We start from the raw sequence: 288,358 nt of genomic DNA on the forward strand, positions 1-288,358 counted from the left end.
ACAACTAGCTGGAGGAAAAAAAAAAAACCAACCCACAAATTCTTTCTCATCTGCTGTCTCCTCCCTCCTGCTGGCCATTGAGCCCATGCTCATTCTGTATCACAGAGTAAGCAGGTTACTGCTAAACCATTCCCTGTGCCCACAACGTCACAGTGTGAGCTGGCTGTAACAGGAGCTTGGCTGAACGTGGCAGGGTCCAAAATTGCTGCAAAGACGCCAAAATCACACTGTAGCAAAGGACACTGAGCAGCCTGAGTTTACTAGACAGTTTTGAATTTGTGTCAGAAATTTTTCCATTTGCACAGCAGCAGGTGTGTGTTTTTCCTTTAATAGCTATTTAATCACAAAGTCAATTAAAATGAAAACTCCATCAGAATTATACCTTTTCCTACCCCACACAGCTGTGTCAGTGGACATGTGGGATGGCAATGGAAACCACCTCTCCCAGTATTCAGGACATGAGTAAAGCAATAAATGAGCCTGGAAGACACTGTGGCTCAGAATACTCCTGCAGAGCTTTTAATTCTGAATTGACACATCACAATTTTGGCTTTGCCTCATCATACACCTTCCGTGTAAGTCCAAAACAATGTTTTGGACTCATGCTTCATGTTAATGTTGTTTCCAGCATCTGCTAAAGTAAAACCCTCCAGTCATCACAGCTGTAAAGCTGTCTGAAGCCTCGGGTTTGGTAATAGATATTTGGAATTATGGGCTTCATGTCCAAGGCTCTGCTGACACTATTGATGCTCTTTATTGATCTGCTGCTCTTCTAGATGTCTGCAAAAGCAGCTCTGTGCTGTGAGTGACCATTATCTGAAACCAGGGCAGGTTTTTCTCCTTGTCTCATGCTGTGTGTGCTGCCATGGAAGCAAAAAATAGGTAAAATCAGGTACTTAGAAGTGGTAAGAAGTATGTGTTGGAAGTGTGGCCTCTCCAAGCACATCCTGTGCAGTGAGCCCTGGATCTTCAGAAGTGTTTTCTTCAAACATCACCAAAAGATGAAGAACAGGCCAGGAAGACTTACTTGTGCTTTATTTCAGTTTAATGTTTTGGGGTTTTTTTTCCCTACACCAGGATGAATTTCTCCTATCAAATAATCAACATCTTATCCCTAAAATGCTCCTGCCCTCCCTCCTTTAACCACAGTCACACCACCTGCCTCTCACTTCTAATTTTTAAGGGCTTGTATCAAAATTGTAATTTCATTGAGGCAGGCAAAATCCGTTATTTCAGCCATTTCTTGTGAGAGAATAATGTTAGTGCTCTTGGCATGGATGGGAGCAGAGTGGGTTGAGCTTTGCTGCTGCTGTGACAGGCACCAGTGGGGATTGGGAATCTTCTAGGAAGGCTCCCTGTTTTCACTCATCTCCTCTTTTAATCTGCAAATATTACCAAGGAGTAGAAGCACAGACTCATATCCTGATTTTCATTTTGGTCTGAAAACTTAGGAAGTAGTTAGAGGCCAAAGCTGCAACCTAAGCAACTCAGAAATTAAAAAAAAAAGAGCCAAGTCAAAGGCACTTATTAGCAAAAAGTTGAAAAAGCTGCAGTAGAAATTTTAGAGTCTGTGAAATATTTAAACACAGAGCCAATACAGATTCCCTCTTGTTTGCACTTCTCATATATAATGTTAGTGCTTTTATGTAGAGGTGGGAGATGGATCTCAAAATCATTCCCTCAAACACTTTTGATGTATCAGAACCTTAAACAGGGATGGTTTAGACACCAGACTCAATATAGTACAAAAACTGGTGTCCTATGAAGGGGTAATTTGGCCAGAAAATTGAGTTCCCATTCATAATCATGTATCCTTTATGCTTCAAATGCAGGAAAATCAGTGATCATACCTGCTTGAACAAGGTCTGGTACTACAGCTATAGCTTGCTTCTGTCTGTGACCTTAAAACTCAAAATGCATTCACTCCCACATTAAAATAAAAATTCTATTACTTACATGCTTCATAATTAGAAAGAATTTACAGTCTTACAGATATTAATGGATTCTTTGCTTTGTTCCCTTAAATTATCACAATTCTGAAGTTCACAAACACTCATGAACACACTGAGAGCTCTGCACATTTTAGACTGTCATCATAATTTTGCATATGATATCTCTACTGCTTCATAAACCATTTATTTCTGCACACACCAGTCATGGATATATGCACTTATTTCCCAACCCCACTGAAAACAAAAACTTAACAAACAATAAACACCAATTTTTATACAGTTCAGTGCTTTGGAGCAATGGAAAATTGTATACAATTCCACAGATCACAGTTTGTCTGAGCAAAGCCCTGTTTAACATTTGAATTTCTCGATGGTAAGTAAAGTGCTCCACCCATAAATATTGGCTAGAAGTGTTCTTTCTGCATTTATTCTGTGGCTTCACAGTGGTTTGCTCTCCCCATGGTGTCCCAAGGGAACAAGCAGCCTACAGAAGTGGGAAGAAGTGCCTTGCTGATGTTGAAATGTTTGTGCTTTGAAAGCGCAGAACTGCTGAGTGAACACAGGCTGCTAAAACTCCCTCCCTCCACCCAGTTAAAGAGGCAGATTGATGGCAGAAAAATAGTAAATTACTCCCACTTTTCAAATGTCTAATAAGGCACTGATTTTGGCATTTAAAAAACTGCTTTCTTTCCTTCTCAAAGACATATCACATCCTTCTGAAATATTAGTATTGAAAAAATACTGCTCAAATCCTAGAGAAAACATTTTGAATGGAACACTGCATTTTACTACTGGTTTCGTTTTAACCATGGAATATTTTGAAGAAAACATTTCATTTTCATTTGAGGAACCCCAAATGAGATCTCCTTCCGATTTCTTATGACTGCCAACAAAATGAAAATTCAAAAACTGCACAGCAGCATAAGGGTGAAGCTCCCTGCAGTGCTTTAAAGCACCAAGGATATTCCAGTAAACAGGGGAATATTTCCCTCAACACCATTCAGATTTCCCAGACTGTAACACAGAAATCAGTGGTTAGTTCAGCAAAGTTTAAGGGGTAAATGCAACTCAAGGAGTACCTGGTTGCTAATTCATTAGTAGTTAAAAAACTGTGAGAAAAAGACACAAACCGATCAACCCACCAACCCCGAGATGATTCTGGTTGTTCAGTGTGTGGAAGGGATTTCCTCTTTTTCCCCAAGAATCTCCCAAGATGCTTCTGAGCACATTGACCACATTCAGACTTGTCTGGCACTTTTTAAACATCAGCTCCACAGAAACCCAGCTCCAAAATAAAACCCCAAACTGTTGTGAAGCCACCTCTTTTCTCTCATAGGTGAAATATGAGCTCTCCCTCCAACACCTCACAGTGGCAAACTTCAGAAATTCTAGGATGTCCCAGAGCTGGTGCCTCTTTCTGGGCAAAAGCAAACCATGTTCTAAATGCTGAAATAAAAACCAGCAGAGAGCATAAGTATTGGCTTCATGTTTTGGTAATTATCAGGGGAGTGGAGGTGCAGATTACCACCAGAGTGCTTTCTATAGAATCAGAAATCCTTCCCATGAGAAAAGGCAGGGAATTTAAGTTTTAAATAAGTTTCAAACACCTTTTTAAAAGGTTCTTCCTGCTGCACTTATATGTAATGGGATTTATCATTTCTTGACCCATTTCTGAATAAGGCCATGTTTATGCAGACAGCAATAAAGAATATGTATAAAATGTAAAAACATACATGAACACACAACCAACCACACAGAAGTAGTATTTGCAAGGACATTTACAATAAATGGCACTAACACCTTTATTAAGATTTTAATTTTTCATTTGTGAAAAAAATGAATAGATTTTTTTTTCCCTTGTATGCAGAGGAAAAGCAAACTAATGGCAAAAATCAAGATTACTTTCTTATTTCAATACTGTCTTTGTAGCCACAAAGATACAATAATTTAACAGACAAGAAATACTGTTTATTGCAGACTTTAAGCTGATTCATGTGAAAAAGGCACTATGAAACTTAATCAAACTAGATGATTAAATTTGTCTAAATTAAGTGATATTATATATTATATATAATACATATATTATATATAAAATCACATGACCATATGAAACAGAACATTTTGTGACAAAAAATCATTGCATCTCCAAAAATAACTTTTTCTGTAAGGGATGTTTCTCTTTTCTTTTTTCCCCCGTTTTACCTTCAAGAATCCACTTTTCCAAAAGATTACATTTATAAAGGCAATTACAAAGGCTTTTTGCATGAGGAAAAACTGATATCTGGAATCAACACACAGAGAAGTCTAGATTATACACTGTTCTTTTTGATGGGTTAAGTTACAGACAAAAAAATGCAATTATGTTTTAAAGAAAAATATGCTGTGAGTTGCTGCATGGCTACAACAGATCTCATCACCTCTTTGAGCTGGGTTGTGTTACTATTTTCTAGTTACTCTTTCTTGTGCAATATTATAGTTCATCACAGGTGAAATATGGATAAAATCGATGTACAGAATATTATTTTGCTATAAACAGCATCATTAGTAATAAAACATCTTGGGAGTGATGCAGGAAAGATTCAGTCTGTGTTGGGCTGCTGTTCATTCCCTAAACATTTCCTCCACATTTGCTGGAGTCGACAACTTAAGTAAACATCCTGCAGCCAAATGCCTGACAAGAAAGACTGAGCCAAAAAGGACATAATTGCACACTACAGCAAGAGATGGGATTCAGAATCTTATTATTACTGAAGGGTTCAAGAGCTTTTTTATTGCTGGCTCAGCTTCCCTCAGATGAATCACCAACAAAGACGTGCTCCAATTTATCTGTCATGTTAATGCCGTAAAGCCAAGACTCATCTCTGGGTGTAAATGAATCATGTACCAATATTTTCACCTGTCAGGAATCTCCAGTGCTTTTCTCATCTGTTCATTTCTCATGATGAGGAGCCAGCAGCAGGTACTTCTGTGGAGACTACTGTAAATTTTCTTTATGTTGGCTACGTTTACAATACAATAAGACATTCCCCTTCACTGTTTCCTAAAGCAAAGCTGGATGGTTTTAATGCTATGGACAATGGAATTAAAGAAAAGAGGAAACACATTTAGTGGCTGCTTCCTTCATCAAAGGACTCCACACCTGAATCTGTGGCAGCTGCACTGATTTTTTCTTGTCGTCTTCTCATAATTTCTTGCAGTTCTGAGCTACCACTGCTAGCCTATAAACAAAAGAGAAGAGTTTACTTGTAATAAAGAGTTTGAGAGGTGCTGAAATTCCTCTGCCAGCATTTTGTTAAGTTTTGTTTGAGCAAACAGCAAGCAGTTGGTTTGAGCAAACTCACCTTGCAGCTCCAATACACAAATATTTACACTATCCTTAAATATAGACCAGAAAAAAATAATCTGCAGACTATTAAAAGCATATTTCATCATTGCTGAGCATCTTTAATTCCCACATGAGGTCCTGGCAGTGTTGGATATTTAGGGGGTTTATAAAATATGGCTTCAGTAAAAGCAGAGTTAAAGCACAATGAGTTTGTTAGGATTGCACACTTAAAAATTGGGGCAATAATATTTAGAAATTAAAACCCCAAAAATAAATCCTTGATGGGTTTAAAAGCTCACACATGCACATGGGATTACATGGGCAAGACCGAAGTAAGGATTCAGTCTCAGGCTCTCACAGAATTCACCATGAGGCATTTGCAGCCCAGAAATACAGATTTCAAATTTAGAGCACACTCATAGAAATTGGACCATATTATAATATTAGCAACAGTGAAGTATTGTGAGGACAAGGTTTTATTTCACCTTTTAAGAGTGAAAACCAGGTCTCCTGAACCAGCTGCTTTTTCAACATAAATGAAATTATTTGCAATGCCAGGACATCTATTCACTAGAACAGAACTTCCTAAAGTGTGCATGAATAAAACTAGGGGATTATAAACCAAGAGCTACTGTACTATCTGGCCATGACATGACCTCCAAAACTTCAGGAACTAAAGCCATCAGGAACTGCATAAATTCTGAAACTCAACCTCAAATAACCAAGGCAGAAATAAATATTTCAATTACTTTTCTCCCAACAAAAAAAGAATTACCTTGTTAGACTCTAAGCAGCTGCTAATTAACTCTTGTAGGGCATTTATTAGACAAGTTTGGACTTCTGAGTTTCCTGCAGAGTGAGGCCTAACCGGGGCAAGCAGAATAACAGCATGGAGAGGAAAAAACCCCTCTAATCCAGGCCATCTCTGCTTTTCAGACCAAATTCCACTACAAAACTACTTCAATTTCAGTACACTGAAATAAGATGGCTGACATGCAAAAAAATTTAAGAATACAAATATATCTTTACTAGGAAATGATGGATTGCCCTAGACTGTAGCGACTTCTATTCCTAAGAGTAAAGGTGAAATATTTCTCCCTTCCTTTAACTGGAAAATAGGGCTTGAAGAAGGGAAAAAAGCAATTTTGACAATGTTAGAAAATGATGCTCTCTGATCCACACTGGTCATGTGAAGTGTAAAATATTCATTATCATAAGCCTGTCTTTAAAAATATACCTGGTAGTTGATGCTTAAAATCATTTAAGTGAGACAGTCTCAGCCTAAGGAAAGGTAATATTTTAAACTTTTTTAAGATTTTCTTCTAAACAGGTTGTGGAGAATATAACTTCTCTGTTAGGTTGATCTCACATCAGATAATTTCTCCACTTGCCACAGCAAGTTTAAAATAAAAAAGTAGGTGCATCTCTAATTTTACAGGTTTAAAATCAGCACGAATTGTTCTTAGCAGTGGTTTGGACAAAAGCTTAAGGTGTTTAAGAGAAAAAACGTTAATTAAAGAAAAGTGGTGCTATTTCTAATGTTTTTGGACCCCTTTAGAAGTGGGGAAGATCTCACCTCGTGTTTTGATGAATACTGTCCCAATGAATTAATATCAAATAACTCAGGTGAAAAGAATGTTTATCAATATGATGGGAACTGAGGAAAAACCACCTGCCTCAGAGAAGGAGATATTTAATTCCAGAGGTTCAAAATTGGTTACCCAAACTAGGTGAGTGAGAAGAGTTGTCCATACCTCCAAGGCAGATTTCTGTACCGTAATTTGGTTGTAGACTCTTGACCCTTCTGGGCAAACAGTCCTCAGTTCCTCTTTATTGAGGGAGAAAAGCTGAGCTCCTGTCAGCACACCGAGGCTGTTCACAGTCCTGGGACACAGCAAGGGAGCAAACAGGAAATCAGCAAAACCACACTGGCCAAGGTTGTCTCCATCCCACATTACCTTGGCTAGGACTGCTAAATTCAGAGCAAACTTGGTGCAGCAGGACTGCTGAAGTCAACTGGGTGTATAAGTAGATTTTTTATAGAGGCTAAAATATATATACTATACTACTACTACTACTACTACTACTACTACTACTACTACTACTATTATTATTATTATTATTATCATCACCATCATTATCATTATTATTTAATATTAATAATAATAATTTTAATAATAATCTATACATATAAAATACATAGACGTTCTCTAGCTCTATAACCACATTGTCATATATTTTGATATATGTATTAGGTGCACTTATACACACATATATATATGTATATCCGTAGATGCATATATGTGTTTATAGATGAATATATAAAACTTATATATGTATAGATGTATATATGTGTGTATATATGTATATATATATGTATATATGTGTACATAAATATATACACACATATATATGTATATATACATATATGTATGTAAATACATGTGAATGTAAAATATATGTTTATAGATGAATATATATGTTTATATAAGTATATATGTGTTTATAGATGTATATATGTGTATATATAGATGCATATATACGTGTATAAATAGATGTGTATATATATGTGTACATAAATATGTATATATATATATGTCTATATATACATATATGTATGTGTATATATATAGACATGCAAAACATATGTGTTTATAGATGAATATATATGTTTATATATGGATATATAGATGCATATATATGTGTATATATACGTGCATATATATATGTGTATAAATAGATGTGTATGCATGTGTATATATACATATATGTATATGTGTACATAAATGTGTATATATACATATACATGTATAAATACCTATATATGTCTATATATACATATATGTATGTGTATATGTACATATATGCATGTAAAATATGTGTTTCTAGATGAATATATATGCTTATATATGGATATATAGATGCATACATATGTGTGTATATATATGTATATATATGTGTCTATATATACGTGTATATATACGTGCATATATGTGTACATATGTATAGATGCATATATATTTATATATATACATATAGGTATATGTATATATATGGAAAAACAAATTATTTTTTCCAAGAGTGCAGCTGATATCTCTTGATCAAAAAATCATCTTGATTTTCAGGAGGCTGCCTGATGTTAACAAGTGGTCTCGGACCACATCCTGACAGGAAAACAGGTCCTTTTCTATTTAAAGGAGTTTTGCTGCCTCTGCCCTGGGACTTACACAGGGTTGAATCCCTTGGACTGCAGCCAGGCTTTGACATCCTCGGGGGAGGAGTCGTAGGTGATGTTCACCACGGGGATGTTTGGCCGTGGCACGTGGAATTTCCTCTGGGCAGCGCTCCGGCCGATGGTCAGCCTGTGCACGAGTTCATCCTGCACCTCCTCCATCTGGGATTTCCTGCCTAGAGAGAGAGACATCTCACAGAAATTATTCTCTTCTATCAAAGCCAAGTAATTTCTTCTATGTCACTTTATGTCACTTTAAATCGCCAACTTTTTTTTTTTTTTTAATTCATTCATTAGATCTGATTGAATTATTCCCCCATTGAATATTTCAATATTCCCAATCCTCCCTTTGCAAAACAAAGGAAAAATAAACAAACAAAAATCCCCAGACAGAATTCAACTAAGACCCCAGAAGGGAGAGATGCCTGGATGCCACAGAGAGGTGCAGAGCAGTGTGACAGCACCCAAGCTGTAGAATAAAATGGGAATGGAGGGTTATTCAATTGTCATAGCCTGCCTTTTTTTTCAAACAGAATTGAGGGTTTAAAAATGTAAGCAAGAAAATAATGAGGAAGGTTGTAAGATTGCTCACACTGTTGGAAGGTAGCACTTTCCACACACAGTTCTTTAGTTGATAGTTCGTTCAACTTTTTAGTGCAAATCAACATAGGCAAAAACATTTCACAGCTGCTGACATATATCAACTTATGTCTAATGAGCTATTGTAGCAATTGCATTTTTGACAGGGTTTTGAGAAATTTGAATTCACTCCAAGCCTGGAGTGGCTGCTTAGCTAAAACATTGTCACACTTCACATTAAAAAAGGAATAATAAAAAAAAAAAAAAAGGGGTAGCTGCTCTCACCAGAGACTCAAAAATTGGGCAAGATTAGTTTATTTATCTTCTCATTTTAAACAAAACTGTAAGAATTCATTATCCCCCAGAACCCATTTGCTGTTTGCTGTTCATTAGCAGGCAACAAACTTAAATGCTTTTCAGTCATTTCAACAAAATCAATTATAATGACAGTGAGAATTGTTTAAAATTACTATAAAAATTTCTGTGGATAACTTCACAAAAATAGGTAGAATTCAATAAAGTATAAATAACCTTTTGGGTTCATAGAAGATACTGATTTCACACAGTTAAACTCTCTGTGCCATAACATTGGAACAACTATAAAAATCCTCTGACAAACAACTCCAATTATCTCAAAAATTCTCAGGATTTCCTTGCCAAGATATTTTTAGTGATCTTTATTCAACCTTCTCACTTTGATACACAAAGAGTAACTACACCATCCTCTCAGTGCACCCAGATGGCCAAACCTATTCCTCTTCTCCCATTACACTGATAGGAACAGCTGAAAACAACTCAACTTCAACATGAAAAAAGCCCCTGTAAGATAGAAACATTTTTGCCTTCTCTACTTTCCTTTTAAATTCTCTCAAAACCTCTCCAGGGATCAATATCTCCAGCCAGTTAAACAAATAAAAACAAGCTTTACATAGGCCTCTAGGATTATTTCTTTATTCACCAGAGCAAAAAGAAGAAAAAATGTTGGTTTAACCATCTCCTTTTTTCTTTTGCAATAATAGTCTCAGGTTGAAAGTGGAAAAAGCATCTCTACTATGATATTTGAGGCATTCAGGCCCTGTTGTGTAGGGTTTTCTCATCTCCCCCCACCCTGAGTGTGAGTCAGAAGCCCAATGATACGAGCTCAGTGATTTGTGCAAATCTGACAGGGGTTATACAAGGAAAGCCTTTAAGCAGTGTCATCAAATCCTGCACCCGCTGTTTCCCCAAGCAGGAAGAGACACAGAACATTGCTATCTTCCTTCTATTTACTCAGATTTTGAAAGACTTATGCTTAATCTAGACCAAGACTGTATCAAGAGACAAATATTTAGCTGTTAGGTAAGAGATCCTTCCCGTTGTTAGATGGGTTATCAGAAATAAGCAGGGTGTGGGGGTTCTGCTGTGTTCTCTGCAGGGCTCAGGTGGGTACTTGGCCAGCAGGTTTCCCACCACCTTTGCAGAAGAACCTATTCTGTGAGGGTTTTGAGGTGCCTGAAGCTCATTAACTGGGCTTGGGTGAGCAGGATCTCCTGTGTGTGACCCACAGCCTCTACAGTAACTCCTACACCTCACACATGCCCTGTACCTGAAGCCAGGATCATGGTCTTCTCATTTTCCATCTAGAATGGATGGAGAAGGCCACCATGGATTCAAGGATACAGCCATGCTATGGCAAAGTCCTTCCACAGAAATAAAAATTTCATTTTTGTGCATGTGTGTGGGGGAAATCACCCTCACTTTCCACATCTTTTGTAAGTGTTTATTTATCTGCTTTTATTTAAATAACTCTTTTCTTTGGGAAGCAGCAGTGAAGCCTGTTCCTCCAGCCAGGCTGTTCTCCAGTTATGATTTCCAGATAGACAGCCCATTAGGTGAATATAAGGAAAAGTTCCCAGAGCCTTCCTGAGCTCAGAGTTTAGGCAGGAGCTTGTCCTCCACCAGGCAATGTCACCACAGACTCCACCACAGGATTATTCCCATCCACTGGGGACAGGGGGCAAAGAAGCCCTTCCCCAGAAAGGATTATGCTCAGTGCCAGGTTCTAACCTTAGGTGGAAGCAGGATTTGCTGGTAAGGCAGTGAGTATGAAAAGCTGTCAACTCTTGCACTACAAAAAGCTCATTATTTTTACAGCTATTACTTTAAAAGCTGTAGCAAATGCTTGCCTACATGTTTCAGTTATTTCTAAGCCAAGCAATCACACTGCCTAAAGTGCATTTAGGACAGAAATTACTGACTAAAGAAGCTTTTCTAACCCTACCTGCTTTTCAGTCAATACCAGTTAGCAGCCTCAGCATGCCTCAATTTGGCATATTTATAAGGTGGCCTTAATCAGAAATTCTCAAGGCAGCCACACACTGTTGGATGCACATTCCCAAGTTTTTCCAGCTGTGGAGGTATGGGATATGTTCCTGTGTCCTCCTGGGACAAGGACACCAAAGTCTGCTCCATGGCCTGCCAGTTGCTGCTGCTTTGACCAAGCTAAGGGGCCCCAGCTGTAAAGTAACTCTACAAAACTATTTCAGTGTGGTTCCTGTGCATCAGCCAGACCTGCAAGTGTTATTGAAGCCCTGAATACATGCATCAGAATGGTGCAAACAACCTAGAAATATGGATGATCATGAAGTGTGAAAACCACGTAACTGGTTTTACAAGCAATGTAGGTTGTAATGTGGCAGCGAGTTCAGGTGGAAAATCTCCATTAGCCAGCATATCAGCATGGGCATTCCAGTGTTAAAAACACTGACTAGAGATCCCAGGCATGGGAAATTTGGGTTAGATGTTAGAAAAAAGTTTTTCATGGAAAGAGTGATAAAGTTCCAGAATGGTTCTGCCCAGGGAGGTGGTGGAGTCATCATCCTTGGACGTGTTTAACAAAGCCTGGATGTGGCACTGGGTGCCACGGTTTAGGTGAGCTTGTGTTAGGGCATGGGTTGTACTCAATGATCTTAAAGGTCTCTTCCAACCTGGTCGTTCTGTAAATTCTGTGATTTAGGATGGGACAAGTGTAAAGAGTTTTTCCCTAATTACCATTATGGTAATTGTAACAAGGCTGGCACTTGGTGCCATGGTTTAGTTGATGTGGTGTTCGGGCATGGGTAGTGCTCAATGATCCTAAAGGTCTTAAAGGTCTCTTTCAACCTAGTCATTCTGGGAATTCTGTGATTTAGGATGGGACAGGTATAAAGTGTTTCTGCATAACTACCATTGCAGTAATTATAACAAGGGTCAGAAATCCATAAGTATTTCACACACACACATCCACCTGTATTTTAAACATAAAAGTTAAACCCAAATTTTTCCACCAAGATTCATCTGAAACACAACTTTAAGGAACTTCAGAATTAAGCCAAGCACACAGAACCAGGATGAAAGATTTTATCATGCATCCTAGGGCACACTTACGATCCACGGGGATCTGCTTCTGCCGTTGCGTGTCGCGGGCCACGCTGCCGCCGCTGTCACTGGAGGTGCTGCTCTGGCGGCTGACGGCGGCCGGTGCCTTGGGCACGGGCACTGGGATGGGAGCTGGGGCACTGGGGGGCAGGGGGACGGGCACGGGCACGGGCACGGGGACAGGAGCGGGCGTGGGCGGCGGTGAGGGCGTGGCGGGGGCCGGCTCCGGCTGCTTCGCAACATAGTCCGTCCTCTGCTTCTGCAGGAGGCACAAGGGATCAGTCAGGAAACAACATTTGGGCAACACGTCAGGCAAACCCAGATTTTCCACCAAATGGTGCCTTTTATTCCACTAAGGCATCTCACTTGTCACGTATCATTCCAAACTTTGCCAAAAGTTGATCTGACATCAAAGTTTGGCATCGGTTTCTGTTGTGTTGTGAAGGTCCCCGGGACGAGGTGAGAGATGAGAATTTGATTCTGTGTTCTCAGAAGGCTGATTTATTATATTATGATATTATATTAAAAGAAAATTATATACTAAATTATATACTAAATTATATACTATATACTAAAACTATACTACTAAAAGATACATCAGAAGGCTAGAAAAGAATAATAATGAAAACCTGTGACTGACTCAGAAAGTCTGACACAGCTGGACCGTGATTGGCCATTAATCAAAAACAATTCACATGTTTGGATACACAATCTCCAGACCACATTCCAGAGGAGCAAAACATGGAGAAGCTGAGGCTTCTCATCTTCTCAGGAGAAGAAATTCTGGTGAAGGGATTTTTCATAAAATATTACAGTAACAAGTTTCTCTGCTGGACAGAAGACTCACAGCAAGGAAATCCTCTGAAACATGTTTCCTTCTTTCAAGGAGATGAATTCTATCAATGAGATTGTTTTTAAACCTCAAACTTCTGTTAACTGGTACTTTTTAAAAGCTTTTAAAACTTTGGACTTATTGAACTTTATCAGTGTAAAAATTCATATTTTAGAGATGTTATTTAAAAAAAAAACCTAACCAATGAACACGTCCAGCGACACCTAAACTCAACTGATATTTTAATTTTTATAAATGTCACTGAGGGTAGCATAATGCATTGTTTTTTGAACTACAGACAGCATTTAAGAGGTTCCTCCTCCTCCTATCCATTAATTTCTGCCTTTTCAGCTATTGACATGATCACTACAAGCCATCTCAAGGCAATAATCTGATTTAAAAATAAGCCCCACACTGCACAATTCTTGGAACAGGGCTGTCATTTCTTTCTCCCCCACTTCATGCACGTTCTATCAACATGTTAGCTATCATACTGCTAATAACTAACTAGCAGGTGTCTCAAGAATAACTTGGGAAGTTATTTCTTCTTTGTCTTTAGAAGGGGACCTGTTACATAAGAACACCTGTATTTTTCCCAGAGCAATCATAAAGACAGACAAATCCATAAGCCATCTATGCTACCCCTTTCTCTCAGGCAGTTCAAACTCCGTATCTCACTGCTTAACGATGTTCCCTCTCACAATTTTGGACTAACACAGCTTGAATGTTCAATATTAAAGTTTGTTTGCTCAATAGAGATGCCTCATTTCATAGTCATGAGAATCTGCTTACTTTGGTATGAAGAGAGATGAATGCATTCCCCAAATTCATTGCTCCTTCCTGAAATATCTTTTCCTATTCCCTTGGAGGCAGAGGGTTTTACAGCAGATCAAGCAGGGAAATATTTGTAGAAGCCATAAGTTAGAATTTGAGCAGCAGAGATCAGTGCCCTGACAACAATCAAACTTTCCTTAAATGTCAGCAAGTGCCCTTGTACAGGAATCCCCAGCTCAGTGAAGTCCAGCTGATGGACAAGGATTTATCAGTGAGTGTAAAATTTATCCCATTGGCTTATCTGGCCAATCAATTAAGCCTGAGAAAGGAGTCTTACTTCCCTTGGATGATTTTTCACCTAAACCATAATAGTCAGCTAATAAATCAAACATGTATCCCTGCAAAACATCTCTGGTTAAAGTCTTTTGTTTGTTCATTTGTTTCTTTCTCAGCATTTAGTTGTTCAAAAGCCTCCATCTTAACTACTTTGTGCAATGTGGGGAGATTTAAAAAAAATCGTGATTGACTTTTCTGTATTTTACTGCTTCAATGTTATGAAAATGAATGCTTCTTTAATTGTCAATTGACAAGGAAAGTGAAATGCATAATATAAAATTGAACAATTTATGAAACTTGCCCTTTGGTGGAGAGAGAGTGCCCCACTAGGAGTATAGCAAATACGCCATCATTTATTATATATAGATGTACTGTGATAGATTCAAAAACCATATCAAAGAATTTATAAATTTCACAGCTACTAAAAGATTCCAACGATAATTCATATCCTTTTATCTTGTTGACAGATTCCAGTTATTAGACTGTTATCTCCAAAATGTACATTTTCATGTGTGTTTTGACCTTCTTAAAAAAACACAAAGAAAAAGTAAACCTTTTTCATGATAGAGAGGATTTGTTACAAGCCAAGATATCCACTGCACACTGCCACAATCATAACCCAGAAAAAGAGAGACTAAAAACTCCATGTAACTTTCAATGAGTGCTACTGGAGGAGCTGCAAAAACATGTTGTACTGCAATCATCAGCCTCATCAAAACAACTTGCTGCAGTGAAAACAAAAATTAATCTGGAAGCGTCACTCAAACTCTAAATTTACAAATGCAACCGCATTAAAATACACTTTGCATTTTGCTAAACAGTGCCCAAAAACCAATTATGCATTTGAATCCCATTTAATGCTTCTTTTTTTAACTCCAGATCTTTTGAGGACATCCACACATTCATCCCATCACTTCTATTCAGTGCTATAAAAAGAAGCATGCACTATGGAATTTGGTGACTAAATAGTCCAAGAGGGGAAATTTTGAGATTCAATATCAGAAGAGTAATTCAGTTACCTCTGAAAGCTCTCCCAGTAATTGCTGTGAGGAAAATGGAGTAAATCACATCAAATAGTATTGTTAGAAAGGTAAAAAGTAACTGTCTCACACATCACTCCTGAAATTTCATACACATTAGCAATTTAAACCAAAGGAACATTAGTCTTAGTAATTACCTCTTCTTAATCACTAGGAAAAATGCTAATGGTTCCAACCCTAATTCTTGATCAGTGTAAAAGAGTGAGAACAATATATTTTCAAATATATTTTGGCATTAAAAAAAGGGAATATACTTATCAAATTATGGGAAAAACAGACAAAGAGGCATTGGAAACAACAAAACCAGTGGGAAATGTTCTCACTAAGTTAACACAGACACAGAGCTCTCAGTTTACTCTCTTTCTGAAGGTTTCAGTGCCACATTCCTGTTTGCACAGTGACACCAGCCCACCAAGAGGGCTGCAGAGCATTCAGCCTCAGCTTTGTCAAAGGCTCTGAGGTTTGGATCCTGTCCTGGGGCTGCACTGAAGGGACAAGAGGGAACCAAACACCCATCTGCAGCCAAAAGGGCCAGTGAGCCACACAAGACTGGGAGAGGAAATTTCAAGCAGGGTCTTTTGCCAGAGTTTACTGTGGTGGATTCAGCTATTGTGCAAACAGCTGCCCACTAAAATGCCATTAAAATCCCTAAGCTGTTCTTTGCAGGGTATACCACATTTGTGATTTTAGTGAATTGACAGGAAATATAGACAGAATTTACTTATTCAAATTGTTATTAGCTAGCATTTGTCCCCATTTCAAAAGAAAAAAAAAAGGGAAAAAAAAAGAAAAAAAAGAAGGAAAAAGAAAAAAGAAAATCTGCACCTTATTAAACATTTACTCTCTGCCTAAAGGATTTTGTACACATCACTGATAATATAACTGTCTCACCTCCAAAAGGGTGTCAGGAGATTAATTAACATGCCCACCAAGATACACAATTCTATCCTAATTATGTTCTACAAACTTCATTTTCAAGAGCGTTAAAACAAAGTTAATAAAATGCACAGAAAACAGGAAATACTGGGATGAATTATTTCATAGGTTCACCAGCAATGCTTTTACAAAATAAGAAATCTGAATGCTTGGGAAAGTCTTTATGTTCATATATAATAGGATAGTGAAATACCAGTGCTGGCTCGCAATAAAATTAACAGATTAAATGAGCAACACTGCAGAAAACAATAATTAACAATAACATAAAATAGAAGAATTCAGCAAAATGCTGTCCTAAAAGTACAAGAGTACCAAACAAGCAAAAATACTTTTTCCTGGAACTAATTCAACTGACCACAAGACAAACACTGTTACAGCCTCTGACTCACAAAGATAATTCAATAACTGGGGTATTGCTGGCAATGTCCTGCAAGTATCACCTCAGTGCTCTCAAGTGACTTTTTGGGACCTGGATCCTGAAAGCAACTGACTGAAAAATCAGGATTTAAAGTAATGTGTGGCCTTAGATATCACCAGGCAGGGGGACAGAGTGAGAGCTAAAAAAACCTTTGCAGCTCTGAGAATAATTGTGATAATGAGGTATCCATCTCTCAGAGAAGGGGTGTCTGTAGCACAATCAAGTGAAAAAATCCTCTTTTTAAATGGAATCCTTAATTCCTCCTACCAATCTATGAACACCCTTTGGAGAGCAGTGCACTGAAGGTTATTAGTCTGTAAAGGAAGACACTGCCTTTGTTTGTAACACTTATCTGCAGCTGGCCACAGCAGCCAGGCCACTGTGCAAGTGACTTTTGAAAAGCTGAATATGACCCGGGAGAGCAGCAAAAGCTGCACAGCACCAGGTACTGCTGCTGTGCAGGGTCTGGCAAAAGTGCTGATAGGAACCACCTTGATTTCCTGCTCTTTCTACAAGTTCTCCTGTCTGACTTTGGGCAAGGCATTGATTTATTTAATTATTAAATCAGTTCTCTCTGAAAACAGCAGCAATGCCTCATAGTGCTGTTGTGAAAATAAATGCAAACACTTCCCAAGCGAACCATGTGTCCAGCACAGGAAAACAGACAAATGAGAGTGCTCAGGAGTGTTAAAATTATAATAATCACCACCAAGTTTAAACAGCATTACTGACATGTCTTGGTAAAGACTTCATTTATCCTGTGCAATTCATGACATTCATAAATAATTTCACAGTAGTTCAAGCTCACATTTGAATATGATCAAGCTGTAGGATAACCTGCCAGAGGGCAAAGTAAAAAACTTATCTTAAACGGTGTTCCCTGACCCTAATTTTCATAGGCCCATGGAGAATGCTTTATGGAAATGGTTATTTTATTTTATGCCATGTCTTGTCATTATTTCAAACAGAGAACTTCAAACCCTGCAGTGCATTACAGAAGAATAATGTGAGAATCTCTACTCAAAACTTTACTCAGCCTGCTCAGGACTTGGTGGCAAATTCCAAACACACAAAATAACATGCACAGGAAGAAAAAAACCAAGCCAGATCTTTAAATCAGGATTTGAAAAGCACTCTGATGCATGCTTCACTTCACAGACAGGCAAATCCACAACCAATGCAGAATGAGCCAAGATGTTACAGGCAAACAATTTGGGATGGGAAGCTCAGAAATGGTCTGAGCCCACCAAGGTCAAGGTAGGTCTACTACATTATTTTGCAAAACATTTTGGTATTTCTTCGTTTTCAGTCATCAGCTGGATGGTGCAGACACAACAATTAAGATTAGATTAAATTATTAAACTTCAAGCTTCAACAGAAGTTTGGTTTAAAATTCTGGTTTAGAGGCAGGCCTGGAATTCCCGCTTAATTTAAACTTGTTTGCCTAAACTTTCAAGATCATTAGAAAAGAAAAAGAGGAAAGAAAGAGGTCTTGGAAAATAGAACAACTTCTTTTAGCAGCCTCTAACCCCCTTAAAATTTTGTCTAAAAATACATATTACAACTTTATCCTATATATCCTTACTTGGGTGGATAATTGTGCTGATGTAAGAATTTTTTTAAGTAATTCTCTCTAATTCTGTTCAACATATAAAAGAAATAACAACAACAACAGTATTAGTTCCACACCACTACATGAAAGAAAGAAAATTAAAATGAGGTCAGGATAATAGAGTGCTATTGATGCACAGACATAGTAATTGAAAAATACCTGTTTTGTGAATTCAAAAGCAAATATACCTCCTTTTTATGACTCCAAAATCACAATAATTAAATAAATTCAAAACTGGGATAGAGACACACAAAGACAGAAAATAAAAAGAAAAGCTGGAGCTCACTCTTCTAGGAAAAACAAAGATGACCCTACCTTAAATAATTCAAACTCCTTCTTTGGCATCAACAGCTATCAATTCACAAAGGGTATTTGCAATTAAAATAATTGCATACATATCCACTAGGACTGAAGTTACCACCTCTAAGCAAATAAGCAGGTAAAAAAAAACCCCTGAGATAAAACATTTTTGCAGTATCTCTATCAACTGTATTCTCTGTGAAATACACACATCACTGTTGGAACCCTGGATGCTGAGAATTTTAAACTTTCTGTGCTGACAGACAGTGTCCCCCAGGAGAGCACTGCATTTAACCTGAGGCTGTGGAGAAAGAGTCCAAAATTGATAACACTGGAATTATGGGTGTGGAATTTGAATAGAAGTGTGTGGTATCACAGGGTGGAAACCTCAGAGTTTAAGGGTTTAGAACGCAGCAATATATATAAAGCAAGATGGAGGTTCTAGGGTGGAGGCTGCTCCTTCTTCTTCACCTTCCTATTTTCCTTCTTCTCCATGGATTTGGGTGGTTTTGTGTAATTGGATAAAAAAGTCCACATTGCAGTAAGGCATGGTTGGTTATTGGGTTAAAAGTGAAATTAATTTAGGTGGCATTTCTTAATTGGACAGTTTATTCCTAAAAGGCCTTGTAGAGAGAGAGAGGTGGGGTTCTATTTTTAGTTTGTTAAAATGCTGTAGATAGATAGGAACTAGATCTAGACAAGAACTAATAAACATCTGAATCCAAACAAGAAATTCCATCTCACACATTTAATCCCAGCCCTGGCAAAAAAGAAGCAAAGACTCCCCACACCACCTTCAGCCCCTCCAATAAATGTAGATGTTTTGTGCACACAGTGACACTTCCATGGGAGGTTTTGCCCCAGCATGGACAGTACCTGGATGGTGCGGGTGTAGGCAGGCTCCGGCCACCCCTGGCTGCCTTCTGTGTTCCTCAGAGGGTCCAAAATGTTGTTTGGCACAAAGCCTGTGCTGCCACTTTTGTTCTGAACCTTCCACCACTGCTTTCTGTCATCCAGGATCTGAAATAATTTGGTGAATTAATGACATGTCTTTTCTGACTTTCCTCCTGCCTGTGCTTAGGCTGTGAATCATTTCAAAACAAAACCACGGCTTTGCCAGGTTCTGTGTCTGCCAACAGATCTTGCATAGATGTGTCCCTGAGAAACCCCTGTACCTTCCCTGATTCCCACCATCATTAACTCTACATGATTCTACCGCACTTTTCAAAATGGGGCTCTCAAGAAAGAATATATAAGTGTTGAATGGAGTTCTGTAAAACTCAGGGATGTGCTGGATCAGACAGTGGAACAAAACACAAATAGTTGCACAGAGATACTGCCATCTCCACAACCCACATGCTGTCGACAAAAGGAATAAATAATTACTAATAATCCAAGTAAAGGCAGCTCTGGGGGAGCACAAATTTGGAGACACAGCACTTCTTAGTAAACAGGGAATGGGAGCAGGACGGCCTGGAGCAGTCAGAAGTCTGCCTGCCTGCCCCAAGCTCTCACACTCAGCATTTTCTCTCTTTATTGCTCCTTCCCTGCCAAATGTATCTCACTTTTCTGGTGCCACATCCTCTTGGAAAGTACAGTCCTTCACTATGCTCTGTGTGTACACAGATAGTTATTTAAACACCACTTAATATTTAAAAGCAACACTGGAGAAGGTGGAAGGAACACACAAATGTATTTCCAGCACGGATCTCTACAGCACCCCTTCCTAAGTCAGCAAAATCGATGCAAAACAAATTAACAACTTTCCATACTGAGGCAGACAGGTCAAACACATTGAAGCAAACATTAAGGAAAGCCACACTGTCCATAGAAAAGATACCCTCAGCTTTGAGTAGCACCAGAAATTTGTGTGCTGTCTTTGCAAACAAAATTACCTCCACAATCTCTTCTTTCATGACAGAAAGCTCACTGTTGTTTCTTGCCACGAATTCGTACTTGCATTTGGCATATTTCTTGCTCTGTGCTTTATTGTGTGCTTCATAGTTTCTGCAAAGCAAAGATCAGGCTATTGTTCAGTGAGACAGTCAAGCAACTAAAAACACAAAATGCCCTCTTTGAATAACCTGCAAAACATTTTTTAAAACAAAAAACTCTCAGCCATAATGTGATGCTGCTGCTATCTATTCATAATACACTGGTTTAAGTGCCAAAAAAAAAGTACAAATAAACAAAATGAAGAGGTGGCTGAAATACACAGACCTCAAGAACTGCTAATCTTTATTACCTCACTGCTTGCAAGATGTATGATAACAACCTAGATTAGCAGGTGCTATTGTTTCAAAATAAACATGTACTCTATATTTAGTTTGTTTTCCTACAGAAGGTTAAACAGCCATTTTCTATATAAACAAATGACTATACCTAGGTCATAATTGATAGCTTGGGCTTTGTATGAAATTGCCTTTCTAGTGTTCATCACAGATTGTTTCAAATGCATAATAGATGAATAAATTGTTGCCATCAATACTAATGGAGTTAAATCTAAAAAATGTTCACCTATTGTAGATCACTTTTCTTAAATGACCATAAGATGTCAACAACTCTAACAACTACAATTTACTTTATCAATTAAGAATGAGAAATAACTTCTTACACACAGGACTCATTGTAGAACAAGGCACATCACAGTAAGTTCTGTATCTCTCTTTCCATAAGGAAAACCTACCCAGAGTGCCTATGGTTATGGAGCTACTGCTTTCTTTGACATAACACTTTTCAAATGAGAAGTCCCCAGCCCACTCCAAACAGGTCCAGAAACGCCCCCCTCCCCAGTAACTTTTTACATTTGCACACTTTGTACACTTGCACAGTCCAGTAACTTTATACACTTGATGCAAATTACACCAACAACATAAACCCATACTGCACAGTAAAGAAATAAAACAAACAAAAAAGCCCCACATGAATAGACAAATAAATAAATAAATAAATAAATCCAAGCAGCCAATTAAAACATGAAGCAATGCATGGCTTGAAATGCTGGGTACAAGGTCACAGCCCAGGGATGTGAGCATGGGTGTTGTTTGCTGCTGCTGCTGCTGTGTAACTCTGGGTTCCAGGTGTGCCTGAGCAATCCAGCAGCTACCTGGCTACTGCATGGCTGTGGAGAACTGTCTCACTTGACTTGAAGAGCAGAACCAAGGAAAATCATACTTAGATTGAAAGATTATTTTCAAAAGAAAGAGAAAACACTCAGAGTATTTAAGGAGAGAGTGAAAAGCAGGGGATGACCCCCAGCCTGCAGAATAGCTTTTATGAGGCTGAACAATGTGTAATATCAATTTTTCCTGCTACCCCCCTAAAATTAATATAATTTTGATTTTCTTTTTCAGAGATGTGACTAATGCAGCTCTGGCAGTGCTTTTACTTACAGGCAGCCTTTACAAAATCATTACAACATTCTACAATATTCTATTCTATTAGTGTCTTCATATTTTGTCCACACCTAACTATCCTGATTACTTCAAAAATGTAACTCAGGAAGAATTTTTAAAAATGTCCACATTTTAGTTGTACTGGACTCAGCAACATGCCCAGGACATGGGCCAGATAATGGGTGAATGCTTCTGAAGAGAGCCTAATTCTTCAAGCCCAGCCTAATGAGCCAGTTTACTCTGGGCACAAATATTCTGATCACTTCCCTCCATCATCCTCCTCTTTGTTTCTCACTGCCTAGCAGATATACCATAATTTCAGGCCTCAGCTCTTCACACCCATTTCTCTTTACTGCCACAAAGGAGGCTTGGATAACTCTTTCTGTTCCAGACACCCTGATATCATCAACAGCTCAATGCAGTAAGACTTTCTCTAAAACTGGAGTGGAGGCAAGAACCTTTGCATGGAATATTATTACTCTGGAAGGGCAAATCAGGTCTTACCCCATTACAGATAAGAGAAAAGAATTTAGAGTGCAGAATCATCTAGATTTCAAAATAAATGGTCCCGAGACAAGATTGCAAAAGGCAATCAAGTTTGAGAAAACAATTAAGAGATGACTACTCTGCTGCTGTTGCCATGAAGAATAAATCCAAAGTTCAGAGAAATTCAGAGAAATTGATTGTGTCTTCAACCTGCACAACACTGCATATCATATGGGAATTGGCTTGCATGCAGATTAAAAAATGGATCTTTTAGCACATAGCTCAAAACTAGGTATTCTGAAAGGGTTTAATCAAAAGAGTTATATATATTTTGAGGTGATACATATATATATATATATATATATATATATATATATAAAGGATGATTTAACCAGCAAGTTGATCCCCAAAATTTAGCTTAAACATCTTCCATGGCTCATAAAACAAAATATTTTTCATATAGTATATATGGAATATGGTTTGGTACAGGAGAGCAATTCCAATGCTTCTTTACTGATGTGCCTTCACCATTTGTGCTGGTATAAATTCTCCCCAGAGGCAAGGCCAAGGATCACTGCATATCATCTTGTCAAGTTATTCTGTTTTAGGATAAAATGAAGGGGGTGAAAGAGGATGTGCAAAAAGACACTGTTAGCTATGCAAACATTTCAGAGTATTTTCTGTAAGATTTGAAAGAGGATGGAAGAGACAAGGTGTCATTGTTCTGAAAGTGGGTATTTATACACCAGCCCAGAAAACAAAAAGCAGGAGATGATGGAACACTAAGTGAGCAGAGCTAAGAAAATCAAACAATCAGTCAAACCAAGGACAGGTGAATCTCAGAGCAGACTTGTCATTCTTTGTAATTTTGAAAAGAGCAAAGAATGTATTTAAACGTGAAACAAATCAGAACTAAAATTTGAACCGAAGTGGGTGGATTCTGTGCTTACAATTTGGTTGGAACACCACTGTATCATTTTTGACAAAAGTAGTGGTTTAACATCACAGAAAACCAGGATATCTCATAGAAATCATACAAAAAGAGTACAAAGGACACACTTTAGGTAAGGAAAAGCACTGCTAAACAGAATCCCTTCCCCAGCAGACCCAACGCCACGACCAGAGGCAGTCACAGACCCCGCCACCCCAAGAGCCAAGAAGTGGGGACAGTTTTCCACAGCACCACGGGGCAGGGTTACCTATCTACATGTCGGCTAACAGTTTGCTTAAAGGCAGCCACAGCTGCCCCCGGGTCCAGCAGAGGCCCTCTCTTGTACATCGTGTTACTGAATGCATACCCATCCGCCGGGGGGTAGTCGGGAACGCCGGGAGGCTGCAAGACACAAAGGGAACAAAAAGAGGATGGATTAGTGCCATCCTCCCCTGAGCTCCATCCAGCCCCACCAGGGGCCCTGCCAGCATTCCCCCATGTCACCATCAGATTTTCTGAAAAATCCTCTTTGCCCGGGATTTTCTCCTGGGAAGCTGGGAAGCCTCAGAGAAAAATGAAAACAATATTGTCTCATTTGCTTCTCCTATGTTTGGCTGCTTTGGGATGTGGTTTGGACATTCTTTACCAACTGGTCATTGTTTGATTGGTTTCATGTAAATTGTTTTAACTTAATTGCCAGTCATGGTCAGGCTGTGTCGGGACTCTGGAAGGAGTCACAAGTTTTTCATTATCATTCTTGTTAAGCTTCTGTCTGTATCCTTTCTCTATTCTTTAGTATAGTTTAGTATAGCATAATGTAATGTAATGTAATGTAATATAATAATATCATATATATCATATCATATATTAGCCTTCTAAGAACATGGAGTCAGATTCATTCATTTCCTCCTTCGTCCTGGGGACCCAGCAAATACCACACCCCCATCCTCAGGTGCTCACGGTTCTGCCATGAAAAGTTAATAACTTCTGCGTTTCAAGTTGGTAAATGTGGAGATCAAAAGGATGAGAATAAAAGAATTTCTACCCCGAGTCTGCATTAATATTGTAGTGGATGCTCTGGAGAAAAACAGATCTCTGGAGCAAGGGCTGTGTCATCTCTCAGCTGTCACCACAGCACCACAACTTAAAAACAATGGCTGAGCTGCTTTAAAATACCCTGCACAGAAAAACTGCTCTGAACTTCTGTTCTGGACGTACAACTCAAGCCACAAAGATCTAGGCCAGCCAACAGTAAGTGTGTGGAATGAATGAAGGAAAATCATCACTCTATTGCAAGAGCTCATTCATGTCACACCCTCACTGAATATGGCTATAGTCCATGAAAAAATGCAAAAAATGAGTAATAGTTAATATCATTATGGATTTTAATTAGGGAAAATAATCATACTTTATCACAAGCACATATGTGATGTGATACACATTTCTGCAGTAACTTACCTCACTGGATAGTCTTTTCATCTCTTGCTTCCTCTGTTGCTCTGCCACGTTTGCCACAGACTCAGCCAAATGGTTGAGATCCTGCTCCTTTGGAGCTCCCATGAAGTTCAGCAAAGGAGGCTCCCAACCATTCCTGAAACGGGGCACGTACGGGGGGATGAAATGGTCTTTTGGCCATTCAGTTCTGTGGGAAAATCAAATCAGAAATCTGTGTCAATGGCCACACAAATGCTGGTTTAATAAGGTCCAATTTATAGAAATTGAAGTGCTTCAGAATTTTTATTAGCATAGAAGAGAGGCTGGGATTGCAGTAGAGGCAGAATCATGCTAGAACAGGGAGGATCAGCAGAACACATTTATTTACCTCAGCTATCCTCCCTGCAGTGCCCTGCAGAGTTTGCTGCTTCTGTAAGGACACATCAGTGCTAAAACACAGCAAACTTCTGCCTTACAGCAAAGATGGGTAGTAGAAGAATCAATCAAAACAAATCTAGGACTTTTTTTAATGGTGAGACATGGGGAGAAATATTGCAATGCTCTATTTGTGTGGAAGCACCAACAGAAGACTGCAGAGCAACAGCAGGCTTTGCAAGAACATGTGAAAGCTGGTATGAAGCATGGAAGCCTAGGGGGTCTAGCTACACCAAAACCAAAAAAAACAAACAATAGATTTACAGACATAAACCCTACATGCTCCAGAACACAAGAACTATCATCACATCGGCTGTTTTATGGTCCAGATTGATCTTTATAAAATACTGTACTACTTTTCAGAGTTCCACTAGCATTCTCTGTTGTAATACGAAGCACCTAAATTAAAGCTTTTCTGCTCTGCCTTTGCATTACACATAACACTCTGTCCCACAACATAAAGTTAACACTCTGTCCCACAATATAAACTGCTGTGTCTTCAGAGTACAGCAGAAACAGGAATGTACATTGCAATCTTTTAACAGGCTCGTTGCTGACACTGCCCAAAATCAAGGGATAAATGTGCCAGTCACATGAGCAGTCAGCATTTCCCAGCCTGTTAGGGCTGGTCAGTAATCCCTGATTTTATCATTCCCCTCTCCTGCTACATCCCACCCCCGGGTACCTCTGGATACTGAAATCAGACCATCAATTTTAATCTACACAAATCAGCCAACTACATTTTAATTGCTTCATTCTTCACTAGCAAAGACCAGCCATTTCTCTTTCCATTTCCCTTTTTTCAGGATGGACTAAACAAATGGAGTAGTTCCCAAGACAAGGAGCCCATTGTTTTCCCAGTGATCCATTTTCCCTGCACGGGGCTCCAATGCTATGAGGCCATTTCCACTCCTCCCATGCAGCCTTCCTTGCACTCTACAGCTTTGAATCAACCAAATAATTAATAAAATAATTAATAAAAACAAAATCCATCTGGTAGACGTTTGTGTTCCAATTTGAAATTCAAGAGCAAGGATGAAAAGACACAAAAAACATTTCCAGTCCAAGTAATTGCCTACTTCATCATCATCAAATGTACTTATGCATCACAGATTACAGAGTCAAAATGAACTTTGTTAATTTAAGTTTCTTCTTTTGCATGTTCAATTCACTGAATTTCAAACTACAGGATTACTTTGAACCCAACAAATAAGAAGTTAACTTCTATTTCTTCAAATAAAGAAGTTAACTTTCAACTGAGATAAACCATACCAGTGAATTCATTAAATGCAATGCATAAGGTATGCATATGTGGCACAGTTCAGTCAATAAATATTTTTTTATAATTACAAACATTTTTATAGCATTATGATGCATTTCAAGAACTAAAGACATTTCAAATTTTTACCTTTTAATAATTATTGGAAATTGAAAACAGACATTTGTAGTTATTATTTAATATTTTGTCACTCTTTATTGAATGTTCAAATTGTTTTTTAATGAAGTCCAGATAGATGGGCTGGAAAAATAATGGTGAAAATAACTGGAAAGGGACAGTTTAGAAAAAGATACTCAAGAAGGTTATGTCAAGAGGTTCTGGATACCACTGACCAAAAAAAAAAAAAAAAATTCTCTCTGCATTTTGTCTCTCCTTGAGATCCAAAATCCCAGTGAAGCTAAAGAGTTCCTTTCCAAAACCCTCAAAGAACAGCTCTCAAGAGTCCAAATCCTAACAAAGTTATATTGAATTTATTAAGGGCTGGATAACCTGGTTAAGTCCATGTCGATAAACTTTCAGAGAAAATTTAGAGAAAATTAAAAAAAAATTAGAAAAAAATTCTAAAAAAAATCTAAAAAAAATTCTAAAAAATTTAGAGAAAATTCTAAAAAATCTGAAGATTCTCTAAAACCTGAGTGTTTTTTCTCACCTGGCTTTGGTCCATGAGTCCCCCAGGGACATCCACAGCTGTCCCTCCTCGCTGGTGACGGTGTACCTCAGGAAGTCTATGGTGTCTTTTGTCAGCAGGGGGCTGACCACTGTGCTGGCAAGCTCTGGCCCTCCTGTTGTCTGCACCACCTAAATCCAAGGATTAAAATAATGCCAGGAACACACACGTTGTCAATAAGGAGGTGACTGTGAATTTGTGTTACCTACAGTGCTGCTAGGAAACTGTCATTACTCATAAAAACAACCCCCAGAAGTAAAAGCCCCTCTGAGAATCTAACAGTGTGTCTTGATGTGACATAAATTAAATAAATTATTTATTGCTGGAGAGCTGTTGTTCTGGTCACCAACCATTTTTTGTTCAGACCCACTCTGGATAATGTTATCTTTGCTTTACTTATCAAAGCCTCACATATTTCCATTAAATATGCTTCTAACTCTCCTCCTGCATTATGTAGAAAGCCTAAATTTTTTATTGCTAGTTAAAAATTGTAATGACAAAGTGTAACACAAGGCTAAAGATTAATTAAATAAATACATCTAATAGAAAGAAAAAGATGCAGAAAAGGATATAAATTATTTCCTAAAGAAAACCTCATCCTGAGATAGAAATATTTCTCCTTCTTGTCCAAGGACACAACATTTCAATCTTTTTATCATTGAAAAGTTTACAGTGCGTATAAATACGTATAAGAGTTCTGAAGGGAAACGCTTAGAAAATTGTAAAACCTTACCATATGTAGTGGGGTAAAGAGAAAATGGACCAGATCAGCTGCACTAGGATTCTGGATATGGAACTTCAACTTGGCCTGTAAGAATCAAACAAATAGTACATTTTAAGAAGCATTTACCTGTTAAGACGATAAATACTTCACATAAGAATGGCCATGGTACTCCTAAGCCCAGTGCTTGGCCTCCAACAAGTGTAAGTGCTCATCCATCCCATTGCTCTTGAGTCCATGCCTATTTTAGCACCTATTGTGCAAAAAGTACAACTAAATTGTCCTTCTCTGTTCACTTTTTCTAGCAATGTTCATAACCATTTACAGACTCATTACATTATTCCTGAATCTGGTCTTTTCCAAGCTGAAGTAATTCTTTAAGCATTCTTGTCCACCCTGGACCTTCTTCAATTATGCTACACTGCCAAATATATCAGGCCAGGTAACATAATGGCATATTGTTAATGTTCTGTTGTCTATTTTTCCCTGATGCCTTGTATCATTTTCTTGGCTGAACACACTGAACACAGACGTCTGTCTCTCAGGAATCTCTGTTAAATCAACACTTTGCTCTGATTTGTTTTATATATGAGATTTTTTTCCTTGCCAGTCCATGACTATTACATCTATCAATAGTGAATTTCATCTACCACTTTATTGTTATAATAAAATCTTTCTATGAAAAACCTCTGAGATCATCAAATCCAACCTTTGACCAAACACCATCATTAAAAAAATATTCTAAAACCCCCATACCATAAAAATTCACTGATAAAACTTCTCGTAGAATTTCTTTTATCTACTAATCACCCATTGGCTTTGTGGACTCCAGAAATAAGAAGGCCAAATGTGCTTTAAAGAGCTGTAGTAGTTTCTATTGCATCTTGCCATCTGTTCTCAAACTGCTTTTGGCTGCCCTTATTCTGCTTTTACATCCAACTGTCCCTCCAAATGAAGAAAGGAGGAGGATGTGTTTTTCCTTCTAATAACTTCCTAAACATTGTTCCTCAGCCATAACAACCCAGTCCCTGTCTATCTAAAGATCTTTGACAGATGGCAGGCATTTCCAGAAGCTTCCAGCATGAGGTTTTAAAATAATTTTCATTCTACTTGAAGATTTTATTCTTCTAGCTACTCCTTTTCTTTTTAAACCAGATTCTTCATTTTATACAGTTCTCCTTGCCGGACATAAAGCACAAATTTCAGGCTTTTGTTGCTCCTGCAAAGATGCTGAAGTAAAGAATTGTTAAAGCATTGTTAAAGCATTGTCACAGCACAACTGCTCAAAAGCAACACCAGAACCAAGTCCCAGGTTGCTGAGCACCAAAACAAGAGCTGTGACTTCTTCTGCATAGAAGAGAAAGATTCAAAGATGCACAGATTTTTCTTGAGTAAAAAAATAAATTTAAATGCAGAATGTAGCAAAAAGAATGGAAAAAACCCTGGACATTATATCTTTTACTGAGAAGGATGAGCATGTTCCAGGATACTCATCCTCCCTCAAACCAGCAATTCCTTAAGGTCAGAACCACAACACTTGATGTAGCTTTTATTTTTTTAAAGATATTTTTAACATGTCCAAATATTTCCTACAGCCCTGCAATCAGAATTCATTCCCCAGGAGGAAGAAAGGAGCTGATTTGAGTCAGTGAATTCAAGAGCAGCTTTCCCCCCTGGCACAGCAATGGGAAGGGACAGGCAGTGTCTGACAGCAAATGCTGAGAGAGTGTCCCATGTGCTGAGGAAACTCCCACATGCAGAAGGGGAGATGCCAGCAGAAGGCTCTTGAATTATCATCTCTGCTTATTGAGAACCTCTAAAGAGACAAATTTGTTGGATGGAACATTCTGAGGCCACAAGGTCCGGGGTAATGATGGCAACCAGCACAGCCAGTCTGATGGGCGTGGCTGAGTAAAATCAAATTAAGGCCACAGCTGGTGATGCTGGCAGACACACAACAGAGCTGTGAGGCCCCACAGACCTTCCCAGGAATCCCTTCGTGACTCAAAATCAAATTTCCCAAGTCAAAGGCTTTAAAGAACCAGGAAAGGGAGAAACACCATGATGCCAAACACCAAAAATGCTCATCAATTCAATGTGTAGATAACCTGAGCAGCAGCATCCCAAAGCTCAGAGGCCAAGCTAGCCCACAGGTGGCCAGCCCTGGTCTAACCTCACATCCCAGACTAGCTGAAATCACTTACCAGGAGATTGAAGCCATGCTTGAACTTTTGGAAGCAGTCAACAAATTCATCTGGAGGTGGTGGCTTTGCACGGAGAGTAAGAACACCCTCTGGTGAAAAAAAGATTTTTATACACCCATTCATATGTCTATAGCTTCCATAAACATTCCAGATATAGCAAACAACAAAATACACAATAAATTTGCCATCTTACAGAATTTTGTAAATATAGAACCAAGGCAGGAGCATTTCTGTGGTCACATCTCTAATTAGCCATTCTCCAATGATTTCAAGCAATTAATTTTCATAGATTTCCCTCTAAGCATCTCCTGCACAGGAACTTTTGTGCTCAAATTGAGAGAAAATTGCTACACTGATTAAGAAAAACCACAGAAAAAGACATTTCCTAGCTCCTTCCATGGTCCTGAGAGAAAGAACTGTGTGCAGTACAAACTCTTACCTCCAGGTCCTTTCTTTTTACTTTTTTTAGTTTTCTTCCTCTTTGAAAGTTCAGCAAATGCTTCAGCAGCTTTTTGCAGTTTGGTAACAAAATACTCTATGTCATCCAAAATATGGTTCAGAATTTGCTGTGGGAGAAAAGAAAAGTAAAATTTACATAATCTATAGCAGAAATACTCCAGGAATTGAAATGTCCAGACTCCCAGACACCAACAGCTTCCTTAGAACAAAATCCATGCTGGAACATTCCATATTTAGATTCTTTGTGCTTTTAAATTTTTAAATACAGTTCTTAAATACCTGTAAAGTACTTTAAATTTTAATTTTTTTTAAATGTAGGCCCGCTGGAAGTTTTTTAATTATGTGTAACAAGATAGTTCAGCTCAGACTGCAATTACACAATTTACTTCCACATTACATTTTTGCTGAGACCACATGAAAAAAAATTGAAATTATTTGAATGGGCAGCATTTTCATAAAGAGTATAACTTCATAATCTCTATAACTTCATAATCTCCTTTTGTACTGAGTATTAAACTATTTGGGGAAGCTCTCTATAAATTAAGCTCTTTGCGGAGAAGTGCTCTTTGAAGAATTGATTTCAAAGAGTAACTGGAGAAGAATGAATGAAGCCCAGGGGAAAACACAAAGACACCAATCCATCAGGTCCCAACAAGCTTTTCTCAGGACCCTCTGGTGTTGCTGAGGACAACAGCAGAGTGGAGAAGTAGAAAGTTACAAACGACAGATGGGGCAATATTTGATCCAGCATATACCATAGAACATGCCCATATTGTTGCTTATATGCATGAATGCTTTAAGTTGTAAATAAAAAGTGTCCACCTGTCTTCAGAAATGACCCATGTTCATTTTCCAGGTGTTACACATATCCAAGTCCTGCTAAATTGATGGAATTTTTTATCCTTACATAGTTTGCTGAAGTCAGTCTACTTAAAAAATTATCATTTATACTTCCATCTCTTCACAGCAGAAAAATTGTAATCAACATTCAGTTTATTTTTCTTTCCTTTTAAAAAAGAATCTTAAGGAAAGAAACTGCCACCTGTTCATTTTAGATCTACCCCAACAAGCAGAAGCTGCTTGGAAAGCTTTTCTCCATAACTGAATTTCCCATGTGGAGAAAAGTTTTCCCACAAAGCAGAGCTGCAAAATCTCACAGGCATGAAGCAGCACCATTTGTAGCTCCTCACTTACAACATCTCTGTCAATCCTGGCTGCTATCATCTCTGCTGTTTCTTCCTGCTCGTGGTATTGCCTGTGCTTTTCATCTGCAAAGAGGGGAGAACAGAATAAGACATGCATAAATGTGGGGTTAGTTATATTAATATATAACAATTTCTATATAGTTTAGGCTTTGAATTATACTACTTTAAAAAAAGTGCTTTCAGTTCACTTAACTGCATAAATGAAGTTAACTGCAGGAATATTTTAAATTTAAAAAAAATTAATTAAATTTAAAAAAAATTAATTCAAAGTGGCAGATTATAAATACAATACCATTAGGAATCATCCCGTTTTGCAAAATATGCTGAATGCTACTCCAGTAGAAGCAAGCAAGAAAGAGTGCAGTGACTTTGAAAACAATTCTAATGTAAAAAGTTATTAGCAAAAAGGGATGCCAGGAAAAAAAAAGAGTGGTGTGATAGAAGTGGTATTTCCAAATAACAGTGCCCAGAGTCAGTGACTCTTTTTGAAAATAACAGGGGTGAATTATTTAAGGAATTATAAGTTTTGCATTTTTAACTCACACCAAGTACTGCACTGCATTTGTGAGCAGGCGGGATTTCAGTAAACACATTTTAAAAAAGATCCACCTGAACGGAACAAAAGGAACTGCAGGGACTCAGATCCACAACTGCTCCAACAAGACACCAAACTAATAAAACTTTTCTGATGTGAGACCTCAAGCAGAAGAACAAGACAACCTTTACTCAAAACAGATGTATGTAGGTACATAGATTAAATAATTCTTAACATTTCAGATTTCCCTGCACATTTGTAGTTGTTTTCTTTGCATAGTTGTGTACTTTGTTAAGTGATATAATTTAATAAAAAAAAATTATAAGGAATCCAAGGTCTTTTAATAGTACAGTCTTAATACCTATTGTTAAAAGAACCCAAGCAAACAAACTAAAAAAGGCTTCATCTTAAGCTTTTTAATCTGTTTTATAGAAGGAACTTTATTCTTTCTAAAGAACTTTTATTTTAAAGAAATTTGATAGAAATGTTTTTACATCCCTTAGGGACATAAAATAAAATACTCTATTTCTTTTAGAGTATTTTACATCCCTTAGGGATATAAAAAAAACCACAAACAACCATCAAACAGAAATATCCCAACCCATTAAGGAATGTTTAAATTACAGCATTTCCTAGTTAAGGCTTTAAAAAAAAAACCAAAAACCAAAAAACGGAACAAACTAATTAGCCAAAGCAGCCATTATAAAGATAAATGCAATATAAATAATTATGATCTCAAGTCCTTTTCTCCATTATTATAATTTTTAATTGTCCAAAATACCTGGCCCTACTACTGAGGATAGCATCATTAGACTACTGCCTTACTGTTACCACATTCACTAAGAAGCCCAGGTCAAAATCTGGAACCCTCACTCAGCACAAGCAAAAACAGCTCCGAACAGGGATCCAGAAAATGGGTAAATGCAAGGAAATGACAGATCAGATCATGACAGATCTTTGTCCCCAGATCAGGCAGCAGTGGCTTGGGGCATCTCAAACTCTGCTGGGAAAATCTGCTCGCAGCGAGGGCAGAGGGCTGACCTTGCCCAACCACTTCTGCCATCGTGAGCGTGGCCTTTCCAAACTCCTTCTGTTGCTAGCAAGCACCACAAACACCCACTGCAGGCCCCTTTGTGTGTGGCACAGCCCCAGGAATACTCACAGTCCCCCTGCTCCGAGGCCCACGCCGACCACGCTGCCACGCGGCTCCGCACGTCCACCTGCGTGATGGTCCCGGGGGGCACAGGGGCAGGGGCCCGGGGCGGTGGGGGGATGGCACTGTCAGCTTTGGAGATCATCCTAGGGGACAGGAGAGAGCCCAGGAGTGACACTGGAAGGGTAAAAGTTCTGTGCTCCAGTGCTAGGTCAGAGGAAATGAGGAGGCCCCACAAGGACTGCGCACCACGCGATGGGCTCGCCGAGTAAGCAGCCAGAGGTGTAAATGTGTTAAACTCCAGACCATGATGTGCAAATATGTTAAACACAGCACAAACCCACCTCACCAGGGAGTGAGCAAATCTTTGTCACCTGGGAAGTCCCCAAGCAGTGCCAAAGAACACGAGGAGACCAGCCAGCTCACACAGATAAATTCAGGGCCTTGGCATTATTGGGTGGCATTTTTACCAGTGCAGTTGTAAGGGTGGGACTTGTCTTTTGTATGAGAGGAAATTGGAAGGTTTGGAGCTGCCTTTCAGCCATCACAAATCAAGTATCTGGTCCCCTAAGTCTGGCCAATTGTCAACCACCAACAAAACCAAGTTCACTGGTTGATTTGTTTTCTAACAGGGGCCTGTTCATCCTCTCTCAATACAAACATATCAATATCATGGATTGCACTACCTGCAATTTTCCAGTTCTTAGTGTAGCTTTAAATGCTGTAAGGAAAGAGGACTTCGTATTCATTCTGCAGTCCTCTTTCCTTACAGCATTTAAAGCTACACTAAGAATAAGCTACACTGCTGTTGATACCAGCAGACAAAAAAACTCACAGTAGCTCCTGTCATATATATCCCCCATTCCTTTCCCAGAGCTCTATTTAAAAACTAGTTCTTCACCTTAAATTCACCTTTTATAAACCCAGCTCGTTCACAGCATTCAACAACAAGACCACAAAACATCAAATGCTGTTTGGTCTTTGAACAGCTAATAGTAGTAGTAGTAGCAGTACTAGTACTAGTAGTAATAATAAGAGTAATATAATAACAATAACAATGATGATAATAAATGATCATAATAAATAATAATAAATAATAATTTTTAAAGTTTAAATTTGAATAAATAAATACATAAATTTCTTTTGCCTTTCCTTCCTCCAGTCCCCTTTCATTCATCAACAACCTTGCAGCACCTCAGTGATGCCTCAGAGGCTCAGTGAGGCAGGAGGGTCCCTCCCTCCCTGTGACCCAAACCCTGCAGGCACATGAGCCAACAAGGAGGAGCCAGCACTCAGCTGCCACCCACATTTGACCTCTGGGCCTCACAGCCCTCAGAGATTGATATCTCAGATTATTTGTCCCAACAGATGTACTGACCTACATTCTTTTCCCAATTAAATCTCATTAGTTTCCCAGCACGTCCAATGTGTTTGAGTCCCTCTGGATTGCCTCTCAGTGCTTCTACCTGGTTTGCAACAGTGCCACAAATGGTAAAGTCTATTTATTTAATTTTAAACCTGCAAACAGAGTTAGACACAGTTCAGGGTCTCTTTTGTTTTCCTAGGAGTGCCCCTTGCTATAGGAAATATTTGTAAGTTGCACATCAGAATTTAACAGGTATCCAGAACTATTATACATTCATTCTAATTTTTGTCCAGCAGAGACTTCTCTATCTGAGCACAATTATTACTGAGAGATACTATCAGCATCGGTTACACACTGAATTTCTAACAAGCTACTACCATCACCATTCAGTTTCTGATATATTTGTGCCTTTGCTTTTATGCCTCTGTTTGCTACCTCTCATTCCTGAATTAATCCTCTCTGAACCCAACAGATTCTTTCCCTCACATTTTCCAACTGGCAGAGAAGATTTTGCTACCAGGGAAACAAGAAGTCTTCAGCATCATTAAACAGGCAGGCAGGAAGATTATTCAATCTTCGGTTGCTGTTTTATTTAACATCTTCAGATCCCAAAACCTTTTAGCATAATATTATTTACTTGGAGATATGGGGAATTTCTGGTTTTTAATTTAAATTCTGAACTAGCTGACCCACATGCAGAGCTGAGACATGCAAAGCCATTCTCTGGCAAGTGGAATTGCTCTCAGCTGTTCCCATCACTAAGGTGGAATTGGGAAAGGTAAGACTGACATTATAAATTGAACAGAACATGAGAAAATTATTAAAGCAAGATATGGCTTTAATACACATGGCTTTAAAAGTATATTATTAGCTAGAAGGAAAAAAGCTGAAGCCCCCCACAAAACCCCAAAAGACAGCAGGCAGACCTGAAGAGCTTCTGACAGCTGTCACAATGATAATCCTATATACTGCCAAGGAGTTGGATTTTTACCTCAGTGTCTCAAGCCTCTTCTTTTGCTTCCCACTTTTGCTGTCACTGATTGCACTTTCAATATCTTCATGAATAAGGGTAGCCTAAGGAGACATCAGGAGCAGGAAACATCAGGAATCAGCTACTCTTTGAAATAAATATCTCACCTTTAGACAGAGAATACCTGATCAAATCCCATTTACTTAAAAGCACTGGGACAAATTATTTTACGCATAAACCATGAAAAAGAAGAGAATAAAATCTGAGAGTTGGTATTTTTGTCACTACTCCAGCCTCAAGCATTATCATCACACATGAACCTAATCTAGACACCAAATTTGTCTAACAGCTGTAATTATCTCAAGTCAACCACTATTGCATAAGCTTTTTCCCTCAAAAATATGTAATTTTTGGTTGTCTCAAGTATTTTGTTTGTCTCAGACTATAAAAAGAAAATCTACTAAATATAGAAGCAGCAAAACTACTATAGATGGCAGCATTAAGAAAGTAACTTGTCATGGTTCAATTTCCTTTCAGAAATAATGACAGCCTCCAATTTCTCTTTGATGTGACAGAAGATGAATTTTTCAGAAGATTCCCTGATCTGTACCTTCCTGCCACTCCACAAGTGCAGCCTGCCTCCACCAGTGGCCCCACAAGTGAAATTTTGATGCACGTCTAAAGTATTATTTTAATAGATCTTGCATTAAATAGGTCATGGCTTCTCACAGGATTTAGAATGCTCTGTTACATGTCTTCAGCTGACAAATTAATTTCCTGCAAAGGCTGTCAAAGCCCAAATCTGTCAGTGTCTGGCTCACTCTGCAAGGACCATGTCTTTCCCAGCACCCTCACCATGCAGAAGTGTGTACCTTTTTGGGAGGAATAATGTGACTTCTGCTAGGACCAGAAGACATTGTTGAATTTAGGATTCCAGGGGATTACAGGACTTTTCAGGCTATAATGGACTGCACTACAGAATAGTTAGGATATTTCAAGCTTAAAAGAATTAATAGAAAACAAAAACTTTAGGGGACCAGAGTAACTTAAACCCAAAAGAAGTCCATTAATCCAACACTCTTGGTATTTATTATTTAATTTTGTTTCTTGTTTATAAAATGTCAGAATGCCCCAAATAGTATTGATTTTAACTAATTTTTTATTGCAGAGGCTCCTGAGGCTGTTTGTAACTTCAAACAAAAGCAGGGAAAAGCCAACAGAGAAAGACCTAAACTTTCAAAACCAGAAAAGTTTCATGGATAAGAAAAAAACCCCAGGGTATGGCCACAGAATCAAACAATACTGGACTTCCAAATCATGTCTGTATTCTGTATTTTTATAGAGTTTATTTTATAGAGTCTGTCCTCTATATTTTATATCTACACAGAGGAACAAGTTCAAAAATGAAGAGAGACCAACTGTACACATTGAGAAGCTGGGTCCAAAAGGGATCCCTGCACTATTTAACACAACAATCCCTGAATTTCTAACAGGATCCCACTTTCCTTTAAACCAGCAAATTCTGTGCAACAGATCACACAATGACTAATCATCCTCACACCACTCTCACCATGCTAATTCCAAAACTGTTCCACAGTGTGATTAAAAATCTGTTGTTTCAAGACAATAATACAAACTACTACAAAGGAATTAAGAAATCCCCATGAAATGATCAACTGGAATTACAGAGAGTAACTAACAGAATTAAAATTTATAACCTCAGAAACAAAGAAGTATTTCAGAATACATTAAAATAAATAATTTACACTTGAAGGCAATATTTTCATCAGAGACAAGCAATATCTTTCCTTGTTTTGCCCCTCCTGCAAGGAATATTTTCCCTTTCAAGATCTCTCCAGCAGAGCAGAGATGCAGAGAGGTGAGAATGTAGAGAATGTTTAATTGCTCAGTGACAAAAAGAACAGAAAGAGCAGGTAAGACTCAGGGCTCAGATGAGCTTTTTGCAGATTGTAAAATAAATTTGAGATAACTCAAATTATTTTACACCACTTTTGTCAGAAGTGTGAAGGCAAACCATAGACATTTTCCAGAGCTTTATACGTTTGCAAAGCCAAATTAGCAGCTACAGAGTCTAAGAACCAATATTTACAGTAAAGATATATTTGAACATGCACTGAGGAGTCAGCTTAAATATTAGATTACTCCTTTGCAATACATACTACACTACATTTACTAACATACTGTAAGTAGTGCTGATATCATAAGTGGATTAAACGTACAGCATATTTACAAGAATAAAAGTAAAGAATTATTTTCTATGAATTAACTCATCTTTATCCACTGTGCTGGTCAATTCATACAATCTCCCCTATTCAAATAAGTCATAGCAGATCTTCACTATTATCTTACCTTAATTTCATCACACTGGAAAAGATGCAAATCAGGCTTGTTTTGGGTTGGTTCTTTACATATTAATGCAAGAATTGAGTTGTAGTTGCACGCATTCATCACAGCTTGGCAATGCTGAATTGTGCTTAAAGGAAAATTCTCCAGTTCATTCTATCAGAAGAGGGGAAAAAAAGAAGAAAACACAAAATACCACTTTACTATACAGTGTCCTGATCTCAGAAAAGCTGCATGAGCAAAGAAGGGAAAGTGATAATAAGCTAATTAAAATCCTCAGTCTCACATACATCGTTTTCCTGCTCGCTCCCTTCTCCTCTCTCTCTGAAAATGAGACTGTCACTCACAGATCCTACCTTTGATTCCAAGTCCACCAAGCTGACAGCTTTGTCATCCACTTGAAGAATCATGTCTTGAGTCCACACTTTGCCTTTGGCATCCAACAATTTCAGCTTCCTTATTCCATCATCCACTGTGATCATCGCCTCTTTGCGGTCCAGAACAAAGGTGGTCAAGTGCTGGTGAGTAAAATGTGCATTTAAAAGAAATTGTGATTGCAATTTTCCCTATTGTTCAGGAGTGCCAGTGTTTAAATTGTCAGGGTGTAGCAGTGCAAATTATTCATGAGTAAAAGTGCCTTTGTATATGGCAGGACACATGAAGAAGGATGTTTAGTCCAAAATGTCATTTTAAGTCAACTTATTTTTGTGGCTTGCTTTTTGACACCCACTGTCATTTCCTCACTACTGAAAGCAGTCAGATTTGAAGGCTCATTCTGACATCCTCCAGGTATCAAAGCTAGAATTAAACCACGAGTTTTAATTAGCTTTTTCAGGAGTGAAAATCTGTCTCTCTCTTGGCAAGCTGAATTCAGGGAGTGCCAGCAGAGGCTTCCCAGAGTCTCCCTGCCAATATAGCTCCATCATCACCCTGACCTGGAGTGTCCTCATCTCCTCCAGAGCTGCCAGCAGCCTGCTGGTGGCAACCAGGATGGGCTTGCATCTGACTGGGATACCTTATGGATGGGCTGGTCACTTTTATGTGCAGCACAGAAGAAAATCGTAACAATTTTTGCTCACCATCAGCTTGGAGTATTCTCCAGACTCAATTAATGGCCTGGAAACTAAATAGTGCCTCACAAACTTCACCTCAGCTAGCTTCCCTGTCGTTATGGCTGTGGCAATTTCTCCTTCAGCATGCCAATTGTGCAAGAAAACCCACAAAATTATTTTGTTTTGTTCAGGCATAAATCCACCTTCACATTCCAATTGAAGATCTGGTAACACTCATTCAAGCTGAACCACATTTAATGTATGCCTGCATATCTGTCTTCTAAATAACTTTAAAAAACAAAAATAATACAAAAGGATTAACTGTGCTTTCTTCTATTACAGGATAACAGCACATGGTAATTACAGAGAAGAAAGTAGGTGTAAGCTGCATTTAATCAAAGTATTTAAAAGAAGTAAAATGAAATAAACACTGCACTGGCTGCTTACCCAGGAATGCTTAGATTCTAAATGCAAGTAGTAATTGTTATGCCAGTACAGGACCAAAACAGTTATGAAGAAAGCACACAAAATAGACAGGCAATTAGAACCAAATCAGGTATTCATTTGCAAACAGATTGTAGGACTGAAGCATTTGAAATAAGGAGTCTTCTGCATATGATCTCACAACTGATTATTTAAAACCCAGCAAAAAGGAGCTGAGGATCTGTGGTGTTTGCAAGACTTGACTTAAGCCATGACAGTGGTCTAATGGCAGCAGGAGAAAGATGGCATTTTAAGCCAAAGTAAGGCTCCAAAAGGAGGCACTGCATCCACAAGTGCTTAACAGGCTACACACAGGCACACAGGCTTAGCCTGCTGAATATTTTAAATATGAGAGCAGCACGCAGTAATTCTGCAAAGCAGCTTAAGGCAGCAAGGCACACACTTTGCTCTTCACACTGGGGAAGACTCAGTGCAGGCACAGTATTTAATTCTGTATTTAACCACCACACACTCCACCCACTGGGACACTGAGGGGTTAATGCTCAGCACTTTATGAATATTCTAATACCTCTGCTGATTAGATGTGATCAGAGTATTAGCTTTAAATACCAAAGTGTGCCTTGCCAGCAGCACAGCCTTGTTCAGCCCTGCCCCATCTTTGCAAGGAGCCAGGTTCAGAGGCAGGGCAAAAGGTGTGGAATTGCTGCTCTGTTAAGGAGTCCTGTCTGCTTGCCAAACCACACACAACTTTGCACACATCCTTCCACATCCAGATTTCAGCTCACTGGGGCAAAGCTAGAGAATTTGAGACATTTCAATATAATCTGCTCTGAATTTGAGACATTTCAGTGTAATCTGCTCTGAAGTGACCCCAGGCTGGAGGGATATTTTGGAAGATGCATGTGCCTTGAAGCTTATATATCCTCAAAAAAAAAAACATGTAGGCAAAAATAACCACATGTAACTGAGAGCTGTAATTGGTGTATCCCTCTCATCTCACCTCCACGTGGTACTGTGATGTTTCAGATATGCTGCTGACACTGTCTCGTGCATAATTCTTCCTTTGTTCTGCAGATGGGAGGAAAAGAAAGAATAATTATTCACTCAGTGCCTTATCCTGGTGTCTTGACTACTTCTCAGAGACACTTTGGACAAGTTGTACACATGAGAAGAGGAGATAAGCTGTGGTTAATTTCTGAATTTCAGCAGAAAATTCCTCCACCCCCACATGGCCCAGCACAAGGACCATTTTTACGTCAGCAATGTTAACAGGGAGCTGGTGGGTGCCCAAAAAAGCCATTTATCTCATCCAGTGGGGCAGGACACTGGAGGGGAGCAGTGCTCTGACTGCAAACCCTGCCTTGGGAAGGCTGATTATCGAAATCTTTGCCTTGCCACTGTAGCAGCAGTATGATAACTAGCACTGGGCTCACTGTATCTGTATGAGCATCCTTGAAAGCAAAAGCACTTTCTGATATATACAAATAATTCTCATGCTAAATCTGCAAGAGGACAAAGGCACACACACAAAAAAAGACCTGACTCATCCTTTATTTCTTCATGAGGTATTCAATTCATTGAATTGCTAATGTAGAAATAGGCATGGAAATATACATAAACACACCAAAATATCTCAAAACAGAAATATTTTTCAGCTAACAAAACACAATGCTGCAAAACCAGAAACATTATGTGCCTTTTACTCTGTACAGTAGATTTACATTAAACCAGGAGAGGAAGGAAGGGGAAAAGTAAGATGAAGACAAAACACACACCCACACCACAAAATAATGAATTTAGATGAATACTAAAGAACACTTTTCAACTCTAGTGGAAAAAAATCGAATGCAACATTTGGAAGTTTTGGGTTTTTTTCACTACAACCACTTAAGTGCCTGATCTGGAAGACCAGGAGCTTTGTTGTGAAAAAGTCAGTAGGTGACATGGCCAAGAGAGGTTTGGGAAACTCTGGAAATTGGTAATTTTTTTTCTGTATTTCTTTAAAAATCTCAATTTCTGATCATCAAGTAAAATAGGTGGTTTGATTTCTTTTCATATGATGAATATACAAAACATACATACGAAATACACCGATTTCAGCACATTTTGAGTAGTTGGAAACAAAATAAAAGTGATTTTGTTGACAGAAAGGTTAAGTTACTTTTTTGCAAAAAAAATAAAAATCTAAATACTATGAACCATATGATCTGTGACATACAGAGATCTGCAGGAGGAGTCCACAGAAGTCCCCCTACAAATGTCCCTTCTGTGGCCAGGGCTCCTCCATGCAGGAATTCCAGGTGCAAAGACAGCAGTGCCCTCACCTTCAGACGTCACTCATGGAAGGAAGCATTTGTCACATTTTATAAACACACCATTCTCTCTTCCCTTCGCACTGATTTTCACCAAAAAAAACCAAATTTCTGAGATGCAGCACTGGCCTGAAGCCCCCCTCCCACGGTGACAAATGCCACTGAGGCAGCAGAGCCATCCTAATCCTGCACAGCAGCTGCTCACTTTGCTTCAGCAGGGGGAGTGTGCAGAGCAAGCAGCCAAATGCAAGGACAACACAAATTATCAGAATTTTTAGCCAGGCGTGTGAATATTTCAAAACAGGTATCTTGCTTTCATTATGCATTATTCTGAAATCCCAAGGCATGTAGGATACAGCCTTGGGATTTCAGCCTTGATCATTCCATCTGTATCTACTATTTCTGCTTTTGCAGCATGTTGCTGAAATGAGTTTTTCACTGATTGTCTCTTTAACCACAGCACACACACATGCACACCTCAACAGCACAGCCAGTAAAGCAGGGCTGTCTGATTTGCTACCTTTCTTTTTTTGTTTGGATGATGATCTGAAGAAGTAAAGTCCATCTGTTCCTAATAAAACAAGGGGATTAAAAAGCAGTATCTAGTTTAATCCCATAGAATTATTTGCATCTCTAAGGGGATCAGTTAGCAGCCTTCTGCTGTGGACTGTAAGTGATACTTAAATACTGTCCAGTAAGAAAGAATATATGCTTTAAACAAAACAAAACAAACAAAAAAAATCACTAGTTTCAATAACAATGCACCAATACTCAGTTTTGAGTGTTGTCATACAAAAATGTAAGTTTTGTGCTATTGAATAAAACAAGCATCAGAAAGTTTACATCCACTGTAAAATTGGTAAATGCTGCAAACAGTAATAGTTGGAGCTGCTTTAAATAAAAAAGAAAGTCTGATACATATATATACATATACATATATATATATATATAAGGCTCCAAAGGAATCAAAAAGCAGAGAGTAAATTAGGAAGAGGCTCCTTACTCTGCTTCTGTATTAAAACAGGAATTTCAAAACCATTTGCAGCATGGATTAACAGATCCTCTTCCACAGAGCAGCTCAACACTCCCAGTAGGACAGGATGGAAAAATGTTCAACACACACTGTCATGGAGAGATTAAATGTGAATTTCATTAAAGTTCTTGTAACTATTACATTGTAATTAACAAGAACTTTGATAAAATTTACATTTAACAAAAGTCAATCCGTGTTTGTGGTAATAAATAAAAGGTAGGGACACAAGAACTGAGAGTCCACACTGAGAACAATTCATATTTACAAACTTATTTCTTTAAAGCAGGTGGAATGAGAATTAGAACCTGCTGGAGACCCAAGTTATCACTTAGAGCAGAGCACAACATTTCAGCTGGGACTGAAACACTGCTATAGAGGATCTGGAGGTGGATTCTACAGCTGCACCCTGAAATTATTCACCCATCAAAATACATCTTCTAACACAAATCCTGGCATCAGGCAAAATTCTTCCATTGTGGAAGGATTTGTCTTCAGCCTTTGTTTTTCAAAGCTTTTACAGTCCAATGGTTCATAAGTGGGTCTCCTTTCCCTTACAGCTCCCTGAGACTTGTTTTTTTGTCTGTCTGGCATGAATCACACTGAAGGAAGAACAGTCCCCCCATGATAATATGAACATTACACAAAGAAAGAGAGAGAGAAAAAAGATAAAAAGGAAAGGCAATAGAAAGACTGGCAGCTAAAATGTCCTTGTCCCATGGCTTTTGCCAGCACCTCAAAACGAATCTTCAAGCTCTGCTTTCTCCTAGTGCCTGGCTCCTGTCCCAGATTCCACCTACAACCCTCCAAAAGTTCTCCCCTTGCCATTAGAAAGGACACAAACCCTTTTGCAGCCCCTCGTGCTGAAGTGCTCCACTGCCCTGAGCTCCTGGAAAAGCTGATGAAAGCCTGCACATCTGTTCTCTGTCCTCTCCAGAGGACACAAGGGACTGCTGCTCCTTCCTGCAGCACCTCTGTGTTTCCATTTCCCAATCAGAGAGATCTCAGCTGGTGACTCTCACAGCTTCTTGCATCTGTATAAAACACTTTCTTTTCCTACAGAGGTGTCCATTGCCATTCTTCAGGAAATGCAGCTTCCATCTCTCAACTCTTTCACGTATCAAAGTGACAGATTATTACCCATCAATATTAATCTGACTGCTTTTACAGAAATCTTAACTTATCACACTAACTGCAACTGCAGGTAACACAAGCTCTGCTATTGAAAAGGAGCAACAGAATTTGCTGATGTGCTGAATGCAGAGGGTCTGGCTAGGATGGAGATGATTTTGGATCTGATAACATGGGGATATTTTAGCTGTGGCTGAATGGTGCCAAAGTCTTCTCTAAATTTCTTATTCTGCTGCCCCAGTGAGAGGGCTGGGAGTGCACAAGAGGCTGAAACAGCTGGGACAGCTAATATCCTTACTCAGCAATAAAACAGGCAGATAGTCTTTCCAAAGACTCCTTGCTCAGATAGTTTGGCCATTGCTGTCCTTGTGGAAGGCTGTGAGTAAATCCCTTTGTGCTATTTAGTCCCTTTTCCTCCCTGTTCTTTCCTCCACCCCTTAAGCCATCTTTATCTTGACCCATCAGGATTTTTTCTTGCTTTTTCTCTTTCAATTCTCCCCCCTGTTCTGCTGCAGAGAGGAGACAGGCGGAATGAGCAAGCAAATGGGGATGTCCTCAGATGCTGGCTGGGGTCAGCCCCTGACACTGAAAACAAAATAATGGTTTTTGTGCTTTGTTTCACTCTCCTCATCCTCCCAATCAATCTCAGCCTCTCACAGGTCCCTTCATGCATGAAGAGGCTATTGAAGCTGAAGTGAAATACTACAATAGAGACTTACAGATATGAGGCATAAAACTATCAAATGAAGAATAAAACTATCAAAACATAAAAAACCTTATCAAAATTATTGAGTTTTTCCCTGTATACTCTACTCATTGCAGCTCTTACACCCACCACTAAAAGTACAGTGCAGCCCTAATAACAGGTTAGCTAAAACTCTGCTGATATGCTGCACACCATTTAGATAAAGGATTTTTCCTTTGGTAAAATAAAAAAAAAAAAAAGAAAAAGACAGGATCATGGCAGAATACACTTAAGTTCAATTCTTAACCATCAATTCTTAACCAATCTATAGCAAATGTAACCCAGAAGAATGTGATTAAAATAAAATCTCTCACAACACAAAGGCAATAAAATGAAAAGCAACACATTTCACTTATAGGTCCTGAATGTAAGATCTACTTGCTACTGAAGCTTCCAGAGGAATAGGAACATTGCTCCAAGAAACTAGTACTATTCCTGATGTCTGATGTGGACAGATATTACAGCAATTCACGTTGTGTGAAATTATTGAATGTGCCAGTCATCAGGAACAGACCATGTTTCTGTTTTCAAACAGAAGTTGAAAACTACTGATTTTATTTTTTTTATTTTCATTTTTGAAAGCATCCAAACCACCAGAAAACAAAAAGAAACCTCTTAACCAAAGACTTTCAGCCATGTCAAACACTCTGCCAGCCAGTCCATGACACAGATCAACAGGATTGCAGATTGCTCTGAAATTTGATGCCAATCATGTGGCCATGGATTGAGAATCTCCTCCAAAATCTGTCCCAAGAATCCTGGACTGACAGCATAAAATATTTCTACACACCATCAAGCACAAAGCCCAATACTTAATTTACTACCCTCTATCTGCATTGGACTGATGGTTGATACCCTTTAAGAATAAATTGCAAAAAAAAAATTCAGCTGGAGGCAGAGCAAAGTGCAGGAGAAGGAACCTAAACATCCGGGGACAAAGGCCAGAACTCAAATTTCCTCTTCAGAGGAGCAAGCACTATCACTTTCAGAGATTAATGCCAGGAGCTTCTCTCTGATGGCTATGTGGAAGTGGCTGTCAAAGGAAGTGTGTTGTTTAGAAGTCAATTGTCAAATTAAACTGAGAACCAAAATACTGCAAGGATGTTAACGTGGATGGCTTCTTTCAGTGCACTCATTTACCTGCCTGTGAGCTTGTGAAAAATGAGTATTTTATTATTAAAATGAATATTAGATGTGTTATGTTAGAAAGTTATGCTGTATTTATTTTCTTAAGTAGTGTGTTAAATATAGGTTTAGGTTGTAACATAATAGAAACTTAAAATAGAAACTATGCTATGTAAGATGCTTTAATTAAAGAAAGGACTCGCAGTGAGATAGCATCCACAAGACACCTAAATCTTTCAGAGAAAGAGAATTTATTACCCTCTTATCAAAAGAAACAAACTTCCTGCCTCACTCAGCCCTGAAGACACCATTAGGATTAAGAGGAAGATGATGGCACTGACCAGACAGAATCCTTTGTTTGGATGGAACTTATGCATCATGTATGCGGTGTATGAATATGCAACAGGTTATTGTTTTTAAGGGTTAATCCCCTATTAATGTGGATCCTTTTTTGGGCTTATTTTGCCCAGAAAGAGGTACCCTGACTGTCCATAACTCTTTGTTTTTATTGTCTCATATTGTCCTAAATCCTAATTGCCCAAATTTTTATTACTCTATTTATATTTCCATTTTTATAACCATTTTATTACTATTAAACTTTTAAAATTTTAAAAACAAGTGATTGGCATTTTTCACAAGCTGCTTGAGGTTTCCTTGAATTTGTTACACCGCATTTCTTGCTCTGAATGAGGCAGGTGAGCAATGCAAAAATACACAGGTGTAGCATTCACATTCTCTAAAATAATCCCTTTGCCCAGGATTTTCTCCTGGGAAGCTGAGAAGCCTCAGAGAAAAGGAAAACAATTCTTATCTCATGTGCTTCTCCTGTGTTGTGCTCACATGTGGAATGTGTTTGGAGATTGTTTACCCACAGGTGGTTATTTCATTGGTTTCATGTGAGTTGTTTTGACTCTTTGGCCAGTCAGGGCCAAGCTGTGTCAGGACTCTGGAAAGAGTCACAAATTTTCATTATTATCTTGTTAGCATTCTGTAAGTATCCTTTCTGTATTTTTTAGTATAGTTTAATATAGTATCCTTTAATATAATATAGTAATAAATTATAAAGTAATAAATTAGCCTTCTGAGAACATGGAGTCAGATTCATCATTCCTCCCTGCCATGACACTCTCTGCAAATACAACACACAGGCAATCTCACTTCCAGCTCCAAATCACAGCCACCAGAGGATAAACTCAGCGCACAAAACACTCAGTCTTTTCTAATGTGCTGTGAGAAGACAATTTTAGCAACATCTTTCAGTTCTGTACAATAATCTGACAGTTTGTAGTGACCCAAATTCAAGGACCAAAATCCAGGTCCATCCCTCCTGAGGAATGAGGCTGCTCCTCGCTGTGTCAGGGGCTGGCAAAGCCCCAGCACTGCTGCTCCTCTCCCCCAGTCAGAACTGCTCAGGACAGATGGAGGAGCCAATGCTAGAACAACAGATGACAGCAGGAGCCAGAACCCAGCTCAGATGGAGAGAGCAGGAAGCAAACGATGAAATAAACCCCATAAAAATGTGCAGAGAGCACCTTTGTTCGCCTCAGAGAGAGATTTGTCATGCAAATAGAAAACAGCTCATTTCAGGAAGGAAATGAGTGAAAACAAAGGGATTATTTGACACAGGAAAAAAGGCAATTGCAAGGAAGTTTTCGCTATCAGACAGGAACATTAGAGATAGTGATGGCTCCGGTCTGGCTTTGAGCTGAACACCAATAATGATGATAATTAATAGCTGAATACCAAGAATTGGTAACACCAATAATATTCCAGCCTCCTTTCCCACAGCACCGTGGCCAACCTTCTGTGTGATGCCTGAAGGGTTGAATATTCATTAATCACCTCAGCAATGGCATCAAAGACATAAAATTCATGCCAGGACATAACATGCCTGCATATATGCCAGGACAGAAATATACACATATATAACAACAAGCAATAATAAATAATAATAATAGTAATAGGAGGAGTAGTCGTAATAATAATAATAATCTTATTATTATTACTATTATTATCATAATTGATTTTATTATTATTTAGTCTTTACAGTGCTTGGAAGAAACTAAGTTCAATATCAAGTGGTCACTTAGAAGCCCAGGCACCATTTTACTTGTTGGTAGTCAGGAATAGGTGGCTCAGTTTAATTAATTCTCAAGTTTTCCAAGAAAAGGAACATTTTGATGGGGAAAATTTGCTGCTGACCTCATGCTGTGACATTTTCGTAAAATAAAGCAATAAAAACCCCACAGTCCATTTTACAGTAAAATTACATATATTTTTTCCAGTAAAAGTGAATCTATTAAACACATGAGCTTTCTGTATTAACCTAAATAGTATACATACATTTAAAATATATGTGCAAAACAAAATATAAAAAGACAGCTAAGACAGCTTCCTCCTGCTCTATAGGATTTCAGTCTCAATAGTCTCAAATAAAATAATTTAGTTAGTTATTAATTATAAATAAAATACTTTGCAATGAGCATTTTCAACACTCTTTAAACTTCCAATTTCACTCAGTTGTTTTTCACCCTGTTTGGGCAGTATGCACAAAAAATTCAACATCACAAGAGAAGAAGATGAACATGGGATGCAGCAGAATAGTAAATTTGTTGCTAAAAATTCAAAAAATTGCCCTGAATTTGAGAAAGATTTTAGGCGCTTTCGTTATTTTCTCCTGCTCATATATGTGGTGATAGCAACACCCTACTTCTTTATGTATAAAAAACAGAGCAGAAGTAGTAAAATGTGCAAACTCTTAAAGCTGTGCCAATACATATCCACTTGGAGCTCTAAATAACTGATTCCTCTACTTCATTCAGCTCCTGGCAACTGCAACTATCATTTTGTACATATCTACCAGAACAGAAGTGAACCAAGGACAACATTTCCCTTTCCAGGAGCCACCACACAGCAGTTCCATGGCAAGAATTTTCCTTAGTACCTGAATTTAGTTAAGTACTTTGGAGGTAAAAAAAATACCATTATACACTTCAAATTTACTCACTCGTCCCCATCTTCTCCTGACACATGACCATCCCACAATGTTTGATATGAAAAAGCTCAGAGAGAAATTTTAAAAGCTCACAAAGATTAAAGGACATAGTTAAGACACAGATGCTGCCATGTTGTTCAAACCATATACTCCTGAAAAATTATGATGATGACATAAAATGGAAAAGGAATCACAACACTCTCATAAAGAAATAATAATCTGCTAAGAGTTTTTTGCAATGTCCCTTCCTGGTTTCTGTTGCCACCTATTATTTCTGTCAACACTTGCAATCAGTTTGCTGAGTGAAGCCACACAGGATGCAGAAATCACTCTTTAGAATGATCAGCTCAGAATTTTCCTCAGTTTCGGTTCCTGCCTTCAGCACTATGTCAAGAAACTGACTTTTGCAGCATAGCACTAAAACAAAGTAAGTTTGAACTTAGATTGATTCAACATTTGGGTTGAATATTAGGAATCCTTGTGTCAAAGAAGAAGAATATTGTGCCTTGTCTGCTAGCAGGGGATGAAGCTGGGGAGGGAGGGAGGTACAGGAGGAATAAAACCCCACAAGGGTTTAAGCACAGCTAAACCCTTGAATGCCTTCTCCCTGGTGCTTAACTTAGCTACAGGATCACTCTGAGTTTTGTGATGAATGCTGCCTGGAAAATGAGCAGGTGGGAGTTCTCTGCTTATTTAACTAGAAAACTGAGCATTTTCTAGTTTGCTTTAGCAGGAATAAAACCACTTTGTTTTTCAGTTCAGTTGACAGACACACCCATGTGTATGTACGTACACTTTCAGATTAATATGTGTAAAATATTTCCACCACCACAATCACTATTTAAACAGCAACTTAGCACAGAAGTTTAGAGACTTTTTGCCACCTTACCATAGAGAGCTTTTGCACTTGTTCTTGAATTCTGCTCCCTCTCTGCCTGAGCAAATGTTGGGGAGCCATAGCCACTGGAAGAAAACATTTCTGGTTATCTTCTGTATAGATATATTTGGCAGGCACTAAAAAAAACCCCCTCCCCTTACTACACATAACTACAGCATTAATAACAGAGGGAATGATACCAGATATTTGTTCCACACCATGAATATGAAGGAGAATGTTTCACTTGGGCTGCAGGCCTTTCTAAGCTCTCTTTTGTTGCATTAATACAACTTTGTGCACAACTGGAGTGTGGTATAAATAAATATCGCCTTAACTCAAGGAACAGACTTCACAGCATAATAATAATAATAGTAATAATAATAATAGTAGTAGTGGTAATAATAATAATAATAATAATAATAATAATAATAATAATAATAATAATAATAATAATAATAATAATAATAATAATAATTTTATATAATATATCGATATGTAATATATTGATATATGTGTAATATATAATATTATATGTTATATAGTATATATTATGTTATATATTATATATTAATATGCATAATAAATAATATATATTTATATATTTACATATTCTTTCTATAAGAAATATAATAATTTCATAATAATAAAAAATAACAATAATAATCATTACTATGCTAAAGAATTGGGTAGGATTTGAGGGTTTTTTCCCTGCATACACAAATTTTGATTTCTTTTAACAATTTTTACAGCTTTTAATGAAAAACTTTAAATGACTCTCATTGTCTTACACAAACAAAAAGGCAATATGACTAGAAGAGTTTAAAAAATGAGTGATATATGAGTTCACCTTAATGAGAAGCAAAAGACACCACAGATATCCTGTTCCACACAGGAATATGAGTTCCTTGGCATCAGATGGGTAAATTCTCATTAGTGCTGTGAGTGAGTCTCTGCCATGCCCCTGATACAGGGATCCCCCTCTTATCTGGGGCAAGGTAACACTCACAGGTAGCAGCTGCTCAGTTCTCCTTCCTGGGAAACAGTCTGTTCTCACAGATGGGAGAGGCAGCCTCATCTTTTATGCATAAAAATGCATTCACTCACAGCTAACCTTAAACATCTCAGGCACACAAAGGCCTCTCTGAGTAACATAATAAGGATGTTATGGCTACAGCAATTTATTTTGCTGTTCCAGATGAGTCCATGCAGTAACAAAGCTTTCCCTTACATGAACATAAAAATATCTGTCACAGTTATTTCTTCTACAGAAAAAGCCATTTTATAATTCCAATGGGACCTACTAATTACAGCTCTACCTGAAACAAAAACCTAAAGAAGGAGGTACAACGCTATTTTGTCCATAATAGGCAAGTCAAAGGCAAAACCTTACTTCATTTGAGGGAAGTAACTTCCATATCCACCAGGAGGGGTGTTTGATATGTGTCCATTCATTCTCACTGCCACTCACTGGGAGAAACCACCTGGGAAAAGGAAAAACAGCACATGAACTGAAGTCTCCTAAAAGATGGAGGCTGAACACAGGTGTAAAACAAACCTAATGAGGAAATTAGGGTTGAAATGGGAACGAAATTGCATCAACAAATTCAATTGTTGTTAACTGCATCCTGGTGATGCTGCTGTGGAACTTCTCCCAGTAGCAATTTGATAGTTATAGCTTCAAATAATTTATAATTTCATGAACAAAGCTATTATTTTTGATACAATGGTCTTTAGGAATAGCTGTAGAAATAAAAGGCTCACTAAACAAAGAACAAGATCTACTGCAAATGTGAACAATATGTTCCAAATGGTAACTTTATTGCTCAAGCATGCTCGATTTTAGCCCTCAATTCATTTCTTTCAAATGCAACTCTTGAAATGACCTTTTGATGCATGTTCTGTGAAACATATCAGCTGAATTGTTAGAAAAGATGCATTATCAAATTAAAACACAATTGTTAGCACAAAAGGAAACTTGGTCAGCTATTTTGGTACTTAAGAAAACTTTTTTTATTGTTGTTAAGAAGTGCTTAACATCCTGAAAGTTTGGCGTGCCAAATGAAACCTTTCCTATAAAAGCAGTACTGAACAGGCCATGATAAAACAGTTTTAAAAATTCTCCCTTTAATAACATGTCCATTGAAGTTAAAACTAGCTCTGGAAAGTGACTTTCATAACCCTTTCATATTCAAATTTACCATGGGCAAACACTCTTTCATTTACATATATACATGAATAATATAAATTCGAATATTTCTCTACATTTCAGTCACACTGCAGAGCAGTCAGAAGTGTACCAGATCGAATTTGTACCTACAAAAATCTCTGTTTCCAAAGCAAGCACAGCCTGCTCTGTTTGCACTAGAGCTGCCTTGCAGCCAGCTTTTCCTCTGAGGCTCTAATTCATCTCACTGTCCCACATTCACTGTTCTCTTCTTGTTTTACAAAGAAAAGCAGCAGCTCTTTGACCTGCCAGTGCCCACTGAGTGCCCACATGTATTCTGCTGCTTCCTTCTTCCATGCAAAAAGACAACAAAAATCTGTGCTGAGCTCTAAATCCATCAGTCAGTTCAAGCTTTGGTGATCTTTGGTGCTGAGGGCACAGTTTTTATACATTTTCCAGGAACAAACCCCTGATGCAGTTAGCAAAACTAACTAGAACAGTGTATTTGTTGGTGTATTAGACATGCCAAGCGAAATTATGTATTTGTATTTGAGGTGTATTTGACACACCAAGTGAAATCATGTGCAAGGGTGGTGTTGCTTTTAGTGGGTACACACTTGCTAGTTTGACTTAGTGTATACATATATATTTTTTTTAATTTTATTTAATTTTCTTTAAAATCTTAGCTCCTTGCAGAACCTCTTTAGTGACACAAGCACATTTTTGCCCCACAAATATACCACATATCCAAGCTGGTAGCCAGCTTGGCTGCTCTAAAACTCTTTTTATGGAGTGCAGTCCTTAACAGCTGTCTCCAATAAATTACCACCCATGTTGAGTGCTGCTCAATTCATTAGCAATTACAACCTTTGGGAAGCATCCTGAAATCATCCCATGACTTGAAAGGATACAAGGGTTCATTTTCTCAGCAGAATTTGCCAGCTCACTGTGCACTCCCTGTTTCAGCTCAGTGCCCCTCTCCAGCCCATGCTGCCTCTGAGCTCTCCATCACTTCCTATCAGCTGTTAATTCTTATCATCATCTGCAACCAAGCTCAATTTGCTGCCCTGCTTAGCAGTTTCCCCTGTGATTAACTTCTATAGAGTCACCACATCCAAAATACACAAATTATCACTGCTGCTGTTTGGTGTCCCCACTTAACTTTCCATCCACACATTGTTTAAGATAGCACTCGTTGAATAATTCTGTTTGCCATAATCTTTTTTGATTTGTAGTCTTTTTCATAGGCCTATTTGTAAGAAATTCTGCAACTATCTGTCTTAAAGTGAGATCTGGGGGTAGAAAACCCCTTGGTTTAAGACTTTCTCAGAATAATTCCACTGCTCTGACATCTTAATCTGACAAATGCTTGGTTTGTATTTGTATTCACTCAATTTTATGGAGGTGGTGAAGCAGATATTTTAAGTAGAAGGAATGTAATATATTAAAATGCAATGTCTTAGAATTTCAAGCTTCAGCCTTTGAAGTCAGCATGATACACTGAGTTTGAAAGCAGCCAGACAGCTGAGCAGCAGACATTCACATTGGGGAAAGAAACCATCTCTCATGACTAAATACCTGCCCACCGTAAGGCACAACACCACTTAAATACAAAAAGCTTCAGAATTATGTTTTGAATTAAGAGATGCTGAAAATCTGAAGTCAAAAATTTTGACTTTTAAAATTAAAAAAAAGCAAGCAGCTTGTTCTGCCAAGCAAACACAAAAATTTTAGTCAGCTTTAGCAGATATGCAAACAAAACACCACTTACTATTAGATAGTTGAGTAAAACCAACAATATTTCCTGTCCCTCATGCAATTTTCCAGTGCTTCTGAAATTCCAGCACATCTACCTTGACATGACACTTTAAATGTGATTACAATTTCAGGCAGTGCTTCTGTCACTTGGTTCAAGAAACCTCCAGAATGTGAATACAAACAAACCCTTTACTATAATCATTTATAATTAGTTCAAATATTTATAACAGCATCAAAAAGCTACTTGTGATTCCCCAGAATTATCAGACAATTGGATCTCATTCAACCTTAATGTTTCATTAAAAAAAAAAAAATTAGGAAAATGCTTTAATTTTTTTTAATTAAGTGCATGATGAAGAAAAGTGAAAAACCACAAAAGGGTAACAGTATGTGCAGGGCTTTGTTATTGCCTTGTACAGCTTTCTCTGCTGTGTTTCTCATCTCAAATGCTCTTTCATCTCTTACAACCAGTCAGTCCTGCAGCAAAAGTCACCCCCTGCACACTGCAAAGCCATTGTCAACCAGGAGCCTATTAATAAACTCCACTTCCTCTTTAATCTTCCCTTTCACCCCAGCCCAGCAGTGCACAGCAACCTCCACTGGTGTCCCAGACTTCAAAATAAACATCCTTCACAATTAACTGTAAGATCCCTCTTCAATTAGGCCTGAAGTATCAACAGTTTAATTGTAAATATGACCAAAAATGGTCATGTCTCAGGATCCTGAAAAAAAGAAATACATACTCATGCCTGCTCGGAAGAAGAAATATTGTAAACCAGGAAAGCTAAGTAAGATTTCAAGAAGAAAACAGTAATAAGAAAATAGATAAAATAATAAGACAAATATAATGGTACTTTAGTTTACTAAAATAATATATAATTAAAATAAGTTTAAAATATTTAGAAATATTATTTTTATAAAATATTTACAAATATTTTATTTTGAAAAACAAATAAAAAAATCCACAATATTTTCTCAACAACAACAAAAAAATTCACCTAGGACTTCCCTGCTACCATCAGCTTTATTTTTGAAGGGATATTGATAGTCAGCTGCTCTGTAGATAACAAGGCTCCAGACTTTATAACAGAGAAACCATTCCTGAGACAGATGTACTTTTGTCCTTCAGCAGTTACAGGTGGTAATCCCAAGCATGGGGAGAATCATGCCAGTGTACAAAATGATTCTATTAGTCATGAACAGTTTTGGGTTTTTTTTAATTACTCTTTGTCTTCCCCATCTTGTAGCATGGCAGCCTCATGAAAACAATGCAATTTATGTGGCACATCAACAGCTCACATGTCCTGCCATGGCATTTCCTAATAAGAGTTTGAAAATAACAAAATCTCCCATGTTATTTTAAAAAAATAACCCAAAATACCTTTCTCAGAAAGGCAGAGCTGCATCATTAGAGCAAATTAGGCATTTTAGAGCCTGGTGCTCTTTTCCACTCATCCTGAAGTGATCAGTCCCACCCAGAGGCAGATCACAATATCATATGGAAACCAAAAGAGAAACAACTTAATGATGTGGATATTTTAGAAGTCATGGAGGGGGAAGGGCTAAGGAGAAAAGGATGCACAGGAAAGCCAATAATGGCTGGAATGATCATTGTCTACTGATTAGGAAAATGTTATTGTTATCATGTATGCCCCAAACCCCCCAAAATTCTCCCCAGGCAGAGCACAGGCTGTGACTGCAGCCTTAACAAAAGCAGTGGATATTAGAAGGTAACACCATTCCCTGGTGAGTGCAGCAATGTCAGATAAGGACACTCTCTCTCCACCCTTCCCCTTTCAAAGGTATTACGGAAGAACAAAACAACAGGGAAAAAAAATTTTAAAAATCCATGTACTCATGGCTCACTGTGCATTCAGTAAAAATGCCTCTCACTGCTGACCTGCAGAATGTACAAAACCTGTTTAGCTTGCTGTGATTTGCCATTTTTCATCTGTTTCTTCTCAAACCTCATTCTGTTCACACACAACATTCCCTCCTGGTGCTAAAGTTTCAAACAGCATCTCCTGGTGTCTGCCTTGCTGTTCTGACCCATCACTCTCCTATCTGCATCTTCACTCCAGCCCCAGATTTTACAAATGGGAAGCTCCTGGCAGAAATACATCCTGTGGAGCCAGCTGAAATGTGGCTGCTGCCCTCTGCTTTGGGACTTGCTTCAGAGCACAGCCAAGAGCAAACACGAGTTCTGCTGCTTGTTGGACACTTTGCCTGGAGATAAACACCAAAATGCACATGGATGCATGAGTAAGTGATAATTCTGAAATGATCCCTGGGGATCTTCCAGCCTCAGTGAACTGATACCAGAATTTCTCTGAGAAAAAACTGCCTTTGGTTGAGCTGGCAGCAGCTTTGCTCTGTAATGTTTTCAGTTTCATGTTAAGCACGCTGGAGCATCCAAAAGCTGGTAGAAAAGATGACAGCAAAAAAAAAAAAAAAAAGTAGAAAATTGAAAGCCAGGCCCTACAAGTTCTGCAGTTTGAACACAAAATAAATTAACTTGATTCCCCACCACTGTGATTGTTGTCCCCTTTGGCTCTCTCAAGACACTCTGTATTTATTGATATTTATTTTTGAAGCTCTCTGAGTCATATACACTCTAGTATTCACTCCAGTGTCCAAGCACCAGGAAATAAGTTAGTAAAACAATTTTGAAAATGCTGTTTCCTTCAGGACCTCTCTGCATTCGGAGCAGTTGTCCAGCACAACCCTTAGCACTAATCACACTGCATTTAGTTTATGCAAATCTGGACTTAGTTGCATCCTGGTTTTAGGTTTTAGTGCTGGATGCAGTGTTAACTAGCTGGGGTTCCTGCTAAAGAAACCTGGAGGTGGGAATGAAAGGACTGGATGTGTCTCGCTCTCCTGCCTGAATTTTACTCCTTATAGAAAGCTGAACTTCGGCTCTCTATAAGGAGTAAATAATACATATTTTTAAATAAATAAAATAAATTTAAATAATTTTAATAAATAAATAAATAAATGATAAATATTCAGCAATAATAAATATTATTTACCTGTTTGTGTAGGGGATCACAGGGGTAGAAACATTTCAAGCAACTAAAGACAGTGACAGACAAAAAACACCACTCTGTCCAAGCAGGGGACAGGGCCAAGGCACACAGAGTGCCCAGGGGGGATTTGTAAATGAATTCTCATCCTTCTCCACAGGGCAGTGCAGCAGACAAGCTGGTTTTGCCAGCTTCAGGAAGCGTTTTGATTTTCACTGACACTTTCTGAAATCCAATACTCTTCCCTGAGTCCCTCACTGAGGAGGAGTATGCTAAATTCATTAGCAGCACTCCTTTCAGCAGGAGGGAGAGGATAAATTTATTAGAGAAAATTTGTGGTCATAATTATCAACCAAAGTAGATAAAGGCCTTGTCTTCAGAACAGAAATTGCTGCCTAAAAGAGAAGGTTTCCATTGGAAAAACTAAGATTAAAAAAAATGCCCTAGAAGTCTTCTTTTTCCTACTATGATATTTCCCAGTGATTAAAGAAATATTCTAACAATACAATTAAGATGGCTATCTTTTATTTTGAAGGAGGGGAGAAATATGGAGAGCAACAGGAAGAACTGAATGAATAACCCTCAGACCATGCTCATAGACTTTGCCCTTATTATTGCCTCACTAATAAAGACCCTGCTTGAAAACAGGTTCTTATTCTGGCATGGCAACTTATTTCCATCCCTTTCAGGTCTGGGCCATGATTTATAATTAACCATATTGAAAGAAAATAAAACAGCTCTACGGATACAAAAGCTTCAAAGACTTAAAACCCCCATTGCAACAAAGGAACGTTAATAAATATGCCAAGCACTGAAGCCACCACTCATTGCTATTTTTAATTAGAGAATTAACCACCTCATCTAAAGCAATGTTAGTATTAATTACCAAGATCAAGATCATTATGAAGTCCTTGCAGAATTTATCACCACAGCTGGAATGTCTTGAATAAAAGAAAGGATAAAAAAAACCAACCCAAAAATCCAAACAAAAAACCTTCCACACATACAGCGCAGTCCAAAGAGGAAGGGGTTTATGAAGGAATTTGTAGAGGAAAGTAGAAAAAAGGGATTATAATCCACCATCAAAAACAATATTTTTGGTGAGTCTATGTCAAGTAGAGTACTGAGCTGGCAAGAGACACCATTTTTACTCATAAATCCCAATTACAATGTTCCTACAACACACTCAGTATCTTCACTTGAAAGGATGTACAAAAACTTGTCCTGGTTTGGGGTTTTGGTGGGTTTGTTGTTTGCAGGGCTTTTTTTTTTTTTTTTGGTTGTTTTTCTTTTTTTTGTGTGTGTGTGTTTTGTTTTATTAAAATTTTAATTTTTTTAATAAAACAAAAGCTTCCTTGAAACTGCTGACTGGTGAATTCTGCTGATCCAGCACAGAAACCACAGCTGTATCTCCCTTCTTCATACTCCCTGATTTTTTTCTCTCCTTATTTACTTTTATTCTTTGATACATCCTACTTCAAATGAGATCATTAGATTTCAAAAGATGGCACTCCAGACATTACTTTGAAACTCAGTTTGCAGTATACATCCAACTTTAAAGCCACCACTTTAGAAATGGAAACTGCTAAAACTTTTAAACTACATAAAGGTTAATAAGATAATGTCTTCAGGTGTTTTTTAAAGTTTTCCTCCCATTCTGGCCAAAAAATGAAAGAACTTAGAACAGTTAAAAAGTTAAAAAAGTTAAAAAGCTGCTGCAAGTTGCCCAAATGAAACTGGTTTAACCACCTACCCACATTTATTAGCCATTTAATAACTGTGCCATGACAATATTAAAACTGGCGTGGTACAGTTCATAACAAAAGCTGAACTGAAACCAAATAATGACATACTCCAACCAGACTGTAAAAACTAACATGAAGGAGGAGGAGGGGAAAAAAAGGCAGGAACACTTCAATATCTCTCTAATTTGGTTTAATAGAAATGTGGCAAGATTTAATTTTTGTTTTCACAAACTTGTTTTCTTCAGTTTTGGTGAAGATATTGAAGTCCATTGGTTACTCACACTAAAAAACAATTTATGTGTCTGTAGTAGGTTACAATTTTGAATTAAACAAGACCAAGTTGAGTAGGAGAAACATCCACTCAGGCTCCAAACCATTGTGGACCACCCACTGATGGCATTCCTTGATGATTTAGCTTTGTTTATTGAATATTCAGCACTTTCACCAGTAAAGTGCTCTGAATGCAAACTAACGTATCTGGAAGGCCTCAAACTTTGCTATGGCAAGGGATCATGCTGCATGTCTTACTGGAAGATTTAGATTTTCTATATGGTACCCAAAAAAAAATTAAAAATGCAGTTTGCATGCAGTTCAACGAAAAGACAAAAGGCTCTGTTTAATAAAGGTGAACAAACAGGTATAATTGAAAACTTTAAAAGTTATTGATCAGACCACAACAAATCAGCTATGCTGAGCATAAGCTCACAGTGGAACTCAACAGCAAATCTAAAAGTTTAATTTTAAAACTTAATAAATAAGCACATACTGTTCTAATGGTGCTGATTAACTCTTCAAACTTCCCTGACTCAAATAATGTGCAAACAAGGTTTCACAAGACTGATATGCAAATCCTCATGACTTTGGGTAACACAATCTAAACCAAACATCACCAATAAAAGTTTTGGGGATTAAACATTTTTTAATGCCAGAAAAGTCATCAGAGTACTCATATTCTCATAATTAAATTAAAATATTCCTCTAATATTGTCAAAGTACTTGTAACATCATGTGTATATTCAAGTATTAAATTCACACGTGATTCCTGGAAAGTATTTTAATTAATTGCAAGCCTAGTCAGCAAGCCTCCTAAAAGGGATCAGGTTTTCACATGTCATACACACATAAAGCACATAAGGAGAAGACATTTGTTCCCAAAGATGTGGTTGTGAAGCTGCAGTGAATAGCAGCAACAATGGCAATAGCTGGGAGTCAAACCTGAGCCCAGGAATCTTTTTTTTTTTCAAATTCTGGAGCCTACAAAAACTGCTTCTCTTGAACCTACAGGAGAAACTGCTCCTCCTGAGCTGCCATCCAGGTCACTACCTGTTGTATTTTTCATTACTGGGAGGAGACACCATGAGAAGGGGCCTGGATGCACAGTGTCCACATGGTAACAAGTTCATAGAGACCCTGAAAATCAGGCAGAAGAGAGAAAAGGCAGGGAAAGCCAATAAATTTTTCAATAAAGTTGGAGGATAAGTTGCACTATAAGCTATTTTTAGCCCTAGAAGCAGCAGTCACTGACTTTTACAAACAAAAAATTCATTCAATTTTCCCATCTATGTAAAAAAAGAACCCATAACACCATCATCAGACCAACTGAGATATTCAATTTGACGCAGTGAAAAAACCCAATTATTTTGCTTTGACTGAAAAATTTGCACTGGAAAAAATATTTTTCAAGGGAATATTGCTTTATTTTTTTTTCCATCTGCTTGACATACCTTCTTGCCACCAACCAGGAAACCCAAAGTCATTTCCTACTCCACAGCAGAATAAAGTAGAGATATGAGAAGAGCTGTGTGACTTGTTTGCTCACCCAGAAGAGTGAAGTCAAACAGCCTCTACCATGCAGCATTTCCTTGATGGTTTTTCCTTCTGAAGCATGAATCTGAAACAATAAACTTCAAGGACAGCTCCCCCTCACCTGAGGTTAAAAACAGGCATATGACTGCAGTGGGGTGTGTGACCTTCACTGTGGTCTGAGCAGCTCCCAGCACTTTCAGACATGCAATAACTCACCTGCACCCCAGTGATGCCTCAGGTTTGAGCTTTTATATTTTTAGATTCTGTGCTGTTTTAGTGTGTGGGTCTGGGCTTCACATGAGGGGATGCTGAGCTCTGTGCACGGAGAGGGAGACAAAACAATTCCTGCTCCAGCTGGGCACCAAGGACAAATGACCCAAATCTCAGCCCCAGAGCACAAACCCCGTGGGCTGGAGAGAGAAAAACAAGCAGGGTGGGACTGCCTGGGCTAAAGCTGGAATGGGACAATGAACTGCAAGGTGCAAATGGAGCAGAGCTGATCCCAGGGACAGAGCCCGTGCCCGGCCGTGCATTTTGGGGCGGTTTTGGTCCATCTTGGGTGCAGCCCTGGCTGGGCTCTGGTGCTGCCCAAGGTGCATCCATGGAGGAAATCCTTTGGATAAATCCCTGCTTTATTTAACTCCATCCAGCCTCTGTTCTAAATCAGCCTTCTCAAGGCATCACCAGCATCAGCTGGAGAGGTTTGTTGGGGTCACCAGAAAACTTGAGCATCGACTTTTTTTGTTTGTGTTAACGCACACATAACCCAAACAAAACCGCCCAAAACCCCAATATATTGCAATTCACCAAGTAAACTAAAGGCACTATCTTGTGCCTTTGTCCACATCAGGGCTGCAATTATTCAGCACAAAGTGAGTCAAGTGTATAAGAACTCACTGCGCTGAGGTCACAGCTGACTGAAGTCACGCCCTGCCACAGAATTTACAGCGCACTTATGTAATCAGCAATTGTTTCCTGGATGAAAATAGGCTGAACAATAGCAGATCCCACAATCTGTGGGAAGGAAATAGGATTTAAACTTTTGGTGTTCCATGCCTCTGGTTTTCTGGTTGCAATCATTTATGGATTTTGCTGTACAGATTCAATTTTCTCATCCATTAATCTGGGCCAAGCCCTTCCTCTAGGTGCATTTCAATTCCAGGTACATACATTCAGCAAATGCCATATTTTTGATGTTTTGTTTTGTTTTAAATTACCTGAATCAAGTGCATAAATTTGATTATTTTCCAACTCAGTTCACAGATTCACGTTTTCAAAAGCAGGCTCTGCTGAGAATGCCCAGGCTTGGCAAGTTTACAGGATTAAGGATGACAAAGTTAGAAACCTTTATAAAAGATAAATTATAATCACCGCAAAATGCTTTTTGCCGCAATTACCTCAAATGAGTGAATTTCACAAGGAAATTTTCCCCAGGAATTTGCCATTGATGGTTACCAAGCCAAATTTAACAAACTCTCACTAGAAATGGATTCTGAAATGCTACAACAGGTATTTTATTGCAATTTGCTCATTCATTGAACTGAGGCATTTTTAATGTCAAATTTGCCAAAATGCTGAGGTATTTTTAATGTCAAATTTTCTTCAAACTAATGTCAGATAGTGTGGGACAGAAGCCCAAGATACCTTGCCCCCAGGAAACCTCAGTGGAGCTGTTGGACTTTTTGGAAAGCTCCCAGAGGTTTTGAAAGAAAATAATTTTCAAAAATCTTTCTGAACATGGATTTATTGCTCTGCAATTGCTTCTATTAGAAATAAATGTGTGTGAAGTAAGTGTGGGTGGGAAGGAGAAAGGGAAGGAGCTAAAAACCATATGAGGTAATGCTTTTTGATTCTTTTCTGGTTGGAGGAATGACAGGAGAGACTGGCGATACTTGACTGCTCCATTCACTTCCAACCTCTAAAAAATTGTTCTAGATGTGATTTTTGTGATTTTACCCATTATTTAAGAAGCAGTCATCTAAAATCTTCCTTCAGGTTACCCTCCTATGGACCTCGAAAAGGTTCAATAATTAACCTTTATTATTAATATAATAATAAACCTTATTAAAAATATAAATATTAAATTATTAGTAATAAACCATATAATTAACCTGAGACCCTGCTGCTCCAGGGTGCTGCCAGGTTTTGAAGAGCAATGACACAAGAGCACAGTGAGCTGCAGCTCCAACTGGAATTAGAAGAATTACCCATGGAGACAGTCCTTACAGCAATGAATGTTATCTTAAAAACTATTTTCCATAACACCCTTATCCTCCTGGCTACACCCATGTGGCCAGAAAACATCAGAGATGTTAGAGGGAAGGGAGCCATAGAAAAATTTTGAGGGACACAGCTACAAACAATAAAAACAGAGCTTCATCCCACATTCTAGGCAACTAAGAAATGATGCTGCTCATTACAAAACTATACCAGCTCTTCACAATGAGTAAATTTTGTTCATGGAGCTCTGAGTTGCCCAAACTAGAATACATTTTCTATTCTGTGAGATTAAGAAGTGTATTTTCCCCTTTTCCAGAAGGCACACTAGATAAACTTTAAACTCGTAGCCAGTTTCAAAGGAAAAATATTTGTCCTGCACAAAGCCTCTATTCAGTGTCCCTGTTTTTACTACAGTAAGAAAAATAGCTGTGCCCTGGGTAATTTGTTCATGTATGCCAATAAAAGCACATTGGAGCAGAGCCAGCATGTCTAGCAAGCTCCCAAAGACTTCTGAAGTCCTATGAAAAGCAGAACTTTTTTTTCTCTACTTATCCTTTTTCTATTTGCCATTCCCAGAACTTAGTACTTGTTTCCATTACATTTGCCTTTATGTTACTGTGAGAAGCAACTGAAAGGAAAAAAAATAAGAATAAAGAATAAACCCAAGGCTTTTAAAGAAGCCCTTGTACCAAAAAGAGCTTTCAGATATCTTCATAGAATGTTTCAAACATTAAGCATGCACTGTTCTGAACTCCACGCTGCTCAAAAATTACTAAAAAAGGCTAAAGTATAGTCACATTTTAGACATATAAAGAATTAAGAAACATACTGACATAAATACTCAGATTTCTATGATTTCATGAAGAAATCTGATCAAGAAACTTGCTGCTGAACTAAGGCAGATCTGTGACAGACTCAGAGTGAAAAAAGAGCTTGGACCAAATTATAGGGAAGTTATTCAGGACAAAGCAATTGCCTGTTCATGGGTGCTTCCCCAAAACTCAGTGTTTTTTGAAACAGCTTCCAAAACAATCACAGAAATGTGGCTGAAAAGGAAGGAAGTCATCTCACAACCTTAAGGCAGGAGCAATTGTGCCAAGGTAATTCCCAAAAAGTAGTACTTCCCAAGCTCTTCCTTGGGCCTCTAATAAGGGAGGATATCAACCAAGCCTGGGGAAACCCAGGGGCTCATTAGCCTTATTCTGAAAAAGGCCCTGGCTTTCTTCTCAATAAATAATCTAAATCCATGTTGCAGTTTCAACTCACCTGACACTGCTTCTCTCCACAACACACCCAAAAACTACACTAGATTCTTAATTTTAGGGGGAAGAAAAAGGTAACAACATGCATGAAATCGGTGTTAAACCAGGCTTATAAAAATATCCTATTCCTCTGTCTTGTTTGATCAGGAATATTTGGCTTGCTGCTACCTCCCCTCTCTTGTAGAGCTTATCACTCACATCAGCAATGGGCCCACAAGGACTTTGTCTCATGTGGATCATCTCATGTGTTTTTCCAGCTAGGCAATCCAAAGTAAGCAGATGTCAACTTCTATTTTCCCTCAGGAGCCCATGAGGCAAGTTTCAGGGGGAACAATATTGCAGTTACTTCATCTATATATTATCTTTCATTATCTCAGTGTTTTTCTAAGCCATATCCCTTTGCTTCTTGAACTTTGCATAACCTCTACTCTTTCCTCATATTGTTTAATGCAGCCTTATGCTCTTCTCCTCCTTTTCCTTTTTTTCATGCACATTTACAGCAGACTGTCTGGAAAAGAAATAAAGTTATTCAAGAAAAAATAATTCAAGTGTAGACTCAAAAATAGTTCCTGACATTGTACAAAATCTTTAAGATGGGGACTCAGCTTGCCATCCACCCTATGATTGTCCTACATCTCCTAACAATTGGGTTGGATGATCAGTTAGAAAATTAACACTGACAATTATAAAAATTGCCTTTCCCAACAGAGACACCAAAAGAATTAGAGGCAGGATTTTTATTTCCTTTTTGGTGGCGGTAATTTATATTTCCCAGCTATTGCATTAAGCTTTCTGAAAACTCATTCACAGACAGTTCAGGTGAAAAGGCAGAAGCAATTACTGCTCTAATTGGCTGTGACCTCTTTCTGCCTTTCCATGGATGCAAAACCACTGACATAGAAATTTCAATTGCTTTGTAGGTGCCAGTGTGAAATCCAGGGAAGAGGAGCAAGCTGCAACTTGCAGCAGCTGAGGTTATGGCCCAAATAAGATCCAGCACAAAGATAAGGCACTTTAGTAGGATAGCTGGAAGGTAGTAAGATGTCCCACCTTTCTCCATCCACAAAGAGCTTAAATAGCCCCCAGATCTTGGGTTTTCTGTGGTTGAGATGACTCCCGAGGTGTTAGAAAGTCTCTTTTTTCCAGCCCAGCAAGTGAAGAAGTTGGCATTTGCCAGTTCCGGTTTTCAAGGTTGTTTATTTTCTCTTATCTATCACACTCTTTTTCTGACTTGCTGAGATCTGTCCAGCAGGTTGGTTTGTGGTACAGTCTCTGCCCTTGGGGTGGTGTTAGCTTTTTCTACTAAGAACTGCACGTATTTTATTTGCAAGAATTTTCCAATACCTATCACCTATGTTAGACAGTCTGTCTCTGCTCTAAACCAATCCAGAAGTGTCACCATCACAGCAGAAGATGGAGGACAAGAAGAAGGAGGACAGGGCATGCCCAGATTCCTCCATCTTGCCTCCTGAAACCTCATTCTAAACCCCCAAAATTCTACTTTTCCACCCTGTGACAAATTCACTATCATTCTGCTCAAACCCTTGTGGCTTGTAACTCCTCACACAAAGTTGGTAATTGTTTCCATGGGTTAAAATCAAAGGCACAGGTGTTTGTGACTCTGTGCCAAGGTCTCTGAGCTCCCTGACAGGGTCTGGAGTCCTCCAGGGCAGCAGAGCAATGTCCTGGGTTCCAACACCCCCGTGTGTGGGTCTGGCTCTGGGTCACACTGAGCCACCTTCCCCAGGAACAACCCCGTGGACCATCCCAGGATTCACCTGCTCCAGGGATGCTGTGGCTGTTTCCTCCTCAGCCACACACAGGGATGTGGGACTGCATGTTGGGAGCAGAGCAGTCAGCAAATCATTCCCTGTACTTCTCCCCCAAAGGCATCTGCACAATTAATATCTACTCAGGCTGGCCAAGCCACCTTCATGCTCTTTGTTGAAGGGAAAACAGCACAGCTGCAGCCCACAGCACTGAAGGTGACATTTGGGCAAACTACACATCCAAAAAAAAAATTTGCTTCCTTTGACATTATTCAGCTTTGTGAGTCAGTTCTTTAAAGCACTGCCAGTGCCAGCCTCTCAGGTGATGATAATGGGAGATATTCCCATCTGTTTTCTCTGAACTAAATATGAAATAAGATCACAGCTCTAATCACATTGGTGGGTCAAGATTTGCAGAAATTAGAGTGTGAGGAAGCCCTTGGATTCAGCCCTTGTTCTGCTACAAAATCATTCTCCTAAACACAAGCTTTCCAGTTTTACCTCTGCACCAGCGCCTCTTGAAAATCTAAACAACCAACCTAACCAAACCAAATCAAACCAACAACTAAAATAAAAAAAATAAAAAACAAGAAAAAAAGAAAAAAAAAAGAAAAAAGTGAGACAGGATTTCTTCTGCCAGTAGAAATGCAGTGCTGAAGGCACAACAACACTGCATTTCCCCTCCTGTCACGCTTGCACAACAATCCTGTCACCAGGAATTCCTCCAGAACTTTGTGAAGAGCCCTCACACTTGAATTCTCACAGCCAGCTAAACCAAAGACAGCTTTCAGCTGGCAGCTTTGAGGCTTGCCAAAACCCATGCTTATCTGGAATATACTGAAAGCTTGTTATCTCAGGATGGGGAGAAAACTCACACAGCTTCAGGTTCCAAAAAGGGCACTTGTGGTCAATGGTCCCAAACACACCCTCATTGTTTTTGTAAGGTCAAGCCCTGTTGCCCACGTCTTCCTCATTGACTCTTTCCCCAGTGAAGGGCATGTACAGCTCTTTTTCTAAAAGTTCCCACATGATTTGAATGCTTCTTCTTGAAACAGAAAACCACAGATTTTTAGGGGATCCATTTCTCTACAAGCAGGGAAATCCCAGCAGATGTCCCAACATTTTTCCTGCTGCCCAGATCGATTGGTGAGCACCGGGGGCTCCTGTGTAGATCACTCCTGCCAAATTTTACCATTATTTAGCAGATGGCTTCTTCTCAGTGTGCTCAGGGCTTTCCCCTACCTGGATGGTTTCACATCAGAAGCAAAGGTGCTGCTTTCCAAGGTTTCACCACCAACAACAGCATGAACATCCCCTTTCCTTTCAATTGTGAGCAGAAGAGGCATTGCAGCCCTATCCCCATGATCAGACAGCTCTGGCAGGTGACAACAAGGACAAAGTGCTCAGGTGACGTGAAACCAGTGGCAGCAATGGTTCTCCTGCAAAATTTGGGGCATATATTGTATGGCACCCAGCAATGAAATCTTAACACAAAGAGCTGCAGCAGGTAGCACTCACTTCCAATGGTTACCAAACAAGACTTTAACCACTAAAAATTGTCCTGAGTACATAAAATTAGTAGAACTTCTCTAATGATGGAGATGATTCCCTCTTGGATTGCTCCTGAAACGGAAATGTGTAAACTGTGATGTCACGTTATTTGCATTTCCCTAACAGCAGGTTGCTCTTATCTAGTGTTCCTCTCACTCTCATGTTTTAGTGCACTCCAGGGGGATATTATCCAAAAGGATAATACACAAGATGCAGAAGACTTGCAGTATAAATAGCCACATGCAGTATAAAACGAATGCCAAACTGAGCACAAATGCTTTTCCAGAGATTTCCAAACTTGTCTGAGCAGAGGCAAGGAGTGGAAGAACTCTCTCACTCCTGACTCACGCTGTTGGCCTGAACACAAGAGGGTTTGTTACTCAGAAATGGCATTTGGACATCCCCTCCTCCCCAGGAGTAAAGTACAGCAGAGGAGGGAGGAAGCATCCACAGCTCCAGATTTATGGAAGAAGAAAAAAAGATTGCACAAAACCTGAGGAATCTGGGATGTGTTTCAAGCCACAAGGGTAACAAAGGAAATTGTGTGCAGCATAATGATTATTTTGTGTATTTTTGAATTATCCAGAGGGAACTGTATCTCCACAATATATTTTGCCTACTGTCCACATCCCACAGAATTCAGCTGTGCTGTTCTCTTACAAACACAGGAATAAGGATAGGAAGAAATTTTGCTTCCATTTTGTTTTTCCTTTCTGCTTTTTTTTAGATCCCTGATGAATTTTAATCCCCATCTTGTTGCACATAGAAAACAGACACTTGAATAGTGATTGCTAATACATTAAGTATTTGGATCAACAGGACCACATTTACAATCGAATTACAAGAGCAGAAAAAGAAATCTATGGGATTTGCAGGAGACAGAACCCTGTCAGATGATGGAAATTACTTTTAAGAATTATTTGGAAGAAGGGTGAAAGGGATAAAGCCACAACAGTGTATTCAGTATGGGACTTCCTGGACACTGAAAAAGCTACTGAGCACAGATAATTAGTACGAGTCAACCATGAGATAAACTCACAGCATGGATCAGAAGGGAAAAAAACCTCTAAAACAGCATCATGATATGCAGACCAGTCTCTCTCCAAACAAAAACTACAGTTTTCATTTTTATTTCCTTTGTTGCAGAGATTTTCAGGGGGAGGGGTTGAAGGAACCACAGAGCAGCCAATTGCTCAGCTTCCATTATTCTCTTTTAAATCCTGATTTTGGAAAATCATACACCCCAAAAACCAAGGTTCTCCCATGCACCTAGATGAATCTCAGAAAAAAAAGTAATATTTGGGTGTGCAGTAGCTGGATATTTTTGTAATCTTTAACACTCACTTCCAAATGCCTCATTCAACAATTTATTTCACCACAATATGCTCGCAGGTCTAAATCTCGCATTTTTATTTGAGCATTGCTGTTCACAGAACAGTCTACTCAGAACGCCCAGAATATAAATTAGCCTTTCCTGGCTAAAAAGCCTAAACCATGACAGACAGCTGGCACTTTTTGAATTGCCCAAACTAAAAAAAAATAATTAAAAAATTAGAAAGGATATTTTATATTTTCAGAAATTAACAATCATCCACTTCATCAGCTAAAATTGAGAAGTTACATCTTCCCCTGTTTCCTTCATACTCCCTTTTATTCGGATATGAAGTAAAAAAAAAAAATCTCAAATCACCAATATCAGGTTGGTCAAAGACAAAAGTCAGATGCCCAAAGCTCATAGCTTGATAAACTTGGTGGAAAAATAAAAAAAACTACAACAACAAACCAACAAAAACAGAAAATCAATGAGCTTGAGAGTCTGCTCCTGTTTGGAATTGCTAGGCCAAGTTGGAATTAACACATGGCTGCTCTGCAGTTACATCAGCTGGTCAAAAACCCAAAGATTTTTGACTGCACAGCATTTATTTCATGCACATAAAAACAAGGTGTGCATAGCTTTTCATTTTTGGCCTTTTTTTGACCATGCTACATGACCCCAGTGCCTGGGAAAGAAATTAAAAGGTAACTGCTATAAAAGTACAGCTAAAACCAGCCTGGGTTGAGTGAGGGTTCCACAGAGGTAAAGTTTAATTATTTACAGTTTAGGTCCTGAGAGACCTGGTCCCAAGGTCATTTATTACCAGGAATGAACATAAATCACTGTTTTCTATTTTTGTAGTGCAATCACCAGCACTCAAAAAGAGCTATAAGGTGAGAGAAGACATCCACCCTTAAATAACCCTACAGGACAGACTTTATGAGTGAAAAACATGACAGAGGGTAAATATATCTGCTCAAGAAGCAGGGAAGAGCAGGAAGAGCACACACCCTGTGAGCCAAGCAAATACAAGGGGGGCAGAAGCAATGTACCTGGGAACAGGCACAGCAAGGTGGGCTGGCAGCAGCTTTTGGACAAACAAAATCCCCAGAAAAAAAAAAGACAAAATGAAATCCCCAGTTTTGGACCAAAACAATCCCCAGAACTGGGAGGGGTCTTGGCCACAGGAACCAAAAAATGAAGGTTATACTCCACAGCGTGGACTAGATTGCTACCATGATATTTTCTAAAAAATCCCTTCACCAGGATTTTTCCCCTGAGAAGCCTCAGAAACGAAATGTAAACAATAATTATCTGATTGCTTGGAATGTGGTCTGGAGATGATTTACCAACAGGTGCATCTTTGATTGGTTCCATGTAAATTGTTTTTAATTAATGACCAATCACAGTCCAGCTGTGTCAGACTCTGATCAGTCATGGGGTTTTTATTATTCATTCCTTTCTAGCTTTGTGATGTATTCTTTTCTCTATAGTTTAGTATAGTTTTAATATGTAATTTCATATAATATAATATAATATAATATAATATAATATAATATAATATAATATAATATAATATAATATAATATAATATAATATAATATAATATAATATAATATAATATAATATAATATAATATAATTAAATAATAAATCAGCCTTCTGAGGACATGGAGTCAATTCTCATCTCCCATCCCAGGAACCTCCACACTTGCATCTTTATTGCAGCCACCATCATGGCCCTAAAGGTGACTCTCACTGCACACAGGAGGCATGGCTTGGAGCCAGCACTCTCACAAACTCCCAAGGCTGATGGTGGCTGGAATAACTTGCAAAGAGGATCCTGAATTAAAAAAAATCCAGGTGATTTGGGAGGCTGTGACTTTGCAGTACAGTCATTAATCATACAAGGCAAAAGAGCAAAATTTTCAGTCCCTGCCTTCTGAAAATGTTGACAGCTTCAGGTAACTAAGATTGAAATGACAAGATATAAAGCAAGCACTAATTCCTGTGCTGATCTGACTTTCAAGCAGGTATTGGCACCATTTAAAACCATTTATTGTTCCAAAGGCATATGATTCTTCTTCTACTTCAAGGAAAAATAAAACAACACTATGCACTAGGAGTTAAAGGACATTGGAGCACAAATCAGCAGCTGTAGAATAAACACTTCACTTTGGGAGGGCACATATCATTATAGCTGAGCAATGGTGTTTATACTTGTATGAATGCTTGCAGTAGCAACACAAATGCTGAGTTATATGAGGAATGAAAGATCAATGATTCAGTAATGTAACAAGTCATCTGCAAAATTAATATATACAAATGCATCACTAATAAAAACTATTGTTGCAGGAACTTTTATCTTGGTGAACAGCTGGGATCACCCTGCTGTTACTGAGCTGCTCTCAAAAGTGTATAAATGAGTAAAAGTGTGTTAATAACCTATCAGAGGTGGAAAAACCTACAAGTTAATCCTTCTTTTGTAAGCTGATTCCCTTGCCACTTGTGTAGCCTTAGCAATAAACATTTCATGTCTAGCTCTCTTTTAAGGAGAATTAAATCTAAGAATTTTAAACAACAATTATTAAAAAATACATGCCAGACCTTTACTTCTGTGATCTATCAATTAGATAGTGGATTGTCAAGACCAGCCAATATTTCAATACCAGCCTATGCAAATATGTGGAGTAGCAAAATAGAGATACACACTGGACTCCTCTCTATTTTTTTTAGCCCTTTTGTTTCCGAATTCTGAGTTATGCTCACCAGCTCTTTACTGCTCCTTATCTGTACTATGGTTAAATTGCAGTATAAATTGCAGAACAATTTAGGTTGGGAGTGAACTCTGGAGGTCATCTGATCAAAACAACTTGGAAGCCAGACTGAGATAGAATCTGTAATCACGTACAATAATCACACTGACTTCTCAAGCCACCAGAAATGCAGCACGAACAGCTCCTGACCACAAGTACAATAAATTCTCCCATTCTGGTCCCATGCTCGTGTCCTGTTACATCTGAAGGGGATCAAGAGCACAAGGAAAGGTCTTGGCAGGAGCACAGCTGCCAACCTGTGACTGAAATGCACCTCAGCAGCATTTTAGGAAATGTGGTGTTGAGACAACCAGGCTAAGGAGGGGCAGCATGTCAGGGACACAAAGCTGCCAGAACCCAGAGGAGCAAGGAGGACAGTAGGGTGGGTGGAAGGAAGCAGAGCGTCTCTCTGGAGTAAAAAAGAACAGCTCAACTGGCTAACCCATGGAGAGGTTCCTCAAACCCATTTAGTATGGCTTGCACGGTCCCTGGTGTGGAGGTTTGGTTCCAGATCACAACCAGGTACCACAGAGCTGCTCCCTCCCTCCCTCCCTGCTCCAGGTGGGATGAGGAGGACAACCAGAAAAAAAGGTAAAACACATGGATGGAGATAAGAATAGCTTAATAACTGAAACAAAGAATAGCAGTAATAAATAAATAAATAATATTGGTACTACTACTACTACTAATAACAATTATAATGATAGAAATGACGATATTTTTGTATTGAAAAGTTAAGAGACAAAGAAATGAAGGTGAAGAAAGACAAGTGCAATTGCTCACCCACTGCTGGCAGATGCTCAGCCCGTCCCCAAGCAGCCCTGGGCACCTCCCAGCCAGCTCCCCCCAGTTTATATACTGGCCATGACGTGCTGTGCTATGGAATATCCCTTTGGCCAGCTCGGGTCAGCTGCCCTGGCCACGCTCCCTCCCAGCTCCTGGTGCCTCTCCTGGCTGGCAGAGCATGAGACACTGCAAAGTCCTTGACTCAGGGCTGGCACCACTTAGCAACAGCCAAAACACCAGCGTGTTATCAACGTTGTTCTCAACCCAGCTCCAACACACAGCTCTGTGCTGGCTACTGGGAGGAGGAAAATGAGCTCTCTATCCCAGCTGAAACCAGGACACCTGGTGACCCAGAGATCTCACTGCAGGAAGACACATCTGCACTGGGAGCAGCCTTGCTGCAGCTGTTTATCCATTCCCCTTCACTGAGGCCTCACTGCGGGGCCACGGGGAGAAGATGAGATTGAGTTACAACGAGCTCCATCCTCTAGAGCAGTAAAATGTAGCTTAAAATTAATTTGAGATTCTTTCCCTGAGTGGTAAAGCAGTCAATGTAAAGGTAAGGATGCTTGTCTGTCAAAAAAGAAAAGAATGTTTTAGGCCTGACTGCAAAAGTTTGTAAATCACCTCTCCAAGGTATGGAGAAAATGTCCAAACTCACTCCCATACTATTGACAATTTTTCTTCTTGGAGGACAGGAGACAAAAAGAGACTGGGAAAGAACACAAATGCAAATAAAGCAAATCCTAAGAGTGATCTGCAAAAGCTTGAAGTGGTTTATGTCAGTGTTTAATACACAGGACAAAGTGAGGATGTTTGTGAATTTAGAAGCAAAATCCTCATCCCATTCCTTCCCCCTTTCCTTTTATGGGTTGGTTTGTCTTTTGTTTCATTATTTGATGTTTTTGAGGTCAACATTTCCTACCCAGCATGGACAATCTGTCAGGCTGTGAATTAACATAATTGCTTGTCATTAGCATAATTCATATATACATACATACAGATCTAAATAGGAGCTGTGGCACCTCAGTGTAACCCAACGAGTCTGATTTTGTCTCTTTGGATTTGACACACACATCCAGGCTACAACAAGGAGCTGTGCCAAATGCAGCAGGCTGTGGATTATTTAATGGTTTGACCATCCTACAGCACAGTTTGTCATGGTTCCCATGTGCAGAAACAAGCCCTCTTAAGTTAACAGGCTTGAAAATGGTCGCTCTGGATAGTGCTGAAAGCGGTCTGTATTACAAGTGCGTCCAAAAGAGAGGAACAAATTTTGCTGTTCACACTTTGACCACACTGGAAAATTGAATAACTGCTTCTCCACCAGCAACAGCATCAACAAGAATGTTCTGTACAAATTCCAGGTACTTTAACAAATCACAGTTCTTAAAATGACCCTCTGCTCAAAGTCCCTTGAGGTCGTAGTGGTTCCTGGCAAACTGAAAACATTTTTCCTTCCACGCTTCCTCTCCGCAGTACAGCTGAGTGACCTTGGTGGTGGGAGGAGGTCAGCGTAGATGAGAAAAGAATCTTTAAAAACACTGCTTGATTTTAAGTACTAAATTCACATTTTGAAGACAAAGCCAACTTAATTAAAAACATTTAAGTCTTGCAACTTAAAAGAAGTTGCAATAGTTCCAAGAACAACTATTTGAGACTCCCTGGCCCCCCAACAATCCCTTCCTGCAAAGTCAAGGAAGCAACAGCATGAACTACCTCAAAAACATCAAATTAATGAAACAAAAGCAAACAAACCAACCAAACAGCCTATAAAAGGAAAGGGGGAAGGAATAGGATGAGGATTTTTCTTCTAAATTCACAAACCTCCTCACTTTGTCCTGTATATTAAATACTGACATAAACCACTTCAAGCTTTTGCAGATTACTCCTAGGATTTGCTTTATTTCATTTCTGCTCTTTTTGTTTCCTGTTCTCCAAGAAGCAAAAATTGTCATTAGTATGGAAGTGAGTTCAGACAGTTTCTCCATACCTTGGAGAGGTGACTTACAAATTTCTGTGCAGTCAGGCCTCAGCATTCTTTTCTGACAGACAAGCGTCCTTACCTTTACATTGACTTTACCACTCAGAGAAACAATCTCAAACTAATTTTAAGCTAAATTTTATTGTATCCCACATGTGCCATCTAGACTTGGAGTGTCTCAAAATGAGAAGCTGGGCCAGAAGCCACAGAATATGTATTAAATAGAAGGAATATCTGCCCCAGACACTGCAATCCCAGTACTCAGAGGGGCTGCAGCAGCCTCCCAGGAAAACCTCTGCATCAACCCATGCCCACCTCAGCTCTCCTCATTATTCTTGAACTGTTTTTCCCTCTCTCTGCCCCCACAGATATCCTCATGTTAATTAGAAACTAGTAGCAATTATTCTTTCCAACAATCAACCTCAAATCCCAGGCCTCTTAGAACATCCAGAGAAAATATCACTCTAGTGTAATTAACTCCCTCTATTTCCTCTTTCCATCATATCTCACTGCCTGTTTACAGGTGAGTTACATCTTGTCACGTGCTTGCCAACAGTACCATAACAGCCTTCTTGTACCTCTGGCCACTGGCTAAATGATGAAAATAAAGCCAAGAAAATTAACATGCACAAAAAATAGCAAAGCTAAGAATAAATGAAGTGTCTGAAAACTCTCTGCAGGTCTTGTGCTATGCTCCTGCTTGCTTCACTTCTAAGCAGGCTGATGGGTATTTTAGCACAGGTACTTTATCAGCAGCTCTAGGGTGGCATAAAGGTGACTTAAACAGAAAGTTTCTTTGAAGCTCTCTGATAAATATTAAAATAATGGAGGAAATAAAGGAAGTAACTTCTAAAAGCAGGTTTAAAGCACTTTTCCCGGATGCTGATTCTCCTCAAATAGGTTTCTACTTTTCTCCTGGAAGAGCACCAATCTCCAAAATAAATAAAGTAAATGCATTGAGAGTAAAGTCAGTAGTTCTGCTCTGATAAATAGCAACATAAAAATGGTACCTTTGCACTCAGCAGATCTGCTGCTGGTGTGCAGTCAGGAGTGATTGCTGCTGACTAGTGAGATAAACAAGGCTCCACTGCTTTCATGCTTGTTTGAGGCAGGATATCAGAGCTATTGTTGTGCAGCAAACTGAATGCTAGTGTCTTCCATAAAAAGTCAAGTTCCTCATTAATTTTCAATTAGGTATCTGGACACTTCTTGCTGCCTCACTCAGGAACAGGTAATGGGATACAGAGAGAACATCAGAGCACGCTGCGCTCTGCACCGACTTTATGGTGCGAAAACGCTCAGGAAGGGAGATGGGCCTGAGAGATTGGGAAATGCTTCATGAAGAGCCAAGCAGAAATTCCTGCCTCATAAAGCTGCTTTTAAACAAGCACTTTCCAGATTCCGGAGCTGCAGTTTCTCTTTGCAGAGTGAAATCAAACAAAAGAAAAATCGGCGAGTTGGTGTAAAAGATAAATCGAGCAATTTTCACTGCCAACGTTCAAGGTCACGTGTGTAGGCTGTGGGTATAGCACATAAAATAAATAAAATCTGTACATGAGCACCAGCTCTTTGTTTCAAGGAAGAACACAGGCCAGAAAAACCTATTTGCATTTATCATGCTACCATAATATGACTAAATTTTAATTTACAGGAGTGGTTGACAAGTGATAGTAAAAAAGCAAATTCTCAGTATGCAAACTTTTAGAAACTATTAGGAAAGATATGCTTGAAAGTGAAGGTCTAAAATATTTTGGAGTGTATTTTCACAATACTTAAAATAAACAGCAATAGAGTCTGCTCTTTAGAACTTCAAAGTCATAGAGATAAGGATGCTTCTGAAAGAAGAAACAGATAGCAGAAGACCTGCTCTCAGAGCTGCCCAGGGCTCCTAGAAAAATACATCAACACATTTTTTTTACCATTATTGGACTTTAAGCTCCTGAAAACTAACTACTTCTCTTAAATCAAGTACAGCATACATCATATTTCCATCTGGAAGTGCTTGCATCTTTCTTAGCATCTCAGTAAGCATCATGTAAGATGTTATTTCATGTCACACTGGATGTTTTTTTTTTTCCACAAAGCCCGCACAAAAATCATTATAGCAAGCCTGAAAATTCTCATTAAAAGCCAAGCAGTATTTTTCTCTTCTAGCTAAGAAGTTCTGCCTCAATGAAGTAGTAAAGGCTTTAATAAGCTGCTTGTCTTAATGAACAGAGACTGAATTAGTAGGCAATGCCTATTCTAAAAAAGCTTTACAAAACCCACTCCATTTGTGCCAGTAACTCTGTACGTGCTGTTGATTTGTCAGAGACATTTCATTTCATGACACGAAAGAACAAGTCAAGAACTTAGGTCAGGGAACAGAAACAAATCCACTAAAAGTTTCATGCTGTTACTGATAATCAGAGCTTTTCGTTCCTTGCATATTTCAGATTTAAGGGGATGGTAGACATCAACAAAATATTTTCTTTACATTGAAAGGCTCTGAAAATGGTGCCAAAGAAGATCAGAGGAACTTTCTTTTTTTGTGGCATCTTGAGGTCAGACACTTTAAATAGAGTTTTTGGCACTCCATAAAATAAACTGAATCAACTTCTCTCAAATTCCTGGTGGTTTATAACCCAAGCTGCCAAGCCTTTTAGCTATGCCAAGGCTCTGCAAGGATTAAATACTGCTCAAGTTAACCCAGCATAAAAGGCTGAGTCGTTATCAGGTGAACATCAGCAGAGCTGCCAGAGGCTCACAGGAGCTGTCTCTGTGCCAGTGCTCACCTGCAAGCCAAGGCAGCTCTGGGGAGCACGTTGGCTCACCTTCCTGCACTTATTTCTCACTAGTGCTACGTTCTTCCTTACCCCAGTATCACCCTGAGCTGTTTGGGCTGCTCAGAGATGTGCAGGGTGAGGCTGTGCCCCAGGGAAGGCACTGAGAGGCTTGCAAAGCATCTCGATCCCATCACAGGCTTGGGATGCACAGAGAAATTCTGGCTTTTTGTGGGATATTTGCTTGCGTGTGTTGCAAACATTTGCACACCAGAAACAGTTATAGCAGCTTATTTCCATGTATTTCATATGGCGATGTTTGGTTTAAAAATAAATGCGCTTTTTGGTGAGAAACTGCCATGCAAGCAAAATGTATCTTTATTCTACAATTTCCAAGGTGAGAAAACCATTTCTAGCTATCCCTCCCAAGGCAGGCTTGGGGTTATTCCTGCTCTTCTCAGACCTCACACCAACTGCAGCTTTGTCAGTGTGGGTGCCACATCCTTCCCCTCTGAAACATTTCACATCTGGCTTCTTTTACACCTCCTCAGTCAGGAAGGGCAGCGCATCTTTCACCACAGGAGACAGACTGTTTCTCTCCATGCTTTGCTTCCTCTCACACAAGGCTTTGCAAGCACGTGCTCTCAGTCAGCAGGTGTCCTGGTTTAGGGCAAATTTGGGAGAAAACCTCCAAAAGGGGGCTCTTCCACAAATAAAACCCACATGGCTCCTCCTTCAAATTGGTTTGGGAAGGATTCCTTGGAGAGAAGTGGAAAGAACCTGTTTATTTGACAGGCACAGCACACAAAATGAACAATAGCAGGTGACACCACTCTTTCATCACTCTGAAAAAGATGACAAATTCAGTAAGTCTCTCTTGGTGATAGTCTCTCTGTTATCAGTGCCTCTGATGCTGCAGACACAGGGTGCAAAGTCTTGGTGTTTCCCAGGTCCCAGTCCAGAGCAGGTTTGAGTGGTTCCAAAAAAGGGAAAGGAAAAATAGTCCAGGGGAAAAATTTGGACTGCTTATCTAAACTAACTAACAAGCAGAAGCAAAAAGCAAGAGCAAAGCAGGAGCAAAGCAGAAGCAAGAGCAAAGTGAAAAGCCAAGCAAAAATCAAAAGCAGCACCGTGTACTGTCCCGTCTGTATGTCCAGCCAGATGTGGGGGAGAAGGCTGAGAACAAAACAAAACAAAACTTTCACTCTTCAGAGCCATTCTTGAAGGCACAGAACATAATATCCCACATAAACAGGGGACACAGGCATCATAATGTCACCCTAGGACAGCAGGTAAGCATCAGGCAGGTCTCAGGAAAATGTCCCTTTGTGTCCCTGATAGCCCGAGAGCAGCACACTGTGCTCCTGTCTCACAAGGAATCACCAAGATTTTACTTTTGTGCCAGTTCTTATGACCCAGGGGGAAGATGGGTAAACTTTCGGTGTTTATCAGCAAATGTTCCCTCAAATTTATGAACTGTTTCCTTGTTTGGGTTTGAGGAGAGGAACCTGATACGTGCTGGCATTTCTTTCACCTGCTCAACCAACCTGCTGTACAATTAACTCCTGTGCTTGTGCATGGCCTTCTTTGGGATCACACACACATGATCCAATGGAGAAATACATCAGAAACCTCTCACATCAGCCTGTCCCTCCACAGTGAGGGTTTTTTGGTCCAGTTATAAAAGCAGCGATGCCTGGGCACTGCTGCATTGCTGCTCGTGCTGGTGACGCCCTTAGCCTGTGGCTGCACACAAATGAAACAGAGAATCCCCTTGGAAAGGGACCTGCCTCCAACTCTGCGAACAAACACCAGCAGCAGATGGATTCTCACTGGACAGGTGCTGACCAGAGGGCATTGGTGTCACAGCTTTTGTTACAAAGAGCTTACACAGAAAACACGGATCAGGAAATCAAATAGTTGGATAAACCCAGCACACAGCTGATCCTGCTTGTTAAAAACACCAAGGACATCAGCACTTCTGCTTCCACACTCCCTTCTAGCTCCTGGCCAGCATCTTCTGTGCCACTCTCCCAAGCAGCTCCCTCTGCCATCACCTTTTCCCCTCTTGCCATGGGCAACCAGGTGATGAAGCAAGGCATTGCACATCCAATAATTATCCCTTCAGTGCCACCTCTCTGGACTTTAAAAGTCATTCTGCCACCTTCATTGCCAATCCTCAGCTGATTTTTGCTTTCTGAAATCAGAAATCTAAGTGTTGTAACAAACACTTCAGAAGCTTTGCCCTTTGCTACTCTACACAATCCTTTAGTAAATCTGAACAGTAAAGTGCTGTTTTGGAGACATTACTGCTGAATATATACAGGCCCTCTCATCCCACACCACTGCAAACAAATTCTCAAGTAGCTTTGGCTCTGGATAAGCAGCTTCTCCATTTATACACCCACTGATATGCTGCAATGTTCTCATTTTGTATTGCTGTTTAAAAAGTTTTTAAAACTGTGTGTTCATAAGCAGTGTGATAGTTTGCATTTGTGAAGCATTTTTTACTACAAACAGAATTAAACCACATTTAAGCTCAGCTGTAAACAGAGATTTTAGTAGACTCTAACAACTCAGGTAGCAAAATAAATAGCAATATTTTTTCTAAGCTAACCTTGATGTTTGGACAGTTGTCTAGGATTTATGTGACATGATGGTTACTAAAGTATTCACATCTGTGCATGCGAACTGTCACCAACTTACAATTCTGTTCCCTCCCTCCTGATTCAGATAAAAAGAGGAACAAAATAGTGCCTTGCAGCCCTCAGAGTTATCTTCTTGGCTGATCACAGAAGCGAATAACCAGGCTGATTTTCCATTTCCAGCTGAAAATGTGTAAGTGATTAACAGCCCCCTGCACTTTGAGACAGTGCTGAAAGATCCCTCCTTCTGAAGCAAGGACAGGCCTCCTGTTTCTTTTTACAAGCAAAGGGGGAGAAAAAACCCAAGGAAAAACGGATGGGAGGAGAAAAGGTGCTTTCAGTTTTGTTTCTGCATGCCTCTTTCTTTGCAACTTAAATTTGCATACCTGACTTTTCCTGAGAAGAGAAGGGGTGACTGGAAAACCACTACACTATTATTTATATATATATAAGAGGTTAAAAATTCACTCATAGACTTCCTACCCAATTCTAATTCTACAGAGACTGCTACAAGTTCCTCAGCGCTTTATTCGTGGCTGTATTGCTCCACTTTCATTCACATGGTTTCCATTCCCATCACTCTCCTTAAATTATCAGTAAAAGTCCAAAACTGAAGGACTACAGAGGAGGGTTTATGAAATGAAGGAAAGAGCCCAGCCTGGCCCCAGCTGGGAGTGCTGGCTCCTGGGGAAGAGGCAGAGACTCATTTCATGGCTCTGCATCCCATGGGACTGAAAAAGAAAAATAAAACTGAAAGAGATGAAGTTTTTAAACCTAGCCTTTCCTGTTTTGCTCTCTTTAATTATGAATTGAAGGGAACTCAGACTGGATGAGTTTGATGTGCCAAATATCAGCGTAAAGCTCAGCATACAAAGTGTGGTAACAAGAAGGGGAAAAAATTAACCTTCAGAAAGAAGGGAAGAAAAAAAAAAGAAAAATAAAGAGAAAAGAGTCAGTTTTCCCACATGTTGAGGTCCTCAATTATTATTCAGCTACTTGAAAGCATCCACTTAGCCCATGGTCAGAACTTGCCTTTGGAAGCTCAGCAAGAGCTTTAGCAGCTCACAATAAATAAACACACAAACAAAAACGAATGAAAGTTCTCTTTCTAAAGCAAAATAATTACAAACACTGCTGTAAAAAGCCTGATGAACTCTAAGTATTATTATTCCTTTGCACTAAAGAAATATTTATTCTTTTTTTTTTTAATATAGAGGAGTTGACAGAGCCTTTTTCAGGAGAGGAGGAGAGGGAGGCTGGGTGCTGTGGAGAAGGCAATTGAGGGGTAGAATAAATCCAAAAGTAGGACAGCCATCAGTGCTGCATCTGAAGCAGTCACCACTGCTCACCAGGCTGCTGGAGCCTGTGCACCACTGAAACTGAAATCACATTAAAAGGCACTCAGACCCTGGGAAGCTGCACCAGGGAATCCTTTAATGTGGCTCAGTATGCACAGCCCAAATCCAGGGTGTTTTAAAAATACATAGAAAGAAATCTAAAAATCCTCTCGCACTCATCAAGTAGGGCTGTTTGCAATTTCACTGTAGAAAGTATTAACACTTTATTTAGCAAAAATTATGTAAAATATAGTATTAAGGTATCAATATTAAGCATACTTAACTGTGCAAAATAAATCAAAAGTAGCTATATCAGGGTAAGGGGACTAAGAATAGTTTTCTCTAAACTGGGGAGGACATTCAGGCCAACTTACAAACTTTAAGAAAAACTTCAGGTTAAATCCTACTACAACTTTTTGTAACCTTAAATGGAAAGCAAAATTTATAACTTTAAAACATTTCCTACTGCTATCAACTTCACCTCTTCTATCAAACCCCCAAACTTCTGTATCACTTTTAATTCAGAATTCAAACTTCAATAATATTGTCCAAATGCCAGTGCAGGGTCCCCTGAATAAATCACTCTACAGCAATATTTTTTGAAATATCACCTCAGTATTAAAAAACAACACAGATCATGAAAAGCAGACAGTGAAATAAATGGGAGGAGGCATTTCAAGTGTAGTTTGAAGCAGGTTTTGGGGTATAAGGAGCTTGAGTAAAAAGCCACTTATGCAGAATCACACTGTTCATTCCTGGGGCTGCCTGCACAAGGGAAGGGAGGCACTGGGATGTCAGGTGCTCCATGTTTAGCATCGTCAGTATTCTCAGTTACTTCTTGGCAATTTGGTCAAACACAGGCTAAGTGGGCCAGCCCACCCCACTATTAGATGACTGATTCTGAAGGTCCAACACAAAGAACACGACACTGACACCCAAAGGATGCTTCTGGCAAAAGAACTTAGAAGTCAAACTGGTCAGAGGGCAGGACCTTGTGCATGGGGGAAAAACATATTTTAAAAAAAGTATTTAAAAAAAAAGTATTTTAAAAAAGTATCCAAAAAACTCAAATAAAACAAAGCAGTGGAGTAATACTGCAGTTAAGTTCAATGTGTCTCTGCTAATTTCCAGAGGGCTGATTCCAGATGGTGGGAACCACATAACTCTAAGACAGGTCTTGTTCTCCTTAACACAATAACTCTTCTTCCCAAGCCTTAAAGCTACGAACAAGCTTGTCTGCCCTCATCATACCTTCTCTCAATGGTTAGGGCAATTCAGAGCGAAATAAGCATGGAAACATAATTTTATTTTAGAACAGCACTCAAAACAAGTGATTCTTCATCAATTGAAAACAATTTCAGTTTGATTACAACTTAAATATCCAGAAGCAAAAAAAAAAAAAAAAAAAAACAAAACAACCACCCCAAAAAAAATCTATGCTGCATTTAAGCCAAGCTCTTTTACTTAAATACAAAGTTCAGGTGTTCTAATGCAGCATCTGCTTGCAAACCTACATTGCCCCTAATCCTTAACCAAATGCTGATGGTAGTCAGAATCAGAACACTTCATAACTTCCAGGACAAAATCCTAACATTTAGGAAGGAAATCCTTGAGATTAAGATTGTGTTCTCACATATGAAATCAACCCAGACTCTACTTTATTAACAAATTGAAACAGAAGTGTGTAAACTTTGTTGTTCAGTATCAGTAAAATAACTTCAAATGAAGCCCAGGACAGCTGTGATAATCACAGTTTTATCATCCCAGAGCTATCAGAATCACAAGGTCCACCCTGCACTAACTCCAGTATCTACTCTGACAAATGACAATTAAAATAATTAAAATCCTCAAACAGCAAACAGCACATTCTTTCATAGTACGTCACACATTCTTTCAAACCTCCACCTCAAAAATAAAAATGCTTTAAGACACAACCAGTCACTACTGCCGCTGGAGGTTCTGCTTTACCTCTTCCCTAAATGACAAATGACTTTGCATATCAGCAGAGAGATGTCATCCCCTTTGTGAGTCAAGTATTGTCCGAGTTCCTTGTGGAGTTTTCCAAGGGCGTTAAAGGAGATTTCTTCCCTTTATGAAGCCAATGGTGACCTGTTCCTGTGGACCACCCATCCATTTCATTAGCATTTTACAGGGGTGGGTGCCATCATAAAAGGGGAGAGGAGAATCAGAGCCGGGCTGCTCAGAGGGGTTTAACTGAAGTCACTATCGACAAAGCACTAAAACACCAAATATTTCAAAGGCGAGAAGGTGGTTTTGCAAGGTAAACATCTGCACTTTTACTGCAGTCTTTGCAAAGCCCCCAGGACCAAGGTCAATTTTATTGTGCTACAGGAGACAAGGACTTTTCAAAGGTATACTTGTCTACTTATTGTAATTTTTAAAGCATGTAACTTGAAAGAAAAAAAAAAATTTAAATTTACAAAGCAATGCAGAAACAGTGAGAATTTCCAGCAACACAAATGCTACTTGCAGTGTTATGCTTGCCAATCCAAACCTCACTGAATATATCCTGAAACACTGTTTACAGTGAAAGCCAAGCACATAAAATGACTATCATGTCCTATTTGCAAGAACCCCATAACATTTCAACCACACCCATTCAATCCCTACCAAACTTGTCCAAAGGTATGGAATCTGCAGAGATCTACAGAAGATATAATGTCATAAATAAAAATGTCATATAATAATGTCATATAAAAAATTAAAAAAAAAATACAGGAGACAATTTAAAGGACACATAATGTCATGTTCTATTATTTCAACAGCAAATGCAGCACCTGACACCTGAGCATGGGGCAATTCAGAACAGCAGGTGACAGGTTGGGTATATTCTGGATATAACACACCATCAGACAGGACACAACCTCCCCAAAGCTTTGCTTTGCCAGGCCAGCCAGGTCCTGGGTACCAAGGCAGAAAACTAAAGGTTAAAACACCTGGGAACTGAGCTCACCTGTGTAGTTTTTGGAAAAGCCCGGAGCAGACCACAGCTGCTCAAACCAAAGCTGGAGCGTCAGAATAGCAATAGGCTTCAGGAACTCCTCCCACTCACTACCAGCTAATCTCTAAGGTAAATTATAAATAGCACCTGCAAGGTTTTGCTGTTTCAACTGTTTAACTGTAAGGAATGGACATGAGCCAAATGAAAAGAGGGCAGAGAAAGCAATTCCCACTCACAGGTGCACCAGGAAGAACAGAAAGCAGGAAATTATTGGAGAAAGAGAGGAGGGAAAAGCAGGCTGTGGCTTACAGCTCCTTGGCTAATTGTACTTTTCATATTGGTAATGAATTTTAAAAGCATGTTTAACTCTAAATATTTAGGTGAGACACTGCTTTTCTAAATGGTCACACAGTAGAAAGATTTTAAGGTTTGTTCTTTTGTTATTTTGTTTTGTGTTTGGGTGTCTTTTGTTTTTTAAGTAATGATTATAAAGACATAGAAAGAGTTCTGGTCTGAATTCACTCTTCCAAACAAAAGTAAGAAGCATGAGAAACATGAACCTCTAGAAGGAATATTCTACCTTTTTTGCTTTAAGTATCCAGAAAAGATTTGCAAGACCTATAAGAATAACTCATTTACACAAGAAGGAGAAACCACAGTTTTATTTGAATGAGAAAAATTATAGGAAACAAGAAAAAATAAGTCTATCTTTGCAACACATAACCATAAAGGGCTCATGTTTGATCCATTTGCTTTCTTATTTTGGGTTTTGCTAACAGCCAATGCTCCATGATCAACCACAACATAAAGCAGATGTGACCTTTGCTGAGAATTTTAGACAGATAAAGCCTGTTCCTAACGCTGAAGGGGGATCAGCATGGAAACCAAAGTAATACCTTCCATTTCAAAATAACTTGCTCTTTTGAAGTAGAGACTAATAATAATAATAATAATAATAATAATAATAATAATAAGTTAAAATACCATTTCTCTTTGATGCCTTGAGCTGGTGCTTGCAGTTCAGTGTTATAAAACTGTACATGTGTATTCATGCCTTGCCAGTATCCTAAACTTTTCCTTCTCACAGAAGGAATGTGCATTTCCTCCTTTGCTTGACAGTGTATTTTCCTGCACTTCACCTCTATTATAGGAATTATTAGCTGCAAGCAGCTGCACCTTCCTGCAAACAGGCCAAAGTTCCTGATTTCCTGAAACTCTTTGGGGAGCACACTCATAAATTCCATTCACAGGAATATTTCAGTACTGTCTAAGCTCAATCAGATCCCTGTTTATCAGCAATTAAGTCTACCAAGAAATTAGCACAGCAGCCTCCTCTTTTGTCAAAAAAAATCAGTTTTTCTGCTTGCGGCGCACAATGGTGCCAAAACTCCTCATATTTCAAAACCGGCCATAAAAGCCAAACAAAGGAAAAAAACTTGGATTTAAAACCACATCATTTCATCCATAATGAGCAGTACAGTCTAGAGAAGAAATCCAGAATTTAATTTCTTATTCCCTGACATGTCAGAGCTGCAGCAGTGGGCTTGGCATGTCCATGCTGGACTGGGACATGGCACATCCCACCTGAATATGAGGAGAAGCTTCCTGACCTGTGAGGGTGGGCAGAGAACTGGGGCAATCTGCCCAGAGAGGGATGAGAACCAAGCAGCTCTCAGAGGTCTGAGCATCCATTCCCAGGTTTTTCCATGGGTTTGCAGAGCTCTGTGGCTCCACACACTGCACTGGTGCACAGCTGAGGGTGGATGCTGGAGGACTGGATGCTTACTCTCCATCTGCAGCTCATTTACACATGCTCATAATGCAGAGCCCCAAGTGGGTGCTCAACTCAATAACTACATTTTAACACTCTCAAGTATTTTGAAGGGAGATAACTAAATTCCCTCATTAAACACATGCAAGAAAAACCATGTACTTCACAGGAGAAAAGTTTAAAAAGAGCGTGTATTGACTCCTTCTGTTAGCCATATATTCTTAATGCAAGCCAACATCAATCAATCAATCAATCTCTTCACTCTAAGTGCAATTCTCACCTCCCCATGTGGAACACGTTAATGAGTTTCCACTTTAAAAAAAACCATCTCTGTTTACCAGGTACACAGAAACAACAGGCTTCATTCTTGCTTTCTCTGTGTTAAAGAAAAGCTAAGAGTTCTTCTCTTACCATAGGATAACAGACACAAAACACAAGCTCACAAAGCCAGCGTGGGCGTTCTGTTTTGGTGTATTATTAATTTTTTTTTTAATCCTCTCTGTGTTTCTGCCAGCACTGAATTTAGTGTTGATGGAAAAGTGCTGGCTCAGCCCTGCAGCAGGAGCGCAGCAGCAGTGACAGGAGATGTGAGCTCCAGCAAAGGGCGAGATCTGCAGCTCTGGAGGCCATTGCAGAACCCAGAAATAAATCATGGCCCTCCTGCAACTCAGTAAAAGTTCTACAGTGGCTAAGGAAGCTCTGCTCCTCCAAGAGAAGCTGCCTGCCCTAAAGTGAAGTGGTGTAATGAAGATTATATTAGAGGGTGAATAAACTTCTGGGAACAAGGAATGCTTTTCCCTGGAGCTGCACACAAAACCCAGCACGAACACAGTCCTCACCACAAAAGTCTTGGTGAGGAGCAAACTGGGAGAAGGCAGCCAAGAGAAGTTACCCCTGGATAAGATCAACATATTTCAGGCCATGAATCAGCTGGCTCCCATATCCAGTGTGTCATTTACAGAGAATATTACAGAGTGAAGATTTCACTTAAAATTATGAGAACAATTATTGCAATCAGGAAACAACCATTTGTGGGGCTGAAATGTTGCCTTAAATGCAGTTTGCTAAACAGCTTCAGGAGATACATTTTGCTCATCTCTACTTGTAAATGAATATAAAAAAATGATGCATGCATACTGGGGGGAAAAAACAAACAAACAAAAAAGCAGTGTGGTCTCCTTTTGCTGATTTGAATAAAACACTTCCTCTTCAGCTCATCCTCTGAAGAAAAACTCTATAACAAAAAAAATTTAAAGAACTGGTGGTGAGGTCAAAGGGTCAGGATTAAAAACCAAGCAGCAACCAGCACACTATGAGTTCTACAAAGCTCACTGCAAGCCAGCTCCTAATTTCAGCCTGCATCTGAACAACTCTGTGCAGAAGTGCTGCTTGTAACCACTTTGCTCTCATCTCAGCAGGCCAAATCACAGCTCTGCAGATGAGGCCACAGGGCTATCCCAGAGCCCATCCAAGCACTCTTCATTTAGGTTTGCCCTTTTCTTTTTGGCAGGCAGCACCCAGATCCTGCTCTGGTGCAATCAGGTCTCCTGACAATGTGAAACTCACACTTTAAAGAGCCCACTGACAGATGGATTCAATTTAATGTATGAGTATGAACAGCTGCTCCTGATCACCAGCTTGTACAGCACGCCCATTCATCACAAAATATTTCAAAAGGCTGAGCTGAAATGGAACAAATGAATTTGAAGGAGTATGGGAGGTACTGTGCTAGCCTTGGAGAATGTGTCAGATGTAAAAATCACAGCTATGGGGCTGCCATTAATTCATTCCTGTGAACGCTGGCTCCACTCTGTTAGCAGCATTCTCCAGATTCCCCAAAATCCAGGAGGGCAGCCTGAATAAGGTATTAGAAGATGGAATTAAATACTCCTTACTGAAAGTGATTTTAACTAAGCAAGTCACTAAAAGGAGCTGACAGCTTCAAGAGGACAAGCCTCAAATCACTGCCGAGAGGAGAGGAGGTTATTTCCCAAATGTTCTGTCTCAGAAAGATCCATCAGTGGTGCAATGCAGGGACATGGACCTGCCTTTACCACCTTCATCTTAAACATTGTGAGAGGCCTCACTGCTTTTAAAAAGTTTTCATCTTCCTCTTTGGTCCTTCAGTGCCAAGAACAAGGTCTGTGAGGAGATGGAGAGCTGACACAGAGCTGAGTAACTCACTTTTTCTTTTTTTTTTTTTTATAATTTCAGGAATTATGCAGCAAAAAAATAGACATTTTAAACATCACAGTGTTTGTCATGGCCAGTGGATCATCTCTGAGTGACTCAGTTTTTCACAGAGCACTTCCTATGAGTTGTGCACAGGGCAGCTTCACAGATGTTGGGTACCAGGGTGATATACAGGGAGGAAAATTCTCCATGAGTTGCCTCAAGTGGCAATTCATTCTTGCCAATTCCTGCTGGGGTTTTCTAGGAGGGGGAAAAACAAGTTTTCAAGACCTTTTTGAAGGTAATTCTTATCTAGAAGTGATACTTGCAGCATCGTCAGTCACCTGTATCATCGAAATGTACTTGTACTTGTGTGAATTCATGAGGAAAGCATGTAATGCTTATGGAGAATTCCAAATTTCACACACTTTTGTATCACTCTGCAGTTTTAGGTCAGATTTTTGTGTCTTAGTATGAAAACCACACTAATATTTTGAGCTGCAGAAAATTTAACAATAATTTGCTGTAACACTGATAAATGGGGAGTGAAATGAAGCAAAAGTTTCCTCAGTATAGAAAAGGTAATATTTGCAATGGTAGGGAAAAAAATTTTAAAAAGAGAGGACTTTTGGATAATAATATTTCCCTCTTTCCTTCTACAGAGCACCTTTGCCAGTCTCTTGCTCTACCTGCTCTCCTTCCTCAAGGGCAGGTAAGGAGACAAAGCTCAGGTGTCACAAGCTTGCACAAATAAGGCACCAAATAAAGGCACCAAATAAAGGCACCAAATAAAGGCACATCAGCTCCCCTGTCACACAAGGGAGCAAAGACACTGCCTGCCATCACCCAGGCTCCTTCTGCCTGCTGAGAAAGCAACCAGGGAAGTGGTGAGTAGGTCTCTGCCATGTCAATAACCAGCTCTGAGTCAGGTTTAACTTATTTTGGGAGCCCAGTCCACCACCAGGGTACACGCTCAGACGTGGGGGTGAGAAACCCTGGGTTTATTTGATCTGCCAGAGCCACACAGGCTCACACACCCTCTGCAAAGGTTATTCATCACCACAGCAACCTCCAAACAAAGGTGGGAGCCAAGTCAGGCTGGCTGGGATCGCCCAGCCCCGTCCCTCTGATGGCAGAGGGCAAAGGTGCTCTCCACCTGCGCCCTACAGGGGACTTTAATTGCTTGGGGTTTTATGTCACTGGATCTCATAATTCCCCTTTGAGCACCCCAGCCTGTATGCCCAGAGCAGAGAATGGCCACACTGATGCATTAAGCAATAAAATTCTTCTATAACCCCAGATAAAGGAGAGAGAAGATCCCAATTCCCTCTTGTCCCGTGGTGAGGCAGTGCCATTTTCCATGACACACCAATGTCACCCCACCCTCTCCCCAAGGGACCAGGAATAGCTGCTGTAAAATAAACACCCCACACCCCAAACATCCCCTAAAGCCAAGAAAGCCCCAGCGTGTTTAGCCATCATCCTGTCCTTCCTTCTCCACTCCTTTTCTTCACATCCTCTCTCACTCCACGGGAGATTAACAATTTTGGATATGCTACGAAAATCCAACCAAGACAATAAAACAACTGCAAACTGTGAAAAACGCCAATCACCTGTTTTTAAAATTTTAAAAGTTTACTAGTAATAAAATGGTTATAAAAATAGTAATACAATTAGAGTAATAACAATTTGGACAAATTGAATTGAGACAATAAAAACAAAGAGTTAAGGACGTCCTGGTACCTTTTCTGGGCATCACAAGCCCAAAAAAGGACCCATGTTAACAGAGGATTAACCCTTAAAAACAACAGCCTGTTGCATATTCATACACTTCATACATGATGCATAAATTCCATTCAAACACAGGATTCTGTCTGGTCAGTGTCAACTTCTTCCTTCTAATCCTTATAGCGCCTTCGAGGCGGGAAGAAGTTTGTTTCTTCTGATAAGAAGGCAATAAATTCCCTTTCTCTGAAAGATCTAGGTGTCTTGTGGCTGCTATTTCGCTGCAAGCCTTTTCTTTTAAACAAAGCATCTTACATAGCATAGTTTCTATTTCAACAATTTTTATAACCTAAAACTATATTTAACACAGTACTTAAGAGAATTAATACAGCATTGCTTTCTAACACAACACATATAATATTCATTTTAATATTTGCGAAAAGCCAGTCATAAACTACATGCATTTTTCACACAAACTCAGCACAAATGAAAAGCAGAGTGGGGCTTTTTCCCCCCATAAATCTGTAAAGAACAAACCCTGATACTTCCCCAGTCGCTGGAGGAAAGAGATTATGATCGTTCCTGAACCTTTCCAACCACCAGGCAGGAGGGAAAAGCACAGTCTGCAATGACAAGCTGCCAACACTCGGCGAGCAGCGTGGCTCTGGTTTGTGACACTGAGATTTCCCCTGCAGAGCCAGGCTCGTGGGCACCAGCAGCCCTCACCACATGCAATGGCAGCCCTGAAAACGCCCAGATGTCTCTACCTGTCCTAAAGCACAGCCCCCACCCGAGCAGCCAGGATTTAAAAGATAAGGGAACCATTTGTTTTGAATTATGGGATTAAAAAAAAACTATTGATTCTGAGGAATTTTTTTTTTTTTTTTAAATCAAAGCCACAGGTGATTGGAGCAGATAATAAAATCTCATTATCTCTCATTTACTCCTGTCAAGAAGTAGAAGTTAATTTTTGCTGTAGTAAAATCATCAGGAATATCCATCCAGCTTCAGTGGTTTTGGATCTAAGCAAAATTTATGTTAACAAAAGGGTGGCTTGATTTATACCAATGGCTTAAGCTATCATTCTTCTTGAGTTTCAAAGCAGTCATTGGTAGCTAACCATTAATCTTTTGCAGGCTTATGATGGTTTACAATTGCTGTGAGTGAGGTTCATTTACCTGATTCTGCAATATTTCTAATAGCCAATCACTTCAGTGATTTCTATTTCAAGGGAGCCTACAGGAAAGATGAGGACAGGCTTTTATCTGGGCCCACTGCAATAGGACAAGAAGAGATAATGGCTTTAAAGTAAAAGAAGGCTGAATAAGAATGGATATAAGGATGATTTTACAATGAAGGTGGTAAAAGAGGTTACCCAGAGGGGTGGTGGATGTCCCATCCCTGGAAATATTCATGGGGCTCTGAAGAACCTGGGCTACTTGAATATGTCCCTTCCCATTGCAGGGGGGCTGTACTAGATGGTCTTAAAAGATCTCCTCAATGTAAATATTTTATGATTCTATGATAAAATAATTCTGACACTATAATTAAGAAGAACTAGAAATTAATAAAAAAATTTTAAAATAGAAAAAAAATGTAAGAAAATTCAGCTTCCAGATGAAAGTTCAAAGTGTAGTTTGCTAAGTGCACTGCAGAGTTTTGAAACAGCAATGGAGCAGAATTGCAAGCAAAGTGCAAAACACCACTCAACCCTAGGGCAGGACACTCCCCAGACACCCTGCACTTGAAGTTCTGTGCTCTATAGTGCTCTCAGAAATAGAAAAAAAAAACCAAAAAAAACCAACTGAAACAACAAACTAAAAACCTGCACTGGAGTTCACACGCATTTCCAAAGTGCAGCCACGGAACTGGCTGTGCTCAGGGCATTGTGATTGATGGCACAGCACAATCACCCCCTGGCCTGATAAGCAGGCACTGGCTTGACTCAGTCTTTATTTGTGAATACAGTGAATTTTCCAAGCACCTTCCTGGTGATGTGCAGTTCCAAAAGGAACCTCTGCACACGGAGATGGTTTCCCACCCCTGTCACAAGGGAGCCAAGGTTTTTGCCTTCTCCTCCACATAGGCACTCCATCCTGTGAGTCAGGCTGACACCTCAGACACAGCACACAGACATTTGTCCCAAACTGGTGTCCCCCTGACCAAGACACAGATGTGCTTCTGCTAGAATTATCTGGCTCCTAGAAAAATCTATGATCTCTAAATTTTAATAACTGAAAATATTGACAAGCAAAAATAAAGTGCACCTACCCAAGTGAAAATTATTTTAAATAAAAAAACACTGCTTCAATAACTATTCAGTTTGCTTTCTCGGTTTCTACACACCCTGAAAGTCAATTGCAACAATTTGAAATCCTCTCTCCTCCAAAGCTGCTGCTGTTAGCACTAAAGTTGCTGTATTATTTAAGTGCTGGTGCTCAGAGTTCTGCAGCAGCAGAAAGGAACTGCATCTACCTTCAGTGGTTCCCAAGACAGAAGCTGCTATGCTTGAACTGGAGCAGGAAGAGCAGCAGCAATAAAAAGGAAAGGAATTTAAGGACAGGTACGTTCCAACTTGTTATGTGACAATAGCACCAAATATGTTTTCCTAAACTTTCCACTAATTAAAGCCTACTTATTTTAGTCTGGCTTAAGAGGCTACTGGACCTTGAAATAATGTGCCTGAATTCCTTGCTCTGCCTTTGCCCCCTCCAGCAGAAAGCAGAATTACCCTCATCATTTTTCAGGCCAGGGTGATTTTACAACTCTGTTATAATCAAGGTATCATGTACAGCTCAGGACAGCACTGACCTTCAGGTCTTTGTCCAAATATCCCAACCAGCCTTTTTAACAACATGGCAAGAACCTGAAAGGGGCAGAGACAAGTGTCCTGGATGAATTCCACCCTTCCTGCACCCATCCTTGCACCCATCTCCTGCTGCTCCAGAAGAGACCTTCAAGTAGTTCTGATATTCAATTCAGCACCTGATACTGAGCTGTGTCATGCTGATGCTTTAATGGGATTCTTTCCATGTCTAGAGGAGCTGTCTCCCCCAAATTCCACAGGGATTTTTAATTTATTAGCTACAGCTAAGGTCACATGTGTTGTTTTTAATAGCAAACGTGTGTTTTGCAGACCAGGCTGCATCTCATCAGTGATTCCTTGGTGCCACACTCCCAGGAAAACAGCAGTCAGCCCAGCATGGCAGTCTTATATAAAGCAGGGGGTTGCAAGGTGTAAGGCGGCTCTGCACACATTTGCTGTCAAAGAATCACAGCATCTCAGCTGCTGCAAGAAGCAGATTGCATTTGTTTTATCAGGGAAAATCACAGATTGGAAAAACTGACTAGAAACCACCTTCCCCTAAAAAAAAAATTAATGGTTAGCTATTGCTTTTTGTAGAGGTTATGTCTGGTATTGAGCTGGAAAGAGGATCACTCAGAGGTCAGAACAAGCTCACTCTTTTCTTTGCACAGCATCTTCAGAAGGAAGCTGGGGATGAAGTTTGTCTGCACACAGTCACACAGAGATTTAAACAGGAAAAAAAAAAAAAAACCAACAAATCCATGCACTTCCATTAAGGGCTTTGGGCAGTTTCATTTTCTATTCAGCTGGAAAGGTAGTGAAGCAGCATGCACACACACATTTTTAATCACCCTCGTGCTGACAGCAGCTAGTCCCTACTTCTGTTATCAGAACCCCACAGCTTGGATTTCCAGGCTATGAAGCACTAGGGAAGAGGGTATAAAATCTCCTCTGGTTAAAAAAAGCGCAGTGATATCATCTAGTATAACACACAAATGCTATAGAATTGAAGTTTGGCCTCACCAGGACATTACTCATTCAGTGGAGGGAGAGGGGAAAATAATCCATAAACATACAAACAAATAGTAAGGATTTCCTAAGATTAGCTGGTAACTTGGACCACTCTCATATTCTCTGTACAAAATGTGTATTTTTGGCTTTTCACAAATATTAAAATGAATATTATATGTGTTCTGTTAGAAAGTTATGCTGTATTAATTTTCTTAAATGGTGTGTTAAACATAGGTTATAACATAATGTTAAAATAGAAACTACGTATGTGAGATTTTATTTTTTAAGAAAGGAATTAGGTACTCACACATCATACATGATGCACAAATAGCAGCCACAGGACACCCAAATTTTCAGAGAAAGAGAATTTATTGCTCCATTATCAGGAGAAACTAACTTCTTCCCACCTTGCTCGGATATGAAACCTGTTAGATTAAGAGGAAGAAGTTGACACTGACCAGACAGAATCCTGTGTTTGAATGGAATTTATGCATCATGTATGAGGTGTATGAATATGCAACAGGCTGTTGTTTTTAAGGGTTAATCCTCTGTTAACGTGGGTCCTTTTTTGAGCTTATTTTGCCCAGAAGGATGTACCTGGACTGTCCATAATTCTCTGTTTTTTATTGTCTCATATTGTCCTAAACAATAACTGTCCAAATTTTTATTACTCCAATTATATTGCTATTTTTACAACCATTTTATTACTGTTAATCTTTTAACATTTCAAAAACAAGCGATTGGCGTTTTTCACATTCTCTAAGCCCATCAGCCGCACTCTGGGGCAAACAAGCCAGGCAGGCCAGTCTGTGCATCCAGACCTCAGCGTTTGCAACAGATGCCAGGGGTTGAAGAGACAGAGAGGAGGGAGAGAAGCTGCGCTCGTGTACAACTCACCAGTGATCACTTGTGCAAATGCCACGAGCCTGGGCTTAGAGCTTCAGCCTGGGGAGATGCTGTCCCTGCTGCTGCTTAATTCAGCGGGCTGGCATCTCTCCAGAGGCACTCAGAAGGCAGCTGCCCAACGGGACAAATCACTGAAAACCAGAAAAGGAACAGGTTCAGCTTTGCAATTCCACTGCACATTACACAATGGGTTCAGCTCGCTAATCCCTGACTTCTTAAAATGTGATTTCCCTCAGTGCATGGCAGGGAGAAATGCAGTTCTGGTTAGAGTTCATCCACTACTGTCAGTGTGAGTTTCCTAAATACCAGTAATGCCAGAAAGAACTGCTCTGTACAGCTAACAGGAGCCTCATGGTCAGGATAAAGGAACAGCCTCCACCATAAACCCTTCAAATTTTGTTACATCTCAGTTTTGAACTGACATTCAAGACATTCATCCTTTTTAATTTCATGTCTTTATTCATATCCAACACTTCACTCTAACTTAGCTGTAACAGGAGTCACTTCCAGCCTCACAACTGCACTATTCCAGGCACTGACCAGATCTTCAATTTTCAGCAAATCTGACCAATTTACAGCAGAGTTTTCTTATGAATTACTCTCTTTAGGCCTTCATTTTGGCATTATCCCAAACCCGTGCCTTCCATTTCCTCTCCCTTACAAGGCCATTTACAATAAATCCAATTAAAATTAATTAAAACACACAGATCAATTTGATATAGCAACAGAACTAGGAAGAAGCAGTACCAAGTCAACTCATTGATAGGACAAGTGACAATAAATAGGTCAAATGCAGTCAATCTGAATTGATCCAGTGGTTGCACATTAGTGTAAAAATGAAGTAGTATATTGTATTAGTTTTCATACTAAACCTTTTCAATCTGCTTACTAATATGACCAGATTCTACTGGTGGTTTATCTGTTAATCACCTATTTCTGCTGAAAATGTAACCTTTTCATATTTGAAGGGGAGATAAACAATTAATTGGGTTTTTTTTTCTGGCCAGGAAAGCCTCACAGAGGAAAGGACAACACATGGGCACAACATCTTAAGGCTTTTCATTCATGAGCCTCAGCTTTTCCTAGCCCAGGGACCTCAGGAAAGACACTTCAGCCTTTCATGCCCATTTTATTTCCTTCAAAACATGGAAAAAGTCAAGAAGGGAAAGGAAAAAGGGAAAGGAAAAAGGGAAAGGAAAAAGGGAAAGGAAAAAGGGAAAGGAAAAAGGGAAAGGAAAAAGGGAAAGGAAAAAGGGAAAGGAAAAAGGGAAAGGAAAAAGGGAAAGGAAAAAGGGAAAGGAAAAAGGGAAAGGAAAAAGGGAAAGGAAAAAGGGAAAGGAAAAAGGGAAAGGAAAAAGGGAAAGGAAAAAGGGAAAGGAAAAAGGGAAAGGAAAAGGGGAAAGGAAAAAGGGAAAGGAAAAAGGGAAAGGAAAAAGGGAAAGGAAAAAGGGAAAGGAAAAAGGGAAAGGAAAAAGGGAAAGGAAAAAGGGAAAGGAAAAAGGGAAAGGAAAAAGGGAAAGGAAAAAAAGCTACTGGAACAGCAGAGGGTCATAATGATGCTGAGGGATCTGGAGTGTCTCTCTCAAAAGGAGATTGTGGGAGCTGGGCTTGGTTAGTCCAGGGAAGAGAAAACTGAGAGGGGATCTCATCAATACATATAAACCTCTCAAAGAGGTGCCAAGAGGAATATAAACATCTCAAAGGGGTGCCAAGAAGGTGGTGCCAGGCTCCTTTTTGTGATGCCCAGTGACAGGACAATGGGCAGTGGCCATAAACTGAAACACAGCAAGTTCCACCTTAACATAAGGAAGAACTTCAGCATAAGGAAGAACTTCAGCATAAGGAAGAACTTCAGCATAAGGAAGAACTTCACCATAAGGAAGAACTTCACACTGGAACCGCCCAGGGAGGCTGTGGGATCTCCCTTTCCTGGAGATTCACAACCCACCTGTTCTTGTGTAACCTGCTCTAGGTAACCCTGCCTTGGCAAGGGAGTTGGATGAGATGATCTCCAGAAGTCCCCTCCAAATCCAACTAATGACTGCGTGTGATTCTGTAAGATTTCATTTAAAAATAGGGCAGACTACACCTCTTTCCTTTCCAATAGTGACTTCTAATCTCAGTAGCTTCTTACATAGAAATGAATTCTTCTCAGTAGAATGGAAGACTAAAGAATTCTGCTAAGAAAAGGAAGAAGCAAACAGTAGCACACTCATTGTTTCCAGGCTCCTTATCTCTGAAATTTGTTACAGGTTTTGGGATTCTCATCTGAAAGCCAATGTAACACAGAAAAGGAAAAAAAAAAAAACAGATTTCAGTGGTGAGTTTCTGAGCTCCTCCTTGCTGATGTGATTCCTCTGTTTGCTGCCCTGGACATAAGCACTGTTAATGAATAATGACTGTGCAAACAAAATATCAGACAATGATGGGAGGGGGAGGGAAGGGTGAAATGATTGTGGGGAGGCTCAGATTGGATTTGGCAACAATTAGAAAAATTGATGCCCTTTTAATTATAGGAAAAGGCTTTGCTAGAAAGATAAGGCAGACATGACATTCAAAATACTTCAGTCTTTGGATTTAAATGTATGGAAATAGAAAGTTCAAAAGGTTGGGGTCCTTCATTGTGTTTTGCTTTGATGTTAAAAACCATTGTACTCTAAACTTACATCCAGATGTGTGTGTAAACCCTTAGCTCAATTCCAAGCTGTCACAGGACAGATTTGATTTGCTTTTATCACTCTCTAGGAAGATTATTTACTACATGTAGGACAAGGTACAGGATATCTTTGTTTTCCCTTCCAGTAAGAGCCCAAGCCAGTAAAAGTTACAGACACTTGAAGAATCAGTCCAATAATTTATTAACATCATTTGAGATCCTCCCCTAACTGGTTGCACCAAATACATTATCAAAAGAGGGCACCAGAGATTGCTCCCTGTTTGACTGAGGTTGCACAGTGCACATTTCGTTCTCTGCTGCTATTCCCAATTCTGGCAGCTCCTGCCAGGTTCTCATTTGTGAGAAATGCCTGCTACAAGCACATGAAATGCATTATACCAGTACTCCTTTAGTAGTAATAATATAATAATTATGATATAATGATAAAATGATATAATGATTAAAAAAACCTTATATCCTTTGAAAAATTAAAAGGGAAAAGGACATTTCTCCACCAAACTCACACACAATTCCTCAATTACAAAATAAAAACTCTTGTAGTTTTACTCTGTGCCTCTACAGCTTTTTCCTTAATAGCATATTTACATGATCATTCCTACAATGAGATATAACCACTTCTAAATAAGAGCTATTATATGAACCACATTTACTGTCCTAAAATTTATAATCACCATTTCATTATTCAGTATCTTTCATCAGCAGATCTCAAATAGCATTTAGAAGATTTAATTGTGTTAAATTACCAACTACCACTGCAGGTGTGACTTCTAAAGTGAAAGCACAATTCCACAAGGCAGCATTTATCCAGGAAATATGGACTGTGATACTTAATCTTGCAAAATAACAGAGAGATAATTTAAAGCAAGGTATCTACAAAGAATACTGTGTGTGCCAAAAGACTGTTTGTATTGGTTTTACAAAGAGTGGACAGAATGTTCTTTTCCAAAGAACCACAAAACAAACTTCCTGAACCAATGTGAGTTTTCTTTTTGCTTGTATTTAATCCAACTAAATGTGGCTCAGCCAAACTTATTTAATAAGAAGGGGAAAGAAAAGAATCAATTAGTTTGGCATAACCTTGTCTTGAAAAAGTAAAATCACATGCTTCAAAGGGAGGGGAAGTGGCCACCTGAGCAGACATAGAACCACTGCTTCTCTGGGAAATTAGGAATAACAGTAGCAAAGGGCTTTTTTGACTATTTTTTAAAACATTTCTTCCACAGCATTATAAGCAGCTGTAATTAAATCTCTTCATTTTGGGGTTTTTTTCTGTTTTTAATGTGAGCCTCTTGATGCACACCAGCGGGGTTTGAGGATGTGGAGAAGAGAGGGGCAGTGTGTGGAGATGCCAATGCTGCACACAGGAAAAAGAAATCATCACCCACACCAGTTTATTTAACATCATATTCTGTTCCTAAATCAGCCATTTATGTAATCTAGGGGGAAAAAATAAACTTAAGAAATCCAAAACCAACAAAAAACCTCCTCCAAGTTCAGCTTTTACCTCTCTTGGCCTTTCAGGAGCTGATGGGTAAGTGCACAGGGAAAAGTCCCTTTGCAAGGCAATGATAAAAAGCATTACTGTAAGGTCAAAGGAGACAAGACATCCTTTAGTGCGATGCATTTGTAATCCCTGTTTTAGAAGTACTAATGAATTTAAAATTAAAATATATACACACCGTCTACCTACAGGGAGATACTGAGACCCCCAAAAAACATCTCAATGCCTAACCCTGCAGCAGATCTGCTTACATGTACATTTCTGAAAGTTTCTTGGCTAACAAAAATGCTCATTTCACCAGATACACAATGCAACACCCAGCATCCCTACAAGTGCAGTTTTTCCCAATGTACCACAGACAGATTGGTCACATTTGCCACGCAAGTGCCCATCCCTTCGCTCTGATGGGCAAGGTGCTGCATCATTTTGTCAGAATGCCAAAAGAAAAGGGAGGCTCCACACCACTCATGTACAAGTCAGACACTTGAAAGATTATATTCAAGAGTATAATTTCAAAATGCTGCACTATAATTCCACTATAGAACAGTTATCCTAAAGAGATGGATAAAATAACACTCAAGAGTGGGATGGATACAAAGAGAGACAGAAAATTGAGGGGAAGATAACAGAACTGCAAAATGTATTTCATGTTGCTTATACTGATGTAAAGCTTTGTAAATCCAGTCTGATGTCTAAAAGTTGTCCACCTTCATTGCCATAGGAGCTCAAAATTACTACAAATATTATTATTATTGCCACCTTTTGAGTGTTTATACTTTCCTAAGTCCCCTACATCAATGCCAGACTTGGTTTATTCACAGCCAGACATTAGATTTCACTGGCTATTGTCACAAGCTGTTTCCTTGTTTACTTCTGCAATTTTTTAGCTTCAGCTCCTTACAGGGTAGACAATGAAACCTGGTTTTACTTTTAGATTCCTCTTGCTACAGTGTTTGGTTTTCAAACTCTGCAGAGATCATGTTTAATAAATTGAAAATCAATCAGCACTATTTTTATTTTGAAAGTGGAGACAAATTATATTAGTCTCAGGTATTATTAAAATTCTTTTCATATATTCAGCTTGGATCCACTTCAGAACCTCAGTGCATTAAAGTTACACTGTCAAATATATTCATATGCAAACCCTTATTCTACCTGCTAGAGGCATATCTTAGTAGAAACCCTACAATTATTATTTTTTCAATTGAACCAAGGAGAGATTATTAATAAAAAAAAAACTGCAGAGGCTAAGTTTCTGCTTTATGGAAGTTGGTTTTACGTCTCAACAGACCTGGGGTTTCTTGCTAGCACTACAAAAGACAAATCTGTCTCTTTGGATACTCACATGGGGTAAACAAAACTGAGAAGAGGATATTATATAGGATTAGATTATTGTCTTCAAGTACCACTGCAGACTGAAAGGGTGAGCAGTGAGAGCACAGCAGTGGGAAACAGACCCAGGGTGTTACTGTGATTAAATTCACCACTCACACCCACAAAGGGACATCATAAGATTGGGAATTCTCTCAAAACCTTCATCAGCTCCCATACCTTTGACAAGGGCTGGTGTAGCTTAAGAAATGTGTGGGAAGCATCACATGTGGTTTCAGAAAAAGCAGTAAGAAAAACAATTTGGGTTTTGGAAAGGAGCAGGAGAGTGCCAGAAGGGGTTGGTTTCTCACTGGCCACTCTGAAATGTGAGCAGAAATGCTCAGCCCTTGATTCTCAGGCTTTGCACATTTGGTGGGACCTGAGAAATGTTCTAAATATCAATTTCTACTGCAAACCACCCATCATAGGCCTGTTCAACCTTTGCACTCCCTTTGCTCCACCCTGCATTTATTTCAGGTGTTTTGTCGACACAGGTGCTCAGAGCAGTAGAAACCAGCCTGTGAAAACTAACTGTGCTTGTGCTTCTGCTGACCTTTTTTGTTCAATTTTCCTCTTCAGCAAAGGAGAAATTAGAAAAAAAAAATCAAAAAACACATGACATTGCACAGAAACATCAAAACAGAGAGCATGGACAGACGAGAATAAAACAACATCCATCCATCCTTGGCATGTCTCAGCACTAGAGATTACCAAAATGTCCACTGTGCTCAGTAGCAAAGTAATGAATTTCCCAGCTGCCCAATATCAAGTCCTTCCTTTGCTGGCCCTCCTGTAAAATGAGAGCTGAAATAATCCAGGCCATTGTCCTGCTGTAGCCTGAAAAGTCAAGCTCTCTTACTTTTTCAGAAGCGCAAAGCACACCATAAGAAACACCCAGTATTCATGTGAAAAACTAACAAATCGAGAAGCTTGTTTAAAAAAAAAAATGCTAAGCTTGCCTTGTGTAAATTTATTGTAGCTCATTTGCTGTGTGAAACTTCTCAAGATGGGGAAGAAGGAAGGCAGAAAACAGGAATCCCTTTAAAAGAAGGGTGGGGAAGCAGCACGAAGGAGCAGTGAGTAACTCCAGAGTTAAGAAACTCAGGGCCAAAAGGTGAATGACAGAACATTTGCTCCAGACTGGTATAAATTTAACACTGTGAACAGATTAGGAACCTGGCCCTTCCTAGCACTGGAGGGCTGTATCATCAGGAAGATCTTGAATCTTCTCTGTTTATTAAGGAAAGCAAAAATTCAGGCAGCTCTTTGAAATCCCTTCCTCAAAGGAAAGCAGAAGGGTTTGCACATCAATACACCTACAGACACCCACCACATTACAGCCACTGTGGCCATAAAAGTTATTTTAAGCATGGTCTGTAGTAATAAATTACTTTTAGTGCCAATAATTTTCTCTTTGTGGCTGAGGAGGAGGAGTTCCCCCATCATGATGTAATCAGGAATTACTTTGAAGCTGTATCAAAATTTGGATTCATTAAATTTTTATCCCAAGAAAAGACAGAGCACAGAACATGGATTCTGAAACACCTAAAAACTTCTACCAACCTCTTAACTTTTTTTCCTTCAAATCAATTTGATTTTTTGTAGATGATTGTAAAACCAGACAGTCTTCAGCAGTTCATGCAATCCTTTACCTGGGAATCATAAAAGAGTCACAGTATTGAGACATCTGGGTGCCAGAATTTTCAGTCCATCTCTCTATTTCCTCAAATGCCATTTCCTCCCTTTGCCTTTGCACTTATCCCCAGTTAGAATCACTGACCAGCCCTGGGATCAAAGCTCTGCACTCTTGGGGATGTTTTCCAGTCTCTTCTGATATTGCCCATCAAAATGAGAAACCTTCTGCTCTGACTCAAAGCAACCTGTGACAAAATTCAGCAACTGTGACCTTTTTTCTCCTACTCCATCATTGCTACTGACCCACAGCCCCTGAACCCCTCATTATTGACCTCTACTTAACAAATTAATGGTTTATTAAAATGCAATGAGGCACATTAAATCACATGTCAGGTTAAATCTACCTTTAAAAAAATCAATGCAACTGTGAAAAGCAAGGTTTTTAATAGCCTTTTTTAGTCTAGTATGCATGTGGGGGGAAAAGGAGGAAAGAAAAAGAGAACAAGCCTGTTTTCAAGCCAACTATAAGGTCTAACAAAAAAAGTGATTTGTTATTTTGAAGAATCAAGAATTTAATAGTCTACAACAAGGACCAGGTGGCATTTTTCTTAGAGTGCTCTGTTCCTTCTAAAGAATCTGCAATGTTCCCAATAAAGCATAACTTTAATTCCTACTGAAATGGGAATAAGTCACCTATAAAGTGGTAGTGATAAGAACTGTAAAAATGTGGTTTATTGTTTAAATGTGGGATTTTGGGGAGAAGGGCTGGGGTTTTTTTTGGTTGGGTTTTTTTTTTTTTTTTTCATTTTGTTGGTTGGGTTTTAAAAAATGGGCAATCAGTTCTGAAGCAGGACTCTGGCTAGGACAGAGCTCAGGACAGTCTGAAAGGCAAGGATTTCTGGAGACCTTGGCCTAGATATTCTCCTCAGATCTACAAGAGGAAAACAAAGATGACAGCCCCTGTGCTGTAGGACAAAGCTCCTCCCTCAGTTTCCTGTAGGTGATGAAAGAAACCAGCAATGGCCAAATACTCATCAGGAGCCCTGCAAAGGTCAACTGCAAAATAATATTCCTTTAATCAAGACTGAGCTAGGAGCCAGCTTTCTAAAAGGTTCCACTTTGTAAAGAAAAAACCCAGAAGAATGACAAAAACCACCACTTACCTCTGTGAAGGTTTTCTTGCTAATGTTTCTTTTATTGAGGTCTATTGAAAAGTAATGCTTTCAATAATGTCTCGCAGTAATGCCCCCTCTAAAAGTTAAGGGTGCATAAAAAGGAAATCCTCATGCTTAAATACCTTCCAACTTTTCTAATTATCTCTCTTCCTCTGTTTTATAAGTTTGGAACAAGGGTGTTTGCCCTTGATGTGATCCCAGATTCTCTTTGGCTTCCTTGTATCATCTCGTTTCTGCTTTTATTGCCTGACTAATAAGGAGCTGGTTCTGCAACAGGGCAGGTACAAGTACAGAAGTTAATTAATATTCATTGTAGGCCAAGAACAGGATTTACACCACAAACAAAAGAGCCTAATCCTGAGCTAACAGAATGCACAGAAAAATAAACACAAAAATGCTCGACTGGAAAAACCCCACCATGGTTACAGGGCTACTTTTTCTCTGCTCTGTATTGACCATTCTGCACATCTCTCACATTTCCACACTATTTTTGCCTGGCAATTATGATCAAACAGTAACTTTAAATCAACATTGCTAGACAACAAAGTGAGGACATTAAAAAATCTTCATGACCAAAATGGATTTTTGTGCATCCCATCCAGAAGGAAAAAAAAAAAAAAAAAAAAAAAAAAAGTAGAAGTCTTTAACTTACCCAAAAATGCCTACAATTTTTTCTTGCTACTATCAACGAAGTATTTCAATTGTGTTTGGTTTTGTTCACTGCACAGAGTCATTACCAATGCTGAACACACTCAAACATAAAATCCCTCTGAACGAACAATTCCTAATCCAATGTTTTATCATTTTAATCACACCACTAGAATTTTTCTGGGGAAAATAAATAAAATCAGAAATCTGCTCTTGTTTAAAACAACATTCATTACATTGTTATTTTATGTATTCAAAGCTACTTTCAGTCTTGCAATACTGGCCATAAAAAAATCAATTCATGGTGATGAATGAAAAGAAAAAATTCAAATTTTTTTGTTAAATAAATTCAAGAAAAAAGTGAATAAAACACAGTTCCTTGCAGGCTGAAAGGGGCTATTCCACATCTTTGCATGGAGGGATAAACCTGGGGCCAAATCACAAAACTTAAGAGATTATAATGGAAAAGCAAAATACATCTTACACATGTGTATTATGAAACTTAGAAAAAAGAGGAGAAAAATTGAAAATAGGGACAATATTTTTAAGTCTAATGAAGAAAGCAACAGTTCCCAGCCTGACTGGAATTGAACCTTTTCCAACAGTTTGCAGGAGATGGGATGAGGTGAGAAACTCTAGAAGTGCCTCCAGTCTGTCAGGTAACCCATGCATAATTTACATTGCCCAAGCAGGGTCATTTGTCTTGCACTTCAAAACAATTTGTGCACCCTTATTAGAGTTTAATAATAAATCCACAGTTTCCCCTCTGTTTGCAGGGGTGAAATAAAGAAATTTTTATTAAATTTATTAAATTATTAAATTATTTAAGATATTATTTATTTAAAATTATTTATTATATTATTAATTTTTTTCTAGAATAAAGGAAGGATGTATATGACAGACATATAGGACACGAAGACAGAGAAAACTTTTGATACATCAAAATCATGCTCCAAGGGAAATATTTTCACTTCCCAGGGAATTCAAAAGAGTGTATTGCCATGCCAAAAAAACTCCCAAACATAAACCAGACACTTCATGTTGCCCACCTAGGGCATAAAGGCATAAAATATATCAATTATGCCAGTGGTTACACCAAGAACATCCTGTGCTAAACTTCCTGCAAGATTCTAGGAATTGTTTTAAAACAAGGTGGATGAAGAAACAGCTCCAAAGGAAGCAGTAAATGACAGCTCTTAACAAGAATGTTTCTAGAAGACCAAAGCCAATGCTGTCTTTCAGAGCCCTGAACCACTGAAAATTAATATAATGGGGGAAAAGTTATTAATATAATAGGGGGAAAAAAATTCTGGTGATGTCTATGTGTACACAAATTTTGTTATGAGACCAGAGATAAAAAAGAGCACTAAATACACTCCACAGAATAAGAAATGGAGAGATGTTTTGTCGCTTTACAAGAGGGTGATATTAGCCAGATAAAGAGAAATATTCCAAAAAAATAAAAACCCTTTCTGTTGGATTTAAATCAAAAGAAAAAATTTCCTCAGAAACAAGAAATAGACCTCAAGATGCAAAACTGACATCTGTTTTATTAAAATGCAGACATCCTCAGGAGATTAAGTAATTCTGCATGGTCTCACACATCTAAGGACTGCTAGAGCAGGATTTGAATGGAAGATTTAACTCAACTTGAGCACACAGATATGAGTGGCTTCCATCTTTGTCACTTTCAGCTTTTTCTCTTTTGAGTATATGGAAATATCCAGCACAAAAAAATTTGTTTCTGGTATTAAAATTATTATTAGAGTTGCAAATTTCATCAGAATAATTTACAGGCGTAGCATTACAAGCCAGGTTTTATCAAACCTATTGGTCTGAAAAACAATCTTCCCATGAAGACAAAAGCACAGCAGTCATCATATTACTGAAGGTTTAACTCCATTTTAAAAATGAGTAAGCTAAAATGTGTTTACTGGAATTTAATTTAAAATGTATTTACATTTTAATCAGAAAAAGTAACAGTCTGCTTGCCTAGTGACTCTTTCAAGCTTTAAACTCTATAATATCTTTTTTTCGCCTCCTATCACAGCCTGAAATTTAATTAAGATTAATTTGATCTACTGGTCCTCTAGGAATTGGACAAACATAATTAATACATTAGGCTGAAAATTCAAACTTTTATTAATGGGCTCAGGCAACTCCACAGGGACCCTCAAGTCTTTTAAAAAGTTAATCCTCATGTAAGTGTTGCGTCTTCAAACACTGGGCTTTTCAGTGAGAACGAGCAAAACTCTTTCCCTGCCCAAAGGAAAACAAAGATGTGCTAATTCCCCACAAAGAGCTAACAGAATAATAGCTGGACATATAGTGAAAAGGTTCTTTGTCTTGAAAGGCATAAATGCATCTCCCTGCATAAGGGATGACTGTGCTAACTGGAGCACTGCTTATTCTGTTACACTAAATATTGCCCCAGGACCTCAATGACCATGACATGGCAAGGCTCTGTGCCCATTTATCAAGTCCCTTTACAAGAATGACACCCAGGCCAGGATCTCCAGGTTCTAAATCTCTCCTTGGAGGAAATTAATGTGGATGACGCAGGATGGCTTTGAGTACAGCTGAAGAATTCAGTGTGAGCCCGTCACCTTCTGCTGGAGACTGAGGGAGCCTTTCCCTGAGAGAGGAAAAATCCATTTACAATGCCAAAACTTGTCTGTAGTGGCTCAAAGTTTTGTCATCTATAGCATCCATCAATTAACTCAGTAAATATTTGCTTAGTAGTGATGCTGGGCAGGTGACTCCCCAGGATCCCCCCGCTGGACCCTGGTGAAAACAGGGAGATGAACACACCCCCAGCCTGCAGAACAAACAACACTGGAGTAAATTCCCTGGGGAAAATCAGGCAGGAGGATGGGGTATTTATAGAAAGGGGAGTTAAAAGCACTTGGTTCTCTTCTTTTTCAGCCACTCATTATTTACACTGATCCTGGCAATCATGGGATGGCTGCAGAAGGGACCAGGAAAGAAAGTTCTCAGCACAGTGCTGTCAACATGAAACTGGATTTAAACATCTCCTCCTGCAGTGAGTTTCAATACCATGGCAAGGCTTTGTGCCCAGAATGCTACAGATTTTCATGGAAATGCCAGCAATGAAGGTTGCATGCAGTGCAGTGGGCAAAAACAAACACAGTGGGCACAGACGGACTAGAAAAAGAAATATCTATTACCAAACTGCAAAAATGCTGCAGTAACAGGAAAATGAGAATATTTTGTTTAATGTTCACGAGAGAAGTAAAAAATGTTTTGCACACAAGGCTTACTCAGAGACATAACAATTCACAAAATTAAAAACATGACATATTTTTCAGCCTAATTCTTATCTAGGTATTGAAGTGTATTTTTTTTGGTCTGCAACCACTCAATGCTGATACAACAAAGAGCCTGTCAGTCCTGTAAATCATATCTTTAAGTGCCAGTGAGACATGATTATGTGTTATTCAGGTTACATGTGCATTCCTCTTGACAGCATGAAAGCTGGTAGTCCTCTAGCCAGGCAAGAAAATAATTATTTCCCCATACAACAATGCTTAGACTGTTCCTAAAACCCCAACTTCAGCTTGGCATATTGTTTTTGGGTTTTTTTGTTTTTTTTTTTTTTTTCAGAAATCTGCAAATCCTTTCAATTTGACAGCTTCCAGTATTATTTTCACAGTGAACATCCTAGCAAAAGCAGTGCTGAAAATTATATTCCTCTGCCACAAACTAAAGGAAAACTTTTTGCCCCAGCAAAAAGGGCAAGAACTGGGACACAGCAGCAGATGCAGGAGCTCTCTGGTTAGCTTGTACTCATCAAGAAAGAAAATATTGATATTACAGTGTTTTTAGTTATTTTTCCACACCTTTCACTGCATTATGTTCCAGCTTAAGAAAAACAACAGGACAAGGGAGGAGTTTGGGCAATTTTTTCCCACTGAATTTACAGGAGGGAAGGCAAATATCTGTGGCCTTGCACAGTTATCCTCAGCCACTGTCCTGGGGGCATAAACTGTACCTGTGCTACCAAACTGGGTGGTTATTTGCATTCCAGACAGGACTGAGATGCAAAGCATCAACAACAGATTTCTAATTATAATTATGCAAAATATCACCCTGCTCCCAGGTATCAAACACCAGGAAAGAGAAGAAAAATTAAAAAAAAAAAAGAACTGTGGTCATGCACAATAGCTCTGTCCTCCACCTCCAGGAAAGGCAGAAAATTGACTACAAGCTCTTTTTTAAAAATATTTTACACTTGCCTCCTCTTCAGGGAGATTTACAGAGGAAACAAATTACCTAGGGCTTGCAAGCTGCTCTGCAAAAACGTCTTAGCATAAAGGTTCAGGTCACCACTCTAAATTTCTTTGTATCTCTAGCCTTAGGCAAGTTCAACTTGTTTACCAAAACTGGCTCAGAAAAACCCCACCAAACCCACAACAAAACAAACCAAAAATAACCCACACAGTCTATAGAGGAATATTTTCCAAGGGCAAAGAAGAATTTGCAGGATTAGTTGAGGGCTAAGATTCTCTCTTGTGCTTCCTGGGGAGGGAGGAACAATCCCCACCTCACAATACCCTGAAAATACGGAGTTTTCTACCTCCTGAACCAGGAAAATGGACTTCTGCTTATCAAGGAAACATCAGCACAAGCAGGGCCCAAAGAAAGAGAAATTTTTCTTTATTTTTTACCCCAAAGGCACCAGAGCCATCACTCAGTGGCATCACTCGATGATGAGATGCAGGCAACAGGAAGTCAACAGCTGGAACTGAATAAGCAGCCAAAAAAAGGTACCAAAAATACCAAAAACCTACAAAAGTCAAATGTAGCAAGCGAGCAGGATTTACCATGGTGAGAAAGACCCTTTCAAGATTTTTTTGGCAGTCAGTCCAGGCAGATCTCAACCACACATGCACACAAAGTACACCAAAACCAGGGGTTTCCACCCCTCCCAGCCCCTCTTCTCTCCTACCCAAATGCACTCCAGAACATGAGACCTGCTGCTGTCTGCAAACAGCTCCCAGATGGTGCTAAACCTTCAGATTGAACAGAAACCCAAATATAATTCAATCCAGCTGCAAACTCAGCCTGTGCTCTGCTCCACTGAGTGCGTGGGGGCACCAGCAGGGTTGGCTCAGTGTCCTACACCACGGAATGAGTGTAAAACAGCACCCAAAATAAGAGAGAACATCTTACACAGGAGGAGAAAGAGAGGAGCCAGCACGTTCTTGGGTGTAGGAGATGCTGGCTTCCCTTCGGATCCCCTTGGATTAGAGTTTGGCCCAAAAAATGGCGTAAAAATCAAAGAGGAGGGAATAATTCTCACCATAGAATGTAAAAAAGTATTTACACAATGGTTCCTTATATTTTATCCCTATGAAGATTCCCTTCTTTAAGGGAATCTTATGGGAATCTATGCAGCCCCTGTTATATTTTTAGGAAGGGGGTGGTGAATAGAGATGTTTGAACTGTCCTGGGCAAGGTCCAGCCCCCAGAGCAAGGTCAGCTTTTACCTGTGTGGTGCTTCAAAGGAAACAATGCCCAGGCAGGGCACAGGATGCCAGCTGCTTTTGGGTAAGAAAGTGACTTCCAGGAGCCCAAACCCAGCGTGCAGAGAGCAGCAGCCCCTGCAGTGACCCAGCTGGTGCCTGTGGGAACCCAGGAGACATTGCTCTGGCTGCCCTGGGTGGTTTGAGACCCTGCCAGGGGGCCCAGAGACCTTGGCACAGAGTCACAAACACCTGTGCCTTTGATTTTAACCCATGGAAACCATTACCAACTTTGTGTGAAAACTTACAAGTCACAAGAGTTTGAGTAGAATGAAAGTGAATTTGTCACAGGGTGAAAAAGTAGAATTTTGAACCCCCATTCTAAAAACCCCAAGAAGCAAGATGGAGGAATCTGGGCATGTCTGGTCCTTCTTCTTCTTGTTGTCCTCCATCTTCTGCTGTGATGGTGGCACTTCTGGATTGGTTTAGGGTAGAGACAGACTGTTTAACATAGGTGATAGGTATTGGAAAATTATTGTAAATAATGTACACATAGTTCTTCGTATGAAAAGCTAACGCCACCCCAAAGGATGGTGCCACAACCCGACCTGCCAGAAGATCTCAGCAGGTCAGAGAAAGAATGTAATGGATAAGAGAAAATAAACAACCTTGAAAAGCAGAATCGATGAATCTCATCTTCTTTGGTCGTGGGGCTGGAAAAAAAGAGACTGACACCTCAGGGTCATCTCAACCACAGCAACCCAAGAGGTGCCCACGTGCCATGCTCAGCTCCTCAAGTGTCGCTTGCCTACAGCCAGGGCACGGATGGGGACCAACAGCTTGGAGCAGACCCTCCCTCAGGGGCCATCAGGGAGCTCCAGGTGAGCACCTGCAGCTCCTCACTCAGCACAGAGAGAGGAGGGGGAATCACAGACTGCAGCACAGGAGGCAGGGACAGCAGCAGGGGTTCCTCTTCCTTAGCACACCAGAGGTGATGTCTCAATGGAGTTCCCAGACCTAACACACGTGCATAGGAATGCTGGAAACTCAAATGAGGTGTGCACGCCTAACTCAGGTTCCCCAGTGGGATGTACAGTTGCCATAGCAACTTTCAAGGTCCAGGACAAACCAAATTTCTGATGCTCCACACTACTGCAGCTGTGGGAACAACATGGACAACAACCACTATTGATACATTGCTATTTTAAATACCAAAAAAAACCCAAAAAAAAAAAAAAAAAGTAAGTAAAAACATTCCACTTAGGATCATAAACTCAATATTTTTCTCTAGGAGGTCAAGAGAAGACCTTGTGCACAACAGACATTCAAAAGCACAATGAGATGTGAGGGGAAGAAGTCATCAAGGAGAACAAGTCCCCATGAGATTAAAATCAGACATCCAGCACCCTCATTGTATGAGAGCACATCCTTCAGAAATGTTATTGAGCATTAGAGTTGTAAAGCTGTAATGCCCAGTGCAACACTTCAAAGGTTGATCAGGTAAGAACCTTCTTTAAGACTGGGTCATTAGTGCATACAGGAAAAGTGATTTTACTTGGAAAAGACCTTTCATTCACTAATAAGCATTAGTACCTCAGTAAGAGAACATTTCAGTTTCAGACTGAGCCAGTCTCACCACTGTGCTATAGAAATCAGTTTTGTTAATTGAAGCAGCATTCTCTTGCACAAACACTAAGCTGCAGACTAATTGTTGCAATGGGAATTGCTTTCCTTTATAAGCATTTCTGCAAATGTTCAGCTTCATTATTTTATCCATGTCTTTTAGAAACTTCTCATCCTTTTATTCAACTGATCCCTCATTTCCTTTTATTCAATGTTCAAACCTGATGTGGAGAGTTTCTGTCATTAATTCAGAAGCATCCTGGTTTTACTGATGGATGAAATTGGGCACTATTCCTTTAAATATGATTGCAATACTGAAGTGTAACACCAGCAAAAAAGCTGGCAAAATGTGCCTTCCTTTGGGATAAATGGAGAAAAATTATATCTTGTTACCATCTCAGAAAACTGATGTTCCTGTAAATGATGACTCACTGAATATTTTGTTGTGTTATTTAATTTTTTTTTCCAAGGAATCTTAGCAGTACTTTTTACTTCAGGAAGCGTAAGGGTTGCAAAACTTCCTTTTCCTCACAATATTATTATCTGTCGAGGGAAAGCCTCCAAGCTGTTGCATGGGAGGGTGAGAGAACTGTAAGATTGCTTTAAAAATGCTGGTCTTTAGGCAAAGAGCAACAACTCAGTTTGTTTCAGAGAAATAAATGGGTTATTCAGGGGCACTATGGAAGTCACAAGTCCATTAGTAAAATCTCTCTGCCCTAACCATTCCCACCGCCTTGAAGGTCACCTTTGTACTCTGTCAGCTTCAGGCTGCTGAATTTCTGCTGCAAACTGAACTCTATTTAAGAAAAAAAGTTGAATCGAGATTAATTTATGACTATGCTGTTTCAATTCTGTTTATGAATTTCAGAATGTACCAATTTCAGCGTTCTATAGTTCTCTACAGGCTGCAGTGACACAACAATGTGACAGATCAGAATCAAGGCACATCTACCACTTGCTGAGAGAAGGGGAGAGCAAAAAAAAATAAAATAAAAAAATAGAAAGTCACACTTTGTCAGGTCAGTTTTACAGTTTCTGAAATGCCAGTTGTACATTTTAGCACACCACCAGCCTCAAATGGTGAAGGCACTGTCAATCAAAGAATCCTGTCTCAAGCAAGCTCTGGGCTTGTGCTGAGGCATGGGAGGGAGAGAATTAGATATAACGAAGTGAAAAAACAATGAAGAAATTACAATATACAGGAGCTCCCAGTGCAGCCTTGTAAAACAAGGATCAGTGATGTGGTGAGGGCCAGGTACAGCTGGGGTCACCCAGAGACTCTTTTTGTCTTTCTGCTCTTTTGGCTCACAGCCCTTTCAGGTGAGAAAGGTGACAATAAGGATGGATGGGGGCTCATGGCCCCCACTGCCCATTTTTAAGAATCATTTTGCATACCTTGGGTGAACGTGTGGACTCCCAGGAGCCATCACAGAAGCTTGGCTTTGAGTCAAACTTTGCACCTGCCCTCTTTACAGTCTAATTCCTCAAGTGCTCATTCCCCCTCCCCAAAAGCAGGATTCCCAACTTTGGTTCCTCTCAAAGAAAAATTTAGTGTCTTCTGCAGTATAATCTGCAGCTAAAGCATTGTAACCTCCCATTAAACTTTGATTCTAAAGCACAGGATTTTCTTGAAACATGAAAAAAATGCCACAACCTGCTTTCAGCAACCTGTAGGCAAAGCTCCCAAAGCCTCTTTGAGCTGCAAGGCAGCTCTCACCCCTCACTCTCCAAGCTCTCCTCCTCTCCCCATGGGAACAACATTTAAATTCGAATGCTGGTGCCTCAGGTTTCATCCCCAGCAGATGAAGCAGCATATCCATTTCCAGCACTAATAAGTTTCAATGAGTAGTGACAGCTTCCAGCCATGCAGAAACATAGGCAGACTCAGATGTCATTCTCAAAATGGTAACTGGTTTGAGAGGGAGTATCACAGTCAAATGGCCAAAACAGAACTCTGCTTTTAAATGACTCATTAAAATCCAGGGCAAATCAAAGGTCCTGATAGTACAAGGATTATTAGGGAAAAAAAAAAAAAAAACACCAAAAGAACACCAACACCCATATTTAATGTGTTATCTAACATGGTAGAATCCTCAAGAAGATAAAGCAATTTTTCTTTCAAAGAAAAGTACTTATCTTTGTGAGAAAAGACAACTTGCTATTAACTCAAGATAAAAATCACAGTACTGGAGGTGAGCCAGTTTACTGTTTTCACAAGACTTTGCAGACTGAACCAAGATAAAAGAAGAATCCCAGGGCTTTGCAAAAGGGGGATGTGGCAGCACTGATATTCCCCACTCCAGACTGTTCTGTACCACTGCATAGGCTCACCAGGTATCATCACTGGAGATTTGAATTTGAATTATCAGGAGTTTTTGGGGCAGTAGTTTTGGCTTTTTTGTCTAGTGCATGCAATAAGGTATATGGAAATATATGGAAACAAGCCCTCCATCCACGCAGTGGATGCTACAAAAAACACAGGGGTCACAAGGAAGAAATTAGAGATGCTAATTTCATTTCCCATGAAATGAAACTGAAAACAAAGCAAAGAGCCTCCTGGCCAGGAACCCTGGAAGCTCTCCTAGCTCCCAACAGTCAGATCCTGAAGGTTTTAGTGAAGATGCAGTGAGCCCCCCACAACACCATCCTGCTCGTTTCCCAGTCCACAGCCCCCACTTTTACATCTCCATCTAACTTGGCACTGCTGCTACACCCACCTCCACAATTCCAGTCACACTCACTCATGTGACAGCCCCTTCCACAGCCCTGCAAGTGACAGGGAATTGTGACAGATTTCACTAGAAAGGAGCTGGGGAAAGTTTACAGAAAGCTTGCTCAGCTTTGTCTGAGGAAACACCAAGTAGTACAACTGAGCATGAGCTGTCAAATGTAATTAATTAGAAATCCCAAAAAGCCAACCTTGCACACGAGAGACCTCAGCTGTGTGTAAAATTAACAGCCCCAAAAGATGTAAACCCTCAGGTTTACCTCACTGAGGTGCAGGGAGCGTCCAAAAGATGTTATCCATCATTAAACACTCACATCAATTGTGAATTCAGAGTAAAATCAGAATCAGCCTAGATCAAAGAGTGCAATGCAGCACTTTCTGCCTCTCCTCACTGTACACTCCAAAGACAGTAGCATTTTGAGATTTCTTTGTAGTACTACCCCAGTGACATACCAATGAGATAATGTAATTCCTGAGGACTGCAGAAGAACATTAAGGAACATAAAGAGAGACAAAAGAGAACATGAAGTTGGTTTAGATCCCTTCTCTCTCCATTTCTTAAAAAAGTCCTCTCATCTCAGATAAACAGAGGATTTTTTTAGTTTATTTGCTTTTATGTCTGGATTTAGACATTGCCCAGCAGAGTTTTCATGAAAACATAATGCCTGTTTAAAATAGCACACACTTCAAATAAAAGATGTGTCTCACAATAAGATGAGGACAGCAAAAAAATAACAAGAATGGTGACAAATTCTTTTAAATTGTTTCCAAATGATCTAAGTTTCCTTTAACAAAACAAGCACACAAATTATCTTGGGGTTTGCTTTGTTTTTTAGTCGTGGGTTGTTGTTTTTTTGAGATTTTTGAGCCTCAACCTCAAAATCATTAAACAGGCAGACAATTTGTTCTATTAATATCAGTGGAACAAACAAGCACTTAGAGATCAAGGTTCTGATGCTGCAGAAACCCTCTCCCACACAGCTGAACAACTCATGAACATCAGTACCAATCTTTAGCCCAGGGCTGAAAAACACCTTCAAACTCATAAAGGTAAAATTTAGGCAATTTTGGGGCTTTTTTCCTGCTTTTTTTTCTTTCTGTCAGAGCAACAACTGAGTGTATTTCTAGGAGGTCTAGGGGGATTGTGTGTCCAGAATGGAGAGTGCACACTTGGATCAAGAATACTAATCATATATGGTTTCTAATCAGTGAGTGCAGTATCACCATCCCAATGCCTATTAAAACAAAAAAAAATCTGTAGGACAGAAATGACCCCAAGCTCCAGATATGCATCATTTCTAAGGTCAGCTGGTCCCTGCAGGCATGTGTCTATTACAGGGCAAGAACAGGGGAATAACTGGAAGGCTCTGTTGTTTTATGTCACCGTGGCAAGAACACTGCCTCAGAACATTTCCTCATTACTGGAAGCAAGAGTCCCACGCAGGGAGAGCATAAAGAGCAAGGTCATCTGTAAAATTGCCACATTTCTTCTTTACATCCTAAAGAAGTCACTGCACTAAAGCTCTACAAGGAAGGTTTTAAAACCAAGGAGGACTCTCATTGCTTGTGACATATTCCCACAGAAACCCAATTTTTGGACTCCATTTAGTAAATTGCCTGTAGTGACATCTGTAAATGTCACTACATGAAGGACAGAGGTAGAGACTCCAGCATCACCTGCTTTTAGCCTGTGAAGCTTTTGGGGAAAATGTGTGTGTATCTAGAGGAAGAAACCTGGATTGCATCTGCTACTTGCCAAAGTAGATATATATATATATATAGATATATCTAGCTATATATAGATACAAAGTGTGTATATATATATATACACAAAAAACTATACATATATATATACACACACAAAGTATATATACATATACACAAAGTATATATATGTATATATATAAAAATATATATATATATATATATATATATACATACATAAACAACAGCATCCAGAGGGTTGCACCACGTTCTGGCATTCACATGATTACATTATTCACACCCAAAGAACCACTAAAAATTCACCAATGTACTTAGTGAAAAATGCCACTGTTTGCCAGGGGCAGGTAGTTTAAATTACTGTGTCTATTTTCCTCCAAGAGGAAAGCCAAGGAAACTTGATTAATATTTTTCTAGCAGAAATAGAAGGGCAGAAACCCTCCTCCTTCGTGCACTCTAGAGGTCAAACTAGATGATGCAATGATCTCTTGTGGTTTTCAACAGGTTTTATAGATTATCTGACTTAAAAATAGACACAATGCTTAAATAATAACATTCTCCTGAAACTGAGTGCATGGTAGAACAAGCCTCCAGTCATTGGCTAACGTCTGGAGGAACTAAGACTGTACAAGGATTTGTAATAAACCAAAAGGGAAAATCCTAGGCAGATACTCCAAAATTGAATACTGCTGACTCTCTCCACCTGAAAAGCAGGCGATATATGCTACCTTCTGCACTGCCTGCTTTAGCTAGGTGCAGATTTCCATAAAATAATGCAAATGCAGGATGTGTCGGTAGTGCAGAACCTTACTCAGGTTTGGGCAACACCACAGCAGCAAGGACGTCCATCCTCAGCCAGGAGGCACAAAAACCACCATGTCCCATGTAACTGGAGAGACTGTTTCTGGCTCAGTGGAATTGTTCCTTGTCACCTGCAACCCAGCTCAGCAAACCTCTCACCGACCTGCATGTGAAGTGCCTGGAAGTCCACTGGGTATCACTTAATCCCACGAGCCACTGGGTACACCAACAATGGGAATCAGATTACTTTGCTCACATGTTTTGACAACAGCAATTTCATTCTATTTATTATGATAATTCATAAAGCACCACCAAATGCAGTGCAGGATCTCTTATGAAAATAATTACAGGCCAGTAATGCAGGATCTTGTGGAAGCACACCATTAATTCCTTGACAGTTAGGGAACAAGCCAAAGACTTTGTTCAAATGAAGGATTAGCAAGGTCTCAACACACACATTTCCTTGCACTTAAAATGTGCAGGGAGCAGACCTTATTAAATCAGCATTTCATATGATGCTTTAAAATTATAGCCCCCGAGGCAGATTTTTTTTGTACTCCAAAAGACAGTTATCATACTCTGTGTTACAGTCTGGGGTAACAGAAAAACAAATTCCTATCTAACTGTTCTACCTCTGTATACAGGGAGCATAAAATAGTTGCTCTTTCCCACAGCTGTCAAAAATCCCCAGACTTTCACACACAATGAGGTGTCACCAGTCTCTCACAAAGAAAGAACAGTTCTAATACAATGCTATGAATTGTCTTCCACTTGGCTACTGAAAATATTTTGAGCAGTAACCTTTTCTGAACCTACCATTCAGCATTTTGGTTGTCTCCATATGTGCCTCAGGGCTATATTGTCTGCCTCTGTGTGTTTAAAGTGCTTCTATTTCTATGCAGAACAGCTTTGTGGTTGTACATTTTTATGGTAGTTTTTAAAGTAAGATTTGCCTAAAACTGGAGAAAAAAAAAAAAAAAAACAAAAAAAAAAACGAAGGGCTTGGGACTTTTCTTCTCAGTGTTTAATAATGTTCAAAGTTGTCTGAAATTTTGCTTACCTATAATAATAAAGGACTGAGTAAGCTCCCTGCTTTGCATCCTCTCTGTTTTCAAGGTCCTTGCAGGACAGCCACTATGAAATCATGACACCCATGATCCACATTTGTGTGATCCCTCTAACACATTAAATAACTCAGGTCTTCATAAGTAGAACTGATCCAGAAGCTGCTAGGGAACATCCCTTACAAGTAAAACCAGCATTTTACTAAATATTAAAATATTATTAGAGACAGATTACTTGCTGTTGGTAGTTTGACAGCCCAACTTAACAAATTAGAACCCCCTAAGCCCCACCAGAAATACCTGCCAGTGTTCAAACCAAGACCTCATAACAAACAATTAAGAATGCTGAGAGAACTTGCAAAAGATGTTGTACTCTTCCAAACTTTTCCATCTTATCTCAAATGTTTACAGAATAAAGAACAGACACTTTCTTCAAGCCACAGTTTTTATCAATCCTCTCCAACATTCAGGCAGCACGATATTCTTCTTTGAATGCAACCAAGTAATCCCCTCTGAACCTTAGGAGATGTTTGCAAAATAATTGTTCCCCCTCACTGCTCCTTTGTTATTACTTTATTTTTTCCACACTCTTGTTACTTCAGGCAGAAATAACTTAGAGATATTATCATCAATTTACCAAAACAGAATTCCCCTGAATTAATTTTCTCTTAAGTTAGACTTTCACAATTAAATTGTACATTGGAGCTAAATCTAATGATTTCCAATCTGGCTGGAACTGATTGGCTCACTAAGTCTACAGTTTAATTCTTCCCCCTCTCTCATTTTGCTAACTAGAAGAGAAATGAATCTACCTTCAAGCCTGTTGGAATCAATCTTCCTTTCTCTTTCTCACAATTTATAAGCCAGAGGCTTAAAAAGTGTTCATATCCGCTTTTAACAAGCTGGTTATGTGAGATAAGCACAAGAACATTAATAAAAATAACTCAGCTTTAAGTCATGGACGTTTTACAAAAGTAGACCTCCAAAAAGAATAAATTGCAAAGGCTAATTGTGATTTATACCATGTTACTTTTCCTATACTACCCATTATCAATCATCTCTAAAAGATCCCTTCTTTTATATGCCAGAGTCATAAATGCAAATGCTGCCAGCTCACTGCTAACCAGGGACACACTGCACAGCACAGACACCCCCCAGTTAGTCCTAGCACCTCTAAACATACTGCAGAATAGGGTTTATTTTTTCCAGTTATGGACTTTTACTTCTTTATTAAAATTAAGTCCTCCAAAGGTTTCAGAGCTGTCCCACACACTGTATTTCAGTATGGTGCACACCATCACCTTCTCCCCATCCTCAGTGTCTCCTGAGTTCACAAAAACTCTATTTAGGCAACAGCAACACAACCACTGGCACTGAAACTTTTATTACTTCAATTACAACAAAGCAGCTGGTGGTAGTAATAACACTACTTAGCATTTATATGCTGCTTTATATCTTCAAAAGCCTGTATAAATATTTGTTAATTAAGCCTCACAAAACTCCTGAGAGTCAGATATGTCCTTTGTTTATAAATAGGAAAACTGAGAGAGAGACAAAACAGCTGTTCCAAAATTGAGATTTTTATATTATTTTAAAAAAAGGGAATGGAGATGTCTGGACAATAACTTTCAGAGTTATAAAAGGACGGCTTAAAATACTCAAAGAACCCACTGGGACATAAACTCTCATGCTCTAAGCATCCACCTCCTCCAAAAAAAAAATAATCAGTGCTGTCCCTGGGAAGACACAGCTCCCTGCTGCCAGCTGTCCTAAGCCACTTGCATGCCAACATTCATATAAAAAGTGAGAAAAACTGTAAAATTTGAAGTAGAACTCGTTCCACCACACATCCAAGGCACTTCTGAGAACATCTTAATGTCATATTCAGTAAGACCCTTTACTGAAGAGACTTTTTCGATGTGTATTAGACACCTCACTCACACAGGGAAAACAAATGCCTACACACACTCCAACGCCTCCCTGCAAGGTCTGGAGTTGTAGAACTGCGAGATGAGAGCTTAAAATTACTGCCTTGACAAAGCACACACATTGTAGGGAAGGCATGACTTAAGCCACAAAGACTTGACTATCCCTACAATTTCACACACCACATTTCCCACTGAGAACATGGATCTGAAATGGTTTAGAGAAGACTTTGGAATAAAGGACACAAAAGGAGAGAAGGCGTTGGGCTTTGAGTATGAAAAAGCTTTACTGCAGGAAGTGTCACGAAGCTGAACACGTGCAATTAAAGAGTGATGTAAAACAAAAAGGGAAAATAGGGGTTAAATAAAGAAATAGAAGAGGGAAAAAAAATAAAGAACGGGAGAGTTAAAGTTATATCAAGACCCAACAGTAGGATATGGAAGATGGTGGAGAAACGTGGCTGAGGCAAGCAGAGAGGGAAGGAAAACCTCAGAGGAAGGGACACTGTGACTGCAATGGAGAAGCTGTGCCTGTTTCTTGGCAGGGCCAGGACATTTGTCACCCGGGGGTGACTTACCTAAGAGACACCAAGGTACAAAGTCCAGATTCCTCACAATGTCCTGCCCTCTCTGTGTGAGATAGCACCGAGAGGCTAATTACCAGTTAGCCCAGATTTATGGGCCTTAACGAAGTTTGCTGCTAAAAGAGAAACAGATCCCATCCTCCAGCTCCCAGCCCTCTGCCCTGGACAAGGCTTCATGCCTGAGCACAGGAAGGGAAGGAAACAGAAAGTTCAAACATTACACTGAGGGCTGCGAGAGCACAGGAAGAATTGCAAAGCAATAAATAATGCTGGAAGTGGAGCAGAGAATAAATAATTCCACTTTGGGAAAAGCGAGTCTGAGATGAGATTGAAGGGAAAGAAGAAAACACATGTATTTCATATGCAGCCTGTTCTGAATGTGAAACACAGATGTATATTTTTATCTCCAGCTGAAGGCAGTACAATGCACTCATTGCCTTCTCAAGACATGTTGTGCAAAGCTGAAAATTACTTTAGAGGCACAAGAATAAATAGTTGACTTTTCCACGCCATTTTTTAAACGGCACAGGAGATCATCAAGCTAAATTTTATTGCCACATGATAACACAAACTCCTCCCGATGTAAGTCAATTTCCTTGCATTATCCTTGCCAGATCATTGAGTTCTCCATGTATATGAGTGCATAAGACAATGTACAAGACAAATGTCTCACTCCTTCTACAAAGGTCTCACATTCACAGGCTCTGAGTAATAGAACAGCTCATTCAGAAATATTTTTATGAGGTACACTGGGATTCTCATAGGCATTGAATGCTTAAGAGAATCCCTGCATTAACCAGATACCTAGCACCCAGAAACACCATGTGTCCTCCTAATCTCTTATGGAGTAGGGAACAAAAAGCTTTCTTCAGGCTAATTACTTCAAATTATATTTTACACTGGAAACAAAGAGATCTTTGTCTCAGGAAATAGAGAAGACTACACCTCAGACACACTGTGGAAACAAATAAAAAGATCAGCGGCCTCGGAAGAAGGAAGAGTACATTAGAAGGAAGAGCAAAGTCCTCAGTTTTCATGAAAGGAGCATTCAGAGGGATGAATTGAGCGCTCTCAACCACCCCAGACTGAAAGAACGTGCTCATTAACCAAAGTTCACATTTCAGGTGAAAGACAATCCACTAGGACCTTTAACGGAACAAAACAGAGCAAGATCAAAGTCTACCTAAAGGCAAAACATTGACAAAATTGGGATAATCTTGTATCTCACCAGGTATCTGCAAGTATTGAGGAGCAGACGAACTTCTGTGAGCTCAGGTATTTCTCATGTGTTTCAGAACAAGTTTGATGTAGCTGTTTTGGGGAGGGGGTGTTAAAAATCATTCGCTAATGGGTGTGGGTTTATCTAATGGACAGCAAGCAGGTGCTGCTAACACCTCACTTCCAGCTCCTCTTTGCAATTGAGACAATTTCTGGAGGGCGAGGAGAAGGGAGAGCTGATGGGAGAAGCAGCAATCCCAGCGCCTGATTTTCTACTTGGTCAAATCTTTAAAAAAGCTTTTACCTGCAGAAGCAGAAATCAAAGCAATAAATACAAATCCGCCAGGAGTCACTTCTTTATTTTCCAGTCATAAACATTGCTGAGCTAGAGATAATAAGAGAAACACCTGTAGTACATTTAGTCTGAGGCAGCTACAGCAAACTCCAGCCCCAAGAACCAGCTCTGGCAGTTTCCCAATCAACCCAGCTGAACGCAGCTCCCCTGCACTCATGGAAAGCTGGGAAGGAATCAGGTGTTCCCCATCTCCAGGGGTAATCTATAAAATCCAGAAAATCCATGGACTGTGAGATTATGGATTATTAAAAGACAAATCCTCTCTTTCGTGTAAACCCAACGCATTCTTGAAAAGAAAACAAACAAAAAACCCAAAACAAAATCAATAATGAAACAAAACAACAAAAGGACCAAAAAACCCCAAACAACCACGTTATCTGTATGAAAACTTTTTTTAAGTTACTGGATATCCATAACACCTATCTTCACTCAACAGATACCATTCTTAAAACCATTAATTTCTATTAATTATTCTGTTGAAACACTCTAAGTTTTCACAGTATTCCAGGAGAATGGTTTAATAATTTTGTGTTTATACTACTGGTGCTTTTGGTATTCTTTTTTCCTCTGTAGCTTTACAGAGAAGCTAACAATTTCCATGGTTGGTCCAAGTGACAACAGGAGTGAGAACAAAGGCAAGTAGAATCCCCTGTCACACCACCACAGTAATGAAGACGCCTGTCATGCATCAGAAGTCCACACAACAGAAAAATCCCACAGAAATGGACAACTTCATGGAAAAAAAACCGCTAACTCTGCACCTTTGAGGCCAGAGACATCTGCTAACTTGGTTTGTTCAAGGTTGCTGGAGTCTATTCATCAAGAGACAAAGGTAATAAACGCAAAGAAAGTAATTTGTAATTTGCTATTTCCATGTCAGATCTTAACCCTGTGGAGATTCACAGCATGCCTAACTTTAATTACCGAGACAGTGGAAGGGAAGAAAGGACTGGAAGCGTTCAACTAGTAGCAATTCAAGGCCCTGGGTTGGCTAACATTTTAAAATGTTTCTAAAAGTGACGTTACAATCAAAGCCATGTGTTAGTGATTGCAGGCTCACGGCCGCAGCTCAAAATGAAACAGATCTTAAAAAGCTAACGCTAACAACATTTCCATTTGTGATTCATTTCTCATCCCCCAGTGTCAATCACACAAAATTAGGAGGGGAATAAAAAAAAAAAGAAAGAAGAAAAGAGTCCTTCCTCACAAAACAGATGTGGAGTTGTTTCTTCCCACGCCATCATGGTCCTTTCCAAGCAGGCTGTGACTCTCCCAGAGTCAGTAGCTGTAAAAGACACCTTGTCTTAACAATCCCCTTCAGAGCACTGTTTTATAAACAGCTTTGCAAATGCTTTCTACACACACCCAAACCAGCGTGACTGATCTAGGTGAAACTTTCAATGACTTTACGCCCAAATTTCTCTACGGGCACAGCAGGGAGAAATGGTCACTCAGGATTGCACTAGCAGCTGAAGTTCATGGCAAAACAAAAGTTCATCATCTAACTTGGAATTCAGGGCAGAAAACTGAAAATCCTAGGTTAAATCAGAAAATAAAGCTGTACAAGACAGGATGTCATTGTTTTGGATGAATAAACTGGCAGATGAATCAGAGTCCAAATCTAGAGTTAAAATAAAATGGCACCAGTTACACCCCCTCCCCAAAACCAGGAATTCTAGTTTCTTCCGGTCTGTAGCATTTAGTAATGGAAAAACTGGAGAACTAGCACTGAATACAAGAAATGAGCCTCTTATATACTGAATTTTCGCATTAAAAAATATACTTGAAATGGAGATACAAGGATCGGGCTGCACTGTAAGCAACAACTCCAAGGTGTTAAATGTCTTTTCTTTCTTGCCACCAGCCCCAGAGCAGAGAGAGGAGTCTGGAGGAGTCACAAAGGGCTTTCTTTTTCTGCCTGGCAGTCAAAATCTGTCTTTGAAAAAATATTTTGCATTGAGCAGTCATTCACTGCATGAGAAAAGATGCAGGAGCTGTAACCAGGAATGTAAGAGCAACAAGTGGTAGACACTGAAACCAAAGTTAGCAAGTGCTTTGTTGGTGCAATCTTTGTCATGGGGACTTCAAGTCTTCTCTCATCTCCCCACAGTAACTGAAGAATTCTTATATATTTAATCTATTCTGACCCTTGGGGCTTCAATTATTTGACTTCAGATGTTAGATTTTAATAAGCTGTCACCCACAGGGGAAAAAATGCAGTAGTTAATGTGACTGATTCACCATCTACAGCTGGACTATGGACAGAAAAAAATCAACTCTATTTCAAGAATTTAGTTGTCACCAAGTGGAAAACTTCAGTACTTTTTCCATCTGTGCATTTCACAGCAGAAGTAACTCCAGATTAATCCTGCCCTCTCCATTACTGCTGTACATAACTAGCACCTAATCATTGCTGGGTGTTGCGGCTCCTGGGGTGTTACCTCCCTCCAAATAAATCTAATGGGACACTTTTGTCTGCTTTCAAAATCACAGAATCACTCAGAAAGCAGCACTCAGAGCTGGGAGAAGGCATAACTCAACACCACAGCCTCCATGAGTGCGTGACAGCACAAGCCAGCTGGGCAACTCAAATCCAAAAACCAAAACTCAAATCCAAACCCATTTCCATTTCCTTGGGCTCTCCAGAAAAAGCAGGGACAGCCAGAGCGTGCTCGTGTGGAGCCTTGAGCACAGTATCTCCTTACCCGAGAGCTAATAATGCCTCACTCCCTGTGAACTGTGAATCAGGAGCAGATATGGGGCGTCTCCCTCACACCTTGGAAACTCTGCTGGCTCTTTGCAACCCCCACCGCCCTCTCCCTTATCAGAACCCAGGAAACTCCTCAGAGACCTTAGCACAGAGCCCAAGACCCCTGTGCCTTTGATTCAGCCCTTGGGAGAAACAATTACCAACCCTGTATGAAGAATTACGAGCCACGAAAGTTTAAGTAGAATAACAGTGGATTTATCACAAAGTGAAAAATAATTTTTTTAGAGTTTTTAGAATGGGGGTTCAAGAAGCAAGATAGGCTGGACACACTTAGGTTCTTCTTTCTCTTTCTTCTTCTTGGCCTCCATCTTCAGCTGTGACGCTGGCACTTTTAGATTACAGTAGAAGCTCACTGTCTAACATAGGTGACAGGTATTAGAAAGTAATTGTAAATATTGTACACAGAGTTTTTGGTATCAAAAGATAACACTGCCCTGGGGGCAGGGAGAATGCCTCTGACTGTCTTGCTGAGCAGACCTCAGCTGGACAGGAGAAAGAATTTTATAGATAAGAAGCAATAAACAACCTTGAGACCAAGAAATGAAGAGTTCTGACTCTTTCTTCGACCATCAAACTGAGAAAAGACTTTCTAACTTATCTCAGTCACTCTGAGCAGCTAGAGACCCCAAAAGCCCCTGAGAGGGAATCACCAACTCACTGCAAGCCTGGCCCTGGAGAGGTTTCTCCTCCTCACAGGGCAGGGCCTGCAGCGTTTCCATGGGTATTCCAGGGACAGGAGACCAGCCACACAGTGCTGATTAAGTATTTCCAGTTGCTAACAACAAAAAATGGTCATTTTGATGTTCTCCCATGCAAGCAACTTTTGTAGCTGACATATAGACATTGCACAATCACAAACGAGAAGGAAGGCAGTCAATAGGAAGGGAGGAGGACTCATTTTTGATGATGAAGGAGAGGAGTAATTAAAATATGATCTATGCTGGGAAGGCATGCGAGATCCATCACTTGGTTAATATTTCAGCAGACACAATGCAGAGGAGCAATACTTTTACCTTCAGCACTTCACCTCAGGTAAACAAAGCAGACTCCACCAAAGGTCACACCACTCCGGAGGGTACAAGATTCACCAGCCAAGGCAAAGCACAATTTCTGAGTGGGAGGATTGCTTCTCAAACAACATTCTTAAGAAAAACCTGTTCCACCCTTTCTTCTACTGCCTGCTGCTAGCAAGCTTGAAATTATGCTTTAGTGGAAGCTGCAACAACATCTCGCTTTTCGTGGATACAATGCAGCCCTACTGAGATCACGGTGGGGGTCGGGAGCGCCTTAAATTATTGCTCAAAATGCCCCTGCCCTGTTTCCAAGGTGTGCCCCGGTCACTGGCACGCTGGCAATGAGTGCGTGTCGCGGCCATGAGATGGGCAGAAGGAGCAACGACAACAGGGAAAGTTACGGGAGAGAGCGAAAGGGCTGAACGGCGGGGAGGACACGAGGGACAGCAGGGGAGAGCACCGAACGAACGAGGGCATTCAACAGGATTATCCCACCCAAAGCTGCTCCGCGCCCGCTACCGAGACGGAAAAACCAGCTGAACCACCGCGGGGAAAAATACCCATGTAAGGGCTGAAAGGGGGAAAATACCCTAGTAAGGACTGAGAGGAAGGAAGAATACCCCAGAGAGGACTGAGACGCGAGTCACCTGGGAGAAGGTGAGGCAGGAGGAAGAGGAGGAGGGCACGGCTGGTGCCCCCGGCGGGGATGCCCAGCCCGGTGCGGGCAGGTGTGGCGGCACCGCAGCGGCAGCAGGAGAGAACACACACACCTACACACATATACACACACACACACACCGAGGGCTTCGCGGGTGCACAGCCAGGCTGGGAAAAGCTGCAGCACCGACCACCATCCCCGGGGGGACCTCTCAGCGCCCTGACCGAGCGCAGGGCAGCGGGGCAGGGGCAGCGCCCCGCAATCCGCCCTGCTCCCGCTGCCCCGCCGGCTTCTCTGGGGTCGCGGAACAGCGCAAAGGGGGCTCGGCACCAGGGGGAAACCCCAGCCCTCCCTGCCAGCCCCTTCCTTACCGTGCCCCGAGCGCTCCTGCCGGGCCGGGGGCGGCGGCGGCCGCGGGGCTGCGGGCGGGAGCGGGAGCTCCGCGCTGCCAACAAAGTGCGGGAGCGGGGCGGGCGGCGGAGCCGAGCGGAGCCGAGCTCCCTCTGCCGGGCACCCGCCCCGCCCCGGCCCCAGCTCCAACCCCAGCCCCAGCTCCGAGGCCGGGGCGGGCCCGCGGAGCTCCCGCAGCGGCGGAGCGGCCGCACGGAGCCGCCTCCTCCCCCCGCTCCCTGCGCGCCTCACGCCGCGCAAAGGTGCTCGGAGCAGCGCCCCGTGAGAGTTTAAAGTCATCGTAAAAAAATTTTTTAAAAATTAAATACAAGGCCACACACAAAACGTACCACAGCTCCAATGCAACATCCCTTCCCCGAAAGAGTAGGTGTAGCCAAAGCGCCTTTGGAACGAGCGGTCTACGAGAACAAGTCTCCCCCCCGTCTTCGCTCGAAGCGCCGGATGAAATCTCGCAGCTGTTTATGTTGTTATCATCTGGCACGGCGTTCCGCCCCGCTCTGACAATTTACACGTGGCTCTGGCTCCCAGAGCAGGGGAATGGTCCCTATCGGATCGCCCGCAGGTAGCCAAAGTTCTCTCGGCTACACTGTTAGCACAGCCGGGATTGCTATAATGAGCCACTTCCCCTCCTCAATCCCGGCTGTTCCGCGAGAATCTGTTTTCTCTGATTTCTCTTTTAAATAAATTTTTGCCTTATGTGACTCCAGAGAAAAGCTAGAAAGCATAAAAATCTTTTGACAGCATCAGACATATGAAAAAGAACCTCTGTGTAGTGTATAGGAGAGCTAATCTGAGTTTTGGGGTTCTGTTCCTGATATTTGAGGTTCTGCTCCTGATTTATGATAGGATTCAATCGCCAATACAGAAAGAATTACACACCTGCTTAATTGCGTTCCCGAGGCTCCTTCCAGGCTTCACCAAGATCCCGTAGGAAGATTAGAATCATATCTGGACCAAACAGCTAATTCCACCGAAACGCGTTTATCAATATGGAGCAACAGGTCCTTTCTGCTACAAAGTTTCTGTGATTCCAGGCCCTCTCCAAGAAATCTGCAGGGGGAAAGTATAAACTAAGGAAAGAGCAGCTGCTTGCTGAAGTTTCCACTCAGTTCCAAGAAATGAGACTTGGCAGGTCCTCGCTTTTTATAACGCTCCGTGACTCATTTGCAGAAGCAGGTGAAGTCAGAGCCATCACTGCCAGAGTCCTGCCCCTGACGGCTCCTCCAGGGAACACACGGATTTTCCCGATTTTGAAAAAAAAAAAATGAAATGGAGAGGGTGATATTGCTCAGCTACTGCTCGCAGCAGGTCTGGTGGCTGAATCTCTTCTCGAGTGGTGCTACTCCATCCTTGACCTGGTGCTTGCCAGCAAATCTTCCTGAATTAAGGTTTGAATTCTAGAGAGGGAGTTGTTTTGGCAGGTTCGGGCTGAAGGCAGGAGCAGCAGCAGGCGAGAAGCTCTCTGTGGGCTCCTGAGAACCAGGCAGGAGAGAGTAACCCGAGCCTGCAGATCAGGCTGGGAGAGGTGGGGCCTCACTCCACAATTGCTTAGGAGTTCACCTTAACCCCGCTTAAAAGGAAAAAAAAAAAAAAAAAAAAAAAAAAAAAAAAAAAAGAGAGAGTGAGAAAGAAAGAAAAGCAGTTCAGCCAACTTGCCCTTCCTGGCTCAGAGTCCCTTGTCCCTTGTCGTGCTGCATCTTCTACCAGCTCTGCCTTTGTTGTTTTTCTGGTCCAGAAAGTCCTCCACAAAAAGAGGAAAGTACAAAAAAAAAAAAAAAAAAGTGAAATAAATCCACTTCTGAGTACCCAAACAAGCACTGAAAGGTGCAGATACCATACGGTTCCCTAGCTGGTTTCCAACAAACCTTCAAATCTTAAAGGATCTGATTAAGGAGAGGCTACCTAGGCAATTCCTGTGAATGAAACTTACAGGAATGGTGACATTTCCAATCTGTGCCAGATGCCATACACACACTCCCTAGGTAAATAATAACAGTAATTGATACTTAAAAGCGCTTACCCCATGAGAGGTAGAAAGAAATTCGAGAGATTCTCTTAAATAAAAGGTTGGGGACGGCTTCAGTCCTTGGCAGCCATACACAGTGCCTCTCTTCCCCCTTTTTCCTGGATAGAAGCCCAAGCCCACCCCCTGCTCCAATTCCCCTTAACAAAGGACAGAACACAAATGCAGAAGACCATTGTGGGCTGATAATTTTGTTTGGTTTCACTTGGAAAGAAAACATTTTAAAGGAACAGAGAACATAAAGAGGAAAGGAAGTGGGATGCGAGAATGAGGGAAGGGAAACCAGAAGGATAAATGGGAGAAGAAAAAATTCTATGACTATTCTTTGAGATGTGTACAGTAGGTATGGGCATTTATAGAATTATTTCACATGAGTATGAAGTTAATATTGCTGCAGAGAGGAAGCCAGAACATGGTAACACAGGGGACAAAGAAGGCATTTCACCAACGTTTGTCTGCTTGGGGAAAAGACAAAACACACCAAAGAATTTCCTCCTGATTTTCTGGGCTGGGAACCTGCAGGATGCTGGAGGTTCCACTCTCATTGGAAACAGACACCGCTGTATCCATAAGGTTTTCAGAAGAAAAAAATATACAAAGCAAGCCTGAGTCTTCTATTGATTTTAAGGCACATGCAGCTCAGTGAGAAACAGCAGAATTGTTCCTGATTTAGGTCATAAAAATGCAAGATAAACCCAGAAGAATCCACAGCAAACTAGAGAAACAAGAGACTGGCTTTTCGTCCATGTTACTCCATTCTTTATGCTATAAAAAAAAAAATTACAACTACAGAAAATATCTATTTTCTGGTTTTAAAGTATTCTGCTTAAATATGTCATTCTTTGTGCCATAAATATATGTGTACATTTATATACATGTACACATATCTTTATGTGTACATGTATATATATGTACACATATATATGTGTACACACATAAATACATGTGTGCGTGTATTTAGACCATTTATGGAAGACACTAAGTGAATGTGATTAATTGTTCTAAATTCAGATCTACTATTTATCTATTAATAACATAATGACCTCACAATTTGTGAGGTCTAAACATGTTTAGGACATTCTATACACTTCTACATTAACTAAGAAGCTGGGGTCTGCTACTCAAAAAATTACCTTTGGATAAATTTTCTAATGTGTTTGGGTTCATCCCCCTGCCCAGAAGAAGGGGAAATAAAAAGGAATATAAAAGGATTATTTAAAGACCTCTTCTCTCCTCATTAGTTGATTCCTTTATTGAAAAGTTTGTGATTAGTTGATTAATATGACATTACAGACCCTACTTGCAGTTTCTTGCAGAATCTACTTTCTAAGGAAGGTTGGTTCAGGCAAACAAAGCAGACCAGAGAGCTACCCACAATCCAAATGTGAAAAAGAAGGAGGAACTCAGTGTGTCTGAAATCCTCACAGAAACTGAACTTCAGACTCAGTTCTGAACCAGAGGGAAAATGTCTGGACTGCTCCTGGCTGACTCATACACTCTATCCCAGCTACAGAGCCAAAGAATTCCCAGAAGTCTCATTTCCATGTAAGAAATTACTCTTGAGAAGAGCTCAGGGATATGGCAGGGAATGGATCAGGTAAGAGCGAGGTGTCTGTCATGGCATGGACATAAAAGTGCCTCCAAGAGCTGTCATGAGTCACTTTGCCCAAGTTATGATGAGAGACCACTCTGTAGAGCAGAAAAGTTTGGTGTTGTTACAGAAAGAAAACACTCAGCTCTTTGTTCATGATCCTCATGGTGCCTGCATTCCCAAGTCAGGGAACATGGAGTTACATCTCCTGGGTGTTCTGCTCTCTGTTTAATGTTATTTGGAGTTTGCATCAGTAAATGCACACCTTCCATATTTGTCCCTTAGTCTAGCTGCTAGGGCTTTACAGATTTTTATTCCTTGTTCCTAATTATTGTTACAGCCATGAGGGATATTATTTGACTGAGCTGACTGAGATAAATGAACCAACTCTTCATCCTGAGCACAAAACTCTCCAGCCTGAAGCTGCCTCCTCTGATGAGTTAAAAACTTCCCATCCAGCTGTTCCCACTACTAATGCATCAATTACAAACCATGTAATTTATGACTAGGGCTGAGGCTGAATGTGCGATGATAAAGAGCCTTGCAGTAAGACAAGGGCTCCGTGATGTTATGAATTCTCTGGCAGTTCTCTCTGCACCATCCTGGGAGGATTGCAATCAGCCAGTGAAGTAAAGCAGAGGACCTTTCTCCCTCTGGAGCCATGGGGAGTGCTGCCATTTATTTCAGAAGGATTAGAATCAGCCCCAAACCCTTAATTTGTGCATTACTTAATCTCTGCACTGAGAGCTGGTTGGCTGACACTTGGATTGAAAGTCAAAGACTCCTTAAAGAAACTGGAGGTGCAAGAAACCTTTGCAATAATTTGGGCAAAGCTCAGCACGTTTGTGATTGCCAGAGTTTGATCTGTCACCTCTCAAGAGCTTCACTGTGTTTGATGAATGAGACTCTAATTGAATTCATGCAAATAAATTGCAGGTTACAAAGCAAACTGAAATGTTCTTACACATTTTGATGCTTCCATGTTCCTATCTTACAGAGACAGAAAAGAAACAAAACATCAGTCATTTTATCTCCAAGCTCTGCTTTGTACAGGGAAGCATGACAGGTGTGTTTTATTGCAATTGGATGTTTATTGACAGAGAGCTAGAGTATTAAACCTTAGATATTTCTTTTTCCTTGTATTTCATATTCATAAGAAAAGAAAGAGGGCAGGCACAATATATATATATATATATATATATAACTACTAGAAACAAAATAATTTCTTTTGCCAGAATTTATAGAAGTTTCTAGTTTTTAGTTTCTCTTCTAGGGTTTTGAACTCTGCTTCTGTGTTGGAGGGAGAACAGTCTTAACCATGTGGCTCATCCCAAAGCCTTCAGAGTTCTTGAGTCAAGCATTTAATATCAATACATTTCTTTACTAATCATGAAGTGTTGATGAAAAATACACTGACGTTTTTATTTGGATTTGGGGTTCACAGATTTCATGTTTCCTAGCAGAAATGTCAGAGGGTCTTTCTTCTTGTAACAAATGACAAGGATTTGAGGCATTCACAAGACAAAGTTAATCTTCTGAGAAACATCAAATATTATAATAAGATCGTTAGATTGAATAGAATTACTTTGTAAACTTTTTTTTAAATTGTTAATTGTGCTGAACTTTTATTTTGCAAATAGTCATCCTGGTTCCTGTTTTTAAAGACAAAAGAGACTTGTTCAACTGTCCAAACTGATTAGAGAATATGCTGGTCACCTGAAATCCTGCATTTGCATACACTTGCTTAGTTCTGATTGAATAATTATTTCATTAGCTGAAGGTGCTAATTTATAATGCTGATATCAATGTTTTGGTTACATAGTTCTTGCCACAGACCTCAGAATATCAATTTTTTTGTTACATAGTTCTTGCTACAGACCTCACAAACTCCATCACACTCAACCAGCTTTTTCTTTCTTACAGAAGGCACCCATGAGATAGATTAATTTCCATCCAGTTTTCAGATAAAAATCTGTAATGCCCAAGTTCCTAATTGTTTCAGCCTGTGGCAGATGTGGCAGGTCTATGCCTGCATGACTTCATTTTGCCTTAAGGCACCCCAATCCCTGTGGTAATATCAGCATTTGAAACACACGTGCTACCAAATCAAAAGGGCCTTCCCCGAGCTTGTTACAAGCTAACAATAATTAAAAGGGAGATTAAACTCTATGGTTGTTGTGATCATTAGTCAGCCAGGGATGGGTTTCATACTGAGGTGGTCACAACTATTTGTTCAACTCAGAGATTTTGAGGCAACAAGTTGCCTAGCACAGCACACCTTCTGCTTTTTTGAACAGAAATGGAAAGGGGAATGGAAAAGTACTTGGGAAAACTCCTGTCTGGAGGTCACTGCCTTTTAGCAGACTTGGATGATTGAGAGGTCTTTGAGAGCACTGTGCTTTAAGGGCTATCCCACCATCAGCCCGTTTAGCTGAACTTAATTTTCCCTTAATTCTAGAGCTGAGCAAAATCACATGGCAGAATCATATGTTACAGCCATATGGCATAGTGATTTTTACACGGATAGCAGCAACAGGCTGAGACTCTGTGTATTCTGACATATTTATAGCCCTGCTGTAATGATGCAGGAGGACAGCAGTGGCCTCCAGAGCAGTCCAGTGAAGTACAGGCACAGAGTGGTACTAAAGATTTCAGGGTGATAAACCATTCACCCAGTGAACGAGCCAGGCAGAGCTTATTTTATATTAATTAGTTAATTTGGAGTGTGAATATTTGTGTATTGTCACTGTACTACAACTAATTAACTGCGTGTTGTGTATTAGTTAACATGTTAAGATTTTAATTAGATAAAAAAAATTTCTTGACTTGTATGTTCCTCCTTCTCCAACAACAAGATTTTGCACATAAATCTCTCTCCATCAGTCCTTCATGTTCTTCCTTTCCTTTAGAGTGTGATGCCCCAAAACCTGACACAGTGATGGGCCCAAATAATTTTTGTCCTGTCTAGGGGCAGCAAGAGGCCATTTGACCCACAAAGATCAAGTGTGATCAAGATCAAGATCCCCACAAGATCAAAGGTCTTGTGTTCTTCAAGACAGCCCCTGCCCTCGCTGTGCCCATCACTGGCACACTGTGCACACGAGAGCTCAGCTCCCCTCCATTCCCCTGTGAATCCAGGGAGCACCAGCCCTTCTCCTTCCCTCCATGACCCTACACACAAGAGGGTGATGAGGGGAAGGGGCACCAGGTGGGGAAAAGCCCCCATGTCACATTGCAGGTGACAGGCACGTCAGCAGAATGGGTCCCATGGAGCATCTCCTGTGTCCTGCTCCATCAGTGCCTCTGCTCCCAACCATGGAAAACTGGAGAAACCTGAGCTGCCCTCCCCTCCTGACCCCTGCCAGGGGTGCTTTTCAATGAGCTGAAGGAAGAAATTGAGCTTACACACAATGATAGTCACCCTGTTTGCTTACAGAAACATTTTCCCACACCTTCTGTGGATTCAGTTTTAATAAGGGGGAGTTTCTCAAGGCTGGGACTTGTCCTCAGGCATATATAGGTGTCCAGTGCCTAGCACAGCCAGGGCTCTGTGCTGAGAAAAGCCTGTGTATCCTACCAAACCAGGCAAAACTGTGACAAAAATAATGTTAGTCCTTCCTCTTTACATAAGCACGTGTAGCCATATTTCTCTTCACCGAGGAATGCAAGGCACATCTTCCCAAGAATATTTCTCCGTTTCACATTCTCTGAACCTCAGAGAAAGGAAAAACAATTCTTATCTTATTTGCTGTGCTTGTGTTTGTGCAAAAGCAGAATGCAATATGGAGATTGTTTACCCAGAGTGATGGGGTTTTGTTTCCTTGGCCTGTCAGGGCCAGGTGTGGGCGTGTGTGTCAGAACTGTCAGTGGACAGTCACGAGATTCAGGCAGTTGAGTGCTTGGCAGATTCAGTTTAGATGTAATGTAATAGAATATAGAATAATATAGTATAATAAAGTAATTAATTAGCCTTCTGATAAGATGGAGTCGGATGCATCGTTCTCTCCCCTCGTCAGAGCTGCCTGTAAATACTATAAGCAAGTGCTTGGCCAGGAGAAGAATTTCTTCTTCCTTTGGAGTGGTGTCAGCCAGCAGAATTCACCCCTCCAAAGAGCACCCGGACTGCTGTTGAATTTCAAAGAGGGGGCTTGAATGGTCTCGATCAGGCGGTGCTTGTGGCTGGTGCAGCTGTATGGAGACAAAAGGAAAAACTGAGAAGGACTGAAACTCGTATAGAATGACACGGATGATTGAACCCCCAGAATGAACAAGCTGAGCGCTGGGAAGCCACTCATGATGCAGATATTTCTGGACTGTAAGAAAAGCAGGAAGAGAAGGAATCGCCAAGTAAAATAAACAAACTAACAGTTACTGGAAATAACAGAATAGATAATCTGGAAAATTCCCTGGGAGGACTGAAGGGCTTTCAGATTCCAACTGTAAGACAGGGATACATGCCAGGAATGTACACAGCAGGCATTGATAGCCTACCTGATCTATCACGAGTGTGTTTCAAAGATTTGTAAACCCACAGGAATTGTAGACTTCTGGGATCTGAAGGAAATGTTGCAGGTTTGTGACTGATTTTTCCTTGCACTTAAAGCTTGGGGGTGTATTACTATTGTTTTGATGGAGGTGAGAAAAGTGAACTTCAGATGTCTGAAACATCCCTCCTCCTCCTCCTCAGTCTGAGAGCAAAAGCAAAGCAAAAACAAATGAGATTTAGCACATACACCCACCAGAGAGGACTACAGCCAGCTTTTCATTCCTCTGATTGTCTGCCTCCAAATTCTACCCTCCTTCTGGAGAAGTGAATTGTTACTTACATGAGAGTGAGACACGGTGAAGATTTATTTAGGTATAATTACAAAACACTCTGCGATCCCGAGATAACAAGTGTGCTAAAACTGAATCCAAAGTCCTTTGAAGCCCAGAAGGATATCTCTAATTTATGGGACAATGGAGCAAGCCCATATATACTGCAAAATTACTACTGAACTTTACAGAGTAAATGGCTGTGGCAAAGGATAACTCAGGGTGTGCACAGCACTGTGAAACCAGAATTAATTATCCTTTCATGTGCCTTTGCATTGTATTATTTCAAAGATATATTCCTGTTATCCCTGTCTAAGTTATAGGCTGTTAAATTATCAGCACAGAGACTGCAACAACTGCAAACAAACCAGGAACAATGGTTTGATCTTCCCTGTCTGTGAGAGCAGGGCAAATGGCACAGGCTGTTTTTCAGTGCTGAGTTGAACATAACACATATAACATGTGACAGCAGCCCCAATCAAATCACTATAGCACAGAGACAATGCTCCCCCAGTGTCAGGCTCTGCGTGCTGAGAGCAACTTTCCATTAATTTCCCTCATTCGTGAGGGAGATGCTAGAGCAGTTGTGGAGGTGTCCAAAAGCTTTGTAGTAAATGAAAAATTCTCTGGTGTGCTTCATTTAACATGCTCCTCCCAGGAAGCACAAACAGAGAGAGTTTGAGAGCTTATTTCTTTAAAGGACAGACAGACAGACAGACACGTTCTGTTCCTCAGTGTTGTCAGCACTCTCCATTTACTCACAAATGAACACACACAATAGATCGGGTTGTCCTAACAGGGACACGAGAATTTTTATTTCAGGAATTTTGATTTCAAGGATTTTGATTTCAAGGACTTTCATTTCAAGGATTTTCATTTCAACTCCACGTGCAGCTCCCCTGCGGAGGTACTGACCAAAAAAGTGGGAAGTTTTAAAGAAAATATTGTTATGAGTGAATTTTCTATTTAACAGGGTTAATTCCCATTAGCTGCTGCCATGCCAGGCACTGGGCATGAGTGGAGGGAGCTTTCCTGTTTCAGGCAGACCTGAACCTCTGCAGCTCAGGCTTTGGGCTCCTTCCTCCAGACACAGCTTGCCCTGGGCAGTGACTCCACTCATGGCCAAAGCTGAGATTTGATGGACCTGATTCTTGTTTACTCTGCTACAGATAACAGTGTACTTTAATCTTTGCATTTACTTATATATAATACAGTGATTATTGATTATGCAGTGTATTATCATTATTATTCTAGCAGCTATAATACAGTAGTTCAATTTTATAAAACATATAATCCTAAAAAAAGAGCCCAGCAGTGTAAGAAATCCGGTCACAGAAATCTGGGGGAAATGAAAGGATTCATATCAATATAAACTCTTCTGCACTTGGGTTTCACTGATTATTGCATCCATTCCAGCTTTTCTATCTATGGGAGTGCCACTGCCTTCTTAGGGAATATAAAGGATTAATTGCATTGTATAGAATGATTCTCTGGGTATGAATAAAATTATTTTGTTGCTCAACACAGAAATATTGTTCAAAGTGTGTTTGTTCTAGTGAAAAAAACCCCATATTTCTGAATAACAGCTATAACAGAATGATAGTCTCTTTTAATAGGAGACCTGTTCTTCAACAGGAAGGCTTTCCTCTTATCAACATCTTTTCATAAAGTTTTATTTTCATATTAGGAAGATGTCATTGCTGCTATTAAACAAGGTTTATGGGCTAAGGGTTGGAGTAAAGTAAGACAGAACTTGATTAACTGATGGCAAAATTGAAGTTCTTGATGTAGATTTCGCAATACATTGGAAATAAAAAGCTCACAGTCCCCTATCATCATTTGTCAGCAAGTGATTTCTTATATTTTTCATCCTTATTGATGTATTTCATCGAGTTTACAATGTTATATTGACCTTATCCTGGTTCTAGTCATCAATTTCTATCTTTAGGATATTTAAGGATAGTAAATCTTTAAAGTTATTGCAGTAGACCTTTCTCTTCAGAGGATTTATTATTTTCTCCTAGAGGAATGAGATTTTTAATGACCCACATTTTAAATTATTTCTCACTTATAGGCAGTTTTGACCATATAGGAATAAAAATGAAGTACAGGTCTCCTCCTAGATCCCATGAGGAGAGCAATAATACCTGACTATTTATGGCATTACTGCTTGCATTCACTTAAAGTGTGAGAATATGCCAAAGAAATTGCATTTGATTTCTCATTAAGTTCCATAAATTTTAGCATGTTTTATTTCACCTTGTTGGGACTCATTCTCAGATTTGGTTTTGGTTTGTTTTATTTGCAGCTCTGTATTGATATTTGGGAATAGGAAAAGTTGGCTGTCAGGTATGTTTTTATGGGTCATAACAGGGGGTGAATTAGAATTATCTTTTTTACCAATGAGATAACTTTTGGGCTCATATGAAAAGCTGCAGATACTTTCAATTTTTACCAGCAGCTAACACTTCATTAGCTCGGCTCTTGCATTCTGTGGGTTCTCGGGCTGTGTTGTCCCAGCTGCAAAAGGAAGTTTGTCATTGAATTAGAGATATAAAGCAGAAAAGGATTTATTTAACTTACAGAGTTACCAAGCCAGAAAGTAGCAGGCTTCCAAACTGAAATATTATCTGTACTTTTAGGGCACTATAAGCACAAAGCAGTGAAGTTGAGGAATTCGGACACTGAACAGTCCAGAGGATGCTCTCACAGGAACTCAGCTGGTTTGGATTTTTCAAAGCTACCCTCTTCACTTGCAATACTATATAGATAACATATAGCTGCTTTTATGGCTGCTATAGTGAGGCTTCTGAGGCTCCTGTCATATCCATCTACATCAGCATTAGAGCTCCTGGACTGGGCATTTCTTTTCCAGCCTCTTTAAGTGCTTTTTGGACATCTTGCAAAAGGGAGTTTAGAAGGAGAGCACCACCTCTGCAGCAGAGTCCTGTCAGTGTCAAAATGTTTTCCTGACTGCTCACAGACTTCCCTGTGCAGCAGGGAATCCTGAAAATATGATACAGAAGCACAGGCACTTATAAGTCAAGGTTTATTTTTTTCCTTTTAAAAATGATGGAAAATTTTACTCAGAATGCTTTTTTCAGTCGGTTCTTTAATGGAATTTTATAAGCATAAGAGGATCATGTGTATTGGCTATCAGTGGGTGTAAGTGTACAGATACTGCTCACTAGATCAGTCTCTCAAGGCTGTGAACACTTAAACCCAAGCTCACTCAAGACCAAAACCCAAACTTTAACTCCCACAGCACTCAAAGTGCAATAGCCAGAACATGAAAGCTTAACTAGTGAGTTCAGAACATCTGTGTTTGCAATTGAATGGTGCAATGCCATTTCCAGGTAATTCTGAACACCCATCAGTACATACTCAACATTTGGATCCTACACCCGAGACAGGGGTAAAAAACAAACTACTATAGCAACAAAAGAATGCTCTAAGACAAGCCACTCTAAGTCCTACCACTCTCCTACAACTGTTACCACCATCTTCTAAGCAATTCTGGAACCCCAGCTGTTCAGAGAAACAAATCCTTATGCACCCCTGACCTTACTCATGGCCACTTTGGGATCTGTAAAGAGTTCCTCTGTGGGAAATGGAAACACAGAAACTTCCACAGACACAGGAAGGTTTGATTTGCAGCCTTAAAAGAAGCTTGGATTGATTGAAAAATAAAGTACACAGACATTAAGCAGAAAAACTATGAACTTATGTTTCTATAGTTATCAGTAAGAATATACCTTAAATAAGTGAGAAACTGAATTGATAAGATGGTGAAGGGTTTATAATGTAGGAGTGTGGTTGTATAGAGGAAGCTAAGAGTTTAGAATTTATAACAGAAGCATATGTGTGTGTGTGTGATAGCAGCCCATTGGATAAAAGTATGCACATTGCAGCACAAGTAAGTAAAGGTGATAGGTTAGAAAAGCAAAATAAACTTTGTGGCAATTGTCCATTGGATTAGAAAGTTCTATATTGTCTTGTAACCAAGAACTTGTGACCATTCTGAGCTATGGCTGACTGCTCGCTCTCTTAAATTTCACAGCCTGACTGACGTTTATCTGAGCAATAAATCGTTTTTAGCCTGACTGTGGTCCCATCCTTTCATTAAAAGCAGTGATAATAATATTCCTGCTTACCAACTTCCTAGCCCAGTGTGTCCCAGGCAGAGCTTCAGCTCCTGCTGAGGCAGCAGAGGTGGAGAAGGGGCAGCTGAGGATGGGCTGGGGTAAGAGGGTGAGGGCCCCTTCATAGGGCTTCAACACATGTGAGGGTTAAAAAGGAGACAGAGAAACAAACCAAAGACACAAACATTTGATGTTGGACAAGAGCCTATTTTAAATTAATTAAAAATTGTTTTTAACACCCCAGAGAAATAGCTGAGCCATGAACAGCCACGTGTCAAATATGAAGTTTGCTTGCAGAGCTGACCTTGGCAGCAAAGCAGCAGAGGCCTGAGAGACGATACCAGTTCTGCATCCAATTGCTGAGAGACTGAAAACAAAAGCAAAGCAATGTTACAAGAAAGCTGTCCTCTTCCTCCTCATTTGCAAAGGATTTGAAACAGCCCTCCTCTGAAACCAAGCTGCAAACATATATTCTTACCCCCATTAGAAACATGGCACATTTTTGCAACAGGATTTATCATCTTGGACCGTGCTGAGTGTGAACCAGAACAGTCTCCAAAATAAAATTACTAATTCCATCTATAGATGCTTCAGACCATACTATTTAAATCGTTCAGTCTAAAAATTTCCTGGATCTCACAAAGAATATTAAACTTCATTTGGCCACATATTGAAACAGTAAAAAATGTTTTGAAACAACCAAAATAGTGTAGATAGGTAAGGTATGGTTCTGTTCTTTTGTCTAGACAAAAATCAAATGTATTTGCAACAAATGTAGATTTTAAAAAATAAAACAAATCTATGTCCTCATACAATATACCTTGCAGTGTCTTACAAATATAATTTAATTATATTCAAACCTATAGTCATTGTAGAAAATAGAGAAACAGATAACACACTTTCCTGAGATACTTATTCCTGCTATAAAAAGAAATTAAAATACCATATGCAAAATTCCTGGCTGGTGTGGTGTCTGTATTTCAAGCACTTGCTATGACAGATTTTGGGGTTAAATTACCCTATTAATTTTATAACCTCCTTTGCCAAAATACAGCATGAATATCAATATATACTGCCACATTTTCCTCATTAATCTTTCAGCACAAGCAAGCCATTGATGAGGCACAGTGAGAACTTAACCTAGCACAAGCTGGTGGCTCCCAAGCACAAGATGTGACCTAGCTGGAACAGGCAGGGCCATTTGATACCAAATTCCAGGGAGATAACACTGACCCAGAAGCCTGCACACAAGAATGGTATTTTTAGTTGCAGACCAAGAAGCTGGAGGCTCAGAGTGACCTTGCAGCTCTCTCTGATGCCGTGGCACAGGCAGCAGCTTCACCAGAACATCTTCTCCCAGCAGCTGGACCAAGCAGGCTGAGCCAAGGGGGGAGAAAATACAGGAGGATGGAAAATTGCCCAGTGTTCAGGCACATTGGTACTGCCTTTGCTGTTCTTTTGAAATGTTGTTTATTTTCCTGTATCAGTTTAGTATGAAACGTTCTAGGAAAATGATGTCCTTAATTTAAGCACAAAACAGAAAGAAACTGAACACAGAGTCTGCCTGAAGTGAGGGAAATGTGCTGGAGGGATAGAGATTTTTCTTTCTATATGCACTGAGTAGTTGAGAAATCACCAGCTAGATGTGATAACTCAATCTGCAGTATCAAGAAGTCTCCTCATCATTTAAAAGTTCTATCACTTTATTAATAACTTTATTCATTATATGCAGATACATGAATACATTTACAGGCTTCAAAATCAGGCTCCCCTTGTGATAAACACTCAATATTCATTCTCACTCCTATTATTTTCCTTTGTCAAGTGCTGTGCTACAAGGGCAGAGATGACACAAACTGCAACAACCTGTTTATAGTCAAATAGAAGGAAATGTAAGGGATCCCATTTTACAGATATTATCTGAAGCAGAGAGTGTGTAATTTGACAAATTACACAGAAAGCACAAGGAAAAGGTGTAAATAAATGGCAGTTCTGCTGAATTCTGGTTGAGTCTATGCAGCCTTCCCCAGCTGATAACAGCTGGGTTTGTACTGGCAGCTGGAAGCAAAACATCTTGCCCACTAAGAAATTATCAGGAGTCATGAGCTGATTTCTTATCAGAAATTCAATATGGATAAACCATTTGTTATTGCTAATGTTATTTGTGTCATCATGGCTCCCAGAGAACAAAAATCCCATGACACTGAGATCATGGGAAAGATTGAAAATAACTCCCTTCATCAGTGAATCACAAAACTGGAATCTACAAAGTGTCTTTGAGGGGAACCCATTTCATATTTAAGTTGTAAGAAAGTTCTCTCAGAAAAAAAAAATTGATATCTAAAACAGAATCTTTGGCAAAATTGTTATATATATATATATATTTACTTAATAACTGAGTATATAATTAATGATTTTATATAATATATAATTACCATATTGTGTAAGTATCACAATTATGCAATATAGCTAGAAAATAATAAATGACAACATTTTTAGTTTTGTTGTAACTGAGCCCTTAAGGTGTACTTAGATTAATCTTTTTTTTTTTTTTTTTCTCAGTGAGACCTAATGACTTTACAAAAGTGAAGATTGGGATTCTTCAGAGCCTGAAGTATCAAATAAAACCATTAAATGCTGAAAGTTTGAAAATGAAGCTGCAGCAGTTAGTGGTGCTGATTTCATTATTTCAATGTTTCTGGCCAAATAGAAGAGTAGCTATGAAGGCAAGCACCACTGGGACAAAGACAGTCTCTGCTTTTTCTTCTAAAAATCATAGAAATATCAACAGGCAAAGTTCTCCTGTTGGCCTACTCCAAGGCAGAAAAATAACTGCAAAATAAATGCAGCAATAGTTGTGGGGTCAGTATTTGGTTATTTTTGCTTAACATTTCCCCTTTATTTCTTCCTCCTCATTAAAAAAAAAAAAAATGGAGCAAACTGGAGGCTGCTGTATGGATCAGATGATTTTCATGCTGGTACCTGACTCCCAGCATTGCCTCACCACTTGGAACACTGCTGATTGCTTATAAAGGAAAAATAAATCTATTTTTCTGCAAGAGTCCCTTCACACAATGTAGGCACTCTACTGCAAATGTAAATCTTGCATCAAACACTTGCTTGAGCAATCTCAGCATGAATCACCAGCTGCAGGGGATTATCTCCATCAGAATATGTGCGAGGGAAGAAGAGGCCATTTCTTAATGGAGCTGAATATGTAACATAAATCTTTGTCTGTAATGAAAAATTTACTTTATAATTCAAATCAACTCAGTTCTACTGGAAAAGAAGCTTTTCATGAGAAAGGTCTGCAGGTGTATCAAAAATCACTTAAATCTGGGAACTAACTGCATTTATTTCCATCATGTCAGTTAAAAGTATCACAAAATAAGCAAGATCATTTATTTTTTAATTATTGTGCAAGTACTTTTCAATGACAGCAGGTTTGCTCATTCTAGATCGTAAATAAATCTGAGTAAACTCACAGTTCCAAGCTTCTGATATTGAAAAAAAAAAAAAATCGTAGCAGAAAGATGAGTGGAACATTCCACATGGAAAACAGGTAACTTTGGAAAGGAGACAAGGTTTTATGGCTCAGGACTGCTGAGCGTGTGACCTCCCTGAGGAGATTACCCAGTAGTGAAGCCCCTCTGCCAAAACCATCTGTCCTCAGCCTCAGTGTACTTTGTCCTGGACACTCTGAGCTGCTTTTCTGAGAGGATGCAGCTCTTTAGCCATAGTGCAGATAGTGATGCTCTGCCAATATTAAAGAGATTAAAACTTGCTGATGGCTTTGAAGATTAAGATCTGACCCTCAAATTGGCAGACACAGTAGACCTGAAGCTAAAAAGATCAGACACAAAATAACTGCAGCTCTTAATCCCCCTGGAAATAAGACATTGCATTCTTCAGCAGCAAACCCTGGTATTGTCTTCACCTTTGGACGTCCACAGTAACTGATGGGCTGCTGCAGTCAGGATCTCTTCTGGCAGGATACCAGGAAATGGGATAGAGATTAAGGATGAGCTTTGGCCATGCTGCTTCTGAACTTAATAAATTGGCTGATATTTCTGAGCACATCAACATCTGGATGGAAGGAAGAAAATATATTCTAACTGCACAGATAGCTCCGGGAGGCAGCTACTGTTAGTTTGGCACAGCACACCATTAATCTGAATAACTGGTTCTTCATTCAAGCATTAAATACTGTGGAATTTTTGATGCTGAATCCTTCTGTGGAAAATTACATATCCAAACAATTATACTTGATGTATAGTTGGTATCACTCCATTTTCCCCAAGTGGTATCATGTAACTACTGAAGCAGGATTTGTGTCCAGGGCAACTTGGCAGGAAAGGAATTCTTGCTCCTTACTGATCTCACAATGCTTTAGATAGGGCCTGCTGGTTTTGGCTGGGGTAGAGTTAATTTTCTTCCCAGTGGCTGGTGTGGGGCTGTGTTTTGGATTTGTGCTGGAAACTGTTGATAACAGAGAGATGTTTTTGTTATTGCTGAGCAGGGCTAGCACAGAGCCAAGGCTGTGTGGTGCTTGGTGCCTGCCTGGGTTTAAACCATGACAGAGCAAGTGCCTGACTCCCATGTAGCACTGAGTGGCCAAATTGTTCATGAGCCTGTTCCACTTTGTGCTGTAAATGGCTTTTCTGCATCAATGGTTAGAAATTCCATCAAAACTTTGAGTATTTTCATACAGTTTCTATCCTGTGCCACAGGAAAGTCTTGCCCTTTCTTTGCATCGTTGCTCTCTGTGTCTTAATAATATCCAGTTAATCCAGCAGCAGAAATATTTGCAAGCCTTACTATTTCCTTAGAATGATTTTTGTCTAAAAACAGGAGGATGAAATAGCGTGATAAATGAGGAGGCTTCCAGTACACACTGTCATCTTTAGGCTCCTATTGCTTCCATGAAATTCATGGTGGACTCATTCCTCTGAAGGAAACTTCTGATTTGCATTAATAAATATATGCTTCTTTGGCAGTCAGAAGCCACTCCAGCTGATTGCAGATTGTCATGTTCTGGAGCCCAAATGTGACAGGTTTGTTGTATGTGTAAAAGTAATTCAGAGAGGTGGGAATCCCCTGTCCCTGGGAGTGGCAATATTCTCTGTAAAACACAATAGAGCAGTCAAGCCACATATGGCTGCTGGGGTTGGATTGCAGCAGGTTTGGTTTCTGCTTTTATTGCACCATCTTTTCTTCAGCTAACTGTCTTTTATGGGAGTAAATCTATGTGATTTATGTGTATGAGGAAATAATTTATGTGTTTTGAGGAAATTTATGTGAGTAAATCTGAGCGTTTGATTCTAGCTAATAAAGATTGTGGAAATAGAAGTAAGTGCCCAATCTACTTCCTCTAAGATATGACTTAACAAATGCTCAGTGGATTAACTGGAAACAAGTGGTAATTTCAGTTGCCACTAGCAATAGACTTGATTTTTTTTAGTCACTGCTCAATAATCATATCCAAGACCCTTATTTATTTTATAAGTTGATAAAAATATGGAATACCATACATAATTTTCCAAATTATTAGGAATTATTTTAATTAATTCAATTCTAATTTTAATTAGAAATCATTTAACTGCCAGGAGCAGTTACATGTCAATTGGAAGCACCTAATGCACGTGGAATTTCTGTGGAAGGGATAATAGCATAGAAACTTCCTTCAGTCCTGGGTGGAGTATAATGCAATAAAATCTTTTGGTAGAGTAATACATTTGTGATGAAATTACAAACATTACTGTCAAATCTCCACTCAGAGGAGGTATCAGAGCAGCAAGAGCAGCACTGCAAGACCCCACATTTCCCCGCAGTGCCCCAGGAATTACTTTAGTCTGTTTCTTTGCCTTTCTGTCTTAACTCTCAGCTGAGATCGGCCACAAAACACCCAGATAAAATGAGGGAGGTGAACAAAAAAAGGCTCGCTGACTCACTGAACAAATGCCACTCAATCAGAGAGGTCAGGTTGTGCAATCGCTGCTAATGGCCCGTTCTTCTCAGCCCATTTGCCTCCTCCTCGGAGCTGATGGAAGAAGCTGCTGGCAGGTTGTTGGGAGGCTGCTTCAGAACCCTGAGCTTACATTCCCAACCGGCACCTGTGAAATGCAAAACCAACGAGAAGAGAAAAAAGGACCTGAGGGAAGACAAAAGTTGCATCCTGATGTTTCCTGTCTCTACTCTCGGGAGTGCGTCTATGTTGGTGGTTCAGGAAAAGCTGTTTAATGAGTAAAAGGGGTAAGCAGGTCACAAACACAGCGCTGGGAAAGCCACTGAATGACTAGAATGATTTTTTTTGGTATGATAATGCAGAAAGGATGGAGAAAAGCAGGCAAAAGACATTTGAGATGACCCTCCATGTGAAAATATCAAAGGAACATCAGAAACGCCCATGAAGACACGCCATTATATTGAATCGTTTGTGCCACAGAAACTGACCTCATCTTTTAAAGAAAGTGACTTTTGTTGCCTCCTTCTACTGAGTGTACTAACACTTGGATACCTGGCGGTGATACAAACCAGTCCAAATCTGAGCTAGGTCAGAGGGTGTGGCAAAACCCAGGAAAAACTAGGATTCATATCTCGTCCTCACTCCAGAGTTGTTCTTCTTGCAGAGTACTAAAAAAGGGATCCACAAACTTTTCTTCATCAGTCGTAACAGTGGCTGCCAATGGCAGATCTCATTTCATTTTGCATTTCTGTGCCACAGATGTATGTCCTACACTTCAGGAACTCTCACACTACACATGCAAAACATGGGCTGAAAAATCACTTTCCCCATCCTTCCCCATAATAGTGAGAAAAATCTGCTGTTTAACCAGAGAAAAATTTCCACTGCTGATTGATTCCTAGGTCTGCTTAGCTGATTATAATTCCCCAACCTACCCTTATGTGATTCACACCCATACATCTGCTCTAGCTTCAGCATATAATTGTTATTCCATACAGACAGCCCAGTATTTATTCAAACAAGGGTGCTCTTGTGCATTTCTCCTTTTTTAGCTTCTCTAAAGGGAGTAAATCGGTCACGATACATTACATTGTGTGTGTGTGTGTGTTTGTGTGTGGGAATAAAAAGTAATTTTATAGTCCTCTCAAAGGCAGCAGTTGATTACCAAGAGAGAATAAATAAAAGAAGTATGTTAAATGGAGTACTGTACATTTACATAAGAGACAGGGCATTGCAGCTTTCTCTAAAATACTGTGGATCATGGTTTCTGTTATTTTGCTTTCTATATTATAAAACAAGTATCTGCTCTCTTGCAGATCTGTTGCTACAGCACAAAAAATCTAGGCCATGACTCTGTGACACTGCAAATCTTTGACTCCAATGTTATCATTTTGTTCTGGGAGAAGCAAAGAAGATGCTGGTGGAAAAAGCAACTTGGTACTGCTTGGATTATCTTCATAAAAGAAGCTGAAATGAGTTTAAAAACATTTGTGCTCTGCCAGAGTCAGCTGATTTGGCTCTCAGGAGTCTGTATGAACTGTTGGTTCATGGGTTTTTTGGCTCGTGCCTGTGTTAGGACTTGGGAGAGTTCAATGAACCCAGATCTCAAAGCAAAAATATTTAACCTTCATTTTCTAGTGGAAATGGGGTTTAAAAGCTAACTTTAGTTTTCTGGAAAATATTTTAGAAGTAATTTTAGACTAGTTTAACTTGTTTTGAAAAAACAATCCAAATATAGACTTGAAGAATTGGAAGTTTGGCTTTTAGCTTAATGCATTATAAAAGTAGGGATCAACTTGTAAAACATTTTGCAACTACAAGCTTAATGCCAATCATGTGGCATCTGGATGTGGAATCTGAGCTACTTTCAGTGACATCTATTAAGATAAAAGCACAGCACTGGGGATTTTTTTGTAGAAGTATGAAGATTCTCAGCAAAGGAATTAATAGAGGTTTCATCTTGAAACCTTTGAGCTTCCTATCACTGATTTCCACGGTACTTGCAGTAAGATCAAGAGCCTATGAAAGCGTTATGTTTGTTTTTATCTACTCAATCTCATTATAGCTCTGAACAAACATCCAGTAACTGCGTTTCGCTTCAGTTTCACCTCCCTTTGAGTACTCGGCGTTTCGCAAATGGAATCAAACCAGCAGCTGCCACTCCTGAGCCCAAGAGACTCGGTGAATTGAAAGCTTGCACAGAAAGCCAAAACCCAGCTTTCATCTGACTCTTCTCTATTATCACCAACTTCTGCGGGAGAAAGGGGGCGAAGGGAACACATGAATTTAGTTCGCAAAGCATTTGCAAAGCAATAAGGATAACGTCCAGCAAACCGGCTGTGGCTCTCACGGAAGAGCTGATAAGAGGCAGAAAAGACAGAAAGACAGAAAGACCAGAAAAAGCCACGGGAGGTATCAAAGCCTGGTTAGGAGCCCCGGGGTAAAATCCTGAAGTCCTTCTGGAAGGCAGGGTTACTGCAGGTCCTACAGTGACCAAAATATTTCACTTCCAGCCATCCACTCAGCTGCAGTCAGCAGTGCTGCAAGTGCTGGGGATGTGACTGATAAGATGTTGATCTGACAGCTGTTTATTGGAACGTGTAGAATAAATCTATTTTTTTTTATCAGTGGATCTAATACATAACTTCAAAACGTTCTGTCCATGTATGTTAACTCTCACAAGAAGAAGGAAGGTTGTGCAGAGGATGAGATTCAATTGTGTTTGGCCTCTCCTGTGATGCTGTCATAGGAGGGCTTTGGCAAAATAACTGATAGCAGGTTTTGATCTTTCACGTTGGCACATATTTGTCTAATGATCTACAGATGGAAATCTCTGTAGCTCTTGCCAGCTGTAGTACTAGCCCATTTCCAGGTGTTGGGTAGATTTTTAATGGATATTTTCTTTTTTTTTTTTTTTTTTTTTTTTGACTGTTACACTAGAATGTAACATGCAGTTAAATTGCTCATATCATTTTGGTAGGTTACCAACCATTACTTTCCAAACTCTGTTCCCATTTCTCACTTCACACATGATTGCTTGTTCAGTGCCTCGAATAAGTGAGATACTAGAACCATATTTTTGATTCTAATGTTATATTCACATTAATTTTTTTAGGCATATTATTTATATAAAAATATAAAGCTGAAAATAGATGTGCTACTGTGAGATAGAGTTTTGCCTGCAACCTGTTTGCAGCTGTCAACTCTTAAGTGGTCACAATGTTCAAGGGATTTGCAGGAGCTGTAGAGTGATACTGGCTCTGCAAAATGACTTTTTTTCTTTGCCAGAAAAATTCCTTCCCAAAAGCCTGCGCTTGATAAAACTCCCACACAGGTCCTCTTTACTTTAGAAAATCAAGAGTGCCCCAGGTATCTCAGGGAAGGTCTCTGAGACGCCGGAATACACTGCTTCCTTTGGATTTACTGTCCTCTCAAAGATGTAAATCACGAGGACAAAAACCGAAGTAAAGACTAGTAATAAAACCGGGGTGGAGAGACAGATGATAAGATGGCAAGCAAAACTAGAGAATGTTATCCCGGCTGAACCAGAACTGGATATCTCTGCTCCAGTACTCTCAGAATGAATTCCTAGGATATGCTCCGGTGTTCAGAGCCAAGTACTCAGTTTCCATAGAAATGAGCACTTTGAGATAAGGCCTAAGATTAACTGCTTAATGACTTCTCCTTACGCGGCCCGATGCTTATGCCCTTAGAGTCAGGCTTTGTTGTTAAACTTCAAAGGCTCCTGATGGGTCTGAAGCTGCCTTGGGAACTTGTTGATTTCTCCCCGCTTCACGCTCAGCCAGCTGATGAACCGCTAAGTATAAGCAAAGAAGGTATTTTCACCCGGAATCAAGCAGTAGGGGTGTCCACAGGTTATTTCTTTTTCTAGTTTTACCAGGTCTGAGAGCCAGCCACTTCTAGCCCAAACCTAAACTGCTCTGTCATGTGAAGTTATTTATATACCTGTATTAAATGTTGCATAAAACCTGAGTCACAGCGACATTCACCTGCAAATAAGGTTCTTGTTTATAGCATCTGAAATGGCAGGTGACCCATTACTATTATAGACTGGGCTGGACAAGGCTGTGAGATGAACTAAAGCCTCCTTCCACCTTGCCAAGCTGTTCCTGTGTCATCATCAAGAAAACAAAGAAACATGAAATACACTTTTGGGAATCCTAGTCTGTATATTACTTATCACAGAGACATGGATGTGCAGCACCAAATGGGAAAGCGACACAAAAACCCAACTGGCAAATAATGTTATTGCACTAATGCATTTCCCAAATATTTGTATAAGCATCGTGAGTAAAGTTCTATTCAAGACTAATGAGGGTACCTCCTATCTTTTTGATTCACTCCACCATTAAATATTTTCAGTTCCTTGCAGGTATATAATTGTTATGCATCTTGGGAAAATAATCTTTGTTTCCCAAAATCTCAGTAATAATAAAAAAACCCTTTGCAAATCTTTGTCTTCTGTCTCCCTTGTGTAAAAGCATGGCCACCATCTTCTACCATCAGTGCTATTAATTTCTTTCAAAGTTTGATCATGGCAAAAGACCAAAAGCCCACAACTGTAGTTACTCCAAGCATAATACCACGAGCCAAATTAATCCATGATCTAATAGTGATGACATTGGTGGATTCAGTCCAGACACAAATGTAGCTTAAAGTTGTTTTGAAACGGAACATATTTTCAAATCTCAGAAGAGCAACAATATTTCTTTAAAAGTTGAGATTTTTATGGCCAGAGGATGAAGAGAATAATATGAATTGCTGTTTAGGCAAAGAAATTTTATAGAATCTAGTATTTTTTCCAAATAACACAAATACATGTCACATATGAGTAGTCTTTCTTACCTTTTCTTGATATCCTCTATTTTCAAGCTCTCCTATTTTTCTGGTATGCCCAAAAAGGGACACACAGTCTAGTACATAGTAATTTCCATTGTGAAAAAAAAAATATTTTTTCAAAATTGAATTATTGTGCAAGTAGTAGCAGAAAAACATTATTGTGTTCCTGGTCTCTGCGGTGCCAGACTTGCTCTCATAAACCAGCAAATATCACATTGCCTGGTGAAGAGAGGCTCACAGTTACAAACTAAGTGTTACTTATTAGAAATTAGAGTATTTTACACCACTAATATTATTGGTGCAAAAACTGCACTTGCAAGTGACTGCTAAAAAACAGAATCTGAAGAAAATCTGCAGGATTGTTCAAAAACTGATTTGAAAAGGTTTATCAACAAGCCTGACTGATGTTACCTGGATTAGCTTCTGTCTTTTCAGCAAAGCTTTTACCTCTGAAAAGAAGGAAAACTCCCAATGTCCTTTCTACGCCAGATCAATTCAAGTGTTCCTGGGATAGCAGGAATGTCTGCTATGGCTGATTTTCAGAGCCTCATGTTTGAATTAGTGTTTTAGAACAGCAAGCATAAACATCTTGCACTGTGAAAAGAAATCTTCCAAGTGAAAACATCAAAGCAGCCTACAATTATGAACCAGCTCAGCTAAAGCTTGTTCCTGTAAATTTGTCTTGCTGTTTCTTAAAGTACAGTAAGCTCACAGAGAGGTATTACAGTTGTGATGATCCTTAGAGAATAAGAATTTTGCTAAGCTGTTTCCTGGAAAGCAAGTAAATTGACAGGCAATTTTAATTCTCCTTGAGCAGAGCTTTACAGTTGGATTTGGTTTTATTATGAATTGAAATTCTTTTTGCAGAGGTAAATGTTTATTTAGCTAGCTGGAGATATCAAGTGGGTCCAATACGAGGCTGGAAAAGAAGCAGCAAAATAATATTATGTATTTTTTTACTTCACATTCCTTTATTTCCTCTAGCAACACTATGTTCTGAAGACATTTGGATAGAAACTGAGGAATCACTTCCTTTTCAGATCTCCTCTCTATTGGCCAAAACAACCAACTGTTATCTCTCAAAAGACAGAAAGGGACCTGAAGGCTGAGGAACAGAGAAGTCATTATGGCAGAGATAAAACAATTTAAAATATCCCTTATTGGTTTTATCATTCTAAGGCTGGTGCATGCTCTGAATGTGCTGGATCCCTGCCCTCCAGACAGATGGAAAGGCTCCTGACAATGTTAGGAACAACGTTCTCCTCATAAGAGCAAATTGTTTTGAGATCCTGGCACTAACATAGTGGTTAAAGAAGTGATCTTATATGTGACCTCACCAGAAGAGACAGGAAAAAAGGTACAAATGCAACTGTGAGGTACACAATTGACAAATCTCCCATTTCCCCTCCTGTCCAGCTTCCATTTCTCCTCCTAAACCACTTCTCCTCCTTGCTGCTGCCTCAAACTCCTCTTCACACTCTTCCCTATTCCTCTACATCCCATTTCCCTGACTAATCCCCTTGGCCTCTATCTCACAGATAAACTGTACTATCAAACTTGCACTAGCCCAGAAAAGGAAATGGATCCCCAGTTTCTACCCAAATGTTCTCAGGATACACTGCAGTAGACTGTCCTGCCACAGACACCCACCAGAAGAGTGAGTATCTGTGGTCCAGCACTTACATTCCCTAGATGAATGTTAAAAAGAAGCTGCAGGAAATTAGAAAAAATTCATTCACTTGCTGTGAAAAGCTGATGCAGAAAGGACTCTTTGACTAGAGGCACACTGATGTATTATTTGTGAAATATGATTACATCTGCCTTTTATCTTTCATCTTGTTACTCAGTGATAATTGACTGCTCAAGGCTGGCACTCATTTTTAATTATCCCCTCGGTGGAAACCCAGCAACACGCTCTGCAATTGCTCTCACATATCTGCATGCAGCATCTGTAACACATCATCCTTCAGCTAACAACAAGCCCTCTTCTTTTTCTTTACTTCCTTTTTTCACCCTCTAAATTAGCTGTACAGATTAGTGCAGGGCATTTCTCAAAAAAAAGGAAAAAAAGGAGAAAATCAGTGAATCAGTGAATCAGATTACACTGAATGTTTCACCATTCATTAAAATAACTCCTATTTGAGGTCTGCCCTGCTGCTGTGTCTTGGAGATTTCCATCTACCTATATAGAATTAATTTTATAGTATTAAGCATTTAGTAACTTCTTGAGTGCTGTGTCCACACAGGCACAAGCTGAAATAACCATCCCTAGGTCACCTCACAGCAGGAATTCTGTCAGAGCTTCACTGTACCAATAAATATGTAAGGAGCTCCACTCAGTGGCGAGACAATGTATTTCCAACTCTGACATATGCAAGAGGAGAAAGGAGTCTTTGGAAATGTAAATATGTATAATTAACACATCTATTTAATTGACTCTCTGCATTATTCATTGTAATCATAGCACTAGAATCAAAACATTTTACTAAGACAGCTTTATTGTCAGCAACATTTCTGACAGAATTCAATCACTGGAACATGATACACAGTTGCCCTTTCAAAAACAATAAAACTCAGTAATATCTCATATTTATTTTTTATTTTAAGCTTGATAAACTTCCATTTGTAGGTAATAACTTTTTTTCATCTTCCCTTCTTTTTCTTGTACCATGTCTAGACTTTCTTGAAAAACTGAAGCCTATTTCACAGTTCCTAAAAAAATGGAAGCCTATTTCACAGTTCCTCCTCTATTAATAAAGTAGCTACAGAGGGTTGTGCCCTCTGAGAGCACAGAATTAGTTTTATTTTTTAAGAATTTTATTTTTAAGCAAACATATTCAGACTGTGGGGAATAAACTATTTAAGTGAAGGTGCTACCAGGTAGAAAGTCCTGGTAGAAGCAGTCTGATTGAATGCTGAGTTAGGCTTAGCACCAGCTTTGGAGACTTTAAGAAAAAATGTAGACAGGTTTATTTTCAGAATTAATTCCATATGTTCTTAGTCATATTTTCCAATACTCTGTAGTTCTGCTCAGCCTAGTGGGATGTCTAGATTTTATAGGGTTCCCACGTCCATCATTTTTCTCCTTTTCTGATTTTCAGCTACTTACTGGCAAATTTGATGTACATTTGCTTTTCTCTGCCTGTTATGGATTTTGTGCTGTCCTAAGTGGATGTCAGAAGCTTTGTGCAGGTGGAAAATCAAGCTTCATTTAAGAGAAGACAAAATCAATCAAAGCTATGAACTCATTAGAAGTAAACTTCCCCAGACACAATCTCCCCATTATTTTTGTTTCTCAACCTTGAATTCTAAGCAGGTAATTTAAACTTAATACAAAGTTTTTCTTTATAGTGTCCCTTAGGATCTTTTTTTTTTTCCCACTGAAAAAGTTGACAACATCAGTTAGCAGGAGAGTTTTAAAAAATGTAAACCTAAACAGCATTTCTAGCAAGGAGGCTAGGCTTAGGCAAGATTTTGTAAAATGTAAATGTAGAAGCAATAAAATTTTGTTTGGAAAAAATCCAGAAAATCTTAAAGACACTGGAAAGGTCCACATGCCAACCTGTGTCTCTGAATGGAAAAACTGTTGATCTACGATACAGTGTCAGTATGCCTGAAAATGAATCATGAAGATACAAAACCTTTAGGAGTTACTTCTGAGAACCCTGGGGTGAGAAATAAAATACCAGAAGAACGTGAAATACAGTGCCTATCTTTTAAATTAAAAAGCTGTGGAAGTCTGCAACTTCAATTTTCGGTTAATGCTTTAAATACTTTTCCAAGTTGTAAGCATTAAGAGAAAATGGAGACGATTTAACTGCCCATCATTCTGATTCCAGGTTAAGAGAAACACCACGCCCCTCATTTCTGAGTAAGGGCAGTGACACAATACAAGTGCCATCCTTAGACGCTTCTGAGGGCAAGTCCACACAGCACCATCAGCTTGTCTTTGGCATAAAAATGCCCAAACAGGTGGGTGCTGCTATCCCTGAAATTCCTACATCCTTCAGGGCTTTCCCATCGCCTTCCCAGCTGGAAAGGCTGATCAGTGAGCCAGGAGGGGAGCTGGGCCTGCAGAAAGGGCTGGGCTTCTTTTTGGCAGGAGTCACTTGCTGCTGGTTTAGGAGAGGGCAGGGCACTGAGGGACCTTGGTCACAGCCCTGGAGCCACCTGTGGATGGATGGAATGGTGAGTTCTGTTCAATATTTGTTCAATGGCCAGTTCTGTTCAATATATTTATTGATGACATGGATGAGGGGATTGAGTCTTTCATCAGTAAATTTGCAGATGACACTAAGCTGGGATTGTGTGTCCATCTGTTGAAAGGTACGAGGGCTCTGCAGAGAGAACAGTTCTCTCTGGATGGGCAGAGTCTAAAGTTTAATGAATGAAGTTTAATAAATCCAAGTGCCCAGTCCGGCATTTTAGCCACAATAACCCCCTGCAATACTCTGGGCTGAGGACAGTGTGGCTGGACAGGGAAAGGGTCCTGTGAAAGGGACCTGGGGGTGCTGGTGGACAGCAGGCTGGCCATGAGCCAGCAGAGTGCCCAGGCGGCCAAGAAGCGGGATGGCGGACGGGGATGTGGTCACTATTCCCTGAAGGAGCGGGATGAGGGGACTAACGGGACAGCGAGGAGCTCGCTAATTCCCTCGTGGAGCGGGATGAGGGATGAACGGGACGGGGATGAGCTCGTTCCCTCACGGAGCGGGACGAGGGATGCACGGGTCCCTCACGGAGCGGGACGAGGGATGCACGGGTCCCTCACGGAGCGGGACGAGGGATTAACGGGACGGGGAAGAGCTCGCCGTTCCTCCACGAGCGTGATGAGGGATGAACGGCACGGCGAGCAGCCCACCGATCCCTTACGGAGCGCGACGATGACTGAACACTTCTCTCACGGATCACACGCAAGGGACAGCTCGGGCCCGTCCCCCTATCGGGGCGGCGCCGCAGCGGCCGCGCCCCCGCCCGTGACGCGCGTCCGCCGGGAAGCGCTTCCTGCCCGTCACTTCCCCCGCTGCCGCCGCCGCCGCTCCCGCCGGGCCGCCGGACTCGTGCCCCTGCCCAGGCCCCCGCTACCGCCGCCGCCATGGCCATGAGGCAGACCCCGCTCACCTGCTCCGGCCACACGCGGCCCGTGGTGGACCTGGCCTTCAGCGGCGTCACCCCCTACGGATATTTCCTCATCAGCGCCTGCAAGGGTGAGCGGGACGGGCCGCTTTGTTCGGGATCCCCCGCCCCGGGGGTGGGCGCGGGGCAGCCCCGGCGCTCGTAGGCCGCGCATCGCCGAGCCGAGGGGTGGCGGTGGGGCGGGAGGGGGCTCGGGGGCTGTCTGGCCACACTCGGGGGGTGACACCGCCTCGCTGTGCTCTGGAATGGCGAAGGGAGCCGACAGCCGGCTCTCTCCGGGTGCTTCATTGCCGGGTTAGCCCGGGGGTGTCCGAGCCCGCATGCGCCCGGTCGGGATCCCGGCTGCTGAGGGGGTGGGAGCTCTCCAGAATGGCTTGTTTGTAAAAGTTCCTGTTTCCATCGCCTGTGGATTTAAAGCGAGCTCTGGTTTGGCTAGGGCAGCTGCCTTGCCCTGCTGGACACGGCGTGGTGAGAACTCTGTGCTCACTGTGGGAATAGCGTTTTATTTTCGTGCATGTGTATTTTAATCTTTTGCATGCATAAGTTTTAAGCCCTTTTCTGCCTTGAAGGGCTTCCACAGCTCTACATCTTGCGTGAACAACTCTTTGATAGCCTTCCAGAAAAAACTGATTATAGGAAAGGCTTTCTATTACTACTTCATTGTTGTATCGCTCTGTGTTTTAATCATATCTCTCTGCAACCATGAGATGTGTTTCTACATATCGATGACTTCGTAGTATTGTTCCAAAGTAAAAAAAAAAGAACAAGCCAAATTTGTCTTGGCTGAAAAAAACTTTAGTAAAAATAAAACCTAAATGAAATGTTCCTTTCCACCTTCCTTCTATCTTAAGACAAAGTTACAGACTATTGCCAGGAAACTTCTGTCTCATTTGCAGCAGCATTGGAATGTCGGTACAGTTTAGATGCATGCAGCAAGTACAGCTGCACATGTGAACTCATTTAAACGGCTGAACCCCTCTGCAAAGAGTGGCTTTGTAAAGTATGGGGTATTTCCATGCACTGGTACAACGGAATATTTTTTCTTCTAAAAAGCTGCTTCCTTCTTTTACCGTGTTACCTGACTGCCGGTTTTGTTTCTGTGAAGATGGCAAGCCCATGCTGCGCCAGGGGGACACAGGAGACTGGATTGGCACATTTCTGGGTCACAAAGGGGCTGTTTGGGGTGCCACCCTGAACACGGATGCCACTAAAGCAGCTACAGCAGCAGCAGATTTCACAGCGTAAGTGTACACTGTTTTCTTGGTCTCTGTTTTGATTTTAATCTGTAGCTCTTTGGTGACAACAATCTGTACTAAATTACCGATTCATTTGTTTCTCTTTAGTAACTGTTAGCTTATTTTGGGCTAACCAAATTAAAACCTAGATTTTTGCCTTCTTGAATGTAGCTGCAGTTAATTGTGTCATGCTGAACAACTATGATTGCTTCTTGATGTGCTAATTATACTGGTTTACTTAACTTTTCTGTGCAGCTCTAATTTCTGGCACTGTAGTTATAGCAGAGTTGAGAGGGGGATTTTTATTTTTCATCTAGCAGTTAGCCTCGTTTTATGACATGAAACTTCTAGTGAATTAGTTCTTCCATGTTTTACGTTTTGTGCTGTTTGCAGTATTAATGAATATTTTGCAAGTTGAATCTTGTTAGTAGAGGGCAAATTTTATTAATGAAGTTGCAGAGAGGGGCCACCTTTGTCTTCAAACTAAAATGTTAATTGGTTTGCATGGTCCTGAAGAAGAGCATAAAGGAAAAGTGGTGGCATAGTCCAAAAAAGCTCTAGTAAAAACATATAAAATATTCTTATTGACTAACTAGGTTATAACTTATAAGAACGTAGCACTTAGGATAAAATGATGTATCAGGAAAGATTGCTTACAAATTCATCTGACTGTCCAGGTTGATTTGTGCTGATGCTTCTAAAATATGAATATTTCTTTTTGCTGTTTAGCAAAGTGTGGGATGCTGTGTCAGGCGATGAACTGATCACACTGGCTCACAAACACATTGTCAAAAGTGTGGATTTTACACAGGTATGAGAAACTTTTATACCTTATTCCCCAGGGAAATAAGCTCTTGAGTATGTTTTGCTATTAGCTACTTTTTTGATTTTTTTGTTGTAAATCTTAACAGGTAAATAATACTGCTGCTCGTTTTTAGGATTGTAGGGTTAATGTAACAAGTGTGTTAGAGGCTGTCTGAGAGAAAAAGCTGTGATTTTAACTCACAGACAAAGGTTGTGTTTTGGTTCAAAGTAGAGTTGACTCTCTATAACTTCTGTTTCAGGATAGCAATTATCTGTTAACAGGTGGACAAGATAAGCTCTTGCGTATCTACGACTTGAGCAAGCCAGAAGCAGGTGAGTCTGCTCTTAAAACTGACTCTTGGGGGGCTTTTTTGAGTTCAGTAAAACTGCTGAAATTAAGGGACTGCTTTCTGGTATGAATCACTAAGAACAATGTTGAGGGTTGTTTTACAAATGTAATGTCTATGACCTTTTGGTGTATAAGGGTCCCCGAATTGCTTGGGGTTGGACATCACCTGGTTCCAAACCCTCTTCTAATGGACTGATTAAAGCCCCATCCAACCTGGTCTTGCACACTTCCAGGAATGAGACATCAAGCAGAGCATGTTTCAGTTCACTGCAGACACACTAGAAATTGGACTAATAAATTAAAATTTAGTCATCTGAGTGAAAGACCAACTCCCACATATTTAAGAGTGTTTAAATTCATGTTGATACTGACCTGTTGATGGTTGATAGGAAGCCAGAGAACATCGATGTTCACCTAGTGAAATTTTTGAAAGGCAGTCAGATACCCAGTTTGCATTTATCCTGTTCCTGGAATAAGATCTACAAATAAAGTCCTAAGTGCTTGAAGTAATTCTACAGTCTCTAGTAGAGGGAAATCTGTGCAGCTTAAGGAAGCCCCCAAACTACTGCATGATGTTATTTCATTTTATTACATGTATTAAAATATTTGGCTTTCTTTTAAGAACCTGATGTTGTCAGTGGACATACTTCTGGCATTAAAAAGGCCTTGTGGAGCAGTGATGACAAACAGATTCTTTCAGCTGATGATAAAACTGTCCGGTAAGAAAAGTAACTTTGGCTTTTCTGTATTGTCATGCTCTGTGTGAGGATGAAGTTATCTTATTTTGGAAAAAGATACGAGTAAGACAGGTTACCTGATCCTAGATTAGTGTAGCTGCATGCCTGATACAGCTCTGTTCTGCTATCAGAGATCATTTTGGTAATAGTTCTAATTTCCCCATAAATGTGTGCTGTTCACAGATGTGTTCTCCTTGATAAGAAGAGGTGAGAACTGCATGTAATCAATTTATGCCCTTTCTATTCCTGAAGAAGATGAATTTATAGATGAGGTCTCTTGCATACACGCTGTCCTGAGCTACTGCTGCTTTGTCTTCTTCGCTTTCCTAGTGTTAAAGATAGGCAAGAGCTTAGTCCTGTTTGTTTTCCTCCAAATTGTAGAAATGCAGCAGTCAGCTAATGAATAAAGATTTTTATTTGTAACAGCAGCACCATTTAATTTCTACTTAGATACTTCTATACTGCTAGATATAAAACTTTATAATCCTCAATGAACCTCTGTAAATTGGGATTAGTACCTCTTTGTCTTTTGAAATAAAAAGACAGAATAGAATCTTCAAGCCTTGCTTCAAGGTCTGTTGCTTAGAAGACTTAAATCAAGATTTTTAATCTCCAGGAGAATCACTGAGTAGTTATAGTGTATATACCATTTAATGTTGTGGCATTAAGCTGCAAAGGTAAAAGTATTTTAAAGAAGGGAATATATGTTAAGCCTGGCCTAGGTGAAATAAATGCAGATAAAGCCATGGAAGATCTGAAATACCTGTGGAATAAAACCACATTCCTTGATGGGTGCCTGTTTTGATGCAGGTCTTGCCATGGATGTGAGGTGGAAATTGTTTGATTTGCAGAAGTCTGAGAATCTTTTTTTCCCTTTTTGTTTCCTTTTAAGCCTCTGGGACCGGAGTACCATGACTGAGGTGAAGTCACTAAATGTGGCAATGTCAGTGAGCAGCATGGAGTATGTTCCAGAAGGACAGATACTGGTGATAACCTATGGGAAGACTATTGCTTTTCATAGTGCAGAAACGTGAGTCCACAACTCCCAATTTTCACAGGTGGAGTCATGGCTGTCTTGTGGGTAAAAACTGACTGTGCAATGCCAGAGTCACCAAGCTGTCAGAACTGGCATCTCTATGATGTTTCAAGAAAGGAAGTTACATGCTTAAACATATTCCAGAAAGTAGTTCTGTATGTGTGAGCTTTTGTTTTGCTTAATCTAAACTCATTTCTAACTTGACAAGCATGATTTGCAAGTATCAAAACTTGTTTCAAAACTCTGTGGGGTTGTATTTTATTTCTGGGAAAAGCAGTTGAGATTAGTAGAATCCAATTCCTTTGCTCTCAAGATTTTTTTTTTAATATGAACTTTGTTAACAAACTTTTCTCCCTCAGTCTAGAGCAGATTAAATCATTTGAAGCACCTGCTACAATCAATTCTGCATCTCTTCACCCTGCGAAAGAATGTTTGGTTGCAGGTGGTGAAGATTTTAAACTCTATAAATATGACTATAATACAGGAGAAGAATTAGGTATGTTTGTCTCCTATAATCATAAAGAGTTCTGAAATAGGTATTAATAAAATAATGACCAGTAAATGAAACTGTTGTACTCAAATGAGGTCTTAGCACAGCATGCTGTGCAGGAGGATGATGAAAAGGTATATAATCAGTTAAACATTTTTTGCTATCTCAGTATACCTAATATTCTAGAGCTAATTAAAACTTCTATTCAACAATTCTGCACCTATTTGAAAACATTTCTCAATCTGTATTGCTATCATAGCTGTATGCTAAATTGTCATACTGTTCATTAAATATGTTAGTTACAAGATTTTATGAAATATATGACATGCTGGCCAAATTTGTTTCAAAGAAAAGCACATTTTCTTACTGATTCAGTCCTCATTTAAAATTGTTTGTGGAAGGAGTGATTGAATGAACAGATTATGTGTACCCCATGCTGCTGGCTTGCTTTGCAGTTTTGTCTAGAATAACTAAGCATCTTTTTCCTTGCAGTTAATGAAACATTAATATCTTAATTAATTATTAAATGCCTAAAGTAGCCATTGCTGACACACCCATTCATTCACGGAAACTGTTTTGTATCAGAAACTGATTGGTTTGTACTTAAATTTCAGTTGTTGGCTGAAATTTGAAATTGACAGTGTTGACGTGTTCCCTTCAGAATCTTACAAAGGGCACTTTGGTCCCATTCACTGCGTGAGATTTAGCCCCGATGGAGAGTTGTATGCAAGTGGCTCTGAGGATGGAACACTAAGGCTGTGGCAGACAACAGTAGGGAAAACCTATGGCCTTTGGAAGTGTGTAGTTCCTGGTAAGTGTGTGCTGGCTCCTGGGGAAACTTGGCAACTCCTTGTGCACCTTTGAAGTCTATCATCAGTGATAAACACTGAGTTTCATACAGTAACTCCTCTGTTCTGAGGGTTTCTGATCATATCTGTTAGGTTGAAGGATGTACTTCTGCAGCTGTTGTGTAAGCAGTTAACATCACACCCATTAAGCTTTTTGAATATAGACACTTTGTGGGTATTTAAGCCAAGAGCCTGATGTATTTTGTGTTAAGGAGTAGAAATATGTGATACCACTTCTATAATTCTGAAAGAGAGACTCTCTAGAAAGAAGTGTGGTAGTTTTAATTTATATTGTACTCTGGTTCTTTCAGCTTGGGGAGAGGGAGGCAACAACAACACGTGGATATTCATTAATAGAATTACTTGCTCAAGTGTTTTTCCTAAACACTGAATTACATGGAAATTAGCTTTTTCTTTTTTTTTTTAATTAAGGTGGGTGGGTGGAACTGAAGGTATTGACTGTTTTTCTGCTCTTTCTCTACAGAAGAGGAGAATGCAGAAGCAGCAAAAGCAAGGACTACCCTTCCAGGAACTGCAGAGGAGGAAATAGGTAATGAACTGAACTGTCAGCTTCAACTGCCTCAGTGTTAAAAGATAGTCAAGATAATAGCATTCCTTAGTATGAAAGAAGTACTTTCCCTCAAGTGCTTTCTGGTATTTTTCAAAAGATCTTTGAATGCATTTGCCTGACGTTGATTATGTGGTAAGTGTCAGACTGGAGCTGTGCAGGCAGAACAGATGGGGTAGAACAGCTGGGTCAGGTTGAATGGGAAAACAAACTGAACTGGGCTCCTTAAGCAATCCCTGCAACATTTCTTTGGTTTCTATATCTAAAGTGAAATTAAATAACACCTTTTTTATTTAGTTGCAGAAGAGATTGCCTCTGAAAACTCAGATACAGTGTACAGCTCAACTCCTGAAGTGAAAGCCTGATTACTGCAGCTGTTACGTGACACGTGGACATGCGAGACTAAATCAAGTGAGCAGTGACAGACAGCAGCCTTCCAGAGTGCGCTCCCTCCCTGGGGCAAAGATGGGCAGTAATTGATGAGAATGCAGTGGAACTGGCTAGGTGTTGTCTGTAAGAGAACTCAGCATCCAAATAAAAACCCAAAAGACAAGTAGTAGAGTTCTGCTGGCTTTTTGGCATAACTGCCTACTGTCTTTTCAAAGAAGTGTGCAAGCCAAGATCCAGTCTCTCCAATCTCAATTAGACTCATTGTAGTGTGTTTTCATTATTACAAAGAAGAGATACAATGGCTTTTACCTTTTTTTTTTTTCCCTTGGAAGTTGGAAGAATTGGCTCTAGTTGAAAAGAAGGGATTATGTACTTAAAAGTATTTGGTTCGGGTTTCGTTTCATTGTATGCTGCTTCTGAATGTTTAACTGTTTTCAGTTGTCTAAATAAAAAGCCTCTCCAAACTCATACGTTACTTTTGAGCGTTGGGTTCATGAAATGGAAAAGCAACTGCATTAATCACGTAATCCTTGGCATCTTGGGTTTGTACTATACAGAGAGAAAGCAAAAGAATGTTTTAGTGTTGGTACAGAGGGTGGCAAGTTCTTTGATCTGTAAGCTTTGTATCTTTTTTATTCTTTCAAGTTTGAATGTAAACATGAGTCTCTAAAAAGAAAAACAGTGAAAATTCCTAAATTAAACGTGCTGCCTAAAGTATTTGGTTGTACATGAAAATATCAGAGGCTGGCTGCAAATCTGTGTAAAGCTTGGGTTTAGTCCTCCAGACTGGATAAAAAAGTTACTCTTTCAAGGTTACAAATCATATTTTCTTCATTAAAGAAAATAATTGCCATTCTTCCACTTGTCATTTCCTTTAATGTTATGCTGAAAGCTTTACATAATGCATTCTGTGAGGTGTATTTATTCACACACCTTTTTTTTTTTTTCATATTCATACCTGTCCTTATTGTCCTGTTTTTGCAGACTATACCTATTTGCAATTGCCTATTTGAATTTCATTCTAAAAACAAGCAACTCTGATTTACAGCTAAATGGTTCAGTCTTGCTAATTCCACTAAGGCTTTTGAGGACTCCATCTCTAGTACTTGAGCATAAAAATTTTAATTTAGAAATTGGATGTGTTTAAAATTAGAGATTTTGAACACCTTGCTCCATGGTGAAACTTCTTGCATGCTGTGGGTTTTATTCCATGTTTGCAGTAGGTTCTATAGCATTTCATAGATCTGGAATAGAATCTTGGAAAGGAAGAAAACCTTTAACCTTGAGTTCAGCTGTTAACCTAGTTGTTCCCAAGTTCACCAGAAAACCATGACCCTTATTCTACATTTATGGCTTGCTCTGGGATGCACAGAAATTAAACAGATAATAGTCATAGAAACTTAATACTTAGTAATGGCTACTAAAATACTGGAAGAAATGAAAAAATCCCAAGAAAACTAAAGGACTGTTATGAACAGGTCTTTGAAAAGTCACCAGTAAGGGTAGCAGCAAAACCCAGATTTAATATTAAGTGACGGGACAACAAAGTTCACTCTACTACTTACAGGACAGTTAAGGCACACCAAGGAAAAACAAGCAACAACAAAACCAAACAAAATCCAGGCAATCAAAACAAATTAACCAAGTACTGTTTAGAGAGATGTGTGTGTGTTCAAGTGGCAAAAGGATAGTGAGAATAAAAAGAAATAAGCTTTTAGGCTTTACCAGCACTCAACAGTAATGTTAACTTGTACCTTAAACCTAACAATTTAACAGGAACAGTGCTTAACTTCAACCTAACTTAAAAATTTACCATAACAATTTAACAGAGGAATAATACCTAACAGCATTTAACCTAATTTAGGACTTAACCTTACTTACAAGCCTATTTTACTTAGATATCTAAGGTAACACTGTTTCATCTGAGACAGTTAGAAAGTGTGGGAACAGGGATGTGCTGTTCGGGCAAGAAAAATAATTTCCAAGGCTGTTCCTAAAGAAAACAAGAGCTCCCTAGACAGCAGCAGTTCCTGGAAGCAGACAGTGTTTCTGATGAGCTCGAGTGGAGCTGAGCTCAGTGCTGTTTGTCAAGGCCAAGGCATCACAAGGATTTCTTAGATGACAGTGTGGCCTGGAAAAGGAGGAGGAGGATGCACCGCCACAAGTACTTGAAAGCTTGTAATTTTTTGGACTGCTAAAGTACACAGTGCAAATGGTATCTATACTTCTAGAGTGACTGCTGTCTTGAAAACCATTTTTTCTCAAAGCACACATGCAGTTTTGGTATGGGAAAAGCAAAAAGGAAAAGTGTCCTCATGTTTCAGAGCTATGGCCCTTCCCTGCTTTACCCGATGCCGTTGTGAGTTTGAGGTTTCTTAAAGTTGGAAACTGTTTCATGTAAACGTCAGTATTTACAATGTACATCATATTTTTCAGGAGAATTTGTGGGCTTTTTTTTCCAGTCCTGGAAAAAATGTAAAGGCCGTGACGTTTTCAGTGGCTTTGTCACCAGAATTTCATTCTATGGGTACCACTAGAAGTTTTACAGGTTGGCAGGTTTGTTAACCCCGTGCGTACGTGTGGCACCAGCTCCTCCTTGAATGGACAGTGCTTTGACTCATCCCCAAGAGCGGGTTCAGCCTTTCCAAAGGAGTGGCACGTCCCTGGGGAAAGGAACGTGCCCGCAGCAGCAGGGCCGAGGCGCGGCCGAGCCGGCCCGGCGCGGTCCCCACGTGGCGGCGGCGGAGCTCTGCGCCCGGCCCGGCCCCGCCGCTTCCTGCCCGAGCGGGGCGGGCCCGCGGCCTGCCCGGAGCTCCGGGGGCGGAGAGCGGGGCCATGGCCGGCCGGAACCCGGGCACCGAGCTGGGTAAGGGGGCGGCGGGGCCGCGGATCCCCGGTGGGCGCTGCGGAGGCCCGGGCGGAGCGGGGCTGTGCCGGATCCGGCTCCCCACGCCCGGCCGAGCCTCCCCCGGGCGGCTGCGGGACCGCGTTCCTCTGAGAAGCCGAAATAGGAACAGCCCTGGGGTTCTGTGCGTGTTCTGACACATCCCGTGACGGGGAACAGGGAGCAGGCTTTGGGACTGCGGGTTAAATGCGAGTTGCCGTGTCACACGTGGCTTTGGCTTCAGGGTTCCGAGCAGGAGCAGAGTTTGTAGGACGGCTCTGAGCCCTGGTCCTGTCCCTGCAGGGTCAGAGGTTGGACAGCTCTGCAGCCCTGGTCCTGTCACAAAGCCGGACCTGGTTCTCTCCTGCACGCCGTTCTGGTTCTCACAGGATTCTTCCTCCCCTCTTTCCCACCAAGAGATTAAAACCACTGCATTTGGGCTCTGATTTGCAAACTCGAGACTCCACCTCCTCTGATCGTTCTTGTTGCTCACTCTCTGGGGAGGGGTAAGGATTTTCCAGGTGTTTGCAGCTGGTCTCTGGGTCTGAAAGGTGGCTGTGCCTGAGATAAGGCAGGGAAAGACTTTCTCTGCCTTTTCCTGGCTGGAGCTGCCTTTCTTCTCATTGCTGGGGAAGGGCAAAGTGCTACAGCTTCCTCAGCAAAACCCAGTTGCAGCAGTGGGATGGATTGAGGCGGTGAGACTTCTTCCAAGATGTGATAATTTGGTCATTATGAGTAGGGTGGACAATGAAGTGGAGGAGACACAGGGGTGGCCTCATGGAAGAGGGGGAGCAAAGGCCGGCTGGTGTGGAACAGTCAGGTCTCACAGCTGGCACGGGTAGAGTTCAGGAGATTGTGCCATCACGTGCCTGTCATGACAACAAGCACAGGCACTTTTAAATTATTAGCCTGCGGATGGACAAGTGAGAGCTGTGTTTCCATTCACTGAAATTGTGGAAATGCTGCAGCTTTCAAAAGCGAGATGTGTAATTGCTCTCTGATGTCCTCATTCGTGGGCTGCTTGTAGGGACAGGTGAGTTTCACGTGCAGTCATCCGAAGAGCTGAAACAAACATTAATAATGTAGATGACAAAACATCGCTGTTAGGAAAAACAGCTAACACAAAACTCTGCAAATACACTCCAGTTACTTTAAACTAGGGGTGTGTCATGCTTTTTCTTAGTAAATTCAAGCTTAAAATTAATTGATGTGTGGAGCATCCAGAAACTTCAAGTCAGCTCAGTTCTGATACTTGTTGACATGCCTTCCCAGGGATCTTTGTTTAAATCAGTTGTGTTCAAAATGAACTGTGTTAGATATTCAGGGCAGGTGTGGGAAAGGCAATGGTGTGGCTGTCACCATGTTTAAGTGGCAGCTTCTAGCATCTGCCTTATGCTGGCTGCTTTAAAGAGAGAACTGCACCTTTCTGCCATTTGCTCTCCCACTAAATACATATCTGAAATACAGCAGCATACTAAATGCAGCACTTAACATATCTTAGTGCTGTATCTCAGCTGGTAGCAGTTCTCAGAAAGAACAGACTAAACCCTTACCTTTATCTTTCGTGGTTGCTAGCAACACTCACTGCTTCTGTCACTTAGGCACTTGAGCTTTTGAAGGTTTTACAAGCCTGTGCCAGCAGCTTTAACACTAATTCAGGTGATTTGCCCTGTTTCCCACACAGCTTTGTGCAAAATTAGAGTTTTCTAACAGGGACATCTAGTGGTAAAATGTATTTTATTTAAAAATATGTATTATTTGTGTCCTTTTCTGTTTCTGTGCTTGCTACATAATGTCAGTATCAAAGCAGGGGGTCTCTGATGTTGCCATTAGAGAGGGTCTATTTGTTTACTATTGACAAGCCAAACTCTTCGCCAATCATAGCATGTAGTGCTTTCCTGTGTGATTTTTTTAAAAAATAAAAACATTTTTGTAAAATTCCTTGATTCTTCCCTCCTCACCTCCTTCCCTCATACCCATCACTGTGCCTTAGCAGAAGAAGGTTTTTCCTTGGAATAAAGAACAGGTGCATGTTCCACAGATGAAAAGACCCTGATGTGCACAGTCAGAGGCTCACCAGCCTCATGCACTGATACATTTGCCATCCAAGAGTGGTGCAAAGAAGCTGGACAAAGAGTTTTACAAGTTTTCCATTCCACAAGGACTGCTTGCACAGCTTGTGTGCTGGGGTTCACCAGGATGCCTGCAGGGATTGAATGAATCTGCCTCTCCTGCTCTGCTCTGCAGGGCCCTGGGTTAGAACAGCCCAGATGTTTAATGTTTTGTCATGCTTCAGAAGAGTATCAGATGTAATTTTTAACATCACCTCACAATGAAATATTAGAACATATCAGTGAGTATCTGTTTTGGAAGTGGAAGCTGCTTTGGCTTAACTGTGGGGTGCAGACACCTGGGGACACAGGGACCATCCCCTCTGCCCAGCACTTGGAATGTACATGGAATATTGGGTCCAGTTTCTCTTTCCTGTGGCATTCACATTCTCTGAAAAAATCCCTTCACCCCGGATTTTTCTCCTAAGCAGCTGAGAAGCCTCAGAGAAAAGGAAAACAAATTCTTATCTCATTTGTTTCTCCTGTGTTTTGCTCATGGGGAATGTGTTTGGAGATTGTTTACCCACAGGTGATTGTTTCATTGGATTCTGCTGTGAGTTGTTTTGTTTCTTTGGCCAGTTACAGCCAAGCTGTGTCAGGACTCTGGAAAGAGTCAGGAGTTTTCATTATTATCTTTTTAGCCTTCTGTAAGTATGCTTTCTGTATTCTTTAGTATAGTTTAGTATTCTTTAATATAGTATTACAAAATAAAAAATTAGCCTTCTGAGAACATGGAGTCAGATTCATTATTCCTGCCTTCGTTGGGGCGTTCCCAGCAAATATATTTTTTTCCAATAGGAAAGAGAGATTGATAAGAGAGAAAATCTGGGGCAGAACAGTCAGGTGCTGGGACAGGTTGGGCTCAGAGAGGCTTTGCAATCTCCATCCTTGGGGACTCTCAAAACACACCTGAATAAAGCTCTCAGCAGCCTCAGAGCTGAGATGCTGCATTGCCCAGGACAAATGGTCTTCAAAGGTCTTCCAACTTATTCTACAATTATAAGTTTTATTACCTCTGTGTGTCTATGTATGTCTGAATATATATCTATACACACAGACATATATGTATGCATTCTGAGCAATGAGTAATTAGTTGCACTTGTTTTGCAATGTACTTGGAATCTTAAAAAACCCAATTATCTATCTGTGTTGCTTAGACCCTGTAGCTGAAGGGACAAAAATACATTCATTATATTTCAATTTATATATTTTTAATTATAGTTGGTATTTCTGAGCCATCTACATGTGAGAGCTAGCCTGTTGGTAAGTGGCATTTAAATAATGAAGTGTTACATCCCTTTTCAAAACAGCATAATTCTGTTCTAATATATTAATAGCTGCTTTTAGCCTGTACTGTGGCTCTGGTTCTTCACTGTTCTAGCACCTTTTGAATCTGGTGGGTAATTTTAATCAAATTTGAAGGACAAGTAGATTGTCTTGGAAATAAGTTAGGCGTTGCGTGCAGTGACCAAATCAGCTCTTTTGTTGAGGGAAAGGCAGCTACAGATCAGAAATTACATGGATTTTCATTGCAAGTGTTTTATTTTGGCCTTTATGCCAGTAAAGGAGTTCTGTTTTACTCAAGGTTGTAAGGACCACATGAGGACATAAGGTTGTAAGGACCACAGCTGGGTTTTTGGGGTGAGGAGATGTCTCAGGTCAGGGAAGAAGCGAGGGAACAACAGGGGACTTGGGCCTGCAGGAAGCCAGGTCCTGATGTTCTGCCTCTCCCTTCCTGAGGAAAGGCTTGTTGGTGGCTCCCAAAGTGCTTTGGAGGAGGACAGCATGATCCATTTTGTGTGATCCATGGACAGCACTGTGTGATTTCACTGATGGCACAAGACAGCAGACCTGATTTCCAGCTCAGGGCTCGTGCTTGTATCATGATGTATCTGGATGCTGATAACTTGGAGACTGAACTTCTGTCATACAAAGGAAGACCCACATGAAATTGAGGATCTCTTGTCCATATCAAGCATCTCTATGGAAAAATAACACTGACTTTTGTCTTGACAGAGCTGAATAACCCCCAAATCTCTAAAAATCTTACATGGTAAGACATCTGTAACAAGACCAGATCCCAAAGCCTTTTCTGTCCTTTCAGTGGCTTTGCTGAGCTCTGTGTGGCCAGCTGGGGTCAGCCTGTGTCCAGCTGAACTCCTCCTTTCTCCAGGGAAGGCTCAGGACCCAGTTTGAGTCTCTCCTCCCGAAATAACAGCTTTCATCACTTCCCTTCCCCGACTGATGGTGTGCTCATGGTAAGAGCAGGAGCGCACATGCTGTCTCTGGCACACGAAATGAAATAACCACTTGAGGGGGGCAGCTCCTTTTGGGAGCAGTGCTGCCTAAAAATGCTTGTGAAACTATTGCCTCAGGCGTTCCTGAGCTTTCTGTTTCACCATCTGAAGGGATGCCATCAACACGTTTTTTTTTAAAGCTTCTCTAAAGCTTAGTCTGTTTCATGAGGAATGTGTGAGGAAGCTTAGATATTTATGTAATTATCCTAATGAAGTGGTTTTATTTATTGTTTTCTGAGGAAATGCTCGGTATTTTTGGATTCGTGTTCTTCAAAGAGAGGAGATGAATTTCCTGTTAAGGAATTGAATATGATTTTTTCAGATGTCTTCTGAGAAAAAAAGTAAACTAGAAGAGTGATTACAGAATATTGGCTAATTAGCTGTAGTGTAACTGCTTTAATTACTTTTATCCCTGAAGCCACATGACTGTGCAGATGACTAGCAGATGACTTATTTAAAAAAAAAAAAAAGACATGTTCACACTGCAAGGTTAATGAGCCTAATTAAATATAGTTTTCCTTAGCCAGATACTAAATCATAAAGCTTGGGGGAGAGAGGGAGGGGGAGAATCCAAAGGCAGTCAGTTCTATTTCAAAAAAAATGGTTTTATTCTGATATTTAATGAAAAAAAGAGAAAAGCTGGAATTGTGAGGGATTTTTCTGAATAAAGGCACTTAGATCTAAAGATTTGATGAGACCTCACATGGCAAACTTTGAAAGTCTATTTAGAGACAATTATGCTGAGACATATTTGTTTTCACTTACCCATTGCTTTAATTAATGTAGGAATGGGCTTGAATAAAAGGTCTGTGTTAAATGGAAGTCTCCATCTGCTGCTGCACATTACCAGAACCTTTGTCCTTCCTTGCCGTGCCATTTTCATTGCACCCTTTTATTTCCTGTAGTAAAAGCTGCATGATGTCTCACATTAAGTTGTACAGAAAGGATGGAGTTCTGATTTTTTGTTAAATTATTCCTTTTTTTTTTTTTTTTAATAAATTTTCTGCCTGTGCTGTGCACTGTGGTTTGAGTTCCCACGCTCAAAAAAAAATACTTGGAGATCCACATTCTGTCATCTTGCAGGGACTCTTTCATCCCATGCACAAAAATTAGATATTAGACATTAGTGAGTTGCCATGTGTCAGCTACCTTTGTGACTAGCCTTGAGTCACTGAGAACAGAGGGGGAAATGTGTCAGACAGTGAAATCCATTGGCTCAAACCAATGGATTTTGTCCTGTTTGCAAAAAACATGCAGTCAGCTATTGCTGATCAGCTGATATTTGGTGACTTTCACAGGTGACTTTGGGCAAAGCAAAGGTAGTAGCTCATTTCCACTTCCATTCTCCTTCCACACCTTTTCTCCCATTATGAATTCTTTTTTTTTTTTCCTTTCTCCAAATGCATTTATAGTTGATTATTTCCTTTAAGCTGATCTAGTGTGCAGGGCTCTAACATCTTAAAAAGATTGCTTAGACCTGAGTCAGGATGCTCAAGAGTCAGGTTGGGTAGATACAATAGCTTTATCAGACTGAATCCTCTACAAACAGTTGCTAATTAAGAATTAACCTACTCATGGGTGAAATTTGTGTCTTTTCATTTAAATTTTCATCTCAAATTTGAATTTTCGCTAACACACTGGACACTTTCTTCACTGTCTTTACTTCTTCACTGTCTTCACTTCTTCACTGTCTTCTTCTCCCAAAGAATTGTTTTTAGAAATAATTTACTGATTGATTTTCTTGGTTGTTTCAAAAGTGTAGAAAGAATAGGTTAGAGCAGACCAGCTGAAAGGATCCCTATTAGAGAGGGAAAAGCTGAGTTCCTCATCTAAACTGCTTCCTTTGGTTTTGTCACATTTTCCAAAGGGGCTGAAAGGTCACTGTGCCCCCAGGAGGGTTCAAAAGTTATTACAATAAATGGGATTATGATTAAATGATGCTACCTCAGCGCTTGGCACAGGTAGCAGAAGAATCCTAACACAGAGTTTGTGTGTCCCTCCTCCATATATTGATTTATGTGTGTTTTCCTCCCCCATGGACTTTGTCAAATATATCCTGATAGGCAAAAAAAGAGGAAAGTTGTAGCCATGGTTTTTGTAGCAATTTTTTCCCACCTGATTTCTACAAGTCAGCTGAGCTGAGCTCCTTTCTTTGGGGACAGAATGGATAAACCTGTGGCTTTGAAATTGGGAAGAATAACAAGGGTTTGTCTTTGACTTGCTTGCAACTTTCTAAGCTCCCCATTTTCCTTGTTGCCATGCAGTGAGTCTGATGCTAAACTCTTAAAAAAATCCATAAAATCCTTAGGATCCCTTTGAAATTCTTTCACTGATTTATTGGTTCTGTTTTTAGCTAACAATTTGTGGGTACCACTCACTAATAGTTTGTATGTGGTATTAGGACAGTGGTAGCTTACTTATGCTCCAAACAAGATTTTCTTCAGCTGTTTCGTGTTGTCCTCCATTTCCTCTGAGTCATCTTTACCCTAAATTGGTTTTTGTAAGTCTAGGAAAACAAGCTTTTATTTACACATACTTTGGCTAGTATATTAGTTTTCTACATTTTTTTGGCTATCAAAGCTATTCAGTAGGAAGGAAAAAAAAAGTATAAGATTTCAGTACAAAATTAGTGATTTTGTCTACCAGCTTTTTTTCTTTTTAAGTTTTAAACATTTTTTTAATCAATATGCTCAAGGGAAATGCAATTTACCACCATAATAAAGAAGATTCATAGAGTGACATCTTCTTAATAAATTCAATCACCCAGAATTATTATCTCCTAGTACCTGTCTATGCCCATGTCCATATTCTGACCTTAACTGGGGGTGATATTTGATGATTGATGGTGGTGATTTGCTGATGATTGGTGGTTAATGATTGTTGATGTTATTTTCATGGAATGCTGGTACATCGGTATTTAGAGGAATTATTTACATTTTGGGATGTGAGAGATTTTAAAGATGCTCCAGTTTCTTTTTCCTGTGTACTCTGAGCAGCCTGTATTTGTTAATATTAAAAATTACACTCTGGATTTACCATACTAAGCAGAAATTTAAAGATTTCAAGAGCCTTAACCCTCAGTTCTCCTTTTTCAGTCAGTCACCCTTTGTTAAGCAGTGGCCAATATTTGGTTCTTCTGACTCTAGACAGTTTCATTATTTTAGTACATGCTGTGCATCTGCTGCTCTTTGGAAATTCTGGAATCTAGAAATAAGCCATCAAGCAGTGGCAGAAGGCTGTTTTTAGGGTTTTTTTTGGTTTTTTTTGTTTTTTTTTTTTCCCCATGTTACATGTATAATACACCTATATTTAAGTTTACAAGGCAGTGTCTCTGTCTCATCAGCACTCAGTTAATTCACTTGCAATGGCACACAGAATATGCTGTGTGAAATATCCAGTTCACAAATCATCCCCTGACAGAAGCTGAGGTTATTTTGGTCTGGTCTGATAAGAACACAAGCCATTAGAAGGACATGAAAGCCCAACACTCTCTTCAGAGGCTCCAAACTTTCTACAGCTTTCTTCTGAAGTACCACACCATATATTAAAAGAACACAGAAATAGATGAGCCTTTTTTTTTTTTTGTTTCTCTCCCCAGAACTTGGCAGGATCTCAAAAGTGTATGTGAATCGACCTGCAGTGGTGAGGCATGCAGAACAAATTAAAAAATGGAAAACTCTGAAAGGTAATTGGCAAGTAAGTGCTCTTTTTATGCATTCTGTTCCTGTATTTTTAAAGCAGTCACTCTCTCTCTCCAGGCTGTAATATTGAATTTTTTTCAAGATACATGTAAACTTAAAAGATGTGCTTGTCCATGTCTTATTTTAGTAATTTGTATTTGATGATGATGGGATGGAATAAGGTGATGCATTTATCCAAACAAGTTAAAAACCATATAACTCATGACTGGCAAAACTGCAAATGTATTTAAGTCATCTTTATTCATGAGTGGATTAAATTGTGTATTACTATCCCTCCACATTTATTCTGTTTTCCAGACAGACTTCTCTGCATGCTGCCTTCTTATTTTTTAATTTTAAAGCTGTAAGATATGATCATCGTCCCTGTCAAATTTGACCTACCTGGATGATTTTTCTTTGCTTAAACATTCTCAACGTGTGTGATTTCATTGCTTAACGAGTTTTTTTAGCTAAAACTCAAAAATCCTGACTGGCTGTGGCATTTGGTGAGGGGAAGGAGCCCACTAATGTTAGGAAAGCTGCTGAAATAAGGTAAATGGTTGGTTATTGTCCATCTTAGTATAAAAAGACAAACTTTTTCTCCATTCACCAAGCAGCTGTTCTGCAAACAATGCCTGGGACGCCTCCTCTCTGCCCTCTGAACAACTTGTTTATGTGCAACAGTAGCTGAAAACCTGAAAGCAGGAGGAAGGAAATGATGAAGGATCAATCTTAAGAGTTGAATGTAAACAGAACAAAGCAAGAATCATTTAATTATAAGAAATTCTTTAAAAAGTTGTTCAAAATAGTTGAAGGGTGTCAGAAGCATCTCTCCTCTGTTTGAACATTGTCACAGCAGGGCAGTCATGTGCTGTTTTCTTAACAGAGGTGATTTTGAACCTGTACATGTTTGAATGTGAGCAGCATCCCAGATTCAAATCCTGTAGCCTGTTTCCCAAAATACCCAATTGGAAAACCCTTTTAAAAACCCTCAAGTTTATACCAGTTCTTGAAACACCCTGTCTGCATCTGTCTTGATGACTGGGATTCATGCCATAGGAGAGGAGATAAAAATTCTCAAAAATTCCCTCAAACAGAGGATAAAAAAAATCCAAGTAAAAGAAACATAAAACTATTTCTAGTTTCAAACAATTATAGGATGAAAGGAGGAAGCAGAAACAATCAGTCAGGCTTAGACTAACAGAGGCCAGTGATGGTTCATTACCCCATTGCCATTGCAAACTCTCTCCCTGTACAAGTGTCCTGTAAGAGAAGTCAGCTTTGAGGGAAGTCATCACTGTAAATGAGCATTTTCTGGAAGACCTTCAACAGATAATTCAAAATAATGTCTTAAGCTCAATTTTTGTTCAGAAAAAAAAAGCTCATAAAATTTTTAGCTATACTTCTGTTCCATTCTTGGATTAATGAGTCTTTTAAAATTCTGAAGCATTTCCATCTAAAGAGTGCTTTAACCTTGTCATTTACCTCTTGCTTTGGGGTTTTTTTTGCACCAAAATTACAGGTGTTTGTTATTTCTCATTCACACAAAAAGAAGTGGATCCTTTTGAGGAAGTATCCTCTGTATCATTAAATACTGCTGAAGACATGAACAAATATCTGCCCGCCTGTCTATCCTAAGCCATTATTTGCTTATATGTTACATCCTGTACATTTCCCCACTGTCAGAGTGAGAGCCAGGCTTCTGATTCCTGCACTTCTAAGGCAGATTGGCCTTGGAATTGCAAACAGAAATGCTCCATTCCTTGCTTTGTTCCCTTTGCAGGCAGCCTGGCTGCTGAAAGCTGTCACCTGCATAGACCTCACCACTCTCTCAGGTGATGATACTCCGTCAAACGTTCAGAGGCTGTGTTTTAAAGCAAAGCACCCCATCAGAGAGGATCTGCTCAAAGCCTTGGACATGCATGATAAAGGTATGGTGGCTTTTGGGGTGTGTATTTTCTAGAGGAAATGTCTGTGTTTCCTCATTATTGTCTCACTTTTTGGAAAAGACCTTGGTCCACTGCTTGAAGTAGTGTAGGCCAAAGGGGGATGGAAGCCTTACACATAAAAAAATCAAAGATTAGTCTTTTTTTAAAAACTTGGATTTATGGACTCTTCAGACAGCTGAAGTATGAAATATGAGGTCAATTATCTGAGAGTTGGAGAGAAGAGCACTTTAGCTGGAGATGCAGGAGGGCTGCATTAACATAAAGACTGCTCAGTTGCTGCTGGGCTCAGTCTGGCTCCACAAGTAAGAGCAGAGCTTGGCAGTGCAGTTTCTCTTGCAGCAATTTGCTGATCAAGCATAACTGTGATCAAGTCTTAACTGTGTTGGCATTAAACTGTGAGTCTGTCAATAAAAACTTTGGAGTTTTAACTCCTGCTAATGCAGACTTACTCCCAGGGCCAGGTGAATGGACAAGAGGTAGGAAACAGCACAAGAATGACCTGGACCATTTCAGCAGCATAACAGACATCCCTGGTGTGCTGCTTAAATCCTTGTGAGAACACAGGAGTGGGAGGTGAGAACAATGCAGTGTTCATGGAGAAGGTGGAATTCTCTGTATGAAAAAGGGAACTGTGGCTTTTGCTTTTGCAGGTATCACTGCTGCAGCAGTTTGTGTGTATCCTGCAAGAGTCTCTGATGCTGTGGACACCCTCAAAGCTGCTGGTTGTAACATACCAGTGGCTTCAGGTAAGATTTATTCAAAAATATCCCATTAAATAATCTGATGCTATAAAATACATAGAGAAATCCAGAAATTTGGACTTGCTTTTGTGTCAGGGAGTAAGGTGTAAAGGTAAGAGGTCGAAGGAAGGGAGTGGAAGGAGAAATTTCTTCTGGTATAATCTTTTGTTGTCTTCCAACTTGAAGCTTATCACAATGCCAAGTCTTTTTGCTGGAAGCTCTTCAAAGAAGCCTTTAAAATATATCAGTGTTTTTCTCACCTGGACAGAAGAAATTGAGATAGAGTGCTGGACAAGTGTCAGTATACAAAAAGTAGATGATGATGATGATGTGAGTTCTAATAAAGGTTTATTTTCCCTATCATGTTTGGCTTTTAAGTGTAATCCTGTGTCAAGTGCCACACACTCACTCATGCAGACACTTCCAGGATGGAGGAGAAAAGAGAATTGGAAGAGTAAAAGTGAGAAAATTTGTGGTTTCAGATAAGAGCTGCCTTTTTGTGCACTCCAGCCCACTCACCAAGAGAAGCCTCATAAATAAGCTTTGATTCTGTGCTGGCACTACTCTGCACTTACCAAACCATCCCTGGAGAGCCAAGGCTGTTTCCTGCACAAATCCAAACCAACCCAGCTACAGTGAGGATAACTATCCCAGCCAAAAGCAGCACATCCTGCAGGCTGACTCCAAGGAAGCTGTGAGCAGAGACAGGGGTTTTTCCCTCCTGAGCAGCCACAGGTTCAGGACTTTCACACCCAAAATCTAACAGGGTCAGCTCTTCTCCAGTCATCACACATGAGACAAAAGTCCTGAATGTGCAGGAAACAAGAAGTACAATTCAGGTTATAAGGCAGCCCTGGATGTGATCTGGTCCAACCCCCTGCTCAAAGGAGGGGCTGACTTTGAAGTTAGATCAGGTGTTAAATGCTAAGAAACATGTGAGTTTTTTGTTCTTGTTTCATTGTTGTATAGGGGAAAATTACATAATAAATGCATTTATATGTCAGAGAGAAAGACAATCTCTGACAAAGCCATTATTTTTTCTGTTTCCAAAGTTACCTTTGAGTTTTGTACTTAACCATCACAAACATCATCTTAAATAGAACTCATTGAAAGCAATTTTTGCTATATTGTGATTTAACCATTAAACAACATTATTATGATTTAAGATACTACATAAAAGAATTGGAGAAAATTAAAAATGTATATATTGCTTCATATCTGATCTCCTTGTTTGCTCAATCTGCTGGAAGCAATAGGTATTGTGCTTTTATCTAGGTTGTTCTGGAAAACATCAAGGCATGTGAAAGATCTTTTCACAAGATGCACTTACCTTGCTGGACATCGGTTTTTGAGGGTAGAGCCAATATTTCTTATTGGTGAACAGAGAGTAGCATGAAGTGCCTGTAGATTTTTAAAATCATGGCAAGCATTGAAAAAAAAGAATAATGTTCAAACCTTTTGGTGTATTACTGGTATTTTCAATTTTATTGTTGATTTCTAAAACTTTAACACCTTCATGAAACATTTCTTCCTTCTACCTGCACCCTTTTCGTGCTAGTGGCTGCTGGGTTTCCAGCTGGACAAACTCCTCTGGAGACCAAACTGGCTGAAATAAGGCTGGCAGTGGAATATGGGGCCCGAGAGATTGACATTGTCATTAGCAGGAGTCTGGTGCTGACTGGCCAGTGGGAAGGTAAGTAAAAAATTAGTTTTAAAAACCCTAAACCTTTCTGTATGCACATACAGGGCCTGTCTTTGTCTCTTCCCCAAATCTCTCCATCAATCCTTGAAGAATTTGGTCTTTTCCCCTCAGAGTAATCTGGGGCTCTGAGCTAAATAAAAACTATACAATGAAATTATGAGAAAGGTTGCATTTTTTGAGAGTAATGGTGTTGGAAGTTGTAGCAGGCTGGGCAGGCAGAATGACTTTTTGGTTTGAAAATTCAGATCTATTCCCTCCATGCCTTTAGAGGATTTTGTGTACAGCATTAAAAAAATAGCAAGTAAAACCCTAATTATTTGAAGAGTTTTGTTAGAAAGCCCAATGGGCTGCTAATGTAGATGATACCTTTTAAAATATACATGTTTCATTTCTTGACGAAAACACGTATTCTAGTTGTTTTCTTTTTGCTGAAAGTTGAGGGAACAAATTGACTGTTCATATTATTATTGATGTTCTGGCATCTGTAGACTACTACTAATTAGTAGGAACAATAATGCTGAAGATGGTTTTTGCTCTAATTGCATCCTTAATGTACTGTGAATGGTTTGACTTAAGTGCTGACAGTGCTCCTATAACTAATCTCCATGTGAAGGTAGACACATCATTGTCTTGGAATGAATTTTCCATTTAGCTGTAAAATGCAGTGCCAGAATATCCTATTTGCTTGGCAGACTTTATAATGAAGCCCTGGTACCTGACTTTATTTAAGGAAATAACAGAAATAATGGTAATAGATCATGTTTTCTGGTCTTCTTGCAATTAACAGAATTGAACCAAACACCCCACATGTTTCTGCATCTGTGTCTTCAGGACTGGTTTCCTTGATGTAATATCTTGGCCTCTTTTGTAATATTTGGAATCTTCATACTTTTGGTCTTAGTTATTTAAGGATTAATTTTTTTAATATGAAGGAGAACTGAGAGGAGAAATATGGGGCTTGGATTCAGAGAGAGAGTTTGGATCATGACTGAAATGAATGGGATATTAATTTGGTATGCATATTCTTTTATCCAGAACTGAAATCTTGACAAGGTTGAAAGCCATCCTTATTTTACATATATATATATAAAGTATATTTTAATAAATATTTATATATGCACATATATATTAAATATACATTATTGTATATATTATATATAATATAAAACAAATATCTATATTCTTTATATATAATATATTATATAATACATTAGTATATTTATATACTATAGAAATATATTGTTTATATTATATAAATATAAAAATAAAATGCAAAATATAAATATATGATTGTTTTCACCAATGGCAGAATTCAAATTATTTCCAAATTATTTCCTAAGTTTGTTCATGAATCTGAATCTGTTTGTGACACATATTTATGTGATCTTGAAAAAAAGCTACTTCAGGAACAGAATTTACTTGCCATAGAGATGCCACAAGGTGAAAAATTACAATATTTAATTTTCCTATATAAAAATAAAGGTATTTCATTAGGTGATCTGGATTTTTTGGTGAAAATCTAGTGTTCTGTCTTCCTGTTTAGCTTTCAATAGATATGTTACCTGTGTGATTAGGAATACTTTAGAATAATCTATAAAATACTTATAAGGAATCTAGAAGAAGAGACAAAAAATGATTTTTTTAGGTTAAATCCCCATATTATATAAAATTAAGCAGTGCAGTACCTGTCCGTGTGTTTGAGGTGCTTCATCAACTAAATCTGCCTCCAATTATATTATAACTTATGCTAATAGTAGTATTCATTATAATAATAATAAAAATAACAATAATATGCTTCAATGGGTATTTTCTTATGCTGACATCTTCATAGCCTCAGAAGTTATTGAAAAAAAATCTATGTTGTGGAGTGCTGTTTAGTTCATTTCCAGCTTTTCTTCTAGCCTGTGCAATAATTGGGGTCACCACAATAGAATAATGTTGCTTTGTGATTTGCTTCAAAGGCTTGTTTGGTTATTAAATATTTTAGTGTATGTCCAATTATGTCAAGTTATTTTAAAGAAGTTCTTGAATATTGCTGGAGCTCTTTATGACACTCGGAATACATTTTCCAGATCTTTGTGAAGTAATTGTTAAGATCTTTTAAATAATGCTGAGTATGAAAGCAGCTTTATTGGACAGCTAAATTACATCAGAAAATAACATGAAATGAAATATAAGTTTATGAATTTGCATACCTTTTATAAGCTTTTAGCTTTTAAAGCAATACTACTTTAAAGTAGTTTACTCAGCTTTTGTCTTGTATTACTTGTCAAAGTATGGATTAAACATTAATTATCAGTTTGGACACTTCCTTTGGACACAGAATGTGGAGCCTTTATGTAAGGAGCGATCAAGTTGACCAACAAATTGTTGAAATAAACTGGATCTATTTATTATTCGTTTTTCCCCCTGTCATCAGCATTTGCTGTACTCCTGAAGTTGTGTGGGGTGCAGTAATGTCAGTGTTAATTCCTAATTCCACAGCTGCTAGCAAACAAACACCTGGACATGCTACATTGTCAGTGGCTGTAGGAGCACTGTTCACCCATCATTTGCTCTGTGGCAGTTGAATTTTCCTAAAAAAAGGGAAAAAAATTCCAGTTATACTCTGAGACTTTGATCATGGCTGCATCCATGGTATAACCCCATTATGAAAAGTGCTTTTCACTGCTGTTGATTTTTTATGTGTGGGTTTGGAGGCTTTGATCAGGGATTGGGACCTTACTTTGTGCTACATACTTCATAAACAGCACAGGCAGAGCACATTCCCTGCTCCAGAGCCTTGGAGAAGCCTCCCCACATTGTTCAGGAGGGTTGTAGCTGGATTTACCATTTCTGGATGTGCAGACTGCCCTGCTGCACTGTGGTATTTGCTGGGTTCCCAGGATGGAGGAGGAATTGGGAATCTGACTCCATGTTCTTAGAAGGCTAATTTATTCCATTCCATTCCATACCATTCCATACCATACTATATGATATATGATAAATTATGCTATACTAAAACTATACTATAGAATAGAGAAAGGATACTTACAAAAGGTTTAAGAAGATACTAATCAAAAACTCGTGACTCTCTCCTGAGTCCAACACAGCCTGACCGTGGTTGGTCACTAAGTTAAAACAATTCACCTGTTGGACAAACAATCACCAACCACATTCCAAAGCAGCAAAACACAGGAGAAGCAATCAGATAATTATTGTTTTCATTTTTCTCTGAGGCTTCTCAGCTTCCCAGGAGAAGGAATCCTGGTGAAGGGATTTTTCCAGAAAATATGACAGTGACACTGCACAGTTTCTGGCTGGTGCTGGCAGCAGCAGCAGTTCGGGCTCCTGAAGCCCAGCTCTGTCTCCCAAATGTGAATCCCTGGAGTTGCACATATGTGAGGGGGTTGTGTTGTGCTGATAGTCTCGTGCTTGTCATTTTGTTAACAAACCTGCCATCAACATGCCAGCCACAAGGGGCTCCAGCTCATTTTCCAGTTTCCAGCCCATCATAATCACCTTGATCTTTTGGGCCAACAAAAATCAAAAAATCTTCTCATCTCAGTTTCTATTTGTTGTCGCTGACTAGATAAAAACACCAAAAAAATTGAATTTTTTTAAAGAAAAATTTTCTTATTACCACATTTTTGTAGAAGAGCTATTCTATAAAAACTAAGCAGTGTGGGTTTTTTTCTTTGTTGGATATCTGGATTATCCCCCTTATTTTGTGATTTTTAGGACTAATGTATTACACCAAAGTAACAGACCATCTAGACAACGTAGTGCAGATTACAGCTAGCAGAAATTATCAGGGATATTTGCTTGGGAAATGTACATGGAAGGAACATGTTCTCTGCTGTATTTAATAGCTGCTAAAATTCAATATAATGTACTAAATATTCACAGTGTTCGGAAAATGACAAGGACACTTACAACTCTTGTGTTTTGTAACAGTGGAATTAAAACCACAGCTGCAAAAGCATTTTTTTTTTCCCCTACAAAATCTGAATTTTTCTGACTTCTATGAATGCAGCTAGTAAAAGCAGATCTAAAGTTCATGAAAACTGTCAGGTATCTCAAGTGGTGCAAAGTAGAAGAGTTCTTATTCACATGCATTTTAACAGCTGGGTCAGTAGAGCTCCTGCACACTGTATTTGTGAGCAGCTGCCTCCAGGTATATTCTATACAGGCTGGCTTGATTTGGGGTTTTTTTTTGTGGGTTTATTGGTTCGGGGTTTAGTGGCTCTTCTGCTTTTTTATTTTTTTTTTTTTTTTCTTTCCTGGCTTAAGATTTAGTCAGCTTTTAGAATGGATAATATTGGTTGGAGAGTACTGGCCATTTTCTTTGAGAGCTTTTTCTTTTTCCTTGTTTTTAGGAGTCAAAAATAAATTCTCTTGCAGCTTCTCCATGGGGTTCTTAGCTCATTAGTTGAAAATATGCCCGCAGGGTTTCCTGTGACAGAGTTTTTTGACCAAAATCTTTGTGCCACTGCTGCTAACAGAGATGCTGTGTATGCTGGTGTCCTGCACAGCTCACAGATATTCCTGCATTTGTAGCACCCAGCTTTGATCCTGCTGCTGTTCAGCCTGGTGAAACTGAGTCCTTAAGTGCTGGCAGCACAGACTGTCCCACTGGAAGCCCAGCAGTCCTTGAAACACTGAGTACATTTTGAAGTGGGACTGACTAGGCATTTAGACATTTGCCCAAAATTTGCAGGATCATCCCATTATTTGTGCCTTGTTTTATATCTGACTGAGTAGCGAAACTTCTCCTTTTATTTTTGAAAGGAGCAGGAGTTTTTACATTTGTTCTGCATCAAAGCAGTTCCATCTTGCACTGGGACTGGGGTGCTGTGCCCCAAATGTAGTTGCATTTCTCTCTGTACTTTTGTTGAAAATGCCCCGTGAGCGTCAGCTGCTGTCTGCAATAATTGCTCTCTGAATAAAGAACAGCATTTCTTACCCACACACCTGCCCCACTGAGGTGTGCCCGCTTCTCCTGCGCCCCAGCCAAGCTGCCAGACACGGGTGATTGAGGATCCTGAGCGTTCCTGGCCGTGGGATGATGAGTGCTGGCAGGCAGCGAGGCTGCTCCTAACGCTAATTGCATGTAAAAGCACCTTCCAACTGCAAGGGGGGCTGCTGGAGCTGCACTGCCAGGGAGCAGCAGCTGTGGGGATGGAATTTCTTTGCATGGAATCCAACCTAAATGTACGTTTTGTTGATTTTGTTTTGACGTTTCTGGTGGTGTATCTCGAAGGTAGGGAAAACTTTTTCCTCTTGTTACCGAAGCTAGAAGAAGAAGAAAGCTGCTTTCTCTGGGTTTTCAAAAGCTTCAGGAAAGAGTTGCTCCACAAAAAGAGATTACATTTGGATCTAACATGAGCAGGGTTATTAAATGCACCAAAAAAAAAAATATAGCACAGGTCCTTTGTGTTTCCTTTTTGAGCCTCGATTTGATGTAGGTTTCTGGAGCATCACCAATTGATCAATAAAACATGTTAGACTGCATGCTAGTTCTGATTAATTCACACCTTTGGTACACAGTGAGAAACAAGGTGAAGCCTGGTGTCTATAAAGGGACTTGCTAAGTGCATCAGCCAGTTGTCTGCTAATGTGTGCAGCGTGTCTCAGAAGGCCAGCCCAGCAATTCCAGCCCTGGACACCCTGGTGTGCCCATGGCAGCAGTGGGATGAGGGCCCTGCCACTGCTGCCAAGCCCTGCCCCATGCTTCCAGGTCTCACTTAAGGGCTGAGGGGAAAAGAAGTCTGATATTGCTGAAAAAAACAAGTCTTTCTAGCCTAGACTGTTTTAGCAAGACCTATTTAAAGGTGTATTTTAGCCTTCTGTCAAAGAACTTTTTGATTATGTAATTGAAGATTGAGTACAGTTTGTCAAAAGGACCCTCTTGCAAAGCATCCTGTTTGTTTATTTTGCATCTTAGGGGTTTTTTAAACTTGAAATCCAGAAGTAGTGACTGTGCACTATAAGAGCTGCTTTTCTCCTGACACTGGAGCAATCTTAAACATCCCCAAGCAGCCAGGTTCTGACAGCAATTCTTCATTATTTTTTGGCTCTTTTATTCTCCCTCTGTGTAAACTTCTGTGGGAGCACTGCTGAATTTTACCAGGAAGGATAAAAGGGAGGGTTTCACTGGCCAGGTGCAGAGGAAAACACAACTATCTGAGTACTGATTCAATGTACGACCGTATTTATTGCTGGAAAAGCTGGTTTAAGATCAATCTTTACTATCACAGCATTTTTTACTGCTGATGTATTCATGGGTATTTAGCACATTTGTATTTTGAGAGAACAGACATTAATAGCTATTAAGTAAAGTCTGAAACTGCACGGCGTTGTTAATTACCTCCAGTCATGTAATTTATTGAACTTACAAAACTTAAGTTCCTGAGAGCTACGGCTAATTATAAGATTGGAAATTAATCCAGAAGTGGAAATTACAGCCATACTTGAAAACATCTCTCAGGCAACTTTGATCATTCCCACGTGCTTTCATCCCCAGGTCTGTACGAGGAGATCCGCCTGTGCCGTGCAGCCTGTGGAGAAGCTCACATGAAAACAATCTTGGCCACAGGTGAACTGGGCTCCTTTGCCAACGTCTACAAAGCCAGTATGATAGCTATGATGGCAGGTAAATACCCTTGGTTCTCCTTTTAAGCTAAGAATGTCTTTGCTATATTATTTATGAGGCTTAAAAAATTCCGGTCTTGGAAGTTTGGTTTTTGTCGATGGCGGAAAAAATTTGTGTGGCAATTACTGCAGCTGCAGGTGGAGTAATGGAGTGTCACTTGTTTTGTGTCACCTACCAAAAACTGCATGAAATGTTAAGTAAGGAGCTGCTGAATGGCAAGGGTTGTAGGAACAAGTAAAATTCAAATAAAAGTCAAACATCTGATCAGAATATTTAATAAAGGCATGTGGGGCAGACAGACTTGTGGAGGCAGCTGTGGTCACCTACAGATAGGATGTGGGTAGGTGGCTCACAAGCTTGTTTTAAAGGTAAGGGGAACTTCCCAGTGCAGTTTCATGCCAAAAGCTCTCAGTTTTGGTTTGTGATCATCTCTAACCACCTCTGAGAGGGCAGCTCAGGAAACCAACCCTGCAGAACAGGACAGAGCTCCCAGGGGCTGTGCATACTTTATTACATTTTTGCTTAGCTTAGCACCCGTTTGATCCCAGATTTTCAGCACTACATTCTCTCTCTACAGCTTTGGTACAACTTTTCCTAGCTGAACCAGGATTATAGTTCTGTGTTTTTATGTTGGAGATGCAAAATTGGGAATTAGCTCCCAGGCACTTGCTTTTCCCACTGTGCTTGAAAGTGGGCTCCCAAGTTTATTTCTAGAAGTGTAAAGATATACTGAGAACCACTTGGGTTCTTAGTATATCTTAGTCCGTCTTCTAAACTTCCCCTAATTTTTTATGTTAATGTTTTTCCTCCTTTTTTTTCTTCAGGCTTGAAATTCTTACACTAAAGCAAGAAAAACGGAATCAAGTGTCTTGTCGGTATTTAAACAAATATTCGGCTTGCTGCTGACATCACTGTTACCATACACAATTCTGTGCTTCTCTGATTCCAGTGGAATGGAGAGCATTTCAGGCTTCTAACAAGCCCAGCTACAATGCCAATTAGCATCATTAGACACAGAGGATCAGTATTATGCTGCTAAATATTGCTTTTAATTAGAAGAGGTGTAAGAAGTACACATTACCTCTTATTTAAACTGATGCACTAATCATTGTGATCACTTTTTGTAACACTAAGTAGTGAGAAATTCAGCTTGTAAAGCATTTTACCATTTTCAGAATTTTGCTGGTGTAGTTTTTTTGAAATACAGCAGATGGCTCTATTGTTAATGATTTTCCTTGCCTAGTTATTCATTTTACAAGATACTTATCCATCTGAATATATCCAGTAATTTCCTTATTTCAGTCTTTTGCTTCTTCTTTGTGGGTAGGCATAAAAATAAGAATTTATTTGCCCTCTACATACATGCATTGAGAGTCAGGCTTTCAGACTCCAACCTGTCAGAACTGCCGAGAGCCTCAAATTCCAGTTGAATTTTGTTTTATTTGTATCTTTGTATCATTTTGGGGAGAAAGTGAGTCCACAGTATGGTGGATTCAACTGAAAAAGTGGCTTTAGGAGTTGTTGCTGCCTCTGTCCAGTTCCTCCTGTCCTTTACAACAAAATAAAGTTCCTTCAGCTGTGCTGTTACAAGTGCTTCTCACGTGTCATTGTGAGCTGAGTTTTCAAAGAATTCCAGTTGAAAATTATTCCAGAAAAGGGTTAACTAGTTAGCTGTGGGAGTTTTTGATTGGTTGGCAATGCTTTAAGGTTTTTTTTTTTAAATGGTCACAACCTCAGTAATCTGGTCCACAGCCTTGCTTTGGCTGGGGATGTGCAATCCTCAAACTGTTCTTGCTTCACTGTCCATGATGCCAGCCTGGCATGTGGGGAGCACCAAATCCTGGGGTTACAGAGGTTTACAGTGCCTTGCTGAGCATGCACACATTCACCAGGGTCCTGAAGCACAAAGCCACCAGGGGTATAATATGTAAAATATATAAAATATAATATAATTTACATAATAAAATATAAATAATATACAATACATAATACCCATAGTAATATTAATTATTGTTTATTATATATTATATAGTAAACATATTATATATAATAAAATATATATACTATATGTAAATATGATATGATATATGATATACAATATAATACAATGTAATACAATATAATACAATATAATACAATATAATACAATATAATACAATATAATACAATTATATTGTATTATATTATATTATATTATATTATATTATATTATATTATATTATATTATATTATATTATATTATATTATATTATATTATACTATACTATACTATACTATATTATATATATAATACAATATAAATATTATATAAAATATAATTTAACTATATAATATAAATATTATTAATATATTATAATTAAAGTTATATACAAATATAAAAATAGAAAATAAATAAGCAAATAAATACATAGAAATATAAAAATATTTAATTTTATATAATATAAACTAGTATATTATATATCATTTTCCTCTATGTAATCTGGTGGCTCCTGACTCCTGTTTTCTCTGAAATAATTCTCCATGGCTACTTTTTGTTCTCTAGTAAAGTCCACGAGGGGAAAGACATCAGAATGGGAGGAGGCCCACAGGTATCCTAAATTCTTTTAACCATGCCTTTACCAACTTGACTGACACGCCATAAATTCTTGTGGAATATTTAAGAAGCTATTCTGAGTGAAGGAGGCTGACATGCCTGTAAGGCCAGTGACTCACCTGGCAAGAATAACCTGAGCAGTGCTGAGGAGGGCAGGGTGGCAGGGAGCTCTGCACAGCAGTGCCTCTGTCCCACTGCCAAGGGAGCACCTCGATTTTGGAAAGAGACAAACTCCTAGCACTGCATCAGGAAATTTTGAGTTTATGGCCTCCACTGCCATCTCTTGTGCTTCCTCAAGTCCTGGTGGTGATTTGAGTGCATGAGCTTCTCAAGAAAACTGACTGCCTTTTTGACTCTGCTTTGGGGACAGAGAGTAAAGTAATTTAAAAAAAAAGTGAAATACGAGACAAAGATAATAACAGACAAAGCAAAAGTCAAACTGAGATCAGTTGTGAGATTCTGCCTTTAAGTCTCATGCTCAGTACAAAAACCAAGGGTCCCCCCTCAGTAGCATGTGAGTTGTATTATGTGCAGGTTTAATTATGTGTCTACTGCAGCTGTAATTTGATACTAAGTCAGTTTTTAGAGCTCAGAGCATTTGCAAATGAAAGGCAAAGCAAGGGAGGAGGCTTGGTAACACATAAACAACATTTCACTTTGTGTCTTGTTTTACTTGTCTGAAATACAACCGTGTTGGGTTTATGGTCTGTCTGTAAAGGGCACACTCTACCTGTAAAACATCCATCAGAAATCAGAAATAGCTCCTTTCTATGGCTGTGATCTGACTCTGATTGCTCTCCAGGGTGGCAGATGATGTTCAGCTCTGGGCTGGGGGCAGGTCAGTGAGTCTTTACTCTCAGGAGTGTGTGGGAAGTATATTTGGTGCTGACTGGTGACTAAGGATTTCTTGGCCACTGTCTGAGTGTAGAGGTGGTTGCAGTTGGCTGCTTAAAGGGGGTTATCAGGGCAGTGATTATTGCTTATAGTTAATGAATTATTAATTATACTGGAATTATACTGGGAGTTGAACACTTCCCTGTCTGCTGCAGCATTCTGCATAGTCTGTGGTTGTTCTGCTTCTTCAACATCACAACAGCATTGTTGTGCCTTAGTTAACATCACTGGAAGTTTAGTGCAAAGAACAAGCTCAAAACACACTGTGGAAAACCAAGATGCAGCATGGCAGTCTGTCTCAAAGTTTTGAATGGTATCATGGGCTAACAAAGTTTTTGAATTAAGTGTAAGATCAAAGATGAAGTATCTTTAAATACAATCAGCCTCAAAGAGGTTGGAGCAGAAACAAGTGACTTCATTTGTTCTGGTACAGAATGGGAAGAAATAAAAAAAAGCCAGCAGTATGAAAATGCTGATAACAGCATGTTCAGTGAGGCACTACAAGGATGCTGCCTTAAATGAGGTAATTGCCTACAAGCTTAACAGTGATACTGCAGCTAATCACTAGAAATAATGTAGGCGTGATAGATAAGCTTGGAGTTGAAAAGTTCCAACAATGCAATCACAATATCCTCAGGTTTGAATTGCTGATGAGAGGCCATACAAAGACTAGTAGCTAAAAAGAAAAAAAAAAATAGTGGGGCTTGAGTAAAGCAGACCTTGAAGGGATGTGAAATGAGACTTAAAAATCTGTCTGGAACTGAGGAATATGTGTGTAGGGAATCAGAAGTGAAGGAATGATGGAAAGTGGTTGAGACAGGCTAGGGCAGGCTCTCATGAAAAGTCTTTCCAGTTGAGTCAACAGAACCCTGCATGGGTAAGTAGAGGACAGAAGTAACACTTGAGAGAAACAAAGATGTTGGGGGAAAAATAAAGATGCAAAGAGTCTGTGAAGTGAGAACAGAGTTAGAGTGCATACAGTGAAGCCTCATTTGTTTGCAGTTTGTTAAAAACCCAGACGTGCATGCAATGGCACATTTTGTTATGCATTTATTTATGTGCTTACTGAGCTGTGTGCCTGCCTACACAGCCATATCTGAGGGGAGATCTTTATTTGGGGCCATTCATATTTGTCAGAGCAGGATGCCTGGCAACTCTGCTAATTTTGCGCAAGGTCTGTTCTATTAATGTTCCTGCAATCAGAAAATAAGAATATATACCCTCCAATGAAGTCCAAGAGGAAATACCAGTGTAAAACTTATCAGCTCTGTACCTGTTTGTTTGATTTTGTGTCACCCACACCACCACCTGAGTTTCTCCCTCCACCATCTCCCCTTACAAATAGAAACAATGCTATTTCCAAGCACTTCTCACCAGAACACCAACTCAGGAAGCCAGAAGATGGGTTTGAGGTTGCAGAATGACTTGTTCTGTTTCTCCTCAGAAACCCCAGGCTTGTCCTTCTCAGGACAAGGGTTTGAACTCTGATTTTTCCTTCCTGACCTTTAGGAAAGGGGCTGTTCTTTATTCTCCACTCCTTGGTTGTGAAATAGCAGCTACTGACAGAATAACACACTGTTGAGAGGGGTCAACTTTCTATTAGCAAATTATCCTCAGTGCCTGCATAGCACTTTACCTTTGCTGATTTCAAGATCTTTCCAAAACATGTTAATTAAGGAATATCTAAATGGTATACTTTCAATTTATAACAACTGATGCAGAGAGGTGAGAAAGCACCCCTTTTGGGTTAATTTTCCCCATGAATGAAACCTTGTTTCTATGTTAAATAACTTGTTAGGATTCGAGCTAAAACTTGTGAAGTTTCATATCACCTCAGACTCAGAAATTGTTGCACAGTGAATAGCTCCAGTCAAACATGCCAGCAAAATAACAGGGCTTCCTGGCAAAAAACTTTGCATCTGTGAAGCTCCACTATTGAAGGTAATGGTTTGAGAGAATGCAATTTTAAAACATGGAAATATTATGTAAAATCAATAAATGTACTGGGTACTATTTATTTCTTTGATATTTCATGTTAGGTTTTTTCATTCTGTCAGTAGCAGGTGTTAAATTCTACTAAACCAGTGAAAAACAGAAATAAATATTTAATTTACTGTACCTATCAATTATATAAAATTGGCTTATGAAATATTAAAAGAGATTGCATGTAGGAACACTAGTTAGAAAATCCAGTTCCTTAACAGAAACCTAATATAGATGTGGAAATACACAAAGCATGATTTTAGGGTTGTAGGTTCTGGATTTTTTGTTGTTGTTTTTTAAGGTATCAAGGTCTAGTGGTTGTTCCTGTCTAATTTGAAGACATATGGTCATGGCAGCAGCAGTGTGGATTTAGACTTGTGAAGAGAAATGTGTTGAGTGGAAAAATACATCGGGAATATGTGCTCTTGAACATCATTAGGTTATTTTAAAAAACTATGGATACTCACTTGAATATACCATTTAATCCTAAGGACACGGGGAAAACCAAAGAGGCATAACAAGAGAAGAGCAGAAACAGAAGTGAAAAACCACTTGAGCCATAAAAGTGGCACAAAACCAAGAAGTTTCCCATAAGGGAAACTTATGGATTGTTTCCTTACCTGAATGTTAAAGCTGCACATTAAAACACAGTGATATCAATATAAAGACATCCATGAGCCTTTAACAAATCATGTCCTAATGTCCTCTGGTTACAGCTCAGATTCTGAAAAATGGAAAAAAATTGAATATATTCTATACTTGAGAATTTCATCCCCTGGGAAATGTTCCTGATTTGGTTTTGTTGTTGGTGGTTTTTTTTTCTTTTTTCCAATTCCTTTTCAGAAATTGTAGTTTTAAAATTCAGCGTCTCTCAGATAAGACAATTTAAGATTTCTGCCTGTACTTTATAGTTACTAAAGACAATAGCTTTCCCAGAGGTGTCTGTAGCAGTCCTTCTGAGAGAATTTTTCAAAGACTGAATTGACAGCAAAGGCCATAATCTTCATGGCAAGTCAACAGGGATCTGACATCTGATTGTCTTTTGTACCTTTGATGTTTCTTTCCTGCTAGCTATTTGGGCTATAAAGTGATTTCTCTGCAGTGTACAACTGCAGCTGATTCCTAAAGTTGAGTTCTAAATCTAAGATGTAGAAAAGATTCCTCCTTGGTGATACCAGGAAAACTTCTTGAGTATCACATCTTCTTTCCATCATCTTTGCAGTCGTGCTGCTAGTCCAATGTCCAATTTACCAGCCTATCCCAAACATCTCAGGAGTGAAATCTTGTATTTGGTCACTTTTGATTCATCTGTGATGGACCAAAAAGGAAACAAGGCGTGATGCTCCATATTCCATGCATCACACTGAACTTCAATTATGGAATGCAAAATTGTGAGTCATATATATTCAAAAGCCTCTTTCCCACTAGTCCTGGAAAGTGAATTTGTGGGGAACTCACAAAGCACAAAGCCTTCCTCATAAATGGGGCTTTGGAACAGAGCTGACCCCAGGCTGTGGAAGCAGCTCGTTGGGGTATGATGGAGAGGGATGCTGTGTTTCTTGGGAATCCCAGTCCCCAGCAAGAGGTTCTCAGCTGGTTCTCTGCTGCCCTGACACCATGAACATGCTATTGGTAGCTAAACTAATTAGGTTTATGTTGTAATCAGGCACTGTGTTTGCAGCTGCTCTGGATGTCAGCACATCCAGCTTCTCAGCAGCTCTCCAGTTGCAGCTTCAAGGCAGAATCCTCCAGGAGCTTCAGCTGGTTGGACCCTGTGCTATTGTAATGATGCCATTTCCAGTGCCTGGGTTAGAATTACAGCTCAGCTTTAAACTCAGTGTCTCCAGAAAGCAGCGCAGAAATGTTTTTTCCTAGAAGTAAAACAAAAAGATCCTAGTAAAATAAGCAGAGCTTCTCCATACCCTTCAACAACATCTTGGTAAGTTCATTTGCAGGCACCTGCTCCTATTATGAAGTAAGAACTGAAACTGGGAGAGAAGCTTAAGAAGAAAGTAATAACTTTTTCTTCTAAAATGTTGAAGAGATTGACTAAAAGGAGAGTTAGTGAGAGGTAAAGAGAAGCTTTTAGGTTTAGAGTGTTCCTGTGCCTTTTTTTTAGCGTCTTAAGAACTCAGTTTTGGAGTGAAACATGGGAACATGCAGAGCACTTTGTCATCAAAGTATAAAAGTGCTGCAGATAAGAACAAATAAGTATTAATCAGTAACACCACTGTATTTTGTTGCTGCTTCCTGTTTAATGAATGCCTTGTTCATGAAAGAAGCAGGAGAGATCTGAGATTATTTGAGGGGAATTTTTGTTCAGTGGAAGGCAAAGGAAAGATAAGAACAGAATCAGTTAAAGTCAGAGGGGGGGGCAACTAATATGGCTTTTGAGGTATCAGTGATGCATTTTGTATTATTCATGGCAGTGACTCCTGTATGGCTTGCAAGTTTTCTACGTTTTCATTTGCTAAATTAGGTGGGACACCACATAAAGAGTAAAGTAGTCAGTGAAATGTAGAAAGATTGAGATCATCACGATCAGGCAAAGCTTGTAGATGCCTTTCCACAAAATGTGGTTAGCTACAGCACTGATTTTTATGTTAATTTACTAGTGAATAATTTAAAAAGACCTGTTTACTTTTTAATAAAAAGGAAAGATATAAATTGGCTGAGTGTTCCTAATGTTACTTACAGCTGCCATTGAGCAGATGTTAGGGATTCTTAGTGGTAGGCTAGACTAAAATAAGTTTTATGAATAAACAAACAATTTCCTTTTACTACCAACTCTTTCAGGCTGATTCTCTCCCAAATTCACTGTGAATGGCTTTTTGAAGTCTCCTCATAAATAATTACCTTTCTTGTGGCACTTTTTTCTAGGCACTTGGATTTTAATTACAGTGATGAACTGTTTTAATAAGTTGTTAAATAATTTTATCTTTTTAGGAGTGAATCCATTTTCTATTTCTCTTTGACTTCATCGGTTCCTGGGACTTTAATCCTTTTAATTCTTGCTAATTCACTTTATAAATTCATGCTGGAGAAGTAAACAGCAAGCAGCAGCATCATTTTCTTTTGAACTCTGTGCACGTACACCCACCTCAGCTTGCTGGTTATCAATGGTCTCCTGTTACTAGCAACCATTTTGTTTAACTCAGTCATTTGGATCACAGTAAGTATGAAAAGATAGGTAATTAAATGGAGACAATGTGGTTTTGCTTTGGGCTAATGTCTGGGGGCCTTAAAGCCCTCGTGGCAGTGAATACAGTGTTTAGTTCATAGATAAGGGATATGTAACACTGCTGTACTTCACCTCAGAACAGCATCTTCCTATGTAAATACTTATCAGATACCTTTGTGCGTGATTTGATGTTGGGAAATGCTGAACACAGAATTCCTCCTGGCTTTTTTTGCTGTTTATGCCAGAAGGAAAGGTGCAGATGGGGTGGTTGTGATGCTGACACTGTCCCTGCCTCTGCAGTTTGGCACGTGATAACTCAGCACAGCACAGGGGATGTTCTGCTTGACCACCTCTGTTTCTGAACACCTGAGTGAAGAAGTCATTGTTTCTTGGTTTGAAAAGACAGGTGTTTGTTAAGGAAGGCAGGAACCTCCCCTGAAATGGAAAATGAGAATCCTCCTCCCTCTGAATTATTATAATTTTGAAATTAAAAGGTTCTCAGGCAAAGATAGGGGAGTAGGAATAGCAGTTCTTTAACAGGAAAATTAAAATGCAATAGTACAAGCAAGGGAAAACCACTGACAGACTAGGAGCTGCCCCTGTGTGCCAGGGCGGTGTCCCAGCCCCATGCCATGGGGGCTCAGCCCTCCTGCAGTGCCAGCTGTGGCTCTGCTGCAGCAGGGATCCTGCACAAGGCGGGAGTTTTCCTCTGCAGCTCCAGGGCTGCTGCAGATGGGCCTGGGCTCCCTCTGGCCATGCAGGGCAGCACAAAGCTGCTCCTCTGGCAATGCAGGGGGCAGAGGCTGCTGGGGTGTCCCAAACCTCAGATTGTACCCAGGTAGGAATGCTTGGCTCCTCCCCTGGGCGGAGCATCTCCCCATGGGATGCTGGGATTGGATCAGCCATGCAGGGACACTCAGTGGCCATGGACAGGAGATAATTAATAATTAATGGCCCATTAACAGAAGATATCTGGAGGGAGAATTGATTGTGGAAAAGAAAAAGAAAACTGCCCCATGAACAGAAGAGAACTGCCCCACCTCTGACAGATGGCAAATAGAATACACACAGGTCTTACAATCCAGGACACATCGATACCAGAGTGAGGCTCTGAAATATTGCTGCAAATTTTACATAGATGGGTTTGCTTTATTTTTTTTTTCCCTCTGAGAAAGATATAAAATGTGCTATCTCAATGAATAGTGACACTTAATAACTTGCAACTAAATACCTATGAGGATATATATACATCTAACACAAAGAGAGTTTGATATTCAATTTCTTTGATTCACAGTATTTCAGTAAAAATGCCAAAGTTCAAAATGATCATATATATTTAGTGTAAGTTTTTAAAAATGTAAAACTTATATATAAAATATAGACTCGAGGACGGGAATATCATCTTTGTTTTGCCAGTGGACAGGTGAAATAAGCATTTCTCTATCGGTTTCAATATTTTTTTTTTAAATAACCAACACCCATGCAGTTGTTTAATCAGGTTGTTGATGCTTTTGGTTTGAGATGCTCACCATAATTGCAGTCTGTGGTAAGATCAGCACACAGGCTGTGGACAAAGGGAGGTGATAAAACCATCCCTGGCATATTAAATACCTTTTTATGAGTTGCTCCCTTTTTGTGATGGTACTTACTGGTCTTTTTTATTTCCTTCATTCAAGTAGTGCTCAGTATGAGCTTATGCCAGAAAAGTCTGACTGAATTTATCAGCAACACACCTTCATAAAGCATCCCTTTGAAATAAAATTGTTAGTTTTGCCATGTAAGCATTGTTAATAATGCAATGGGAGGAAAAAAGGATTTCTTAAAAAACCAGAAGTGTCTTTCTCTGACCGCCAGCAGAGAGGTGCCTCCTGCTTGGAGTGTGGCTGCACAGTCAGGGGCTTTGGTTGTTCTTTTCATTGAAGGGAGCTGGCAGTTTTTTGGTATTCAGGCAGCCTGAAGAGTTGGAAGCATTGCAGAACAACCCTACTGACAGTAGTGAACACATCTGGAAGTTCTCATGTACACTGCAGGCTGCACATGTGGGCTTTTGCAGTTTTGCTGCGTGCCAAATTATCAAGGTGGAGAAGGGAAAAGGAAACACGCTGAGGGGCAAAATTTTTTGGGAAGTGGCAACTTTAAATAAGATTGAAACCCTTTAAAAACAAGCATTGTGATGTTTTACATGTATAGGTAAGGCCATCCAGGGCGTTTTAAGGCCCTTGGATATTTGTTGCACCAGGAGAATCCAGGAAGTCCATGATAAAATCTATGTGTTTGCAACTTGTTGGTGTTGAAGGTGTTCAAGTGTCATAAAAAATAAGCTAAAAATGCCTCACATTTTCCTGGTAATTATGTGGTCACCAAAGTGGAATATTCATCCCTCAAGAAACCCTCAAGAAATCTGTTCTGCCTGATTTGTAAAAGCCAGGTGGGAACAAACAGGTCACACATGAGTCTGGTGAGATCTGTCTCCTTATATTTTTTTTGATTTTCAGGCAAAGCCAGAAGCCAAAACATTGACCCTTCCAATTGCTCAAGGAAAAGACCTTTGATCCTGGAAATTCCCCTGGTAGTGGAGCCTTCAGCTGTTGTGGGGGACATGGGGAAGAGGGGCTGGTGCTGCTGTTTGCCCTCTGCATGACAAAGGAGCTGCATGCTGGATGGATTCTGACTGCAGCATTAAGACATGGACTTTTAAATCTCAAAAATCAATCCTGCCTTTCTCTGGGTTAGCGTAGGAACAGAATCTTAAACTGCTTTAAACATCAAGTGTTGAAAAACACTCAAAATGACATTGAAGTGTCATGATTTTGGCTGCATTATGGATGGTGGATTTTTTAAAATCTTTAACATTCATAGCGCCTTCTTGATAAAGTAGACTGATTTTCTACTTGCTTTATTCAGTGTGGAGTATTTCCAAATTGATTTTAAACAGCTATTTCTTCAATTTGAGTAATTTTGTTACAAGCTAATAGACAATACGTAAATGTACCTGAGCTTTAATGTTAACATGTTTGTTTCAAAGTTGTTATCAACGTTAAAAAGCACAAAGCTAAATGTGGTTGCTAAAACATGGAATGCAATATGCCACGTAGTGCTGTGATTCTAAGCCATCATGCATATTTATTATTTTCTTCCAAATTGCACTGCTATTACTGGTAGATAAATCAGAGGTTTAGCCTCAGTCTGTAATATGTCATGTGCAGGACAACATTTTGAGAGGCTGAGATGTATTGATCCAAAACCAAGAATGCCAAGAGGGAAAAAGGCTGACCTGGACCAGTGCTGTTTTAATGATATCACAGTTTCAGCTAGTTTATCATTGTTTAGGTTAATTTAAGTGTGAACAAGGAAATGATGCAATGAATTCCAGTGCTGGTAAAGGAAGCTTAAAGGGGAAGATTTTTAGATCAAGTTTCTCCCACAGCATTTTGGTTTTTCACCCATCCTATCCATAGCATGTGGCTCAGTGCTGAGAGTGCTTGTGTTCAGTCTGAAAGGAGAGGCCAAGCTTTATGTTTCTTCTTCAGTAACTGCTGGAGGAGTGGATGGATTTGGGAATTTGGGGCCAGAGCTGTGCCACCAGCATTGCCTCCTGCCCTGGGTGCACCATGCTAGAGAGGGAGGTTTCTACTGATGTCTCTTGTATTTTGAGTCTTGCTCAAAATCAGGAGTGTGGCAAAAATACCCCACAGAATGGCTTGTAGGGGAAATCAGCACTGCAACTGGGTAAGCTGTTTTTTCCCAGTGATAGTAAGGTTAGGATCAGTTGTTGGGATTCCTTGATTTATCTATTCTTTCTGCCTTTGGCTTGTCATGTGTCATTAGGCAAACTGCTTCAGCAGCTCCAGTAGTGCCATCTGCAAAAAGAAATAAGGTTAATGTAGGTCATATACTGAGTGCAGTATGTGGCAAACCCTTTTAAAGAAGAAAAAATGGGATCCTGGTAAATAAACATGATATTTAACAATACAGGGATTGCTTAAACTTCCTTGTTGTCCCATAACAAGTCACTCCTGCTGCTTCCTCTTTGGAGAGGAAGAGGAATGGCTGTTCCAGCAGCATAGAATTCCTGAACTCCTGCCCCCTGGCATCTCCCAGCCCTGGCAGGGATTCCATCTGTCCTCTGTACCTGTAGCATGTGTCAATTATTTATCTCCTCTTCCTCCATGCCACACAGGGATTGGATTGGATTGGAAGGAATGCTCTAAAAATAGCTAGTGCCTATGCTGTTCAGCTGGGCAACAGAAGGTGGCATGGCTCTTCCTGCTGAACCTTCTAAAGAAACATTTTAAATGAGCACACAAGAAACTAATACTAATTAATAATGGTATTCTATGGAGACCTGTGGTGGAGGCTGCAACAGTGCATTAGCAAGCCATGCATAATTCAGCAAGGCTGAATTCTTTCAGACATCATCTGCAGGGAATTTTGCACAAGTATGGACTTGATAATTTGTCCCTTTGTGTGCATGTGTAAGTGTTCCTGAGGGCATCGTTTGGCCTGCAGAGCCCCTGTTACTGGAGGTGCTGTTCAAGAAAGGGAGCATCCATTCTGAGTCTTAGAAACCAAGCTGGGATGATAGGATGGGTTTTCAGAAGGTTGTCCTCCTTGTAAACAGATACTAAATGTGGACCCCTGTAATGGGATTTTTACTTTTTTCTCCTCTGTGCAGGCACTTTTTGAAAAGAAGTTGCAAAAAACGGGCAGTTCTCAACAGACCAAGTTATAAACCAGCATTTTTCAATGGCAGCTGAGGCACAGGCATGTGAAAAGATGCATTGGCACCTAACCAAGTGGTCTGGCAGTGTAGCCTCATGTCATGGAGCTAAATCTACCTGCTGAGCTGCTGCTAGAGTGAGTTGTCAGAGCTTTGTGTTCTCTTCTCCTGCATGGCAAAGTTAAGCTAAGGGGGAATGTATTTTATCTTTTTGCTGGAGCAGGATAAAGACGTGTAAGTGGGACTATTAAGAATGAGGACATGTAAGTGGGACAATTAAGGATGACTCAACTGACAAGAATTAGCTGCTACATTAGCCTTTTATATCTTGCCCTGCCTCTTATTTTCAGAGGGTTGTTAACCTGGTCACCCCTAGTAAGGCTAATTTGTGTGTGAATCTGGAGACCCTTAGTTTGGGTGCTCATAAAATAGAAAGATGACTTGCTAATGGGACTTCCTGCACATTTGATAGGATACTATTTTGTCATTGCTGCCTTGTCAGCAGAAACAGCAGGTGGGTTTGCAGAATGCCACTTTTTGCCACCAGTCCTGGAAGGATTTGTGTTCTCCCTGTGCCACTGCATATTGTTATGACTCAGTTGCAGCAATGAAGATGTATTTGTGCTCATTGCAAATACTTACAGAGTAGCAGGGCATAATTGTCCCTCTGCAAGCATCTCTCTCTAAACTATTGTTTCAAACTGCCAGCCACATCTTTGTTCTTTATTAAGACTAAGGCAGCAACACACAGTCTGTAGGTATCAGGAGATAATCATTCCCCAAGGGCATTCAAAACACTTCACAACCAAAAGGTTGTGATTACTCCACAATTGCTATACTGCTTATTATTCCTTATTGCTTAATTATGGAATCAGAGTGTATTTCCTGGATGCTGTCATCTGAATAAGATTCTCCACTTCTCATGCTCTGCTTCAGTGGGCTGGAAATCTCTGTAGATGCACAGGATAGCCATAGGGCAAGCCAGTTCTGAAAGCTCTGCTGACCTTTTGGGAGACCATAAACAGGGCTGTGTATCTAGAATAGAAGAAATATAATGGATTTTCCCTGAAGTGAATGGCCTGTTTGTGTGGAACCCACAACCTTGGTGTTCCTGCACCATGTTCTACCCAGCTGAGCTCATCTACCCAGTGAGTCTCACATGACTTGCTGCCGTTAAAGGAAATGTACTCTTGTGGCTTCACACTGGAAGATAAAAGTAGAAAGCGTGGTCTTTTCCCGGCCTAGAAATCCACCCTGAATAACTGATTTTGTGAAATCTTGGATTTAATGCTTCATTGAATCACGAAATCTACTCTAAGGAAGGGGAAAGCCATTCAGTGTGTATTTTAGCCTTAGCCTTGATTTTTTTGAGTGTATCCATTCACAGGAAGATGAGAAGATGGGTGATAAAACTCAGTTTTCTAAATCATCACCTAAATTTCCTGGTGAAACTCCTTCTGAACTTAATTCCTTAAACTTGTTTAAATTCCTTAAACTATTTCTTATTCAAGTTTTTGGAAACTTGAATAAGAAATAAACTAGGTGAATCTCCTTTATTATCACAAGGTTGGCATAAAGTTTGCTTAATGAGGTGCCTTTTATGTCAGCACTTGATTTTTTAAATGCCCCTTTTCATTGCTGAAATCCAAACATTAACAGCACCTTCCATTGTGGCTCTCTGTGCTAGTGTGGGTCCTCTGTCTTGTGCAAGAGGCTGCCTGCAGTCCTGCTGGCAAGCTCTTGTGCCATAAAAAGAATTTGTTCAGCAAATAAAAATGTATTGTTTTCATTGTTAGAGGATGCTACTTAATTGGCTGTATGTTTGTCTAATAATCACATCTAAAGCTGATTATTCTCATAATAGCCTTAAGATATTATTTAAAAATAAATATATAAATGCACAACTTTTGTACTAATACTAGTTTTTAATCTCTTCTTGTTTCTATGAAGTCTGAATGAGATTTTCAAAATTGAATAATAATTTGATCCGTTAATCTTTTGAAGCTAGTAATTTTATTTTCCCCTCTTTGCAGTCTCTGAGGCTCGCAAATGAATAGAGCTTCATTACTGGAGTCTGCATTTAATAACCATTATCCATTATCTTGTAATTAAGACTCCCTGTAACGAATCATGAGGACAATGCAAAAATACATAGTACATTTCTTTAATGAACTGGAAAATGTTCATCTTGTTCTATTTAGTAATGAGTTGCTGAATAGTCGTTAAATCCACTGGAGAATAGAACTAGATGGATTTTGAAGACTATCTTGAGTTTGTGGTTAATCTATTAGAATTAAAATTTCATCTTCTATTTTTATCAACAGCTGATTAGAAGTCATTCTGTTTGACCAAATTGATTAGAGGACCATATACAAGGGCAGCTGTTGTTTAATGAAAGTTTTTAATGAAACTGTACCATAGAGACTTGTAATTATAAGACTTATAAAAGCTTTGACTTACCTTATAGCAGAAAAAAATGAGAAGTATTGCACTGAAGGACTTTAAGTGCTACATTTCGAAAGGGAAATTAAAAATATAATTTGGTGATGTTGAAGTTACACTTGCACTGCTCCTTGTTTTAATGCGACTATCAGATGTCCGTGGTGTCTCTCTGGAAGGGAGCAGCTCTGAAATGTGCAAGTCAATTGTCTCTCCTGTGTGCCCCATTCTCTGCAAAGCCCTATCAACTATTAATTGCCTCTTTTGCACGTTGCACTTTCTGTGGAGTTGGGACCTTTCCTGAAAATTGCTGTTTCTCTCCAGAATGGGAGCTGTCACAGGAGGGTGCAATTGAATCACCATGGGGTGACATGGTGCCTGGTCAGGAAGCCTACAGAGAAAACTGTGTGTTCTCAAAACCCCAGAGCTGGTGGTGCCATTTGGTTGTGTGTTCTCAAAACCCCAGAGCTGGTGGTGCCATTTGGTTGTGTGTTCTCATAAACCCCAGAGTTGGTGGTGCCATTTGATTGTGTGTTCTCATAAACCTCAAAGTTGGTGGTGTCATTTGATTGTGTGTTCTCAGAAACCCCAGAGTTGGTGGTGCCTTTTGGTTGTGTGTTCTCAAAACCCAAAAGCTGGTGGTGCCATTTGGTTGTGTGTTCTCAAAACCTCAAAGTTGGTGGTGCCATTTGGCTGTGTGTTCTCAGAAACCTCAAAGTTGGTGGTGTCATTTGATTGTGTGTTCTCAAAACCCCAGAGTTGGTGGTGCCATTTGGTTGTGTTAAAGCCAGAGGAGCACGCCTGGCTTTGTGCTGCCTTGCCCCCAGCTGTGTGCCCATCAGCTGTGCCATCAGGGGGGCTCTCCCTGCGCTGTGCTGCAGCTCACACCACGTAGTCAAGGCAACTCCTTGCTTGGAGCCAGTGCTGAAACTTCCCTTCCCTCCTCCAGGGGATGTTGTAGAGGCATCATCGTTCACATAAGAGGCAAAACGGACCCCAAGCCAAATTTGAAGTGGAAGCAGATGCAGTTCCAATTGACTTAAGTGGATGATGCGCTACTACATGATGTTTGAATTATCCCTCTTCTTCTCCCAATTACTTTTGATAATTAATGATCCCACAGTACACCTTTTCTAAGAAGTAGGTTCCTAGGGGTGAAGTGCGTCCTAATGAAATTAAAGAAGTTTTGTCATTGTGTTCTGTCAATGCTGGATCATGCCTTGCAAGGCACATTATATTTTTTGTTAGTTTCTTAGCTTTTTGTTACATTGTGCTTCAGGATTTCTTTCAAGCCAAGGCAGAGCAGCAAGAATACACCAGAATATTACACAACTTTTAAGGTAGGCAGTGGAGAATATTACTCACCAGTGAAAAAACAGGAAAAAATAAGCCAAGGCTAACTCTTGTTCTTTAAAGAACACAGATGTTTTGACCTTGTTGCTGCATTAAATCAGACCGTGGATTTAAGTACAGTAACTTGCAATGTTACAATTGCTAAATGCATAAAAGAGGAGTTTTCCCTTGGTTTACAGTGCTGCACAGCTGGTTTAGTAAACACATGAGATATCTTCCCTTCTCTTAAAAACAGCTGCAGGAGATACAATAGCAGACTGTCAGACGTGAGACCGAGTAGAAGCGAAGTTAAATGAAAAAAACCTGATGCAAATAATTTCTATTCTCAAAGATCCTTGTGGAAATACTAAAATGTTGATTTATGTACACCACAGGGACATATGTGTAAAGGAATGCTTCAGAATTGCTGTGAAGCAGGAGGGCATCTTTGAGGCTGTGAACCTGTATGTGCAGAGGGACCCTTGTTCTAAAACTGTTACAAAACATTTTATTTCCTTTCAGGTTCTGATTTTATAAAGACATCTACAGGAAAGGAGGTGGAAAACGCGACCTTTCCCGTTGGCATAGTCATGATGAGAGCCATTAAGGAGTACTACTGGCAAACTGGCTACAAGGTAGGTCTCATTTCCTCTGTAAAAATTAACCAAAGAAATAAAAATGTAATAGGACTGATTTGCTAATATTAGTATTTTTTTTTTTTACTTTTGTGTTTCCTGCCTTGAAGAACTGTAGAACTGTGATTTCATTCCATAAAATCTCATGCAATCAAAGCCGTCCCTGCTGCATCTGAATTTGAATTTTATCATCATTTAGGTGGTCATGTCCATTAATAACAGGGCTGATAGTGGCTGACATGCTCCCAAAAACATCAGCAGAGCTATACAAATGTAGAGCCATCGAGTCTGTCCAATGTACACATTGTGGGTTTATCCTTTGCTCTAAGCCATAAAAACCCCTTCTAACTAACACACCCTTTGCCTCCTTGCTTAGCCAGTAAGACTGGCTCAGCAATTCTTTTCTTCTATATCAAAACTTGCTTCCATCTCTATTCCTTCATCAGGCTCTTCATTCAGAAATCTTTCTGCCAAGCACACACATCTGTGAGACTTTTTTGTCAAACTTTCATCCTTCCCAACAGTTCCCACTCCTTTCCCCTCCTGCCTCTTTCTGTGCCACACAATAATTGGAGCGGCTCCAATGGTCTTGTTTTTGTGGGAGCACCATCCAGTGATGTCCCTGGGACCAGCAACTCCCCTGGGCACCAGTGCTGGGTGCCACAATCTGCATTAGCCCAGCTTTGTCCCCATGATTGGATATAAATGTTGAATTCACCTTTTGCTTTCAAAGGAGGCATTCACGGTATGAAATGTGTTATTAAGAGTAAGTGCTTGTGTCCCTGTGCATGTGTGTGCCAGTGAATTAGATGTAAACTGACTTCATGCACTTTTATTAACTGAAGACAATATTATCAGTGGCAAGAAATTTCTAAATGGTTTCTTTAACAAACTAATTTTGCTGCTGTAGGGATGCTTTCTAGCAAGGCGTTGCCTGGGAAAAGCAGGTTAATGCAGAAATTAAACTTCTTCAAGGAAAGGAACAAGTTGCAGAGTAACATTTATTGACTGATAAGCTGTGGTGGTGATATGAAAAGTGTGCAATATAATGGGAAATAATCTTTTCCTGTCATTATTGAAGGACATACATAAATTGGTTTTTCTGTTGGGAAAACCCCCAATCCAGAAAAACTTATTACTTTTAATAATGTAAGGTGAAGAGAAAATTCTTGAGGAGATGAACTTATTAAGCAAAATAATGAAATACTGTGAAACAGCAGGAAAGTGGTAGCTGGACTTTGTACTGCTCTTGAATTAAATTCCAACCCCCCTCCCTTTTTACGTTTTTATGGCAGCCAGATGTGCTGTTTGGAAAGCTGGTAAATGGAGGAGAGGACAGGCTTGTCTTTGTCAGCTTTTTTGCAAAGAAAAGAGCTTTAAGAATCTGCTGAAAGGGGAAGGAGTTCTGAATGATGGTTTTAATTCTCTTATTAACTCTGTTTCACTTGTTTTTGCCACAGATTATCTCAAAGAAACGTCGTATTTCTAGGAAGAAATCTAAATTCAAATTTCATTAGAATTTCTCTTCCTGGGGGAAAGCACATTCCAACTGTTTTTGTTTATTATCTAGAAGATGCTTTTCCAGTTGCTGGGCTTTAAATTCTTTTTGGAAGTCTAACATTAACAGATGTATGCATACACTCACACATCTATTTGTCCATCCACAAAACCACCGTTTTCGTGGCTTGGATTTATCAAGCTTTTCCTGCTTTTGTTCCTTTTAATCTTATTGGAAATATGCCATTATTACAATGCTCCAGCACGAGAGAAGGATTTACTCTGTGTTTGTGGGTCCTGAAATCACTGTATAAAAAAGATTACCAAACACATTTTAAAAAAGATACTTTCTGATTCCATTATTATGTCCATAAGGCACAAAGAAATCCTCAGTGCAGTGAGGTTTTGGGAGCTTGAATACAAAAACAAAATGATAATTCTTCCAGAATGTAAAGGCAGAAGGAAACATAGGAAGAATCAATGTGTGGTTCAGATTTACCTCTTTTTTATACAGGAAGAATTTTTCCTTAATCCCCTTGCTTTTCAAGAGTTTAGTTACCTGCTACAGGCCAACATTTTTGCATTTTTGATGAGGGGTTTGATAGCCGAGTGTCACAAGCTCTGTCTTGTGTTTAAACGGCACATAACCAAAGGACTGGCATTAGGGATGCATGCCAAGTGCACAGCAGGTCCATCATGGGATTCCAGACATGCTTTACCTCAAAAATAAGTTTTACTTGGGGTTTTGTGCCTTTGCAGATGTGGCAGTTCACCTTCAGATATGACCCACATCCAACACAGAGGGACTGAAAGCACACCCAGCCTGTGGTGGGGGACAGACCTTTCAATTTTTGATAAAGACAGACATAATTTAACTCCCATTTGGAAAATTTTAACCTCTGGTAGATTTGAATGCACAGCCAAATCATGTGTAACTGTGCTGCACAGGCTTTTCATAAAACACAGCCAGTTCTCACTGCTGCCCATGAGCCAGCCACCTCACATGCAGCATCTTTAGAGTTGTGCTATTGTTGTATATTTATTGTTCTGTGTTTGGAGTTGTGATATAGAAGAATAATATATGTGTAAATTAACAATTGCTGAGCCAATCTTGCTGGGCAACTAAGGAAACAAATGTTAAGTCAAGTTGGAAAGAGGTTTGATGACTTACAGCAAAGGATAAGCTGACCACAAACAAAAAGATGTCTTTACCAAGCAGAAAGATACCACAGGCAAACAAGACATGCCAATATGGCAGGTTGAAAAAGATGTAAGAATTTTCAACTGCAAGAAAACTGAAAAACAACTTCAAGCTTAAACTGTAACATACTAACTCATGTGATTGGATAGTATTAGCCATATTATGGTAATGATAGTAGTTATGATAGGCTATAGGTAAAAGTAAAGGTATAGATTAGTTCTTGATGCTCAGCAAAGAAAAGTATATAATGCAATGTAACCAGAATTAAGAGGGTCTTCAGGCTTGGCTGCAGCTGGAGATGACTGCTGTAGGCACAGGCTCTCACCCACGAACCTGGACTGCTGTAACCTCTTGGATCCAATAAACTGCATTTTGAAGAGCCACCTGAGGTCCTGCATGTCTCTCCAGGCTCTTACTCAGGTCCTTCCTAGGTAGAGCTGTTACATCACAGGCACTTTGAGACTGCAGCTCTACAAACATTGACTGCTCTTCTAGGCTTGCTGATGGATGAAAATGTGTATTCAACTTTTTTTTTTTTTTTTTTTCCTCTCTCTCTAAAGGTTGGATTTAAACCTGCAGGAGGCATTAGGACAGCCAAGGAAGCAATTACCTGGCTCATGCTGGTGAAGGAGGAGCTGGGAGTGGAGTGGCTGACCCCAGAGCTCTTCCGCCTGGGTGCCAGTAGTTTGCTGGGAGACATTGAGCAGCAGGTTGGTTGTTGGCGGCTCCACAACTCATGAAGAACAAAAGCAATCATTCCAAAAGTGCTGGCTTACTGCTTCTGCAGAAATGGAACATCCCTCTAATTCATTATTAGTGACAGGTTCACTTCCAGCTCAGTGTTTATTCAAGTTTGAGCTGCCCTTACAGACAGCTGGGGCTCTGATGTTGGGGCAGCTGATCATGGTCTAGGCCATGTTTGAAGTGTAAAATTTTACAAAATTTGGGCCAAAAGGGCTCAGTTTGTGCATGTACAGAGTCTTTTCAAATGCATGGCTATTGATGCTGGGAGCCCCTGAGGCCAGGAATAATGTGCTCTGAGTCCATGATTCAGAACAATTGCTTTATTAAAACTATACTATATTACGCTAATACTATATTAAATTACATACTAAAGAATACTATACTAAAGAAAGACCTGTGACTGTCTGAGACAGTCAGGACACAGCTTTGAGTGATTGGCTACTCACTCAAAACAACTTTCACCTGTGTCCAATTAACCAAATCACTTTGGGTAAACGATCTCCATAACACATTCCACTTGTGCAAAACAACAGGAGCACTGAATAGAGATCAGAATTGTTTTCTCTTCTTCTCTCTGTGCTTCTCACTGCCTTTCCCAGGAAAAGTCCTGGGAGAGAGAGCATTATGTCTCTCTCAGTTCAGAGAATGTGAATGCCATGCCTGGCAGTGTTCTGCTCTTCACTCCCAGCTGAGCCTCACAGATCCCTGTGTCACTGTGCCACAACTCTTCACAGTCTGTTTCCATCCTGTGGAGAAAGTCACATCTCATCCTACATATGGGTGCTGCTGACAGAGAATTTTTACATGTTGAAGAAATTCCCAGTGGGAAGAAAGATTCTGACCTGTCTATCCATGATCTACATCAGTGGCACAGGGTATCAGCCCCAAAGGATGCAGTGTAATTGGGAGCAGTGTAGTGTCATTGGAACTTCCAGAATATGAAGGCTTTTGGTCCTGACTTCCATGTTCATTAAACCCAGGAGAGGAGGTGATATTACCTTTAACCAAGAAAAATATCTGAGAGTCATAATCCTGTTGCTGCCGCTGAGAAAACATGAGGTACAGGGGCTTTGGGAGAGGACAAAACCACCAGCCTTTTCCCTTTCCTCACATTTCCTAGCAATTGAAATACTGACATGTTTAAAGAAATGTTCTAAGAACAGCTTAGAGATGTCAGGTTAATATTCATGTCTGCTGAAAACCCCTGGCTCACTCCTGCAATGAGAATAATATTGTCTTGCTCCCTCTGCCTCACTCTTGACCTAAAATTATGTCCCTGGTTATGAGAGAGCAGCATGAGCTTTCTCTTTGCCACTGCCATCACTGCTGGGTGTTAGGACACAGCCACTGATTGTGTTGCACCATTTGCTCTGATTCCCTAAGGGTTTTATCATTTATCTGCCAGGAATTGCACAAATGCCCCAGCCATGACCAAAGCTCTTGCTGTTCTGTGCTGTCTAAAAACATGGAAGATAAAATGTCCCAGTCATTATATTCAATAAAACAAACATACTGAAAGAGTCAGAACCAGATGCCAGAGGAAAGCATTGGCTTCTACCTGGCTCTTTTTGAAATCTTAGCTAAGAGCAGCAAGAGTCTTTGCTTTTTGCTTTTTCCTTCCAAACATAGCAGCAAAAACCCTTAGTTCGTATTCTACAAACAAAAATATATTAAGGGGTATTACATCATATTTTATGCACACACACAAACAAATATCTATCATCCTCATCTGGCATGCCTTTAATTTGTTACTTCCTTGACACTTGCAGCTTTATAGTCATATATAATTCCATCATAAATTTTCTTTTTTTCTTGCAGATTTTCTATCATGTGACTGGCTCTTATCCACTTCAGCATGAACTGGCAATGGCTTAGACACAAAACCAACTCAGGATTACTTTTACAAAAGAGGACTTTAAGCAAACAGCATTCAGAAGTCTTCTGACAACCAAGTGCATATGATAGAATTAAAGGCCTATTTCTCCCTTCTTCATAGTTCATGGCATTTAAAAATATGCTCAAGTCTGCTGGTTGTACTTGATCCAAAAGCAGGAAAAAAGCGGCATTTCTGAAATAGTTAAATAGTTAATACATACAGATTTGCAAAGTTAATCTTGCAAAGTTCCTCAGACCAGCCTGAAAAGCTTATTAATGGCAACACTGAAATACTATGAAAAAGATTTAGGTGGCCTGGTAACACTTTGCATTCTCAGAATATGAAATATGTATGGAATGTTTCAGATTGCTAATTAAGAGCTACTGATCTTGGAATGGATTTCCATTCACCTCAGACAAAATCTTCTGGCACAGATGTGTTGCACTATTAATTCTTCTGTTGATTCAGTCTCAGGCATTGTAAGGGGAAAGAAGAATGAAACTTGGCTATTATTTCTCTTTTATCAAATCTCTTCTGTAGCAAAAAAAAAAAAAAAAAAAAAAAAAAAGGCAACCGGAGCTCTTTTTTATTTTTTCTATTTTCCCCCCCAAACTTGGGCACAGACATCCATATTTAGGCCCTTGAATAAAAGTGGCTTGATTTCTAGAACAGCTGAGTATCCACAGTTGCTCCTGAAGTTAATGGGAGCTCTGGGTGATCAGAACAACTGAAAATCAAGCAGTCTCTATATAGGTGCCTAACTATGCATTCAGGGGCCTATTTTTAGGCATTTCACTCTTAAAATTTTTAGTCTAACTTGCTTAGAAGCTCCAATTCCTGTCTCCTGTCATTTTAAAACACATTCATGCAAATCTTTCCATTTTAATGTAGGGGGGTTGGCTGTCAGTTTGCAGGTGTCACTGCTAGGCTGGCTGAACTTCAACTTTGCCATTCCAAAAGAAATACATGAATTTAAAAGATGATCTGAATTGTGTCCTATGCAGGGTTCAATGCTTTAATGCAAAAAAAGGTGCTTTTTTCAGAGCACATTAAGAACAATACCCAAATCACCAACACCTTCTGAATATCAGACTGGAGCTGGTAGATTCATTTTATCAGAACTGCATTCTGCTCACTAACCAGAGTTGTACTAAAAACTTAATTATCTTATCATCATGACTAGTCTCACTGACTTAAGTAGGTCTCATCATGGAAGTGAGAGGAGGAGGAGGATTTTGCTGTAAATCAAGCTACAAGGTGCATTTATTACAAAGAGATTTATTATAAAGATAATAACTCTGTTATTTATCTGGCTGTACCACCTGAATCACTAGAGTGCTACAAAAAACCTTGGACAGATAGGAAAGCTGATTAGGGGGAAAAAAAATCAAGAAAAACAACATATATAGAAAGCAAAATCCTATATGAAGTGCTCAGGATTAAAAATGGGCCTTAATTTCTTAGGAAATAGTTCATCCAAGTCTTTCAGTCTTTTTCTGCTTCAGGTCTCAACACAGAAGGTGAGGCTGAGCTGCGACTCTGTTTTCACGTTTGTTTTCCTCTAAATAGCCCATTTTTACCATGACTTTTCCTTCTGATTTCATTGCCAATTTCATCAAGGAAAAATCCAAGTGCCTGCCTGCACATGGAGGGGAAAATTCTGCTGTGAGCTTTCAGAAATACAGAGCTTGTTACGAGAAGTCAGCTCCCCCCAGGTTTGTGCCAGTCTGACCCTCCTCTGCTGTGCCCTCCCAGCCACCACACACTCTTGGATTTTGCTGCTGTTTAGCTCAATAAACGTTATTAAGTGTTATAAATGTCCATACTTTCATAGTGGGAAGTAATGCCACTTGCAAACCACACTTTTTATGTTGTCACTTGTCTTTAGGACAATCAGGGTGACGATAAAAACGATTTTGTTTTTTGAGATGCTTTAGTTTGCAGGTGGAGGACTCTGTGTAGTACCTTAAAATCAATGAAGGTCCAACTTTGCCCCCTCACTGTGTAAGGTGAGTCTCAGAACAGCCTCACTGTCTCCATGGGAGATGTGTTGATGGAAGAAGTTGCCAGGAGAAATTCTGTCAGCAGTTCTGGTGTGCACGTGGGCTGCTGGTGGTGACTCCAGGGGTGACAGCTCTGTTTGCAGGGGGAGAGGATCCTGAAGAGTTGGGGAAAGCCACTTCCCTTCTCCATGAATGTTAAAACACTGTGAAATACTGTGCAACTCCAAACTTCTCTGTTTTCACAGAAGCTGGACTGGAATGTAGTTTGTACATTTTTTTCTGTTGAAACCTTTTGTCAAAAAAGATAAAAAGCAACAGGGTCTGTAAACACATTCAAATAAAGATGATTCTGGTTTGGAGGTTGTTCTTTTTCGGGGAGTGAGCAGAAGGCTCAGTGTTTCAGAGCAATTGGTTGTCTTTGTTTAACTCCACGGTGATTGAAGTTATATTCACATTATCTGTGGGCCGCCAACACCACCCAGAGCCTTGTGTCTCACCCCTCCTGCAGAGCTGCTGCTACCAGCCAGCAATTACCCTGCTGGCAGCCCTGGGGGTGTCAGGGGTTGAACATGAGCCAGGGATGCCACCAGGATCAGCAAGGGACCAGGTTTATCCAAGGGGCCATGATGCTAGGCTTGCTGCCCTTTACCCCAACCCTTCCCTGCCCTTTTTTCCATCTCTCCCATCTTTTTCCTGCTGCTCTTCAGCTGAAGTTTGTGGAGGCTGCAATTCCTGGGAAGTGTGGAGGGTGCGGTGCTCCATCGCTGCACAGACTCTGGGAAAAGTTCACATTCGGTTCTGTGCTTCAGGCCATTAGAAAAGGAACAGGCAATTATGCACTCGTGTCTAAATATATTTCAGAGTGTAACATATGTTTTGTGCAAGTCAGTCTTGTATACTAATTTATTATTTTTATAACACTTATTCATTTAGGATTTTAAATAGCTTCGTTTTGTAGACCACGTTACTTCGCGAAGAAGAGAATAAATTCAAGAAGAAAGTAAAGTACAAGCTGCAAATCTAGAATATTCTGCATCAGCTTATTTACTAGAAGAGGGAATTGTGTAAGAAGGTAAGCTTTTTTCCTGGTTTGTAGGAAACAAAGATATTAAATAGTAATTATATGTGAAGTGCACATATCAGCTGGGGCAAGCAATACTTTGATATCTTTATTTCATCAGTCATATAGTTCATTCTTTCATTTCCTTTGTGAAGCAGGGAACATGCATTATATACCATAGCACATGCCACTGGGACAGAAAAATCTGATCTACTTTTAATTTTATTTTGCTCACTCGGAACTTTGGCTCCTTGCCTCTCTTGGGGAGAAGAAACCTCACGAACAACAACAGCAAGTTTTATTCAAATCTTGGTGAGCTTTTGCTGAAATCACAGCTGGATGATATGTATTGTGTGGGGTAGGAGTAAAAGGAACTGCTTTTATTTAGATGCAACCTGTGCAGAAGAGAAAGAAAATTGTCCTTCTGGTCAGTCCTTATGTAACAGGGAGAAGAGTGTTCTTATTATGTAAAGACACCATTGGTAAAATTACTGATTGCCTGTTGCTATTAAAGTCACAGAAAGTCAGAACCACCCTAAATTAGGAGGTGAAAAGGCTTAGAAAGAAGCACCAAGAACGTTTGCAGCCCTTGCACTCCCTAAAAGCAGGAGTTAGTGGGTGATGGGCGCAGAAAAATACAGAAAAGCATTCCTGAGGCATAGAAGTTTCAGATCTCTGAGATCACAGGGAGCGTTTGAAAACACCGAATTGAGGAAGCATAAATTTAAAATTGCTTCTTTAGCTGAGATGAAAACAAAGGGCCTCCCAAACAATGTTAACAAACTGAGGAAGCCATGCTGGAAATGACTACACTTGTTTTTTCAAGCCCTGCTTTTTGTGTGGAAGGAGAAGAGGAATCTCAGACATCACAGGATGGGTTGGGTGGGAAGGGAGCTCAGCTGGGCCCAGCTCCCATCTCCAGCAGGGCCATCCCAGAGCACGCAGCACAGGATTGTGTCTGGAATATACCCAGTGAGGGAGACTCCACATGTTCTCCAGGCCATCTGGTCCATGCTTGGTCACTGCACAGGAAAGTTCTTCCTTGTGTCCATGCAGAACTTTCAGAGCATCAGTTTCTGCCTGTTGCCTCTTGTCCTCTTGCTGGGCACACCTGGTCCATCCTCTGACACTCTCCCCTCAGATATTAAAGACATTGGAGAGGTTTTCTCTCAGACAGCTCTTCCTCAGGCTGAACAGGCCCTTTGCAGGCTCAGCTGGTGCAGTACACCACAGTAACCACACCCTAAGATAAATAATGATCTGCCCAGAAAGATGAGGAAAAGCTTCATAACCTGTTTTTCTGATTTCAGTAATAGCATAGGCTCTGCTTTTATTCAAAGTCTTAGAGGAGTTCTTGTTGCTGACATCTTTTATGAAAAATCCTTTCCTTAGGATCTTTCCTCCTGAGAAGCTGAGAGGCCTCAAGAACAAAATGTAAACATTGATTATCTGCTGCTGTGGAATGCAACAGGTGCATCTGGGATTGGCCCATGTTGGATGTTTCTAATTAATGGCCAATCACAGTCAGCTGTCTTGGACAGAGAGCTGAGACACAAACCTTTGTTATTCATTTTTTCCTATTCTATTCTTAGCTAGCCTTCTGATGAAATCTTTTCTTCTATTCTTTTAGTATAGTTTTAATGTAATATCTATCATAAAATAATAAATCAGCCTTCTGAAACATGGAGTCAGATCCTCATCTCTTCCCTCATCCAAGAACCCTGTGAACACCGTCACAAGTTCTCACCTCTTTACTAGTTAACAAGACAAGCAAACGAGCAAAGCAGCCAACCAGCTCCCTCCCTATGCCTGGGCCAAGGCTGTTTTTGGTAATCCCATGGGTTAGGGGTCCCTGCCTCTGTCCCAAATTGGGGAGCTGGTGGAGGAGCTGGGTGGGTGAGCTGCGCTCTGAGCCTGCCAGCCCCTGCTCTCCCTGCCTGACAGGCTGCCCTGGGGCTGCAAAGTGCTGAAACTCTCTGTAGATTACTGATCCACTGAGAGCTCTTCTTTTTTCCAACCTAAAGCTCAGACCTGAGCAAGCAGCTCCTTAGGAGGGGGTGAGGAAGGCGTGTGCCCCGCGATTTAATTTAATTACACGTAAGATGATTAAGGATGTTATCTCCATTTCCAGGGGAAATGAAACATTCAGCCAGCATCATGTCAGAAGGCTGTCATGTCTTAGTGCTGGCTGCCTTCTGCAGAGTCTGGGGCTTTCTTCAAAGCACAGGCTGACCCAGAGAGTGATTTCTTGGTGGAACTTCTTTAAAGGCACGAATTGAAACAGAGCTAAGAACGACTATCAGGGCTCTGAACAAGAAGGGCTGTCACAGACGTATTTTCTGAAAAATCCTTTCATTAAGATCTTTTCTCCTGACAAGCTGGGAAGCTTCAGCTTCTCCATGTTTTGCTGCTTTGGAATGTGATTTGGAGAATTGTTTACCCAGCATGTGAAATTGTTTTTGCTTGATGACCAATGACAGCCACCTGTGTCGAAGCTGTGAGCAGCCACAAGATTTTCTTATTAATTCCATTCCTTTCTATTCCTTTCAAACCTTCTGATGAAATCCTTTCTTTAGTATATTTTTAATATATCATTTTCTTTTAATATAATATATATCACAAAATAATAAATCAACCTTCTGAAACATGGAGTCAAGATTCTCATCTCTTCCCTCATCCTAAGACCCCTACGAGCACCACCACAAAGGGCTTTGTGTTCTGCCCAGCACATGTCTGTCCAGTTCCAAAAAAACCCCATGGATGCCTCCACCCCGTGTGAGAGCAGCTGTAACGAGGCCTCTGGGATGGCAGGGATGGGAAGATGCAGATAAAGGAAGAACAGAGGGGCATAAAGAAAAGTTGTGAGAAGTGAGGGAGGTCATTTCCACTGCTGTTACTGCTTCTCTGAAGTGTAATCTTTTGTGATCTCTTTGGAACGGGAGGTAAATAATAAAACACAAGGGAGGGGAAAAAAAAATAATAAAATAAATGCAGCCTGTGAGTGCATGTTAAAACAGATGTCAGATTAAAAATAACTGAAAAAGAAATTCTACTGTAGGGGAAAAGCTGCTTTTTCCTTCAACATTTTATATTCCACCTTCATTAGGCGGAAAGTGAAAGAGCTGTAAAGGAAAAGGGGAACTTTTGTTGTTTCCCTCTGAATGTTAAGAAAAGCCTAATGCAGGCACAGAGGGGAGGCTCTGTGCTTCGTGGTGCTGGAGCAATTCTCAGGCTGAAGCCCAGAAGCTGCAGGGATGTTAAATAGATGCTGTGTGTGCCGAGCCCTGGGACCTGGAGCTTTAAACCTGCAGTGCTGCACATCCAGGTGGTTTCATCCTCTCCATCCTCCCTCCCTCAGTCCCTTCAGGGCTGACAAGTCCTCTAATGCTGCAAAGAAATAAACCCTGCAATCTGGTAGGATCACATCACCCAGTAATGTCCCTCTAACTATAGATCCAGGCACCAGGGACTGACTTCTAGTTGCTGCAGCACTTTAAAATGGGTTATTTCAGTGTTTGGTGACAGCAGAGTGAGGAACATCTTCACAGGCACTTATTTTTTTCCCCACATGGCAGCCCAGACCTCACCCATTCTTGGAGATAGGAAATACTCACAAAATGCCTGTGCCAGTCTGTAAATCAGTGTCACCTCAGCTAAATGTGCTTCAGAATGGCCCCCAAAACCTCCTGATCTGAAAAGCTGCTCTGCATCTGTTTAAAGCTCAAGGAGCTTTAAATAAATAGCTGAAGACATGCTGAGGGTGGACAGGAAGCCACTACACTTCTTGGAGAGCTGGCAAGGCTTGCTTGGCTTGTTCAGGTCGGCCAGTGAAATGGGAACAATCTTTACATGGTTTCCTCCTTTATTTCTGAGTGTGGAATGCAGCTTTAAGTGCAAAAGGCACAGCCCTGTGACTAATGCCTCAGCTTCCAGGAAGAGTCAGAAACGACAGATATCTCTGGCTGCTCTTGCAGGGTGGATGTCCAACATACTCAGACATACTTGGTGGCATCCAGGATGAGTATATCCCTACAGTGACTGAGAAAAATATCTTTTCTTGTCTCTACCATTACCCTGAGCAAATTCCCACAACTCCCATTAGTTTGAGACACTTTAAGATGAGGAGGTGAGGAGGAGGCAGCTGAGGCAGGAGGAAAAGGTTTTCCCAGCGGAATGAAGGCAAAGCTCTTTTGTAATTTCTGAAACATTTCTTAAGCTTGCCCTGACAATGCCAGGTAAGATCCCAGTGCACAATCCCTCAGAAGTGCTGCTGATGAGCAGCAGGATCTTGGCATTGTGCTGGCTTGGATTTGCCAGGGAGGAAGGAGCAGATGTGGCCCCAAGCAGCTCCACGCTGCCAGTCAGGGTGAGCGGGGGGCATTAGCAGCACACAGCTGCTTCAGAGTGTGTGTTGGACTGCAGGAAAAATCACAGATCAGAGAGGGTGGACAGGTATTCATGGCCACTCACTGGATCCCCCCTGCCCACAGGCTGTCCTTGGAGACACAGCAGGTTTGTCCTCAGTAGCAATGATCTCCCCATCAAAGCTGTGCAGGCAGAGGAGGTCTCACCTGTACTCCTCCCTCTGATCTAATTGCATTCACTTCCCATCCCTCCTTCTTTAACAATAATCCTCTTGACCTCCTGCTCTGAATAAACAAATAAATGCATAAATAAAAGTTACTTTGCCTGCAGAGAAGAATCTATCCACTCCTCATTGAGCATGTGTTCCCTGAGCTGCCTCCTCCAGTGGAAATTTCTTTGTTTAGTGTTAATTCCATTTCATTTTGCTGATGGTGGCTGCCATTGTCTCCATTAGAGGGCCTCAGAGCAGTGTGTTACAGTGTTTTAGGATGGGATTTAAACCTCTATATGTACTTTGGGTCTAATTTCCTGCTGTATAGCTCTCCTGAACTCAATGGGGTGTAAAACTGGTGCAACACACGGAGAGAGCAGGAAAAAAAAATGTGCTGTGCCTAAGAATACATCAGTGCTTTGGGTTTTGCTGACGAGATTAAGAAATGCTGAGGTGCTAAGAGAGAATTTTAAATACACGTGTGACAGGTGAGGCAGATGAGTAAGTTAATTGCTGCTTGTGTGTTTGAACACAGAGTAATTGGTCAATAGGGTATGTTTCCAGAGAACAGGAGTGAAGTGCATGAGCAAAGCACAAATAGAGCTTTAAATCCTTCCTCAGAAATTGCACTTATTCCAGGTAGAAGTTGGAGCCTCAACCACTTACAGGAGTCATAAACGTTTTATTCTCCATTATGCTTCAATTGTGGCACTGGTGAGCTAATTGCTTGGACTGAAATTTTCTGGGTAGGTGTCTTCCTCGGCTGAACTTTCTCACAAAAAGGATGTCAGAAGATAAAGCTGAATAAAAATAAGGGGTGGGCTGGGAGTTTTCAGCCCACACTTAGAAACCGGAGCAGTTGAGATCTATGAAATTCCAGTGTTTTGGAGCATGAACCTGTGGCAGGGGGGAGAATGATCCTGCTTGTGGTGTCAGTGTGGCACATGGAGCCAGCCAGAGTGCAATTCCATCAGCAGGCAAGAGCCAGGCTGGAGGGGAGAAAGGCACGGGTTAGAGGGGTGAAGGAAACAGGGAATGCCAGAGGGAACAGGTGAAGTGGAAGGAAAGGAATAGAGGGGGGGAACTGCAGAGCAGGAGTGAGGTGATCCAAGAAGAGTGGAAGTGAACCTGCCAGAAACACATGAAATATTCCTCATGTGGAGAGGAGGAATATCAGGACCAAAAGGAAATAGACCACAATCAATCTCCCACCTATTTAGTTTTGAGAGACAGACAGGTGGACCAGGAAACAACATTGCCTCTGAAACTGGCGTTTACAAAGGTGGAGAGATGATGGCACTGGCAGTTCAGTCTTTTATAACTTTGAAATTCTTTGCCCTCCAGACCTCAGTGTTCATTCTTTACTTCCTGTCACATATTATAAATTTAATTCATCTGAGCAATTAACTCCTAACTCATTGAAGCAGGGTCCTGTTTGGTCCTGTTTTCACACAGCCCTTGCTGGGATATGTTGTGGTTCTTGGCTGGTGCCTTTGCACATCACGGAGGCAAAAGTGTTGATGGAGGCAAAGGTGAATTCCAGCAATGGAGGAGAATGGTTTGATACAAGGTGCTGGGTTTATATCAGGGCCACCAGGCAAAAATAAAAAAAGGGGGAGTTTAGGATGAGTGCCAACAAGTCTAAGATGGTTTGGCAGCCCACTGGGGAGGCAGCAGGAGCCCCTCAGTGGGGACCCAACCCAATAGAAGGGGGTTCAGAAAGCACAAGCCTGCACAGGGAGGCAGATGGGTCTTGTGGGTCCACTCTGCCTTTAGCTTCTCAGATCTCGTACAGCTTTCCCCAAAAGCCAGCACAAAGGAGTGTCAAAAGACAGAATACATATTCATGGCCATTTCTGGAGCTGCAAACTATGAAAGGAAATCAAGCCGTTCTCATTCGTGGACTGAAATTGAGAGTACACTCTAATCCAAAAGGATCCCAGCTCACAGAGTGGTGTATGAAAATCTTATAAAGCACTGCAACACTCCATAAATAATTTTCAAACAAGAAGCTTTTTGTTTCAGTGATGGCAATACTAAAAAGGGAGAATGGCAAATAGAGGCTGTCAAGAAGAGGCTGAAACACTGAAGCACTCTGTGCTGATGTTAACTTTAATCACTGCAAGAGTTACACCCAGAGTTATCAGTCATTCATTAGAAGCTGCAGATGATCATTGCAGAGGTTTAGATTAACATGGACTGGAGCCTGGTGCTGTGCCAGTGGGGCGCCACGTGACGGGCAGCCCATGGAATAAACATTCTGGCACATCAGAGCGCTATAAATCCTCCAAATGAAAGAAATTAAAAAGCCAGGAGCAATTTTGAAAATGATTTATGATTGGAGGTGCACTTAGGAATGCTTTTATTGTCACGGGAACATCTCCTTTCACATCCTTAAGGTGACAGAGCCACTCTGCTCCTGCATTTCCTGGGCTGCCCTGTGGATGTGAGCACCACAGATGTGTGCTGGGGGCTTTAGCAGCATCCTCTGAGTTGTGAGGGCTGGATTTGCACAGCCCCAGGGTGGGAGAGCTGCAAATCCATTCTGACATTTTAAGTATGAGAAAAGACACCAGTTGTGGGGTGTTTTTTTTTTTTGTTCTTTTACATCTATACCATAACCACGTTCCTAAGTGCACGTATAAACATTTTATAACATGGATTTGGAATAACACTTGAAAAATAAACTTAAGAATAGTTCCTAAGCAGAAGGTATTCTTATCAAAATAGCAGTCTGTTGCAAGTCAGCCCTTTGCTCCATACGTGAAAGATGCAGCACTATCTGTTAGTGCTCTGCTGGTGTAAATATTGCTGAATGTTTCTCTAAAATACAATTCTCCTGCTGATACAGATATGTTTTCTTAAACAAAAAGTGCTTTCACTACAAAGTGAAAGGCCAAACACTGTGGTTTGCAGGCAGAGTGCTGTCTTGGTTACTCAAGGAAGAGCAGTGGCAGTGGGAGTGAAAGCTGGGATATCTGTAATATCCAAATATTGGGCATGTTGGGTAATTCTGCCCCAAGCCATGATCCCCTGGGCCATGGACACAAACCTTCCTGCAGCTTTCCTGCCTGGCTTCTGCTCTGGACATGGTTTTCCTGCTTGGCCTTGTGCCTCTTGTTCTTCTGCCTCTTGTTCTTCTGGTGCCTCTTGTTCTTCTGGGTGTTGTGCGCAGGCACCCAGTGCTGGAATACATTTGGGTTAGCAACCCCACGTCCTCATTACTGTCCCCAGATGGGTCAAAACTTTAAAAAAAAGTCAGGGCAATGGTTTCAGGTAAAAGCTGGCACATCTCCCAGTGCTGCCTGCCTTCTTTAGTGATTGTGGATCCCTGTATTGATCCACAAACATTTCCTCCACACGTTCTCACTGTTGTCTCCTTAGAAAGGGTTAATTTTGCATCTATCTCTCGATCTTTTTGATGTTCCCATCCTGGGGCAGTGCAGCAAAACAATTTTTATAACTTGGTTGGAGGTCGGCTCTTCAAAGGCGGGCGGCTCCGGAGCTGCCTTGCGAAGCTCTGCGTGTGTTTGCTGAACGTGGCTTTCCCTGTGCTGGGCATTAAACTCCTGCCAGGCTCTCTCACCCTTCTGGGGGCATCCCCAGCCCCAAAAGGCAAGGAGTGCCCCCTCCCTGTGTGTCCACACACACCCTGAGCGCACTGACAGTCCAGGGAACCCAAACTGCATATGCAGCCTTGTGGGGTCCCTCTTCACCCTCATACAGGGTGAATGTGATGGGAGCCTTTTGGGGATTGCATGTGGAAGGCTCTTTTTGAATTACAAGCATTTATTTACATTTTGAAGGCATCTCTTATTGTGGTTCATCTGTTGTGGTGCTGATGTTGACCCTGGATTTATGGTTCGTTGATTGCCAGTTAATTACATGCTGTTAATAAATCAATAACTTGCTTTGATCATGATTTACTCTAAAACATACAAATTGAGCAGCTTTTCCCTGCAACAACACAAATCTTTCTCTGTTCATTTCTGGGAAATAAACTAATGAAGTTGTAAAGCAGTTCCCCTCTGCCATCCACCAAATTCAGGTGTCTCTTTGCACCTACCAGACCTCACCATGGTGAACGAAAGGGGCAGAATGGGAAAAAGAGGAGCTGGACTCTGAGGGAGAAGCTCCCCATGATAATGAAGGGTACAGCTAAATGTTTCCCAGGGCAGCAATAATGCAGAGTGGGGGAAAAGACCAGCAAGCTCTTGGAACACAGAGAGAGTTCTGAGAGTTCTTGTGCTGAGGGAAACCTGAGGGAGTGCAGCTGCCTCAAACCCAGTGAGCACAAAGAGGGCTTTAAACCATCCAGGACTGCTCTGTGCAAAGCCTGAGCTGAGGAACTGCTCACTCACTCCCCTGGCTCTGTGCAGAGCAGGTCTTTGCTCTGTGCATCCAGGCTGGTCTTGATCTCTCTTCCCACTTTACTGACAAGGCTGCTATGACATTAATAGATCCCTATTTAAGGATAAATAACCCGGGAGAAATTCTCTGCCTGCACAGTAGGTTAAGGTTCCTCCCTTTTTGGTAATTTGGATTTGATTTAGAAATGCTAAGCCATAATTTTAACAAGGCAGATGCTGCCAGAACTGCAAGGTGCAAGGAAAAGTGTTTTAATCCTTGTGTTGCATTTGAAGCACTGATGTGGGTAGATGCAGTGAAGGACAATTCAGCATGGATCAGCTCCACAAGGAGTTGTCCATCCTAAGTGGAATCAACCCTGGCCTGGCAGCCAGAGGAGCTCTGATCCCACCCCACACACCCCAGTTTGTATTTCAGCACTGGGACATGAACTGGGAAATATCTGTTTGCTGGTTTTTGGTTTCCTTTTCCTACCTCTGTCGAGGTCAGGATTGAAGGCACTTGAAATGATAGCTCATGTTCAGACTCAGGTGTTTATTATTTCTTATCAATGTTACACTCTCACAGCCTGAGTTCTGCAGTCTCATTGACAAGGCACAAAATGGCCAACTATCTCTTGTTACAAGGTCTTTTAAGGCTAAAGTGTCCTATTAAGAAATGACACTTTAATTACTTTCACATTTAACCCAATAACTAATCCCTCAAAGTCTGCACTTTGGACTTTTCTGTCCAGTTACAAAATACCACCCAAACCCATGGAGAAGAAGGTGAAGAAAGTGAAGAAGAAGGACCAGTCTCTGCCCTAAAACCTCCATCTTGCTTCATATATATAACTATATTATAAAACCCTAAACTCTAAGTTTTCCACCCTGTGATATCACACACTTCTAACCAACTCCACACCCATAATCCCAGTGCTATCAATCAATTTTGGAAGCTTCTCCACGGCCTCAAGGGTAATGTAGTGCTCTCCTGGGAGTCAGAATCTGTCAGCACAGAGAGTCTGAAATTCCCATCATCCAGAGCTCCAACACTGTGGGTTTTCCAGAGGCTCTGCCTGCCCCCTGCCCCATGAAAGGACAGACAGATCTCCAGTCATGGACAGACCTCTGTAGGGACGTGTGCCTTGTCCTGCAGAGCCCTTCCCTCCCTGCCCATCAACACTGCAGCAGGAGCAGGGGATGCCATCAGGCACAGTTGTTAATGCACAATGCAAGTGCCATGTGTGACTGCCTGCGAGCGCTCCAGTGCTTTCTGCAAGGCAGATTTAGAGATTTCATTGTAAAGTCCTTTTAAACTCTGAACTAATGGGTAGTTTGGCAGCAGCTTCTGCGTACGAAATCGTTATTAATTCCTTTAGTACCATAATAACATTGATTTAGGTGAACTCTTGTAAGATAGAAATTGTATAGTATTTAGCTGTAATTAACGTCCCCTAATTAGGAAGTGTTGCCAAGTAGTTTTCTCTGCTGGCTCTGTTGTACTTAAGTGCAGCTGGATGAAAATTAACCACAAAGGGAACAGCTTGTGTTTTATGTGAAGTTTGCCTTTGATTGATTAAAAAAACTATTCCTTATTACTTTATTTGATTATCAAAGAGGGTGCACTGGATTATCAGTGTTGCAAAGGGCCTCAAAGTCCACATGCCATAAACTCCACACACATTTGGGTGAGCATTTAAGCCCAGTGACTTATCTGCACGTTCAGAAAATTCACAGATTTATTTTGTCTCAATACGACAAGTCACCATAACAAAAGAGAATTGATTTTAATGTGTCTGTCATTAATAAAGCCTGCAGAAATTCAAGCAGAATTAGCACAATTTAATGTCCACTCAGAGGAAAGAGTCATGCACTGCAAGCCGAGAGGCATTTGTTGATGTGAAAAATGCTGACATTTTTGGAAATTCAAATTTTAAATGAAATACTGCTGTCAGTTTACTGTGCAACTTGGTAGCATATGGTGCTTCTGCTGGTGGGTGTTATTTCAAAGTTTGCAAATCACACTATGAGAGTGTCCCTCTGGTGAGCTTTTGCAACGCTTAGCAACTGTGAATCAAAAGTGACAGTACAGAGGAAGAGGGACTAAAAAAACAATTTCTCTCTCTTTAAGTTGGGAGAACGAAGTGCACAATAAGTGCGCAACATTATGATTTTACTGGGGGGAAAAAAAAGAAGGCAAACATGCCAAAGCTAAAGGAGACCAGTGCCTCCATTCCTGCAGAATAATGCACAAAGTCTTCTAAATTGTTAAAATAAAAATATGGTTTGTGTCTCCCAGTCTCTCTGACTTTGCTATGACAAGGGAATTAAAGCAACTGGCAGGTACAACATATAATGATTCACTTTCAGAATTAGGAGAGTTGCTGCAAGACATAATGCAATCCCCTCAGTCGGTCCAGATGTTTCTTTTATCCATCTCTGAAGAAAGTTCCTGTGACCACAGAATAACATTTGCCATTTGAAAAGCGTTGTCCATCTGAGGCTGGCAACACAGAGGAAAAAAATCAGAAAAAAAATTAGGTTCTGATGCAATCCAGCATTGTGGATTCCAACTAAGCTGATAATTCATAGGCAAGGCAAATTTAAATAACTGAAATATAAAGACATCCTTCATCATGGTTTTCAAGAATCCCAGCGACCTCTTTGATGTGTATTTCCACTATCAAGGAGTGAACTTAAAACTTGGATTCACTCTGACCATGGTTGCTGCTTGCTGCTCTGCTCCAGGTAGTGACTTTTGGCACCAAGGTGGAGCTGTGGCTGTGAGGTACAGACCTCATCAATTTGCCAATCAAGCTGGCTGAGAATAGAAAGTGATGGGGCTGTCAGTAGCACTTCAAGCATAAGCAATTCTAAACTAAGCAATTTGGAAATTTAAATAGTTATAATGGCCAAGATTCTCTACGTTGGCCCTTAATTACTGCAATGTCAATTCAGCTGAAAATTGCCTTTCCTAGGCAATGATAATTCTTAGAAAAGTCTTTGCTTATACACCCACCCATAGCACTCATTAAGTCAAGCTCCTTCCTTTTGTCTGAAGAGCTGTCAATTCTATGTGACATCACCAATCACCTGCCATCTCAGACATCTGCAGGCTGTCTAGCTGAAGGCAGGTTTGCTCTGCCTCAGCTGCAGGGCTCTGCATGGCAGCCCAGCCTGCTGCTGGCAGCACTGGGGCACCAAAGGGCTCTGATGGGCTGCTCCACTGAGCAATGAGAGACTCAGAATCCCATGAAACTGCAGTGTGTGTGTTTTACATGTGAGGGGGGACCCCTCTCTTTTCCACACACCACATTTCTTGTCTTTCTTTTGCAGCAATCTGCTGTTGCCTATTCATCACTATCACGTTACAGCTGTCAGTTCATCTGCACTGGTGGACTGTCGCAGGCGTGTTTTCTGAAAAATCCTTTCCTTAGGATTTTTCCTACTGAGAAGCTGAGAGGCCTCAGGAACAAAATGTAAACATTGATTATCTGCTGCTGTGGAATGCAACAGATGGGTCTGTGACTGGCCCATGTTGGATGTTTGTAATTAATGGTCAATCACAGTCCAGCTGTCTCAGACTCTATCTGAACCACAACCCTTTGTTATCATTCCTTCCTATTCTATTCTTAGCCAGCCTTCTGATGAAACTTTTCTTCTATTCTTTTAGTATAGTTTTAATGTAATATATATCATAAAATAATAAATCAAGCCTTCTGAAACATGGAGTCAGATCCTCATCTCTTCCCCCATTCCAAGAACCCTGTGAACACTGTCACAGTGGAACATCACTACAGGTTTTCTTTTAGCAAGGCTATACATGAGAAAGGAGCAAAACCATCTCAATCACCTGAATACGTTATCAATGGTTCAATGTTGTGGTAACCTGTGTTAGAAATATTTATTTTTTTTTATTATTTCCCAGAAAAGGCCAGCAGCACCTTGCAGTTGTAGGTGCAGAGCAGCAATGCTTCCTTTCCCTCTTCCAGCCAACCTGGAGCAGGCTTTGCCTTGTGCCTTCCTATGAGTAATGTGGAATTCCAGGGAAACCAGGAAACAAACACAAGCAGCTCCAGCACACAGAGCAGTTCTTGAGGTGTCTTGTGCAGGGCCAGGAGCTGGACTTGATGATCTGAGGGGTCCCTCTCAACTCAGCACATTCCCTTCTATTCTATTCTATTCTATTCTATTCTATTCTATTCTATTCTATTCTATTCTATTCTATTCTATTCTATTCTATTCTATTCTATTCTATTCCATTCCATTCCATTCCATTCCATTCCATGCCATTTCATTCCATTCCATTCCATATTCTATTCTAAAGAAGAAATGGTCTCTATTTTTGATTTGAAAAAGGGAGAGGGTTCCTTACACTCTGCTTTGTTGACCACTACTCCTCTCACCAGCCCTGCACGCTGAATGTGCCATTCTGCACCTTCTGTAACAGCTGCATGAGGGTTGCAGTCAAATTCTTGCAGTCAGAAGAGTTTCTTACTAGTTTTGATACAACTTGCTCACTTTTTCACCCTGCTCCTGATTCTTGGCTTGCACACAATGAAATAGGAGGGGCCTTAGGCACTTTAAAAACAAAACAAAACAAAACAAAAAAAAAAACCAAAAAAATCAGCCCTCAATAAATCCCCTCAAGGGCCCATTTTAATTCTGCTTATGCTCTTGATGTGCAAGTTCTTACCCTGCTATTCCCCTAGAAGCAGTTTATTTCTGTCTGCCAGCACTGCCAAAGTGACAAAATCCCCTTTCCCACCCACCATGTAATTGCTCTGTTGATGCCCTTCCCACACACGCCTGTAGAAAGAAAGCTCTCACTTTATTTGCACTGCTGAAGTGAATAACATCTCTCTCCTCCCTCCATGTGGCTTTCAAGCAGCCCCAGTGCCATTAGTTATTTCCATTCTGGAGCAGCACCCCATCTGAGAGGGGAGCATGTTCCAAGGGAAGGGAAGGGAAGCCAAGGCCTGATCTGCCAGCTCTCATGTGCCCACAGCTCCTGGAGCTGAGGAATTTGGGGCTTGTCATAAAGGAAGGAGCAAGCATTACAAATAGGGGACATTCAGAGAAAGGGAGAAAAATATAAAAATCAAAGGCTGTATTTTAATTTTTTTTTTCTCACAGCAAAGGCTGTGGGATGCAGTATCTCCCTCTATTCTGTGTTGCACAGTGCCACAGTGCCAATTTCAGATTAACTATCCATTGGAATTGTGTTTTTTTAACTTTCCCAGTGCCTCTCACTCTCACTCTTCTTCATGTAAACTTTTATTGCATGCAGAAAACAAAAGTAGTTCTAGAATCAGTCTAAAGTTATGTTTTTCTTTTAATTCCTTTTGGGTTTGTTTATCCATCTACTCTAAAGTGCACCAGAGATTAATTTCCCCACCTCATTCCAGCTGCCTGGTGTATGATTACAGAAAACCACACCACCACTACTAACTGAATCCTCAGAAATAATTTCGTCAGCTTGCCTAAGGAAACTGACCCCAAACTCTTGTTAAAACATCAACATTTACTGAAGCATGGTTATGTGGATACAAGAAATAGAGTTTCAGAGCCACTCACCTCTAAGGCAAACAATGCTCGATACATTTATTTCTTAATAAAATCTTAAAATATAATAACATGGCCTGAGATAGAACAAATTTTTGCTTTAGACATGCTAAGTTTTTTCACATAGTTTTGCTCCTCTGTGGTTTGGCAATCTAAGATTGGTAAATAAGCATAGTTATATTGTTAAATAATAGCAGAGCATGGCTGTAACACATCAAGCAGTCAGCATCCCATTATGTGCAGCTTCACAATTTTGCAATGTGACAACTCTCTTTGCAGGGACAAAGTCTTCCGCAATGGTCTAAATCACACATTTGTTCTTCCTCTGAGCCCTGGTGGCTGTCAAAACCTGTTGCACTCTGGCAGGGGAGCCTTTTAGGCACATTCCAGGGCTGGCTCCATGCAGGCAAAACGCATTAAAGGCCACTCAAGTGCCACAAGGGAGGGATCACAGAAAGCTGCTCGTGCCCACAGCAGCCGTGGTCAGCTCTCCTCCTCCTCCTCCTCTGCCAGGCTCAGCAAACACCAGGGCCTGGCTGCAATCAGCTCCTGCTCCTTCCCCAGAATGTGCTCAGGGCATCAGAGAGGCTGTCAGCAAAAATAATGTGCATGCCAATGTGTTGCTGTGTGATGCAATATCCTGGTTTTACCAATGTGCTGGGGTTCACTGGGGTTCTTGGATGAGGGAAGAGATGAGGATCTGACTCCATGTTTCAGAAGGCTTGATTTTATTATATATATTACATTAAAACTATACTACAAAAATAGAGGAAAGGATTTCATCAGAAGTCTAGCTAAGAATAGAATAGGAAGGAATGATAACAAAGGCTCTGTCTTGGACTCTCTGTCCGAGCCAGCTGACTGTGATTGGCCATTAATTAAAAACAACCACATGAGACCAATCACAGATGCACCTGTTGCATTCCACAGCAGCAGCAGATAATCATTGTTTACATTTTGTTCCTGAGGCCTCTCATATTCTCAGGAGGAAAAATCCTAAAGAAAGGATTTTTCATAAAGAATGTCTGCGACATAACAAAGTTAGGGAAAAGTGGGGAGAGTCTCATTTTAGTAAGAGCATATTGAGCTAACCTGTCCCTCTCTGGGTATCCAGGCTTTTCTATGTGCTGCTTTACCATCTCCCTCTGCTCTAGTTACCTCTTCTTAAAGCAGACTATTTTTATTTGGACTTCTATTTAGAATTAAAGAGTTAATTTTTGAATCAGCCAAAATGTATCTGTGAAGGAGCTGTATTGGCTCCCATTGGCTGCCTGGGCTAACTCATGGAAATCTGTTTTGGGGGAGAACCTTATCATGCAACTCATAATGCTCTTCTGATAGTTCTGCCATGCTAGACACTGGCTGTGCCCTTTTAGGCTTGGCCTTAGTCCTTCACGCTTCTTTTTTATCCCAACAGGACCTTCTGTCTCCAGTTCAGGTATTATCATATCTTCTTAGCTGCACCTGATTACAACATTTTATAATCAGCCCTAAATTTTCCCACTCAAACCACAGCAGCACGGATTTGTTAATGGCAGCCTGCAAATATCAGCCTTTGTCATAAAAGCCCTGCATTAAAATTTTATCTTTATGGAAATATTTATATTTGGGTTTGGATAAACAGAAGCCAGTTCTGCTGTGAGTACAAATCAGTGCTCCTGCTGTGCAAATTGAGGGGATGAAAAACGTGAGTGAAGATGAGACTCTGCATCATGCTCCCCAATGATCTGCAGAATGCCCCCAAAGCCTCTTATTTATTCCTGCACAGTGATTCCAGAGCTGAAATAAAACCATGCTCCTCAGAGTGGGTTTTGGCTGGTTCCACGGTGATATTCCCATCAGCAGTGATTTATTTTTCTCTGCAATCCCACTGATCCAGCCCTTCTGAGGAACCCAAGAGAGGAAAACTGGGCTCAGCCTCACTTTGCCCATTGGGTTTTGCAGTGTTACAGCACTTAAGGAGATTCAGCATATCCAGACATGTCTTTTTTCACTGTAAGAGGACTCAGAGCTGTGTGTCCTTCCCTCAGCACCAAGGCACAGCCCCTACAGGTGTGGGAATGCTCCTCTGTGTGCCATAAGAGCTCTGAGTGGAGGTGGCAGCTCTTGTGAAAAGCCAAGGAGAGAATTGAGCTGGGAGAAGAGGAGAAAGAGGGTGCACAACAAGAAACACATAATCCATGCAAGAGTATTCGGTATTTGGGAGTGATCTATTTTTTTACATTGCATGGATTTTACGCAGATAGAATACAGAAAGAGCTGGGGGAAGGGCTCACATGAGAAAGGCCTGGTGGAACACACCTGCTTTGCTTTGCTTGGCTGGGCAAGAGCCTGCTCTCATTTAGGAGCCAGGCACAAGGCTTGGGAAGGCACAGGAATGATGCTAACTCTAACTACAGGAGCAAAATGCATTCCCCTCTGCTCCTGCAGAATGGAACCCCTTCCTTTTGCCTTCCACCATTGGCTCCAAACTTGCTCTGTTGTGATTTAAACCCACAGTTCTGTAGGGTAAAATTTGGCTGGTGATGCCCTGCGCTAATTTAGGAGGAAAAGAGGGGCCTCGCTCATGAAATATTTCAGGTACAATCAGGAAATTGTGGTTACAGATGCAATCCAGGAGCATTTTGGGTTGGTAACCAAGGCAACACTTCTTGCTTCAAGACACACTTTTCTGTTGATAATCTATTGTAATGCCAGTAATTGCAGCTGACAAGGCTCTGTTTGTTGTGAGAGATAATTAGCACTTGAAATAAAGTAACAGATTTAAATAAATTGGAGGGAACTGAGTGGTGTGACCCGACCACTTTAGAAACAAACAAGAGCTTTGGGGGGCTCCACACTGTGTGATGCTTGTGGTGGCCTCCACAGAGACTGAACAATACCAACATTTATTAGCAGTTGTTTAATTGGGAATTACAGTTGCTTTCATGATGAAAACAATTTTTCTCTTTCTCATCCAGGTTGTATTTACATTATAAAACGTGTTTGGAAAAAAAATGCACTCAAACACCTCTGCCTACCTTAACAAATGAAACTACTGATGTTTTTCCTGTGCTTGCTGTTTTGCCTAGAATTTGATTTTGTTTTAAAATAAGTGGTTTCTTTGACAATTTAAAGAGTTCCAAGACCCCATGGTGATTCTGCCCAAGGGTGTGGAGAGAGCATTGTTCATTCAGGTGTGTCCCTAGGGTCAGCTTCAGTTTGCTGCCACTTTGTTCATGGCTTGGATTGTTACCATGGCCCCTGTTATTATTTTGGTGTTGTATCAGAGCTGACCAAGGCTGTTGCCTGGTGTCAGTGGCAGAGGATATGTTAGGTGTGGGTGAAAGCCACGGCAATCCCCTTAGGCTGCACTAGGAAAGCCAGTCTAGATATTGTATTTTCCTTTCTGTAATTGTGAGACACAGCTCCTTGGCTCAGTGGATAGCAAGAAGAGGAATACAGTGCTAATAAACCTTCCTGCCACAGGGAATGGAAGTGTTTTACATAAACCTGTGGCTGCTGGAATGATGATGCCTCTGTGATGCAGTGACACAACGTGTGCCTGCATGCAGCCAAAACTAACCTGGTTATGTGATCCCCTTTTCCACAGTGCCTGAGCATCATTTTCACAGATAAAGGGAAAATGAGATTTCCTAACAATATGAAATCAGCTTGTTTACGGGACAGGAAGGAAGGCTCAGGCTGCACAGCCTTACCCAGGCTCCCAGGCAGACACAAGGCAGGTTCACTGTCAGGGTGGGGAGGCCCTGGCAAAGGCTGCCCAGAGAACCTGTGGATGGATGCCCCATCCCTGGAAGTGTCCAAGGCCAGCCTGGATGGGGCTTTTGAGCAACCTGATCTATTGAAAGGTGTCCATGCCCATGGCAAGGGGGTTGGAGCTGGATAAACATTAAGGTCCTTCCCAAACCAAACCATTCTGTGATTCTGTGATCAGTGAACTGAGCCATGTCCCACAAGGTCAACAGGAGCAGCTGAACCTGCCACAATTGTCTCCTAAAAGCCAGGCTGGGATGATTCATCTCCTTCACAGGATCTCACCTAAACTGTGAACCCTTCTGGCCAGGACATGATATCATATCTAGTGTCATAACAGAGGCTGTCAAACAAATGAATTCATCTCAGGGCTGGCCAGAAAGCAAAATCAGTCCCCTCTTGAGATTTAGTCATGTTAGATATCACATGCCTAACTCTGGTTTGTAATATCATTTCTTTCTCTAATGCTTCATGAGAGAGACAACATCTCTCTTATCCTCAAGACAACAGCTGCATTATTCCTTCAGCAAACATTAATCAACAATTCACATCAGAATCACACATCTCTTGTACTTTGCTATTCACAGCCCATGGCAGGCAGGATAGTGATATCCTCAGGGGTCCAAAGCTGCATTATTACTTTCTTTCTAATAGTGAGGTCTGTGGTTAAAGACCCCTGAACTGAGTTTCCTGCTGTTTGCTGGCCTCTGCTGAAGTTACAAACACGGCTAGCAGAGCAGACCACACTCAAGCCCAAGGGATTTCATGCTTCCAAAATTGTCAGGTAAAGTGGTCAGGCTCTCCCACAGCAGCTTCCCCACTCTCTGTTTTCCATACAGACTCTCCAGAAGCAATCAGAGAAAGGTGCTGTGGCAAAACTACAAGCTCAGCCATGGGCTGCAGTCACCTTCTTTCTTTGGTAATCAGGAACTGAGCTCCTCCAGGCAATGATTCTGCTTTCTAAACGCTCTGAAACATGCAAAAACGTTGCACTTATAAGTTATTTAAAAACCCACAAGAAATAATGAACTACAGGAGTTCCCCAGGAACTCAAAATTGCTTACAATTTGTGGTGTGTGCAGCACCTTAGCACAAATCCCATCCCAGCCCTGGGTCTAAGTAGCTCATAAAAATGGCCTGTTTATTTTCCAAAACGATCTGCATAAAAAAGATTAAGCTTATTTATTGTAAAAATTAACATCTTGCTGAAGCAGTAATGACTATATCATGGAGGAATGCTCTGGATGCCTCCCTAGGCAGTGCTGTGCAAGGACACCTGCATTTATGGTCTCCTGGAATAAAGTTAATGCTCACAAGGCTCCTCTCTTGTGCACCCACAGCTAAATCCTGGGATCTGGCAGATGGTGTGTGTGTGTTTCCTAATGCAGTACCTTGTGTGTGCAGTTGTCATCATTAAATAATAACTCCCAACATCAGCTCATGGAAGGGGAGAGCCAGGCCCACATTTCCCCTCAGAGGGAAAACCATCAAACCCAGCCTGTGGGTAGGTGGAGGAGGAAGGAAATAAGGAAATAACACCCACAGCACCCCATCCCCTCTGCTCAGGGAGAAAACAAGTCCTGCTGTATGAGGCCAGCCTGTTTTTAAAGGTAAATAAAAATCTCTCTGCCCCTAAACTGGCAGAAAATAGGGTCCCAACATGTCTGAGGTTAAGTAATTTATCATTTTGGGAGAGGAGTCTGACCTTATATATTTGGGATTTTCCCTGATTTTCTTGGTCATCCTCTTGATGGAGGAACTGGGGACGTCTGCAGGAGAAGCGCCTGTGACATGAGGCAATTTAGAGTTATCATCTTCTTAGGATAAATGCAACAGCTGCTTGTTATATTCCTTTATGGATGGGAGACAGAATGATAGGTCTCTGCAGATATTCATTCTTTCCTGGGCTTAGGGAGAGAATTAAGTTGTTGATTACGCCCAGCAAGAAACATCACTGTTCAAACTGAGGACAAATGTGGCTTATTTTAAGGGTAGGAGTTTAACAATTCCACTATTATCCTTCACTTTGCTGTGAAAAAATCCTTTTGCGAAGGGTGCTATAAATGACTTGAACAGATGAAAGGCATTTAGCCTTTATTTCAGACTAAGAATTAGAATGTGAAATCCAGAAAAGCATCTTTCATATTTGAGTGTGCAAGTTAAACAGGAAGAAGCTGGAGCTATTTGCCTCTTTTGTGTGAAGAAATGCAAGGAGTCTGGCTCCTGGTTCCTGTGGGCAGGCAGGGCTCTGTCCCCAGATCTGCCTCCTGCTTCTCCTGCCCATTTCCCAAAAAACAGGATATTTCTTGGGGGTGGAGGGGCTGTGGACAACACCTCCCTGCATCTTCCTCTTCTGTAAGATGGGACAGTAATGCCTGGTTTTTCATTCTCTTCTCTTTCAGCTTCAGGGAACTAAGAATTAAAAACAAAACCTGTTCTAAATTTTGCGAAGGGCCTCCACCTCTTAACAAACAAATCACTCCTCCTCTAGCTTCAGGATGCTAAAATCCTTTTTTTGGCTTGAAAAATGGAAGACATAATTTTCTGGAACACATGGGTGACTAACTTGGTATTTTGCTTTACATATGTGAGGAAAAAAGAAAAATTCCACCTTTAAATTTCACATCATATCCTCTAATTAAAAGGCAAGGTGAGCTATTGCCACAGGAAACTCATAAAGACAACAAACTCACTTTTAATTTTTTTTTCTCAAAGTTTACATTATCATAAATATTCATGCCATACTCCCTTCACAGTGTAACTGCTAGAGAACACACTGTAATCTGTTTAAAAAGAACATGAATCAGACTGATAAAAATAATTGGTTGGATTCTTCTTTTAATTTTTTTTAATGTTTTAAATAAAGCTGTCAAAGGTTCCTGTGGTAATGAAGAGCTTTGTTGTTATGACAACTGCCTATTCCTTTTCCTTTGAAGAAGTCTGCAATTTGATAGGTAAAAGCATCAGGAATAATTAAAAAAAAAAAAAAAAAAAAGTAAGTGATGAAAAACATCTGTTAGGACAAATCCCCACCCAAAATCTTAGCAATCATGTCATTAGTGAAGTGACAAGCTTCAGGTGGAGTGTGCTCACATCAGCAAGCACAGGGGTGCTCAGCAGCTGCTGGGGGCTCAGATGACCCCTGTCAGAGAGCTCCTCTCTTTGTCACATGCAATTCACCTGACTCTCTTCCTCTCCAAAATCTATTGTTATCAAAAAAAGGGCTCTTTCAGGAGTTAGTTCTGCTTCCTCTAATAATTTATTCTGCTGATCTGTGTCAAAAGCAGCCCAGGTCTGACACAGGGCCCCCAAGCTTTCGGCAAACCGCAGCCCTGGTGTCTGCTGCAGCACAGCCCCTCTCCTGCAGCTGTGCCATGGAAAGGGACAGCAAGGAAGGAAAGGGGACAATGGGAAGAGCCCTCTGGAGAAGGTGAAGCAGTGCCCAGAGCAGGGGCCATGGTCAGGGTGAGGCCATCGCCACAGTGAGGGTGGTGACACACAGGAGTGGTGGTGACACTCACACAGTGGTGGTGGCAGCCACACCGTGGTGGTGGTGACAATCACACACTGGTGGTGTGGTGGTGACAGTCACACTCACACAGTAGGGGTGGTGACACTCACGAGTGGTAGTGGTGACACACGGCAGTGTTGGTGACACACTGTGGTGGTTATGACAGTCACACACACACACACACTGTGGCTTGTGACACACAGTGGTGGTGGTGACACTTACACAGTGGTGGTGACACTCACACAGGGGTGGTGGTGACACTCACACACACATACACACACACTCTCCACAGTCCTTGAGACACATCCATCAAAATTGTCTCTGCAGCCTGGGATTTCTGTGAGACACCAGGGGAAAACACACCACCAGAACTGCTGAAAACTTGGGAAAGTTTTCCCCAAAGTGATTTTTTTTTCCCTCCCTTCCTCGTTGACATCCCCTGGGCTGTCCTTCCCAGGAGACATGTGACTGTCAGATTTTAGTCATTTCTTATGGATGGTAATTAGTCTGCTCCACTTTGCAAACTGTGAGGCTTAACCCGTGGATGCAAAGTGACAGAAGGGATACAAACACACACTCCTGGCTCTGTAGTGCTAATAAACCAGAGTTTGGCAATAAGTTACAATGATACATGCTGCTTGGAGGCTGGAATGGGGAGTGCCAACATTCCTGCTGTGCTTCTGACTTCATGAGAAATGGGACACTTTGCAGTAATTTCAGCCTCTTTGCATGCCAGCTCGGATTGCCAGGCACACCATGGTCTCGTTTTGCTGTTCTTTGCAGCACACTCTGCTCTCCATTTCTCCATCCTCTTGGAAATAATCCAGGACTCTTAAGCAGCTAAATTTTAACCACTGTCTTGCCTTGCCACTATCATTGAAGAACCGGCATCTTTCACGTTATCTCTTAATACCTCTGTGCTCCTCATTCATTCAGCCAAGACATCCCTTCTGAAAGTGAAAATTTCAACATTCCTGCCAGGAAAGGTTCTTGATTGCTGCCCTTTTCTATGCAGAGAGATTTCAGACATTTGAGAGAAGACAATCATGCTAAGCGATGGCAGGATTTGGAAACAAAAGCATTATTTTGAATGGTACAACTGTAGACTTTTCTGAAGGTGCTGTAGGAACCTATGTTAGCTTAAAAAGCACAAGAAAATCCTCCTGAATTTTCTTCTTTAGGCCTGGAATTCCCGCGTTCTGAATTGCCAATTGCCACGTTCAGAACTCTCAGTCTGAATTGCCAGGCAGGACACTAGGTGGTGCTAGGACAGTGGTTTGTCAGGAAATTAAGCAGGAAAATTCTGGGTGGAAGAGCGCAGTAGGTTGCAAATGGTCACTTGCCAATGAAGCATTTGCTCTGGTACAGCTAATCCATTACCGTGTGTCTGTTAGGCTGACCCACCTGACTGGACACCATTAGCTGGCAGCAGGAACACCTAACGCTGCCTTTTGCCAACCCTGTTTCCTGTGCATCTGCAAGCTGTCAGAGGCACAGTGCTCCTCTCACAAATCTGTCATTCCTCCCCTCCTTCTCCCATCTCCTCGTGGGAGGAAAGCGGCCTGGCTGCCTCTGGAATGAAGAGGGAAAGAGGATCAGGAAGTTTCCCTGATGCTCAGCTGGGAGGAGGAAAGTGAGCATGGCTACTGTGTGGTCACCTCCTCACCTCCTGGCTCATCCCATGCAGCTGGACGTGTCTGGGAGCTGATTTGGTTTTAAAACAACAATTTCCCAGCAACCCAGAGTTATCTTTTTGGGTTGGGTCCCTCACCCAACCCAGCACAGGGCCAACCCCACTTACTGCAAGTGGCCAGGAAGGTGCAGCCAAAGCCACCTTGGCCATGTCTCCTGGTAAAGAAGGGCCCAGAAACCACAGAATCACATTCCAAACCAACAGTTTGGCTTGGAAGGGATCCTTGGGCACATCTTCAACCAGACCAGGCTGCTCAAAGCCACATCTGACCTGACCCTGAGTGTTCCCAGGTTTGCTGTGGGTGAGCAGAACTCAGCTCTGCTGCCTGCTCTGCTGAGCATCCCCAGTGCAGGGCAGCAAGGCTCAGTGCCCCAGAAGCTCCCCACTGCCCTGGGAGCCCTGATTCCTTCACAGAGCTGGCACAAACCCTCCTGCACCTGCAGGAGAGGGGTTTGGTGATCCAGACCCTGGCAGGGTGTGAAGGAACCCCACCAAGTCAGACTGAGGTGTGAGTGAATCTGGTGACAAGAGGAATAAATAGCACTCAGAAACCAATTAGTGGGAAAGGCTTGCTTCCTCTGATGTGGTTTTGACACCCAGCCAGAGTGTTTCTCCTCACTTGCATGGGTGACAGACCCCTCAGAACTCATCTGCTCACCCCTCTCCCCCAGCCTCCAGGCAAACTTCACCCCCTTGTTTACAGACAGCAAATTAGATTCATTCCCTGGGGTCAGGCAGGTGCAAACTGGACATAGCTTGGCTGTGTAATGAGTCCAGTCAGAGATAAAGAAGAGTTTGAAAGAATGAATCATGTTGTCTTAATGGATTGGGTGAAAAATTCAGGGACCAAATTGTTTTTCATGTTTAAAGTTACTTCCAAAGTACAACAATTAGGTTGTCTCTGCTTCAGCCTAAATCCTTTTACCCAAAACATCATGAAAGTAAATGGGCTCCTGCACTTGGTGCCTTCTATTTTCAGAGAGTCCATTTGGAAAATCAGGACCAGTTTAATGCAAATTAAAAAGAAAAAAACAAACCCAAAACACCATCACACCAAGTGAAGAAAACCTTAAAGAATAAAATGCAATTTCAGAATACCAAGCAGCACCCGGCAAATAAACACTCTTGTGAGAAGTGCATTAAACCTAGAGCTGATACCTGGCTTAAGGTACCTATTCCCATTAACCAGAAATGCATTACAAAGAAAGGAGCTGGTTATCATCTTCTTCTTCTTCTTTCTTCTTCTTCTTCTTTTGTTTCTTGTTTTCTTTTTTTTTTTTAAATGACAAAGCACACTTCATAGCAAGCAGAAAGATTTGGGTAACAATGCTCCCATATCTAGTCTGGAGCAGGCAAGCAAAGCTTTGAAAGCACATTTCTAGGTAAGTGTACCAGGGTTGTAGATATAAGATTGCTCTGGACACACATTGGAGTCCAAGATTTTCCTCAAAACCTTTCCTTTTTCTAACTAGCCTACACGTAGGCTACTCAAAACATTTTCTGAGTAGTCTTGGGGCAGAGTGGAAAGACCTGAATGCTCAGAATTGCAGAATAACACTGTCAGACAGGAAAGGCAAACAACAAATGTACCATTTTGACATTTTGTGCTTGTGTTATTCCCAGCATGACACCCATCCCATCCTCATCCATCAGGTACCTGTGGCAAGGCAAACATCCTGCAGCAGATGGGTCAGGTTCTGGGCTTTGGCATCAGGCTGGGTCCATCCTGTCCCAGTTAACCAGTAACTGAGTGTGGGTGGGTGTTTGCAATGGCTCTGTGAGCAGCTTTCCATGGATTCCTTGCTTTTCCCCATTCCACTCTTTCTCTGTATTCAGAGACCTTTCAAGACAATAGTTTATACACATTAAAAGTGAATTAAAAAGAAAAAAAACCCAACAAAAACCCAACAGTGACTTTGTGGCTATTTTATTATCCAAACGAGCAGTCCCTGATGACCATCTTGTGAATGCACACTTATAAAATATATCACCCCTGCCTGGTGGATGTAAAATTAACCCAGAGATTTGTGGGTTCTGGCAGCTGCTTCTTGCTCAGCAATGCTCATGCATCTTGTCACAAATATAAAATGTAGATTTTTTTCCCCTTTTTTTATAAATATATAAATATTTCCAGCTTGGCAAAGTGATTAAAGGCAGAGTATATACATCTTCAACTATCCAAAGGTATAAAAATGAAAAAGGGAAAATATTAGCAATAATTCACCAGGTCAGAAGAGCCAGATATGATTATAGCTTTTAGCATTTGGGAAAAAAAAGGTATAGCCTGGAAAGTTCGGGTCACCTGTGACTTGAGGAACATGCAGTAAGGACCCTGTCCTCCTGTGGCAGTGAGCCAGGGTGCTCTCAGTGCCCTCATGAGGTGAAAAATGTGGGAAATGAATTTGAAGAGAATTCTCAAAGCCTGACAGAAGATTCACACAGTGTGCATCTGTATGCAAACCTTGAGATGAGAAATGATGACTTAGAGGTGCCGTGGAATGGGACAGACATTGCTGAGAGAGAAATGGAGCTAGAAACAAGTTTCAAGGGATGGTTTTGTAAATAAACTGGATACTTTGGAGAAAGTACAACACACAGCCAGGAACAGGCTGCTGCTTCTGTCTGGATGAAAGTGCTGCTGTGAGCACAGAATTGCTGCATAATCCCTCAAATTACTCCAAGAGAGGGAGAGAACAAAGATAATGACACAAAACGTTAATGATATTTGAAGTCCTTTTGGTAATAACCGGTGAAATCAATGCTATCATCAGCTGTGGCTGGTGAGCATCAGCGTGGAGTTGCTGAGCAAAAGTTCAGGGCACAAGGTCCTGAGGCCCCAAAAGAGTCACTGAACGTGGACTTAATGCTGATACCCAGCCTGCTGAGTGCATTTACTGCAACACACGTGCTGGCAGCAGGTGACCGTGGCCTTGCAGGGAGGGAAAATTGCATCCCTGAACAGCTCCTGGGAGAGCCTCCCTTAAATGCCTGCAATTCCTGCTTGCTCTCTGCCTCCCTCTCAGCGAAACAGCACAACTGTGCTGTCATTCCAGGGGATATTTATCAGACAAGGGACAGCAAATCACTTTCCTCACAGCTACCAAAGGCAGAGCCTGGGATGATGCGAGGATCTTTCAAGTTTGGCGGCAGCACTTGCAGGGGAAGAGAAAGCGAGCGTGAGCTCAGTTTTGTTCTTCTCATCCTGTCATCCCTCAACATCCAAGGGCTTCAAGCTTGCTGCAGTCGGACTCTTGAGGACCCCCACAGATTAACATGAAGCCAGAGATGATCAGACAGCAGCCACAGAAGCAGCTGCTTAAAGGATCTTTTTTCATTTCACCGGGTGACAGACCCGATGTGCTAATTGAAACAATGCCTGCGCCTGCTCCTGCCTTTTCAAACCACCAAAGCTTCATTCCCCACACAGGCACAACAGAAAATAAATACAATAAAACAAAAATAAAGTTCTCTTCAGAAGGGTAGCAGTGACCTCCTTCAGACACACTGGTTTTCATGAAAGGTAAATGTGGCAGGCAAAGTGGTGATGTGAGAGGTTTGTTCCTGGGAACTGGGGAAGGAAAATCATCACAGAGTTTGTCTTTCCACCAGGCTGATTTCCTTTAGCAGCCTGAATAAGCAATTGGCCACTAGCTGGCTGTGGTGAATTTGTCCCATGTTTGCAAGATCAGTCAGTGAGCAAAGCTGTTTTCAGTTAATAAATATTTGATTTACAAGGTACAGTAAGTAATAAAAAGGGAAGGGAGTTTAGCTGCTGGGAGATTTGTTTAGCACTTTAGTGGGGATAACTAACAACCATCTTTGGTTGTTTTCTCCCCTTCACATGGCCAATAGGCAACCAACTTTATCAGTCTTGCTGCATTACAGCTGGTAGTGAGCAGAACTAACACACTGAGCCAAACAAGTGGACTGGGACATACACCGTGCCTTGACAGAAAAACAGCTGAAGGGAACACTCTTAGATTCTCCTTTCTTCTTCTCTGCAAGTAACCTGTGATAAATATTGCATTTCTCAGTATCATTGGGAAAAATCAAAACTGTTTGATCCTTTCCATACGATCTAGGTAGCTATATATGTGAGGGAGAAGGGTATAAAGTAGCAGGTACAGAACAGCCAGCAGCATTTTATCAAAGGAGAAAAGACCCCAGAAGACACCAATCAGCCAGCTACACAGTCCTGGGTATTTTGGATAGAGCTGGAAAACAAAGTGGGCACACACACAGAAAACAGGGGAAAAAAACCCAAACAACATACTGTGAAGGGGCTGTGTTTAAAAAAGAACCCCAAACCAGCTATGATAGAAGAAGTAGCATTTATATATTTTATTTTTTCACATTTTAATTTCTTCCTAGAAAGAAAGAAGGAAGGTGGGGATGTGATAATGCGGGCAAGGCAGGGCAGGGAGCACGGGGAGGCCTGAGGGGCAGTGCTGAGAGCAGGTGAGCTCTGCATGCTGGAGGAGCAGAGTTCTGTTCTCAGTGTGCACAGAGCCCTCCCGAGTGACAGTGGGCACATCACTGAGTCTGTCAGATCTCCAGTTCCCCCAGCTGCACAAACACTGCCTCTCCTACCCACTGCTCAGGCACATCAGCCTGCTTTGTGCAGGCTCTGAAAGGGAATTTTGAGTTGAGCTGCAGCAACTGAAGGAGTGCAGAATGTTGTTGTCAGAGCTGTGGCTGCTCATTGCAGATCAAGGACTCCACCAAGGAGTAACAGGCTCCTTCCAGAGGCTCAGAACAGCAGAGAGGGATCCCCACAGCCTCACCAGAAATACCATAAGCTGCTGATTTCCAGGATGCTGTCAAGGAGTTTCTTCCCAGTATTGGATTTGTGGGGTGCCCTGTGGCAGGAAGGAATGATGGATGTGACTCCATGTTCTCAGAAGGCTAATTTGTTATTTTATGATACTATATTATATTAAAGAATACTATACTACATTAAAGAATGCTATACTAAACTATTCTAAAGAATACAGAAAGGATACTTACAGAAGGCTAAAAAGATAATAATGAAAACTGATGACTCCTTCCAGAGCCTTGACACAGCTTGGTGCTGACTGGCCAATAAGTCAAAATAATCCACATGAAATCAATGAAACAATCACCTGTTGGTAAACAATGTACAAACACATTCTAAAGCAGCAAAACACGAGAGAAGCAAATCAGATAATTATTGTTTTCATTTTTATCTGAGGCTTCTCAGCTTCCCAGGAGAGAAATCCTGGGCAAAGGGATTTTTCCAGAAAATATGACTGTGACATTCCCAGTAACTACCAGACAGGACTAAGCCAAATATCTTCTCTGTCAAGCAAAAGAGTTCTAACTTCTCACTCTACCCAACTTCACACTGTTTTGTTCTGCTTTGCATTTGACCCCAGAGACATTCCAGGTGTTTGCCTAGCAAGAACACAAAGCCGTGCCTGGAGGGGAGGGTCAGACCACAGGTCTTTCAGAGCAGGAAAATCAGCTATTTTACCATTCCCTACCCCTCTGAGGGGTCTCAGCACCCGGGGAAGGCAGCAAAAGGCACCCCTGGACGCCCCCACAGTGCTGGGGAGGACACTGGAGCTCTGCTAGGGGCTGAAGAGCCCAGCTGAGTGACCCAGGGCTGCAGGAGAGCCCGTGCTCACTTTCCTGCCAGCACAGAAAATCTGCCTTTAAATTCTGTCCCACGCTTCAGGAAAACTTCATGCCAGGAGTTTCATCAAAGCATATGCTTCTGCAAAAGAGCTTTAATGAATCAATGTTTCCTGACAAAAAGCAGCCCTTGCCAGGAATCCCGTCCAGCTCCCCTATTCAGTTATCTATCTCTAAAGACCACAGTCCTCCATCTGCAAAACAAGGATAAGAATTTTACTTTATTTTTATGAAGCACATTAGGATCTAGGGGCGAGCAGCTCACAAAATAAAGAGCTTTTAAAAACTGGTGCTTTCACAAATCTGAGAGCTGCCTCCCTCCAGTGTTGGACAATGGCATTCAGATGGGCCAGACAAAGCAGCAATTTTGGCATGAACAAACCCACATTACTTTATTTCAAGATATGCAGTCATTCCCCTGCAATTGGAGTCCAAGGGTGATGCTCTGGGGAAAGGAAGGAGCAGGGGGATGCTGCATTTCTTTCACATGTGCTTTACTTTTTAATAGCTGTTGGGATACCTGTTAAACTAAGCTGCAGGAGCTGTTTATTGCAATAACAGCAGCATTATAAGACTGATCAGCTCCATTTTCAGCAACAGGCTGTGCCTCTGTTTGTTTTCCTGTTGAGCAGGGACGTGTCCCAGAGGATCTCCCTTTGGGAACCCCTGTCTCAGCATGAAATGAGTAACAGGATTTATGTAGGCACTGCCAGCTTCTCTCCCTCCTCAGACAGAAAATGGCTTTATCTAGTCAGGTAATGTCACAATAAAGTGGTACAGTAGAAATTTCATCACTGAATGGTCTAAAAGAGACAGATCACCCAATCTATATTTCCACAGGCAAACAACATGCTGCTCTCAACTGGCAGCAAGCAGCAAAGAGAGAGGGGAAAAAACCCCAAACAGCCACGATATCAAACTCCTGATGCTAAAAACCAGATTTTAAGGCAAATATTTTCATGAAGGACCAATTATAGCATTATTAAAGTTGGATAAACGGGAATGAGGACAATGCAATGTGCTGATCAGATTTAGAGAATCTATTAGACATGCTTCTGGTGAGTTTTTCAAAACAATTCTTGATTTATCATCTGTTAAACCACGCAGGGTTTGAGTTCAGAGAACAGGGCTGGCAAGCCTCAGCTAACAGCATTCAGGAGGATGCCAACACCTCTCCATTACACCTGCACCCATCCCACCTTTCCTCTCCAGCTCACACTGGGGCTTGTCCCACTGCATTTGCACATGCTGGGTTTATTATAGGGATTATTAATAGCTATTTATTTTTTAATAAAAAGGAAAACCTAGCCAAGTGGGGTTTTTTTTACTATACTTCTTGCTTTAATCACTTTTTCCTGAGGCATAGCCTGGTGGTGGGTACCAAGCTACCTACCCAGGCAATGTCACTCATGGTCACCACTTCTATCTAACCTGGAACATCTCTCTCATCTCTGTGTCTAAATAAATTACACTGCCACTTTGATGTCTTCTTGGTTTTGAATACCTGAATACAAAACTTAAAAAAAAAAACAACCTACAGCCACATTAAGTACACAATGCTGTTGCCACATAAGTGTCCTGAAGCCCCACTCATGATTTCAGCTTAACAAGGTTCCTCAGCCTAAGAAAAGCCCCAGTGGATGTGGTTTTAGAGACAAGAGCACCATGTAGGATGCTGTTGGTCTGAGCCACTTCTGGTCTGTCAAGAAAAGACCAATTAGTGTCCCAGGAAATAAGTTCCTTCCAAAAAATCCAGAATTTTCTTGCAGCTCATATCAGTAACCCTGTACCATATCACCAGTGCCAAAGAGGGATGGGAATGCAGGAACTGGTGATGGGATTTAGGAACTGAAGGGAGAGGAGGTGTGTCACCACCTACAGAGATTTTTGCTTGTTCTCTGAGGTCTGAGTGTTTGCAAGCTCCCTGCCCTCAAAGGTAAAAGCAGATATAAAACAAAACTGTGTAACTCACTACTGTCTCAGCTGATTTAGGCAGCTGTTGCTGCTGATGATATTTTTGCATCTCAACATTCATGAATAAATTCCTTCATCTTAAACCTTATGAACATATAAGTTCATGAAAGAAACCCACATGACTCCTTTTATTTTTAGGCGACCAAATTAAATATTTATATCCCTCTGTGTCCCAAATATCAATTACTCCCTTCACCAAAAAAAAAAAAAAAAAAATACATGCAATGTGATTAAAAATTTACCCTACTACAAAACAATATACAATTAACTCATACATTTCCAGCTTTCCTTGACAGGAAAGCACACATCCATCCTGTTTAATCCACACACACCATCAATTCAGCCTTTCAGATCTGACAGGTGAGTAAAAAATACAGCTATTATCAGACAATGCATCCACATGATCTGCTGACAGCTATAAGCACACACAGCAGCTACCCCTGGAGAAGTCAGCATCCACTAATGTATGTTGGGAACCAGTCTGATTTTCCTAGATTATAAGATTCCTAAAGTACCTTAGTTTCACAATTAATTTTAGAGAAATTTAGACGACCAAAGATTCTGAAATGTCCATCTATATTCTTTCTTGTGTGAGCTTCCCTTTTCCAAAAGAGAATATCCACCAAAACCCCTTAAAACTTTCTCCCAGTAAAGCTTTCAATTTTTTTCTCTTCTTCTGGAAGAAAGAACATGAAATTCAATGGCAACATTTGCTTTCGTCACTGCAGTTTACATGTGAGAGATGAGGAAATTAAAATTTTACTTAGAAATGGTTTTCAAATGCCTCTGTAATAATCTTACAGTAACAGCCATGAAAATCAGTGGTATTAAAAAAATTGCATAAAAAATACCTAGTTAAAAAATCTAACAAACAAATCCAACCAGGAAATCAATGCTCACAAAGCAGAAACTGCACTGAAAAGTTTTGGTGTTGATTTTTTTTTTAATCCTACATCGTCCTCAAAATGTTTCTTTTTAGAAAGTGTCCTCAATCTCTCTAAAAATTAACTTTAGTGGTATTTTAATATTCAGACCTTAGGAGTCAAGAAAGACAGAAATCAACAATGAAATATGCGCAGAAATGCCATTTTAGAAGACCAGATCCTGCAGCAAAATGCAACTAGCCAAAATTTGATTTCCAGCCCAGAAAGCTAAGGGGTTATTTCAATTATTTTTAAAAATTAAATGGCTGTGCTACAATCAGGTGGTCACACTTAAATCAGAAAAAACCAATGTAGATCTTCTAGTGCGGAAAACCTTTTAGAGAAGATTTTTCTTTGTACCAATAGGAAAGGGACCCTACTGCATTCATGTGAAATGTATTGAAAGAGTTACACATTTTTGTCTTCAAAAAGTGCTCCAACTTCCTAAAAGTAAAGATTTTGTTGGTTTTGGTTTTTTTTTTTTCAGGTATTTAGCGACAGATATTTATTTAGAGCCCCCAGGAAAGCCCCCATGCTGCTTCTGTCACTTCTGCCGCCCCCTAAGACGTAATTTCTGCAGTTAATAAGGGCTCAGACCAGCATTAGAGGAACCATGGGATTCTCAGGCAGAGGAAATCAGAAAGAACAAGGGAAAATGGAGAAAAATAGGTTTGAGAAAGGAGCTCCCCATGTCTATTTGTTGATCTGCCTCCCTACAGCCACCCCCACCGTTGGGGTGCTGCGGATCCAGTTCCTTAGCTGTGGATTGCTGTGGCCATCATCTACAAGATGAGAGGAGCTGTCTGACCTGCTGGATACTCCCCCTGCCATGGGGAAAAGCAGCATTACAAAGCAGATCAAGGCTCACAGCAGAAGGACTCTACAGATGAAACCGAGCTACTGAAGTGAGGAGTAAGTAAAACTTCTCAAGTTCTCATGGGAGGTTGATTGCATTCCTCCTGCATTCCCTTTTGGAAGATGGCAAGGCTGTCTCCACTTCCCTATTTCTGGCTTCCTACAGCCTCTGCTAATATAAAATAGAAGGACTTCCCATCTGGATGGGTCTTCTGACAAGCAATAACAACATATGACTCGATGATTTCCAGCAGGAGCACGGAAGAATGCACAGTGGAGAAATGTATCTTCGAATTCAGCATTTTGGAACTTTTTTCCATTCTCATTCTATGAAAAATTCATTTGTGCTATTAAAAACTGCTATGGCGGGATCCCAAAAACCCAAGCCAATTTCATAATGGAAGGCAATTAAGTTGATTGCTGAATGATAAACACCACATCTTTCTTCAATGGGATACTGGTTTTGAGTAAGCAAACTGCTTTTCTGTTCATGATTTTAAGAGAATGCATCACAAATCTCTCTCTCAAAAGTTCAATGGGAAGCAAACATTGATTAGAGTGTTCTTTAAAATCTCAGCCAATTAAAGAGCTACTATACCAGTGCTGGAGGCAGAAAAAAGGCAAAGTTACTCTCATGTAAAAGTATTGGGATTAGAAAAATAAGTACCTCTGAATCCTGACCTGTATTTTTACTTTCCAGGTGTCTATTCATTTTAAAAATGTCTTCCTCTGGAATTTGTAGGTTAAGACTGGAACGAGGGAGTTACTACAAAAGATATAATTATTATATAATTATACTTAAATAGCAAAGTTTATTTCTTAAGCAGGAGCACAAATGTGCAAGAGAAGCTTATTGATTTATTCTCTTGGTCCAGCCTGTGTGTGCTATGTATATTAAGATCCTTTATTCTGAAAACCAAACCAACCGCCATCAAGAACTGACTCTGCCAGCCTAGGAATTAATACAGAACACAGATAAATTTAGTGCTAGGCAAACCTGAAAAGAAGAATACAAGATTAAATCTGCAGTAGAGATCAGTTTTGAAAATAAATTCAGGTGAGAGTTGGGGGCAGTAATTATTATTTGCAGATTCCTAGACTTCAGGATTTTTTTTTTCTGTAGTGAAATCATCAATGACAAAACACCAGACCTTATTTTGGTTTGATCATAAAAATCTAAATTTAGGCCCTATCTTCTGTAAGCTATATACGTGACAGGGAAAATGTAGGAAAAGTAAAATCCCAAACCCAATAGCAATAATAAACAAAAACTTAAAGCAATTTTAGGATTTTATATGGTTGAAAAATTCAATAGATCATATCATACTACGGAAAAGACCTCTTAGACCATCAAGTTCCACCTTCAGGCACACCCTGATGCTCACAAATGACCAAATCAATCCAGGCAGCAGGATGAAACCAGGTATTAAACTCCAAACAAGGGTCCAGTACAGTCATGATTCTCATGATCTAATCCAGACAACTGAGAGGAAACTCAGATCACATGGAGTGATGTTATCAAATGGCATCAGCTGGAGAAGAGTTTTAATTGGTTGGGATACGTGATATTTCTCTCTTGTCTCTCAGAATTCTGATTTTATTGTTTCAGAGGGCACAGACAAACTCCTGAGGTCAGACACTCTCCATCTGTTCTATTTGAGCAACACATAGAGACGCCAGCCCTGGAATATTTGGGCACACTGAGGAAAGCAGCAGTGACACCAAAAAAAGGTGAATATTCTTAGCAAGCTGCTGTTCCCTTCAACTCTCTTATGTACAGGTGAGGCGAAGTGTTGACTAAAAATAATACACTATTAAAACAAAAGAAAAGAATTTTCCAGTTCCATTAGGATAACCCAAGTTTTTTTATGCTTTGAGGTGTCAAGTGACAGGAGAAGTTCATTGAATTTTGTATTTTAAAAGAGACTAAATAAGAAATATTTTGTGAATCCATAAATGTGGCTGGGACGTGGAAAACAGTAAACAGTACAAGCTACAGAAACCACTCTCAGAAAAGTCACAGTGAAATATCAGATGACTAAACACAGCAGATTGCAAGGAAGGTATTCCAAGTCAGGAGCCCCAAAGCCTGCATGAGGATAGGAACATTTTTAAGGCAATCTGAGAAGGTTTTTATGGGAAATGCTGGCTTTTTGTGGGCTGACAAACAGGATCTGGGTATTCAAGGTGATTCTGTAGAACTCTATTCTCATGGGGTGAAATCCTTCAGATCTCACCTCCCAAGGGGCATTTTGGGTAGCCCAAAGGGGCATTTTGACTGTAAGGTCCTGTCAGAGCCATGGGAGTGATCCTGGACCTTCCCCTCTCATTGAAGCTGTCAACTGGCTGAGGTGAATTCAAGCAAGATCAGTGTCTTCAGCAGCTCAACTCAAGCTTTGAGATCTCTTTTACAAAAGACAAGCTTCAATTGCATTTATTTTAACCAGCTGCAATCCTCTGCAAGCTGCAACTCATTAGGTTTCTATCTGGGCAAAGACTGGGCTTAAGTAATTTGTGAAGCTCCTAAAAGACATGCAGTCTGATAATTAAAACAAAAGAAGTGTGGCAGCTTGACATGACTCAGCAGTCAAATATTTTCATTCAGAGCCATTTAGCATTAAAATTCAAACAGACTCAGGTGCCGTTAGTTATTTATGAAGGAAAGAATCTCAATTAAGTATCCTTGATTTGTTCAGAATTCAAGTTACAATGAAGCTTTTATTTCCTTTTAATTGTAAGCAAACAGTGTTATTAGTGCTCAAGGCAGACAAAACAGCAGTATTATCCTTATTCATTCACCATTATTACTAAAAAGTAACAAGAAAAGGCAACAGAAGCCCCCCAACCTCAATCTCTTCCTCCACCCCTCAAGATATCCTTTCTAATCCTATAAAAGCATCTGTCTTTGATTTCAAGTGGAGTACCTGCTGTGCAGGATGCAATGCCAATCCAATTTGCCTGCAACAAAACCAAATGGGTTGAAATGAACTCTGCATTTTGAAGATGTTTTTGTTTAATCATCACCGCCACTCCTCTCTAATGAATACACTAATCAAGCAAAACTTCGAGCGCAAACGGAAAGGCTCATCTCCAGAAATGAAAAAACAAACATTAAAAAAAAAAATTAAAAATCCAAATCTCCACAATATCCGCTGCCACTGTCAAACCCTGCCTCGCTTCCCTTTGGCAGGGCTGGAAATGCAGATCCCTGAGGGTTGTTGGTCTCGGGTTTTGTGTTGCTGAAATGGCTCCCAAGGTATTAAAGAGTCTTTTTTCCCAGCCCCGTGATCGAGGAAGAAGTTGAAATTCCTCAGCTTTGGTTTTCAAGGTTGGGGTGGTGTTTGCTTTTTATACTAAGAACTACATGTACTTTATTTACAATAATATTTCAATACCTATCACCTATGTTAGACAGTCTGTCTCTGCTCTAAACCAATCCAGAAGTGTCACCATCACAGCAGAAGATGGAGGACAAGAAGAGGAAGGACAGGACACGCCCAGATTCCTCCGTCTTGCCTCCTGAACCCCCATTCTAAATCCCCAAAATTCTACTTTTTCACCCTGTGACAAATCAACGATCATTCTACTTCTGGCTTGTAAATCTTTGGGCAAAGTTGGCAACTTTTTCCATGGGCTAAGATTGAAGGCACAGGTGGTTTTTGACTCCATGCCAAGGTCTCTGAGCCCCCTGCCAGGGTCTGGAGCCCTCCAGGGCAGCCAGAGGAATGTCCTGGGTTCTGAAATTTGGGAGACACAGAGCAGGAGCAGAAAGAAGTGGAGGAGGAAGCAGGTGAGCTGCCAGCACTCCACTCCATGGCTGATTAACGGCTTGCTGCTCAGGATGGGCATCCTGAGCTTTCCTGACACCCCCCCAGATGTCCAGAATCCCCCTTTATTTTAAGGAAATGATAACAGCCCCCACTGCAGCGTCAGCAGCATGGAAAGGCCACGTGCATAGTGTTTATTCAGAGCTGTGAAATGCGTTTCTTTCAAAACTCGGAACAATTCACCTTTTCCACCAGACGGTGAAAGGCACAGGGCTCTGGCCTAGAGACACAGTGGTTTTTAAAAGTTAGACTTTATAAATGCTCATTTCTGACATAAATTCAGTCACACCGTTTATTTAGCTTATGATATTCATCCATATTTTTGAAGTAGGTATTGATGATGAATTTGCATGGGAAAATACCAGCAGGGAAGAGGAGTAAAGGAGAGAACACCACGGCTTTTCCAGTCTGGTATTCCCACCATCTCCACCACCTAGGAAAAATTAGGGATTTGTGGAAATTTAACCATCATGGTACACTGCAAAAAGCCAGTTATTTCATAAATAAAATGGAGGTAATTCAATATAATTCGCTTGAATGTCAAATGCATTTTAGGTATCTTTTTTCCCTTTATATGAATTTGCCTTGTTGAAAATGAATTTTACCTGTTCCACAGAGGTAAAATTTAAAATTACTTCTTTCTTGCTTCATCTGTGCATCATTTTTTTTTCCCATGTGATTGAAGCATTTTGGCTGGTCACTGCCAAAATGGTACCACATGCAAATCTGGGGAAAATAATTGCTCTACCAAAGTTGCAGTGCTCCTTCAACAGGCTTTGTTCCAGAGCTTTTCCGGGAGGAATTATCACACTGCACTCCATTAAAGGATCATAAAACTTTTAAAGGCATTTTATGATCAGGCCAGTGACCTTTACTAGAGTTTCTGACGTGCCTTCCACAAATTTTATCTCATCATGGATATATCAATGGTAAACAGCAGAGGAACAATCATATTGTTGAAATTAATTTGTAATTTGACAATAAAATAAAGGCAGTCTTTCTTCTATCAGATGGTCTAAGTGAAATATAGTAATATTACACAAAATTATAATAAATTATTTTTAAAATAAGTTAAGATTTTTATGTGCTCTCTCAATCCCTGGAGGGTTCATACCCTTTTCTAATATTTCTGAAAAAATGAAGGAGCAGATTTGACCACACTGATGCAGAACAAAAAGATATTTTACTGTTCTGATGCTAAGGTCAATTGTGCCATTTTTGGAGTTACCAAGAGAGGAAAGGACAGTTGGATCTTCTGCATGGCTATACAAAAAATTAAATATATGTATATTCAATTAATTTAAATTGATTCAATTTAATTTAACAAATTAAATATATGCATATACATGCACACATATATACATATAGTACAGATTCAGCAGGACAGGATAAGAAGTATCTCCCATACTCTGATGGAAAGGTCTGGAATTCACAGCTATGCTATATTGTGACAACCACAGAACAGGTCTATTTTTATTTGTATATTTAAAAATTCTATCTTGTTCAGAATCATTCCAGAAAAAAATACTCAGTTGGGAAAATGGGAGGCTCTGCTTCCATGGCAAACAGGGACTGAATCTGATCACTGCCAAGTTCAGAAAGGGAAGGAGACAGCTCCTCTCAGCCTCATTACAGACGCCAGATGAACCAAGGTGCACATGCATTATGCATGAGGTAATTTGAAAAAGTTGTATAAAAAGTTTAAGTTGTGATTATTTGTCATCACTTTAAAAAAAAATAAAAATTCCCTGTCACCGCTAGCAATAACATTTATTTACCAGTTATTCCAGTGTTATGCATTCAAAAGAATAGCTCATATTTTCTTTACTCTTTCTTCCAAATCCTCAATTTGAAAAGCAATTAAAAGATATCCCCAGATATTTGTCTGCGAGAGACTCAACTTCCTGATTTCTGCTGCTGATAGATACGAGGCAACATCACATAAGGGGGAGAAAAAGACGAGAGAAAACAAGTCATCCCAACCTTCTGTCAGACACTTTACAGCATAATGAGCTATGATGAAAAACAAGTCAAACGCTGGGAAAACAAGAAAGCTTGGAAATTTGATCTCCCTGACGGGATCGGGAGTAATTAATTATATAACCCGTGTGACCACTGGATGTCCCCACCGTTCCTGGAATGCAGCAATTCCCTGGGAGCTCCAAAAAAAAAAAACCAGAGAGTGTGCAAGGACACACGGACACAGGGACGTGATGATGATTCCTACAGATTCCAACTGGATTCCTACAGAAATTGCAGTTGGATTCCTACAGAAATTCCAATTCCCAACGCGCTCAGTGGGAGCAGAGCAGGGACCAGGGCACACTCAGAAACACTCTTTGCATTCAGCTTCCTCCAGGTTCACTCGGTGCTTGCTGGATGGTGAATAATGCAGCACTGAGCGGCGCTGGGTGACAGAATTATTTCTGAGGAGATGTGAAGGCAGCCTGGACTAGAGCATGGGGCAGACAAAAAAGGCCCTTGTGCCACTACAGGTGAGAGAAAAGGTGAGCAGGAGCAGGGACGGCAGCGCAGGGCTGCTGAGAGCTGCCTGTCAAAAGCAGCCAAAAGAGCTGGAAAAACAAGGAGAACATCTGTAACACCCCGGGGTGCTCTTCATATCAAAGCTTGGAGGGCATTGGTGGATGAAAGATGGAGAAGGCAAAGGAAAACAAAAACAAACCCCAAAATACCCAGGAAGGCTCCTTGTACACATCCTTCCTTGGAGGTCAGGCCAGGAAAGGTTTAAGTTCATGCGAAGCTGTAGAAGCCAAGGTGTTAGCATCAACTCATTTTTATTTATTTCCAAATGTGACAAAAAGCTAGACCTAGTTCTTCCATCAGAGAAGACCCAAGTGCCTTGCTTACTGTGATGAAAAGGAAAGATCGCGTCCTGTTTTTAAAGGAAGGAACTTCCTACAAATAAATTCTAAAGCTAACTTCAAATCAACCATGGGTCTATTTTGTGGAGTTAGAAAACTCAAGCTCCAGTAGCTTATGACTTATTTCATTGTTGTAAGGAGAGGTTACACCACAAAAAGCACCAGATCTCCTATCATTAGCACAGCTCCCTGTGTTAGATATTGAGCCACAAAGCTATGGGAAGGGCAGCTGGGGCTCAGACAAAATAATATTTGAAGAGAGTGCACTCTGTGAAGGTGATGTGCAGGTTTATTCTCCCTCCTCCATCCAAAATCCCCTTCCTACTACTTGCAGAAACCTGATCAGGGAAGTGTCTGGCCCACAGCTGGTTTCACTTGGACTTCAAAAAGCAAGGCATAAAAACCCCATGAGCCAAAGTACTGGCAGAAAGATACTAAAACCAAATGTAAACTGAAAACAAGTACCTGAATTGAACATTAAACTAGATCATGCCAAACTGGTAATTAGGATTTTGTTCAGCTATTTTTTGTATTCTGATTGGTCACAGAAGTTATTGGGACAGCAGAAACACAGAATAAAGGGATCTCCTTCAGCCTGGGCCCCTCAAAGGTTTTACTCAGATGGCTTTTGTGTTTTGTTCTTTATTTCCCCCCCCTCAGTAAAAGGATGACTGGTCTGACACACTGTGGATATTCTTTTGTTCAGATTTCAGATGTTCACAAAACAGAGCTGCTCTGAAAAGGCAGGGGTTTTTAGGGGGAGACCCCAGGGGGAGGGAAGTACATGAATATATTTGAATAATAAACTAATTTGAGGATTTAATGGTTTGCAATTAAATTAATTAGGCACTCAGGCTTACTGGACAGTGTCTTCAAGCTTGTTCCACTTGTTTTGAAGTGATGCACATGTACAAATGTGCCAGAAAACCTCCATAGCTTTTATTCCCTCCCCTTGATTTCATTGATTTCAGACTGACCATAATGCAGACACTTCATATGGAGAATAAAATGCATAAAGTGATTTGCTGAGATTTCACAATAATAACAGTAAAAAATATTGTTACCTGTTAGGCTGACTTCTGGAAGTCACCACTCTCTTGCAGCATGCTGTCTGACAGACAGAATTCATTGTGTACACCTCAGCCTCCCAAAAAGCAGAGTTACAATCGTGGCTCTTCATCCAAAGATCTGAGATTGCTTAAAAATGTCAGGGATGCTTTATGACAGCTGCTCAAACCCAGAGCAGTTTCTTTACAGCTTTTGGCTCTCAGAGAGGATAAAGTAACATATCTAATCCTGAGGCCTGATTGCTTTCCCAGGTGTGAAAGGGAGACTGTGCACTCTCCTTTTCAGACTCACCATTGGAAAGCTGGTGCCTCCTCCACTCTCAAACATCACAGCCCCACTTGACTCCAAGCTGAAGTCAAGTAAGGGGGCCCAGAACTCTTCAGTGCTCAGTTTTTGCATCTTAATCAAGTGCTACAATTGCATAGGCCGTAATTATGGCTAACCTGTAAATTTAGGAGAAAATAGTAGCAAAAGCTTAATTGCAACAAATAGTTAAAATCCCTTGAGCCAAATATTTTGGACACAAAAGTTCAAGATCACATGCGGTCTCTGGGGCCTACAGCCCAGAGAAGGAAGAGTTTAATTACACTCATATAAGCAAAATTATTGAGGCATTGCTGAGGATCCTCTCAGTGACTCCACAAGAAAGATTTTGTCCATGCATGCCAAAGACAATTGAATGGAAAACTATTAAAAGACGCCCACAAAACAAAAATAAAGACAAGATTTTGGCCAACTTTAGTCATATCCTTATTCTGTGGCATTTTTTCTTTATCAATCATTAATTTAACAGATAAAAATTTGGTCCAGAGTGGCTACATTGATCTCTGATGAATGTTTTAGCTAATCATCTGTGATATATATATATATATATATATATATATATATATATATATATATATATATATATATATAATTTGTGTCTGAAATACAGCTCAGCCTCAAACACTCCCACTGCCTTCCTAGAGCCCTGATAAACCAGAACAAGGCTGCACAGTAAATCCTGTCTTGCACTAAGGAGTCTCACAAATTCAGTTTTGATTTTTTGTAAACAGATTGCTCCTTGAGTTGTTATTATTAGTGTGAGCTGGACAGCTTGAATTAGAGAATAATTTATTCCCTGTGCATTTCTAATTACAGCAAAGAGGTTCACTCACTGACACACTTGTCCGTCTTGTTCTTTCCTGTCTTTCAGGCATGGCTGATTGCAGCTAAATAGACAGACCAGCACAAACTGCACGAGAAACACAACTCTGTCAAAAAAGGACTGAAGTGTTACCATTAATTATTCTGGACCATGTGCTCATTTGCAACAGATCTAACACGAGAAATATTCTCAGAGGTGTCAAACAGCCTCAGTTTCATAGGTGCATGGGGGTGGCACTGACTAAGTGTTTGACTGACTGGTAGGATGTGACCTGCCAGAGACCCTTGAAGCTTGGGGATTTCATGTGCAATTTGTGTTTCAGCATTCAATAGATAATTTAAATTGGGCCGCTCTCTCTGAGCACTTCTGAAGGATCTACACGCCTGAGCCTGTGTCAGAACTGCACAAATATCTAAAACAACCCCCCTGAAAAGCAAACAAACAAGCAAGCCCACCCCAAAACACTCATGAACATCTGTGCAAGTGATTGTTTGGAACTCGCTGCATCTTAAAAAGGCTTGAAGAAAGTGAAAATGCATTTACTAAAGAATGTTGAAAGGTAGGTGCAACAATAACTGGGTGCATAGGAAGAGAGCTTGAAAATGCTAAGTAGGGGAACAGAACAAACCCCAAATCACCTTGCTTTTGTTAACCTCTGCTACAGCTGGGGCTGTTGTTTTAAATAATGGAACAGAGAATAGTTCATTGCAGCCATTAATCAGATGAACAAACTTTGCAAAGGCAACTATCAATTGACTGCCAATTCACACTTGAACTGTCAGGAGAAGCAGCACTGGATTTACAAGTTATACCCTTCAGCTACTTAAACCAGAACTACAAAAGAAGCATTTTCTGGTATTTTTTTTAATAATAATGATAAACAGATACTTTAGGTGTGCCCTTATTGGCACTGTATTTAGATTTTTAGCACCTGTGCAATTTAATAGACAAGACCTTCCTCCACTCTCACATATTCTCCTAAACATGAATTTCCTATCCCAAGGAGCAGCAATCAAAAGCTTCAAGGGATAAAGTAACACCATTTTCAAATGGCTAATAATCACCTCCTTCCCCTCTTCATACAGTTTGCTGTTCTCTATTCTTGAAACTGTTTGCTTATTTTTGCAAGGCTTGCATAATTTCTGTACTTGTATCTCTGCAATGAAATTTCTTCCCTAAAGTCACAGACATTCTCTGGTTCTTTTTTACAGAATATGTAAGGCTGCGTAATATTTTTGCTGTTAAGGTTTTACACAATATTCTCACCTTTAAAGTTTAGTTTACAAACAGCTTAAGTTTAAAGAGCCTTTCCATTAAATGACAGCTCTTTATAACCAGTGACACAGCTTGTTGAGGGGGTTATCATCTGTCAGCATGATGTTAAAATCTCTCAGGTTTTTCCCCTGAATATTTTAAAAGGGAACAATTTCAAGACAACAGCAAAACTCTGTGAACTAAGGTGAAGAAATTCAGAATTGCATGTAGTGCTGGATTTGCTTTCAAGCAACATCCTCTCTTGCAACCTTTGGTTTACGATTCAACATTAGTTTTGAATTTACAATTTTGCTTGTTATCAAAGATTGCTCCATCCTGCCAGCTAAACAGGCATCACAGCCATTGACCATGCAGAAAATGCAACTCAGAAAACTCACTGTGCCTTTTTATTAAGTGACTGCTACCCCCAACCTCATGGCAATCTTGCTTCTGAACTTCACACAACATGGCAATAAAAGCATTTGGAATCTGCTTTCAAAAGATGCTTTTTACCAGGCTACAAAGCAGGTAGGACAAACATCCGCTGCTTTCAGGTTTGTTTTTCTGTTGGTGTCCCCACTGATTCATCCTCGGTGATCGAGTTGTTTCGGATTGTTTGCTAAGAGTTTCAGCTTTCAAAACATTTCTTCTGATCCCAAAGGAAAAAGAATATCTATTTTTAAATAATAAAAGGAGAATACAGAAAATATGCATAATGTGCATTTAGCTCCAACTGGTCAGCACACCCTGCTGGGTATTCAAGATGAAAATTCAGTTTCAAAACCTCTGCTCAAAGCTAAGCTGTGACAGTGCAACCACTTCAACAGGAGTTTCCCACATTAACAGGAAAGAGGCTTAACCCACAAAGATGCAAAGCTAATATTTGCAATATTTCCTTGACTTGGACCTTTCCTCAAAAAGCAAGATAGGAATGAGAACATTTTGGCTCTACATAAAATTATGGTGATGGTAAGGTCATGGACTACCCCGAAGTCAATTGTAGATGTACAGACTCCTATACTTTCATTTAAGCCACGGAGAACAAACAAACAAAAATTCAGCCTCAAAACAAAACAAAAAAAAAAATGAAGTAGGAAAAGATGTTTGTCGTACAATATTTTAAAATAAAACTTCTACCAATTTTATTTTTGAAATAAAAAAAGAAATCTATAGACTGTATTTACAATTTGGTAGTCTTAGGGTGCAATATCCAGTATTCTAGAGATGAAATATCTCCAAAACACTGAAAAATCTCCATCAGAGCAGTTTGTTTTGCTCTTAGTACCACTGAGTATTAGAACTGATTAACTTTAAAGAGCTATCACCAACACTAGTAGATTTCATAAGGCTTGGATGTCAACCTTCTCTAATTCACAGAAATCTATATTTAAAGTTACAGAAAGAGATTGAAACTAGAATAATTTAAAGTACTACATCACCAGAATACAACTTCTGTGGTGACACTTTCTAGAGACCAGATAGATAGAAAGGAAATGTAATTTTTGTTCTATTCAGAACAGAGAAATCACGAGGAGATTTGTGAATTTCCTTTTCTTTTCCAGATTAAAAAACAAAGCAGATTTTCAGAACATCCTCTGGAAGGCAGCTGAATTTGCCCTTGCCAAGACAAATCTGGTACATGTTATAGCAAACAGACTCCAAGCTCAGGTTAAAAGCTTTGGTTCTGCTCTGCAGTTCTGCTCTGTAATGCCACAGGGAAGGGATTCTCCTACCTGACCTTTCCAACTCACAGTTCCCACAGGAACTGAACAAGGCTGGTTTTCATGTCTGGTGGATCACGCACCTCTTTCCTCCATCTCTGGCAGAAAACAAGTGATTCAAGAAAATTTACAAGAATTTTCAAGAGGCTTCAAGCATTTTCAAATAGCTTCCACTAAAAGAGGGGAAAAGAAATCCAACATAGAACAAGACATCTCAGTTTAGTGCTGTGAAATTACCTCCAGGGCACTTTGATGAGACATTCTCAGAGTTCTTTAAAAAAAAAAAATTAAAAATTATAAATGTTATTCTTTCTTTTCTACTCCAGGGAAACAGATTGAAACAAATGAAGTAACCTGCACAAGGGTATTCAAAGCCTGTGTAATTGTCTAATCTGGGTTCTACCTTCTGACTACCACTGCTGAGCCTTAACAACTCCCTCTTTCCTCCACAAAGCTGCAGGCTTCAGCAAACAAAACATTCCTTATAGCTAATTGGTATTACACAGAAACTCAACTGCTCTTATTTACAAAACTACAGATTTATGTCAAGCAAAGCCAATTATGCTTAATGTTTAAACTATTGCAGGTGCTCAGTGACATTGTGCTAGGCAGTAGAAGTGAAATTGCTCTTTTAATGCATCTTGTTCCAACTGGGAGCATGTGTTTTATAATCAGTGCAAATTTAACAGATGGAGCTCTTAATCCTCTCCATCAAGTTTTCTTCAGCACCCCCACCCCAAAAATAAATAAAAAATAAAAAAGAAAGGAAAAAATAAAAAAGGAGTCCCATGCATTTAGACTTAACTGAGGTGGTCTCTGACAAAACTGAGGTTTTGACTGGGCCAAAACTTGCACAATTTTTTTTTGTGTGTGTCCATGAATACAGTACAAAACACACATTTAACCATGAAAAAGACACCCCCAAAACATACCAGCAGAAATCAGGAATCCATCTGGCTATTCAAGGCCAGTAATGACTTCTGATGAGCGCTCAGTTAAAACCAGCACAAACTCAGTTAAAACCTGCACAAAAGCAACTTCTTCCCAAGTCAAGTCTGAATCTAGAGTCCTTCATACTAATTACAAGGGAGAACGGTTAGAAAATTAATTACAGTTAGAAAATTAAGGAAGTAATCAAATAGGAAACTGAACTGGGATATTTCTGACCTCTCCTAATCTCATCTAGGAGGCAACATTTTCCACTATACATCTCAAAACTATAAACATGTATGGTGAGGATTAAGACATGAGTATCCTAAATTTACTTTGTGCAAAGCAATCCAGACTGGCAACAGGTGACCTCAAACCCAAGCAGTCAGATCTGAGTGCTTGGTGAAAACTGCCACAGATCAACAAAAGGCTGAACAGAAGCAGACTCTCCTAACATTTTGTTGCAAAACTTTGTATGCACACACACATCCTTATTTTTTCTGTCCTCAAATTTTTTTTTTTTAATGTAAAAAGTCACTGAGTTTGTCAGAAGTGGAAAGCAGCTTCCTTCAAAGACCAAACCTTTGGAGACTTTTATATTGATTTCACTGTGTGCTGGCACAAGATTTATATAATTTAGGCAGTGCCCTGTATGCACAAAGGATTCCATCAGCTTTGAATGGAGTCCTAGATGCTGCAGCTCAAGAAAAATTCCTGTCTGTTGGTTTGGAGTGCTAAATTGCTCTGTCATAACAGTGAGATTGATTGATGGATTGATAGATTTTTGCATGTAGATTCCTCTGCTCCACCAACTGAACTAAGGCCAAATTCAGCATCCAGTGCCCCATTTTGTTCTGCCATTCATCTGAAAAGCCAAATTTCTTATTAAGCCTGATAGAAAAAGCATTTCTCCTCTCCATGTGAATATATTCAATATTCAACCCTTCATCCTAGAACCCATTCTAAGGAATTCCTATACAGGGAGTTAACTAATCCTCTTTTTTTGCAGAATTATCTTCATCTGACAATTCAACTCAAATGGCTGCATTCTGTTATCTGCTGCCATCTATTCTCAGGTTTCAATTTATGAGGAGAGAAAAAAAGAAAGTGTTCTTGGGATGTTTGAGGCCATTCAGCCTGAGAATGCAGCAGACAAAACATTTTACCTTAAAATAGCCCCTAAGTTCCTTGTTCTCTTGTTATTGGTGTAAATGGTTCCAAGCCACTGCTACTTTTGCAATTTAAAAAAAAAAAATGCATTCGTTAATAAAACATCTACAGTCCAATCATATTAATCTGCCCAAAATTTAAATTTTACCCTTCTACTACAGAGTTCATCTCCTATTGTGCATTACTCAAATACATTGAGAACAATCATACCCATCCTGTCAGCAGACTCCAACCAGCATTTTTGTAGCTTTTCTGCAAGGACAAAGGTCAAGTACTCAAGAATTTCTCAGGAAAGAAACGAATTTTTTTCATGACTTAAACCTGGGTCTATTGCGGTACAAACATTATTTAGAAAATAACAAACATTATTTAGAAAATAACACATTACAAAGTAATAACTGTCAGGTGTCATGGGAAAACTTACCCAAATATGAGGAAATTAGCCTGTCTCACACTTTCCAGAGCCCTCAGAGAAGAGATGCTTCAGCCTTTGGCTGCCTCTCCTCTCACAGCCCCAGCTCATGCAGCCCCTTTTGGAGAAATACTCTGTCCTTTGCTGGGAAGGGATGTATTCACTATATTTTTCTCCCAATGCCCACCCTAAAGTTACAGCATCAAGTGTTTTTAATGGTGCAGAAGAGATTTCAGATTTTTTTTTTATCAACTCTTGCACAATTTAAACTCAGAAGCTGTCACTTCAGTGAATTTCATCCTTTTCATGCAGCTTCTCCTGTGGTAGAGCATTTCTCATACCTAGCAAGCACTTTTACTCCACTGCCCCTTCTTCATGAATATCTTGATATCAAAGTTCTCCTTTAGTTTTTTTGGGTTTGGGATATTTCCTTATCACATAAAAACCCCACTTCTCCCATCAGTATTTTTAGTTCTATGACTTTTAAATAGAAATGTTAAGGGTTAGATTAACTCTCACAATAACAAAACAGCCAATTTTGGGAGCGTTTAACTTTGTAGATCTTCAAACTGGAAAGCATTTTACTAATAATTATTTCTCCACATCTCCAGCTGCATATACTCTTTCCCAATATTCTTCTCCTGATTCCCTTCACCCCACACCAGCTGGGCTGCAATTAGTAATTTTGGTGCTAATATATTCCAGTCTCCCATTCTCCTATTAGCAATTTTCTTCATATCATCCTCCAGGAATGACAAATCTCAGTGTTGCTGTCAAGTGAGACTGGATCACTGATGCCCCAGCATCAATGTTGCATGGCACACCTTATGGACTGATGGCTGATATCTGGTTTCCAGTTTTAATTTTGGTAGATTTCAAAGCAATTTGTAAATAATGTTTGTGACCATTTCACTGACAGAAAAACTAAAGTAGCAGGAGCCGTACACAAAACTCCCATCATTGCAAACATCAACCAGCCACTAGCAGATTTCAAAATTACTTGTAAATTATACTGTCACAAAATAATTTGCTAAACAAACAAATGAGAATGTTTATTAATTTTTAACCATTCCTGAATACAAATAGATGTGGATACCTTTTTCCATATAAAGATTAAAATCTTCTCTCCAACTGTGGCAAGCAGTGAGTTTTCCTTGGCCTCCACGTGAATTATGACAGTGCAGCCTCCTTCAAGACCAAATCCTATGAATATTGCTATGTTAACTTCTAAATATCAGTATTATTCACCAGAAAATTCATAAATACCAGAACATTGTTCCACTTAAGTGCGCTGGGTAATTTATCCTTAGAGAGCTGGTGGATAAAAACCACCAAAATTTAGGGTTGAAATTTTATCAGGGTGAAATTCTATCAGGTTTTCTCCACAGGAGACAAAATGGGAGAACTTTCCAGGACAGAATTATAGTGCCTGACGGCTTTTGCATGCTTCAAAAGTTTTTCTCCAGGAAAACCTCCTCTGAACCCATTGGTGCAATCCTCATGCAGATTGTTGTATCTGGGGGAAATACAGAAGGAAAATAAAATAATCATCATTTAAAGTATTAGCGTCACCCATTGTTATGTATAACTTTTCATATAATATATGAATACTTGTATAATACTCTAAGTTACAGTGCCTTCCAAGTCCTGGACTTCAAGGCAGTCAAAAAAATAGGAAAATGCAAATATGCATTTTCCTAGAGCCTTTCAGAACTTCAGGATGAGAAGTATCAAACTAGGTGCAGATGTTAATAATACCTATACTGCATCCTTTAAAAAAAATAATAATTAACTGCTTTGTTCCTACAGAGAAATTTTAGTGTATTTTTTCTTATTCCAAGTTTTAAAGTCTGTTTCCTCCCCACCTAAATCAGTGTTTATCTGAATAGTCTTCATTCTTTTTCCTCCCTGCTCAAAGAATTCTTATTCTTCAAAAAAGAAACAATTGATTTCAAAAGACATTTTTAGTAATTAAAACCTTGTATTATTGAAAAATTATGTGTTCCCATCTGAACTCCCTGCCAAAAAATTAACACCTTTCCAGAAAGAATATGATGAAAGAATATGATGAAAGTAAGAATACAATGCTCTTCTTTCTTTAGGGCTTTTTGAATTAAGATCCTTTAACTATTTAAGGTTAATTACATCAGTTGCTTTAGGTTTTTTTTTTTTTTTACCTCTCCACATGTGACCTATCACTATCAATTCTTTATTACACACTAGTCCCGCAGATTTGATTAGAATTTTTAAATGCACCTACAAACAAGACACCAAGCTTTCATTTTCTGACACGTACCTGTGTGCAACGGCCCAGAACCCCAGGGTGTTCACCATCATTAAGGAAGCCAAGAAGAAGAAGAACCTCTCCAATTTACCCTCATGCAGCGAGTGTGGGAACCAGCTGCCTGGTGAAGGAGACATTTGCAGCAGGAGATGCAAATCAGAGATCATTGGGAGATTTAGATTAAAAGCATAGCCTTGATCTGAGCTACAGCAGCATCAGTGTGTCCAAAGACACCTTTCCCTGCATGAGAGTCTGGTATCAAATCCTGCCCATCTCAGGAATGTGGCAATTCACCCCTTGAATGAGCTAATGGGGAAAGAAGGAAAACCAGACTTCTTACCACAGCTATATGGTAAAAGCCTGATGGCCTTAACAGATCCTGTGGCCACTAATGCCACTTTTACACACTGATTGCCATCCTTAGATTGTAAATATTTTTCTAATTAGAGACCAAGAGCAGTTCCACAGCACAGGAGAGACACCAGTCAAAGGATTACACCCTGCCAAACGCACATTGACATATTTACATTTTTCTCTTCCCTTCACATCTTAGAGCTATAAACACATTTCTTTTCAGAGCTGTTGCCTTTAGTTCTCCCGGGACTGACAGAGGACAGGTGCCATCAGTTTTCCTAAGCTCCTGCACAGTTCTCTCCATTTCATGTTGCATTTTTGCCCATCACAGAGCAGCACCACCACACCTCTGCCTGCTCCCTTTCTTTCACAGCATTATCTCAGAGCCAGTTTTAAAAACCCATCATCCAACACTGTAAGTTTCTGAGCTCCTAGGTGCTGTAACTTCATTTTAGTAGCTTATAAACTTTTACTGTCATCATTCACAATCAGGTAGTTTTTCATTTTGCATCATTTTGCATCCCCCAGGGGCCAATGGAAGGCAGAGCCAGAGCACGAGGAGGTGATGAAAGAGAAATCATGCATGGGGGTCTGCACTGCAGCTTGTCAGAGCAAAACTCACACTCACTGCTGGGTTATTCACCTTGCTGGGCTAGCTGCAGGAGCTTTCTCATGGAATGGCATTTACAGTGAAACCTGAACACAAAACATGTGCTTAAAAAGTTAATAAAAACAGTTTGGTATCTTCTGAGTTTCAAAGGTCCATTTGCACCATTCTCTGTGTTATCACTGATAAAGGCACCAGAGAAAAGCACTGAATTCCACTCCCACTTCTCCATGGCCTGGGTCAAAGATCCTTGCTCCTCCCTGATTCTTTTAGGACTTGCCAGTGTTTAAACAGTGAGGCCAGGATAATGACAGAGAGCCTTGGGAAAATCCAAATTATCAACAGCACAGGCAGGGACAAAACCAGGCAGGATATGGTGAGGCTCCAGCTGCCATACAGCACACAATTTCTCTCTAGTTTCCTGCTCTGTCCAAACCAAGAGCTGGGATCAAGGCTTTCTTTTCCTATCAGAGCTGGGATCAAGGCTTTCTTTTCCTCTCAGAGAGGGACAGCAAGGCTTGTTGTCCCTTCTTCTACAGAGGAACAAGGAACAAGGCAGCAGTTCCAAGGATATCCAGACTATAATCCTTGCAGTAAATATTTTCATCAGTGGATGCAGCAAAAATTAATATAACCTTTTCCTACTTACAGCCAAAAAATAATTACTTCTCACTCCTTTTTCTTCTTTCATTACTTTTCCTTTTAATTTTTTTTTTCCTCCCCATGAAATAGGGGATAAACCTGGACTATATTTTACATCTGCTTCTACTCACCTTGCAGAGAAGCCTCTCCTCTGCTTGCAGGGATCATCAGTGCTAGAACTTCACTCATCCCTTCGGATGCTCTCACCCTGACCCCACTAACACCTCCCACAAGCTGTCTGCAGGCTGGCTGCCTTCGGGGTTCAAACTCTCCGGATTTCACCCTCAGCCACGAACATCAGGGCCAGTTTTTGGTTTTGCTGGAATTAGGCACCCTGGGCACTGCTGTGATTGAAGAGTCCAGCACTTCCCCTTCCTTACCTCAGCATGCAACATGCTAAAAATTCACTTTTCCCCCAAAAGATACTGCCTGTGGGCTCTGTGCATCTTGTTCTTTTCTGTGGAGATTGCCAACAGAAGCGGCAATTACAAGGTTGGTTTGTCACACAGATAATTGCTCACTGGGAATTAACTTTCTGCAACAAGCTCCTGATTTCCATTTTCATTCCAACAATAGGAAAACCTAGAAGCATGAATCACCACAAAGAAACAGAAGTTTCCTTTAGGTGCATTATTTTAAATAGACTTTTCTCTACTGGTTAGAGGTGAATTGCTTATGTATTTTATGGCAAATTTAGAACAAGCTGGAAAACGAAGCCTAGGCAGAGTCTGTTCCTCAAGTCCCCTCTGCAATCATGGAAAGAAAGCACCTGGTAAACTTTCACTGACATTTTGGAGTCCTATCAAATTTCCATCAAAATCACTCAGTCCAAGAAGAAGGAATAATGTACAATACTATAGTTAGTCCAAGAGGAAGGAATAATTTACCAAGAATTTACCAAATGTACCAATAATACCAAGAGGAAACAATTGATCCTACCAAGGCAGGCAGGGGTGGAGGTGAAGCAGAAATGGACAAAAACTTTCCTGGGCTGTTTCTGGGGGGTGACTGACAGCAAGGAGCTGCTGCCAATTGAACAAAACCTACAAAGGGCCAGTCTTAGACAAATACTAGTGCACACAACATTTCTGCTGCTCTGGTGCACCCTCAGAGAGCTCAAGGGAAAGTTGCACAGGGAGGCATCCAGGATATTTTGCTGATTTTTTGCACTATCCAATTTTATTATGGGGAAAACCTTGAAGAAAAAACAAATGTCACTAGTCACTCAATCCTGTACCATTCCTGCATTTTTGCAGCTATCCTGCAACCTATGCTAGGACTATAAAAACAAAATTAATTAATATTTTAACAAGGCTTGTATTGCCTTCCTTCATTTCATCAATTTAGGGGGCATACATTTAGTGTTTGATCATATCCAAATTAAAGTCTCACTCTGCCTCTAATCCCTATTAGCTAAGTAGGCACCAGTGGCCACCACCATCTGGACTGCAAGAAATATCCTTTAGCTTTATCATCTTTGGTATTTTAGAATCACATTAGACTAAAATGATAAAAAGAACCAAAAAACCCAAACTCAAGCCACAACTCCCCCCGTGATTCTCTAAATACAAGCAGGAAAACTGTGTCTGGGACAGCTTCCTTCCTCTGACCTTTTTTTATTTTTATTTCTTTCTTACATATTTATATTAATATTTTTAGAGAAATGTATTCTGAAATGATTGGCATAAGAGGACAGGTTTTGTCTTGCATCTTCTTCCGTTAAAATGTTAGGAGAGGTAAGGGATCCAAAAGAAAGCAGTTTCCCAGCTTGTACTGAAAATATCACTGTCACCCATCATCTGTTTGCACTCGTCAGATTTTTTAAAAAAAGTCTTATTTTATCATATTCACACCATCCTCCATAGATGCGTTAAAAATGATTAATGCAGCTTTGACTGTGACTGATATCTGATCAACTCTGCCAATAAAACCCCAAATAAAATTCTAAACTAGTGGCATAAAATAGGATATAAAAATGTTTAAATTTTGTCAACACCCTCTGTGCTTCAACACTTCAAAATACACAGTGGAGGATCTACTTTCGCTGCAGGAACATGGAAAAACATGGTCTCAGTGCTGGAGATGGGAGAACCAGAAATAGTCTTGGCTCAGGTTTCAGTGAAACAAGAATCATGGGACAAGACAAAAGCATCCATAGCCCAGGAATCACTCACTAAACCTTCTTAAATCTCATAGAACCATTTTATCTACACCATCCTCTCTTGCTGCAAAAGAGAAAGAACTTGCTCTTCCAATATAAAAGAAAATAGTAAATTAGCTGAGCTTTGTTTTAGGAAGAAAAAAAAAAATAGTTTTGGCTGGTTTGCTTGACTCCCAGTTTCATAAATTGTCCACATATTGAATATTTACAAGCTCTTTAAACAGATCTGAAAAAAAACCAGTAAAATTCTGTAAAAAATTCAGTAAAAAATCCAATTTGTGTAATTGGAATTTAATTTTACTTGAGAAGCCACAAATTTGTACCCTACAGCAGTCAACTTTCGTGGGTTCATTAGGCAGCCACTAGGTTTCAATAAATTGAAAAAAAAAAAAAAAAAAGATTTTTTTAAAATTTATTAAAACCTAGTGGGTTAGATATGATTGTAATGAGCACCAAAGTCCTCTGTAAGAAGCTGTCCATTATAAAAATTGTACGTATAACATTTCCTACCAAATTCAGGGAAAACCAAAAGGGAGACTAAAATGCATTTTTTGTTTTGCTATAGTCTATCCCCACCTCCAAAAGTCTGATCCCAAACCTACTGTGAGACCCAGGAGTCAGCAGGAGAACAGCCTGGGATGAGCAGAGGAGTGTTAGAACAAAAAATGAACTCCCAGGAACATCACCATCACTTGCAAGCTGTGAATTGTGTGGTAATTTGGAATTATTAATCTTATTCAAGCAAGGAACACTGAGAAAGAGATACCCAGTAAGATCCTAATTATTTTTAAAAATAAAAAGTGAAAGCCCAGTAATATGTTGTTTACATATTAATAGGAAAAGTAAACTCTAACACTCTCCTAACTAGAGAAGCAGAGCAAACACCAAGCATTTTCCACTTGATTTTCCCTAAAGCTTTTCAAGTTTTGCAGAGGACTTTTCCTGCTTAGCAGCAGTCATTCCCATCACAGCATCTTAATCTGAATACAGAGTGTCACTGATTCCCTTGGAAATTCCAGAGTGACTTTTGCTCAGGATAATGGTGCAGTCAATTCCACCCACAGGAACAGCGGGTCTGACAAAGTTACACAAAGGCAGCTTTGGAAAAAGGAAAAAAAAAAAAAAAAAGAAAAGAAAAGCTAAAGTTGAGAAGTTTGCCACCCAGCTTTCTAAGAGTGAGGAATATTTCAGCCAGGAAACTTTTCAGTTTGCTCAAGAATCCTGAACAAAAGGATGTGGCAACTGCAGCCTGTGGAGAATTTAGAGGTCAGCTTTCTTGGTTTCACCATCTCTGTTAAAACAGTATTTCTGGCAAGTAAAAACTTTTTATGAATCAATTAAATGATTTCACAAAAAAAGGATTAATCACCTTGATAGCCAACCAGACAAAAACCAACTGAATTGAAAATCAAATGCAAAAATTGGTTTCCTCTATCGCAGAGTACAGAAATACTCAGTAAAGAAATTAATTACATAATAGTGAAACAACACAGGCAAAATATTTTGGTGCTGACATTACGCTTGATTATTTTGCAATTCTTTAATTTCCAAAGTCAAATTGCAGTAAAATGTCAGTTTTACTAAATATTTCAGTCTCATAAAAATTAATAGTTTCCATATTTGGGGGGGGGGGGGGGGAAGAGAAAAAAAAAATCAGCAATATAGTCTGTCTTAAAGTGTTTGTTTAATTTACCCCATATTACACTGAACTCACAATAATGAAAAACAACCTTTTCCACCAGGGGATATTCAAGGAGCTCAGTTCTCCACACTGGATTGGGGCTTGGGGCTTATAGTTCTTTGCCTGATTCATTTGTGCAGACATTCCTGTTTTTTACCCATCTCCAGGTGACATTTTATACCTTGTAATAAAATTTTAATTGAATTTTTAACTTAAAAACAGGACTGCGTGTCAGAGCATCATTTGTTTGTTCAGATCTTGCGAGTCGGAATAAAAATTTCTTGTCACACTTTCAAAACACCCATTTCTGCTTGGTTTTAAGTTACATGATTCTTTGTAGAAGAAAGAGAAGGAAAGGAAAAAAAGGAAAGAAGAACCCAAAACTTTAACCATTAACAGTTACAAAATCCTGCACCAATTGCAGTGGTGTCATGCATTAGGGCCAACAGTTGTGGTCTCTAATAAAAAATTCTCTGTAAATGTTCCACCAGAGCTTGTCAACGGCATCTTCACAAATATTCCTTCAGCAGTGGGACTACTTCAAATTTGTGAACAAATTTGGGAGGCCTGTCTCTCAGTTCAAGAACTCAAGTGATTTCCTTGTTAAATTTCCTTGTGGAACAAGTCTTTTCTATATTGAACAAAGATTCAGCAGCAAAGGAAAAATGACTTTAAGAAATTCCTGGCTGATTTTGAAAGTCAGTAACATAGGAACAACAAGTTCTGAGCTTCCACTAAACGCAGCTCAACAGGCTGTACCTGCAGTAACTCCTTTTGAAACAGGAAGATTTGTGGGAATTGCAGCAGAACAAGCCCACAGTGAGCCAGCATTGCCACAGAACCTGGCTGCTCCCAAAGCTGGGCAAAGGCAGAGGAACCAGTGGCTCCAGGAGAGTGAATTCCCCAGACAGCTCTGAAACCCTCAGCCCTGAAACCTCAATCCTGGAACAGACAGAAAGGAATATTCCCCATTCCTTAAAGCTCAGATCTTGCTCTCAGGGCCAGAGGCCTCCATGTAAGCGTGAACAACATGAATGTACTCCTTCATGAACACAAAAAGGTGCTTCCTAGCCAATTTATTTTCAGTCTTCCAGAGCAGAAGTACAGAGATTGGACAGGAGGACTTCCTGCAAGATGCCATCCTCTAATTACTCTGACTATCAAAACTAAGATGACTCATTAAAATTGGATGAATACAGCTGGAAGGCTATTTCCTATCTTAATTCCATCTTAATTGTGAGAGCAAATCAATACAACTTTGGCATCTCTTTTAATTCTGCTGCCTGATTCTCCAAATCAATAATATTAGAAAACTGCTCAGGAGCACCCACCATGAGCATACTCTTACCTTGAGTGCCTGCGTGGGCTGTCTGAACAATGAGAGCTCCCACAAAGCAGCCAGCTCCATTAAAGAGAGCTAAAAAGTGCATGGAAATCCCTCTCATTCTTTCAGGCGCGAGCCAGAATGAAAGTAAGGAACCTTTGGAAGGAAGCAGAAACAGTTAAAAGTTAAAAAAAAAAAAAGGAAAAAATAAGAAAACAAAAGAAAGATGGTAGAACACGGTTAACATCTCTATTAGTGATTTCTATATTTTATGCAGAGAATTACTTGCGCAGAAGTGCAATCAGATGTACCCTATAACATGTCAATATGCGCCCTGTAACAAAGCATCATCTGAACTGCTTAAATGAATATCTGTACTAAAATACCCACACACAGCTCTCCGTATTCCACGAGTGTAGAAACATCTTTTACCCAGACTTTTGCTCGCACCTTTCAAAACCTCAGGCATGAGCAAGAGCAGAGAAACACCACCACAGCCAGTAAAGCATGAAGACAAAGGATGTGATATTTAATTGCAGAACAGCAGGACCTCCTATCTCAGAGCCAGTGCAGCACAGCCACTGGTAAATACGCCAAAATCTAGAGCTCTGCCTTAATTTGGACAGTTAGCTTGCTTTGCCTGTAGGGTGGACCATGCTCCTGTTCCCTGGAGTGCAATCCCCAAGCTCACTTGCTCATTTTTAAGACCTCATCCTTCACTTTCTTCCCAGAAGGCTGAACCAGAAGCAGCAACAGCTTTGGTGGAGAGGGGAAGCTGCAGCATGCTGCTGTACCATGGGTGCCTATAAATAATCCCACCAGCTGTAATTTGGCTGTAACAGCAAGACTTTATGATAGCTGTTCTTTTTGTGCAATTCTCACTACCACCAAAACCTTTTATTTCCTAATTTCACTCTTTGAGTTCTCCTCCACACCTTTTCTCCCACTGTCCCCACATGCTTTATTTGTTGAATTAGAATAACCTCCAGCTTGAAAAACTTGCCAGCAGAGGGTCCTATTTGGATGCTGAGTTGCCTCTGAATACAAATGAAACTTTGCAATCAACACTTTTCACCATTCTTAATTTGGATGTCCAGATGAGAGCTTTGAAAACTCTCAAAAAATATGAAAGAAAATAATACCACAGACAATGTTTTTGTCCTCACTCTCAATAGGAACCAGAAGCCTGAGGGCAAGAGAAAGCAGGTGAGCCTGGGTCACCATCTGTAGATGCCACAGCCTGAAGCACTGTACAGCTAACTGGAGACCCTAAAGGACTTAAAAGTTTCTAGTTCTTCCTCCCTCCTAAAAGCAGGGGTGCAAAACATGCATCTTGGTCAAATTCAGCCTGGGTAATTGCATCCTACTTACCTAAATTACCCCTGCTGTTTCAATAGCCTGCTCCCCTCCTCCCTTTCCCCACGGTGCTGCTGGGAGCTGTTGAACAGCTGCTGCATTTCCCCCTGGAGACCATTGCAATTTATTGGTGGGCAAAGCCATCCCCAATATATCCTCTAACTAACAGAGCTGTGGCTTTCCTGCTTTAAACCAAGCTGGGGTTACAAATTCAGCCTGTCAGAGGCGACTGAGAACTTTGCGGCCCTGTGGAGGGGAGCAATACCATTGCCTGATTTTATTTTTCAGACTTGCTTAGTGGCAGGTATTATTCTAAGAGATGCTCTTGCCACCTGAAGCAGATTATTCAAAACTCCTATCAACAAGATAATGAAATATGTTTTATAAACACAGTTTTAAGTGTCAGGGACCAAATTAGAGAATAGATTGGGTTGGGAGGGACTTTAAAAGTCCTCCAGTTCCAACCTCACTGCTATGGGCAAGGACACCTTCCACTAAACAAGGCTACTGTGAGCTCAGCCTGGCCTTGGACACTGCCAGGGATGGGAGAGTCACAGCTTCCCTGGGTAACCTGGGCAGAGCCTCAGCACCCTCACAGTAAAGAATTTCCTGCTGATATCCAATCTAAACCTACTCTCAGTCTGAAGCAGCTTCCCTTTGTCCTGTCACTCCATGCCCTTGTAAAAAATCTCCATCTCTCTTGCAGGCTCTTGTCAAGCACTGAAATGACACAATTAAGTCATCTTGAAGCCTTCTCTTTCCCAGGCTGAACAACCTCAATGTGAGAGGTCCTAATGAAAATAAAGAGCTCAGTGTGCCAAAGCTAACATCTCTAACCAAGCTCCTCACAAATGAGCCATCTCCTTTCTTCCCTCTGCTTAAGGGAGTGAACATTCCCCTCCTCAGCTTGGATCATGTACTTTCAGGTCCAGTAAATTATCATAATGACTGAATTTGACCTTCTGCATAAGCAAGGCAGTAAAATGTCAGGAAAGGTGGGACAGCTCTGTGAGGGTCTGGGCTGTCACTGACATCTGTGGAGATTCACTGAATGAACTGAATTGCTGTTTGGGAGGCAAACTCAAGTGGAAAGCCAGAGCTCAGGTCAGAAGCCTGAATGCAGAGGCTGGGGATGGTTGAGTGAACCTCAGCCAGTGCAAGACCTGGGGGATAAGCAGGCTCCTCTCCATCAGCAGCTGGAATTCTCAGACTGCAGAGAGCTGGCTTGCCCTGCCTGCACAGCCAAGACACTCTGTGACACACTGCAACCAAATTTTACCATGAATGCAGACCTCCTTTCTCATCAGCTACAGCAATATCTTATTTTAGGCACCTCCCTTTAGCTTTTTATCTGCAAGTCTTTAGACTCAGTCCCATTTAGCTGGGTTCTTAAGTCACACCTCTCACTGCAGCTCTAAGCACGATGCTTAATCCCTATTTAAATGGGGAAGGACAGCTTTTCTTCCTAAGAAATTATAACCACAATCCTTTAAAAAAGGTCTTAAATAAAAAAAAAAAAAAAAAAAAAAAGAAAAAAGGAAGACAAGCCCTAAAATGGAGTTTTATTTCTTTCTTAAAGGCTAATGTAATCTGCTGGTCACTGGACTCAGTTGCGTCCCAGTGTGCCAGATTAAAAGGCCTTTTTCTACCAGCAATATTCTTCCCCTGCTTTTGCATGAGAAGACTGTAAGCAAGTCACCTCCTAACCTTTTTTTTTGTTAAGCTAAACAGAGAAGGTCACAGTTTTCAGTTACACTTAGCCTGTAACCTAGAAACCAAATTACCTGCCTAGAAACCTGTCTCAGTTAAGTACTTGAGAGCTATCAGATGAAGAGGCATTATGAAAGTGCTAAGTATTTAAAACTAGGGAAAATTACCTTTTTAATGACAGCCTGTGACCCACAGCTCTCGGTAGTCTCAGTGTAAGAATGAAGCTGAAACATTGAAGTTATTTCCCGCTCTTAAACACAAACCTGAACATTTCTGAGGTTGTACTGGAACAAGAGACACTCAACCCAGAGAATTAAATGCCTGTAGAGATCAGCCAGGCAATTACTTTACCTGTGTCTCTAAGTTAATGTTGCTGAGATTATTTTTATAATACTAACTTTTTTTTTTTTTTATTTTAAAAGCTCTGCAAGATAAAACACTGGTAAGCACTCTGCATGCTCCTCAGAAGAAAACAAGCCTCAAAAATGTCAGTGCAGACACAGAAAAGTAAATTATGGAAAGCAGAAAAGGTTCAGACTCACAATCAAGAGTATGACTACATGATGTGTGGATGGCAGGCACAAGCTGAGCTCTGAAAAACAGGAGTGTTTATCTCTGGCTCCATGTCACAAGGCAAGACATGAGGATCTGGGGAGGCATGTTCTCATGACTCCTGGTTGGAGCACTAACAAAAGCCTTGCAGCTGCCTACACCAGGTTAACCCGTCCCATTTACCTGCCCACATATGCTCTGTGCCAGTGAAAAACATGCAGTAATTCCATTAGCTGGGCCCAAAAATGAAAATTGCTTCACCTTGCTCTGGCTGTGGCCTTTTAGGTGGTCTCAGAGCATAACCACAGCTCAGCTCTCAGGTGTGTTTTTATTCCATCTCAATAAAATCATCACAGCTCAGAAGGGGTCTCAGGAGCTCATCCAGTCTGCCCGAAGCAGGTTCAGCCCCAGGACCAAACAGGGAATTGTGCTCCCCAGGGACCTGACTGGGCTGTGCTCCCTCCCCATTGATCTGGAACATCACTGCTTGTCCTGAGCTCCAGCCAGCAACACAAATTATGCTTCTCTGAAGCAGGTAAAGCACAGATCTGCTCATTAAGCCCGTGGAAGAGAGCCAGGGATAAAATATCAGATGACAGTAATTATTTTTAGGCAGCTGATACAGAACCAGGGCACCTTTGCTTTAGCCCATTTGATTTTACTCACAGGAGGGAGTCACCAGGGCTTCAGCCACTCCGAGCAGGATGTACTGAGGAGCCAGGTGGAAGCAGGGCATGGAGGAGACCAGGAGAAGCTCCTCAGACAGAGTCTGCTCCACCTGGGGGAAGCGCTTGCGGTGCATCTCGCAGAAGCCAGCAGCCACCACGGAAAGGGCAGCAGATAGCTGACCTACAACTGGGTGAAAAGCACAGAGCATTCACCAAGGCCGCTCTCACAGCACCATCCTGGCTTTGGAGTGCCGAAAACTCCTAAGAAATGCAAAAGAAGCTTCCTACCCCCACCCCAAATCATTTTCTCTGGACACCTCAACACAAATAAAGAGCGGCAAAAGGACGCCAGCTTAGCACACACACAGTGTCAGAGTTCAGAATAAATGAGAGAGGAAAAACTTCTCTTAACACCAAAGTCACAAAGAAGAACGTTTTACTTTTCACTTTTTTTTTTTTTTTTTTTGCATATTGAGGGAGAAAAGGAAGGAGAAAAGAAAGAAGAGGCAAATGTCCTTCCACATAATATAAGAGAAAGGATAGGAATAGAACCAAAGGAAATTCTTCCAAAACTCAGATGTATTGTAACTACCCCACACTTCACCCATTGCAAAGAGGATACTAATAAAATATATTGTTTTGTATTTCTTGATCTTGGCAGTATGAAATGGTTGTGTCCTCTCAACAAAGAAAAACACAAAGAAAGTGAGTCTCTGAACCTGAATTATCTATAATTTTCACGGTTTGAGCTCTCATGGATTTTGACTAAATTTCTGATTTGCCAACATTTCTAAGCCATAATGTGAGAATTTGGTTGCTTTTGACAGTTTGGGCTCAAATTCTTAGACTCTCTTTTTCTTACCAAGCCTTCATGACTGGCAATTGCTTCACTTAATAGATTGGACATCAACAGCCTTTGTTTCATATTATATTTATAACACATATAAACTTTGTCTTTTTTTAGTGTCCATGTTTTTTAGAAAAGAATAAAAAACTCAAACAGTTAAAGTTGTCTTAGCCTTGCTGTGTTCTTGCAGGCCTCTGTGTTTCCTCCTCAGCACCAAACTCTCACACCCTTATTCCAGCATAGTTTTCCTGTATGTTCACAGCTTTAAAAATCCTACCCCCCTGCCTGACTTGGCCTTGGATGCTGTTTAGGCTCCTCTAGTGCTTAATGAGAATATCAATGAATTATTGCTTGAAAATTGATGACAGGAGGGAATTCAGCAGCATTTTCTGGCTAATGCACCTTATCAAAGCCAGGTAGGAAGCCCTCAAGGAGCTTCTTGCAGTCATCCAAAGCAAGAGCTCTCCTAGTGAAACATTATGTTGGTACTGAAGAAACCTCCAGCAGTTCAGTATTCCGAGCAGTGCAACAAACTTGGAGCATTTTCCTTTGCTAAAAGCCAATATATTTCAGAAAAAAGAACCTCTGGGTGCCCAAAAATTTCAGCTTTTTTTTTTTTTTTTTTTTTTCCTTCAAGACTTTAAGAGGCAAAGGAAGAAACCAAGAGCCTTGGAGGTACAGTTTTCATCTTTACTCTTCTCCCTTCAGTCCTCTTTAAAACAAGAGGCTTGGAATGACTGAGGCTTGGGTTTTACAGGAGAACAAGCTGTTTCAGTAATATTTAGGGGTGATTCTAGGACAAGGTTCTTTATATCATCTAGGAACTGTATTGGACCTTTATGAATAAACCAACAACTAGAGTAACAGATTACAGTTTTTATGTAGACCCAGAGCAACCAGGTATTTCAGTTGTCTGTATGGTTTATCCTTGAAAACTTCTATTCTTAACATGCTGAACATTTCCAGAAAACTATTTAAATTTCTTCTTTTTGCAAGAGTTGAATTAAAATATAGTTATAGGCTGGCTTAACACCAACTGCCTATTTATACTTCCAATTTTGTTGCTGAAAATAATTGAGAACCTAATTAACTGTTGGCAAAAATATTGGCACTTAGAGGTCTACCACACTTGCAGGTGCAGTCATATACTTGGATATCTGAAGCCATTGCCTGTACTCACAGGTATTTTTCTGCCTCAGGTAGTTTATCACCCCTAACAGGAGGCTATTTTGATAAATGAACCTATTAAGAACAAACTACTGCATATATTCTACTGCTGTTCAACATAACAGGATAGAACATTAATACTAACTTGAAATTTCCATGGTTTAAAGGAAAATGATTATCTGAATGTGCTTTTTGTGCTTTAATGCAGATGTTATTTTAAAAACTAGGCTAATTGCAACCTGCTGTGTTATATGCTTCTGGTTTGTATAAAACTTAATAACACTCTTAATTAGGCTAATTTAGTCAGATTAATACCTCTGTGTGTGTCAGTACTCACTGTGCTGCCTGCCATGGGGCACTGAATTAATAGCAGCACACTGAGAAAATAGCAGTTTATAAATATTTTCATCTGAGGTTTGCAATGCAGACTGGAAGATAAAAAATGTAGGAAGTTTAATGAGAGTATCTATGAAAGGTAATAGTTTGAAGTTTAAGGACTGTGTTTTTTTAAATAATTTCTTTGAAACACTTTTACTTCTAAGCATCGTCCCAAACAAATCCATGTTAACATTTATAGTCAGATATAATTGTCTAGGATCATCCATCACACTGAAATTTCTCTTTCAAACCCAGAAAACATATTAAAGCTGTATAAACACGTGTGCTTTTCACATACCAATGTAAATTGTTGGAGAATGTCCAGTATCTTTGGAGCTAAAGAGCCAGGAGTTAATGCACTCCAAAATAGGAACAAGAATCAGAAGGGGCACGATGCTGATCACGTTCATTGCTGCAACTGGCAAGACAAATCCACCAAAGTGCAGGTTGGAATTCATGGTTTGGAGATAATATCCTGAAGGAATCTGTATTGAAGGATAAAACCACAACCCATGGATAAGATTTTCACTTTTTCATTTTTGGAAACCTCTTCAAGTTTTTCCTTCTGAAGAAATCACATTAAACCAAATACCTGCTGGCAAAAAAAGAATGAGCATTCATGAAGAAAGCCTTTTAGATAATTACAAGATTGCTCTCTGCCAGAACATAACATCTCCCGTTTATGAGATTTTATCCTACATTTCACAAATTAAGCAACAGTCTAAAAGTTTGTTTGATCACCCCTATTTAGAGCCATCAGCCATTATACTAAATAATTCCACCCAAAACTTCAGTCACTTGACCCAGACAGTGTTTAACAGATCAGAATCTTGAAATAGCAAAATGCAGAGTGATTTAATTTTAGAATTGCAAGGCACAGGGTTATGATTCTGTGCTCAAGGTAAGAGCACTTGAAAAGCTACAGGGAATGAAGATTTGGGTACAGCCTTAGAGCCAGCTTAGTGCAACTCACAGTCAGGGCACCCATGGAGGATTTCCTTTTACCTGGGGGAACTGAAAACCAAAGACAGAAAGAAGGTGAGGAACCCAGTGGCAGCCAACTGGGTACACAATTAAGTAGTTTTGTAAGACTCTCTCACTAAAAAAGCAAATTATTTCTCCTATCTGTGTGAGGTTATACAAAACAGCTGCTGAGTTTATCAAAAAGTGTAAAATCAAAATCCAGATGGCTTCTGTCAATAGATTTACAGAATTTTCAGTGGGGTTTTTTTGTTTGTTTGGGATTTTTTGGAGGAAGCTTGATTAACTAATTTCATGTGCAGCAGGGAGCCATAATCCACTGTATTTTACAGACTGGGAAATTCTAATTTGAGCAATTCAGAGTACAGTCATGACAGAACTCAACCTAGAACTGGTTTCTTTAATCTGTCTGTTTTTACTGAGCTCTGGATTCCTGCAGCATCCTGCACACTCTTCAATATGATCACTGATTTCAAACCCAGGGAGAATATCGCTGCTTTATCGATGTCCAAAAATCAATGTATAGTTGTTAACTGAGCTCATGTAGGATTTCTCATCAATGGTCGTAGCCAGCCCCACCCGTTCTGAGTCTGTTCAGTGCCCAAGAATTATTCAAATGCTAGCCCTTCACAAAAATATTTTTCACCTACGTTCCACCTCCAAAAGGAAATGTAAATTGTGAAAGGGAGAATAAACAGAAACAGAACTATGTAAGTTTAGAACTGAGTCAAATTTCATTGGTTCCTTTTTTCTAATGCCTATTGCGAATAAGAATTGACTTTTGAATAGGAATTAAAATATCATCAACATGAATCATAGGCCCTGAAAGCTTAACTTAATAATATGAAGAAAATACTATTAATCTTTACAAAAAAGATACTGATCTGAGTTTGAGAAAGAGCCCTAAACTTCTTGGAAATTCTGCCAAAGGATTAACTTCTTTCAGCAGTGGAAAGACATCTGCATTTTCTAGATAAATACTTTATAATCAACTTGATATATTATAATATCAGTTTAATTTTCATGTGGTCACTAATGCATAACCTTGGTCTTGTATGTGTGGTTTTGATTTTGAATTTTCTTTTTGTTTGCTTGGGATTTTTTGTGCTTTTGTATTGGGACACACAAGACAGATGATGGACTTTGGACCTGGTTAGCATAAGAGGTTTGATCACAGGAAGTCTTGGCAAGAACAAACAGCTTTGAAGACTGCAAGGAGATTAAATCAGACTGACTGACCAGAAAAAGAAAATTACATCAACCTCTGCAAGCAAGAGATGTTGTAATATGTATAGGTTCATGTGATGATTAACCCAACCATTGTCGTAAAACATTACTAATCTTCATAAAATACTATATAAGCATTTGTACTCCACAAAAAATTTGTATTCTCTGATCATCTCAAAATCTTCCCCATATCTCCAATTCCAATACTTTTGGGAGGAAGGGAGGAATTGGGGAGGAAAGAGAAGAAAGAATGAGGCAGATGAATGGAACATGGAATGATGGCATGAGGAAGTGTCAGTGAAGCAGTATACGCCACATATTTGTAAGAATTTCCTTAAGCAGCATTTTAACACCAAGGAGTAAAAATTAATCTCCAAGCTAGCTCAAACTCATCATTCCAGTTGCCTCCAACTCCAGGATCACCCAGACAGAAAGGAATCTGAAGGAATTGTGTCAGCTTAAGGAGCTTCTTGACACATTTGCATTTATATCACACACACCTGCTCAGGACAGCCTGACAGAGGGGCTGTGAAAGGACTGGAAACCCACCCAAAACTCCCACTGTAGGTACAGCAGCCACACAAGCAGGTCAAAACTGCAGGAGAAACATGCAACCAAAACAGCAAATAAAGACTTGCTACCTCCCCGCAAAAGTGAGGGAACACATTGGAAAATTTCGTTTTTCAAGAACACTGAGCCTGAGTCTCAGTGCTGGTAACTGCTATTACATCACGAGGAAAGCAGGACTCACACAAGATGGTTCAGCCAGTAAAAAGGTTCCAAGATAGCAGCAAGCATTCACACAAGTTTCTTAATGAGTCTTGACCAAGTCAATTCTCATTATTTGAGGAGATCAGAGGCTACAGCAAGGTATATTCTTAGGCAATTAGAGCTACTTTTCAAGGCTGCTCAGCTGGCAAAGCAACAGCCAGGAAAAAGCACACCTAGGTCGACGGTGCTAAACACGCGGCAGAGCCTATTTCAAGAGCTGTGTTTAAAATCTGTGTACCCACCTGCATGACGCACGTCCTGTAGAGAATCTGGAAGGTGAACAAGGGGAAGAGCCTGGCCAGTGACTTTGTGCCCTCCACCTGGGTCTCGCTGTAGTGCCCACCGTGGTGCTCCTTGGCGTGGTCCAGCCAGCTGGGCACGGCCGTGCCGAGGTAGCGCTGGCGCACGCAGCGCGTCTTCAGGGCACTGAAAATCACCCCAAAGGCCGTCAGCAGGGAGCTGCCTGCGAGCAGTCAGAGAAGTTAGACACCTCTGAGCATTGATATGCTTTCACCTGCTGTCAAGGTAAACATCAGCCGAGACAAAACACTTTGGGAGGGAAAGCACTGGTATATTCAACTTCATGTCTTTTTAGGGAGGGGGAAAGGTAATAAATCTGGATTTGTTTTAAAAAATCCTCTTTTGAACCCAGCTGGTTCACAACTCAATTGTTACAGAAGCAATCCTGTCCAACAGCCACAGAGAAGAGCTCCTTTCATTACCAGTTATTTAACACAACACCACATGTGTCTCTGGTTGAGCATGTAAAAAACAAAGGAAACTCATACTTTCATTTCTATTGAATGCCTGCCGAAGTCTGGTAGCAAGGGAAGGGCAGTGAGAAGGAAAAAGAGTTTAAAAAACAGTTGAAGACTTGAGAGAATTTTCATGGATGAATTTCAAGGCCAGAATAATCATCTCAGGTCTTCCAAGTAGCATGCAGGACAAAAGAGGAGTTTCCAGACTAGTACTTGACATATTAAAACTTATTGACTGGTTAGTGGGTTCAGGAATTGCCAGCTTGTTTCTCAGACGAAATAAAAAGTAGAATGAGCACAAAACTGTTAGCTACAGGCTTGGAAATGTAGGTTCATTTACCTTTGGCAAATTGCCATCCATACAAATAGAGGTTGTGGCACTTTTATGTTTTGCTGAGTGCTAAAGCACTACAATAATTTGAGTGTCTATAAATAAATACTTTCCAAAACCCCAAATGAACTAAGATTGCAGAATGAAAATGTCTCCCTACTATCTCTAATGTGGAAATTATTTTCTAGAAATATCCATTGGCACCTATTGGAAGTACTTGCTTTAAATAACTAAGTAAGGGCATTTTATAAGATAAGCTAATATTTAAAACTCCCTGACAGTGTGGAATTAACTTGAAGAATGTTGTCATTATAAAATAAAATCTGAAATAGCAAATCAAAACCTGAAAACAGAGTTGGTAGAGTTTTTATGGTTCTTCAGGACTGTGTTTGGCAACTATTCTCACCACTCATTGCAAGTGATGTTTAAGTTTCAGACTTAGATTATTTTAAGAGCAAATCTGAGGACTAAAAGAAAAAAAAGTGCAGAATTCCAGAGTGAATTGACTAAGAAGCTAACCATAAAATAAGTGGGACTTGGGGCTCTTCTCAAAGCAGAGTTAGTTTCAGAAGTAAATAAAAGATAACAGGAAATTTGGTACTAGCTCAATTCATTGGCAGAGCTTGTAATGAGATTTAAGTTAGAGAAACGTTGTTTTGCTTTGCACTGTAGATTGGACACACACAAAAAAGGAATAAGAAGCAGTGATGGGGTGCTACTGCTCTGCAAGGGTTTGAACCCAGTCAGGTTTGAAACCAGAAGATGCACTGAGTGCCCCATGATGAGCCCAGCAGAGTCAGTAAAGCAGCAGCTCAGCTGTGTCCTGGCTCATCTGACCTGGTCTTCAAGATTGTCATGGTCATCTCCTTTCCTTTGGAATGTGAGGGGCTGGGCAGATAAAAGGTTGAACAAAACATGACAAGATCAATTCCACCAGCAGCAGGCATGTTACATCTCTTCCTGCACAGGCAAAGGTACATGCCCTGACATGACAGAAAACAACCATGAGTTTACCAGAGACTGCTTCCCACTATTACAGCCTACCCTGAATCTCCAGAGGATGAACAGAATTTCTCACAGGCAGATTTTGGAGGGCTAAGCCCCAAGGATCTACCACCAAACAGGGCAGAGTTACAGAATTAATAGTTTAGAGATGCAAATCAATATTTTCTGTGAAAGCAATCTCTGAAGATGCTTCCTGAGACAGAGCTGCCTCTTACCTGCTTTGGGTTTGTAAATCATTTCACCCCGAACCATGTGAATTGTGATCATAGCCATAAGCCCAGACACAAATGGGATAAGAAAGCCAAGGTTCCTGGCCACGGACTGCTGGATGTAAGAAATGCTGACAAAGACCACTGCTGAATTCAAGTTAACCAGCCAGTGGAACCTGGAGCACACAGACAAGAGAGAGAAAAGTGGAGAGGCTGAATAATATAAAAGCTTTTACAGAAGATTAAAACATCCAATTAAAGGCATGGTTAAGTATAGTAATCATGGACAGCATCAGTACCATGCACACATTAGCACAGCAATTAAAACAGATTTTCACTCAAATGTCTCAGCTCCAAGAGGTATATGATTAAAGTAAGGGTACTAAGGCAGCGGAGCTGAACAAATTATCAGTCTGGTACTGGAAATATTCTTGTGGGTGACATTAATTAAATACATCAACATTTACCATTTACACATTTAATATCTGGTAACAAGTTCTGTGTATGAAATATCATCCAATCCTGTGCTTCAAGATTAAGAGAGAAATGTCTTAATGCCACCACCCTTTGGTTAAGAAATATTAAATGTTAAAAAATGCAAGAAATATTAAAATTTGATTTATCAGTTATTAGTTGCAAGGCTCAGCTTGAATTTTTGTTGGCTTCTGGAATATCTTGATAAGGAGTTTCCCCTCCATAATTTTCTCTGAGACTGTAATTTGTAGTAGAGGTGCTTCCCAAGTAAGTACTGAGCCCCTCCTAATCACAGAAGGCATCCAAAGGATAAATCACACATTCCTGGAGGCAGATGGCAGTAGTGGCAGGCCTATTGCAGTTTGGAACCCCTGAAAAGAGCACAATTATTGAGCAGTACTGTCCCAGTGTGTCCAAGATTACAGTCTGGAAGCAACTGCAAGAAGATATTCCTCTGCCTTTGCTGGAACTACAGCAAAATGGTTTCATTTTAAAGGTGAAATACACAATTATAACGCTTAATACATATTACTGGAAGAAGAAAAGCTCATTTTCTTGTTCAGTGCCACTTCTGCATCATGCATGCTGTTTGAACTTGAGTGTTTGGGCTAATGAATCTGGAATTATCTTCTCAGTGACAAAAGATTTGGAATTATGCTACTCGATGATGATACAGTTGGAGGGATTTCATACATAAAAATATTGACCCATCCAACTAAAGCTTTTAGAAAATATAATTACATGACTCATTTGGCCAGAACTTGTGTACAAGTTTTGAATCAATTCTTAACTGACAATTATTAAGTCAGAAGCTTCAGTGGCTGTTTTCCAAACTTTTTAGAGTTGTGCCTGAGCTACCCAAGGTCCTGACATCTTTCACGACTCTACGAGTGTTTGGCTGGAAATAGGAGCTTCCAAAGAAAATCCTGAAGAGCAGGAAAAACAGGAGAGCACTTTCATTTTCACTGCTGTATAGCAACATACTTTATGACAGAAATGCAGATATAAACTTAAATGCTACAAGCCCATTAAACATTTCACAGAAATGCATTTGTGGTGAAAAACTAAAGAAGTAACATCCAGGTGGTTCTTATTGAAAATTATTGTTCATGTTTATACTGCTTGGCAGGAGGAGGTCAGTTTTCTCAGTACCACTATGGAGCTCTCTGCAAAAACAAAGTGAGGGGAAAAAATCCCAAAGAAGTAGGAAAAGTTATTAAAAAGTCAAAGTAAAATAAATTGAGAAAATGACAGAAATTGATCTGCAATATGTGGAAACAAAACAGAGAGAGTGAGGGTGGAAAACACCATTTGTCTCACAGTCTCTGCAGTTTTTTACAAGTCTGTAAGACAAGATACAGCTCTGCCCATTCTCTCTGTACCCTTTGCTCTCATTCTCTGCCCCCACAGACAGAACGTATTTATCCTCCTGCAAAACAGAACCAGTCCATAACCTTAACCCTGGAAATGCAGAAGGACCTAGAAAAATTTAATCCAACAGAATTCAAGTTGCTTCTTCACTTAGGATTGATATATTCTACTTACTTATAAGATCAGAGCCACAGTACATACTGCAGCTTGGAACCATGCTGTAAGATGTGCCAAGCAATCTTCTTGAAGGATTGAATTAGAAAACAAGTAAATACCAGGACTTTTAACCCAATCTTTAATTCAATAATTCTGATTGTTTAAACAGAACTTTGATAAGACCAGACTCAAACTCATCAAGAGTATGCCATCCTATTTTATATAATTTTTAATTTAAATCTCATTACAAACACCCACCAAGAGAGGACAGGCTACCAAGAAAAAGTGATTACATTCTGAGGGTTTTAATTAGATTAAAAATGCTCAGAATGTACCTCCCATTTTTCTAAATTTTGAGATTGCGTTCCATAGCCCCTCCTCGGGTGCCAGTACAAAAATTAAATTTTTTTGAAACGCACTTGTGTCTTTCTTGATATTTCCAAAGTTCCAAGAACTGACCCATTTGGATTCCCCCAAGGAACTTTTTATTCATATTATATCTCCTTTGTAATCAACACTGAGAAATGTCACTTTGATTAAACACAATTCTGAATGGCTAAGACCACAGTACAATAAACTCTCCAGAGCTATCCTTCAGAACAACTGATTGCTCTCCAGTCTTAATCCCCCAGAGTCTTATTTAATCAAAATGATGTTGCTAATTAAGGATTAAAACTCAGAATAAAGTAAAAAGGAAGGATTTTTTGTTTCCTCTTCTCTGCTATGGGCAGGTCAAGGAGGCAGAATCTGCTCTAAGGAACTAAAAAGTCTCATCCACCTTTGGTAAAGTTACTTTATTCACTGAAGTTTGGATTTAATTCAAAACTCCTTGATATTAACATAATTGAAGGAAAAAAGAATAGCCAGGAAAGCCATCCCCAAAGGAGGAGAGACCTGATTCACCAAGATCTTCATTGATTCTTCAGCATTGTATTGTTAATATGTAAATGTTCTCAGTTTTTATTTTAATAACCATGCATGTAAAGGAGAAAAAAAAGGGCAGTTTAGGGCTTTCTTTCACCCTGCCTTGAAGGAGAAATATGGGGAGCCCCACTGCATGGTTTAACCAGAAAATATAGCACACTCTATAGGACAACAGAAGGGGAAAATAAGGGCAAACAAACTATCGAAAATTACCTCCCTGATGCATGGAGAAAGAAATAATTAATACAAAAAAAAAAAATAAAAATCCAAACCCTGATTTTAAGAACCATTTTAGGAGCAATTACTGCTATGAATGGGAAAAAAAAATCAACCAAAATACAAATGCCAAGTGGTTTATCAGATGCCAGAACTTGGCAGCAGCAAAGCTGAAATAATACAGCAGATCCCTACAACTGAGTTTAGCATGAGACAACTCACAACCCTGACTTCCAGCAAACCAGTAGTCTACTGCTGAAAAACCTGATGTAAATCTCAATCTATCATTGAATTCTGACACTCTTAGGGAGCGACAGAAAAATATCTTAAAAGCATAGCCATATTAAAGGCAGAAAACTAAATGGAATATTTTCTTCCAACAGCAAAAAGATTAGCCAGTCTTTTGAATCTTTGGGCAATTTTTTTAATCCTAAAAACTCTGACTGAGCACTTCTGTAGGTGTCCAAAATAGATTATCAATTATGAGCAAAAGGAAGAAGCCAGGAAGAGTTTTAACTCTTGGAATCTCTTCCAAAATCTCAAAGTTCTGCCATTAGAAACAAAACATGAAACCCACCATCCCCACAGAACCTTTGAATTTCAAGGCAATGCTCTACCACTCCAGACAGATATTGAGCCAACACTAAATTACCAACCAGTTGAAAAATGAAAGCAGCTCCTTTGGGCCACAGTCCTCCAGGCTGTAGGCACTCAGAGGACACACAATGGCTCTTATTCCTCCTATTCCCAGGCTGGCTGTGAGGAGTGCAAAGTAGAACACGATTTTCTGCTCCCTTTTGGGCAGGGTGAGGAGGACGTGTCGTCGGTCGATGTGAACGTCTTCGAAGGGGAATGACACCACAGGCAACAGTGCTGTGCCTGGAATGGAAAGGAAATGGTCATTGGAAGGGAATTGGAACCAGATTAATAAGATTTGTATTTTTTTAGAGCAGATATGTTCTATGCAGGTATGAAAGGAGAGATTGAAAATCAAAGATAAACAAGAGAAAAGTGTAGAGGCAAATTCTGTAGAGAGGTAGAAAATTTTGGTTGTTATGTAAAGCCATACCACTCTGGACCTTTGAGAAACCAAACCTCCTCTGAAGTGCTTGCAAGGACTCAGGTTCTTCTATCTACTGAACCACCAATTAATAAAAAAACCCCACAAAAAAACCCACAGTGGAGTGTAGATTTTTTTTTTTCTTCTAAAACCCCAGAATTGTAATAGGAATCATAATTTAAGAAATAAATTCTCAAAAATTTTGTGGGAAAAATTCTTCTTTCTGTAGCAACTTCATAGAAAAGATGATATTCAGAAAATTTAGCTATAGAAGCACTGCCACAAATTGCATTTGCCTCTTCTAGTCTGCAAAGCAAGTCTTTCATATTTAGTCAGCTGTAAATTTTTCAAGTTTTAATGGACTTAAAGCTTAAAATATATTGGTGTTTCAACACCACCAGTATTAGCCACTCCTATGACTGTGCATTAAACTTTATCAGGAATGTTTAATGATTTATCTCCAAAGGAAGAAATGCTCTAGTTAAAACAATACACAAATCCATCAAATTGTGTTTGTGTCTCCAATCTTCTACTTTAAGAAAAGCACTGAAAAGAAAAGTGGCAGAAAGATTTAAACCAGAACACCAAAGGAGAAACAGTGGAACACAACAGCAAACATTTTTCCAGACTGCTTGAAAAATGGTTTTGCAATCAGCTCAAGAACATTTCAGGAATGTTCAGATTTTTTGGGGTTTTTTTGTTTCTTTGTTGCATGTCTAAAAACCAATATGGCTGGGTACTGTAGAAATCAGACTTGCTCAACAACTGGTGCAAGCAAGAAGCATTTCTATCAACTTGGTTTAATTTGACAGGTTGTGCTGGGAGGTGCCCTACAGTGGTAGGCCAAAACAGTGCATGGGAGATGCCCTAGCTGCTACAGAACAGGTGGATTTTGTTTGAGAAGTGCCTTTTCTGTAAAAAGCACTCAAAATAATACTCAGGGAAGGTTCAGAACATGCCAACAGCAGGCAGGCCCCTCAGTGCAGGTATTAGGATACTTAAGGCAAAGTTTGTTTATAGTGGTGTATTCTTAAATACATTTCCTCTTGTCCAAATACAAAAGTCCTTTGCACCTTTACATATTATCTTACTCCTAACAGCAGGAAAGCAGTTAGGAGTTAGAATTTTCTCTCTGACTGAAGCCTGGCACTTGTTCCAAACACTGATAACCTTAGGGACCAACTTTAAGAGTTGAGCATCCTTGCTGCCAGCAGCTGAGCCGTTTCAGAGCAGCCAAATTGTGCACCAGCTACACAGGATGCACACACAAACTCTGCTTTGTCTCACCGAAAGCTGCAAAGGTGAAAACACTGCAGTGCATTTTGCAGAGGAGGAGCTGAGTAACCAGCTCTTAGAGGAGATGCCCAACACCATGCTCAAGAGCACATTCCTACAAGAGAAGCAGCAGAACACGGCGCAGTCACCCACCTAGGAAGTGCAGGAGCATGCAGATGCACACCAGCTTGGTCCTCCCCACCAGGTACTCTGCCAGCCAGCCCACCAGCACTGGGGTGAGCGTGGAGGTGCCCACGAAGCACATGTTGACCATGGCAGCCTGGTGGCTGGGGTAGCCCAGCCTGGCAGTGCAGAAGAGGATCATGTTGCAGACGATGCCAAAGAAGGTGAACCTCTCGCACAGCTCCACCAGCAGCACGCACACGGCCTCGTGCAGCTTCTTCTCCCCTTCAGGCTCCTTCCCAGCTCGTTGCTCCATGTCGGCCATGTGGTTCACAAACCCCTTCTCCTGTGTGTCTGCAGCAGGCATGCCGGTCTTTTTTATTTTTATTTTTTTTTTAAATTTTTTTTTAGTAGATCAGCTTGAGTTACAGGTACACCTCTGTGCTCCTCCACTGTCATTAGCAGACTGGTACGAGTCTCGCTTTGAATTCCACACTCTGCTACTACAATTTCTTAGGGCACCTGCCACTTTTGAGATATTACACATAGGATCAAAGAAAATTAAAAAAAAAAACAACCAACAAACAAACAAAAAAATCAAAGAACTACATGAGCACCTCAGCTTCTGAACACAGCAACACTAGGAATTTAAGTAGTTTAATTATTTCACTTGGGGTGAAAGAGATTCTTTTCCCCCCAGAATTATATTACCTATTAAATAATGTGAATCCAATACTGTATGCTAAACTCAATCTGTATTTTAAAGATAAAGGTTTAAACACACAAAAGCTAACATTTTCAGCAGAATTCAAATAACAGATTGAGAAAATAATTTGGTTAAAACCATCCAATACTTTAATTAGGCAACAAGTGAAAAACAGCAAGTAGATAAACACAGGGATTTTTTTTTAAGGTTAACATTATCAAATGATTGCGCTATTTCTTTCTATTTCTGGTTGAAATTCAGATAAAGGTAATTATAAAAATAAGCAATGCTACAAGGTTTAAGTTAAAAAAACAAATTTTAAAATAAAGTAAGTTGACTTTATAATAAAAAGAAAAAAGAGGAACCTAAAAACAGCCTAGTCCAAAACTGCTTCCTAAGGCAGATTCTCCCCTATAGGTACCATACACCAGAAGGTGCAGGGGCACAGGAAATTTTTTGTGTTTTCTTTCATATCAAACAAAAGCTATCACAGCCTTGAAAGGGAATTAGGAAGAGCCAAACTCACAGTGATTTATAATGTTCCTGCTACTTTATCCACAGCAAAGTCTGCTGATTTCCCAGGTCAGCTTCTGCATTTTGTGGAGCTCATTAAGATCACTAACACCTGATCTAAATGCTCCCACTTACAGCTGGAAACATCCCACATCTGTCTTGTGCAAATGTAAATGCGTGCACAAGTTACAAGGAAGTGGAAAACCAGGTCAGATACTCTGAACAGAGCTCTCAGTGTTTCTGATGGCATTTTTTGAGACATGGGCTCAGTTATTTGCTTCCATCTGTCCTTATAGCTACTCAAATTTGGCCTCTTCAGGTCTATTTAGAATACGAGAACTACTACATCACAAAACAGAAACACAAAAGCATATAACCAGTGTGGGTAAAGGGTCCAAGATTACAAAAATAAAAAAATCACGATTCAGACACAAAGCCTGAAATCTCTGAAGCTTAAATCTAAATAGTACTAGGTTATTTCCTAAAATTAAATATACTTTTAACCTATTACAAGTCTAAAACAAGAACTCAGACAGCAGAAACCTCATAGTTTTCAGAGACATTCAATTGGGGATGAAAACAGCTGTGACTTATGCCAAAAACTACTTTTGTTTTCTGATCCATGATAGACAAAATGATCCTACTTTGAGCCAACCAACCAGAGAAGTTACAAGTTCACCTCAGCTTACTTCCTTCATGAAAGCCTAAAGAAGCCAATCTCAAATTATGATAGGACAGATAAAAGTATTTTAACTCAAAGGTGCATATAACTTCTATTTCATGAAGTTACTTTTACCTAACTGTTCATAAGGAAAATAATTTTTCCTTAAGCAATTTTTTTTCTTTAAGCAGATACAACGGTATTTTAACATCAGATAGAAAACATAAGGACAAATAAACCCTTGCTCCAATAGACATTTGGATGTTAAATACTCTGTTTTCCCTCACAGTGCCAATTTTACCTGTTCTCATGGGTGCTGGCAGCTCACAGTGAATCACATCATGGGAAGCAGCACAAAGAACAGGACTCCTATCTGGGGTGGCTCTTAGTCCCCATGTGGTTTCATTTACCCAAATTTGGGGCTACAAGCTGGGAAAAGGACATGATTGACCAAGCCTTATAAATGCCCTAGAAAGCAGGAATTGGGTGATTTTCATGATTACTCTTGAATTGCCTTTGCATGTGATCAATAAGGGTGTGGTGCTGACAGTCCCAGATCAATCAGGGCATGATGACCATGTGCAGTGCTAAGAGAATGTGCAGCTTCATGTAACAATAGGATCTTTATTGATTTACTTTTTTAATCACTTCTGCAGCAATTATAGGTGGTCAGTCTATTTACTTGACATGTTTTCTAGTGAATTCTAGTCTAATTACCTGGCATTCAATTGGCTTATTCTTACCCAAGGTAATAAAACTGCATAAAGCCTGATGAAAAACCTCTATTATTTGCATTAACGTATGTAGAGCTTTATATATACTGAAGCTCCTAGAAACTGGACACATAAAATAACTGCTATTTCAAAATCCAGCCCTTCTGGCAGTACTTCTGTCTGCCAGTAAGGACTTTGTGTTTTTTTTAAACAAATCTTCTTTAAATACTGAGAATGTGGCAGTCACACCTTGGAGAGAGGTTTATAAAAATACTTATTTCTCACATGGAGAAGTCAGCCCATGAGAGCTGTTAATAAAAGAGTTGCTCTTTGGTGCCCAACCACCCCAGGTTAAAGGTTACTTCTTCTCATACTGGAACCTGCATATTAACATTAGGCAAGTGAATTAAGCTGCTCAGGATGGAACTGAAGTTTTCTACTAATTTTCTCTGACAGGGGATAATAATAATCAGTGTTTTTATTGTAATTTACTGAAATTGTGTCCAGCACAATAGTTCTAGCTAAAAGGTAATAGTGGCTTTAGACCTCTGTCTGTGTTCTAGAAAGGTCAGTCTCTCTAATTTTTTAGTAAATTTTATTCAGCTTTACTCTTTTTTAAAGAGCATGTGAGAGGTGTCACCCATCATCATAGCAGTGGCCATGGTTCCTGCTAAATATCCAGGGTGGAAACAGAATTGATATGGACAAGGCTGACAACGCAACACAAGAATTTTGACACTGGTAAATAAAACATTACGTGGGTCAAATCTTTCTCTAGCTCCAGGATTCCCATTAGCTTGCATGGTTTGAGAAGCTGGCTCAATGACCACTGACTTGAGGACTAAAATTTAAAAGAGAGAAGAAATGCAGAGCAAAAGGTTCATAGTTTAAAAAACAAAAAACACCCCCAAAAAACCATTTAGCTTCTAGGGTGAATTTTATCTTTTTCTATTAATTTTGTGGGGAGGTTTTTTTTGGGTCCCTTTTTATTTTCATCTTTAGGTGTCATGTTGGACAATGTGTTAATTCCTATGCCCTACATCTTATTTCACAGGTGAATAATGAAACTTCTTTGGTTGGAATTGTTACCTCAGACAACTATTTCAGTGATTTCTGCACTGCCTGTCACTGGAGTCTCAGAGTACTCTGCCCTGAGAGAGAACTGTGACAGAACATGGCAATTCTTCTTTTGGAGTTCCCAGAATTTCCCAACCATATCAGGTGCTTCTGAGAAACTTCATCAGCATCAGTAAAAACGCTGCCTAGTATTTGTCTGACTACATAGCAGAAGAATGAATATTCCAAACCCCAAGTGCTTGTGGAGCATGTAAAAGGTCAATTAAGAAACTGAAATGTAGTCATCATGAGTTTGAGAAAAACAATTTATGAAATCTGTTACGTTAGCAAATCTACTAAAAATAAAATAGTTTTATATTTGGCAAAGTAGACTCCAAGCAAGATGGAAAAAGCAAGAAGAAAAAAGTTTCTTGCCCAGTTGCAGGGCATGACCTCTCTGAGTGAGGAATTTACTTTACACTCTATGAGTCCTAATTATTTTGATAATTTTTTTTTTCAGGGAGATGGTTTTAAAATTGCTGATCCTCAAACCTTTACTATAAATGAGAATTATTTTGGCATGATTACCCTGTTCCTTCAAACTGCACATGTTTTATTTTGGGGATTTTGTTCAAACATATCTAATTATCTATGCTAAGCAGTTTATCATATGTTCTAAAGCTTTTGTCTTTATTGCACCTAGCTGACGGTTTTATAATTCAGGAGTAATTGAATTGCAATTATTTTTCATGATGCATGATGTGGTTTTATATCATGTTGTTGGCAGATATTCTTTATGGTGTCGTTTGGTCTAATGGGAAAATTAGAAGTAGCTCTATCATACAGAAAGATGGCTTTTTTGTGTCATGTTATAGTTTGTAGATGGCACCCAGGATATTTTTTTTTGACATATAGATTTTTAGGTAGAGGCTGAAATGAGATTCTAAAGCAGAGTTCACAGTTGAGACAATATTATCTGTACATCCAAGATGATTTCAACTATTCTCCCATAGTGACAGTTCATTTATATTCAAGTCCATTTAGTAGACTGTGGTTAGTATTCTAAAATACATATATAAGTGCTATGTGGTGGTGGAGTTTCTGCTCTGAATTCATCCCTGATCCAACAGAGCTGGTTTCAGAGGAGCCAGGAAAAGGTGTCAGCATCTTTTTTAGAAGGAAATCTCCATCAGAGCAGGGGATTGGCAGCAGATCTCCCACCTCAGTGAGGAGATTTCCGACCACTGCAGTGCCCAGGCAGTCTTTAATCTCTCCTGCTTCACATTGTGTCAAGATTTGTGAGATGTATGGGAGCTGATTTTCTTAACCTAGAGATTAGGGCTGCTCTCCTGGAATTTGGGAAGGGGCAAACGCAAGGCTCCATGTGAATGAATAGTTAATTGTGTCTGCAGAAGAGAAATTCTTCAACAGACAGGAGAGAGAAAAGCTCCCTCTGAGAAAAGTACAGTTTTGGCCCAAGAATGGTAGAAAATGAGACCTGAATGCTGGACCCAGCAGAGCATCTTTTACAAAGAAAAAAGTACTCAAACTTTTTAGTTTTATCCACAAAATAATATCTGGAATCTCACAAATTTGCCCAGGACGTGTCAATGGTCATTTGAACCCCAGATTGTCTGCCCATGTAAAATCACACAGGTGACCACATAAAAGTTCATGGCAGGAAGTTTCAGACAGTCCTCTTGAAACCTTTTCTATTTCCCTTATATGTTCATACTCATTTCTGCCTTGTAAGCTAGTACAGAAAGAACTGTAACATAATTTTATATATCCATCTGCAAACTTGAACATCCACAAACTGAGAACTGTGTGAGTCACTCCAGACTTTGTATACAGTGCCTTGTGTGGCTTGATTGAGGGAGAAACTGGCAGTATTTAAAATGTTTCTCTTGCAATGGCCATTTTCTCATTAAAACTGATTTTGGATGGAGGTTTTGGTCTTTGTGAAGTTGTCAGCATG

General features: G+C 40.2%; 4 protein-coding genes across 12 annotated transcripts; 2 read left to right on the forward strand and 2 right to left on the reverse strand.

Moving 5' to 3' along the window:
• Positions 1 to 3,715: 3,715 nt before the first annotated feature.
• On the reverse strand, positions 3,716 to 127,805 carry EPS8 (epidermal growth factor receptor pathway substrate 8). 7 transcript variants are annotated; one of them, XM_058023035.1, is made up of 23 exons: positions 127,731 to 127,805; positions 126,590 to 127,280; positions 94,337 to 94,476; positions 51,438 to 51,528; positions 50,060 to 50,133; positions 40,833 to 40,900; positions 38,693 to 38,854; positions 38,343 to 38,492; positions 35,994 to 36,076; positions 33,646 to 33,782; positions 31,938 to 32,011; positions 30,724 to 30,850; positions 30,285 to 30,373; positions 28,093 to 28,167; positions 27,342 to 27,490; positions 25,003 to 25,186; positions 23,912 to 23,946; positions 20,628 to 20,739; positions 19,609 to 19,752; positions 12,494 to 12,743; positions 8,505 to 8,685; positions 7,032 to 7,161; positions 3,716 to 5,170 (listed from the first exon to the last, which is right to left on the reverse strand). In XM_058023035.1, exons 4-23 carry the CDS (start codon positions 51,497 to 51,499, stop codon positions 5,057 to 5,059), a joined length of 2,400 nt encoding a protein of 799 aa, XP_057879018.1. In that variant the 5' UTR covers positions 51,500 to 51,528; positions 94,337 to 94,476; positions 126,590 to 127,280; positions 127,731 to 127,805; the 3' UTR covers positions 3,716 to 5,056. The 7 variants fall into 7 exon arrangements, with proteins under 7 accessions (XP_057879018.1, XP_057879011.1, XP_057879016.1 ...); XM_058023028.1 differs by having other exon boundaries at positions 23,813 to 23,946; XM_058023033.1 differs by lacking the exon at positions 94,337 to 94,476 and having other exon boundaries at positions 23,813 to 23,946.
• A 26,322-nt stretch (positions 127,806 to 154,127) lies between these two features.
• STRAP (serine/threonine kinase receptor associated protein) lies at positions 154,128 to 161,554 on the forward strand. Its single transcript, XM_058023036.1, has 10 exons — positions 154,128 to 154,310; positions 155,345 to 155,480; positions 156,204 to 156,285; positions 156,539 to 156,611; positions 157,250 to 157,346; positions 158,257 to 158,394; positions 158,760 to 158,896; positions 159,552 to 159,701; positions 160,223 to 160,288; positions 160,604 to 161,554. The coding sequence occupies exons 1-10, from the start codon at positions 154,199 to 154,201 to the stop codon at positions 160,669 to 160,671; spliced, it is 1,059 nt and encodes a 352-aa protein (XP_057879019.1). The 5' UTR covers positions 154,128 to 154,198; the 3' UTR covers positions 160,672 to 161,554.
• Positions 161,555 to 163,497: 1,943 nt separating this feature from the next.
• Positions 163,498 to 208,950, forward strand: DERA (deoxyribose-phosphate aldolase). Of its 3 annotated transcripts, none has more exons than XR_009114386.1 (10): positions 163,498 to 163,562; positions 171,587 to 171,684; positions 173,452 to 173,599; positions 174,268 to 174,363; positions 175,916 to 176,050; positions 182,565 to 182,693; positions 200,358 to 200,470; positions 203,729 to 203,878; positions 205,731 to 207,797; positions 208,725 to 208,950. XR_009114386.1 is itself a non-coding variant. In XM_058023037.1 (9 exons), exons 1-9 carry the CDS (start codon positions 163,532 to 163,534, stop codon positions 205,785 to 205,787), a joined length of 957 nt encoding a protein of 318 aa, XP_057879020.1. In that variant the 5' UTR covers positions 163,498 to 163,531; the 3' UTR covers positions 205,788 to 208,116. The 3 variants fall into 3 exon arrangements, 1 of the variants encoding a protein (XP_057879020.1); XR_009114387.1 differs by lacking the exon at positions 208,725 to 208,950 and having other exon boundaries at positions 205,731 to 207,503; positions 207,726 to 208,116; XM_058023037.1 differs by lacking the exon at positions 208,725 to 208,950 and having other exon boundaries at positions 205,731 to 208,116.
• Positions 208,951 to 257,490: 48,540 nt separating this feature from the next.
• On the reverse strand, positions 257,491 to 283,098 carry SLC15A5 (solute carrier family 15 member 5). The gene is made up of 9 exons (XM_058023529.1): positions 282,762 to 283,098; positions 280,930 to 281,152; positions 277,139 to 277,308; positions 275,072 to 275,292; positions 272,149 to 272,335; positions 269,457 to 269,645; positions 265,197 to 265,328; positions 258,416 to 258,524; positions 257,491 to 257,635 (listed from the first exon to the last, which is right to left on the reverse strand). Exons 1-9 carry the CDS (start codon positions 283,096 to 283,098, stop codon positions 257,491 to 257,493), a joined length of 1,713 nt encoding a protein of 570 aa, XP_057879512.1.
• Positions 283,099 to 288,358: the final 5,260 nt, after the last annotated feature.

The sequence above is a fragment of the Melospiza georgiana genome, chromosome 4, assembly GCF_028018845.1.
Source record: "Melospiza georgiana isolate bMelGeo1 chromosome 4, bMelGeo1.pri, whole genome shotgun sequence".
NCBI lineage: Eukaryota > Metazoa > Chordata > Aves > Passeriformes > Passerellidae > Melospiza > Melospiza georgiana.

Excerpts from the sequence above, each read along its gene's own strand:
- EPS8 (XM_058023033.1), bottom strand. The coding sequence starts at position 51,499 with ATGAATGGACACATATCAAACACCCCTCCTGGTGGATATGGAAGTTAC. Across the intron at positions 19,753-20,627 it reads TGAAAGAAGAGATTGTGGAG|ATCCTGGATGACAGAAAGCA; the intron begins GTAATTTTGTTT and ends AAATTATTTCAG. Across the intron at positions 8,686-12,493 it reads GAAGCAGATCCCCGTGGATC|GCAGGAAATCCCAGATGGAG; the intron begins GTAAGTGTGCCC and ends CTCTCTCTCTAG.
- STRAP (XM_058023036.1), top strand. The coding sequence starts at position 154,199 with ATGGCCATGAGGCAGACCCCGCTCACCTGCTCCGGCCACACGCGGCCC. Across the intron at positions 154,311-155,344 it reads CCTCATCAGCGCCTGCAAGG|ATGGCAAGCCCATGCTGCGC; the intron begins GTGAGCGGGACG and ends GTTTCTGTGAAG. Across the intron at positions 156,286-156,538 it reads AAAGTGTGGATTTTACACAG|GATAGCAATTATCTGTTAAC; the intron begins GTATGAGAAACT and ends CTTCTGTTTCAG.
- DERA (XM_058023037.1), top strand. The coding sequence starts at position 163,532 with ATGGCCGGCCGGAACCCGGGCACCGAGCTGG. Across the intron at positions 176,051-182,564 it reads GCTGACTGGCCAGTGGGAAG|GTCTGTACGAGGAGATCCGC; the intron begins GTAAGTAAAAAA and ends TTTCATCCCCAG. Across the intron at positions 182,694-200,357 it reads TATGATAGCTATGATGGCAG|GTTCTGATTTTATAAAGACA; the intron begins GTAAATACCCTT and ends ATTTCCTTTCAG.
- SLC15A5 (XM_058023529.1), bottom strand. The coding sequence starts at position 283,098 with ATGCCTGCTGCAGACACACAGGAGAAGGGGTTTGTGAACCACATGGCC. Across the intron at positions 277,309-280,929 it reads CTGCTTTCATTTTTCAACTG|GTTCCACTGGCTGGTTAACT; the intron begins GTTGGTAATTTA and ends TGTGTGCTCCAG. Across the intron at positions 269,646-272,148 it reads TTCTCCAACAATTTACATTG|TTGTAGGTCAGCTATCTGCT; the intron begins GTATGTGAAAAG and ends CTTTTCACCCAG.